General features: G+C 37.8%; 3 protein-coding genes across 3 annotated transcripts; 2 read left to right on the top strand and 1 right to left on the bottom strand.

The window, feature by feature from the left end:
- Window positions 1-2,700: 2,700 nt before the first annotated feature.
- Window positions 2,701-144,130, top strand: TTLL5 (tubulin tyrosine ligase like 5). Its single transcript, XM_070940991.1, has 34 exons — window positions 2,701-2,777; window positions 7,298-7,404; window positions 8,171-8,253; window positions 9,444-9,550; window positions 10,611-10,741; window positions 11,712-11,794; window positions 13,759-13,828; window positions 14,183-14,267; window positions 20,789-20,890; window positions 21,105-21,196; window positions 23,491-23,598; window positions 36,045-36,126; window positions 37,958-38,019; window positions 39,271-39,359; window positions 43,283-43,324; window positions 46,367-46,480; window positions 47,463-47,554; window positions 50,050-50,112; window positions 55,188-55,226; window positions 56,683-56,837; window positions 57,111-57,423; window positions 61,380-61,500; window positions 63,173-63,319; window positions 65,238-65,341; window positions 66,542-66,669; window positions 69,578-69,691; window positions 71,522-71,911; window positions 74,958-75,133; window positions 82,461-82,612; window positions 100,273-100,471; window positions 113,761-113,984; window positions 122,613-122,698; window positions 143,391-143,526; window positions 144,002-144,130. The coding sequence occupies exons 1-34, from the start codon at window positions 2,701-2,703 to the stop codon at window positions 144,003-144,005; spliced, it is 4,077 nt and encodes a 1,358-aa protein (XP_070797092.1). The 3' UTR covers window positions 144,006-144,130.
- TGFB3 (transforming growth factor beta 3) lies at window positions 137,106-158,634 on the bottom strand. The gene is made up of 7 exons (XM_070940995.1): window positions 158,160-158,634; window positions 151,460-151,623; window positions 146,591-146,720; window positions 144,970-145,077; window positions 143,950-144,121; window positions 141,415-141,568; window positions 137,106-138,297 (listed from the first exon to the last, which is right to left on the bottom strand). Exons 1-7 carry the CDS (start codon window positions 158,503-158,505, stop codon window positions 138,139-138,141), a joined length of 1,233 nt encoding a protein of 410 aa, XP_070797096.1. The 5' UTR covers window positions 158,506-158,634; the 3' UTR covers window positions 137,106-138,138.
- Window positions 158,635-161,681: 3,047 nt separating this feature from the next.
- Window positions 161,682-233,452, top strand: IFT43 (intraflagellar transport 43). Its single transcript, XM_070941005.1, has 9 exons — window positions 161,682-161,744; window positions 163,202-163,285; window positions 170,918-170,985; window positions 203,680-203,715; window positions 205,566-205,609; window positions 229,894-229,966; window positions 230,222-230,297; window positions 230,890-230,952; window positions 233,297-233,452. The coding sequence occupies exons 1-9, from the start codon at window positions 161,703-161,705 to the stop codon at window positions 233,411-233,413; spliced, it is 603 nt and encodes a 200-aa protein (XP_070797106.1). The 5' UTR covers window positions 161,682-161,702; the 3' UTR covers window positions 233,414-233,452.
- Window positions 233,453-287,484: the final 54,032 nt, after the last annotated feature.

Below are 287,484 nucleotides of genomic sequence, written 5' to 3' on the forward strand. Positions count from 1 at the left end.
ATCCGACTAGTGAATCCAGAAGAAAGCTGCCTGCCCCTTGGACCAGAAATCAACCTCTTTGCATCTAATAAATCAAAAGAAAAACAACCCAAAGATGCTTGCTTTGCATTTTTCTCCTGATAAACGCTTTCAGAAGGGAGAGGAAGGGAGCAGCACTATTCTGACCTGACCCTTTAGTCAGGAAACTATCAATTATGGCTCCTTACTACGTTTTAAACCTTGAATAAATTATTTCTTTTCTCCCTTGTAATTTTCGATGGCATGTTAAATGGTGGGCCTGGCTGGTTCCCGTTTTATTTACGAAGGATTGCAAAATGGAACGAAGTAATGACACCTGCATAAAATTTTAGCAATGCTCTCCGAATGTCTTCTTGCTCCCTTCGATTCCTACACTGCAAGCCATCTTGCCCTGCACCCCAATTCCTGCCATGCACGTCCCCCCCCCCCGTTATTCCCCATGCAACCCCCCCACCGCCATTCAGATCTTACTTCCCCCCCCCACCTGATTTGCAGGCGGACCAGATTCGCTGCTCACCTCCAACTTAAGGAGCACGAGCCCCGCCCCTTCCTTAGTTTGCGTAGCGATTGGTCGACGGTCAGACGTCGCCTTTTCCTGGTTGGTCTCCACGACCTTCTCTAAACCGTCACATGGATGGGAAGGCAGCGGCACCTATCAAATGCGCCGAACCCTTCTGAGGCATTGTGACGTAGAATTCGAAGATGTGGGCGGAAGAACTCCGAGCATCATTTTCGCTTCCCTTTTTTTAAAAAGAGAATTCTGATGACGCCGTTTTAGAAGAGGCGACTGAAGAGGACCGGAAACGCGCGCATGCGTGTGGAGAAGGGCACCGGCGGGAGCCGAGAATTGGCGCTTGCGCAAATGTGTCTCCTGTAAAGGGGGAGACGGTTGCCTGTTGGTTGTTGTAGTAACAGGGGAAGCGCTGAGTTAGAGGAATCGCGACTTGCCGGGCCCCAAAGAGGATGAAGCAGCAGGTAATGGCCGTGAGCGGAGTTTGGGAACAGTGCGCCTCCTTTGCGGCATGCATAGAACTTTCTTGGACAAGAAGTTGAGCCTCGCAGGTGGAAGGTAGCGTTTCATTCACGGTAGAGAGATGACCGGCATCCAACGGGATGGAGGGAGCTGGCGTGAAATTCGCGGACCGACCGTGGAAAGTTCAAGGAATTCAGGCAATGCTTTCCAGGTTCCGGAGCTTTCCGGCATAATTTCTCTCCCCCCCCCCGCCCAAGACCACGAAACCAGCGAGAGCCCTCCGGCAAAGATCGCCGCCTCTTCCCGCTAAGAGGCAGTGCCGTCTTCTGCCGCGGGCCCAGCCCTCTCCCTCCCTCCCTTACTTTCGTTTCTTTGCCCAAAATTCTGCAAAGAAAAGTTTTGATTGCGAATCGACACCGGTGCTTGAACGGAAAAAAGTATTGCAAGTGGCTGTTGAACCCTCAGAAACGGCATCCCCGGGAGTCACAGAAAGGGCAGGCAGGGTTTTAACACAGGGTGGTTGAAAATCGTTTTGATACTGGGGAGTTTTGAGGTATGGAGGGATCTCTTTATTTTATGGCATAGAAGATTGATTGACCGAACCCAGCAAAGGTTTTTAAGATTCCTTAGCAGTAACTGTTTCTGATACTGTATGCTTTAGGTTTACATAATCCAATTTCATGCAGTGGGTCACGTGGGTATACTTTCCACTGATATGGGTATATTTTGTTACGTTACGGCTGGATTATATATATGACTCAGATTTGTTAAGAGGATGGCAAGCTTAAGATGCGATTCAGTGCCAAATATAAAGCTAGACTGTTATAACCTTGTGCAGCAAGAAAGTGGATGGGAAGAGAAGGTGGAATCTTTTCTCCATCTTTTCTTTCTTTTCTTTTCCTGCTGCTTCTCCCATTTTGATTTCCTTTCACCTGAATGGAATGATTGCGGAAAGGAACTTCAATTGCTCTTCACTCCTTCCTTACGCCATTTCTGGTCTAATTATTAAAATAATTGAATTGGGGATGTTACGGCCCTGCCAGCCAAGGAATATCATCTGGCAGGGATTAGGAGACGTGCTGTAACCCTTGCCCTCTGGACTGGAGCATTCCCCTTTCCAGAGATTAGGATCATCCTAACCTTGTTGGCCCTTTGTAAGGCCTGGCTATATGCCCTGATCTGAGTGTTTTAAGGGCCCCTTTTCTTGGCTGAATTAACAATTATGACAATAGTTTTACTCAGCGATTATATATAATTGTTTTATGTTTTTATGATGTGTGCCACTCAGAATCACTTGTTGAGATAGGTGGCTCTAGAATTCAAATAAATGAGTATCTTTTTAAAAATTTACCCTGTATTGTTTTTACAAATAGCTTAAGGTAGTGAATATATCCAAGATACCTTCATACTCCTATTTTCCCCACAACAACAAACCTTTGAGGTGGGTTGGGCAGAGAGAGAGTGACTGGCCCAAAGTCATCCATCTACTACAGTGATAGCCCCTGGTTGAATTAGAAATTAAAATAAAATGTCTGGAAACTGTATGTGGCTTTGTACTAAGAAGCTTGATTATTGTATATCTCCAATTTACTCTGATAATTGAATTTTCATTTTCTTCATAGAATATAGTACTGGTTAGATTTTCTGATTCTACAGTGAAAATATTAAGGGTTCATTGTTTCTGGACTGTGTGAAAACATACACAGGATATGCCAGTTGGAATGGCTCGGGATTTGGAAGAAACGGATTCATCTTCAGAGGAAGAGGAAGAAATGGAAGGGCCAGAGTAAGTTAAAATTTATAATTGTATATTGTGTAAGATTTACTATGGGAATTTAAGTCTAATGTTCTTAATAAATGAGCATGAAAGCTTGAAGTTAGTGTGAATATTCAGTGTGTAGCTTCATATCTGCTACACACTTATCCTTATTCTGCTGTGGGCATTCAGCCAGAATTAGTGAGAATTAACTTCATCCTTAGGGTGAGGGTTCATATATAATGCATGTTCCTAGTTACCCTAGGTAACCAGATGCCTTTAATGGTCTTAAAGTAAACAGTAAGGTCTGCAGGTAGTTTTAAGTATGTTCAATTAAACACACATCCAGGTTCCAAATCTCTGGAAAATTGATCAATGCACGCTTATCCTTGCAAACTTTAGCACCAATATGAAGACTAATAGAGGAGCTAGACACATTAAAGTTTTAGGGGAAAGATTTAAATGCACATTATTGTTCTCGCTATACGTTTATCACTTGTATGTGCAGGCTACTTTTCCTTGTAATTCTGGAAGTAGGTTGGTGGGTTACAAGGGAACGTAAATGTGACTATTGTGTAAATGTATGAAACTGTCTATGATCATGGTACCAGTATGTAGGTCAGAACTTAGATTCTTCATGATCTCAAGCAGAGATCTTTCATATCTGTTTGATCCTTTAGCTGGAAATTCGGCCTTGTGCAAAACATGCATTGTGTTGTTTGAATTGCGGTCCCTGGTGAAAAGTTGTCCTTTCCTATCATTGAGGGTTATTTATTAGCTTACTTTGATATTAAGTCTTTATTTACACAAGTCTGCTTCTTGTTCCCCTGCAGGAAGCTATGTTTATAAGCAAAGGTTTACTAATATGGCTTGGTTTAGCAGACTTTTTTTTTATCAGTTCTCTCCTACCCATTAATTTCTCTTGCCATAGAAAACTGGCAGACTGTCCTTCACTTATACTGTAGTTTGACCAAGGTAGGAAACAGTCTATAAACTTTTACAATTTTATATTCAAACTTGAATACAAATGGGATAATACAGATGATAGAAGAGAACTGGAAAGGGATCTTTAGGCCATTGGGTCTAATCCTTTACTCAGTACAGGAATCTTAATTAAAGCATCCCTGACAGATGGCAGTTTTATCCTTGCTTGAACACTTTCAGTGAAGGGAGATTCCTACTTTTTTGGATAACTGCTTCTACCATTGAATTACTTATTACAAAGCTCTTGATCTTCTGAATGACATAATTCAAGGTATTTAAAACATACACTTTCACAGTCTTGTCTTCTCATGGTTAACCTGTCCCAATTCTTCATCAATGTATACTAATTTATATATCATATAGATGACCCTAGCAGATGTTAAATTATTGTTAAACCACTTGTAGCCCTAATGTCAATATTTACATGTTGTTTTTAAAGTAATAATATCCTTAAACATAAATTTATGAATATAAATACTTGGAATTTTGTTTCATTGATAGAATTACTGACATCAATAAATATTCAAACTATTTACTCCCTATTTAACATTTGTTGAATTTTCACTATATTATGTTCTACTTTATGACAATCAGTTGATAAGGGTTCTCTGTAGTCTTTAATCATTTCCTTTCTCTCTATAACTTTATGGTTTGGTTTGGTTCCAACTTTTGGGAGGAGTTCTCTGAAGACTCCACCCAAGCATTTTTAGGAGCTGCAATGCATCTGTGTCATAAGTAATAATAAACTAAGCTGTTAAGTATTGATTACAGGATTATCTATAAGCATATGGGTTGACTTACATATGAAATACTCTTCCTTTTGTAAGATCTAGAACATTTATAGCCTTTATAGTGAATTTCAGTTACAATTATTTATTGCTATCTTGTGATTCTAATACAGCAAATCTACAATTATCTTCTTTCAATCACCTTATGCCTTGTTCTAAAAGGGCCCATAGCTTATGTAGGAAAATTGGGGCTAACTTCCCCCCAAAAATAAATAAAAATAAGAGGTATGTAATTTTTTACAGCTGGATTCGTTTAATGGCCATACCATAAAACGGGTATGGTCATGTGATGATTACACTCCACTGCATTGCTTAATGATGTAGGTTTTGGTCCCAATATGGCCATAAACTGAAGACTAACTGTACTGCAATGCATTCTACCTGGGGCTGACCTTCAAAATCAGTTGGAAGTTACAGCTGGTCCAAAATGCAGCAGTGTGCATAGTATCAGATGTTCCTAGGTTTGCCCCAATTACATTTTTATTGTGTGAGCTGCCCTGATTCCCAGGTTCTTTCCAACATAATTCAAGATGCTGGTTATTACCAGCACAGGACCTGGTTATTGTGAGACTGCCTCTCCCTAAGAATATCTGCTCATCCCACCAGATCAGATCCCTTCTCTGAAATCCTGCCACTTAGTGGGATCTCAGAAGTGTGCCTTTTCTGTGGCTGCTCCAGGTAATTCAACAGGCTTTTAGCCTTTTGGAAGATCACCAAGTCTTGATTTTTACTGAGGAATAGGGTAGATTGGAATAGAGGGAATGGAATGAGGGTAATTAGAGCTTGCTGTGGGACCATCCTAAAGGGAGGATTAAGGCATCAGGTTTTAGTTTTTGTTCAATGATATTATGATATTATGATTGTTTTATGGTTACTGGATTTTATTGCTACTGTGGGCTTACCAGAGGTTAAGATGTGTGTCCATACAAATCTTTTAAGTAAATAAATAAAATTTGGAGGGATAGTGTCAGGTGCAAAGAATCAGGACTATTTATAAATTTGCATCATAGAAGTTTTATTTAAGGCTACACAGAAGAATTTGGTCAACTACAATTCAACACTAAGTTGGTGACAGATAAGTGTCAATGGAATTCAGGAGGGGTTGGACTTGGAATGTTTGTGGGAACGCAAGGACTCTAAATTGAGGGTGCGCTTAACTCTGCCCACCAGCTCTGACTGCTATTTTTACACAATATTTGCAAATATATAGTAGAATTAAGATGCAGCTCTGAAATAATTTTTATATTTTTAATACTTTTTTTCTGCCTAATTTCTGAAGGGAGTACAATTATTTCTTGACTTACAACCACAATGGAGCCCAAAATTTATGTTGCTAAGTGAGCCATTTGTTAAGTGAGTTTTGCCTCATTTTACGACCTTTCTTGCCACAATTGTTCAGTGAATCACTGCAGTTGGTAATTTAGTAACAGTTGTTAAGTAAATCTGGCTTCCCCATTGACTTTGCTTGTCAGAAGGTTGCAAAAGGTGATCACATGATCCCAGGACACTGTAACCATCATAAATATGAATCAGTTACCAGACATCTGAATTTTGATCCCATGACCATGGGGATACTGCAATGATCGTAAGTATGAAAAACGGTCATAAGTCACTTTTTCAGTGCCATTTTAACTTTGAATGGTCACGGAATGAACTGTTGTAAGTCGAGCATTACCTGTACATATTGTTGCATAAAGAGAAATGTTATGATTGAACATGTATTGTTAGGGTGTGTCAAATTTTTCAACTTTCAATTTCCAAACATTGGGATGCTCAAAAGTTGTGACATCCCTTAGAGATTGTAAAGATATTTTGGTTACTTTAATATAATTTAGATTGTTTGGTAAGAAACTACATAAATACCATAACTTTTTAACATTTTGTTTGTTTCATTATTGTCCTGAATCATGCATTGCTTTGAGGGAGGATTGTTCCTATCTCTTATTGACTTTTCTGCTAATGATATAACAGTGGAAGATGCTAGATAATAATTTTTTCCATATGTGTGTTAAATTTGGTATGTTCATATAACATAGGAAGTGTTTAATAGCTTATAAGATAGAACTTAGCTGGGCTCACTTTTCCCTGTTTTTCTGGGCATACTGTGAATCTTCAACAGGCAATCCACCAACCTCCCAGATTTGCTCTTAGAGGGTCAGAAGATAAGAGGAAAAAGAATCTAATTCTCTGGAAGAAGCAGTTTTTATTAATGTAGTGGTACATGACTTACAACACCCCTGATGAATTCACCAGAAATCCCCAAAGGATACTGTTGAATTTTAATTTTCAGTTTTTAATATTAAGAGAAAAAAATGTTAAGTACATGTGGAAAGTTGTGTGTGGGTGTGTAATATATATTAGCCATATGCTTTGCTATGTGCTGTCTGGGCAATTCTCAACATTTCTGCATTCGGGTGAGGCTTAATAGTAGCCCAGCAACAAGATGCTTGCTGAGGCGTTGCTGTAGTATACGTTGCCACAATACATACAGAGATTTTGTCCTGATTTACAAAGAACTATATGAGGAAAATGTAAGTGTCTGTCCTATATATTTATTCTAATACTATGTTAAAAAGAAGAAAAAGCTCTTTCCCAGACAAGAATTCTTAATCTTGGATGGAGAAAAAATAATATTGGTAATAAAAAAAAAGTGTCTGAATTAAAGATAATGCCTAAATATTTGAAGACTTGAAGACTACTTGTCTTCTGAAATGAGGTTGTGTATATATAATTAAGGTAGTTATTTCTTATCTGTTAAAAAGGTTTTCTTTTTTTTAGGGAGCACCCATGTATCATGTGGACAGGTGGATTCAGGAGGATTCCAATCATGGTATTTCATGCTGAAGCTATTCTAACCAAGGACAGTTACATCCGCTTGATTGGAGGTAAATCTTGTTTTTCTCAAGTACCTACACCACCTAGAGTAGATTAAAAAAATATTGAAAGACAAGATTTACTTGGCATACTGATAATCTGTTTTACAGAGTTTTTTTTAATATATTGAGCTAGAGTTTTCAAATATAAATGTATTACGTCTTCTAAAATTAAAAACTTGCTATGATTTTAAGACTTCTTTAAGAGAAGAAATTTTAAAGAGTATTCTTTATGTAACCACTGAAAGTTATAAGAACTAAAAATACAGTATTGCACTTCGTCTAAAGCTTGTAAGGGTTAAGAATCTTTCTTTCGTATGCTATATTTCCCTGAAATGTTGGCTTTAAATTTAAGATAACCAAAAGAAAAAAGAACATAAATACAAAACATCTGCACAGTGTTCAGCTTTTCAAACTTTTTAACCAAACTTTTTGTCCCATGTAACCCACTTGTATACAGTATACATGTCTGCATGCATGTATCTGCCACATGCCATAATTTAAAAGACACAGGGACTGCATACATCTTTAATATAGTTGAATAATTCATATCTCTTTATTTACATTAATGCATTCATGTGAATAGAGAACCCTGTCTCCCAATGAAACATATAAATAAATGTACATACATAAGGGAAGGCTATAGGTTGGTCTATTGTATGGCTCTTATGCAGAATAGAATAAACGAGAAAGTGTTCTGAGAAAATCTCTCCCTTTTTGCAACTGGTAAAATATATTATGGTAGAATTTATATAATAATTCTGTATTCTGTTTCCAGAGCGCTATCACTTGTCTTTTAAAATTGTGAGAACGGACAGTCGCTTGGTGCGCAGCATTCTGTCAGCTCATGGATTTCGGGAGGTATGTTTATTAATTTTTGTGAATTTCATGCTTTCCACTGCTTTTAATCCAAAAGCTCACTATGGACCAGAGTCCAGAGTAATCTGAAGCTACCATATTTTTCGGAGTATAAGACGCACCTACCTTTTTTGGTGAGGAAAACAAGAAAAAGAAATCTGCCTCTGCCTCCCAGCAATTTTGCCATGTTGCAGCAAACAGCCTGCTTTATTTTCATTTTCGTTTTCAGCATAGCTTGATTAGCACAAGGAAAGAAAAAATGCTCCAGCAATTTACCTCCTCGCAGCAAGCAGCAGAGGCCTGTTGCTCTCAGCTGAGAGCAAAACAGCTGAGAGTCAGGAGGCCGATCCAATCAACTTGTGCTAATTAGGCTGTGCTGAAGCTGAAAGGAGCTGTTTTTTCTTGCTGCTTGATACAAGGAGGTAACTGAGTCCCCCTGGGGAGAAGGGCGGTATATAAGTTGAATTAATAATAATAATAATAACTGCTGGGAGGCAGAGGCCAAAGGGTGGGGGCCAGTGTCATACCTTCGGTGTATAAGACACACCTAAATTTTCACCCCCTTTTAGGGGGGGGGGGAAAGTGCATCTTATACTCTGAAAATTGCAGTAATCAAAAAGCAAAATGTGTTTTCTCCTTTAATTTGGTATCTTGTCTAGCATTGTAATGCTACAAATTGTATTTATTTCTCTTGTATAATGTGTTTAAGAGAGATTTTACTTGAAGTTCTTGGTGCACTTATAGTATTCCTGAAGAAACTCAATTTGCAGATATGACTGTACATATTTTTCTTCTGCAAAGAATATGTGCAGTCTGTCATCAATATAGCAAACTTAAAATCAACATGTAACAACTGTAAATGTTCATAAGTGGACAGCATTTTTTCTGGACTAGAAGTCAGATTGTCCTTACTTTTTAATAATCATTTATTTTACTACAGTTATTTGAATCCAGTGGAATTCTTTTGGTTGATTATGCTTTTCTGATAGTGTTAACATTTTAATAATTTCCTTTCTTCTGGGTGGAAGACCCTTCAGAGCACTTTGTGAATAGGGAAAGGAAATTGACAAGTTCTGTTGCATGAATGAAATTGTTCTCTCTGAACTGAATGCTGTCCAAGGTATAGATTCTGAGGTAATAAAATGTTATTCAGCTGGTTATCTATTAAAATGTTCAATCATGTCTTTTCCCAGGTACATCCCAGCAGCAATGAATATAATCTTATGTGGACAGGGTCACATTTAAAACCCTATGTTCTGCGAACTCTCACGGATATTCAAAAAGTGAATCACTTTCCCAGGTAAGAAGTGGAGTCTTAGGAGAATGTTATGATACAAAACAGAGACTCATTCTATGAAGAGTGATACTCTATCTGACAAAAGTTGCAGATCATTTCCATTTCCATTTCTTCCAAGTGCCCAGCTTTATCTTGGGATACTGCAAGTTGTTTTCCCTTGCACAAGCAACTCTAAAAATTTGGCATATTCATGTCCTTGAAGGTAACAAGAGGGGCTGGTGGACAAATGTATGCGTGAATCCAGGGATTTATTCCAAAGGAATGGGAACATTCTATACTTCAGTTGTTGCTATTGATGGCTCTGAGCATGAGTAGGCATTCACCTATCCCCAGTTCTCTTCAGGTGGGTGGTTTGGAGGCATTTGACAAGGCAATGAGTCATTAAAGATAGGCATAAGATGATGAGACAGAGGCTGGATAGAATACGTGTGAATGTGTATATTTGAACAGGCAAAAGGATGAGTGTGGGATAATGAAGATTTTAAGAGTAACAGAATGCGGCTGTCCACATTGAATCCAAGATTATCTTGGAAAGACTGTAATACTTGACTGAAAAAAGATTGTCAATTTCTATTTAGAGGTGATTTCAACTGAGGGAATAGAAGAGTGATGTTGTACATACGCTTTTAGTAGCGAAATGATTACAATGTCATGTTAAGGCATTAAATGATTCATAAAGCTTGTGAATGAAATCATACAGTAAACCTTTGACTTAAAGCACCACTTTTGGAAAAAGTATATCAGTTAAATCCAACATTTTGTGAAATCTGAAATTATTGAGGTAATGGTTTACATTTGCATAATTACAAAGTCAGTGCTTCAAAGTAATTGTATCAAATTGTATCATTTGCATAATGTAAATTGTTGCAAATTACTTCTAATTGTCCAGAATGCTTTAGAAATAATTGTGTTTTGGGGGTGAAATCTGAAGTAAAATTTTGTCTGTTGCATCCAAAGTCTGTTGAAAGGAAGTCAGGAGAATGGAAGTTTAATTGTAATGGTGAATTCTTAAAAATCCTCATAAACAACATGACACCAGCAAATTATATCTACATGGCTTTAGGTCATATGAATTAACTCGGAAGGATAGACTATACAAGAACATTAATCGAATGCAACAGATTTATGGATTCAAGACCTTCCATATTTTGCCTCAGACCTTCATCCTTCCAGCTGAATATCAGGAGTTTTGCAGTAAGTCCATGACCTGGATTACCAGTTCATAAGTAAAACTAGAACTGAATGGGAAATTTAAGACCAATCATGCCCTGCAATAAGTAACAGGGGTCATCTAATATTTGTCAAATTGAATCTTGGTGAGAGGGAGGATTCTTGAAAGAAGTCTAGAGTCCACAGATAGTCCTTTTACAATGGGCTTTCCACAGTTTTCTAGAGTGCTCCCTATTAATGAATTATTTTTCAATCTGACAAAAATTAAAAAATAAAATAAAAATAAATAAAAAGTAAAACTAATGATTAAATAATAAATTAAAAATGGAAAAAACCCTCAATGGACAGACTCAATGTACCACTAGTTCTTTTTCTGCTGTCAGTTTTCGATGTTTCTATGTTTCAAAACAAGGGTTGGATTAGCAGGTTTTTGCTCTTCTCTTCAGACCAGAATAATTAGTGACAGGATTTCATAATAACAGAATCAGAATTTAAATCCTCAACATTTTTACCTGGGAATAAAAATGGTCAAAACTTAATACTTGCTGAGCCTAGGAAAAATGTTTGTTGAGTTCTTAGTTTTTCCTTACTGCTTCTTTTTCTTTATAAAATACCTTACTTTCAAGTAAATATAGTATTTGACACACACTAACAGAAGTGTATTAGCGTCCTAAACATTGATATCTTGAAATACAAACTGTGTGCCTGTTCAAAGGGTGCAGGTTAGAGTCTTGAGCCATCTCCAGACTTCATAGAATTGTTTATATGTGTCTGTGTCTATGGCCAGATTCTGAATATGAAATAGATGATTTTTTTTAAAAAAAGAACATCACTGTTTCAGCTATTGATAATGGTTGATTGGTAAACAAGGTTGAGTGATATATACTAATAAACTACTGAATAAAATACTGAAAAAGCTATCATTGTTTGATGACATTTTTGTAGAAAATTTAATACTGAAGTATATATTTCTTTCCCCCCCCCTCTCAACTAGCTTCCTATTCAAAGGACAGGGGACCCTGGATAGTAAAACCAGTCGCTTCTTCTAGGGGACGGGGTGTCTATTTGATCAATAATGTAAGCATTAAGAAACAATCTAACAACTTCAAAATATGGCTTGTTTGATGACTCACTGCCTCCTGTATTCTGTATATTTTCTCTGCCAAAATATGAAAGACTGCTAGCAGTAGAAACTAATGTGCAGTTTTGAATCAATTTACTGTTCTGTCACTTGCTTAAATCTGCAGTAAAAATTATAGTCTTAAAAAGAGGAAATGAATGACTACTCCCATTTTTTCTAGAAATTTAAGCCTACTTAACTCTGAACAAGGGTTTTTAACCATAGTTCTCTGAACATAGCATAATGACTCTATTCATATTTCATGTTAAGCCACAATAGATGTTTTTGTATATTACAGTAATCTAAAAGCAAATAACTCACATTATGGCTTTATGTGATGTGGGAATTGGACCAATATACTTTTACACTCCAAAGAAGTCAGGTATACAAAAGAGAAGCTGAAAATGAGGCTGGCATTCAAATGTTTTTAAACATATATGTGTATTATATGAGAAATTTATGAAAGTGTATTCTGGGAGGTATTCAATGGGTAAGAGTGACACGAGTACAATTTTAAAGAAAAAAAATAAAATTATGCTCAGATGGTTGCATTCAGATATGAAATTTGTATGTTTTTGTGCATCCTGACTGTGGATTGTTGACTAAAGATACTTTGGAAGTTATATACCTTATAAATAGTATGGAATAAGCAACTTGGTTTCTATAATCATTCTGGTAGGGTAGTATTTTGCAAAATAAATTCAACCACATAAGAACATTGCGGTGGATTTAGGTATATAATATACTAAAGTAACTAACTCCAATAAGACTCTTACACAACTAAAAAGCAAAAAAAAAAAAAAAAAAAAGGTATATTGTATATCTATCCTGAAGCTAGTCATATAGGTATTCCTGGAATAGATATAACATAAAACTTGATTATGAGTCATTAATTATGAGTCATTAATCTCCCCCCCCCCATCTCATCTAGAAGGGGTCAGTTTGCCTGGTCTTTTTCTCAGCCTGGCTGTTTCCCATGGAATTAAAGAACTGCTGGCCAAGTGAATGAAGCAAATCTTTCCAAAGCTGGACAAGATCTGCTTCAAGAAAAAGTAATATGTGAACAAAAGGTCAGAACCTGGAAAAAGCTCTCAAACCATTTTCCATCAAGGATTGCAAAATTCACAAATATGTCATATTTGTTCCATGTAGGGCACACTCTCAAACATTCTTAAGGGAAGCTTACTTAGTTTTCTGTAATTAGGGAATGTTTTGTGTATGTATGTCATACTTACTAAAAACAAACTTTTGTAACTGTAGTTAACTTGACCTATTGTTGCACATGATTCTTGGAATGATGGCTGCTGCAATAGAAAATCATATTTGAGCCAACTTTTTCTTATTGTTATTATATATATATTCACAAAGTTTGCTGGGTGACTTTGGATCAGTCATACACTCTCAGCCCTAGGAACAAGGTAATGGCAAAATACTCCTGAAATCTTGTCAACAGTACTGCATAGACTAGTTCAGGCAATTGCCAGGAGTTAACACTGACTCAACGGTGAACGAAAAGGAAGGAAGGAAGGAAGGAAGGAAGGAAGGAAGGAAGGAAGGAAGGAGTTTCATATGAACTTCATATTTTTTCATATATAATCTGAAGTTTATGCATATTACTTGGATCCATATCAATCTATGTGTGATGAGCATGGTGAGAACCAGTGAGGAATGGGCTCATCCTTCTATATTATAATGCTGTGCATGATATCTTGGATGTTTCTGAACTTTAAGAGAACAACATTGTAATTGTCCTTTTTGGTGTAGAAAAGTTGAAAAAAAAAGAGAAAATATTAGGATTCATCATGGAGTTTATTAATCCAATAAATATTTATAGAAAGGTACTTAGTGAAAGGCACTTAGTGAAATCAGCATTCAACTTTTCAGTTCTTCACTCCATTGTACTGTCTATCTCATCCTGTAGCCGAATCAAATTTCTCTCGAGGAAAACATCCTGGTCTCCCGTTACATCAACAATCCACTTCTCATAGATGGTGAGTTAATATTAAAATTTGTTGGTTTTTTTTAGAAATTTGAAGATAATTGAGAGTGAGTTAATGAATAATAAGAAAGCAGTTCTGTTTTCTATTTTGTTTTTATTGTAGTAAATGTTGTATAATTGTTATCCAAGCTCAGGAAATATTTCTATTTACTGGCATTTGACCATTAAATGGTCCTTTTTTTTTTAAAAAAAAAAATTGATTTATATGCCGCCCTTCTCCGAAGACTCAGGGCGGCTTACAATGTGCTCAGGTCCTTGAAAATATCTAATTCTATACCTTATCTGTAAGTAGATTCATCGTTCTGAATAATTTCTGGCAACTAATTATGGTTGTGCCTGTTTTTAGACTTCAAATTTGATGTGCGGCTTTATGTTTTGGTGACATCTTATGATCCCCTTGTCATCTATCTCTATGAAGAAGGTTTGGCTCGGTAAGTTTTGATTTTGTGTTTTATGATATATAAGATGAATGCCTTACTGTATGAAGTGGCAGAGCAAGAGTCATAAGCTTTCTTTTTATGTATAAATTAGGAACAGCAAGAGACTGGTTTATCTTATAGTTCTTCTGAACTTTTGAAAATGGAAAATTATGAAGAATAATTTCTAAATATGTTAGTACCTCTTACTTTGAGTTACTCAGTCTTTTACCTTCATCTCAGAGAATTTAACTCTTTAAATGCTGAGCTACTGGCATTCAAGTAGTGGTGGAAAAATTTCGAATATATATAGTAATATATGAAGTATATTTTCCTGTCCTTGGTTTCTGGTAACAGTAGCAAATTTTAAAGATTCTTTGCTTGCTGATATTTTTGCATTTCCCAAATTTTATAGAATTATAGAAGTAAGAATTAGAAGACATCCTGGAGAATAGCGGTCTCTATTTCTGCATCTTAGACAGATGGCTACCTAGCTTCTATTTAAATATCTCTGTTCCATGGCAGTCTACTCCATTGTTGGACAACTCTTAAAATAAAGATTTTTTTTCCTGATAAAAATCTGCTTCTTTGTCACTTAGAACAATTAATTCTTGTCATATAGAACCACTCTAACAGTTTTGTCCCACCATCTACATGATAGCACTTCAGGTATCAAGATAGCCTTTCAGCTTTCTTGTCTTCCTGCTGCCTTTTATCCTAGCTAAACATTTGCAGTACTTGCAGCTGTTCTTCATAAATTGTTCTTTTAGGAATCCTTATCTTCTTGATTACTGTTTTCTGGACATACTTCCTTTCTAAAATGGATTTCTCCAATCAGGACACAATGTTCTGGATGCTGTTTACCGAGTGCAGAACAGAAGATAATGATGACTTCTCTTGATCTTGATATTATACTTGGATAGGATCATATTTGAATATTCAGTTTCTGATAGATGAAAATGCCTGTAATTTTTTAAAATGTACTGCTGCAAAGGATTATTCCCCTCCTCTTTTCCCACCAATCCTGTCTATTGTCTGTCTGTCTGTCTATCTGTTTGTCTTGAATTTAGAAACCTCCCATCTCCTTCACACATGCCTTTATTTTTCCTATCTAAATGTAGGAAGTTGCATTTGTGACTGTTGAAATTTATCTTACTGTTGCTCTCTGTTCCAGAATAAGAAATTCTGAACAACATTCCTCCTGAATCCTGAAAATCTTCTCTAGGAAATTGGCTATCTTCCTTATATCTATATCTTGCATAAATTTGATAATGTTTTCCAACTTACTATTCATAGATATAATATGCAGTATAGAGCCAAGAATGGATCCCTATGGTATGCCATTTGATACTTTTATCCAGCTTGATGTGGGGTCATTGATGATATTTCTTATGATGCTTCATTCAGTTTTGATAGCAATAGCACTTAGACTTATATACCGCTTTATAGCCCTCTCTAAGCAGTTTTTACAGAGTCAGCATATTACCTCCAACAATCTGGCTCCTCATTTTACCCACCTCAGAAGGATGGAAGGTTGAGTCAACCTTGAGCTGGTGAGATTTGAACTGCCGAACTGCAGCTGGCAGCCAGCTGTAGTAGCCTGCAGTACTGCACTCTAACCACTGTGCCACCTCGGCTCTATAACCACTGTATCTTTGCTATCAATATTTGATGGAAGATCTTGCCTAGTGCTCTGCTGAATTCAAGATATACTATGTCATATCTTGAATTTATTACATTTCCATGGTCCAAAGTTAAATTGTTAACTTTGCAAAAAAGGAAATCAAGTTGATATACAATGATAAACTCTTAATGACTTCTGCCAAGCAATGGGTTATTTTCTATATGGTCACAAACCAACTGCTTAATAATTAGTTTCAGAGTTTTACCCAGTATCAGCTTCAGCCTGAGCAGTCTATACTGTAGTTACCCAGGTGCTTTTTTTGTCCCTTTTGATGATAGAAACAACCGTTTGTCTTTCTTTAATCTTTAATTATGGATTGTGTTCATAATTTCTCAAAAACTATAATAGGAGCTTATAATATCTACCGTGTTTCCCCGAAAATAAGACTCTGTCTTATATTTTTTTGAACCCTGAAATAAGCACTTGGCCTTATTGCCATGCACTCAAAAAACCTGATTGGGTTTATTATCGGGATGTTTTATTTTTGGGGAAATAGGGTACTTTGAGGGGTGATATTTGTGAGGTTTTTTAAAGACTCTTGGGTGTAATTGTTATGGTCCTGCATACGTTAGCAAGGTGCTTTCTAGCCATTTCTTTATTTATCTTGTGTTTTTGCTTTTTCCTGTGACAGTTGTTTGCTTCAGTTCATTTGCATTTTGTTTCCCTTTGAGGAGAAAACTCAAGGTACTTGTTGAGGAATTATATCTTTATCCTTACTTCAGCTTTTTCAAACTGGACCTATTCTTACTTTTTCTATTATAACTGTCATGGCCAAGAAAAAACAGTTTTTGTTGCTTTTATCTTCACTTGTGAGACTAAATTCCTTTGGGGCTTTTTGATTTACTTTCTTTAGGTAATAGCTATTTCTTGGTAGACTTGGTGATTACATTATCTTTATTTCCTGTATATCTCCCTTTTAACTTGGCTCAGTCCAAATCCCCTAAGCATCCACAGTGGTTTCCAAACTTCCCTCAAATATTTTTTCCTCATTATAATGGTTTATGATAGTTCTTCCAGTATCTTATTTTTTAGACCTTTTGAACACTTCTATCCTTCCTTTGACTTGAGGATTTCTGCCAATAGGATTCTCGCTAAACTTGTTGAAATTGGCTCAGCTAGTGTGCATATACAACATTTTAGTTTCTGTTTCTATAATATCTTGAATTTCAAGATTGTATGATGACATCTTCCCAAGGTACCCATTTTTTTTTTCCTTTTCAACCAGCTGATCCTCTTGGATTTTTTTTCCCCAAATCTTCTGGAAAATGAAACAGCATTTTTGGGAACTTGCAGTCTTTGCTGAGTTGGTCTAGTAATAGATATCCAAGTAGTCTCCCAATATGACAATGATTCCTCCCTGAAAATTATGTGACCAGGGGAGCATTATCCAGATGTTCTGCCAGTCCTGGCAGAATATAGTAAACTTCACATTTCTATCGTTGTTTTCCATTATTTCTTACCCAAGTGCTCCTGACAAACATGGATTCTCATGCTTGCATCTTAGTATAGCTATGCATTTCCTTCAGATATAATGCTACTCTTCCTTCACATCTGACCTGTTCAGTAGTGGGTTTCAATTTTGTTTGCTACCGGTTTGCTCGTGGGTGTGCGCGATGCTTCTGCGCATGCGTAGAGATGTACGGATGGATGGAGCCTCCCGCCGCCTCCGCTACTGGTTCGACCGATCTGGGGCGAACTGGTAGCAACCCGCCACTGGTCTTGTTCCATTTGACCAGTTTGTACCCTTCAGTCCTTGCCTTCTGCTCATGAATTTTGTCATGACAGGTTTCAGTAATGCCTGCTAAATTATATTTATCCTCCTGCCTTTCTTTCTCTTAGTTCGTTTTATGTTGTTCCTGTAGTCTATGCATTTTGTAGACACTTCACAAATCACTTACATACTATACAAATATTGCTCTTTCTTTCAGACATATACTTTTGAGACTCATAAACCAGTGTAAATAGGAAAGGAAGGATAATAATGTTATTGCTCTGAATTTAAGAAGTAGCTGTGAATAAATTCTGTCACATTGTTCATTTAGGTGAAATAATTTAAAAGTTTCATACATTGTCTTGGTCCTTTAGAAATAAGATTTAGTAATATAAAGTGAGAGGTTAATTTGTGAAAATGTTGTTTTATCCCTACATCATCTACAAAAGTTGACATTAAAGTAGATAATTTCAGAGAGCTACCATGTATTTGCTGCAAAAATCCAGATGATCATTTGTTGGCAACAAAAAGATGCATTAAACTTTTTGCTGCCATCTCATAGTTGGTTTTATCCCAATACTGAGATACGCAATTTGATATTAATTAAGTTAATTAATTAGTTAATTAAGAGCATAATTAACAATGCTCTTGGTCCTTCAGCTTTCAGCCAGATAAAATCACATAAAATTTGGACATGTCAATCTTGTAAAATATATATATCTTTGGAAAGTGGGTGTTACTGCTGCTTTCTTAAATAAATATTTATATTTACCCTAGTTGCAATCAGCCTATTTTAAGTTTGTTTTGGAGGATATGCAAGCTTTACACAAAAATAGTATCCCAGCAGGGGGCAGTCAGGCACAAGGTTGATTATTTTCAGGCTTAAAATCAGCTTTTCTTTGTTTGGAATCAGGAGAAAATTTCATCCATTAAGAAAAAGTTTTAAAGTGGTGGCAATTTGGGGCCTAGTATCTTTTGAGCAAACACTTGCAGTTAAGCTAGTGGTAAGCTAGAGAAAACACAGAGCTGTTTGTGGAAGTACAGCGGGTTGAGCAGAAAACCAAATGTGCATCTGAGGGGCCCAGAGAAGGAGAGAGGGTGGGTGGAAAATGGATGTGGCTGCACAGTCATTCACATTCTGAAATGAAGGAGCCAGCAGCAGCCTCTTGTCATATCTGACACTGGGCTTTCCTGTTTTCTTGAGCCTCCTCCTGCCCTCTCCTTTCGTTACCCTGCTTGTTAATTAGCTCTGGCTCCGTGGAGATATTTACCTTTTCTCTATGGATTCCTGTGGTTTTCAAAGAATTCAGGTACTTACTGTGAGCCAAGGAATTCAGATTACCTCATAGGCTGTATTGTGGCCAGAGTCTGTTACAGCAGTCCAGTCCTTCTCACAGTAACCCCTGCCTGGCAGGCCCTTGATATTTTAGGAACAGAGATAACTTAGGAAGTGGGGAAATAGCAACAGGTTCCATGATCAACGTCTTTTTCTTTTTAAATAGCAAATGTATCCATTTTGAGCCGCAATCCTTTGTACTTCTTTCTAATGCAGATTAATTACATTAGGCTTAAACTGGCTGCAGCTGTTGGTCACCAAGATCAGAGTGTCAGGTTTACTATGAAGATGTAGGAACACCCTTGATTGATGGGTTAAAAAGAGAAAGAAAGGAAGCTGGAATGATAGTTGGAATTTGGAAGAGGAGTCAAGACAGTAAACACGGTTGTGAGATGGGGCAGATCTGACTGATTAAGAATAGAGGATTTGGGGAGGGGGGGCAGAATTCAAAATTGGAGAAAAGGGAAGCATAAATGTCTTTGAATTGGAAACTACCAGGTCCTGGAAAGCGTTTATTTTACAGTAGTATGTTACTACTTTGAGCCATCCAGTTGCCAGAATAATATTCTGGTGTCCCAATAAACTTTACATTCTGTCGCTCATTTATAATCTGTGCATCCTCATTTTATTTAACTGCTAAAAGTGATTTTGAAACATTTCCTGCATTGAGATAAGAATTTGTCACCAGAGAATGACTCAACAGTAATTCCTGCCTGTGGTTGAACAGAACAAAATAATTATGCAGTAATTATTGCTCCTCAGTGTTTTCTCTTGATTGTGGAATGTATATTTCTCACTTCAATAAGGCTGCAAACAAAGCATTCTGACTTGGTAGAGGAGAAGAGACAGCAAAAAAGAGGTTAGCTGTTGCAAATGTGTTTTCAGGCTCCACTTAACTGTAGATATATATTTAACTGAATATAGTGCTGCATAAAGCTTTTCTTGTTTCATGCTAAGGGGGTGATTGTAATACAATGCAGTAAATGTTTATGCTCTGAGAATGAGAATTTACAGATGGCCTTATTGTGTCAGTAATAGAAAGTGGTCATTATTTTTGTTTTAAGGAATTCCTTCTTGAGTTTTGATTTCTGTTGCTTAGATTACTCAGTCTGCTGAAAGTTCATGTCTAATGGTAACAACCATCCTATTGTCGTAGTAGTAGTACTTAGTATTTGTCCCACTTGGTTACAGGTTCTGCTTGCATTGCCTTCTCTGTAGTTCTTCCAGTGAAGCTGTTGATATATGATGCGGGTTTTTGTTTTTCAGCTGACTTATTGCAGAGTCTGATGCTCATCTGAACTAAGAGGAAATGACTGGCCCAAGGTCACCAAACTGACTTCCATGCCAAAGGGAGGGTTAGAACCTGAGTATTCCAACTCCTACTTTAGTACATTAACCACTGTACTACACTGATGAGAGATATCATATAATAGATGAAATCCCTGCAAGGTGGAGTTGCTATTTGTTGGTGATTGGTCTGGCTTTATTTTAGTTCCAGTTTTGACTCTGTCATGCTTGACCTGAAAATTTGAGATTTGGTGATGGTGACGATCCTCATGCATTTGCATCTCCTGCTGGAAGCTGTGGCCAGGAAGGACCTCTGCTTCAGCTGGCTCAGGAGTTGTAGGCTTTTTTGGACCAGAATGCCCTGACAAATGTGATTTATGATCTTCTCATTTCATGTGTAGATTACTTCAGCATGGTCTACATCAGGCTACCTTTGAAGCTAACTCAGAAACGTCCGCTGAAAAAAATGGTCAATTTTATTTTGATTAAAGATTGTTATGTCCATTTTTGTTTTGTAGGTTTGCAACTGTGAGATATGACCAGGGATCAAAGAATATTAAAAACCAATTCATGCATCTTACAAATTATAGTGTCAACAAGAAGAGTGGTGACTATGTCAGGTACTTAGATTTCTTTAAGAGTTCTTGAGCCTGAATTGGAAATAAATGTCTGTTTCTATATTTTATTCTTTTGTATTGTGTTAAAACAAAAGTGCCTTAAAGTGGTTATTAAGTGCAATCAAACAATATATGAAAATATAAATTAACCAAGCAGAATTTGGACGTAGAATTCCATCACGGGTGGTCAGGTTAAAAGGTATTTCTTATGTTTTAGTTGTGATGATCCTGAAGTAGAGGATTATGGAAACAAATGGAGTATGAGTGCAATGCTGAGATACTTGAAACAAGAAGGAAAAGATACAACTGGTGAGCAAATATCTATTACTGTTTCCTTGAATCATCTTTAGAACACATTTTCATTTTTATTTTTTTGTCCTTTTGAGGACAGCGTTGATCCTTGGCACCTAGACAAGTCTCTACAGTTTTCTTAGTAACATTTTCAGGAGTAGTTTGCCTCTGCTTGCTTCCTAAACTGACTGGCTCAAAGTCATCCAGTTGGCCTTTGTACCTAAAATGGGACTAGAATTTATAATCTCCCGGTTATAAATTTCTACCCTGGTACCTTAACTATTGTACCAAACTGGCTGTTCTTCATAAATATTAGTAGATTTAATTATCTGATTATCTGAAACTGTTCCTAACAGTTCTTTGACTACTGTACTTCTTCTGGACAATAATCTCTTATTTTTCTCTGAATATGTCTTTTTGATATGTTCTTATTTTTCTTTGCTATGTGTTTCTCTTTGGAACGGTAATTGTCTTTTGTAACAGCACTTTCCTTTGAACAGCGACTTCTTTAGTGAATGCCTTTCATTCAAGAATTTTATATTCTCTAGGGAGTTTATGTTCTTCACATTTGATTGGCTTACTGATAGCATGGTTAATTGACAGCTGAAATTTCAACCTGTCTTTGAAATAATTAGTTTGCAGCATTTAGTGTTATCAGTGGTGATAGAAGACATGACTAGCAAAATATGTCCTTGTTCATTATCTTTTTTTAAAAAATTCTTTATCAATGTGACTTTTATTGGCACATCTAAGTATGAATTAACCCTATGTCTACTTAAGACCAGTTAATTAAGATGAAATTTTTTAAACATGCTTGTGAACTCATATGAAATGGAAATGTATGAAAGAGAATGTTGAAGATTCAGTTTCTGTGATATCTATGTGGGAAAGAATGTCATAAGACTGAAGGATGGGTATTTGATCTTAAACCAAAGATAACTTTGAAGAACCTTCAGTATATTGATTTTAATTGGGGTGTTTTAAATTTATTGGGCCAAAATTTGTTTAATTCTTTTTAAAATTTTAAATTTTGTATGTGATGTTTTTATTCTTGGCTGTTCACCGCCCTGAGTCCAGTGGGAGAAGGGTGGTATAAAAATCTAATAAAATAAAATAATAATAAATAATATCCATGAGAGTTTTTGAATGTAGATAATCCAGGAATAGCAAGAAATATATTTCTTTTTGTTGTAAATAAGATCATTGTAGAGAGGACCAGAAGTACTTTTTATATGGGAACCATAAGTTTGCTTCGGATCATGAAATCAATTTTTATAAGCATGTTCTCAAAGTTATTCCACTGCAAAGTGGAAGTCTCTTGAATTACCACCAGCACCAAATTTGACAATTCGCTCCAACTGGTAGAGCTCAAAAGCCCAAATAGATTCAAGCACTCAATGTTTCCTTCCTCTACTTTATAGAATGTACAGAGACTGTCATAGAAAATTTTCTTCTGGCAGTCATCTGGGGTCATATTTTCTTTTAATAGCTTACAGTGTTCAGGGTCACTAATTAATGGATAGCATAGCAAAAAATAGAGCAAAATCTATTTGACAGTTAGAAAAAGTTAGAAGCTTAACTTGTGGAATATTTTTTCATGAAGAGACTTTTGGAACAAACTAGAAGATGTTATGCCTTCTTTAAACATTTGATAAAACCAAAGTTTTATTTCTATAAACCATTTCAGAATCTTTTAAATAAAAATTATTTAAGACATATAAAATATTTCATATCAATAAAAAGAGTTCCAAATTTGTTTAGTTGTTTTGATTTTGACACCACCTGACTCAAACCAATTTTAGTCAGCTTGCAATACAAAAAGTGAACTACAACTCGAATAAGGTAAGTAAGTACAATAAAAGGAATAAACAAGATGGAAAAGTCAGACAAATGTCACCAAAACAAATGCTACATATGCCAAACTCATCCAATAAAAGGGTTAAATGTTGTGTGATTGTAAAGATCAGGGGACATCATTTTGCATCTGAAGCTAAATTTTGTTTTCACTATTAAAATATTAACCAGAGTCGAGGTGGCGCAGTGGTTAGAGTGCAGTACTGCAGCTACTTCAGCTGACTGCTAGTTCAGCAGATCAGCGGATCAAATCTCACTGGCTCACTCAGCCTTCCATCCTTCCGAGGTGGGTAAAATGAGGACCCAGATTGTTGGGGGCAATATGCTATTTAGTATACTGTCTTTGGTGTAAGCCGCCCAGAGTCCTCGGAGAGTGGGCGGCATAGAAATACGAATAATAAATAAATAAATAAATAAATAAATTCTTGCTTTTGTTTTCTGTCCCATTTTTATCTTAGCTTTGATGGCCAGCGTGGAGGAACTGATAATTAAGACAGTAATTTCAGCTGAATTGGCTATTGCAGCAGCCTGTAAAGCCTTTATCCCACACCGTGGTGTTTGCTTTGGTAAACCATCTTTATTTTTACATTTTCTGTTGTTTGTCACATTCAGGGAATGCATTGGTACACAATATAATATAATCAGTTTGTATCACTGAGGGGATGTCATTCCCCAGAATTGGCACCATCTCAGTGAAGACTCATCTCTGCATTGCCACCATTCTGGAACTTGCAGAGCAGAGATGCACTCTGGAGTCAACAAACCTTCCCTGGGTCTGCTAATTGGAATTGATAATGGTTGTGGGGGTTTTGGATTGTCTCCTTACAGTACAATGTATTGACAATATTGGACAATTTTGATTATTATTATCATTATCATCATTATCGTTCATATCCGAAAGGATATGATATGAGTCCGAAAGGAGAAGGGCAGTATAGAACTTTGAATAATAATAAATAAATAAATAAATATAGTCTATGACAGTGATGGTGAAACTTTTTTCCCTCGAGTGCTGAAAGCTGGGACCCCCTTTTTGGTGCTAGTAGGCCTCCCTGAAGCTTCCTGGAACCAAAAACGGGGGGTGGGGAGGGTGCGGCACGCGGTGGAGCTGACCTGGGCATTGGCTCGTGTGCCCGCAGAGATGGCTCCACGTGCCACCTGTGGCACTCTTGCCATAGGTTCACCATCATGGGTCTATGATGAAAATGATGACCCAGAAGCTTTTTTCTTGTCCCAATGATTTCACGTGACCCTTCTTACCATTCCAGTTGCAATACTGAGAAGATGCTTAAAATTTGTTTCCCCAAATCATTGCCTTTCCTTTCTGATTCTGAACTGGGAGGGGAAGACTGCTAGGAATTGTACTTGTGAGAATTGTATACCTGCTAAGATACTGCACTTGGGAATACCCATCCAGTAGGACTTGCCTTCTTCTGATATATTTTGTTAGGTGGATGGTGGGTGGTGGATTGGGAGATGTTTCTGTGCTGGTGGGCATTTTGAGCTAAAACAAGCCTTTATGTAACCTATCCAGAGTTGGTACTGGAAGCAAGATGGTTTCTTGGAGACTATAGAATCTTTAGATGCCCCTGAAGTTTAAAATGGACAGTAGAAAGGAGGCTGCCTTTGTTCAATACAATTCATTTCAGAACTGCAGTAAGAGATTGGGGCACAATATGCTTGCAAGCAGGCACTAGGTCAAGTTCAGCTAAACCATGCCAACCCCTGACCTTAATATACTGTACAAATGTAAAACATAAAACCAGAATGTCTGGCTGGATTTTATTAAGAATAAATTTGGTATTCTGGTATTCTGTCTCTCTTACTGTACTAAATAACCATATATCCCTGGAAGATGGGAAGCAGAATAGCTCTTCTTTTGTTTTTTTGACAGAAAAAGCTTGGTTTTCAGCTTTGGCTACTGTCCACGAATTACTTAAACATTTTGAAAATTGAGTCAACTAGTGACTTGCAGCTTCTGTAGCATTAAATCTTGTGTATTTCACATTGCAGAAAGGAGGATTTGTTTGTATTCTGAAGTTAGAATCTTTGTTGTAGTGAATAATTTGGAACTGTAGCGTTTTGAAAGATAAAATGTGTCAATGTTTAGATGCTTCTTTATAAGGCTACCTATTCCAATACTTCAAGTTCCATCTATCAATATTGTCTCCTGTATAGATTTTTTTTAAATAAAGCAAACAATATTCAAAATGTACTGTACAATACAATTCTCGTGTAATAAAGATGTGAGACAGGCTGTGACATTGTGTCCCTTCTTAATTTTCATGCTCAAAGGAGCAAACAATTTAATCAGCTTTAAAAACATATTTGTTCATTTAAAACTGAACATTTGTTAAAAGGTGGTTTTATTGTATATGATGCAATTTAAGTCAAATATGCAAAGATACATTGGCAGAAATCATAATTTAATTTACAGGATTTAAAACACCTGTATCTTTAAGTCACTTATTTAAGTCAAGGTTTTTACTGTATACTGAAGAATGACTTCCTGTGCTATGAATTGTTTCCAAAATGATGGACACATTATTCATATTCATATATATGATTTTTTTAAAAAAAAATCCTGCCCTCATTTATGTAATTATATCTTTTCATATGTTTGGCCGTTTAGCTAGTTTGGAAACATTTCTTTAATATATGTCATAGTGTATGAAACATTCTACATTTTGACCCAGGATACATTGTTTCTGACATCACATGCAAAGAACCTTTGGAGTATTAGTCCCCAAGACTAAGGAGTTTGCCTGAATCTTAACAGGAATATAAAAGTTCATGGTATGGAATAAAATACGTGTAGCCCTCTCTGTTAAACTTCATAAAGCATCTGGACCTTGTTACTGTCTGGCTGTATTTAACCACTTATGTAGTTGAGAAGCTATGAATGGAAATATTCCCTAAATTTGTAATTCATAAATGTTCTGAAATACTAGTCCTTGTAATGGAAAAATGACTAAATGAACTTTAGTTACAGCTCATGGGAGGCAAGTTCTGGGGTTTTTAAAAGGATTTTGGAATTGTAATTATTCTTTTTAAATAATAATCGCCAATATTCTTAAAACTATTAGTGATAATTAAAAAGACTTTAAATACAATTCAAACAAAACTATATAAAATGTAAATAGAAGTAAAAAAACAAATGCAAAGGGAAAAAGAAAGAAATAATGGAATTTTTCTTATTTTCTAAATAGAATGTAATAGTTATATCTTTATACAGCTTTATACAATTCAGTTTTCTAAACAAGAAAAAGAACCTTGAGAACAAAGAAGTATATTGTCTAATATGGCCCATGGGCCACTTCTGGCCCTTGCATTGTCCCTGTCCAGGACACTCTTGATAAAGTTCCAAATTTTAGGAATATAACTGAACATCAGTGTAATATTTTAAATGTTTACTTCTTCCACTGCTTGTTAAGATATCTACAAATAATCTAAAGTTTTCAGTGGCCAGATGCCCTTTCATAAAACCACTTTGTGCAGGATTACTGATAGTAATACCTTTTTCAATAATGCCAAAGCAATAGTCAGAATCTTAGCCATCTGCATTTAACAAAAGATATTGGATGGTAACTTGCACAATTTATGACGTTTTGTTCTCAGAATAACAATTTATATAAGTCTTATATGGTGAAGGCAGGGTCCTTTTTTTCAAATACTTATATATAAAACTATATAGGATGTAAGCTCTTCTTACAATTCCATTGAATGGACATACAAAATATTTGTTAGATAATCCTCAGATAACGAAAAGGTTGATATGGGTTTTTTCATCAAATAAATAATTGGTTGACAAACGAAATCGGTTGACTAGGGATATGTTCTGAGCATTTATATGATGTAGACTCTCTCTCTCTCTCTCTCTCTCTCTCTCTCTCTCTCTCTCTCTCTCTCTCTCTCTCTCTTATCTATCTATCTATCTATATCTATCAACCTCAAGCTTGACTCAGCCTTCCAGCCTTCCAAGGTGGGTAAAATGCGGACCCAGATTGTTGGAGGCAATATGCTGACTCTTAGAGAGGGCTGGAAAAGCACTGTGAAGTGGTATATAAGTCTAAGTCCTATTGCTATATCTATATATCTATATCTATAGCTCTGTATGTACGCTCATGTTGGTGAGGGTTGGGGTTTTTTTTTTAAGCTTGTATTTTTCTTGATTGTACCACATAGTGGCGATAGAGCTTACGTTCAGCAAAACTATATAAGAACTTTAGAGATGTTGGCAAAGAATTCAGACTTCTCTGGCAAGGAAGGTGGGAATGACTCCAAGAAACAATGGTTAGTACCAGTGAGTGCCTTCACTTGCTTTCTAGTACCTGCCCTAAAGGTTTTCCTTTGGCAGTCACCTACTATTTCCTCTAGCTCTATATACAAGTACAGGATGGAAGTGGCAAAATTAGAAAATGCAGACTAAAAGCTTTTTACAACTTTGGTCTTTTTTTTTTAAATTTGATTTATATGCCGCCCTTCTCCGGAGACTCAGGGCGGCTTACAGTGCGTTAAACAGTAGCCTTATCAAGAATTAATATTAAAGCTGGCCAGGCATAGTAGTGGCATCTCATGATACAAACTTTATAATCGAGATCCTTGATAACACTACATTAATGGTGCAGTAATATCAGTTATATTAAATGTACCTACTAGGGAGAGTAGACTGGGTAGAAACGTATCTGTGAAGAAATAGTATGAGAAGGACTAAACACTCTGTCAAGGCTATTAAAGGTATATGTTTGGCTGTTGGATCTTATGATCAATTTGTTAATTACATCTCTAGGGTAGAAAGCTGTATACGGTATTTTTCGGAGTCTTATAGACGCACTTCTCTCCCCTTAAAAGAGGTTGAAAATTTGGGTGTGTTTTATACTCTGAATGTAGCTTTTTCGAAGTTTTTTTCAGCCCTAACGAGGCGCTAGTGAGTGAAGCATCTCTGTGCTTTGCCTGCTCCCTCCAACTCTCAGCTGTGCTTTAGAAGCTTTTTTTCAGCCCGAACGAGGCCCTAGCAAGTGAAGCGATCTCCGTGCTTTGCCTGCTTTTCTCATTGCTTCTCTCTCCAAAGATCAGCTGTGCATTAAAAACTTTTTTTCAGCCCTAACGAGGCACTAGCGAGTGTCAGCTGTGCTTTAGAAGCTTTTTTTCAGCCCTAACGAGACGCTATGAGTGAAGTGATCTCTGTGCTTTGCCTGCTTTTCTCATTGCTTCTCTCTCCAAAGATCAGCTGTGCTTTAGAGCTGTTTTTTATCCCCAAGCAGGGGATAAAAAGCACATGTGCGTGCTCAAAACCAGCAAACTAATGTGCTGAAACTGACCAGACTAAGGATACCAGACAGATGAATACCTGGTAGGCAGATTTTTTCCCTCCTATTTTCCTTCCCAAAAACCAAGCTGCATCTTATACTCCGAAAAATACGGAATCTCTTGCAATAGCTGATGTGATTTTTAATTAGAACATGAGCTTTTGTTTTCCAATGCGAAAAAATGGTGTATGAGGAAAAATTAGCTAGGAGTTCAAGGTTGAAAGGGAGATAAATTAAGCAACAGAAGCTTGTTCGGAATCTTAAAGAGAACAGTGGAATAAATCTCGTGGTTTGAGGAAACAGGAATGAGAGAAACCTCTGTGAGATGACATGAATTCTCAGAACCAGAATAGCAATAGCACTTAGACTTATACACCACCCCATAGTGCTTTACAGCCCTCTCTAAGCAGTTTACAGAGTCAGCATATTGACCCCAATAATCTGGGTCCTTGTTTTACCAACCTTGGAAGGATGGAAGGCTGAGTCAACCTTGAGCCGGTCAGGAATGAACTCCTGGCAGTGGTAATGCAGAATTAGTCTGCAATACTGCATTCTAACCATTGTAACACCAAATGTCTCCATTCATAGTTGCTATTTTGATTTTTCCATAGATTGTAGATTATAGGTGTGGAAAGTTTTAAGCTTGTGGCCCTACAAAGTGGCACTGAACTGTAATTCCCACAACATCTCACCATTGACTATATTATCTAAGTTCAACAGCATTTAGAAGACCACCAGTATCCTAGCAATTGGGAAGCCAATGATCAGTTGGGTTGATAAACCAGCTTATTCATACTATAGAACATGGAGACCAGTAGCCTAACTGGTTTGCTTGCACTGACATAATTGATTGTCTAGAATGTTTTAAATGACTTGGTTTGATGGCATATCTCTATATATGTGAATAGCTGAATAGCTTGCTAAGCATTAGCTTCTATAACTGCTATATGAATTTTTTATATAATTTGCACAAGCTCTATAGAGTTGATGTATATTTTCCAAAGAAATACTATACACATGATAAACTTTTTCAGTTTGATTGATTGTGGCTGTAATGGTGAGAGGTGAAATTCTGCACAATTAGAGACTAGATTAGAAAAGAATGAGTACCATAACATCTACTTAAAACCATATAATCTAAAAATTAAAGTCTGCAATCTCACACTTTTCATTTTTTAATTTATATCTATTTATATGGTCATCTGTCTTACCAATGAGACTCTGGGTGGCTAACGAGTTAAAATGCAATATAAATACATGTATATTTAGAAAAAATAAAGACACATTTCCCAGCCAAATAACTAAATAAAAGGGCCAAAGTGGCTCTTGAACACGCTATTCACCAATACATGATGCAGAGCTTTTATATATATATATATATATATTGTATAACTATAACTGATTCTTTATCTTCTGACCTCTAGTGATCTTTTAGAATGTCTCACAGGGATTGCCTGTGTGCTTTTAATTGTCTTTTCATAGAACTCTATGAACTTGTTGATTTTAAAAATATGTGCTGAAATCCTCTTGCTGTTGATGACTATACCCCACATCAAATTCCACACTTGCATGATATGAAACTGGAATATACAGAACCATGATAGTGGGATTTCTGGTTGCCTTTTGGTATTTAGCTTTTCAAAGGTTTAAAAAAATACTTTTACTTTTTTGCATGATGAGGAGAACTATAAATGTTTCCAGATTTGTTTTCCAAAGGATCTTTAAACAAAAGATTTTGTTTAAAACTTTACGGTATACGTGCAAAACATTTATTCAGTCACAGGTACTCAACTAATTCTTTAGTTCTTCTCTGTTATGTCTTTTATTGTCTGCACACATTCAGCTGCTTCTTTCTCCTTGAACTAATCATGAAATCTTTCCTGAGCTGAGCACCCCATTTGTGCTACTTTTACTTATAACTTGCAGAGACATGCTGTTAGACTGTGGGAGGAATCCACTACCTTGATCAAAGTCCTGTCAGCAGAACTGAACACTAAACTCTACCAGTTGTATTCTAGGAGTAGTTTTTATATATAGGAGCAAAATGTTAATGATATTTATGAGCAGTGTTGCATTTATTTAGTCTTACTTCCCAATGGCGTGGAATCCGTACTAACTGTTAATCCTTAACTATGGAAGTCCATAGCAAATTCTCATATATAGGGTAACATTTTGAGAGAAAGGAAAAGCAGAGCATAATCTATATTATGAGAATCTGTTCCCCCATTTTCCAGTTTGAGATTGGGAATTAGAATTAAATTGTAGACTTAGGTGGTCCAATGTTAAGCTCTCTAGAGACTGTAGGCATTATGTATTCTTCCTGATCAAGCAGTAATCTGGCAGATACTCTGGAAAATGCCATTGCTTGGTGTTCTGATGTAAAGCCTGAACAGCATCTGCACTGAGTGGAAAGGGGCCCACTTTTGAGGTAAATAGACAAAACTGGCTACTTTCTTTTCCTGTGACAGGCACAGGAAGTCAAGATAAACCAGCTTCACATAGGATAAATCCATTTAGTATATGTAATAAATAGTGTCTGGCATATGAAAACATGCTTTTATATAATATATATATATATATATATATATATATATATATATATATATATATATATATATATATATATAATGTAGCTAGTGTATCGCCATTAATACAAATTCAGAGAGAGTTGCAAAGTCATCTACGAGTTAAATGAGGGAAAGTGGGAGCTTTCAGCACTCCGTGCAGACCATTACATAGGTGATTCAAAGGAGGACAGAAAGGAGGAGACTGGTATATTCCGGTTCAAGCTATAAAAGGTTTCATTGTTTTGACTTTGGGAGTCTGCTTCTGGGTGGGCATAGAAATCCCCCTCCCCGTTATAACACATACCAAAGCTTTGAAGCGGTACAAAACCCTTCCCAGGGGATAACAGGGAAGGTGAGAAGGATCAGAATACATTTTTCAAGTTATTTTTCATGACTGCATTTACACTTCTCTGCATTCATTGAAAGAAAATCTGGAATGGGATTAATTATATTAGAGTACTGCATCACAGGGCCAAGTTTTAATACAAGTGATGAGGTGTTTGAGTAGGTTAGAGAATTTTCTAGGGTAGGTAAGGCCATAAATATGAAGGAAGCATTTCATAGTACTGACTCTGATTAGATTTTTTTATCCCATTGTCGTTATTTGTTAACCAAATTGAAAGAGCACATGGCAGGTTAACTTGAGAACTGTGTTACCACCATAGTATGTTATTGGTTATTCTGTGGAATGAATGGTCTTATGGCTTGTTTGCTTTTTGAATAGTAATTAATTCTGCCTGTGTTTCACTGATCGGTAGGCTTACAAATTTGTGCCATTGAAGCTCCCTCATTCCAACTCTCTCTCTCCCCCTGTCCAGAGGAATGGGACAACTCATCACGTGGCCAACTTGCCACGGCCAACTCACTGTGGGACAACTCGCTGCAGGACAATTCAATAAATACAAAAGTTAAATTAATTTCAATGGAACCATGGCTAATAATAATAAAATGAGTCAATCCAGAAATAAAAGAGTTAACAATAATTTCGATGAAAACGTGGTCACCAATAATAAAAGTAACCGAGTGAAATGATTAATACAGCATTGAATTGCCCCGCCATGAGTTGTCCTGTGGCAAATTAGCTGTGGTGAATGTCACGTGACAAATTAGCCATGGCGAGTTGTCCTAGACTCCTCTCCAGCTACAAGAGTAAATGGAATAATCTAATGTATTGTTTCCCCTTAAAACATGATTTCCTCTTAAAACCACTAGGAAGGTTATTGAAGCAATTAATCATTTTTAGCTCTCATTTGCAGAGAAATTCGAGATTCAGTTTGACTTTTAAATGGTATACCTCATGACAAAACATGTCATTTTTAGTATCTTACACTAGATTCTACAAAGTTTTGGTACTTGAACCCATACTGAGAGAATATATGGAAATTAGCATTTATTCGGCTAAACTCAGGAAATCAGAGATAAGAAGAATTCTTCTTCTGCAGAAGACTTAATTTTGGCTTTGTCCAAAGAGTCTGGCTTTCAGTTATCCTACACATTCTATGCTAAACATTATGCTGAGGAAAAGGAGGGTGAAGTGTGGAGAACTGAAAAGAGAGCACCTGCCTATCAGCATCCAACTAGCAAACTAGACAATCTAATTTCAGTTGTACTCCTTGCAATAATCCCTGAACATTTGCTGAAATCCAAGATTTTATTCAAGGAGATAATAAGTAATTTGTTTAGCTAAGCCAATTATATTAACTTTATTTGAAATTGGTTGCCTTGGCTTGTTTTTTCTCTGTTTCTCTTTTCCCCCAAAACTCTAGAGATTTGGATTCATTAGTTTCTCCATGCACAAGAACGGAATGGTTACACCGCTATCTGCCTTTGGTTTAGGAATGGTATGTTTTGCTAGATTCTGTAATTCAGGGCTTTGGCAGAAAGCTCTATAGCATCTTCCTTTCTATTTATCTTATGGCTGGACTAAAGAAAAATATTAGTGAAAAGGCAAAAAAAGGCCAACCTGGGCAGTTGAGAATGCATAAAGAGATTCAACGTCGGTGATAAAGACTGTATTTTGAGTATCTTTAGTGGGAAACCTTTAAGAAGGAATTTGTCAGTAAAGTACTTTAAAACTTTTCCCTCCTGGGTCCTTAGCATGGTACTAGAGGCCTCAGTATTCTTATGGATGCCAATATTCCCACTCATACTTTTCTTGGTGCCTGTCAGACTCATTGCCTATTTAAATTCATTTTATTCATTTTCACTTTTTAAATTTTCAGTTAAAAATTTGGAAATGAGAATGCTGGAAAGCATCAGCCTCGAATGTAATTGGTACTTAATGCCTCTGTCCCTGACTTAGGTCTCAGAAACATTTTTAGAATTTAAAATGGCAGGGATCTAAAGCTCCCCTTTCAAATGTATCTATCTTCTCAGAAAAACAAAACAAAACAATAAGATGAATTAGTGTCCTGTGAGACTTGGAAATGATATTCTACCAATCTAGCTTCTGATAATTGGATTATTTTCCTTAGTGATTTATATCAGATCTGTCATTTTATGATGATAAAAGTAATGTACTTTCAAAATTCCAGATGTGCACCTAATCACCAAAAGTTGTGAATTCCCAGTATATAGTATGGCCCTTGTTTCTAGAAGATCAAGAATAGAATGTTAAAATGTTTTTGAGAGATAAACAAATTTGCTACTGAAGACTTTGGAAGGTTTAATTGGAACCCATTTCTTCTATATACTTTTTCTCAATCCTGATTCTCTATTTATAAATAATGTGATTGAAGAATCAAATTCTACAATATTGTTTTTAGTCTTTCTACTTAATATTTGGTGTTAGCACTTAGATTACCGTAAGTCTATTTAAAATGAAACAATTATGAGATTATGTTTTCCTTCTCTGAATGCTCTCATATTTGGACTTCGGTATTGGTATACAAATATCGTGAAAACTTGATACTTAATTCTTTTACTCGGCTTTTCTATATATGAGATTACTAGAGCTAACCAAAATATCTAACTATCTTACTATTGGGAAAGAGACTTTCATTAAGTATTTCTGGATATAAAAATCTAGGAGAAGGAGCTGCCTTTTGCTAACTTCTAAACTTACATTAAACTTTAAAGAAAGGTTATAAAGATGAAATAGATATTTGGAAACCTAGGAGAACATCTAAGGAAATCCAATTCTTCATTAGATTTCATACAATTTTCTCTGCACAATCTGCACTATGAGCTGCCAAACCTGGCATAGCTTGCTGAGTGATATAGCCCAGATTGGAATAGGACAATTTGCTGCGGCCAATTTGTTGCGGTCAACTCACCATGGTCAGCTCGCCAGGGCCAATTCGCTGCAGTCAACTCATCACGGCCAACTCCTTGTGGGATAACTTGTCAGGGCCAATTCACTGTGGGATAACTCGCTGCAGAGCAGTTTAAGAATTCAATTTAATTATTTAAAATAAAAAAAATTTAAAACATTTTTTTGTCATGCACATTTCATTTTGTCCCTGTTTTTGCATCCCTTCTTTAATGATTCTATTCCACCATTTCTTTGATATTAGTTAACTCTTGTTCTGCAGTGAGTTGTACCGTTGCAAATTGGCCGTGTTGAGTTGTCCCACAGAGAGTTGGCCATAGCAAGTTGGCCGTGGCAATTTGGCTGTGGCTAGTTGGCCGTGGTTACCTGGCCACGGCAAGTTAGCTGCAGTGAATTGTCATAGATCCATCCCGGATAACTGACTTTCTTAAAACAATTTGTTTCTCTGATCCTATTACAAAGGAGGGCTAGTGGAAGGGTTGACATTATGAAATCTACCTCCATAAGAAGCAATAGAGAAGATGCCCCTGTGTCCAGTTTGTAATGGGAAACCTTTGCCACGGCTGTACTACATTGATGGCAAAATGACTAAATTTTGGTGGTGTTTTTAGATTGGGATGGGGGTGGAGAAGAGAGATTGTAAGGCTGGGAATGATAGTGAATTGCCTCCTGGAACTTTTCTGCTCTCATTCTCACCCTTAACTCCACACATATTAGAGACATCTCTTTCTGTCCATTTCCTTGCCCCCTTTCCAGAAGTATGTGTGACCAGTTGTATCTTAGTTTCTTTTTTAAAACTATTGTTAAAAAAATAAATAATGTAAAGATTGAAACAACTGTGTGATGAACTGGCTAAACCTTTCACATCACAGGCTTAATTTTTGTATTTCCGTTTTCCTTACTTACTTTTTCCTTAAGAAAATCTATTTCTAAATCTTATCTATTTTTGTATTTATTCTTGCTACTTAATCTTTTACTGAGAATTCTCTCAAGTTTTCACTTGATAATATGCATATAGTTTAGATTCAGCTTTCATTTTGACAGGGTGTGCACTGCAAAGTAGTCATTTCTGACATGTGGTGGCTTGGTAATACAGACATAAATTTTGTTTGTGTGGTCTGATTACTTCATTTTTCCTGCTTGGTTGGAATGATGTCTGTTAATCCATGGCAACAGCTGCCAAGATATTGTCTAAGAAGTAAAATCTAATGGCTGTTTTCTTTTGAATAAAGCTTGAGTGACCTGGGCATTCCTGTTGAAAAAATATACACTTTCAAATATTTATTTACTTTGGAAAAGAAGAATCTTTAATTTTATTATTTTTCCTCTAGAAAATATTTTGATGTACAGTACTGGGAGGTTCCTTAACTGTGTTTAGTGAAGTTTCTAGTACAATTTGTTTAATATGTATAGTGAGAAAATTTGAGTCTTATATCTGTCATGGAAGCAGGACAAATGTATTGCATGTTCATGTATGGCAGGAGCACTTTTAAAACTCTATTTGAGTAAAGTAACATGACTTTTTAGAGCAAATGTATATATACACTTATGTGCAGAAACATCACCTAAATGTAAACCATTGCCAGTATCAACATAAGTAAAGTTTTAAAAACAGTATTAATGATCCACAAAGAGGAGATCTACAAAGAGGTAAGAATCAATTAAAAAAAAATACTTATCAGGGCCTTGACTGCAAACCATGAGACAAATTAGAAATTCAATTAGAATTGAAGTAATAAAAGTTGCAGAGTTAGCAAACCTTGTCACATTGTTCATAGGGTAAACCGATCACATAAATCCATATTCTAGCCTTGTTTAGAAATGCTGTTATGCTATCATCTGATATATTTTGTGTTTTGTTTCAGAGCTTTATGGTTTTGATGTTCTCATTGATTCTACTCTCAAGCCTTGGCTGCTGGAGGTGAATCTGTCCCCTTCCCTGGCCTGGTAAGGGAACTGTTGCAGAAGATAGGATGAAATGATTGTCCCCTAAGTAATTTTCTTCTGAATTTGTTTCCTTTGGGGGCAGGAAATATTCTTGATGTTTTTTAAGTGGATCTTTGTTTGGATAAAGGGAAGGGAAGAACAAGTTTGCAAACTGACTATACCTCTGATTAACTTTTTTTATTTCTCAAATTGAGGGATATAATTTATGGATATAATTTAGCCTGTAACACCCACTCCCTTGCTTTGTGCATCAGACATAGAGGGGAGTCTATGTATGCAAGGAGGAATGTTTTTAAATTTTGTTTTTGGTCTCTGAACTACCAGGTCACAAGGAGATACTACTGTACCTATTAGAGATGTACAAAATTTTCTGAATTTAAAATGCCTGGGGTTGAGGTTGAAATGGTTGTTCTGACCTTATCACAAGCATTCTTAGTTTGAAACAGGGCTGTTCTTTTTCCCCCCTCTGAATACTACCAGCACGTCTAGGAGAATATGTTTTGATGTGAAACAGCTGCTTCAAGTTCAAAGTGTTGTGTATACATCTATTACCTGCCATATCTCCTTTTGGCTAAAATGGTAAGAGGCAGGATTGAGCCGAAATAGTTGGGTAGGTAGAGGTCAATGTCTAAGGATAGCTACAGTGTTCATATTTGGCCCTTTCTCAATAACCCGTCTGTTGATTGTGAGCAAGGAGTGGGGGACAGGGTTGGATAAGATTATTTTCCTACCATCTCTGGTTGAATAAACAAAACAGTGAGTGTTGTTTCATTCAAATGATGAATGCAACACCCCCCCCCATTTTTTAAAGGAGGAAAGGGATTAGATTCAGTGTGCAAATAATATTCTGTCCTAAATATTATTTCTTTTTCTATTTCGTTAAGTTAGAAAAGTGAAGTTTATTTTTTTCTAAGAGGGAAAAGGCAGCATTCAATAAAGTCTTTTATCTGAGATCATTAATGTTTAATTTCTTTCTGAATGGAGGTTTATAAGGTATAAATCTCAATCAGATCTATGACTTCATTTGGTCCTGGTTGTAGTGAGTGTTAAAAATTCACTTTTCACCTGTATGTTTTTTTTAGTGATGAATCTATTTTTAGATTCTATTCTCAATATTCAAGAATAAGTGAATGAAACTGGAAAGATCTAAAACATTAAAAAATATACCCTGAATCTTGGAGGAACTCACAGAAAATTGTTCAGAGAGCACTGTTGTTCTATCACAGATATTGTAAGAAATATTTCCAGTTTGGAAATGCTGATTTTCAGTCTAGTAGAACAGAATTCCCCAATCTTTTTGGCTTTGTGTACCAGCGGGGGGAGGAGAGGGGATAGTTCTGCGCGAGTGGTAGGCATGTACACCTGCTGTTCGCGCAAATGGAACACACACACATGCGCTCACCCAACACTTCTGGGGCCCAGTTCTGAACGGCTCAAAGCCTGGAGGTGGATTGTTGCTCGGGGATTGGGCACCCTTATACTGGAACATTAGAAAAGGGAAATCTAAGATTTCTTTAACCTCTGCCCAGAATGTCAAGGCAGAAGGATTTTCATAAAGTTGTGTATGTATGTATGTATGTATGTATTATTATTATTATTATTATTATTATTATTATTATTATTATTATTGTTATTGTTATTGTTATTGTTATTGTTATGTCATATTATCTGCTTAAATAGATGCAAAATTTCTGATTTGGCAGTTCCAAGAATGGGACTTTCCATTCTTAGAATGATAGGTCTTGTACATATCGATTAAACTTTCCTCAAAAATGCAGATTAAAGTGATTAATTGGTTGGTCTTATTTGTTCTCTTGTTCCATGCTGTTAGTGATGCTCCTTTGGATCTGAAAATTAAAGCTAGCATGCTTTCAGATATGTTCACACTTGTAGGTGAGTATCATGTCAATTCTTCTTCAATATTGAGGACCCAGTTTGGGGGGCAATAAGCTGACTTTGTATAAATATATAAAAGTATGAAGGCTATTGCTTAACGCATTGTAAGCCACCCTGAGTCTCCGGAGAAGGGCGGCATATAAATCAAATTAAAAAAAAAATTACATTGCTTTGGGTGACTGTATTTAAAGTCAATATACTGTATAGTCCAGAGCTGATTTGAAATAATGTTTTATATTACGTTCCATATGTGTCAGATTAGCTCTATGTACATATATTTAACTATCGTGTTATGCAAGTACCTTAACCCAATTAAGGTACTTAAGAGTTTCATTTTAGTCCCAATAGGCTGGAGTTTGTTAGAAACTGAATCTTTCCCTACCAACATCAGTTTTATTTAATGTATAGTAGGAACAAAGCAGTCACTTTATAGTTTCTCTTCCAGACTCTAAGACAAAGTACTGGACAGGCCATGTTAAAATCTGTTGTGTGAATCTGGTAAATGCTTTGTAGTAGTATTTGGAATTATTTTGAAAAGTAAAATAAAATAATTAGTGACAGGTACATACAATATTTGTGCAACATATGACAGCACTAAGTTCTGTACATGAAAAAACATTGAATAAATGGTATGATATACCTGTGTCTCTCTCTATATTTAAGATTGACATTTGCATAATGTTTTGGAAAAGTGGCAGATGTGATAATTCTACTTTCTTCTTTCTCCTGCATTTTCCTGCACATGTGGGGTCTGCTTTTTTTCTGGATTAACCAAGTTTGAACCATTACAGTAATATCTAACATTACAAAACATAATCTGCCATGATTGCTGTTAAAATATCTATAAAATGGGAACTAAATATCAACAAAGTTATATTTTAGAGCTGTCACAGCATCCAAGCTTCAGAAATATCTGTCCCTCAAATCTATATACATATACATTCTCATGTCAATCACATCTAGTTTCTCCCTTTTGTATTTCACAGTTCAACATAATAGTTCTTTTTACAAATCCATGCTTACTTTTGGAGAATAAATGTCATTTGTTGTAATGTAAATGTAATAGTGACATAGTTTCTGCAAAGGGCACCCATTTCTGTTACTCAACAATATCTATTATTAAGCAGTGCCCTGGGAAGCATCTATGATAACCCTAGTTTTTAGGTGGTACATTGATGCTATCAGGGCAGTTGATCTATAATTAGATGTCCTTCATGTGACAAATCTTCCTCCCTTCCTCTCTCCAAGGCTTTGTTTGTCAGGATCCAGGTCAGCGGCTAAATCGGACATCTTATTACTCCTCTGAGACAAGGAGAAATCCTTACCAAAAAACTCAAGTAAGGAGAAAAAAGTTAAAACAATGCTTCTGCGATGATATTATTAAATTATGAATTATATTTGCTTGATGATCTTTCTATACTTTTTCTCCTCTGACTACTTTTCTTTCTACATTTAAGCTGTTCTTTAATATAGAGCTTCTCTTTTCTTAACACTTTAGTCATGCATTGTTTCTACTCTATTGGGAAGTAAAGTGATCTCTAGAAGTCCTTTGTGTATCTGAGAGGGTATCATTACTTCTTTATTTGGTGCTCTCAATATTTATGACATTTAAGAGGGAGGGAAGAGGAGTCAAGGTAAGCAGTGAAGTAACAAACTGTGTAGCTGAGTCGGTCACATGGCCTTGGGTATAATAGACACCTGGATTCAATTGTGTGTAGAAGAGGTAACGGGAGCGTCTTAATCGAATGGGTCCCTGTGGGAAATATTGGGTAGAATTCCTGAAAAGAAACTCCCTTTATCCCTAGTGAGTCTTGATTTCTGCTGTATTTCATACCATGTAAAATGATACTAGCACCATAATTGCTGCCATCTACTGTCTGCTTGTTTAGAGCTGCAAGACAGTGCAAAGTCTTTTATGTTTCCCAAAGTCTGAACATAATTTGTGATCTAAATTAAGTTGCCTTTTGTTAATTTCTTAGGGTTTCAAATGTTTCAAATACTATTTGTAACCCAGGATTTACCGTTAGCTATCCTATGTAAAGCTATCATACCTGTAAAAGAAAGCAGTATTATTTATTACATACATTACATATATTATGTATGCTAACTAGGCTTTTCCTGAGCGGTTTACAATCCATTAAAATTAAACAATACAGTTCTCAACAGTTAAAATACATAACAAAACTTGATAATTAAAGGATAATGAAATTAAAACAATAGAAATACCAGCAAGAGCATAGAAGTGTAGAATTAACATTGATTTATTAAAACGTCTGGGAGAATTAAATGCTTTTGCCTAGTGCTGAAAAAATAAAGTCAATGCCAGGTATACTGTATGGAGAGTTACCACTGACAAGATTTGCCTTCAGGTAGCCACTTGGTATTTATTTAGATATTCATTTATTTTTGTGTTTCCCTGAAAATAAGACCCTGTCTTATATTTTTTTGAACCCTGAAATAAACGCTTAGCCTTATTGCCATGCGTTCAAAAACCCAATTGGGCTTATTATCAGGGGATGTCTTATTTTGGGGGAAACAGGATACCTACTTACTTTTGACTAATTATATACTATGAAGTCAATGTCAACTCTTTGCAACCACATAGGTGGATTTTCACCATGACTGTCTGTCCCTAACCTCATCCTTCAAGTCTTCCAGTGGTGCATCCATTGCCACTTTAACTGAGTCAATCCACCTTGTTGCTGATCATTCTTTTTCCTTCCACCTTTCCCAACATTAGAGCCTTCTCCAGAAAAAACGGCTAACTTATTTGATTTATACACTTCCTGACTCTGCAACTCTGGGTGCATACATAAAGCAGTGTAAAACAATGAAATAGAAATAACCACAAAGGGAAAAATAGAATCCAATAAACAATTCATTTTATAAGGAGCCTGCTACCACCCTAGCTCAAGACCTGGAAGAGGCAGGTTTTAAGGGATTGTTTAAAAAAGGTCAAGTGTGTTTGTGGGGTTATATTTATCTTAGGGAGGAGAATGTTTTTCCAGAGAGATGGCTCCATGACACAGAAGACTTGCTATGGAAAGCAAAGCAAAGCAAAGCAAAGCAAAGCCTCCAAAATTGAGTTTGGGGTATAAAAATATATGCAAACAGATTTCTCAGGTAACTGCTCCCAAACTATTAAAATCCTAAGAAGTTAATAGCAGCTCCTAAAAGCAAATAAAAGTTGTACTAAGCTGGTTGCAATGCAGCAGTCTTCTGCAATATTGTTTATTAATTGATGTTTCTAGACCATCTTCAAGGAAACCTCATGAATACCACATTACATGATAGTTCTAAGGCATGGATTATTGTAGAATAGCTATCCTAAATTGGCATAAGGGCATCACTCCACAGAGGACAATTGTGCCTCTAATGGTAAAAATGGATATAGACGCACTCTCAACTAAAACTCGATCCTTTAGGAAGAAAGCAATCCATCTTCGAACCCTCCTGGGCAGGCACAACATCCATTACCAGCACTTCTGGTAATGGAGCTTCAGGGTTTTTTTGCTCTCATCCAGTCCAAGCACTGATTCAGCATTTCCACTATTTTTCTTGGCACTTATAAAAAGCAAGAAAGAGGCCTATATGCTGTCAGCATACTGATGATACCACTTCAGATTTCAGAATGACTTCAATCAACGGCCTTATAGTATGTCAAATACAATTGGGAATAGAATATAATACTGCAAAACCCAATAAATATAAATGCCATGGGACTGAGCAAAAGTCCCCCAGCGTCACTTTTTGGAGATAGCCTCTAGGTAAAACTGGAAACGCTGCAGAGCTGTTGAAGTCAAACCTAACTTGGATAAATTCTCCCCAAAGTTATCTAGGAGGAGAAAAATTACTTCTTCACTTTCATCATCACCACAGAGTTCACAGGTTCAATAATGAACTCTTCTTAGCGTTCAATCTGTATAGTATGAGTTTTCCTCCACCTGCATGCCATATGTTTCTCAGCTCATGCCATTATCTTCAGGTGCCTGCCTACCTTGTTTTTGAAGGACACCTGCACAGTGACAAAGGATACTCAGCAGCAATTGTGAAAACTGCCTGGGTCATTTTTCTTTATTTGATAGTCTCACCCAGGTTCTGACCTCAAAGCACCCAGATAAATGCCAAGAAAACTTTCAAAATCCTCTGGAATCTGTTGTCCTTTGCAGATGGACCTTCCTAATGGGTCCCCAACTATGCCGAAAGGAATATCGATTTGAAGTCTGAATCTCAACAAGAAGTGGTCAAACTCTGACAAAAATAGATTCTTCAGCTCCAGGTTCCAATCCTTGTGACCAACAAGAAAACAAACAAACAAACAAACAAACAAACAAACAAACTGCAAATGAATTGAGAATGTTGCCACATTGCTGCCATGAAACCCTGAGCAACTCCGACCTTGGTATATGGCATGGCTATTTTAATGCTCTAGAATCATCATTTTAGAAGTTTTGGCACCCAATCCAGGATCACCCTTAGACACGAGGACTGCTGGATAGCTGAATAGATGATATATCAACAGAATACAGTTATTTCCTAAGTGCCCAACATCAGAAAAAGCACTGTACATTGGTATTAAAATGGGCAGGAAGACTGGAAAGAAAAAAGGAATTTCAGTAAGCATCTACTTACTGTATTTGATCCTCTAGTTTGTTCAAAAATCATCTCACAAATCTCCAAGCCGTGGTCAGCTATATAAATTAAGTGCTTCTCTCATCTGCAGTCAAATCATAGATGAGAGAGATCTTATTCATTTATTAGCCTGACATTTAAAATCTGTGCTGACATTCCAGAGGGCAAACTAGTATAGTTAGTTGTCTGGAATGAAAGAACCACCAGAAAAGGAGACAGGCACAAAATACCTGATTTCTCCTCTCCTTACCTATCAGCAATGTATTTTGCTTTATCTGTTATTTCTTTGCCTTTCCCTGGTATTATGACAAGAGTCTCAGGCAAGCACACTGAAATAAAGGTTGGGGGGATGGGGGAGAGAGAGAGTCTGTCCATGAAATGGCCTTGTCCAAGGGATGGTCCTCTTTTACCATCTTTCACCTTTGAGCCTATGGGGCACTTCAAATTTGGTGTTGCATGCTTTGTATATGTGGGTTCTATATTTCTTGAATGAAATATTTAAGATGTAAATTGGAGGATGAAGCAAAAATGGGGTACATTTTTATGTACATCAGAAATGAAGCTCTAATTTCAGACAATTGGTAATTTTGAAAGAGAACATGAAATCTTTATTCTTTTTATTTTATAGCGCCCTGTTTCTGCACAGTCTCGATCATCAAATGCCAAATTGGTAAATATCGGGCTCTATATTGCTTCATTCATCATTAGATATTTAATCACCGTGTATTTTGCATTTTTAAAGAAATATGTTTGCAGTAATCTTTAAAGTGATGCAAATAGTTGTGGTAAAGAGGCTAATGGACATTGGACAAGAATAAAAAATGTTTTTCTAATGGCAACATGTCCAAGACATGATTAATTATGGAAATATGACATTCCAAATATTTTTTTGGAAATATTCTCTAGATTCTAGATGAACCTAGTTTCTACAGTTTTGTTAATTATGGGAATATGGACGCTGTATACAACAAATCCTATGTAAGATTTTTATATCCTGCATTTTCTGTTGTTTGTTTCTGTCACTACTTTGAATGTGTCTGCTTGTCTGTCGTCTTTTAATACTTCTGCTAAGTTTGCTACTTACATTAGAGAAATCCTGTTTTGAAATTAAACAAGATTGTACACATGTATGGTAGTACTTATACCACTTTAGTATTTTTCAAAATGATTACCAGATTACCAGATTACCAACATTCCTGAAACACAGAAAAATGCCAGTGTAAAAAGAAAATCTGCACAAAGCTATGCTGAGAACTCAAACCTGAAGGTGATATGAAAAGAAATATAATCTTGAAGACTAATTTAGTACTATAGTGGCAGTGGCATACACATAAAGGACACAGCAAGCATTCAAGAATCTAAGAAAAACTAAAACACTAGGAATCCAATAATCCAAGCCTGTCTTTCCCAAGAGGAAAAAAACCGTTGATAATCTTTCATTTTTTCCTTTAAAAAAAGAAGAAATCCATATTTGAACTAGCTGCACAGGTTATATTGTTTGTTGTATTAATGAGAAGTCGTTCTAAACTAAATGGACCTTGGAATTAATCTGGCAAACTCCTTTATGTTAATAAATCCTGCACATCAAAGAAAGAAAGAAATACAATCATAAATTATATGGTAACAATAGTTTGCCCAAAGATAACAGATCAAGTATTGAAAACTTTGGTAATTCTCTTCCAGAAGGATTAACAAGAGTACCATATTACATAATTAAATCTTACTCTATTGGATTTCTGACATGCATTTCTTCTAGTAGTTCTGGAAATAACTCCTTTTGGGAACCAGCAGGAAATAACAAGAAGGGCAACTGTCACATATCAGAATGACAGTTGCACCTCATTAATAGAAACATAGTTTGGAACAGTGGTTCTTCTCAAGATATTTGCAACACCAAGTTCTTTTTGCTTTCCCTGTTCTAATCTGAGAATTGGACAGTGTTTTCTATGTCCCAGTTCCTAAGCAAAGAAAAGGAATGTTCCAATGAATGCAGCTCGTGTTCCTGCCAGGTTCAGAGGGTAGGAAAACTACTTCTCACTCTTGCAACAGAGACTGCAAAGTGCCACACTGGGAACCTGTCTGTGTGGTATGCACTTTGTGGCTGAAAACAATATTAAATATTTTTGTTGCCTACAGCTATTTTCTCAATATGTTGAAAGTGTCAGGTGCAAAACAGTACATTCCATGAATTTCAGGAGGAAAAGATGGACAGATTCCTGGAGACAACAAGAATGCATTGGGTAATGGCAGACACATAAGAAACAAATTTATCAAAGACTTCTCGTGACTTTCTTGGCTATTATGGCCAAGCTAGATTGCAGGATTGTATAAAATATATAATAATTTTTGTATTCATGATGTGTACTTTGGATTTTTATTTTGTATTGTGAATCCCTTTAGTGCAAATGCAAAATAAAATATATTTCCAAGATGTTTCTGAAATGAAAATGTTTAGTGAAGATTATAAATTAGCCAATGACTGGGTTTGTAAGATGAGCTACAGTCGATATATCAGAGTTTTCTGTCAATTCCATTGTTGATTCTTAACAAGGTAGCATTTCCCCTGAGCGATTAGATCTATGACAGGGAGTCGTCCTAGACCCATGACTCCTGCTGGATGGGTAGATGAAGACCATGGCTATGTGTACCTTTGCTTAGCTTTGATTAATGTACCAGTTGTTGCACTTCCCTGAACTTGGAGGAGTTACTCATACCCTTATTATTTCTGATTAAATTTCTGCAATACACTCTGCAAGGAACTGCCTTTGAAACCCACTCAGAACCTGCGATTGTTTCAAATGTAGGGGTCTGCATGTTAACTAGCCAATATTATTATTATCATATTATGTTACCTTGTATGCTCTTGTGTTGGTTACCAACGGATTTCTGGGTGTTAATCAAAGGTACTAATCTTGACTTAATGAGTTGGTGCCAAGGAATCTGCAAGATTGGCTGCTCTAACCTAAGTCTCCACCTCAGGAGTCCCTTCTGAGAGTAGCTGCTGGTGGTGCCTGATTTTTTGAGATGACTAAGGACAGAAAGGCAGTTTCTCCAACATAGAAAATATTTGGATCATGGACCAGACTCCACCAGAAATTTAATTAAATTAATTAAGAAATTAAAGAAATTGCTCTCTGGGTGACAGTTCTTGGGAGTTTGGGAACATTCAACTTTTTTGGAGGGTCTTAGAATGCTTGCTCATTGCTGACATTTCTTCTATTTATTGTGTATTGTAATTGTTATTATTTGATTTTTCATTGTTAATTCATATTTTGTTGTGTATTGTGTTGTTTAGAAGCATGTTTCTTTAGGAACTTATTGTCTCTGTAATCATTGATTCTGGTATAAAAGAATCAAGTGAGAACTGAGAATTTTGTCCATAGGCAAAGTAACAAGAAATACATGTAATGCTTTGCTTATGGAGTCAGAAATCACCAGCTCTTGCTTTGGGGTGTGGATCAAACACTGAGAATATAGAGTTTGGCTTTGGTTTCTAATGGGGCGTGGAGGCAAAGAGTATGAAACCTGGCATTTGTGCCTTTGGATCTTTCTGACTTTCGCATAATTCCTGGCTTCGATGCCTGGCAAGTGTTGTTCTTATTACTGTTTGTTAGCCAAGTGCTTTTGGCATTTGAAATCTAGTTAAATAATTGGAATAAAATCAGGAGGGAAAAAAAAAGGCCAAAACTGACTTCTTACTGTGATCCTACAGCGTTCCCGGCCCCTCTCTGCCAGCGATGCTGAGATGAAAAACCTTATTCCCTCTGCAAAAGAGAAAGTTGCAGGAAGGCATGTCGGCTCCATGCTGGGTCTCTCTATGGAAGAGGTAAAGCACATCATTTATTTAATTATCAGATTTCTACTGTTAAGACCAAACAACTCCATTAAAAACTCTGGGCAATGTCCAATGTTAAAAACAGATTTAAATCAATATAACAAATTAAAAAGAATGGTAATTGTTCAGAGAGAGCAATAAAACATAGTCTGGATACAAATGTTTCCCAACAGAAGCACATCAGACACTCTAATCCAAAACATGAGAAAATTTGTAAGACTTGTTTAAATGAGGCTAGGTGGAGACTGTAGAAATCACATGCACTTGTTTAAGAAGGCAGATATTGGAACAAGGAGACTTAAGTCTTGGGTCCTATCAAACAAATGTTTAATTGATGGGACCTTAGCTGTGTGAACTTTGTACAGTCATGCAACATTGGGAGAAATTTCAGGAGACAGGTAATTTCTTAGCATCAAGACCTATGGGACCCACTTGTCAGAGCCTACCAACCTCTTTATACTGGAACCTAATACAAAGAAAAGAGAACCACATTCTGCCCTCAGTCCTAATCCCCATAACAATCCAGAAGAAATACCATGATTAGTGGCATTGAATGCTACCAAGAAATGAAGGGAAAAAAGGACAATTGCACCACAGCACTCCATCTCTTCCAGAAGTCATTGACAAGTGTGATCAGTGAGTGATGTGTCACCAATTAGAAATTGTCCAGGACTGTTGGGTCCAGCAATACTGTATTCAGTCATTGCATATAAATGCTTGTAAAAAGAAAAGGAGAACAATATTTTTAAGTTGATGTGTTCGATAACTAGATATCTTTGTCAGATTGACATCTTGGAAGTACAGTGGACAGCAAATGTCAAAAGAACAAAGTATCCACATTGTACATTACAAGGGTTATGTTTATATACTTTGGCATGTGCTGAGGAATCTCAAAGCTTTCTGCAAAATGAGATTCTTTCCTTAGCTTAACATTTTTTGCCCTAGTGACTTCTTGCCTTCCTTCTGATTTTAGATAAAAGTGTTGCGCCGAGTGAAGGATGAATATGATAGAAGAGGAGGGTTCATTCGTATATTCCCTACACCATTAACTTGGGATGTTTATGGGTAAGGAAAACTTAAGAAATCAATTCTGTTATCTTGGACTTTGTAGAAGACTTTTAGGAAGTAATAGATACAAATGCTGGTTTTTTTCCTATGTTCTTATTACCGATTTCGACATTTCAAACTACATTTTCAGATCATGTTTTCAGCATTGTAGTAGAATAAAAACTTACTACTGATTGTATCTTGTAGTAAGATAAGCGAGAGAAAAGATGCCTGGAGAGCGGTTGGAGGGCCAGTCTCGCTGAATCTGACCGAACACTGGTAAGGTCGCATATTAAGACCTACCTAGTGGCGATAAAAGCGGCAAAGGGTAATTACTTTTCCGCTCTTATTGCGTCATCAGAGAATCGTCCAGCTGCCCTGTTCAGAGTGACCCGCTCCTTGCTCCATCTGGGAGTGCGGGAGGACCCCCTGGAAGGCAGGGCCGAGGATTTCGGACAATACCTGTATGACAAAATCGCTCAGATCCGGGGGGGATTTGGACTCTGACTGGGTAGATTCAGGCAGGGTGACGAGGAATAGTCTTGAGAATGTTACCTGGGAAGAGTTTGACTCTGTGACGCCTGATGATGTGGACAGGATTTTGGGGAGACTTAGTTCGGCCACATGTTTACTGGACCCGTGTCCCTCCTGGTTAGTACTGGCTTCCCGGGAGGTTACACGAGGCTGGCTCCAGGGAATTATCAACGCTTCGTTGAGTGAGGGTCACTTCCCCGCCGCCTTGAAAGAGACGGTGGTGAGGCCTCTCCTCAAGAAGCCTTCCCTGGACCCGGCAGTATTAGCCAACTATCGTCCTGTCTCCAACCTTCGCTTTGTTGCGAAGGCTGTTGAGAGTGTGGTTGCGCGACAGTTTCCACAATTCCTGGAGGAAACATCTTATCTAGATCCATTCCAGTCGGGTTTCAGGTCTGGGCACAGCACGGAAATGACATTGGTCGCGTTGGTAGATGATCTCTGGAGGGCTCGGGACAGGGGTTGCTCCTCTGTTCTGGCCCTGTTAGACCTCTCAGCAGCTTTTGATACCATCGACCATGGTATCATGCTGCACCGGTTGGAAGAGTTGGGGATGGGGGGCACCATGTTACGGTGGTTCTCCTTTCTCTCCGACCGGTCACAGTTCGTGTTGGCAGGGGGGCAGAGGTCGACCTTGAGGCCCCTCATTTGTGGAGTGCCTCAGGGGTCGGTCCTCTCGCCCCTTCTTTTCAACATTTATGTGAAGCCGCTGGGTGAGATCATCCGTGGCTTTGGGGCAAAGTACCATCAGTACACTGATGACACCCAGCTGTACATCTCCACCCCAAGCCACCCCAACGATGCCCTTGAAGTGATGTCCCAGTGCCTGGAGGCCGTGCGGATCTGGATGGGGAGGAACAGGCTCAAGCTCAACCCTTCCAAGACTGAGTAGCTGTGGCTCCCGGCATCCCGATATAGTCAGTTGACTCCATCACTGACTATCAGGGGCGAGTCTTTGGCCCCTGCCGAGAGGGCGCGCAATCTGGGAGTCCTCCTGGATTCGCAGCTGTCCTTGGAGGAACATCTGACGGCTGTAGCCAGGGGGACCTTTTGTCAGGTTCGCCTGATTCGCCAGTTGCGGCCCTTTCTTGATCGGGATTCCCTGTGCACAGTCACTCATGCCCTTGTCACTTCGCGCCTGGACTACTGCAACACTCTCTACACGGGGAGGAGCACCCGGAGGCTCCAACTGGTCCAGAATGCGGCTGCGCGGGTAATTACGGGAGCCGCTTGGCGCTCCCACATAACACCACTCCTGCGTGAGCTGCACTGGCTCCCAGTGGTCTTCCGGGTGCGCTTCAAGGTGTTGGTTACCACCTTTAAAGCGCTCCATGGCATAGGACCTAGTTATCTTCGAGACCACCTGCTGCTACCGATGACCTTCCACCGACCTGTGTGCTCCCACAGAGAGGGCCTCCTTGGGGTGCCATCAGCCAAACAATGTAGGCTGGCGACCCCCAGGGGGAGGGCCTTCTCTGTGGGGGCACCTACCCTCTGGAATCAGCTGCCCCTGGAGATAAGGAGGATCCAAGACCTCGGTGCCTTCCGCCGTGCCCTTAAAACTTTCTTTTTTTCAGCAAGCCGGGCTGGCTTAACATATATTTTTAAATATTTTTTAATTTTTAATTGGTCTGTTATCTTAAATTGGGGCCAAATTAATATATATCCTTTTAACTGTTTTTAATGTTTATATTGTATGTTTTTATCTGGCTGTACACCGCCCTGAGTCCCTCGGGAGAAGGTGCGATATATAAATTCGAGATAAAATAAATAAAATAAATAAATAAGTCTTTCTGTATGATCAATATTTTCCATTAGTAGATACTATGATATCCTTGCTTGTTTAGGTTTAGATATTTCTCCTTCCAAACTTATAATGTAGGCTTTTTTCTTCCTTCTTATTTTTTTATAACCTTTGAGATTTTCTTCTGTTCAGATATTTTTCTTTTTCACGATTAACTCTCTTACTCTTGATTTCTTAGGCCTTTTCTGGAACATAAGACAACAATGAACTATATGCTGGCTACTCGTCTTTTCCAAGAAAGGTAGGAAGACTGTTATAGTGCAACATGTACAGTGAGGTTCCTTTTGTAGGAGACACAGTGTGGTGGCAGTAGTTCTTTGAAATACAAGTGCAGCTCAGAATGCACATATTCTTAAAATGTTGCATGAGGCACAAAGCAATGCTCAGCAGAAGATTTTTTATAAATCTGCAATTATAAGCAGTGTTGCTCTGTGCACTTGATTGGGTCTATATGCAAATAGGCAGCTAGGGGCAAAAATGAAATTTAAAAAGTAAAAATCAATAGTTGATTAATCACACCCTTCATCTCTTTATGTGGCTATCAAAAATAAAATTAAAAAACTAAAAACTAATTCTCTTGTCCCAATTTCTTTTCTTACTCACTATACCCAGACAGCAGTGCCAACTCTTATTTTAGAAATAACTTCTTATTTAAAGGTGGTTCCAGATATTATAGCAGTAACTAGAGATTTAATATGAAGGGATATGGAGTTGAAAGAATTAAGGGAAATAGGTGACCGTATAGAAACATATTGGTTTAAAAAGGATATTTAAAAAACTAGGAGAATTCAAAATCCCTTTTTAAAAAAATTGATAGAATAATGGAATAAATGGAGATACTGGTTAATGTCAGGAGTTTCTCCTTTAACACCAGTGGTGGAAATGGAGAAATTCCCTAAGATTGAATCGAAGGATTGGATTAGTAAACTAAAAGAAAATCAGATATATAAATGGGAAGAATAAGATAAAGAATATAACACAACTAAAGAATGTTTTAGCAGATGTTAAAGTAAATTGGTTGAATTTAATACAATTAGAGAAATGGATAAAAGTGGAAGAAAGATTAGAGGAGAAATATAGACAGTTGACAAAATTTGAAATGATTATAAAAGAATGTGAGGTGAATGAAGAATATATAGGTAAAGGAAGAATTGGGAAAATATCTAGAATATTAATTGAATTAGAAGAGCAGACAAAAAAATTGGGAATCAGATTTAGGAGAAATAAATGACAACGATTGGAAAAATATTTGGAATAGAAGAGTATATAAGAATATGTCAGTTAGAATTAAGGAAAATGGATATAAAGTGATATGGAGGTGGTACTTAACACCACGTAAATTAAATCAAGTAGATAGTAAATATACAAATATATGTTGGAGATGCAAGAAAGAGGTTGGAACATATAAACACAGATGGTGGAATTGTGATAGGTCACAAAAAATATGGGACATGGTGTTTAGAGAAATTAGACCACTTTTGAATGTAAATTTAGATATGTCACTGAGAATTGCATTATCGTTGCTGGTGGAACAACGGGATATAAATGAAACAAAAAAATAAATGATTGTAAACTTGATAATGGCAGATAGATTAGTGATGGCTAAATACTGGGGGCGAAATTGGGATATTCAAAGAAATGAATGGTATAATGAAATTTGGAGCCTGGCAACAAACGATAAATTAACAACAGAAATTAAATTTAAAAAAGGGATAATTTAAACAAACAATTATATTGAAATATGGGAGGATTTTATAAAATCAGTGTTGGTGGAAGGCAAAGGGAATAAACCAACTCAAGAATATATGCTGTTTTGGAGGAGATAAGGGCACATTTAGAATATATTGTATATTTTTTAGCTGTTATAGAAGAAGAAATATAAGGGGGAAAAATGGTCTCTGGGGGTGGGGGTGCACTGTATTCTTTGTATTTTTTCTTTTTTCTTTTTTGTATTTAGATGTGTATGTATATGTTCGTATTGTTTGCATTACTTGTATTTAAAATAAATTTAAAAATTAAATTAAAAAAAAAGAAATAACTCCTTTGGCTATACTGAGTGAAGGGATATTTACTTATTTTTATTTATTTTTCCCATATTTATTTTATTTTTCCCTGAAAGAGGGACTCTGGGCATGTAGAACAAAGCTTTAAAATATAAAAACAGTATATATAGAAGTTTAAAAAAATAGAAAGAGGGAAGGATGATAATGATGATGATGTTATCCATTCAGTTGAGCCTGACCCTTTGGCAATTCTAGAGGTCTCTTCACATCTTTCAATCTTACACTGCTTCTGTGCTCTGGTTGGTGTCAGCTTTGATGGTGGCAATGATAAAGCACTATTAAAATTAATTAAAAGTTGAAGGGATGGTTTTCAGGGCACCTGCCAGTCCCACGGCTACATGCTTCTTTGGGCTCCCCATGTGAGGCCACAGAGTTTTAATTTTAACTCCTTTTTGTAAGGCCAGGAGAGTGGGGGGCCTGTCTTGCTTGGAGAGTGGGGGGGGGAATATTCCACATGGCAGGGGGAATGACAGAGAAGGCTCTGTTCCTGGACCCCACCAGTTGAAGTTCTTTAACTGATGATGTCTGCAACATACCTTCCCTGCTTGACCGGGTGGGAGAGGCTGGTGTAATGGGACGAAGATAGTTCCATAGGTTTTTTTTATCTCAGTTCCTTTTTATTTTTTCACTTCTTAGTAACTTCTTTTCTACATCATTGGTATGCGGTATGTGTCTATCCTAGTCATTTTGTATATCAGTGCAGCCAGAATTTGAAACCATTCCAGGCAATAAGAGTTACAACATTATAATATTAAAGCATGTTATATTTGGCATTGCATAGCAATTGCAGCTATCAAAAGAAAGTCAGGGTAGCAGCCTGGGAAAAACTGGGATACTGAAGGAAAATAACACTGGGATGTAAGATGTGGATTTCACTGTGTGCCATGTGGTTCAGAAATTGTATCAGCAAGGTAAACTTATGTAAATTGAATCTAAGAAGCTGTAATAGTAAAAAGTGCTAGAAAATATGATAAATGATAGTGAACATAGAGAAGGAGTGCTTATAAACCATAGTACTGAAACTGTATGACAGTTAGGAAGATTTAAATTGTTGATGATTACTAAATAAGATGAGGAAGTCATAGAATAATTCATATGTAAATAAGAGGAGGAGATTCCCAAGAACATAAGAATTGGCTTTCTGAAGTAGAACAAAGTCTTGCCCAACAGTTTTTCCTGACAGTTGCCTGTCAAAATGCCTCTACAACTTTACCATTGCATTTAATTGAATATCTTCTACTGTTCTGTTAATTTATTTAGTTCAGTGGCATTTTATTTGGATTTTTTTTATTATGTGCCAGCATTTAGGTATCACCAAATAATCCGGCTATTATTGAAGCCAGAAGTCACTTCTGACTTCAAAACAGTTTAGTGAAATAGAACCATTCTAGTGTAAGATCTTGTGGTAATCTACCAATTTTTAAATCATTTTTGTTTATTTTTACAGACCTGCATTAGATCTGTCATTTTATCCAGTAATTACTAGGTTTTTAAGAATCTTTGTTAATGACCTTGAACACAGTTTTTAAATTTGTGGTTACCTAGCATTTTATGTAACCTTGATTTAACAGGCCAATATGTGTAAAATTATGAATGACATTTTATGCATGAATAAAATGACATTATGTGTACATAAACTGGGGTTTAGATTGAATTTGGAGAGTGCCAAACCTAAGTCCTATAAATGGAAGTTGTATTATATAAACCTTCTAGTGTTCTTCAATTACATCTCTTTAGAATTCCTAGCCAGCAATGCTATTGTCTACGCAGGCTGGAAATTCTTAAGAGTTGTAGTCCATGCACTAGATTGGGAAAAGCTAACATATGTAAGTATGTTTCTCCATATGAAAATTTGAAAATGATCAAATATAATAACGTATAACTGTTTATATAATGCAGTATATATTTGAACTATTTCTAGATTTCCTAGGCTCTACCCAAGTAGTCTAGGGATATTTGTACATTAGAATACTTCCATCTGAAAACTTCTTTTGATATATGATTTTTCTTAGAAACTAAATTTGATATAATTTTTGAGCCATATTTCCCATTGCTGATACTCTAGGATTAAAAGTTCAATTTTTGTTTTATACCATTATTATATAAACAGTAATAATAATGTAATTCATAATGACATATGGTAATTATATAATTGGTAGTCTGTTGTTAGAAAGATTACACTATTTCCTTCCTTCCTTCCTTCCTTCCTTCCTTCCTTCCTTCCTTCCTTCCTTCCTTCCTTCCTTCCTCCTTCCTTCCTTCCTTCCTTCTTTCCTTCCTTCCTTCCTTCCTTTTGTTTTTAATGAAAACAAAATATTCCTAAAGGGGGAAATGACCGAGTGCAAGATTTATTCATTTATTTATAAATATATATTTGGAAATGAAGTAGAATGTAAGACATTTCAAACAAAAATATTTGCATAAACATTTTCAAAATGTTTCACTTGCTTGCATTTCATAGTCTTTAACAGACCAAGGTTGCTTCAGGGCACCGCATCAAGCAATACATGGCATAGAATTGTTTAGTGAATCTAAGGTAAAACCCACGCCAGTAGAACATGTCTTTTAAAATGGTTAACCTTATGGAATTATTATGTAACATTTTAATGATATTGTCACCCATCCACTTCATCCTCAGTAGTGGCAAGCCAGGAACCAAGCAGTGCTCCAAAATCAATTTTGTTACCATAATGCTTCTGCCAGTAAAGATTTGACACTCAAGATAGTTGCTGGAGTGTATGAATCTGGCTGTTGCGCCTGTGTACTGACTGTTGAGGCATGCTCACATTGAAATTATCCAGAAAATTAATAGAGGGCAGATCTATCAATGATTATGCATATTGACAGTGGAGATGCAAATGATATGTTTATGAATCCTGGGGATGAAGAATGGGTAAGAATATAAGGGCAGCTCTGCTAGAACAAGGCACATGTTCTAGCAGAGTGGTCTGACAGACCACTTCTCATAGTGGTCAGGACATGAACTTCTCTCTTGCCATTATTCCCCGGCAAAAGTAAACTTGGGCATCATCATGAATCAACAGTGAGCTTTTGGTTTCTGCATTTGCTGTCTTTGAAAGCACAACATGGACGTTATTCTGATCTAGCAAGACAGTGATAATTGTCTTTAATTTGACCTAAGCTACCATTTTTATCAAACAGTTTAATTATTCTAACAGTATTTTTATAGATTTATTGCGCTTTGAGGTAAACCTTTCATATAACTAACATAATCACTTCTATTTCTTTATAGAGGAAATTCAAGGAAAGGACCAGTTCCTAGACGAGCTCGGTAAGGTTTGAAATGAGGCGTATAATATCATTTAAAAGGACTCCATTATTTTGTAAATAGGCCTTCCTGAATATTTTAGCTCTGTCAAGAACGGTACATGAATTGTGGACCATAGCCACATTCAAGATGATCTATAGAACCTTCCCAAAAGATGCTATCAAAATGCAATTTTAAATGTGGCAGAGGAAAATGATTAAATACATGAGATCTTAATTATATAACTTTTCATCTTACTTATTTTTCGCAGGCTACTTAAATATTTGTTTCTCTGTCAGCATTAAAAATGTGTTCCAATTGTAAGCAGTTCAGATTCGTATTTTAGTAGTCTTTGGATTGGTTGGATTGGGAGTAAGGTGCCCATTTGTAGTATATGTAATACTCCTTCCTTGAGTTAAACATTTGATCCATTTTGTAAACATATGGTCAATAACTGCTGATGAGGCTTAGGCAAGACAAGTATGATAATTTATAAAATACTTTATATAATTTATATAACTACCTCAGATACATTTTGCTACTTTAATCTATTATTACCTTACAATTTTGTAGTTAACGACTTGATTTCTACAATAAAAGTTGCTAAATGAACAGCTGAGTTTGGCTAACGTTAACTAGTTGACTAGTATTCCCTCTATAATGTTCATGTCCTAGGTTTCCTAGGTAGGATTAGGAATAAAATCAGACTACAGCCAGTATTTATGTCAATATTAATATATTCCATTGAATTTGATGGCTTTAGAAGTGACAGTGTATTGAGTCCTTTTTTTCCCTAATACAGGCAAAGTGGGAAGATCATTTAGATCAGAGGTGGGTTTCAGCAGGTTCTGACCAGTTCTGGAGAACCGGTAGCAGAAATTTTGAATAGTTCGGAGAACCGGTAGTAAAAATTCTGACTTGCCCCGCCCCCATCTATTCTCTACCTCCCGAGTTCCAGCTGATCGGGAGGAAATGGGGATTTTTTTTTTATTTTTTTTTTATTTTTTTTTAATTTGATTTATATGCCGCCCTTCTCCGAAGACTCAGGGCGGCTTACAATGTGCTCAGCAATAGCCTTCATCCTTTTGTATATTTATACAAAGTCAGCTTATTGCCCCCACAACTGGGTCCTCAATTTACCTACCTTAGAAAGGATGGAAGGCTGAGTCAACCTTGAGCCTGGCGAGATTCGAACCTGCAGTAATTGCAGGCAGCTGGTCTTAATAACCAGCTTAATAACAGGGTGCCTTAAACCCCTGTACTACCAAGGCTCTTTTGCAGTAACCTTCCCCTGGATTGGGGAGGGAATAGAGATTTTACAGTATCCTTCCCCTGCCACGCCCACCAAGCCACTCCACGCCCACCAAGCCATGCCCATAGAACTGGTAGTAAAAAAATTTGAAACCCACCACTGATTTAGATGTCTCTCGACTTTGGGACCAAAGCCATGAAGGGTTTTTTCTGTTTTTATCTTTTGCAGGTTAGCTCTTGCTGCTGAACTGGGTCTGGACATTGTGGATTGTAATGCTCAGCTTCATGCTGCTTTGTATGAGCGGAAATTATTATCATTAGAGGTTCGAAAACAAAGGCGACGGTTTGGCAAACTGAGACCAGGAAGATTAGCAAGATTGTCAGGTACATACCTGTCCTGCTTATTTTCCTGTAGTGTGGATATACAGGTTTAATGCAGAAAAACCATATCTTATATGTGTAGATGCTATCTTTGGAATCTTAAAAAAAAAGTTCATACAGATTTCCCGTTTGGCTTACCTAGTGCTATTATATAATCCATTATTGCCCATTTAGAGATGTAAGCACTGAATGGTATACATCAGAGCCTGTTTTTTTTTTTTTTTCAAATTTAGTTTGCTAAAATGTTGAGAATTGGAAATATACTGATTCTGACAGGTACATCACAATCAGCTGATTTTATCCTCAAGTCAGAAACAGAATGTGAAGAAGAGGAGGAAATAGAAGATGAAGAACTAGAAATATGCCAGGGTGAAACAGTCGGCTCTCTCAGAAATATGCCTGTGAAATTTAAGCCACAGTTGACAGAGATGGTGAAGCCCCCCCACCAAGTCAAATTACCAAAGGAACCTGAAGAGAAGGCTGTAAATGAAGGGCCTCCTCCTCCTCAAGAGAAACTGGAACCAGTGCCAAAGAATGCTGATCCTCCATTTAATTTGCTACAGATTCTGCAAGAGAACAGGAATCTAAGGTAAGAGAGTTAATGGGATTGATTTCCTAAAAGACTTGTGATTCCTTCACTGTTTGTATCATATTGCTGGTTGCACTGTGATATGTGGAAGTTGACATAGAAAATAGCTTGAGTTGTGGTAGAACATCTAGAACAGAGGTGTCAAACTCGCGGCTTGCGGGCTGGATGTGTCATGCACTGGCCACACCCATGCCCGGTTTAGCGAAGGGGGAAAAAGTCACAATATGTCACGTGACGGCGCCATGACGATGCGAGTTTGAAGTTCTTGATCTGGAATATCTAAATATAGTGGTATAGGATGCATGGATGGCTGCCAGTGTTTTTGTCAGCAGTTTTCCTCTTTGAAAGCTACTATCTAGAGCTTAAAGCAGAAAAAGATATTCAGCAGGTTCTGAAAATCCATTTTTTCTATCTTGATAACGTCCTCCAGCCACTATTACTCAAAATTAATAGCACAATTTCTCACCATTTTGAGGTATAAAACTCCCCAAGTTATATTAATAGTTCTAAATATTTAAAAAATAAAGCCATTTCAAACTCTCCAGACATTCAGGTCCAGTCCGTTCTATTTTGCATCATTGATCCAACTATTGAAGCCCTCAGTTTCCTCAAACATTTCTTCTGACTTAAGGTAATTTTTAAGTTTAGAAACAAAGAGCAGGTATGTTGTAAACAATTTTACTAGCGATTGTTCAGAGCCAGCTCCAGGCTTGAAAGTGGTATCCTTTCCAGCCTGGAACTGGCTCTGGACCAGGAGATCCCCTTTTATTACTAACTAAATGCCCTGGCACCTTTGATGGAACACTTGAGCAATCTCTGCCTTACTGTTTCGACAGAGGACTTACTTGCTACTGAATTCATGAGATACTGCCAGGTTCTTTCTTAGTAGGCAAGCTGTTGGAACAACGGTAGTAAATTTCTGGAAGGCTTTTGAGTAGATACTAAATTTCCATTGTCAAGTAGTAGATAATACTGATAATGATTTACTGGTAGTGATATAGCCTTTCACAGCAGGTGGTAATCAAGTAATGATGAGCATTTGGGCTGAATGATTGTGTTTCAGCTTCCTAGACCAGTCAGAAATCCACCTACACAAACCAATCAGGGACAGGCTAATTAAGAACCTGTTTGACTGGAATTTCTCCAAAATGGATCAGACAGAGATGAGGGACCACCTTTCTTGGGCTCCCATGACACAGACCAATCAGAAATTAGTTTGCCAGGTTCAGATACAAGATCCCAGTTAGACTTCGTTGCTTGTGAACTACCAAGAGGTACACCACAAAGCAATTCACTGCTTCTTAAGGTGCTAGCTCCAGTTGTTGGTGAAGCATCACCTCTGTAGAAAATTATGCTATGGCCATTCAGCCTGAATACTAATCATTGCTTATTTATTCATACTGATTTATTGTTCTGGCAATTGTCAGCTATCTGCCTTTGTTGATTTCTGAAGCCAGCTTTGAGTTCTTGCCTTCATGCACTGTTTAAATTTCCCAGCTGCATCTGGTCACTTTTGCAAGACAGTGTCATAGTAATTTGTTTCTAAAATGTTCTGTGTTTATAGATGTTATATTTTTATTGCTACATTTTCTCTAAAATTTAATATAATCTGCCTAGTCAACTGTATATGAAGAAAGTTTTTTTGTCCAGAACAGATTTACATTCAAATGCATTTTATTTAGAAAAGGCTTTTCATTCTCTAGGATTTAAAGCTATTGTGACAGCATTTTATACCATGTTGCCATCAGATATCCCTTTCTATTACTGTTGTAACTCTTTACTTTTGTCTATGATTTGAAAAAAAATTATCACAATTTAAATACAGATTTTGCTTGCTATTTTGGTATTCATCTCTAAGATAAATGAGCATCCAGAGTATTCAACAAACTTTTATTTAGCTTGTTCAAAAGTTTTGACAGCTACATTAAAATGGAAAAATAAAAATATTTCAGCTGGCTAGAAAACATATCCTAATGTAATATATACATTAGGATACATTTTCCATATAATATATAGAAAATATATTCTAATGTATAAGATCCTGAACAATCTTAACTCCACAGGTGTTTTTATATATCTTTCAAGTTATTTCCATATTTAACAATACTTGCACTTGTGTCACATGGAAATTGAAGGGATTTAAGTTAATAATAGTAACTTTTCATGTTAATTTTAATGGAAATAAAGGATGATTGAGTATAGATCCAGCTTTTATGTATAGAAAACCATTTCCTATCATCTAGTCCTGTGATGGCAAACCTATGGAACCCGTGTCATAGGTGGCATGCGGAGCCATATCTGTGGGCACACGAGCGTTGTCCTAGCTCACTTCCAGTGTTCATGCGCGTGCTGGCCAACTTATTTTCAAGCCTTCCGGTTCCACTGGAAGTTGCGAAACAGACTGTTTCTGGCCTCCAGAGAGCCTCCGGGGAGGGTGGGGGAGGCTGTTTTCACTCTCCCCAGACTCCAAGAAAGCCTCTGGAGCCTGGGGAGGGCGAAAAACGGGCCTACCATGCCCACCATGCCATTGCATGCCAAAAGTGGGGGGAGCACGGGGGTATCGCATGTGCATGCGTGGGGGTTAGTCATCACTGATCTAGTCTGACAAAGTTGGAATCTCTTAATTTCAGTTTGTAGGTGATAGAATTCTCCCCTTATAATTTGGCTTGTCTATTTTCTGCAATAGTGAAAACACTTGGATGGATAATGCAGTTGGTTAGAATATTAGTTCCCATAGTATGTCTTGAACAATATAAAAGCAAAATTGTATTTATTTTGTATCGCCACCCATCACACATTTGTGACTCTGGGCAGCTCACATAGAGTAATTAAATAACCTAGCAAAAAAACCAACACACAAGATACGGTAAAAACAACTCATTTAAAATAGATTAAAATCAAATTAAAACCAGAAAGTATAATAATAGGGTAAGTGCAACTCATGCGTCAATCAATACAGTCCTCTAGCCATAACTGGATCCCCCAGGCCCATTGACAGAGCCATGTCTTTAGAGTCTTTTGAAAGCCAGCAGAGGGTTGGGACCAATCTAACCTCTGGGGTGTGATGTTCTAAAGCAGGGCTGTCAAACTCGCAGCCCGCGGGCTGGATGCGTCATGTGCTGGCCATGCCCACGCCCAGTTTAGTGAAAGGGAAAAAGGTTCCGATATGTCATGTGATGCGGTGAGTTTGACACCTGTGTTCTAACGCATGGACACTGTAGCAGAAAAGACTCTCTTCCTGGGTCCCATCAGATAAGACAACATGGGGATGGGGAGTACTTCTTGTAAACCATTGACCAATGAGAAGAATCACTGCCAGCATTTCACAAAAGTAAATTGACAAGTCTGTGTTGCTGAGTCATTAAAAGCTTTGGCCATTAATCTAACTTCATTTTTTTGAGGCAATATAAAGTTAATTTGTAGAATAAAATATAGAGGATACAAAATTAAAATATGGCAATTTTTAAAATGGTCATGTTCTTGGCTAACATTCTTCGAAGAGCAGTGAAAATTGAGCTTATCCTCTCCACTTAGCTTGAATAACATCCATAGTTCCCACAGTATTCAGAGAATAATTAATATGCAGCAAACATCTTGATTTGCATGAATATGCTGAGAAAGTGCAAATGTTGACTTTGTACTCCAAGGTTCTGTTTGAGAGAAGAGTTTTCTCTTTTAAACTTGCACTCATCTTCCATATTTATTTTGGAGACATGGAAGTTTTGGCAGCATGAAATTTCAGTTTGGAAATTTAGAAATTTAATCCTTTTTAGTTGGAGCTCTGTGATACAGTTCTCCAGTTTTACTGGATTAATCAGGCTTCTTCAGTTAGATTCCAATGAAACTGTCTTTGCTGATCCAGATTCTCAACTATTTATCCCCTTCTTAATAGCTAATAATGATTGGCAAAGAGTAAAAGCTGTATTTTCATGGCTGCCTTTACCTCTCTCCTGTAGCAAAGTTCAGGCTCGCAGAGCTTTCTCTGCTTACCTGCAGCGTGTCCAACTGCGTCTGATGAAAGAGGCTGGTGATGAGGTCCACAACCCAGTCTGGGCTGCCAAGGAAGATGAGCAGATGGTAAGAAAATGGTGTGCTTGCCCAGTACTTTTCAGGAAGGGACCCAGCTGTTCCTACTCAGCATTCCTGAATCATAGTCAGTATGAAGCTGATTCCTCCCAGCTAGGGCTGAGCAGAACTGCTGAACATTTAACCATTTGCAATGTTAACACATCTTACCTTTCTCTGTCATTTAAAACAATTTGAATGCCTCTCTTTGATCCTGTCTAGTTTATTGATGTGCAGAACAAGTAGAAGTGTGTTTGGAGTCTGATAGAGATTAGGTTTAGCTGAATAGAACATGGCTAAAGTGATAGCCAGTTTAGAGTGCTGTATTTCTTTTGCATTTAGTTCCCCATTACCTCTTCTTAAAATCTGTATATAACTTGGCTACTAAACCTATCTCTGAGTTGTTTTTCTATTTCCCCCAATCACATCACTTTGGATGTTTTATATAAAGTACTGGATTTATAGCACTTAATGAGATTGCTCCACATTTCTAGTCTTTGTCATCTTAGCCCAAATGGAGACTTTGTGAAAACAGGCAGTGCATATTGAGCCAATCTAGCTCAAAGATTAAAAACCTTATGTCAGAAATAAGGAATAATCAGTTTGCCTCAGTGGAAAATGTTACCCCACTCTTTCCAAGTGGAAAATTGAAACTGGCTTTCTAAGAGCTACTTTGTCTGCTTTGCTGTGAAAAATAATATTTAGAGTAACAGTTCAGACCAATCTAATATAATGTTAATGAGAGGTAAATTGTGAAATGTAATGGTTTGGCTATGAAGCAGTTCATTTACATGTTTAGTAGGGCATCTAGCCAAAAGCAAATCCAAACTGGAGACAGGATGTGTTTGAAATCAAATACCATAGCAGACAGCTTAATATTTATTTTTCAGGGAGAGTATTTCTTCTCTACCATTATCTGGTGACAAAGAAGGAAGAAATAATAATAATGCAGCCCTTAAAGTAAGATAGTATGACCAAAAGTGATTCAAGTAATGAATAATGGCAGCAAAAGTATGCCTAACCAAATTGACATGCAAAAATCTTCTACCCTTAAGATATGTGCTTTTTATCTGTGGCTAAGAGACAGATAAAATAATATAATAGGCAGGTTAATGGATAGCAATAATAGACATTAGCATTGTACATGCTTTAAAATGATTTAGAACAGGGGTGTACAACCTTGGGAACTTTAAGACTTGTGGACTTCAACTCCCCCCACCAGCCATGTCAAAGTCCCTGAGTCTTAAAGTTTCCAGTGTTGGAAATCCCTGATTTAGAAGATTGTTTTAGAACTCATGGGAGCATGTCTCCTCTCTACTGTTCCACACAAGCCTGAAGAAAAGAGGCTGGTTTAATGAATTGACTCATTAAAGCAACTGTGAAACTTAATGTGAAATTCAAAGCAGCTTTGTCTTTTCAGGCTCTCATGGAAGCCTGAAAAAAAGACACAGTACTTGAATGAGCAGAAGTGATGTATCACACATGTTCTTGAGCAGTTCTTTCAAGATATATTCAAAGCATGCCCAGCTTTGATATGTAATGATAGAATACTTGAGTTCGCACATTCCATCCTTTTTATCACACATTTTTCTTTACAATGTGGTTTCTTTGAAACAAATTTAGATATACTTTTAATAAAATTGAATATTTGGATTCTGTCTTCAGTGTTGTTTCTTCACGGCAGGAACTGGTGGTTCGTTTTCTGAAGCGAGCAGCCAGTAATCTTCAACAGTCGTTGAGGATGCTACTTCCAAGTCGGCGCCTGGCTCTCTATGACCGTAGGCGCATCTTAGCTCACCAGCTGGGTGAATTCATCATCTGCTATAACAGGGTGAGTATTGACTATGCTAGCTGAGTGGTGTTACACCCTCACAGTATTAATTTACAGGTTCTAGAGATCATCATTCTATTTTTTTTGCTTTAATGAATCTCATTGTATTCCATGTGCAAAGGAGAAAAATCAGCAGCATAAGTCATTCATTCTTCAATTTTTCAAATGTATAGTGCAATGATGGAGTGAATTTTAAAAAACCTAATATGCAAGTTATTTATGAGAGACAACTAATTTCTGGAACTTGCACATTGTAATGTCAGATCTGCAATTCTGTTTAAAGCATTGCAATGAAAGCAGAAGGTTCTTCATTTAAGATTTGTTTTTCTTGCATCTTTGTAATTTGGCATAAATAGGTAACTCCAAAATGTGCAAACAAGTATTAATGTTTTGTTTGTTTAATTGATTGCATAATTAACAAAATCATTCTCTTAAGTGCCTGTTTCCTTTGACAAACTAGTAATTTCGGATGTTTTTATTGCAACAATTTTGACAGTAACTTTCATTTATGTTTTTGAAATGAAAATGAATTTGTTTACTAAAACTGATGTTCACATTCATTGTTCTTTTAAAGAAACAAAATCATGACAATTTTGAAACTATTGGTCAAAATGTGTCTAGTCATTTTGCTATTTTTGTTGGTTTTTTTTTTTAATGTGATTATGCTCCAGTAAAAACTAATTTGGATGGCCAGGGTTATTTAGAAATAGATCTTTTAGTGAAAGTAGAAGTTATAATGACTAACTTCATGTTTTGCAAGAATAGCAATAGCAATAGCATTTAGACTTATATACCACTTCACAGTGCTTTACAGCCCTCTCTAAGCGGTTTACAGAGCCAGCATATTGCCTTCAATAAACTGGGTCCTCATTTTGCCGACCTCAGAAGGATGGAAGGCTGAGTCAACCTTCAGCCAGTGAGGATTGAACCCCTGGCTGTCAGCAGAAGTAGCCTGCAGTACTGCATTCTAACCACTGCGACATCACTGCTCAATAATACTATTGAGTAATACTACTCAATAATAATTTAGTGCTCAAAATTCTTGTGATGCACAATATTTGTAAATTCAATATTGGATTCCATTGGCATTACTAATATCTTCTTCAGTGCAATGGTATCTTGGGAAGAGGAGAGAATAAAGGGGGCAAATAACATCAATGATATGATAGAAATGCAGTGACTTAATGCATTTGTATCTGATGTCACAATACGTATTCAGTTGCAATGTTCGTATGATGTATGTGATTCATAGTAATTTGTTACAGTATTCAGTAATTGTTTTTTTAATCAATTTATAAACTCCATAATTAACAGAACTAGAAAAATGCCTTTATTCACAACATTTTTGGCTTAATATTCATTAGTCTGTAGATGCAGAATAAAAAGTACATGCAAAATGCATGCAAAGCCCAAATAGATCTCATAGTGGAACAATATTTTACTCCTCTAATTGAAAAAAAAACTGGATGTTTAAGTACACCTATGGAAAGTTCTGTATCAATCTAAAATTGTGCTTCATTCATACTGGGAACTGGCATATGATATCTGAATCCTACAAGAAACCCGTTTCTTCTGATATCTTTTACAAATATGTATAGTATATTGGCCAATAGTTTGCCATTACTAAGTTTTTGAACAAAAAATAATTTAGAAATACAGCAAATCATTAAATTACCTATCTCTTGAAGTACAGTTTTTATTTTAAAGTGCTAATGTTGTTTGTTGGCACCTTACTGATGCTGTTGTCTAGACTTTGCAATGAATAGTGTAGAGTATGAGAAGAGTAACTGTTTGCTTTAAAAGGATATTTGCACTGAGTACCATTTCCCTAAGTACTCCTCCAAGCATCCTAATAATTACAAAACATATTCATAGAAAAGGTGATTTGAGAGATTACTCTGTTGTTGCTGATTTTTAGGAAACAGATCAAATGTCTCAGAAAAAGGCAATGAAGAAACTGGAGGAAGAGGAAGAAGAGGGGGTAGATGGAGAAGGCTTTCACGAGTTTATCACTAAGGCAAGGTATGAATTACTCGAAAGCATTTAGAGCAATAATTATATTGCCTCCTTCTGGAGACCAATTTGAGACTTTTTAAGGTATTGCTTTTTTATTCGTCTGTATGTCATATTATTATTGTATTTATCTCTGTGTTTTTCATGAATGCTAGGCAAACCCTATCTTGATTCTTCAGATCCAGAAGTCTACTTTGTATACTAACCTATACTGAGCTCTGCTGCTGGTTAATAACAATTGTTTAGTGGTGGAAATAAAATATTGTAATTTTTCAAAGGGAAATAGAATTGGATGTACTCCAGTGTGGATACAAGGATTATATTCTTCTGGGATTTTCCTTCTTTCTCTACTTTCATTGTAGCATAGCCCTAAAGAAGGAGCAAAATCCATTTTGCATCAAAGATGGGTACAATATAGCTCTGAAGAGGTAATGTTCAAATTACGGAGATAGAAACCTTGGCTATGGAATTTTTGACAGTAATTTTATTATCAGAAATGTTCTATTTGGGGGGGGTGCCTTTAAATCAGTGTTGACTCTGGACAGCTGTCTGCACTAGTCCCTGCAGGTTTTGTAGCAGGTCTTTCAGAAGTGATTTGTCCTTGCTACCTTCCTAGGACTGAGAAAAAGTGACTGGCCAAGGTCATCCAGCTGGATTTGAACCTAAAGTGAACATAGAATTACAGTCTCCCAGTTTCTAGCCTGGTGCCTTAACTACTACAGCAAAGTAGCTGTATACATTTTATAAAAGAATAGCTAGCATTATTTTTATTACTAGCTTTTGGATGACTAGGAGTATTACTTTCTTTAAATGCAGCATGGAATTTTAGCAATACCAATAGCACTTAAACTTATATATCGCTTCACAGTGCTTTACAGCCCTCTCTAAACGATTTACACTGTCAGCATATTGCCCCCAACAATCTGGGTCCTCATTTTACTGACCTCGGAAGGATGGAAGGCTGAGTCAACCTTGAACCGGTGAGACCCAAACTGCCGGCAACTGGCAGTCAGCAGAAGTAGCCTGCAGTACTGCATTCTAACCACTGTGCTACCATGGCTTTTACCAAGCTTAACAAAAACATCATTTTTTCTTTCAGTTCTTTCCAATTTGTCTTTCTTTTCCCTTCCCCCCTCCATGCTTATAGTAGCTATTGCAGCTGCATAAATTTAGGCCATTTATTCTTGTATGCATCTTTTCTCATTTTAGTGAAAGTGATCTTGAGGAGGTATTGACTTTTTACACACATAAGAATAAATCAGCAAGTGTCTTCCTGGGGACAAATCCTGGAGCTACGAAGCATAGTAATAGCCAGTTGGAAAACAGGAACAAAGGCAGTGAGTATCCATTTCTGATACCTTCAGTATAATTGTAAAGAAGCAAATGAGGAATATTCTTGTTTTTTCTTGATAAAGTTACTTGGATTCACTCAGAGTTGGGTTCTTCCTGTTGAAGTGGCTGGGGCACAATCTAGTGGGATCATCTGGATTGAGTTTAAGCCTGTGATTCCTGAGGTAGTGGACAAAGTCTTCCAATCTATGACTTTGCCAACTTGTTTATTAGATCCTGGGCTTCCCTGAGTTATTAAAGCTGCCTAGAAAATGACCTATACTTGGTCCATGTAATGCTATCAAAGAAGAAGGGGGTTGTCCTCCCCTCTTTGAAAGAAATTGTAGTGTTCCTCCTTGTGAAGAAGCCCATGCTGGATCTAACACTGCCAGACAGCTATAGTGTCCCACCTTCCCTTTTCAGAGAAGATAGTTGAGATGGTGGCCAGACAATAGTTGCAAAACATCTTGGAGGAAACAGATCATCTGGAACCATTTCAATCAGGTTTCAGGCCAGGGTACAGTATAGAGAAAGAATTGGTGGTACTTGCTAATGATATTTGACAGAGCTGGGATGCATCTAACCTTGTGTTCCTTGTTTTCCATTGACTTTTGATACTCACAATCACAGTATCCTTCTTGGGTGGATTTGAGGGGTGGGAACAGGGGTGAAATCCAGCAGGTATATGCAAAAAATTAAAATCTCGGGTGTTTTCCCGCGTCATTGTAAATAAGTTGGTTAAAATGTTTAAAATTCTGGTTAAAATCCCAGCTTAAAATCTTCTAAAAATCCTTACAGAGCACTCTGCAAGGTCCTTTAAAACCTCAGCAGAGTGCTCTGTAAGGATTTTTAGAAGATTTTAAGCTGGGATTTTAACCAGAATTTTAAACATTTTAACCAACTTATTTACAATGATGCGGGAAAACACCCGAGATTTTAATTTTTTGCACATGCACACCTGTGAAAACTTAAGAAGACATAGATAGATAGATAGATAGATAGATAGATAGATAGATAGATAGATAGATAGAAAAATTTGGATTTCACCACTGGGTGGGAAGTACTGTTTTATTATGGTTCTCTCCTTCCTCCTTGGTCAGTTCTCATAAATGCTGACAAGAGGAGAGAGGTCACATCCCTAGCCCCATGCTTGTGGGCTGTCTCAGATTTTGAGACCCCTCACCCCTCTTAACATTTATGGGAAACTGGTGAGTGATATACCTCAGTTTGAAGTCCAGTATTATCGGTACATTGATGATACTCAGTTGTGTATATTGATCCCAGGACATCCAAGCAATGTCAGTGACTTGATCCATTGTTTAGATGCTGTCTAGAGGACAGGGAGGAACAGACTTGGGCTCAGACTGGGTGGTTATTATCTGAATCTCTTGAATCTGTGAATATTTCATCTCTGGTCTTGGATGGGGATCATACTTCCCCATTTAAGATTAGAAATAGATAATTAAATAGATTCCCCATTTAAGATTAGAACCCCCTGGGGCTCTTCTTGGAATCACAGGCCTTGCTCAAGCTAGTGTGCCTGTTGCACTTTTTCTTAGTATGGAAAACCCTTCAAGTAGTCATGCCCTAATCATTTCTCAGGTGGATTACTTGCAATGCACTCTACATTCAGCTGACCTTGAAGCCGCAATGTTGCAAAATGTAGTAACAAGGCAGCGATAGGCACATTATGTTATGCTTGTATACTGTATCATTCCTGCTTTGTTACCTGCACTGGCTGTTAAATGGTTTTTGGTTGCAAATCAAAGTGCTGGTTATCATTGTAAAGCCTTACATGGCATAGAGCCTGGTTATCTAAGGGATTATATCTGCCCATTTTGTAAGATTGAGCAGAGTCAGCATTCTCCTTGTCACTTTAATATTATCTGTCAGGACCTAGGTAGTATGTTTTCTTTGTTGTGGTACCTGCCAACTGGAACAGCATCCCCTGTAAATTTGTATGCCTCCCCCTTCCCTATTTTCTGTTCTGTTTTGGAACTTGTTGAAAATGTGACTTTGTTCCCAAGTCTGGGGTTAGGTTGGATGCCAAGCTTTTATTTATCTTTTATGTTGGTTTCCAGTTTGTTTGATTGCTTTCCAGATGCATATGCATTTTATTGTTTGGTTTTTCTTTGTGTGCATTGTAAGCTGCCTAGGGTCTTTGGGGCTTCAGAGTCTCCAAACCAAACCAACCAACGTGTTTCATGGTTTAGTCCAGAGGTGAAATGTAAAATTTGTTACTACCGGTTCTGTAGGCGTGGCATGGTGGTGGTGGGGTAATGTGATTGGGTGGGCATGGCCAACTTTTTTTTTTTTTTTAAACTTTTCAAAGCATTTTTTCTAATGCTTTGAAAAGCCTCTGCCGATCAGGCAACTCAGCTGGGATCGTCAGAGACTTTTCAAAGCATTTTTTTAACCACCTCTTCGGCCAAGAGGTTGCAGAAAAAAATGCTTTGAAAAGTCTCTGACGATCCCAGCTGAGCCGCATGATTATCAGAGGCTTTTTTTTTTACTTTTAAAAGTAAAAAAATTTTCATCAGAAGAGGTTGTAGAAAAAATGCTTTTAAAAGTAAAAAAAAAAAAAAAAGCCTCAGATGCTTGTGTGGCTCAGCTGGGCATGGTGGGGGGGGGGGTGCACAGGGATTTTTGCTACTGGTTCTCCAAACCACCCGCCACCATCGCTACCGGATTGGGCGATCCGGTCCGAACCGGGAGCATTTCACCCCTGGTTTAGTCTCTCTGATGGATATATGGAATGTCGAAATATTTTAGATACATAAGAATTTCAGTTTCAGGATGGATTTTTATTTGCAGATGCAATTAATCACAGATTATTTGCTGTATTAGAAAATGCCATACTGAAAATCATAATCATACATTGCTTCGTTTTCTTCTAATTTTGAAAATTCTTTTCAGGTCACTCAGAAAAGATGGGAAAAAATGAAAAAAAGCAGTCCCAACTTCCAGTGGAGAAAGAAAATGTGGTAGAGCAGCCGAGAGTTGAGCAACCCAAAGGAACTAGTTTACCCAGTAAGAAAATTGGAAAAAGAGTAAATTTGCATAGTTAGACTCTGACAAAACTTTAATGGCTTTTTGTTGGCTTTCTCTGTCATGGTGTCTTCCCTATGGAACAACCTCCACCCAGAGAAGGTGTGTGAAGACTTGCCTCTTCCCATGATATAGCTGTCCTGATATTTTTATAAGGGGGCCTTGACCCAGGTTTTTGTGTGTGTTGTTGTATGTGTTTTCCTGTTCTTGATGTTTTATATGTTACGTTTGCCACCCAGGGTTTTGCTGTATATGTGGCAGCTTTAGAAATGTGATAGAAATGTGGTCAACAGTATTAGGTATCTGGGGGTGTAGATAACTAACAATCTGAACTGGTCTCTGCACGTCATCCTTAGTGAAGCGTGCAAACCAGCATCTGCATTTCCTGCATCAGATGAAGAGAGCACATGTTTCTCCTTCTGTCCTACCCACTTTTTACAGAGGCACAATTGAGAGTGTTTTAATAAACTGCATCATTGTTTGGTTTGGTGGCAGCAGTGCCTCAGATAGAAAGTCCATGCAGAGAGTGGTAAGGACAGCCAAGATTATTCAGCTGAGATTATTCAGGATACTGCTCATAAACACTATGTGCTTAAAGCTCAAGAGATCCCACACACCCACTTTATGGTCTGTTTCTGTTGCTCCCCTCTGGGAGGAGGTTTCAAAGTATTTCTAGCAGGACTATCAGATTCTGTACAGCTTTGTTCCCTATGCCATCCGTCTGGTAAACTCGCAAGATTCATTTTTCTCACCATATACATGTATACATTTGTACTAGACTATTGTTTCTCTGTGTCATATAAGTGGGTATATGCATAGTTTTGTATTTATTTATTTAGTTGTTTATTTATTCATTCATTCATTCATTTATTTCTTTTTTTAGATATGTTTATGTAGTTTATATTGGAGGTGGTAACCTTTTGAGATCTGTATGCAATGAAATTTCATTTTAATGTATGACGATTAGTATACATTCAAAGTGACAATAAATCTAAAAAAGGTAGATTAGATAAGATTAGACTAGACTAGAAACAGACAGACAGACAAACAGACAAGAGTATTCAGATAAATTTAGACTGGCATAGTGAGTCTGTCAGTCAAGATGCTAACAATTATAATTTTTTCAAACATCTAATTTAGAGTTAATGTTTCTTTGCTATATTTTATTGTATTGATACTGCTTAGTATAACAAATGGATGGGTCAGTGAAATAGGCTCTAATATTTTTAATCTTTTCCACAATCAATTTTAAGTTAAACATTTTCATGAACATTGAATAGAAAAAACTTTTTGGGGAATTTTTAATGTGCTAAGCAGTAGACTATACTGTTGATATAAAACCAGTAGAAATGTTGTACAGTAGTTAAAAAGCATCATAGACTGGTTCATGTATGAGACTGACTTTATGAATACTATTTTAGTTTACTGTAAAGTAAAGAACAAATGTTGTAATTGACATGGTACTGTTTGTAAATATTACATGCAAAAATCAAATAATTGGGAATAAGTACTGTTCTACCTTTGAGTATCTTAATTATTATGAAATAAAAAACTGAGTATCCATGTAGAGAACATCATAGTAAAATAATAGAATTAACAATATAAATACAAACTGGGTAGAATGTATTGAGAAATATTTATATTGGCTATTAAAGCTCTTTTGTCAAATTGTTGAAAATTCAGATGCTATATAAAAAAAAATCTAAAGGTTGTAAAAGGTATCTCAGTGCAGTTGTAGAAGTGTTTATCTGTCCTACTGAAAAAAATATGAATTGCCCTGATTGGCTTGATGTTTTCTTCTCCCTCTGCTAGGTGTTCCTTCTTCAACAGAAGATGGAGAGAATACGCCGCAATTCAGCGTTCTTAGCACTTCTTCCTTTACTCATGGTACCACACTCCCACAAAGCATCAGTATGCCATTATCCTCGCAACCTGCTGCCTGTGAGAATGTACAGTTGCCTGATTATCACTCAACCCCTTCCCTTTCGCCAAATTCTAGAGCAACATTTCCCCCTTCTTCTCAAAATGCAGCACCTGACAACGTGTCTAATACAGCAAAAAATGTGTCCCGCCCGTCCTCGAACAGTACAAACTTACACCGTTGTCGGTCTGGCAGTTACACTGTCAGCCCCTTCTCTTCCTTTCAAACTGCCATGCAAATCTACAGCCAGAGACTGACCCGACCTTCCTCAGCAAAAGCAGGTAGGCTGATGTTCAGCTGGCACACTATTGTTATGTTTTTTAAAAAATATTCTTGCAATATCCAAGACAATTTGAATTAATTGTGCAAGTTTTGAGTTGGATAAGTTCGTATTTTCCTTATGAGATACTTATTTGAAAAAGAACTATATCCAATCTAATTCAGAATTGTCGTCAGGAAGATTACATCATCTTCTAGAGCCAGGATAGTGAACTATGGCCCTTTTATGACCTGTGGACCTCAAGTCTCAGAATTCTTGAGCCAGCATGACTGCCTCAGGAATTCTGGGAGTTGAAGTCCACAGTCATAAAGGGGCCGTGGTTCCCCACCTCTGTTCTAGAGTATTAAGGCATGTGTGAAGAGATTATGTTGTTGATTCTTAAGGCAACTTGCAGAAACAAAGAATAGGGTGATCATGCCTCTCTAATCTTGTTGCTGTTTTCTCATGACACAATTTGGCAACAGTCTCCAATGGACTGAGTTGTGGTTATTTAAGTTCATGTGTATGAAACTGTATAGGACAAGGTATCAGGCAGCAACTAAAAAACTGGACTGACATCCAGAAATATTAATACCTTGGAATATTAACTGCTTGTGAACGTTATTGCAGTGACTGGACAATAGATGTAGAATATCACAAACACCAGTGTTTTCTTCATTGGCAGTACAAAAGAGAGGGGCTTCTGAACTTTTTATAATAGGGCTTTCGGTGGTTTTCTCACTAGATCCTAGTGCTTGTGAATTCAACAAAACATAGGAAGAAACTTTATACTCTATCAAAATATTGATCTAATTAAATATTGTTTACATGCTCACATGGAGAGGCTCCCCAAGTTTCCAATAGCAGCCTTTAGCATTTTTCCCTGGAGATGCCAAGGATAGAATGTCTCTTTTGCAATATTGTGCTCTGCCATCAGATTACACCTTTTCCACTTTGAATTAGTTTTTCTTCATCAGTTAGGTTTTGCCAGATTTCCATGTTATTGGTGTACAGATCTCTATCTGTAAATAATACTGGAACAGTTCTTTAAAATATTATTTTGACTGTTGGATACTATTACCGTTTTTCCAAGAAATAATAACTCCTGTTCCCTTGGAGTAGGAAACCCATGGCCCTTCTGATATTATTGGATTATAGTTCAAATCATCACCAACTATTACTCTTATTGATTGGAGCTGCTAGGAATTGAAACCCAACATTTAAAGGGGCAGGTGTTCATCCCTCTACTTAGCCCTTTTTTCCTGCTAGGAAAGGATGTGGAAAGACCAGCAAACAGCCCAGTAATGTCAAATATTGAAATGAATGTCAGATTGGTCTAAATAAGAATGAGCTCTCAATGGCTTGCACTGCTGACATAGGTGTCAGGTTTAAGCAATCACATGGTTCACATGGCAGTGACGGATTTCAGTAGCAATACAGTGGTACCTTGGTACTCATTGTTGATTCCTGAAGGCATGATACGTACCAAAAATGATGAGTACCAAACAAATTTTCCCATAAGGAATAATATAGTAAGTCCAAGGCAACCAACACCGACAAATTCTAGCTTATGCATTGAGTACTAAACAAACGATGAGGACGGGGACAAAATTTTCACGTCAAAATGCGTTGAGTACCAAATTCAATGAGTTTCAAAGCAGTTGACTACCAAGATACCACTGTAATTGCTTATAGCATTGAAGTACGCAGTTGCCAGACCATCTGTTTTTCAACATTTGACATCAGATTTGTATTTATTTGCAGTATTATTTTTTTTTGTGTGTGTGTAGCATATAAACTTTTTGGATTATTTTCAGAAGGTCAGCTACTGCAGTACTTTTCATTTTTACATTTTTGAAAATACTCTCTTGGTTCAATGCTACTTTAAATATATTTTTCTTTCAGGTGCTTTTTAGAAATATTTTGGCAAAACCCAAATGGCATAAATTAAAGAAAAATATACAGAATTGAAAAAGAAAAGAAATAAATGGCACATATAAATAGTATGGAAAGAAAAAGGGGGAAAAAACCCCTGAGAATGTCCATTTTATATGGTTCAAAAATAAATATTTTAAATTTATATTTTATTTTATTGGGGGAATATAAAAAAAAATTACCAACAAACATCTAAGATTTCTGTTCAAAATGACATAAGTTCAATTAAAGTTAGTCTGGAAGGAAAAACATTATTAATATATACAGTAAATTATAACCAGATGTGAGTAAACTTATTCTTCATTGTAGAGTATTTCAAAATTGTAATGTGTCACATGTTGTATTATATTTTTCCTGATAATCCTCACGAAGTTTTTAAGGCTTTGAAAAGAACTGTTCTATTCATATAAGAAAAGCTTTCCAAGTAATGCGTTTTGTTTCATTTTTCTTTCATATTATGCTAATTTATTGGGATGGTGCCAACCACATGGAAGGCTGCTTCATACTCTTCTGAACCTATTACTCCAAATATCATGATTCCATATTCTCTCAAAGGCTCTTGGTGGCCATTTCAAGGACTTCCACAATGGCAGATTATGGTTATGCCCGCCACCCCCCAAATTTACTTTTGCTGGGATTGCAGGGAAAGGAGCATGTGTACAGTATCAGTTCTGATTTTATTGGGGCTTTGGTTGTGATTTAAAACAACAACATGGGGCCTTGGCACTCTGAGCAGTAGGTTTGAAGAGGCTTCTTAAGGTATCCCTCCAAATAGTTGACATAGTGCTAATAAATAACCAGAGGCTTCTTTGGAATAAAACTTCTTTTATGCCTTATTTTTTTTCCTTATCTCATGCTGACTTTCTGAATTGTCCTTTCTTCAATTACTTCTTAAAGAAATCGTTTGTGTTCTTTATAAAACTTTTGAAAGAAAGCAAAAACTGTGAGATAATTTACCTATAGATATAAACATATTGTAATTGAGAATCTTTATTAGTATCTTTCATATAAAATACTTGGTTTCTATTTTGTCATGAATATTTCTGTCCCTTGCCAATTTTTGCACAGAAGGCATATTTCTTATAGCTAGGGGAAAAAAATCATGGCAAAATAAAACTTTTCACTCACTTTAGCAGGATCAAGAAGTCACAGCCCAAGCAGACAGCGTGGTGTATCTGCCAGAATGAATAAGGATGCAGAAGACAAGCGTAATAATCATGATATTGCAGCAGAACTTCAGAGATTGGCAGAGAAGCAGGCAGCTAGGCAGTACTCGCCACCCAGTCACATCAGCCTTCTTACACAACAGGTATCTAAAAAACATATTTTCCATTTTGAATAGAAATAGCATTTGATGCTAGTATCAATTCACAAAAGAGAAAAATAAACAGTGATTAAGATGTATTTGATAAGTATTAATTAATCTTAATGGATCCTCTTGAACTGTGCTTGATCACAGGGATTGCAATAACTTTTTTCTAATATACTGTACATATTAATAATAATGTTAAGGCACTGTGTTTATAGTGAGCATAGAATAAGTGGAAGGCACCCTGATGAAGCTACTGCAAGCTAATTTATATGCAAGCTGGAGCTTTATAAAGGGAAATCTCTGCTGCATCACAATCTATCTCTTCTTAATTTTATACCATTTTCCCACTGCCCACCTTGATAAATAAATAATATTAAATAGGAACAGGCAGTACAGCAGGGTTGATGCTGTCAGGGCATTCATTAATCCCATAATTGGCTCTGGGACAAATCACCCTGATTAGAGGATGGATCGAGGCTTTCTCCAAGTTGCAATATTCTGAAAATAAAACCCGAAGAAAAGTTTTCTAATAAAACTCATTTATTTGTTATAAAGAAAATAAAACACCTCACTAACTAAGAAAGATAATTGCTACATTTTGAAAGTAATTCGTGCCAGCTGCTTTCCAGCAACCAGCAGCCGTGGCATGAGAACAAAGGAAAAAGTGTGTGAAGGAATGTGGGTGGATGGACATGCGTAGTAGCTTTTGATAACAATTCTTGGCAAGGTACGGAAAGTCTGATAGTCCAGAAATAATTAGCTCAGCTGGTAAATAAAATAACGCAGTGACAGATGCTAACCCTGCCTATTCTCCTCTGAGTTACAGGAAATGCAGAACAATTTTAGGAATGACCCCACTAAATCATGGGGAGTTGTATTATTATTTTAATATTGTGACAATTCCAAATGTATTCTCTACACCCCCAAAATGCTGAGTGTTACCTATTGTTTCTATTAATGACAAACTCTAACTGGTTCTTAGTTTGCACATTGAACATTGTCCATGCCCATTAAAAGGGGCCTTCTTCTACTTATCAGTTTCATATGCAACCTCTTTTAATTTATGAAAGGAATCTTTCAGGGAATTTTCCAGAATTGCTAAAAACAATTCCAGCTATTAGAAATAAAATCAGAGATATATATATATATAGAAAAGTTGGGTTGACAATCTATCGTGATTATCACCATTTTTTTTGTCTAGGCTCAGAAACTAAGCAGAATTGAATGGGAAACCACCAGGAAAGTTTGGGCTATGGGCTCAAATAGGAAATTTAATTTTATTTTTTGAAAAATGATAATGGCAGATCTCTTCCATACTATTGCTGAGAACTTTTTTCCCTATGTAATATACTGTGAGGTGGTATTAGTTCTGTGTGAGGTCTTCATTGGTGCCTGCCTGAATGCTTTTGGCAGAACAGAAGCAGTGGTTGTTACAAACATTTCTTAGGCTTCAGTGCTTTGTAGTTATTGATGGTAAATAAAAGAATGTGTTGAATTGCCCTGCTTGATAAAAAGAAGAGTTACTTCTTTTCTGCATTTCTCTGTGAACAAATGTGCAAATTCATGGATTGATTTTCACTAGCAACAGCTCCAGCTTTTCCAGCTACAGAGTTTGATCTTAAGGATAACATCAGACCACCCAGGCGAGGGCTGGAACAAGATATATCTGTCTCTTCTGTTGAGTCAGCCAGTGTTCAAAGCTTGCAGCAAATTTCTTACAAATGTAATGATATATCATTGTAAGAAAGGGGGTAGGGCATATTATTTCATATTTTCATTGGAAAAGTGGTCCTAAGCAAAAAGCTGGCATTCCTCATAAAACTTGGTGGAGAATACAAAGTACAAATATCTAGTACAGGGTTTTTTTCTGGTGTTTTTTTTTAACAATACCATTCTGCTTGGCACCAGCCACCTCAAAAACTAGTCAGTACCTGCTTCATAAGTAGGATAAAATCGTAGGTGATTGCTTGCTAGCCATGATGGTGATGTATTGCCTCCAGTGTAAGAGACAGTAAATCTTTTTATATCAAATACTAGGAAATATGAACAAGTTCTGCTTTTAAAGGTATCTCAAATTGTTTTTGTTTTTTTACAGTGCTGTGGTAGAAAAATATGGAGAGGAGATTAAGTTCCCAAGCTGTGTATTTCGCATCTGAATTCCTCCTCTCCTCCCCTCCCCTCCCCTATTTTACTCTATCACAGGCTTCCCACAAAAGCCATATATAATTAGCTATGCTTTTAAAGCATAGAGATTTATCACTTCATCTGTAATATACTCAATGTTAGGAAGCTTTTTTCCAATCTATTTTTAAGCCTCTCCCTCCTGGATCTTCCATTCAACTGCAAGCTGAAACAGGAAATGTGTTTTAATTCTTCTTAGCCATCACTCCTACTTTTTCCACCCATCTTCTGCTTCATCTTTCTTTTTGTTTGTCATTTTTTCTTTAGTAGATGCAATGTGAGACTCATTAGAAAGCTGATGTACACCAATATCATAGAAGAAAACAATATAGAAGTAAAAAGAGTGCCTGAAACAGCATCATTCCTGGTGCTCCAAAGGCTTTTATGTAGCTGGATTTAGTCTTGAAGGATTTCAAGGAGCTGCTAGCTGAGTCAAGCTGAGCTTCAAGGAACTATTTTGTGGGAAGGGTTACTCTCTGATCATCAAACGTTTGGCACATCTAAGCCTTACTGAAATAACTCCTAGTGAAGTTTTAGCTTTAAAACTCTTAGGACTATTTAATTCCAAGTCTGATTTCTTCCAGTAATGGAAAGCAAATAATCCACTACAATACAGACTCTTTAAAAAAAGATGCATGTGCTGGAAACACTACAAACAAATCTGCAAATTTGTCAGGTTTCCCAGGAATGTCTGTGGCAGGTTTTGTCTGGAATGTTTTCTGGAGACTGGAACTCTTATGATCTTTATGTGCGTACCCTGTGAGCTGGTAAACTCAGCAAGCAGGGTAGGAATGTCATGGGCCTTGAGCCAAATCAATTTTGATGTACATGGAGACTTCACACCTCTCAAACCCCTTAAACTATATTTTTTTCTTCTTGTCTTATATCTATCTATAAATGCAAGCATGCAGATAAACTTGCCTGAGGGCAATTTATCTATGGGGTGTGGTTGAAATAGACCTCAGTTAACTGCAGAACAAGGCTCCCTTCCTTCCTAGAGGTGTCCTGTTTATTATTAGATAACTACAAATGGTAAGACAAATAGTACTATCAATGTCGGTTCTAGTTTTCTCCCTCCCTATAATTGGAGGGACACACAAACACACTTCCAGGGGACAGAAATGAGGGTATTTAATCTTAACCCATTTTTGAACTAGGAAGATTATTTTGAGAGGAGAGAAGCACAGGTTCAAAGTGGTCTTTGATAGCAGAGGTGAGATAAAAGAAATTGAAATTGATAGTCTACTTTGCTTATTCTGATGGTATAGTGCTCTTTTGTAAACAGCAATAACTGCTCTAATAAATACTGCATGATTACTATATACTTTATTGACGTCTAAACCCCAACCTAGTTATGTTTAGACAAATAGTTTGTGTAAGTGAACTCAGTCAGTCATGATAGCTGAAAAGTGAAATAAAGTAACAATGTGCAAGATCCTGGGGATCTTGTATTCCATAGTGCATGTCCATCCATAGCACCTTCCAGCCTGAACTCTGAAGCATGTGCTTGGCCATTCTTGTGCGGCATTGTAGCAGCCTCCTGAGCAGTTTCCCATGCCCAGCAACAGTCACTCCCTACCCCGTTTTTCATCCTGTTATCCACGTGCTGGCCTGCTTGTAAGCCACCCAGATTTGTGACATCCTGCCTTTGACTTCCTGCTTGCTGGAAACCAGCAGGAAGTTGCAAGGAGATCCTTGCTTAACAACCTGTGATTTTCACTTAAAAATGGCAATGGGGACTGCTGGGATTTCTGTCACTAAGTGATACAATTGCTTTATTTAGCAATGGCAATTCCAGTCCTAATTACTGGAGAGTCATTGGATATGAGATGGGCAGCAAATAAGTTTCATAATAAAAGTGAGAACTACCTGTAAGTTTTTGGTCTCCGTTGGTTGGGAACACTTTTTAAAAAAACATTTTGGAAGTCCATTATTGAACTCTTACACAAAAGGAAATGAATGAATACAAAAATTATAAAACCTTCCAATATGACAGTATTGCTTTCAATATGTTGAAGAGCAAACAGCTTACTCTCTTGTAATCCCTTCCTCTCCTCATCATTCTGCAAGGGGAGATAAAGGTCAGACAAAAGAGAGATTGCCTATAGAAATTGCTTGGCTTTTTTCTTTCCCACCTCCCAAAGTAGAGAGGTCGGAGAGGAAGGGTTTGCAAGAGAGTAGGCTGTTTGTGTGGCATATCTTCAGCTCCCAGTCCTGAGTGCCAGCACAATCGCATTACTTTTGGTAAGGAGAAGAGCAAACATCTTGTTCTCTTCCAATTCCTTCCTCTCCAATTGCTTTGCTCTAAAAATTTAGAGAGAACCCAGGACAATGTGTATTGACTGTAACCACATGATTGAGGGATACTGCAAATTGGCCATAAAGTTATTCTTTTTCAAGTACCGTTGTAACTTTGAACAGTTGGTGAACAAGTGGTAAGGAAGGACTACCTGTACCGAGGTCACAGGGTTGTTGTTACAATGGTTTAATGAAATATGTGAATGTTCTTGAACTCCTGGAAAAAGGTCTGGATAGAGATCTAACAAACACAAATAAATATTAAAACCTATAAATCCTATTTTCCTCATGCAAAAAAGTTGTTTTTGTCTTGCTTTTGTACTCTTCCTTTACATATAAAATCAGGCAAAGTTATATTAAATATGGTATGCTCATTATATACCTTAAGGCACATCAAATGGTGAGGATGGAAAGTCACAGTCAGCAAAGCAGAGCTCTGCTGTACAGATGTGAATTATTCTACTGGTTCCCCAAGGAATCTACTCAGCTGGCAGGTTAATTATAGAAGCAGAAACAAATCAAGGAGTGGAAGAATAACTATCAACACTGAAGAAACATGATGGGCTGGTTTAAATAAGCCAGTATGCTCTGATGCCTGCTTTTGATTCCAATGACTGTATTTAAGTCTGCTGTAAGTTGAACACCTGTCTGTGTGGAATGTGTGAAACATCCTTACCCACCATACGTTCAAGTGTTTACACACCTGTTCCAGTGTGAAAGACAGCTTTAAGACAAACAGAATTTTAACAATGGAAAGTAATGTAGAAAGAGATGGCCTAATTAAGCTCTTTCTTTTTTTTTTTTACTGGAAATAAAGGACTTTATGACCAAATCAGAAGGCAGTGTGCATGATCAAATGTACAATGCAGAAAAAAATCTGATTTTCATTTAGAAGTATTGCCAAATGATGGCATGGTTTATGATTTAAATAATACTATTATCATGTTTTTAAGAAGCTTAGAATTTTTTTGAAAAGTAGTAAAAGTAAGGAGTTGGGTAAGGCACTGAAATCCCATATTCTTATTCCTTGGCTTGGACTAGAATAAATACATAATTGTATTAATTGATATAATAGTAATATATGATGAAAATTAAAAATATATTTTTCAAGATGCATTGGCAAGATTTATGCTGACACAGTAGTGTTTTCAGGTGATATTTTGCTCTAATTTCTTCTGGCATAAAAGGGAGAGGAGGATAATTTTTGACAATTCTTGATTCCCCAACCTCTCTTCGCATACCATTTAGGACAGGGATGTCAAACTCGTGGCATACCGGCTGGATGAGTCACATGCTAGTCCCGCCCAGTTTAGCAAAGGGGAAAAAAGTCCCGATATGTCACGTGGTGACAACGTGAGTTTGACACCCCTGGTTTAGGAGGTCCTCTAACTCTCTAAAGCAGATTTTTGGGAAAGGAACAGGCGCTAGTCAGGGAAGAAAGAACTAATGAGTGCATCTTTTCCCTGTTCAGATGAGATAAATATTTTACTATTAAATTGGAATGTATTTCATTGTTCTGCTTTCATTGCCATATTTTGAATTAACTCAATTGAAGAAGAGTTTTTAAAACTCTGTAGAATTAAAAAAAACCTTTAATTTTAATTTACCTCAGAATGCTTCTTTATAGTTTTTTAATCTCAAGTAACAGAATAATGAAGTTTTTCATTCTTATTTGCCATTTTTGAGGTTCCACACTGATTGGACGTTTGAAGAAAAAGTTGTGGTTCCAAAGCCAATAATATATTTTTATAGACAGGGGAAGAAAGCTGATGAAGTTGACATTAGATGTTATGTGGAATAACAAGCTTGAGTCTTCTTTGCTAATAAAGCAATGGAAGGTTGCCTTAATAACATGAGAGGAATTTCTTTTTAATTTAAAATAAAGTTAATACAAAAATATATTTTATGTATATTGGATGCCTGTGTTTAAAAAGAGTTCACTGCAATTGCAATTCAGTAATTGAAATGTTAACTCATATGGTCTCCAGTTTGGACTGAAATCAACAGGATGGTTAATGTATTCTTGGATATGTCTCCAGTATACCGAATTTGTGAAGATATCAAGAACTGAAGAATTTAGGGTATGAGGACTGGATAAAAGAATTATTATACAACATTGGAAGGAAAAATCTATATGTGATCAATAGCAACAGACAGTTGATATGTATTAACTAGAAGCACAAAGTTATCCTGCAGTAAGATGGGCAGCCAATAAATAACAAACAAATAAATAAATAAATAATCTTCTGAACCTGGGATGGTAGAATCAGAGAAGTTGACTGAAGGGCAAGAAAAGACTTTGGAACAATGATGCCAGAAATGAATACTGATTATACTAATCATACATTTGATAGATTATGACTATTAATTTTGATTGTCCGATAGACCATGTATGTATGTACATGTGCTTTTTTTGTTAATTAATGAAAATACTGAAAATACTTGTGCCAGCTTCTTTTTGAGAGTATATGTTGCTAATGATACTTCTGCTACTGCTTAGCCAGATTTGGTGTCACTTGTATATACAGGAGTCTGCCTTTTTGTGAGTCCACGAGACTCCAGAAAATAACCATAGTTTGTCGATGACTTGTATTTTCTTGCTTCTTCTGAGATGATGAAATCATATATTCACATATCACACTATGATTGCTAACTTTCATATGGCTCATTAAACACACATTTTTGCGGGTGTGAAATCAGCGGGAATAAAAGTCTTTGCTGTGTAAACTGGCTCTGTTTCTTTAACAATATATTAATTATATAATCTTTCAGTGAAAATTCATGATGAGATACTTTTGTTGTCTTGTTGAATCTTTTAAAAAGCTTGCATTATTCTCCTCTTCAGCTGACAAATTTAAATATGATAAATGGAGCCGTTAATAAAGTAAATGCAACTGCTTCCAGTTACCGTCCACCACTCAACCCAGGAGGTTCATTTTGGGCTTTTCAAACACACAGCAGCACTCCCGATACCAGACCTGCATCTTTAACACTGAGGTAAGAGAAACAATTAGACCGAAAATATGTATGTTTTAGAATCATATCCACACGCCCCATTAGCATTTTGCTCGTATAATGTGCAAGAATGTGATTATTTGCTGACTGCTAACTTCTTGAAGAAGTTAGCAACATAAGTAGTGAAACCTTTGCACACATATATTGGCTCACATGGCACCACCAAGAAGGAATTTTACCAATAAATAGCCACGAAAACCTACAGTTTCTGAATATTACTTTTTTTGCAAGACTATGACTGAATTAGATTAATTGATCTATGAAGGCAGCCTTTAATTCCGTAATGGATATGAGAGTTATCTATTTGTTTTTTTACTGATGTTATATAGAAATTATATATTTTGCTCATTATATAAATAACAAAAAAAGCAAAGTTGGTATTAATATATTTTCCTCAAGATGTAAAATCTAGTCACTTGAAACAAATAATCGAACAAGAATCTTGTCTTTTCACATTGTCATCATTAGGGTATCGGTATTCTGTTCAAAGAGCAGCCAATAGGATTAGGCATACTTGTCTGAAGTTGATTTATCTGTCTACAAATGACACTTCTTGTAGTTTTTGTGACCCTAAGCAGTTATGTAAATGCTTCCCCTCCTTTAATATGGAATACTGTAGTGGAAATTAATCAGTATATGAGAGCTAACTTTGGTAAATGGTAGGTATAGATTTTAAATTTACCTAGCAACAAATCGAAATCAATTTCCAAGGATCCCTTTTATGTCTCTCTTCCTTTCCTCCACCCCAACTAGAAATTTTAAAACATGAACATGTCAGGAAGAGGTTTCTGAAAAACTTGATCCTGATGCCTTTAAGTATTTAAAGGCTGAAATTGGTTGGCTTGACTTAGACCCTGAAATGTATTTGCAGCCCATGCAGCAAAGGGATATAATGTGGTCAATCTAATATCATATTACTCCAGATATATTAAAGTTCTAAATTGTCTTTTGAGATCAGTGCCTTGTAAGTATAACTAGAGTAAAGTATGGTTCCTTCAAGTAAAATTATAGTTGTTCAACCAGACACAGTTTATAAAAACTTTCATGACCGCTAAAAATCACTTGAATTCAGAAACAACAGGAGTGCTTCCAAACTAATTTTCTATTTCTTCAGAAAAAGTATCCATCCAAAAGTCACTTGGATTTGGTTCAATTTGCTAATCCTCATTCATATAAAAATAATGTTTTGGCTATTCCGAAAACATGTCATAGAGAAGCCTTTCCCATCTATCTATTTAAAACTCTTAACTGGGGATGCTAGGGAGTGGATCTGAGGCCTCACTGCATGCCAGAGACTACCATTAAATTATAGCTTTTATTCTAACCTCTGCCATAGGCTTCTTCTAGGATGATTTTTAACTTTCCGATTTAATTTAAAGTCCTGATGTTCACTGATAACCTTTCAAACAAGTTGTAACCAACTTCTGAGCAATTCTTAGCTTCTGAACCCAGGCAAGGTCAGAGCAAAGATCTGGTCAAGAGATTAATAAAGGTAGTCATCAATTTGTGACTGCCTCATCTAGCAATGGTTTGCAATTATGATGTTAATGAAAAAGTAACTTTATGACCAGACTTTGCTTTTATAATCTTTGCAGGTCTCTATAGCAAAGGAAAGATAAAGTAAGATTGTAAGCATAGTGGTGATTTCAGTACCAACTGTTTTGCTTAACAAGTTCCGGTCCCAATTGTAATCTCTAAATGATAGCTACCTATATTCATATATAAGAAACACTGAAGTTGCAAGAGAAATAATTAGCAAGATTAGCTAAATGAAAAATTTGCAAGTTGCTAGCAGCTGTAGTTATGGCTGAGTATTTCTAACATTCAGTTCAACTTGCTGTTGACATTTCAGATCAAAGTGTTAGGGTCCATTCTTTCCCTCTGAAACTCCCTCTGTAAACCTGCAGTGCATTGACTGCTATTGTATATCGGTCTATTGTTCATTAACTGTCTTTATGGGAATAACGTTGAAGCAATCTCTACTCCCTTCCCTCATGCCCAATCCTTAGATAGGAAACAAATCTCTATGATTCTTGTTGTTTGACTTGTTTTAGAATTTCTTTCAGGACAATGAATTGTTTGTTGGGAAGGGGCACTGAAAAAGTATTTTCGAATTATTAGCCTGATTATTCATGAGCTGTGCATTCTCTTTAAGTACAGGTTTATCTTGAGATCCAGATTACCTAATCAAGTATATCAGTGAGTTCTGAAATTACCTTATTGAATCCTGTTTCCTATCAATAGGTAATTCTCATTTAGCAACCACAATTGAAACTGGCAACTTATATAGAGGCTTTGAAACATATTGCCTGAATAATTGAGTGATATTACAAAACTGATTCAATTTGAATTAATTTTCTAGACTTCGACCTTATAAATACATTAAGTGTGTTTCTATTATGCTTTCTGTGTACCTGAGTAAAGATACGGGGTAAAGGTTGGGGGAGCAAAATATAGGTTTAGAGCAGGGTATCAAATTCGTGGCCCACAGGCCAGATGTATCACGTGCTGGCCATGCCCACGCCCAGTTTAGCGAAGGGGAAAAAAGTCCCGATACGTCATGTGACGACATCATGACGACACGAGTTTGACACTCCTGGTTTAGAGCAACAAAGGTCTGCAGTTGGATCAGAGAGCAAACTGAAATGTGCTCTGTCTTCTATGATGCAGTTGTATAAAACAGGTAGTTCTTACTTAGCAACCACAATTGGGACTATCAACTCGGTGATTAAATGAAGCAGTCACTAAGTGGAAAATCAAATGACTGCAATTGTGCTTATGATTTTACTTTAGCTTTCCTTTGCTTTACAGTATCAGAACAATATGACCCCAAACAGCCAGGTGAGCGAAAATGGAAGGGGAAGGTTATTGATTATTCATAATTATTTTAATCTGTTTTTAGTCTGTTGATTTTATTGTACATGGCTAGAATCAATTTGGAGTCAAGCAGTACCTACATTAAATAAATTAAAATTAAAAATTTTAGTTTGTTCTATGGTAGAACAGAAATTATCAGTGTTTCAGTCACTGCTATATCATAATTTCTCTGCGTTTGCAAGGAAGGTAAAGATTTTCAAGAATTTATCCACTTTTTGTTGGTTTTGTTGGGTGTTCTAACATCTTCAAAAATGGATTTATTGATCATTTGCTCCAAAAATCATGAAAAGAAATGGGAGGAGTAAAGAACTCATAATTCCTTGACTCTTCTAGATTGGCAGTTGCTTCATATAATTAAAGTGTTTCCCTTGTATCTAATACTTCAGCTGTTGTTGCTTAGAATTTGCTTTTTAAGACAATGTTGGTACGGAAGGTCTTAGAGCAGATGACATTGGTGTGAAGGGATGCAGAAAAGAGGAAAGAAGACAGATACCTGAAGAAAGTCACATTACAAACATTTGCTCAGCCAACTTCTAAATTAAGTCAGAAATCATGAAACATTATTGCTTTTTTAAACGGTGAAGTTTTTGTACACAAGTGTCTTGATTATATCTGTAGGCATATAATCTACCCTCGGTTCCAATTACCACTTTGCATGGTATCGATACTCTTAAGAAACTATGAAGCCTACTAATATGTGTTTCTGGAGACTACTTCATTCTGTTAATAAATATTCCTTATACATATTCATTACTCTGTAGTGTAAAATGTTTTGAATAAGTACCAGACTCTATGCTTTGCCAAAGAATGTCTAGCTGATCACTCAATCTTGCTATATTTAAAAAAATTATAGTCAGTAGTCAAATGAAGGCATTACTGATTTGATGCCTTAATCCTTTTCACCAAAGCAGTTTACCTACCCTAAATAACTTCCACTTCCAAAAGTTTTTCTCCATACATGCATGGTTTTGTTCATAGAGCACGCGTGTGTGTATGCACGCATGTGTGTAACAGCTAAGAGCAAAATAATATTTTTTTTACCTCTTTATTTCTTGCTTGACCCAATCATTACCAACCCTCACTTTCCCATCCTTGCAGATGTATTTATGCATGTATTTTGAAGGATAAAACTCAGAAAAACAGTCTTGAGATTTTGTAATGGATATCAAAAGTGGACTTAAGTTAGCCATTAAATCCTTAGCAGAGTTCTGGATATTTATTCCCAAGTCTTGATTGGACTCAACTAAACTATCTAATTATGCTGTACAGAAATTTGAGAAAGCTAGTTGCTTAGTGCTTGATGTTCTGATGTCCAAAATGGTTGTCTTCCAGAGATGAATTATAAAATGGTTGGTCAGAAGCTTTGGCTGTTTATTCAAGTGATTTGGAAAGGAGTGCCTCAGACAATTTGGCTGGAATTTATAGTTTTATGTTTTCCAGCCCAACCCTTCCTTCTGAGTTGAACTGTCAGGGCATGGTTCAGATGCCTGGCTTTTTCCTGTATGTATGCATACATCGGTGATATCTCACAATCTGTTCTAAACCTTCCTATATATTCCTTGCACAAGGCCAGGAACTGACAACTTACTGATAAATGAAAGCTACATTGACATATTAGAATAAAATCACACTATTAAATATGGTACTTCTAGAGCAAAAATTTTCTGAGGCCAGAACTAAATAGATGAATTTTTTAAATGTGCGTATGAGACTCATACGAGAATGTGTGTATATTGTAACAAGTATTTTCTTCCACAGTAAAGATACAATGAGGCTGCTAAACTTTTGTTGAGATTCTGGTTAAAGGAAATTATGCTCCAGATAAAATGAATGAAATAAATATATATATTCCATGCTAATATTAATAACTGTAATATTAAAAAACTGTAAAAAAAACTGTGATTAACTGTAATAAATAAATAAATAAACTGTCCATAAGATTTCCCTCCCCCCAACATTTTAAGACCAGCATAACCTTCTGTTTATTTCATTGATATAAATAAAATTCTTATATTTTATTCTCATACATTCCCAAAAAGGGACCTTGTGTTTCAAAACTATAGACTATTGCTATAATCAATGTATACCTTGAGCTGGGTTTGATATTTGAAACATATTTGGCCAATATGTTCATACGTTTAATTGAATATGGTGAAAGGAACATTTTAACCTGTAACTTGTGGACTTGGACTATATTGGTGGTACAGTTGTTTATTCTTCAGCTTATAGGCAAACATCCACAAAGTTCCAGCATAAACCAAAAATTACTTTGAGAGGATTGGAGGAAAGGCAGGCATGCATGCATGCATGCATGCATGCATTAATAAATAAATAAATAAGTAAATAAATAAATAAATAATTTATGTGTTCCTGTTTATACAGTATATAATAACTTGATCCAGAGTCATATTCCAGGTAGAAGAGAATATGGGAAACCAAATATATTTCATGCTATTTAAAGAGTTCTGAATTAAGGAAGAAAAAAAAAAACCCTGGTTATTTGAAAATGCCTGTGTTTTTGATTAATTTTGCGAAATTGCAATTCTGTTGTTTTCCACAGGGAAAAGAAGAAGAGAGGCATATAAGATGTAGCCATACAAAGAGCCTGCAGTATCAAAGCTTAGGAAGCACTGTGGTCTCTGTCCTGTCCTGGCTCTGCATTTGTAAGGGGAATAGGAAGCTACAGGCTAGAACTGTGTCCTGACCTCTTGGCAACATGGCAGCCAAGATACTTGGCTGAGTACCTGTTACTTCTTCTATATGGACAATGAGCAAATCCATTCTAAAAAGATAATTCTGTTAAACACTAGCTTTATATCTATTAAAGCATTACAGACCCTGAAAATTCTAGGAAAAGGCAGTTAATTTTTGAAGCTATCTACTTAGAACATGCCCCTACTTGCAACTTTTTTTCCTTGTACACAGACTCTTCTGCTATATTATTCAGTATTATGAGTTTAGATTTGGCATTGTTGATGCAAGTAACATAAAAAAAATTATGCTATCCGAAGAGAGAGCCAAGCTGCCCTGTAGTAAACTGTAGGTTGTGGTTTTTCCATTCGTTATCCTCAGTTATAAATGAAGGTATTACTTTAGTTAAATAAACAAAGAACTTTGGATAAAATGACCATGGACGTTTGCCAAAAGAACTGTAATAAAATATGCTCACTCTACAGTTTAGTGAATATATTTCTCTGTATTGCTTTCAAAGACATATCATTCATCTTTTCACAGTAAGACCTTTGTTTCTGGACCATGTGGTCACCAGGACTTATAAAAGTTTAAAGGTTTCATATTAGAATTTATTATCAGTATCTTACTTTAAAACGAGAGCTGCTAAATCTTATTACAGTTATCTTTATGTTGATATCAAGGGAATAGTGTCATCTACTTTGTATAATGTTCCCAACAACCGATTCTGCCCTAAATTGCCACATTTCATTCTCAAACATCTGGCACCTGGTCAATGTACATCTTATTTGCAAGCATTTATAATGAACTGGATGCTGCAAACCAGGGGACATTATATTGTAATCCAGATATTTTCTCCAACTTCAGTTCACTTGTTGCCTCTATGTCCAATAGATTTCTGGAAAAACCTATTTGTAATTCGTCAATAAGCTTTTTTTGTGACAGGAGTCCCACCTTAAAAAAAAATAACCACTTCGTGTTGCTTTATTCCCACCAGCTCAGCCACTATATCCAATCTCACCTTTCTTTTGTTATACCTGAACAATAGCAGATATCACAAGTACCTCCTTTTAAAAAGATCCTGTGGGAATATGATCTTGGGCACTTATTTTCAGTCTCTTGATATAATACAATTTTATACTGGTACTATTTGTTTTGCTAGTTTTTATAATCTTTAAAATCAGAAATATTCAAAAATTTACATGCTGTTAAAATATTTGTTCAGAGACCCAGTTTGGTGCAGTGGTGAAGCTTTAGGCTAGAAACCAAAATACTGAGTTCTAGTTCTGCCTTAGGCAAAAAAGCCAACTGGTTGATCTTGGACCAGTCTCTTTCTTCAGTCCTAGGAAGGAAGCAATGACCAACCACTTCTGAAAAACCTTGCCAAAAAACCTGCAGGGACTTGTCAAGGCAATCTCTGAGAAACCGACATGATTGAACAGAAGAAAAGAAATAGTTTATGTAGTAAATATTAATCATGTTTATAGTCATCTAAATGAGAAATACTGTGCCCCTGTATATAATATCTAAATTATCTGTTGGTCTGTCTGTCTATAGCATATGCTGAAGTTCTTAACCTCCATTTTTTAAATGTACAACCTTTATATATACCTGGCTTTTATTAATCTTTTACATTTGCATAACATTACAGTTTGCTTTCACATCATCATCCTTGTGACTACTATTTGAAATTATATTCTGCCTTTCTGCCTCCAGGGTGGCTTTTTACTTTAGAGATAAAAAAAACCCCTGAAACATGTATTTCTTTAGGTCTGTCCAATATCTCTACTTGTGAGAAGAAACCTACTTTTGTGATAGGACCTTTGCAACATTTAATAACATTAAATTTGAAGCATTGTTTATAGACCAATATAGATAAATTATGATTGGATTATTGCTAAATATTGAGCAGGATCCTTCCTTGGAAGAAGAATCAGGGAACATAAGGTAGTTGCAGAACTGACAAAGAAAGGAAACACTATTTATTCTTTTTTTTTAAAAAAACATGTATTAAACTATTCAAATACATATAGTGTTAAAAAAGAAAATATTGGAATGCAAAGAAAACAGTATTAAATTAAAAAATAAAAATCACAGCGAGAAAAGAAAACATGGATTACACCCTCCCTTTTTCTTGCATTTGCATTTGCATTTGCATCTGCAACCATGGGCCATGGTTTAGATCAGGGCTGTCAAACTCCTGGCCTGCGGGCCAGATGTGTCACATGCTGGCCGCACCCATGCCCGCTTTAACAAAGGGGAAAAAAGTCCCGATATGTCACGTGATGATGTGAATTTGACATCCATGGTTTAGATATTTGAACTTTACATCAAATATTCCTATTTGTTGTCAGATTCTCTCCCAAAACTACATTCCTGACAGCTAAATCTGCCTTGCTGTGTGTTATATTGCATGTAAGGGAACCATTCTTGCTTGAACTTAGTTAAACCATCTCTTCTCTGTCATGCTAATAGAGAAGGCTGGTACTTCCTAACATGGTGATTAGTATTGATGAGGAATTCCTTCTCATTTGCAAAGGAAATATTGTGGGAGAGGGGGGAAAATTCCTGCAGAAGAAAAACAAGAAGTAGATACTGAAAAGCTATTCATGATTGATGTCTCCCCGCCCTTCACCCCCAAAGAACCTTCCTGACTCCTCAGTATTTGACCTAAAGCCTGGGTTGTTGTTTTAGTTGAAAAACATGTTGCTTGTAGACCCTTGACAGTTTGCCTCCTATAAAGATGGAAAATGAGTCAGGGTGTTTGGTACTTTACAAAAAGCCATTTAGCAATTTCTTAGCTGAGGTGGATTTGAATCAACATGTTGATGGAGCTTCATCATATCACTCACTGAATTCTACTGAGGCAGTACAGGAAATTACAAGATCAGAGTTGTCTTGGCAAGTTATTTTGGCTACTGAGAGTACTGTGAACAGGTCATAAGAGAAAAAGACCTGATCTGGTAAATTCAGAAAGATGCAAGTGGAAAATGTGCATCAAGATATTATCTTTATTGGCAGATATTTTAATTCCTGGGCTTTATCACCTTGCTATAAGCCACAACCCTATTCCCGACTGGTGCTTGTACATTGTTTCTTGCTAAGAGAAAAATAGAGATATCTCATATTCCTGTTATCCTTCAGTTTCTCATTGTTACCTGCTTGGAAAGGCCTGAAAACTTCTAAGCACATTGAAGTGGTTAAGTTTCCCACAGGCTTTTAGAAAGTTAACAGGGAGGAGAGGCAGGTCCTGCCTGATGGGATTTCAAAGTGAGCGGATTCTTTGAAGTTTCGTTTTAGCAGCTGCCAGGTATTTTTCCCTCAGCCCTGCATAGTCTTTCTGAACCAAGTCCTCCAATACTGCATTCTTTACTCCACATGCCAGTGTTTGTGCAAGGGGTAAGGGAAGAAAATAATTAGCCAAGAGCATGAAGTATTTTACACACTTCTACATTATTTAAATTTGTTTTGGGACAAGTCTTCTCAGTTTTTTTCCTGTGAAGTATCACTTGTATGACTCATCCTAAATCTATTTGCTAAGTACTTAACACTTGGTGGTTGTTGTTTTTTCTTCTTCACAATGTGTCCCACTTTCCCCTGTTGTGCAGCTTAGATTTTCTAGCCTAGTGTTTTGATTCTTTGCCCTCAATACACAATGCATTTTGTAAATTGAACCCTGAAATTTCTTGAAAGAAAGGAGGCTTGTCTTACTGAACAGCTGGGAGCTGGCCTTAGAAGAAAATCCAGGCTTCTTGGTATGTTTCAGAGTTTTGAAAATTCTGGGGCTGGCCTGATGCCAGATATGCTTTCTGGGAAAGGCTGACTATATGATTGATGCCTTAGGCTTCTTGTCTGCCGCACCTGTGTTTTGAGGCAAGATGGAAAGTGATTTCAACTCGCCTCTCCTTAGTTTGGCCTCCATAATTTTTAAGGTAAAGGTAAAGGTTTCCCTGTCAGTTGTATCCAACTGAAGGGTACAGTGCTCATCTTCATTTCTTGGCTGAGGGAACCAGTTTCAGACAGTTTCTGCAGTCATGTGGCCAGCATGGCTATACACCAAAGGCCCATGGAATGCCGTTACCTTCCCACCAAAGTGGTACCTATTAAGCTACTTGCATTTGCATGTTTTTGAACTGCTAGGTGGGCAGGAGTTGGGGCAAGTAACGGGAGCTCACCCTGTTGCGCAGAGCTCAGGTCTCAAACCAGGCTATCAGCTCTCCAGTGTCTTTAACCACTGAACCATCACACTACCTCCATAATTTCTACCTCTTTCTTACATTTCATCCATGTTTTCCAATAAAGAGCAAAGTATAAAATTGTGCATTTTTTATGTAAGATAGACTTTAAAGACTGTAACAGAAGTAGGTCTGAAATTATAATGTGGAATATGGTTGATTACTTCTGGAAATCTGAAGCATGAAGTTACCATTGAAATCCTGGTGAAAAACAAGTAGATAGTATGTATGAGAGAAAATTAGTCTTTGTGCATTTTAATGAAAAATGACTGGTTTGCATTTATATGAAGAGGAACGTTCTTATGATTTTCATACATATGTCTGAATTTTATGAAGCAATATTTTTACACAAAAATGCTTATGTTACACAAATCCCAGTACTATATCTGAAATCTGGGCAAATTATATAGAAGAGATGTTTTACAGACTTCTCTTCAAAGGTTTAACACAGCCACATCTTTTGGAAGGCTTGGACAGTTGTTTAAAGTGCTTCCCATTTTCTATACAGTATGTAAATGTATAGAGAGCACTTTTACTGGTACCTGAAGAAGTTAAACCCAATTTAATGGGCTATTTAGGGACAGAACAGTCTGTTAAATCAAAATGTCCATTAAATCCATGTTATTGCATCTGTTTCAATTTTCATAATTTGCACAATTAACTGACATAAATAACATCATTTACAATACAGTTTGGATTTAATGAACAAATACACAGTTTAATAGGCAAATCCTTGATCTAACGGACATTTACAGTATGTGTGAAACTGAGTACTAAAGTTGGAATGAATTTTCATTGTGGAGTTTCTAAAACAAATTTCATAAGTGGATGCAAAAATTACAGAGAAATGAAATGTGTTTCATCATAGGTGACCTCAGTAATTAATATGTCCCAGCAGGACAGGTCAGTGGGCGATTATTGAAAGTTGAACAGGCATTTAGTAGTCAAGAGTAAGTCCTATTTTGTGTATTTTGTTATATGGCTTTTGCTAGTTAAAAGAAAAGCAGCTGTTTACTGTGTGATTCTGCTAAAAACGCATCAATTCTGCTAAACATATCAACAGCATAAGAGTGATTGCCATTACTATCTCTTCTCCACTGATTCAGTCAATCATGGGATGGGGACACTGAACATCTTAAGCCAGATGATCTCTCACTTTGATTTCTGTAATGTTTTCATAATTGGTCTTGAAATTGTATTTTTTGTGAAATAAAAAAACCGAATATTTTTTGGAGCTGGAGCAAACTATTTACCTGCCAAATATTTTCTAACTTATATAGACCAATATAAAATGTAAAGCTCTTGAAATAAGCCCAGATACGTACTTTTGGCTGAGTAGAAAGTTCTGGGGTGTCTTCTTACTTTTTGGCATTTCCTTTCTTTTCTACTCCTTGGCAATTTATGATGTTCTGAACTCCTGAGTTCTCATTCTGCTCCCCTTCATATCACATGCATTACCCGTGCCCTCTTCCCCTTATCTAATTAGGTTTAAAAAGCTTCAGATCTTTCGTTTTCTCTCCAGCAAAAAGACAAGCTTGCCTTTGCAGCAGGTGTAATTGGCATACATTTGGAAAGTTGCCTCTGTTAACTTGCTATATACCCTTTAGACAAATTCTGAAGTCAATTCATTCCTTCCCGTACAAAATTCTCCTGAACTTCTTAGTTCTTCTGAACTTGAGCTTCAGCTGTCTTTTTTCTTTCCAAAGTATACTGCCTGAGATTAAGTTAGCAGCTTCGTCTCAGATTCCTCAGATTCACATGTACTTTGGAAATGAATGCTGAAATCATTTAATCAGATTGCCTTTAGGCTTCCTTTGTAATGTTTCACTTCCTTATTTCAAGCTATTAATCCAGTGTTGCAAGCACATGTTTAACACTCCATGTGTGCTAGTATTCTGTTTTGGATCTTCAGGATAAATTTCTGATGGAGGAGTCTGTTACAAGATTGTTTTTCCTAGACTTTTAGAGCATTTCTTTTGGTGATGCTTCTTTTTGGAACAAGTGTTAAAGCTAAACATGTTTCAACAGCTTGTCTTCTGCAAGAGAAAAAGTATGTCTTTGGTCTAGCTTTTCTTGCTTGCAATAAAACAGGGATGACATGAAGTCTGATCTCCCACATATTTCTACCTTTATTCCCTGTTTCCTCCATATAGTATCATAGCGGAAAGGAAAGGAAAGGAGGGAGGGAGGGAGGAAGGAAGGAAGGAAGGAAGGAAGGAAGGAAGGAAGGAAGGAAGGAAGGAAGGAAGGAAGCAGATGGCTATCGAATCAAGCTCCGTTCCTTACGAGGGCTAGTAGAACTATGGCATTCTCAGCAAGAGTCCTTATTCCTACCTCTTCTGGAATAGATTATACTTTGAAAAGTTGTTCCAGAATGAGTTCTTCATATGGAAAATCCCACACAAGATGTTTTTGGGGTAAGCCAAGATACAAGCAGAGATCAAAGAAAGGGTGAAATCTGCATGTGTGCACTTAAAATTTCAAAGACCTATGCCAGTTCCACATTTTCAACAAATTTCTATAATCTGATCAATATTTTCCTTGTTTCCCAAGAAACACAGACATAAAAGCAATCCTGGATCTAGAATAGCTTATTAAACCACTTAGCAAGAATTGTTTCAGAATGGAAATGGCAAAATCCATCATTATTTCCAATATGGAACATAGATTATGTAGCATCCAGCAAATTTACTCAGGGCATGTCTCTCCTTTTTTCTAAAAACTAGGCAAAAGGATCATTTCAGCTTCCTTAACAGAGGTTGCTATTTGCAATCTGCGGTGCTATCCTTTGATCTAGAATCAGCCGTGTTTTGCTTTAATATTAAAGGCATTGCATTTGCTTTTCCAGTTTAATATGAGAAGACAAAATGGCCTCTCCATTGGAGGAATCAATCAAGATATCAACCCCACCTGTTGCTCCTCATGGAGATATTCACTGTCTTATTATGCAGATATCCTTCCTGAGATTTGAGTCCAATGAAATGCCAGCTGATGCTATGGTTGTTAGATTGGCCTCATTGTTGGCCTTGTGGAGGCTACTCAATCTTAGTTCTGAAGAGCATTTGGAGAATGAATGGTCATTGTGCTTATTGCACTATAGTATTTTTTTCTGGTTATTTTAAAAGTTAGTGTCTTATTCTGTGTATCTTTTAATGATACAAACCTCTAAGACAGTGATGGCTAACCGTTTTGCCATCGCGTGCCAAAAGCGGGGTGTATGGGGAGGGGGTCGCACACGCGCGTGCCCACACCCATAATTCTATGTGTCCAGCTACCCGCGCATGTGCTCCACCCTCTTTTGGCACGCAATGGCACGGTGGGCCCAGTAGGCCCGTTTTTCGCTCTCCCCAGGCTCCAGAGCCTTTCTAGGTGCCTGGGGAGGGCAAAAATGGCCTTCCCCACCCCCCCAGAGGCCCTCTGGAGGACAGAAACAGCATGTTTCCTGACTTCTGGTGGGCCCAGAAGGCCTGAAAATCAGCTGGCCGGAGCTGAGCTTGGGTGCCCACCAATATGGCTCTGTGTGCCATCTGTGGCACGCGTGCCATAGGTTCGCCATCATGGCTCTAGGAATTACTTTTTGATTTTGCTGGCATTCAAATATACTAAAAAAATGCATGATCAGAAAATGTATGAAATATATCTTTCTGGTAGGAAGTCAGTCTTGTGGTAACATTGTTTCATCCTTTGAGCTTATGGGGTACATAGAGAAATGTTATATTTAACTTGTCTTCTTTGCTCATGGTGTCAAGGGTTTTTTCTAGTTTTGCCTATCAATTAGGCTCTTAGATAGCTGTTTTGCTGGGGCTATAGTAGTCCTTGTTCCCTCCAGTTTGTCCTGGTAGAAAGGAGCACCACCTCAATGTGAGGAGCTCTAGCAAGATGTCCAAGATCCTTTTAAAGTAGAAAAAAATGCTTCTGATTTTTGTATTTTACATCTTGCATCACATTAGATCTATACTGGCTACCCTGAAGGAAATGAATTAATGTTGAAGATTTATGACGTACGTTGTATGAAGTATATATATCCCAAAGAGTTTTAAATGCTTTTTTACTTTTTTAAAATTCAGTAATCTATGGTTTTGTTTTCTGGGTTTTTTTGCCTGTCAGCCTCTTCATAGCCCATATGTCAAAAGTATGTTGTTGTCTGAAATTGAGGAGTATAGTTTTTGCAAATCTCCCTTCTTTAGTAAAGGTCTTTGGTAATTTTCATGCTGACTCTGATTCTGGGTTTTATTATTTATTATTTATTAGTTAATTTGGTTCAAAATGGGATTTTGTTGTATATGTTTTTAACTTGTGTTCGCCACCCTGAGTCCTTCTGGAGAAGGGCGGCATATAAATACATTAATTAAATAAATAAATAAATAAATAAATAAATAAATAAATAAATGGCGTGCATGCATGCCTATTTTCAGTACATTCATGGCTGTGGGATATTGTTTCATGTTATATAGCATCTTGACAAGCTGAACTTCGGGTATCCCACAAAATAGTTGGGGAAAGTTTGGCTTTCTTTTTGTAATTTAAGCAAAATTCATGAGACATTCGTTAAGTGAGTTTTGCACTATTTTATGAACTTTCTGGCCACAGTTGTTAAATGAATCACTGCAATTGATAAGTTAGTAACACGGTTGTTAGGGATGCAGTGGCTCAGTGGCTAAGATGCAGAGTTTGTCAATCAGAAGGTTGGCAGTTCAGTGGTCCAAATCCCTAGCACCGTGTAACGGAATGAGATTCCGTTACTTGTCCCAGCTTCTGCCAACCTAGCAGTTCGAAAGCACATAAAAAATTCAAGTAGAAAAATAGGGACCACTTTGGTGGGAAGGTAACAGCGCTCCATGCGCCTTCGCCGTTTAACCATGCCACATGACCACAAAGATGTTTTCAGACAGCGCTGGCTCTTCGGCTTAGAAATGGAGATGAGCACCACCCCTAGAGCCAGAAACAATTAGCACACATGTGCTGGGGAACGGTTGTTAAGTGAATCTGGCTTTCCCATTTATTTTGCTTCTCAAAAAGTGATTGCATGACCTTAGGACACAGCAACGGTCATAAGTATGAACCAGTTGCCAAGCATCTGCATTTTGATCGCATGATCATGGGACTGCTGCAAAGGTCTTAAGTATGAAAAATGGTCATGTCACTTTTTCCAGTGCCATTGTAACTTTGAATGGTCACTAAATGAATTTTGGTTGAGGGCTATCTATACAGAGCCACAGTTCTTTCTGTATGCTGTACAACTTTCTCCCAAGAGGAGGGAGGGGAGGTCATTACGATGAACAGAATTTTCCTATGCGATCTATGTTTTGATAGACAGGGCCCAATGGGAGAACCACATTGATATTAATATTAGTATTAGAAGTCTTAATGTTAACATTATCTATTGGCCTTTAGAAAACAAATATCTACTGTGAAAATTAAAAAGCAAGAATAAAAAGTATAACAGCAAAAAAAAAAAAAAAGGATGACAGTACATAGGCAATAGAAGGAATCACAATTTTAAAAATTGAATTGTATTTCAGGAACTACTGGATCATATGATCAGTTTCATATGCGAGATCTGTCAATCTACCACCTGTTTTGCACTGAACAAATGTGCTTGCTCTAGAAGAATGCAATACCACAGCAAGGCTCATGAAGTCAGACTTCAAAGCAATACAGTGAAACTTCCACTGACGTATAGCATTGTATTTCACAGCTGGACTCCCTCTCCAGAGAGCAAAGGTTGTAGTGGTTTTGTCTTTAGAAAAGACTTTTGCTTTTCTATTTGACAATATTTCAATTTTTTGAAATATTTTTTCATTTATATGAAAATAAATGAAAAGAATTAATGAAAAAAATAAATTTATTTTAAAAGCTTTTTTTTTCTGAGAAAATGTTAATGCTAGTATAATGAATGAGACAAATTCAAATTTAGCTTTCTGAGGCCTCATAACCTGGACACCTACATACACACTTCTTTGTTCTGTCCTGGTGTTCTCTTTTTTTACTTGTTATGCATCCTAATATATCCATGTGATCTACATATAAATATTAAAAATGCCTTTGAATTTCATTCAGACATCTATAATCTCCAAACTGTGGTTTTGCAATTGGGATCTTTGCATGGTATGTGTTTGTTGTGTGTGTGTGTGAAAGAGAGAGAGAGAGAGAAAGGGAGGGAGAGGGAATGGGAGGGGGAGAGGAGGAGAGGGGAGAAGGAGAGAGAAAGGGAGGGAGAGAGAGAAAGGGAGAGGGAGAGAGAATGGGAGGGAGGGAGAGAGAATGGGAGAGGGAGAGAGGGGAGAGGGAGAGAGAAAGGGAGTGAGAGAGGGAATGGAAGGGGGAGAGGGGAGAGGGAGAGAAAGGGAGTGAGAGAGAATGGAAGGAGGAGAGAGGGAGGAGGAGAGAATGGGAGGGGGAGAGGGAGAGAGAGGGGGGAGAATGTACTGTAATTTATTTTGCAACACTAATTAAAAATAAGTTCCAAACTAATGCCAGTATCATGGCTGGCAGAATACTGTTACTTAAGAAAACACACACACACACACACACACACACACACACACACACACACACACCTTGATATAAGGACTTACTGAAAAACTCAGTAATTTCCAAACAAAAAATGGCTCTTCAGGGTATTTTATGTAAAATACTGTCATATTCTATATCTTTTTCAACTGTGAAACAGATTCTTTGGGGGGAAGCTGATTAGGTTAACGTTTTAACAGATATATCTTGATACTAATTTAATACGGGTATGATATGTCATTCTACTATATAAGGCAATTGCATGGTAGCCTCACAAGTTGAATAACAGATCCCCAAATTAAAATAATGGTTGGAAGAGAACCAGTTGCCAAGAAGATCACTCTGGTTATCCTTGAGGTGATCCAAACTATTGGACAGGCATGTTCAAGAAGAATACTTTAAACACTTGGAGCTTAAACAAAGGAAGCATCAGTTGGTTTGAATTATTTAAAAAAATGCCTATTTCAGACATTCTAGAAGAAGCAATGTGTATTTGTCTGCAGAAATACTTCCTCAGCAAAACTATATTACAAGGTCAGGGATAATATAATGGTTTCTACAATAATAGGCCTGTATATTCTGAGCCACAGCAGACAAACAGGGATCAGCTACGGTAGAACATCTGGCAGGAATATGGATTATGAAAGCGTGGCTGAATAAATTTACAATCCAGAAATCTGAACAGTTTCTTGTTCTTGAGACCTCCTAGAATACAATACATTGTTAGTATATGATCATGGATGAAAAGCGAAACGTTTTCAAAGAAAAAACCAAGAAATTCCAGCTGCCTTTTGGAAAAGCACCTTTGGGACAACCATGACCTGAATGATTGAGAATCTCCACTGACACTTATTCATAAGTTTCTGAACTTTTTCCAGGTATTAAGGAGCAGGATTTGGGTGTGTATCATAATTTGATACACTGTCAAATCCTACAATACATTCAGCTGCTAACAATTCAAAAATTAAACTTCCTTGGTAATGATCCCTAGATAAACTACAAACAAAGCTGCGGTAGACACTGCCTCCTGACTCAAAAGAGTAATGAGGTACTCTTCTACATCCCTAAAAAACAGGAATACATGGTAAGCACGAAAATCTCCTTACCCAAGTGGTTTCACGGTATAACCCACATAATATTTATTTATTTTTTTTCTTTGATTAGCAGGCTATGGTGAAGGCTATGTTCTTTTTTGTTGTAGGACTGGCAACATTTTTATAACTTTCAGGTCAGCAAGGGAAAAAAAAGATAATTGGGGATGCTGTTTCTTCGTTTTCAGACATTACACTGTCACTAAATATTTAAGTGAAACTGTTTTCATTACAGGACGCTACAATCTGACAGTTTCGCCTGGGAAGGGGATACAGAGAACACCATACATAGTAAGTTGATAGGAAGCCAACCAGTGCATCCCAAGACCCCGCCAAGCCTCGGCAGCTATCAGCTCCATTTTGCCTTGCAGCAGCTCCAACAACAGAAGCTTCAGTCACGGCAACTTTTGGACCACAGCCGAGCACGGCATCAGGTGACTAAGTTGGATGCATGAGGCTACGTATTATTTGGAAAATATATAGGCAAAAATAATCCCATATGGAGTTGAGCCAAATATGGTAAAAATTAGAATCAGGGTTATTTAAGTTTGCTTAGATATATAAGTAATAACAATGGTATTTGGGACTGGAACTTCCATCACTAAGCAGTGCAGTCATAAAGTGAGGATTGGGGGTTGTTAAGATAGTCCCATGTAGTTTGCAACTAGGCCAGAAGGCAGAGAAGGTATGGGGTGCAGTGCAAGCATGGCGGGGCTGGGGGTATCTGTTGCTGAATAGGAGAGAGTGCGTAGAAGGTTGCAAGGTGTGACATGAGTACAGTGGGGCCAGGGTGTGAGAGGGATACAAGCAACTTACCGGAGTGACTTGTGACCTTCCTCATTAATTTTGCTTATAGAAAGCTGGTAGGGAAGGTCACAAATAGCAATAGCAATAGCACTTAGATTTATATACTGCCCCATAGTGCTTTTACAGCACTCTCTGGGCAGTTTACAATGTCAGCACATTGCCCCTAACAATCTGGGTCCTCATTTAACCAACTTCGGAAGGATGGAGGGCTGAATCAACTTTGAGGCCCATCAGGATCAAATTCCAGGCTGTGGGCAGAGTTTGCCTGCAATATTGCGTTCTAACCACTGCATCACCAGGTGACCAAATAATGCTCATCTGACTGACTGTGATACTGCCGTCATCAAGTGCCCAGTACCCAAATCGCAATAACATGACTGCAAGGATGCTGTGATGGCTGGAACTTTGAGGACCAGTTGTAAGTCCTCAACTTACAACTGGTAAGCACCATTGTAGCTTCAAATGGTTGCTGAATGAATGGTCATTAAGCAAGGTTTACCTGTATTTTGATTTGCATTGTAATTATATCGGCATATAAAGAAAGAGTGGGGAAAGAGAGAAAGAAAGCTTAACAGCATATAGGTTGCACAAGAAGTCAAGAAGCAACAGAAGGGTGTAGGGACAGATAGTTCTGTACAGAAATTTACATTACCGGTTAATGTACTATTTCTAATCAGGTCAGTTTTAAAAATTAAAATAACAAAACTGGGGTTTCTGTCAAAATCACAGCCTTGTAGATTTTTGTGATTAATGTAGATGATTAATGCATTGGATTTTGTATCCAATGGGTTATATTTATTAGAATTTATATACTGCATTTCATTCAGAGAAACTTAAGAGGGTATTCCCTCTTCCTTTTTTCCCCAATACCAGCAACCCTGTGTGGTAGATACAGGGTTGATAGAGCATGACTAGTCCAAAGTCAGCTAGTGGGCTTCTTTGTTAAAGGCAGACTGGATCCAGGATCTCTTGATTCCTAATCCAACACTTTAATCACTATTGTAAAAATAGGTTTTCTTTCCCAATATATTTGCAGTCTGTCTAATTTTTTTCATGTTTTATTTAGTTTTAATAAGCTTGGAAAATATATTACTAAGTATGCATGAAATTATTTTAACAAACATGTTTTTTTCATTGTACCTAGAATAATCAACATTACCCTTCATGTTAGCTAGCCCTACTTAGCTTGTAATACCATGTTTCCCCGAAAATAAGATCCTGTCTTATATTTTTTTGAACCCTGAAATAAGTGCTTGGCCTTATTCCCATGCGCTCAAAAGCCCGATTGAGCTTATTATCAGGGGATGTTTTATTTTGGGGAAAACAGGGTAAATAGTAACTTTAGCTAAAGCCTAACACTGCACGGTTTATTTCCATGAAGGAAATATGGCATAGTAATTGCTTTGTTTCTTTATGAGATCATACTTGAATCTATTGTGCAAATGTATGGTTTTTCTAGCATATTTTCTTAGCTTTTTGTTTTCAAAAATCCTCTACCCTAAACTGTGAGCATTAGGTACAGAAGAAAGGCAAAAATGAACTCCTGTTGTGGTTTCCTAAAACATTTTGGACAGAAAACTGCTAGGGGGGAAAAAAAGAAACCTCCAATAGATTGATAATTTCTATGAGGTCTGCTCATATAGCTTCTCCCTTCATTTTCAGCTCTTTCCAACTTTTAGTGAAGGAGAAATACTAGGCATGTTTTTAATGTCTATGCAAGGGGACTCTGCTTGGGTAACCTTGTAAGTTAACTTGTGTGAAGGGGGCCATGATGCCTGGCTCTTTTAATTGCTGACATGGAGATTATGTTGTTCTTGGCTTGGGGCAAAGCCATTACTCAGGAGTTTCTCTTCAAGTGATCCTTTGTTAAGCTTCTGTTTGCATCTCCTGTGCTCCCTCTTTCAGTCCCTCTCAGCACAGACATTCTGTGGTAGATTTATAAAGCTCATTGCCACATCTCAGGCACAGGAAATACTGAAGTTTCCATTATTAAAGGAAAAGGGCTTTAATGCAGAAGCTCTCTCTTTGCCTGGAGTAATAAAAGATTGAAATGATTTAAAAGTTTAAAAAACAAACAAACCAGGATTATAACTGGATATTCCTGCCCTCAGTAATCAGCAAGTTTGCTGTTATATTTCCTACTAACCTTGGGGAATAAGAAACAAATGTCTACCTAACTAATTTGTGTAAGTTTTTCGTTCATTCAGTCAGGTCAGATAGGATGGACACACTCCTGGTTCCTTCCCTTAGCTCCAGAGGTGGGTTTCAGCAGGTTCTGACCAGTTCTGGAGAACCAGTAGTGGAAATTTTGAGTAGTTCGGAGAACCAGTAAATACCACCTCTGACTGGTCCCACCCCCATCTATTCTCTGCCTCCCGAGTCCCAGCTGATTGAGAGGAAATGGGGATTTTACAATAACCTTCTCCTGGATTGGGGAGGGAATGGAGATTTTACAGTATCCTTCTCCTGGAGTAGGTGGGAATGGAGATTTTACAGTATCCTTCCCTGCCACGTCCACCAAGCCATGCCACGCCCACCAAGCCACACTCACAGAACCGGTAGTAAAAAAATTTGAAACCCACCACTGCTTAGCTCCCGTTAAATATTGCCCTTGATGGGAGCCAGGAAGCATGCCTTTTCTGTGACAGCCCCTACCCCATGGAACATGCTTTCCCTGAAGTTCAGTAGGGCTCTGTACTCCTAGCCTTCCTCAAAGCTTTGAAACTTTCCCCACCAAGGGCTGGATAAGATTAGGTGACTGCACTTCAGAAGTTTGATTTGGTGTCAAGTTTTTGTTTTTAATGTATTAATTTTTATAGTTTTAATATGGTTTTTATGCTGCTTTAACATTTGATTAGGATATGCCCAGAGTTGGTTCTAAGATGGGCAGCCATATAAATATTTTAAATAAATAAATAAATTTTGACAGGATTGTTTGTCAACCACTGCTTCTCTTGAGTTCTTAAAAGCTCATGTTTGTGCCATCAGTGGTCATTTCTAGCCATCTCGTCTTCTATCATCCCTTTTCAATTTTCTTCAATTTTTCCAAGATCAGGGTAGTCTTCAGTGACTCTTGCTTTCTCTATGTTATGTGTCCAAAATATTTCAGCTATAGTTCATCATTAGGGTTTCCAATGAATTGCCTGGTTTTTCTTCCTCTAGCATTGAGGGATTTGTTCTTGAATTCTAAGGTTCTCTCAACAGTTTTTATCAGTACTTCAATTTAGAGACATCAGTTTTTCTTTGTTCAGTCATTCTGATGGTCCAGCTTTCAGAGCCAAATGTTGCAACTACAAAAAACATTGTCTTGATAATGTATATTTTGTTGTCGTTGTGATATCTCCGCACTTTAAATAAACTAGAATAGATTTAATGGTCTTATCTATAATATGTTTGAACAAGGACAGAATTTGAAACTTCTCCCTCCTGTGCTCTGGTACGTTAGGCCGCATATCTGTGTAGAGATCTCAGTTCCTTAGACTATAATAATGGCAATTCCCTTGTGAGTGAATGTTTATAGAACAGTTTGTAAACAACTCCTATTAAAAATTTCATACTATTAATTTTTTTTGGGGGGGGCATGATATCAATTAACATGGATTTTCAATTCAGGAACAGTTTTGCATTTGAAAATAATAGATGCTAATTTAGATGTGTATAATTAAAACAACATACACATACACGCTAAAATGAAGTATTTTACAGTGAATTAATTGGTCATTTGAATAATAAAGTACAAGTCTTCATAAGAAATTAAACATAATGCTTAGCTAAATAGTTATGCTTATGGCCCTTTCTCATTTTAAATATATTATTTTTTTCCTGAAATACCACTTAAATATTAAATATAAAACAAATGTTTCGGTGTAGAATTGGGAGGTGACTAAGGCACGAGTCACCTTGAGCAGGGCCTGCTGGTCCAGAAAAAGGTGCAATTGGTGCAGAAGTGGAACCTGTGCAATCCCCCCCCTCCCCAAACCATGGCTCCCACCTCCTTTTTGAGTAGGAGATGGCCTAAGTGCACACTAACTCTGATTGGGGAAGTACACCCGCAAGTACACCCGGTTAAAAGTGGAAAATCTCCTAAAGTGCATATTTCAATTGAAAGGGATGGTTCTGAACTATCAGAATAAAGAAATACTGTCATGATGTAATTCTTAATATCAACTGTTTTAAAATAGTTAATATTCTTTATTTCTTTGATACTGTATACAGCAAGCTTTTTATATACCGTCCTTGTTTTTTGCTTATCCCTTTTGTTTCACTGTCTTTGGTTCTTTACATTATTTTCAGGTTCTTTTGTCTTTGGCTCACTCTGCTATAACTTACTTTGGAAATTACTTTTGTAGGCCACATACAAAAGTCATGCCAGGAATGTGTTAAATGTATTTTTAGTGTAACAGCTGAGAAGAAGGAATTGGATCTGGCTTCTGTGGTTCATAGTTTAGGAACTTCTGGTTCCCTCTGTTCTTCAGTTTGAGTCTTCTTTCTGTTTATTTTCTTGCTTCTTTTTCCTTCATGATTCAGTGATCTTCAAAGAGTATTTGTATAGTGTGTATGACATACATTTTAATAATTCTTGCATGTAATCTGAGATAGATAGTATTCATAAGAGTTGTTGATTTACATTCTTGTAGCACGAAGAACTTGCTCTCTCTAACTGGTTATCTGGGCAAAGGAGAGGGAATCTGGATCGCTTCGTTAATAAGCCTTTAAAATTATTGTTTTTCTGCTCAGTTTTTTTTTTTACACATCTTTTGCCAAGAAAAGGGTCTATGTATTATTCCTGTCCCAGAGTTTTGGTTTTTAAAGCATTTAAGATACAGCTTGCTATACAGAAAGATGTTTAACTCAATTTTACAGCACATGTTTTGTATGAAAATGATAAAATGATTCAATGTTTGGCATTTGTAGGTAGATTTTTAGGATTGTAATTCTAGATTGTAATTTCTGAAATCTTTAATTTTTAGTTCTTTACTAACTGAATTACAATTAGCTTTACATAGCCTGTTGCCTTTGAAAATGTATTGGACTTGCTGGTTGGAAGTTCTGGGAGGATAGTCCTTGCAGACCTACAAATGAGGAAATTGAGATAAACAAAATCATCTACATGCAATAAAAATCTTGACATATTGTCAGATCCTCTCAGGATTGTATTAGTGCAAAGAAATAAACATGCACATTGGCAGTTCCAGACATATAAATACTGAAGTACTTGAATCTTTGGAAGTTTGAATGACCACTGGATGGTCATCCTTCCCTATGAATGAAAGTTATAGAAGCTATTTTTTTGTTTGCTCTCTACCTTCCTTGGGAGATTATTTTTATTGTACTAGATCTGTTATGCTATTTTTTTCTTTTTATTATATTTTATTCTGGAGGCTGTATTTTCACTGAGAGTGAAGATATACATTTACTAGTCTTATTATGTTACTTGTTGTTAATGTCTGTTAAACCCTAATGAAACCAAGTGGAGAGTCACATAAATTCTGTGATAATGTTCAAAGTAACTTGAGAGGTCCAGACTTGAGAGATTAGCTATAAATCAAACTGGTTTAATTAAAGATACAATGCCCACCATTCAAAAAACAAATTTAATTGAGTAGAAATTGTCAATCAAGGCATATGTAGGCCATGTTATTACTCAGACAATATGATACCAGTATCATGTTAGTTAGAAGAATCTCCTGGCTAAGACAAAAAAGATTTATCTGATGCAGCATGCTGCACTGTGCATTGGTCAAGAATATGTCTCAGGAAATCCTCTCTTCTAATACCCTCCAATTACTGTCCAATCCCTATTAATCTTTTCTCCAATTTCCTTCCAAAATAATTTGAATTGGTGGTGGTCTTTACAATCAACTGAAGCTAAACGAAGTATTCTATAAAGAAATATTTATCAACTTAATTCTCCTTTCTAGTTTTACTAGAGAAAAAATGCATAGAGATATATGTATATTTTGTACTTTCTTGAACAATGTATATTCTATATATCTATATCATATACAGATATTTTTCTTATACGCTGAAATGTTCCAAATTTTGTATCCATTCATATTTTCCCTTTACGACTAATGAACAAATTACTTTTCCGGTGATCTCTCATGATAAAACCTGAGTGGAATTTTAACATTCCTGAGACTTGGGGATGGAATTGAAAAGCAGTAACACAACAAAACAACTCCCCCCCCCCCCCGGTAATTGAGAGAAGCTATACTGTTCATTGCCACCTTCTTGTATCTTGATTCAAATGTATTTGTTAGATGCTGGAATGAATCACATCGATCAATTCTCTCAATTTGTTAAGTGAATTTTGCCCCATTTAAAAACCTAACTTGCCACAGTTATCAAGTGAATCACTGCAGCTGTTATATTAGTAACATGTTATTAAGTGAACCTGACTTCCCCATTGAATTTGCTCATCAGGAAATTGCCAAAGGTGATCGCATGATTCGGAGATACTGTAGTCGTCATAAATAAGAACTAGTTGCCAAGTATCCGAGTTTTGAACACATGACCATGGAGATGTTGAAATGGTCGTAAGTGTGAAAACAGTCACAAATCACTTTTTTTCAGTGCTGTTGTAACCGGGCGAACCGGTAGTAAAAAAAAAGCTACCGGTTCGGTTGAACTGGTGGTTAAAAAGCTATTGGTTCTGGCAAACCGGTAGTTAAAAAAAGGTACCGTTTGTCTGAATTGGTATTTCTGATGATCAGCTGTGCCACGTGGTTTATATTCGCTAGAAAGCATGAAATCCTGCTTTTTAGTGAAGCTAAATCATGCAGCATAGCTGTTCCGCCCCCCTCGCTGTTCTACTTACCTAGTGAAGTCTTCTTTTTCCGCATGAAGCGCACATTTGGTGTGTACTGTGCATGCTTGCACAGCGTGCTTTTGATGTGTGCTGTGCCTGTGCACACGCAGTGTGCTTTTGGCATGCCCTGTTATTAAGACCAGCTGCCTGCAATTACTGCAGGTTCGAATCTCGCCAGGCTCAAGGTTGACTCAGCCTTCCATCCTTTCTAAGGTAGGTAAATTGAGGACCCAGTTGTGGGGGCAATAAGCTGACTTTGTATAAATATACAAAAGGATGAAGGCTATTGCTTAACACATTGTAAGCCACCCTGAGTCTCCGGAGAAGGGCGGCATATAAATCAAATTTTAAAAAAACAAAAAAACTGGTGACGATCCGTGGAGGATTTCATCACTGTCGAGGACTATCTGTACTTAAGGATCTCCTTAACAACAACAAAGGAAAAGAAAAGAAAAGAGAAAAGAAAAGAAAACTTCAGATGCAGAGGAAGCTGCAATAGTACAAGAAACTATCAACACTGAGCCAAATCCCTCTCATCCAGTTCCAAGTTCTCAGCATTTGATCTCTGTCACTTCCTTTAAAACAGGAATGGGAAAGAAGGGCTCTCTACAGAGCCTCCTACATCCAACCATTAATCATATTGGCTAGGACAGTGAGAACCTTAATTGAGAAAATCCTTCACTGATTATTTAGCCCTCCTTGAAACAGACCACCAAAATCTTGAACCATCATACTATTTATTAGTTTTTATTGTGGAGCAGGAACTCTCAAAGGAGCACTCTCAACCAAATGTTTACAACATAAAAGGGGAGTTTCCTAAGGTGGAGGTCAAAGATACAGACTGTGCTCCACTTAGGTCTTCTAAGCTAAGATGCTAACTCTCTTTCCTGAATAATAATTCCAGTTATTTCCACAGAGATATTGGAAAGTTCAAACAATTTGTAGATCTATCCTGTCTACTTCCAAATCAACATTGAGTCCTCTTCGCAAAATGAGATGTCAAAGACCAGAGACTTTTCTTTAGCTGGAGAATTAAAATCCTGTACGTGGTTTTCGCTTTGGAATACATGGACAGTTATATTTCTGTTCACATGATGATAGGAAATGAGATTTTCAGTTCTTTTCCTGCTGCCTGAATGCTAGTGGGTTTTGTTGTTGATGATTTTTTATTTTATTTGTTTTTTGGTATTTCATTATATTTAATGGTGCCATGTACAGCATATTATGAGCTCTTATTTGTGTAAATTGTGGTTTGGACTTATTCACGACCATTTCTTGAATAAGTCAGAGAATCAACATTGTGCAAACTGCTATGGTTTCCTAATATTTATCTATTCTAACAGACATTTTAAAGATTTCTTGCTCAGGAGAGTGTGGCAGAAGGTGCCTCTTATTGGCTTGTGGCTAAACTACTAAATTAGATTAATCTAATTGTCATATTTCATAAAGTTGGTGTGCATACACACACGCAACTTTGTGAATATTTCTGAGTTTAAGCAGGGTTTGTTCTGGCTTTGAAATGCTTGTATGTATGTGTGGTAGTTTGTAACTTACATATCTGCTGATAAAACAGTCACATAGCACTATTTTCAACCTAGTATCAATCATTCTTGAAGAAAACAATTTCTTCAGCATGAATAAAGAAACATTATTTTTTTAAAAAAAATTACAGATCCTGTTGCTGGGTTTAATATCTTGATTTAATTTGCCTAACACTAATTTGATAGGTCTTTCTTCCCTCCCTCAAGCAGTTTTTGACTGATTGAAACTGTAGAAAAATGTGGCTTAGACAAGTGTGTTGGCTTGATTTCATTGATTAAGATGATTTGTTAGAAAACACTAAAGAAATTAATTGTCTGATTTGGCCTAAGGTCTATATGACTTCATGTTTCAAAACTACATGCACACAGCAAAGAACTATTCAAGCAATAAATGCTTAGTAACAAATGATAAATGGTAAATGTTTAATAATGATGAAAGAAATAGAATGGTGCTCCATACTTGTTATCTGGTTGCCACATTCTTGAAATATGTATTGTTTTACACACAGGGCTCATAATGCATATTAAACTTATATTTCTATTAATTAGATTTTTATCTTATCTTTCCCACACCATTTCCCAGTTTATATTAGAATCAAATCAAATCAAATCAAATCAAATCAAATCAAATCAAATAGAACAACAGAGTTGGAAGGGACCTTGGAGGTTTTCTAGTCCAACTTCCTGCTTAGACAGGAAACCCTATAGCATTTCAGACAAACGGTTATCCAGTCTTTTCTTTAAAATTTCCAGTGTTGGAGCGTTCACAACTTCTGGAGGCAAGTTGTTCCACTGATTAATTGTTCTAACTGTCAGGAAATTTCTCTTTAGTTCTAGGTTGCTTCTCTCCTTGATTAGTTTCCACCCATTGCTTCTTGTCCTGCCCTCAGGTGCTTTGGAGATTAGCTTGACTCCCTCTTCTTTGTGGTGGCCCTTGAGATATTTGAACACTGCTATCCTGTCACCCCTAGTCCTTCTTTTCATTAAACTAGACATACCCAATTCCAGCAACCGTTCTTTATGTTTTAGCCTCCAGTCCCCTAATCATCTTTGTTGCTTCTCTGCACTCTTTCTAGAGTCTCAACATCTTTTTTACATTGTGGCGAACAAAACTGGATGCAGTATTCCAAGTGTGGCTTTACCAAGGCATTATAAAGTGGTATTAACACTTCATGTAATCTTGATTCTGTCCCTCTGTTTATGCAACCTAGAACTGTGTTGGCTTTTTTGGCAGCTGCAACACACTGCTGGTTCATATTTAAATGATTGTCCACTAGGACTCCAAGATCCCTCTCACAGATACTACTATTGAGCAAAGTACCTCATATCACAATGTACATAGGTCATCCTCTTTATTTTGCAAAGAAGGTAGGGAATTTCTACCTTTTTCATTTTAATTTTCATTTCTCACTTCAAAAGCATTAGTAACACTTGCATTAGTAACACTTTTGGGTGATCTCTGGCTTGGATGGGATCCTTGCCTTACTTGACCAACTTTTGGTGGCTTTCTATACCATCAACATGGTATCTTTCTGGATCAGCTTGGAGGATTAGGAGTGAGCAGCATGAGTTTGTGCTGGTTCATTTCCTTTCTCTGGAGTCAATTCCAGGACATGATGATTGGGGAGGAAAGATTCTGCCCCTGGCCCCCCACTCTGGGGTTCCACAGGGATTGGTGCTCTCCTGTCTTCTGTTTAACATCTACATGAGACCGCTGGGTGAGCTTATCCATTGCTAGACAGTGAAGTACAGTATATCAGTATGTTGGTAATACCAGACTGTACATCTGTGCTCTTGGCAAATTAAGCAATGCTATGGATGTCTTATCCCAGTATCTGGAGGCTGAGAGTGTCCGGGTGGGAAACAACAGGCTTCAGCTAAATCCTGGCAAGACTGAGTGGCTTGGGGTTTTGGGGTCCTCTGATTCTAGGATTATAACTCTGAGGTGCTGGATGGAGTTGAACTGCCCAAAACAAACACTGTGTGCAATCTGAAGGTCCTCAAGGATTAATGAGTCCTGTTTAACAAGCAAATGGTATATCATGCATCAATTGCATCTATTCTTGGATCAAGTGACCTTAATCATGGTCACTCATGAGTAGCACTCTTCATGGGACTGCCCTTGAGGAGTTCTTCAGCTGGTGGAAGATGCAGCAGTGTGACCAGTTATATGTTTTTTGTAGTTTTATGCAACATGAGCTACATTGGTTACCAGTTTGTTTCCAGGTCCAATTCAAGGTGTTGGTGTTGACTATTAAATCCCTACATGACATGGGACTGGGTTGTTTGAGGGACCATCATTGCCCAATTTCATCTACCAGATTTAACAGACTGGGCATGTTATGGAATCAGTCATCTAGGGAAGTATATTTGGTGGCCCCTAGGCAGCAGGTCTTTTCCTCAGTGGCCCTGAGTTGTGGAATCTCTCCCCTTGCCCTGCCCAAGGTAAGTGTACTTTCATTGCTTCTAAGCTTCTAAAAGTCCCTCACAACCTGGTAAACAGCAGGGGATGGGTGAACTAGTGAGGTGCTCATATTACTATTAACATCCCTTTGTCTATTATTCTTGCTTTAGCTGTTTTCATAGTTTTAAATGTTTTAAAATTTGTTAATGACAAAGATAAGAGATATTTATTGTTATTCTACATAACTCAAAGTCACTTGCTTGTGAGACGGGCGGCCACATAAATTAGATAAATACATAAAAATTGTTGTTCTTTATGTGGGTTTAAGCTTTGATTGTGGTTATCTTGACTCATACAATGTGAGAAAAGTTTGATTGTTGTCAAATCAGAAACATTGGTATAATGGAAAACTAACAGTATTTCAAAAAGAATACTGTATATATAAGCCCTAATATATTATTTGAATATCTGAAATAAAACTAATGGCTGTATTCTTTGTGGCTTGAATTCAACTGAAATTGTATTGAGCTAATATTTCACAAATAGCATTTACTGATTGTTGGGAAAATCCATTCTAGCTATGTAGTAGGATCATATGTTCTCTTGAAAACTTGTTCCATTACTAAGTCTGTTTCTAGTGTGTACATCTGAATAATAAGGCCTAGAATACTTTTCACATGGGAAATAATGGAATTTAAAACCATGCAAGCAGCCCTATAGAAATGCTAGTGCTTGTTGGAAATGTTTATATTGAATACGACACAATTCATGCTGCTGTGTACGTATTATTTGGCTCACTCTACATTGAACAGCTCTCATTGATTCCTTCAGAGGTATTACCGTATTTTTCAGAGTATAAGATGCACCTTTTTCCCCTTTTGGGTGCGTCTTATATTCCGAATGTAGCTTTTTCAAAGCTTTTTTTCAGCCCTAACGAGGCGCTAGCAAGTGAAGCATCTTCCCAGCTTTGCCTGCTCCCTAGACTCTCCGCTGTGCTTTAACGAGGCGCTAGCGAGTGAAGTGATCTCCATGCTTTGCTTGCTCCCTCTGACTCAGCTGCTTTTCCCATTGCTGCTTCCTCTCAGCTGTGCCTTAGAAGCTGTTTTTTATCCCCAAGCAGGGGATAAAAAACCAGCAAACTAATGTGCTGAAGCTGACCAGACTAAGGACGCTAGCCAGATGAATACCTGATAGGCAAATATTTTTTTCCCTTATTTTCCTCCCTAAAAACTAAGCTGCGTCTTATACTCCGGTGTGTCTTATACTCCGAAAAATACGGTAATTGCACTTTTCTATGCTAGACAAAGTTTATATTTGCTGACCTTGAGATGCCTATTTTGTCATACAGGATTGTCTATGAGGAAATGCATTACTTCAGTCATCAACAAGTTTCTGATTTTTCTGGTTTTCTAATATTGTAAAATAGCGAATGTTCTCCACCTAAGAAAACAATACAGATTTTTTGGCTTTTAAACTATTGCTCGAGAGATTTGTCTGAATTTCCTTTGTCTTCCATCTCAAATTACAGCTGATTCATGTCTGATTCATGTTTTTAGTTCAGCTTAGTTTGTGTTTGCTGTGATATTTACCCTAGTCAATCTTTTCTCTGTAATCAAAACTTTTATTCGTTGCTGTCTCTCCCCCGCCCTCCCCCCCCCCGGCTTCCCCTGTCTCCTCAGCATCTGTTATAAGGGACCACAGCTGGGTAGTTTTCTTTGAAGGTGAATCCAAGACTGGGTCAGTGTAGATTCCTCAGCCCCTGTATGCTGATTGGAGCACACAGCAGCGAGAAAACCAAACAAACAAAGAAAAGATTTTTTGATATCTTGCAGCCCCCAAGAAAAACAGTTCTGACCTTTCCTTAGCCTCTGACAATTATGCTGTTAAACGTTGCTTTGTTGACTCTTCCCACTGGGTGACAGAGCTACTTGTCTGTTTGCAGAAAGGAACACAGAGCTAAGCAAGGCATCTACAACAGGAGGGTTACAAATTCAATCATTTCTCCATTATATAATGAATTGTGAAATTAATATTGTACAAAAACAATGATTTTGTTATTTTCAGAAGCGGAAATATTCTATTAGAAATCTAATCATTTGAATGGTTCTATTAATCCTAAAAATTAAATTCTATTCCTCCCCCCCCTTCCCCCCCCATTAGGCTTTGTTTGCCAGCTTCCCAACATCAAATATCAGTTCTGCATCCAGTCTCAGTTCTACGGCCTTGTCATCTAATGCTTGTAGCCGCAGAGCATCAGGTTCCATTTCTGAAGTCCAGAATGCATCTAGTCTGCACAAAGTGATGTCATCCCAGAGTGCATCATCACATTTGGTCCCTAAGCCCCCAGTCAATATCAGGAAAGTAGCATCTCAGAGAATATCCAAGTAAGTTTGTATTCCTCAATCAGAAGTAGTCCTGAAATTTTAGATGAATAAAAGTTAACTTGCAAGTGATTTCTTCTTGTGGATATAAGGACGTTTCTATAATGATCTAAGAGATATAATTAGATCTGGGATTTGTCCTGCAGGATTTTAATAACAGATATTGTGGTTTATTTCCTGAATATGGTGGGGTTTTTTTATTACCTTTGCATATTATAACAAACAGATCCATTAATTTATAAATGCTTGATGCTTTTGTACATTGTTCATTTGTTCTTTGCAGATTTCTTTACATATTGTAATAATTGCTTTCTGAAAGGTATTAATTATAGTTCTATTTAATTATGTATGTAAGTATTTATGTACTTATTTAACTTTTAAGTTACTTCAGTTGCATGACTCTAAGTTACTATTATTTGATAAATTTGTTACCCATTTTATTAAAGTGAAATCTCACTTATTTTCTTTTATGTTCAGTTGTTACAGGTAGTCTTCGTTTAATGACCACACAATTTGGACCAGCAAGTCCATTATTAAGTGATGTGGTCATTAAGCAAGATATGTAATTGAGAGGGATTTATCATCTCACTTCTGTTGCAGTTGTAAGCAAATCACGGTCATTAAGTGAGATATGACGAGATCGTGACTTGCAATTTTAACTGCCGCTCCTCTTGTTGGAAGCTAGCTGTTGAGTATGCAAATGATGATCACGTGACCATGGGATGCTGCAACAGTCGTAAACATTCACCAGTTGCAAAGTGCCCAAATCTCGATCACGTGACCGGGGGGGGGGGGGGATGGTGTAATGGCCCTAAGTGTGAGAACCAGTCATAAAGTTACTTTTTCAGCACTGTTATAACTTCAGATAGTTGCTTAACATGGCACTTGTGAAGCTAGAACTATCTGTAATGGTCTTGTTTTTTTCCTGGACTAAATAGTGTCAGCCTTTTAAATTTCTCTTTATACAGATGCCTCCCTAAGTTTATTGTAAATTGTGGCTTCATCTTTGGAGATATTAACCTTGTTATAAATCTTTGTCTGCTTGTTCTTGCCCTAATGTCAGTAAGTGAGGGCTCTAGGCCAACTTTCTCTGGAGGCTTGGAAACTAAGCAGGGTCAGGTCTATGTTTGTAGGATTGGAAATTGAAAGAACATTAAATAAGAAACAAGAAATTCAATAAGAAACCAGTGGAAAACCATGTGGTTATATCCATGTAGTTTCTAAGAGTAAAACTTCACTTGAGAACATCTTCATCTTTAAAATTAAGTTTTAATTAATTATTAATTCTGAAACAATTCTTGGTAATAGGCAACAAATACATAATAGGAAGAGATCAGGACACCAAAGGCTTGAGAGGATAAAGATTGGCTCACTATATTGAGGGAGTATATTAAACTATTCTGTGGATTTACAGTAGATTTTGAATAAAGAAGAGAGAAATAAAAGGATATATCACTTTCACCTGGTACTATTCCAATTTTTAGCATGAGCTTGCTTGTAGATTAGGTGAAATACACATATCTACATGTAATACTTAGAGGAAAGCACATGTGTGTACACCATTCAAATAAGCAGTAAATACTAAATGTTATGCTTCTTATCTAAACTATCCATGTCCTAATAGTTCACTAATTAAATATTAGCTCCAAACATTTTGACAGTACAGCTTGGATGGGTAACAGTGACCCACTAGCTTCATGCTTTGTTCATTTTACATAGAATACCAAACTCAATTATGCCTTTCCAAAGTGTCTATTTTCAGTATAAATTTCCAACTCTCTCAACAAAAAACAAAAAGTCCTTGGCTACGCCACACAGGAGATACTATATCACTATCAAGCCTCTTGTGGCATCTGAGGCTGAAATAAAATCCACACTGGAATGTGTGTTCCAGCCACAAAATGGTTATCTTATAGCTAGTTAGTATATATTAATATATTAAACTATATAATAAATATATTAAGGATATTGCACAGATGGGCTGTCTGGAATTATCTGCATCAAGTCCAGTATTTGGTCAGTTCCTTGACATTTTGACAAATATAAGAGATCTTTGTGATTGGTGGACAGGTATTCGGAATATCATTTCAAACTCAGGATACTGGATGAACTTTATGGAAGTTGTATACCGTATATGTATGTGTTTCCTCACTGTATGCCTTGCAACTGGGTGCTTATAATGCAGTTGTTGATGTTGAAGAGAGAGTAAAAGTTCCTAATTGCCAATAAGCAAGTCCATTTTATTTTCTGTAGAAGAAAAATGTATATAGTTCAGAGTTAGCAAAACATGGATGGTCCTGATGTGCCAGTGTACTTACAGGCAACTAATCCCCTCAAAATTAATTTTATCCAAGCATGTTTATTACTGGGTTGATAATAAAGAATTTCTTCACTATGGTTTCTCACACTTGCTTCATCACACCTGTTTAGAACATTTTAAAAAATCCCGTGTAAGAAATTCTCTGAGCCCAGCCAGAGGGCATCATCAAACTATTTATTTTAAACTATGGAATCTTTGTTATAGTCAGTGTCTTTCACAGTACACAAAGAATGGATTTTATTGTTAGGATGAACATTGCAACTGTTTCTGCTTTTCACTCATCACTTTCATTTTTGCCCACTGGATTACTGTTATCATTTTTAGGATTTCAAACTACCATTTTGCGTTAAAAAAAGTATCTTTCCTTATTGATTTATGGCCTTATATTTTAGCTGGTGTAGAATGATACCAATCCCTTCTGGGGGAAATCAACTTCTCTCATTCAACACTTTCTTAAATATATTGTTTTCCTTGATTCACACTGTTAAAGAATTGGGTCACCATCCACTGACAGAAGACCTTTGGCCTTATTATATAAACAAATTTAATGGGAGGCATCTGTCCTGGATTTATGCCTAGCTTATCAACCAGTCAATCTTTGTTTTAAATAAATGGGCTTTTTCTGGTCAGCTATGCTAAAATTTTCTTAGCCATCATGATCTTTGAGATAAGTTAAGATGCTAATCAACATACTTTGAGTCCTTTTTCCTCTTGATAACTACTTGATAACTTTGGCAAGTGGACATTCCAATCAAATTGATGGGTGATTTTTTTTTCCTCTGTTGGGAGAGGAATGTATGTGTCAGTTCAGGTGACAAGCCATTTCAGTGGGTTCTGGTTCTTGCTAAGCAATAAGATGTATAATTGAAGATGCCGGTGTGCTGTACTCACTTATTGGCAAAGAGTATGTTTATCTTCTTGAGATAGATTTGCAGCTCCCTGGACAGACTTTATTTAACTGTGTTTTTGTGGTTTCTACTCTGTGACAAGCAAGAGTGTGGGAAAGCTGGAAAAAGCTTGGCTTCAAAAATGCACAAAAGAGGGAAGAAGGAAGACACTTTGGGAAAAAAACAATTATTCAGAACAAAGAACACTATTTCAGAACATGGTCTAATAATCAGAGGGTACCAGAAGCCATTCTAGACATACTTTCTGAGCTATTCGTCAGGATATAGTAGTTTCCAAGTCTCTCTTGGCCATTTATAGAATTACATAGTGATTTCCATGTGAGTTATTATAGAAATTAGCACCCACCCCTCTCCTAGAAGAATGAAATATTCTAGGAACTATTAAAAAGGCAGAATATTTTCCCTAAAAGAGAAATAAAAATCTTAAAGGAAACAGAAACAAAAGACCCCCAGCTCCCTGCCCCCAGCAGATATTTTGGTGCCAGTTTATCTACAAAACAAAAGACCTCAGCTCCAGGATGATGGGATTATCCTTCAGGGCAAAGCCACTCAGCTACAATAGGAAATTGCCCTTCATTGCATCACCCATCAAGATTCAACCAAGCCTGGGACACAGACAACCTCAGCTATGACTGCATAGCCCCATGGGAGTCTGACTGCAACCAATAGGATTGGTTCCAATAGGATCCCTTGCCACAGGAACAGGAAGTTCAAATTCAAAGCCCAAGAGAGGGTATAAATCTCTCTCTCTCTTCCATGTGGTCATCTACCCAGAATCACACATGCTTGGTGGTTCTGCTTCACCATTAAACCATCCTTCCAAGCAGCCTCCATGTTTCCAGTGTCTTTCTTCCCACTAGGAACTGAACCCAGATTGATATTTCTTCCAACAGTATATAGAAATTGGGGCTCCTAATATATTCCCACATAACTGAGTTTGATTCCACAAAAATTCTTTATGAGATCAGATTCATTGATTCATGTATCCTTCTATATTTCCTAGCTATAAAACAGATTCAAAAGAGGAAAAAAGAAATCAAGTTTTCTGCGTACAGGAGAGATTTCCACTGGCTCAAAACACTTCAGAAGAAAGTATTTCCTGAATGGTTTGAGACCATGATTTTTCCATTCTTCAGCCATTTAGAACAAATATTTTTTTGTTTCTGTTTGCAGCTTGATTTTGAATTTCACCAAGGTTTCTTTTATATGTATATGTTTAATTTTTTTAAAAAAAGATGAAAACTAGCAACAACTAATATTTACACTACTGTAGAGGAAAAGGAGAGAAAAAAGAAAATCCAAAATCCATAAAAAAAAATAAAGAAATAGCTTCTGATTTTCTTTTTAGCTGTTATTGATATAAGTATAAATTATCCTCTTTATCACTACAACATGAATTGCATTTTTTATTATCTATTTTTTCTAATCATGAAAACCATATGTCATAATTTCATTTTTTTTCTGCTTCACTCAAAAAGTCTCTAAGAGATTTTTCAGTCAGCATTAAATTTGGATAATAAATTTTCTCTGAGCAAAGCTGTCAGTCTGGCTAGTTCAGCAAGTTCCATCATATTCACTATCCATTCCTCCATTGTGAGTAATGTCAAATTGTCCCATTTTTGTGCAAATAGCATTAGCACTTCGATTTATATACCACCTCTGATATATGCTTTAGAACAGGGGTGTCAAACTCGATTTCATTGAGGGCCGCATTAGGATTGTGTTTGACCTAGGGGGGCAGGGTGGGCGTGGCCAGGGTGGGCGTGGCCAGCTTGATGTTACTCATGTCAGGGATGCCTGTGATGGCCCGTGGTGCCTCTGCCAGTGAAAATGGGCTCCCAATCTCCGTTTTCGGCTGGGATGGCAGAGGCACCACAGGCTGATCGTTTGCTCTTTTCAGTGCGGCCCTGCGGGCGGGATCTAAGCACCCCACAGGCTGGATCTGACCCCTGGGCCTTGAGTTTGACACCCCTGCTTTAGAATGTCAGCATATTGACCCCAACAATATGATATATATATATATATATATATGTCTTTGGTTATTCGAGTTTTCTCCCGCGTAAAATTGGAAGTGTCTTGGCGACGTTTCGACAAAGTCTCATTCGTCATCTTCAGGCTGGTGTTTTCAGCTTCGTGCTTCGAAGCACGAAGCTGAAAACACCAGCCTGAAGATGACGAATGAGACTTCATCGAAACGTCGCCAAGACACTTCCAATTTTATGCGGGAGAAAACCCGAATAACCAAAGACCTACATACAAACACTGAAATTTTCATATATTAAAAACAAGAACTCCATAGTTCTACTCTGAGGTACAGATTATCTCTTCTATTGAACTACTTTTCTTGCCAGTCACTTAAGAGCTAAGGAGAAAGTCCTTTTACTAGCTTCTCCAGTTTTTTGTAAGAATAATTTGTCTCTTTTCCAGTTACATTATTAACAATTTTTCACCTTCTAATTTTGACATATAGCATTTTTTGCTTTTTCAGTACCAGTTTAGGAACAGGAGCTTCCTTCTGCTTAGGAAGGACATACCAGGACTTTTAACCTTGTATGAGAGTTTATAAATGATGAAGAAATCAATATATCCTTTGGATATTTTTAAAAACCAGGTTTCATTGTTTGATTATTGTATCAGCAGCAGCAGCAGCAACAACAACTAAGATCTCTTCATGTTACTTTGAGGAGCCATATGGACAATTATAAGAGATACCAATGTTAAGAGTCAAATATCACACAGGATTCAAAGTTCAGAAAAAAACATAGATAAAATAGCATTAAAATCTTTGTTTATTTCATATGTTGAGACAAATTTCTTATTTCTAAAAACAATTACTTTATCTCTTTTATTCTCTTAACCAAGTCTATCAAAGTGGAAGAACTTATATGTGTAAATAGGAAATATTAGATATTATATTTGGATATTGTTTAGGATTTAAGACACTACTAGATGATTTAAATAATTGATTGGGTTTAGATGTTTTCTCCATTTCATATGAAAGCAACTTCTACAGCTTTTTATGTTTCTTTGGGATTGAAGTCAATCATATTGACATTATAACATAGACATATTGAAGCTGTGAAAGAACACTGTTGTACTCCTCTGTTTCCAGATGATATAAGCATGTGTATGCATAGTTTGTGCAAAATGGGGTGAAACAGTCCTTGCAAAGCATCTTTTTCATTGTGAAAAGTTGAGATTGCTGCATGGATTGATTTGTAACTTTGCAGCAGCTGGTTGTATTTGATAGGTTTTCAGCCACTTTCTAATGTTTTTCTAATCATGGTAGTTTATTAGGAACAGTTTTACTCTTCAGAGGACAACTCAGATGTAATATGTGTCTAAAACTGAATGACAGAAAAATGATCAGAAACAACTACCGTATTTTCCGGCGTATAAGACGACTGGGCGTATAAGACGACCCCCGACTTTTTCTGTTAAAATATAGGGTTTGGGCTATACACGCCGTATAAGACTACCCCTCTTCCAACGCACACCAAATAAAAATTAAAAAACATCAATTGGCTCACCCACAATGTAAAAGCAGCTGTGCTAGACCCAAAATGGCCCCTGCAACAAGCAGGAACCTCACACAGCCACAAAAAGCCCAAAAAAACAACTTTCACACTTTACACACACAAAATTCCACATACAGCTTTGTGAGATTTTGTGTGTTTGTGTAGTTAGAAAGCTGCACAAATATTTTATTTTATTTTATTTTTATTTTTATATGAAAGCTAAATTTAAAACTTCCTAAACTTTAAATGGCTAGGTCTAAAAAAGAACAACTAAAAAAAACCCCAATTAACTATTTTTTTTAAAGCTCCCAAAGGGGAAAAAAACTTACCCAATAGAACAGGGGTCTCCAACCTTGGCAACTTTAAGACTTGTAGACTTCAACTCCCAGAATTCCTCAGCCAGCTTTGCTTTGCTGGCTGAGGAATTCTGGGAGTTGAAGTCCACAACTCCCTGCCTGCTTGATTGCAGGCAGGGAGTGGCTTGCTGATGGAATGGATTCAGGCAAGCGAAGCAAGGTAAACGTTGCGACTAGCAGCTAAGGTAAGCAAGCTGGAGGGGGAAAACTTTTTTCCTTTTACATGGCTGTGGCGATCCAAGCTGAGTTGCCTGATTAGCAGGCAATTCAGCTGGGATCATCAGAGCTTGGATCGCCAGAGCCATTTAAGGCTCGTCAGAGCCTTTCGGGCTGGTCTGCCTGGTTACAGGAGACGACACCCGGCGTATAAGACGACCCCCGACTTTTGAGAAGATTTTCATGTGTTAAAAAGTCTTATATGCCGGAAAATACGGTAGCCATTCAGGTAAAAGAAAATTAAAAGGGGTATGTGTTTGAGGAAATAGGGAAAACTAATAAAAAGACTCAAGATAAATTAAATTAGCTATTTCTTGACCCTGTCATTTTGCTTAAGTTATCTGTTTGCCTCCCAAACTCCCTCAGAAGTTATATGGGGCTAGAAGCCATTTTTTAATGTGGTGTTCTGGCTTCCAGGGGTTGTTTACTTCTTATTTAGGAAGATACACAACTCATCAAAACTTCAAGTGGTTATTGTGATTATACTTGTATATATGTTTAAACATCAGTTTTCCCTAATCTGGGTGTCCTTGGGGAAAAACATGTGGGTTTTTATTTACCAGAATTCCCCAACCAATTTACCAATAGAGCTATTCCCAAGAAATTTGGATGTTGACATCTGGAGACTGGAAGGTGCTCAAAACTTTTTCTCTAACTTCTAACAGCTTTTGATAGCCTTATAATGATCATTTTGCATTCTTTCCTGAACAATAAAAATTAAGTTATTTTAATTAAGGCAAACATTTCTAGATTATATCTATGCAAATTTTATGGGCACCCTTGGCCTAGGAGCTATAATAATAGTGCTTCTTTCCTGAATTGGTGCCTAAACTAAATATAAGCAATAATATTGGGCCAGTCACTTGGGCCAGTGGGAGGAAGGTGTGTTGGATATGTTTGGTGCCTTGAGCTATTTGTAAAAGTAATAAAGGTGAGATATAAACAGATAAACAAACATGCTAATTTTGTACCTCATAGCACTGAACATTTTCAGGTTTTTTCTTTGATATGAAATGAGCAAAATGCTTCATGTGTATAACATAAATTCCTTGAGAAAAAAAGCAGCAAACAAGAACTCCCTCCCCAAAAGCCTCTAGAGAGCTGATGCCAACTAGACGGTAGGGGGCTAAATGGAAAAAATAACTTGACCTGGTGGAAGGCAGACTTAACATTTCTAACAGCTACGCATTTATTACATGGAAAAATGGTCTGGAAAAAGGTTGATGTTTTTATCTCAGAACATTAGAATGACTTTCCCCCTCAGATGATTTTTTTTTCAGTGCTGCCTTCTAATTCAGTGTTTTGTCTGGCAGGATAACCTCTACAGAAAGGCAGCTGAATGGATTCCAGAATAGCCTTAACAGCGCTGCATCCTGTGAGCCACTTGCAAACTCCACAGGTGAGTGAACTAAGACTCTGCTATCACTAATTCATTTAAATGCTGCCTTTGGTGTCACTTTTGCAGTACCATCCGTCTTTACTTATCCTATAACTGGTTTACTAGTATAAGATAGATAAAATCTCCTTGATGCAACCAGGAAATACCAAGAAAGGCTTGTTTACTTCTGAGCAGTAGGAAAGGTGCTTTGCTATGACATTTTAAATGAAAAATCTAGAAATGGTGAAAAGAGAAATGGTTAATGGAGGAAAAAATGTATCTAGGCCAGAGAAAAAGGATGATTTGTATCTCACACTCATCAGAAAGAGCTGTGGCATCTTAGAATACACACTTATTTTGCTATGGAGGTTTCTTTCCCTCTGTTTCCAATGACCATTCTGTTTTTTAAAGCAAACATTGGTTTCACATTTGCTTGTACTGGATTCGTTTTAGAGTTGGAACTATCTTTTTCACATGTGAAAAGGACCAATACCAGTGGACACTTCAAATTAGCTTGCATTTTTGTGTGTTTCTGCCATGTTAGCAAATGTGTTCATGTTTGGTTTCTCATGAGTCTCTTACCAATTTTCTTGGGATGTTCTTAAGTTAAGAAGAAAGGCTTCAGTGCAAAATAAAATAAAATAGTCAAGGGACCTGCTTTAGGCTAAGCCATTTTTTCCATTTTCCAGGTCTCTTGGAAGCTGGCCCTCAGATTATATTCGCCAGAGCTAGACCTTTGTACAGCCGAACCCGAGCCATTGACACAATTTTAGGGCAAAGAAAGAAAAGGCCAGAGGAGGGAGGGCCAGCCTAAGGTAACAATAGGCACCTCTGTTTTCCCCAAATTTTCCTTTGGTAACACTGTAATTTTAATAGTTATGCTAAGAAAAAGAGGGGAAAGATCTATCTGCAAAAATCTCATGAAATGGAGTTTTGGTGAAAGGGAAAAACTAAGCATAGTAAATGGATGCCAGAAGTCTGTTCATAACATGCTATTTCCTAGTGTTGAGTACTGTAAGAAGGAAATAAGATTTGTCTGTTTTTCTACTATAGACTTCTGAGGTAAGCAGCCAGAACCTCAAATTTTAATCAGGAAAGTAAAGATTAAAAGGAAAGGGGGGGGGAAGTGTGGGGGGGGAAACAGATTTTTTTACAAGGTCTGAGTTTGTAATAATGGAAGATAGATAACAACTTTAAATAATACCTAGGTTTCTCTTTGTTATCTTTGTTTTCAGCCATATCCTTTTTATGCCCTAGGTAGAATTTACATTGGTAATTTCAAGCTCCTTAATTTGGCATATTGAAAATTAAAGAAAATTAATCTTAATCGCTGATGTTACAAGCAGTTTTTAGTATGTTTATATAATGACTAAGGTTTCAGAATGAATCCAGGATATTCTGTAATTTTCTTAGTGACACATTAATCTTTTGTGATAAGAACATGAACATAAGGGTACATTTCCTTTTAGAAAGGCATTCTGTCCTTAAGTCAGGGAGTGAAATAATCAATCCACAATAAAAATCCCTGCAGTTTTTACTTACTAATAGTAATTTTTCCTACAGAGTAGCAATGGCATTAATATCTTACCCGTTTTTGTTCACTGTATTACTCTAATCAACTGTACATGTTGCCTTAACTTTGAAACAGTCCTTCATCAAATAGTACCTCTGGTAATCCAGCCTTAGTTTTAGTTTGACTTTATAGAAGTGAGATATTACATTGCAAAATACCTTCTTGTGAATATGCCGCAGTAGAGAAATGACACTATTATTAGAGCAGTGATCGCCAACCTTTCTGGCTTGGCAGACCAGCGCAGGGGGAGGAGGGATGGTTCTGTGTGAGTGGCAGGCGCATGCATGAGCTTATGCAAGTGGCGGGCTTCCGCAAATGAAGCTTTGTGCATGAGCTCATGCACCCGCTGCTCATGCTAATGGAGCTTTGCGAGCACAGCCCACCGATCACGTAAGTGGAGCTGTGCATGCATGCACTCTTGCCCACCGCTAACATGACCTGGTTTCAAATGGGCCATGGCCCAGTAGTGGGTCACAAACCAGAAGTTGGGAACCCCTGCATTAGAATACCTGTTAATGGCCCATACTGTTTGAGAATTTTTCATTCATGTGGAATAATTGCATCACAAATGGGGTTCAATAAGTGTCAGTGTATGGTGGACATTTGCTGAGTCGGTCATTTATATGTTCCACCATTTGTTTGGACCCCATTCACCAGAGTGATAATCACTGCAGATTCCTAAAGAATAGAGTAATTTTGTAATAGTTCCATTAAAAAAAAATGCTAGGATTAGCACAGCCAATTATCATCCAAACAGTTGGATGTGCCTAATCAGCAAATTGTTTGTAAAGTTCACTGATTGGATGAACCTAGGGGAAAAAAATACTTAGTTGTGCCACCTGCCAGTGAAGTACACCTATTAGGAGGCTCTCCCTATTCTTCCTTTGTAGGCTTGAAAGTGGCATTTAACTAAATTTCTTGAGAGACACTATGGCAAAAAATTGACAGGTTATTTCATCAATCATCACCTTCTTTGACTAATGATGATACTGAATGACGACACCACTAATGCAGATTACATGAATGAACAAAGGAGAATTGACTATGCCTGTTCCAATCTCCAAAGGAATGAAACAAAGATATGTCTGTATTCATATTTTTAATTTTATGTATATATTTGATTTATATCTTGCCTTTTGTTCAAGAGTTTAAGATGGCATAACATTCCCTCCTATTTTTTCCCCACAATTATTAAATACTCTTTAAAGTAGTTAGGCTGAGAGAGAATTCAAAGTCATCCAGTGAGTTTCCGTGGCTGAGGGGTTAGTAAAGAAGGCTTCTTGTTTCTGGGACAATATAGCGCTTGTGAGCCTCTGCTAGCATCTAATCTATCTCTGGATCTTTTGGGTTGATCCAGTGTGCTTTCCTCCTACTTTCGATCCAGTGACTTAAATCTTTTTAAATAACTTGTGGTTTGCTCAAATCTGTACTCCTTACAGAAACATGGTAAATGCACTGATTCACTGAGGGAGCTCATCTGTTCCAAAATTATCAGAGTCTTGGTTCAACACATGTGACTTTTATCCCGGAATTAAAGTTGCAAGGCCACCTTTCCAATTTCTTGAGATAGATTTGGATGTCCCTTCTAGTCCAATACCTTAAACACAATGCCACATGGGCTCTTTATCCTTATAATGAACTATCATCTTCTCTCTAGGCTAAAAGACCCCCAATCGATGTAGTTTTTCCTCAGAGGGATCTGCTCTTTCCCTTTTGTCTGTTCTTTTCAGATTTATGATATTATTGAGGTTTGAAGACATTATTCCAGAGGTAGACTTACATAGCATGGCCTTCTATCAAACAATGCCATCTATCAGGAGTCAAGAAGTGTTTAGCATCTGCTCTCGGCAATGATATTTCCACCATCATCTCCCTTCCGAGCCCCTTGGGTTCCCAATCAGATGATAATTTCAGAAGTCTTTAAAAAATATTCTCCCAAGCCTTGGAGCAGGGTGCTTGTGGAATTCCCTGCTAGTTGTGTTTTTTGTTATAGGGAGCATTATTGTCTGGACATAAACTATTTTTTTTTTAGTGTCAGCTGCCAGAGTCATTGTGGAGGTACTTGATCTTTAAATCTCATCAATCAGTCAATCTTAGAGTTATATAAGGACATTGCTATTGAGTCAGTAGTACATTCCATTCCCTTTCTTAATGATTCCAGGTTTAATAAATCAACAGATTTGTTGTGGTTGAAACATTCATAAACTAAAACCTTCTTTATCTTATATATGAATCATTATACTCCGTTGGCAAGTATATACTTGTACAGTCAAAGACATACACATTCAGGGGGATATATAGAGGGGAAAAAATGCAAATAGTGCTGTTGCAAGATATCAGTGGAAACTCCCAGCCTGATAGGCAAATGCCATTTGGGAGACAGACTTTCTTCTGCACAGTAATATGGGAGGAAAGAATTAAATTCACCTTCCCACTTTCTATTTTGCAATTGAAATAACAAAAGCCAGGAACATTAAATACACTTGTTTCAGTGGAACTTTTGTGCAAAATTAATTTTAGTCTACACAAAATGAATTGCCACTGAATAGAATAGAATCTTTCAAATGTTAATTTTCCTGAGTTTTGAGAACACCCTTACATATAATGTTGCAGATTAAAATATGCATATTTATTATCTTACAATTTACATTATTATTTTAAATTGAAACATAAATATTTGGCAAAATATTTTGTTGATGGAACAAAATGGAACAAAACTATGTCTGATCACTGATCAACAACGCTTCATTAAAAATGGCAGATGGTAATTAATAGAAATAAACAGTGTGTATATATATATATCTACGGGGATGAAAACAAATATATATATATATACATATATACATATATGTAGGTCTTTGGTTATTCGGGTCTTCTCCCACGTAAAATTGGAAGTGTCTTGGCGACGTTTCGACGAAGTCTCATTCGTCATCTTCAGGCTGGTGTTCTCGGCTTCGTGCTTCCAGCACATTGCTCCTGGAAGCACGAAGCCGAGAACACCAGCCTGAAGATGACGAATGAGACTTCGTCGAAACGTCGCCAAGACACTTCCAATTTTACGTGGGAGAAGACCCGAATAACCAAAGACCTACATACAAACACCCGCGAAAACCTGAGAAAACAAATATACATACATACATACATATATATATATGTTTATTGCATATACAGTATATATACAATACATATATATAGATTAAGGCTACAATATAATTGATCAATGCAGCAAAATCACTTGACTAAATTGATTAATCTTTTATTTAAGCATTGCATTCATTTGGTGTTAATCTTCATTTTTAAAAATGGCTTACATTTATTGACACTTCCCCACTACTGAAGATCTTGAACATGAAAAATCATAGAGTTGAAAATCTATGGATTTAATATAATCCTTTGGTACAGGAATTCAAATGAAATCATATGGATAAATATGTATTCAGCCTTTGCTTAAGGATTTCTTCATCAATTTTTTATCATTTTTGCCCTTTTTTGTTTATACTGCTTCTATACTAAGCAGCTTGCAAGACTTTACATTGATTATGACAATGATACTAAAAGAGATATAAAACAAATTCATTTATAAGAATATGTATCAGAACTAGGTATGCAAAAATTTAAGATACATACAGTAAGAACATGATACCACCTGCCCATAATTTATCCCTGGGTAATTGTAGAGTGGTTCTCCTCAGTTCCCAAAGGCATAACAAAATAATCAAGGTGTTACTAAGATATGAAATATTAAAAGGAATGGAGTATTCTTATTCCTGGAAGAAAACTGTTTCATAAAACAGGAATTCCAAGAGAATGTTCACTTCCAAGTTTCCTCCTGTCACACCTGATTGTGTGGTTGTGTAGATTTTTAGCATGCATTCTCTCCATGGACATAAGGCATAAGGCATAAGATGTTGGTTGCTGGAAATCCAGATACCAGGTGATATTAGGATGTCAGGAGAATGGTATATAGAGGATTTGGCAATTATCTGAGTGTCTGAAGTGTTTGGGATAATTGGAGGCTTGTGAAGACCTTCACAATACAATACTTGTATTGGTGCAATACAAGAAACAGCAGCAGTGGCTTGGGAGGCTGGCAGAGAGCCAGTCCTCTGGAACGACCTGCTGAGTGGCTAGAGTGTGGTCAGGTGGCCATGAAAAGTTGGTGGATTGAAATCAGAGTTGGCAAAGCAGTGTGAGAAGCTCCTTAGAGAGCTGGCAATACCCAATTTAGTATCGCTGATAAGCTGGATGGCAGCACAAGAATTCCAGCCACAGGATGGTCCAGGCTGGAGAGTCATCTTCCTGAGGATGCAGCTAGTTGCAAAACTCTTATGTTGGATGTGATTTCAGTGACAGCTTAATGGTGATGACTACTCAAGTCTGCTAGTTTTCAGTAAGCTCCATTGATGGGGGTCATTTGGGAATTGCCAACTTGGCAATGTACCAGAGATTTGGAGGCTTTTAGATTTGAGATGGCAGCAGGAGCTGGAACTATATAGGAATAGGTGATATTCCTATAGCTTGTAGCTGCTATGGCTTTGATTTTGACTTCTTTTTTTGTCATTTTCCTTTTTTGCACTATGCCATGGACCCGAGAGAGGAGGATCTGCTAGGTCTGTTATACAGGTAGTCCCCAACTTACAACAGTTCATTTAGCGACCATTCGAAGTTATAACAGGATTGAAAAAGGTGATTTATGACTGTTTTGCAACTTATGACGGTTGTGGCATCCCTGTGGTCATGCGATCAAAATTTGGATGCTTGGCAACTGGTTCATATTTATGACAGTTGCAAAGTCTTGATCACCTTCTGTGTCATTCTGACAAGTACAGTCAATGGAGAAGTCTAATGAGGGAATTGCTGGCTGGGGTATTCAAGGAATTGAAGTCTACACTTCTTAAAGTGGGGAAACACTTTCTAAAGCTTCTATAGATTAAGACATTATAGATTATAGGCCTGTCTGGATGTACTTGGGAAGCAGTGATCTTGGGCCAGACATTCTCTCTCAATCCAAACTCATCTCACAGGTTTGTTGCTGTGGGGAAAATAGAAGGAGGAAAGTGAGTTGGACATGTTTGCCACCTTGAGTTATTTGTAAAAATAATAAAGGCGGAGTATAAATAAATAAGTAATACAGTTGTGGATATTAGATAAAAGGAAATTGAGCTGATAGTGACTCAGATGCTCACAAGCTTTTTACATTCATAATAATGTTCACTCTTGTGTTCAAAATAACAGGAGTAAAGGAAGAGAAGTTATATATATCTTTGCTACTCATAGGCCAGATATAAAGATCTGAACATCTGGAAATAATTCAGCATGTACCTGTGTTTGATTATATGTAGATACTTGAACTATGTGCATGAAAGAGAGAGAAGTGAGAGAGGGGAATGTTTAGGAGTATAAAAGCACAAGAGGCAATGAGTGGGCTCTGGGGTCCAGGACACTCCTGAGCATCCAAATACTATAAATTAAGTAGGCCTAGCAAAGAGGAAAGTATCATTTGTTAGCTTAAATAAGCAATTGTTGTCGCATAACAGAAATCAACAGAAGGGGGCAATAAGGTTCAAAGCTGTTCATATAAACTCTTTATAATTTATATATCAGTGCCAGAGTCTTTCTGAGTTTTGGCTACCATACACTAGCATGGCTCTCTTCCTACGATGTATCCAATTTATGCAGTGACAACTGAAGTTATATAAGAGAGAAGTAAAAATATTTATTTTGACTCCACTCAACGTATGAAACCAAAACTTATTTTAGTAGCAATAGCATTTAGACCCCCTTATACCGCTTCATAGTGCTTTATAGCACTCTCCAAGCAAAGTGTGTGCGCGAAGCGAACCAGTGATAACACCGGTTAGAACCCAGCACTGATGGGTTTGTTAAAAACAGATCATGCCAAACCAATCTTATTTCATTTTTTGACAAAGTGACTATATTAATAAACCAGCGAAATGTTGTAGACATAGTATATTTAGACTTCAGCAAGAAATTTGACAAAGTAGTCCACAACCTACTTCTTGATAAGCTAGGAAAATGTGGGATAGACAGCATCACCAGATGGATTTGTAACTGGCTGACAAACCATACTCAACGAGTAGTTCTTAACGGTACTACATCTACATGGAGGGAAATAAGCAGTGGGGTACCACAAGGTTCCATCTTAGGCCCAGTACTCTTCAGTATCTTCATAATTAATGACTTAGATGAGGGAATAGAAGGGGAACTCATCAAATTTGCAGATGACACTAAACTGGCAGGAATAGCCAACATCCCAGAAAACAAGCTCAGGATTGAAAAATATCTTGAAAGACTTGAACAATGGGCCCTATCCAACAAAATGAAATTTACTGTGGAGAAAAGCAAGGTTTTACACCTGGGCAGAAAAACCAAAGGTACAAGTGCAGATTAGGCGAAAACTGGCTCAAAAACAGTAACTGTGAGAGGAACCTTGGAGTCCCAGTGAACAATTACTTAAACACGAGTCAGCAGTGTGCAGCAGCAGCAGCCAAAAAAGCTAATACAATCCTTGGTTGTATAAACAGAGGCATAGAATCAAAATCAAGTGAAGTATTAGTACTGCTTTATAAATCCTTAGTAAGGCCACACCTGGAATACTGCACCCAGTTTTGGTCACCACATTACAAAAAAGATGTTGAGACTTTGGAAAAAGTGCAAAGAAGAGCAACTAAGATTATTAAAGGAGACTAAAACATGAAAAACAGTTGCAGGATTTGGGTTTGGCTAGTCTAGAGAAAAGAAGAACTAGGGGGGACATGAAAGCAGCATTCCAATATTTGAGGGGCTGTCACAAAGAAGAGGGGTTCAAATTATTCTCCAAAGCACCAGAAGGCAAAACAAGAAACAATGGATGGAAACTAATCAAGGAGAGAAGCAACTTGGAATTAAGGAGAAACTTCCTAACAGTGAGGATAATTAACCAGTGAAATGGCTTGCCTTCAGAAGTTCCTCACTGGAGGTTTTTAAGAAGACACTTGTCTGAAATGGTGTAGGATCTCCTGCTTGGGCAGGGGCTGGACTGGGTCAGGGTCCCTTCCACCTCTATTCTGATTGACATAGGTAGATGGAAACCCAACCAGGCAATATATTCTGGTTGGATGATCGAGAAGCTGAGAGTAGGAGGAAGCTTAGTTTCTGATAGGAAATTCTTTCTGCAGGGGAAAGCTGGCAGAGGTAAAGTCTTAAAAAAACAAAGTTTGGGAAGAAGGAAATTTGATGAAAATGTCATGGCTGGCAACCTTAAATTAGGCCTAGGCAGTGTTTGCTGTTGAAGATTGGGTATTGGCTTTAATAAAGAGCAGTATTGACTGAAGACCCTGAGTTGGGCTGGGCAGTGTTTTACTGTTGAAGAGTAGTAAAAGTTGAGGAGAAGCCAAGACAAAACTCATGAAATGGACAAGAGCATAATACAGAAAAGTACACTAAAGAAAAGTGGGGCCCAGCATGGAACATAAATTACTCAGCAAGGGGGATCTGAGGGGAGTCAGAAAGAAGGAAGACTATACTCTACCAGCCAAAAGACTGCCAGCCTAAAGACTGCCAGTATCTTTTGCCTCAGAAATAGGACATTATTTAGAGATTAAATCAACAATATTGAATGCATGCGTATGCCATTGAAGAACTTAAATGCATAAGGATCTTAAGGTGCATAATGTTCAGCAAAGAAAAAAAAAACCTAGTCCTTTTGCAGTACATTTTAAATCTCAATCCACGGCTTCATTTCTTTCCTGCTGGTTATCAGTAAAAATGGGCAGGAGAAGGTGGGAGAGCTCAGACCTGGCTTTTCTAGCTTAATTAATCTTGCTAAGGAATACAACTCAAAATAGATGTTGTTTGTCTTAATAAAAGAGAAGATAAAATTTCAAGAGATGTTTTGCATTATGTCTTTCATCAAATCTGGAAAACTCATGAAAAGCCCAGGACAAGGTCTCTTCTGATAAATTGCTGCTAAATACTTTTGGTTCTACCACTAGAGACAATTAACCATAAAATGTCTTCCAGCTTAATGTGATTTTAGAAAGTATGTTAGAAAAGCATTTAAATGAAATATGTTATGAAAGCAGTATAAATCATCATCTATTTTCAGATTTGCTTCTAACTTTATTAAGGTTCTCATTGTTGAAGGAGATGGGGATAAGAATATTATAATCCGGAGATAGAATATATAAGTATGTATGTATGTATGTATGTATGTATGTATGTATGTATGTATGTATGTATGTATTCTTCATAAGAATAAAACCATTGAATGCCAGTTGATTAGACTGAAAAATAATATCACAAATTCAGTAACATGTATTAGCAACATTTAGCAACATTAGGTGAAGAGCTTGTTTTAATGTATTGTTCATATTTTCAAACATCCACTATTTCCAGGTATATTGTTGTCTTAACTAGGAGCACACCAGATATCATGTAGTGAACAACTAGGGCTTCTTTCCATATAAATTACCCAAAATCTTTGTAAGGATATGATTGCAGAGCCTTTTCTGATCTCTGATAGATGAGAAGCCCAGAAAAAGGGATTGGAAGTAAATTCAGTAGCATTTCCAATGGCAGCCATTAAAGCTTTGTGGATTGTCCATTCAGTTTTGTCAGTTGTATTAAGGGAAACTCCTACATTTTGTGAGTCAGTGCACACGTTTTGAAAACTGTTATGTATGTTTTTTGTGTGTTTCTTTCAGCTCCTGTTTGTGATTATTTTTTGAAGAAGGATTCTTCCTAAATAATGAACAAACAATCAGTTCAGTGCTTCAGCATGCAAGGAGGAGATGAAGCAGGAATGACTGTTCATCATTCCACGTTCCTGGCTACACCCAGATTGATAACAAGATTTGTCTCAGACTCCAGAATTGTCCCTTAGGAGAGAAAAACAGCCGAGTGTTTGTGGAAATAGCGTTCAAGCTCTGACATGAGGTTTCTACTCCATGGAGCTTTTGCTGCCAAGTCTCAGGGTTTCCTTTATGTTTTATATCACATCTTCTACCAGATAGCCTTTAAATTGTGGTTATGGCTCATAAGATAGAAGTTCTGAGCTGTGTCTATATTATGTATACCGGGCCCAGATTTCTCTTTCCAGTTAGACATTTCGGCTTTCCCTGAGCATGATGAAGTTTCTCTACTAGATGGTGGACACAGTTCGCACAACATGACTACAGTTAACACATGTGATTAAAATGATGACTGATTATAGACACTTGTGCTGGATGCTCTCAATGTTGGCAAGAAGCCATAAAAATTCTCAGTCTGTGAATAAAGTCAATCATTTTGTTCGTTTAATTTATAATTTATTCTCCACAATTAGTTGATAATTTATTCCAGCTTTTTTTCTTGTACTATATTCTTCCTCACATTTCTTTACATTTCATAAATTGATATTCTAATAACTTGTGTTTCCAAGACTCGGCCCTTTCATAGAAATTGTCACTTTAGATGGTGAATCTGAATCTGAACAAAGGTGCTTCATCAGTTATCATTATAGCTTCATTTAACACTCTAAATGCTTTTTGTTTATTGATCAGTAATTCAACTTTTGAAAGATTTGGAAAGCAAACACAGAACTTTACCATTGCAATTTGATCTATTTCTGTATTCAGATGTTTTGCTTGCAAGAAGTATGTCCTATGCATAATTTTTAAGTGGGTATCTCAGGACTCATGTGTATGGCAGGTCGCCAGGATTAATATTTAGGGTAGTGGAGGAGTGACAAAACCTACATTGAATGAGGCAGTGATGGAAAATAGGTAGAGGTACATCGTGCATACATGCAAGACTGTTTTCAGGGGGGCTTCTTTTTTTATGGGGGAAAGTTTTTTATTTTTGAGTTGTGTGCCTGTTTCTCCACTTGCTGTAGAGTTTTATTTGTTTTTATTTTTATTTTCACCAAGATGGCTTTCTAGCTTCATTTCTGAGGTTTATTTGTAGCTCTGTGCATATCTCAGCTACTCCATCTTGTCAAGGAGTTCTGTTATTTTGAACTTCACAGAGAAAGTAATGGTTTTTGATCCATATATGTGGATTTTGTCATGTTAGTGGACAAGATAAGGAGAAGTAGTTCAACTTTAATGCTGGTTAAATAGCAAATGTTAGCTGAGAGTAACAGCTTTTGAGTGCTACTGAACACTATTTTGTACAGAATTTCAAACACTCCAATTATTTCAGTGACACTGAACATATGTGTCTTACATTGACATTTCACAAGACCCAAGAAATTGAATGAATTTGGAGCCTTTGGACTAAAAAGGGGAAAAGGGGTTAACAGACAAATACTAATAAGATCTTTGAGATTAAAAAGTAATTGCCTTTAGTATTTGTTTTTTCAAGTACTCTGACTTAAGGTCATTTTCTTGATATATCCTTGCTAGAACTGAAAATCAAAACCAGCTTGTTAGATGCCATCCAGGAAAAAATGCTTAAGTCCCCCAGATATGCCCTGCTTAATAAAGTAGCTGTGACTCTGTGATCCTTGCCATCTGATCCAGAATTGTACTTTCATGATGTTAAGAGAATTCTATGAATATGTGCTACCTTCATGCCAAACATTGTCTCAGTGTTTCAGATATTTTTTTTTTTAGTTTTGTTCTACTCCTGTTCATCTACAGAAATAATGGAAGTTGAACATCAAAACAGTTCTAAATGCTGTTCACAATCAATTGTCAGCATAAGACTAAGCTTTTGTTTTATCTATAAAATGCATTCTAGAATGGAAGGTAGAATCTGTCCACATCTCAGTAATTATATCATTCTATTGCATTATCTTAGAAGGCATCAAATAAGATGCCACATTAAGGAAAATAAAGTGCATCTTTTGTAGGGTGTGGCAAAATTTGCAATCTTCCGGCAATTTTCTTCAGTTTGTCCTCATTCTTAATTTTGATCAAAATTATTAATATATGTTTTAGAGATATTTTGTACTGGAGATACTTTGTGTTGCAGAAAGGTAACATGAGATGTTTTGTTCTTTATTGTAAAGGTGGTTCTATAATTAAGTCTAAAACATTTGTTGAAGACTGCAGTTGATATTTGAACTGCTGTTACGTAACAGACTGACATTTAAGCAAGGAAATGAAATTATGCAAAAATTGCATATGGAAATCAAAATCTAGCTCAGTTTTCAAAAGAATAATATATCTTGCTGGGGAAAAAATTGCATTCACCTGTATTTATTTTTAAGGAGCATCAGAAGCAACTGTAGAGCAGAAAAAGATTCCAGATGATTAAATTTATGTGCTGTGATTTATTTATAAATATTTCATTTCAAAATTATATAGATTATTGCAGAAATCAAGAGATGTCTCTTGTCCACAGAAGTTAAAACCCAGTAAAGTATGTCCTTGGGACATTTACTTGCCTCACTTTTAACTTGTTATATATCAAGGAGATCTTAAGAGAAAAATTAGAAGGCTAAAAGCTAAGCAATGAGTGGGAAGTACCCTCTTATCTGAATTTGAGTTTCCCTGCCGCAGGCTCTTAGCCAAAGAGTTGATATGATAGATTGACACCACCCCAGCTGCTGTATCTGGAATTTTTCATGTTTCATAAAAATGTTTCTTATTAGCGATTAGAACAGCATGATAGAAAGTGAACAGTAATAAGGTTGTGCTAGAGAGAGGCCTAGCTAGGGTTTAACAGAAATAAAGAAGAGGAATATGCAATTCAATGTCACATTTTGAACTGGCAAACCCCAATAGCCCATTTGTCTGGTTTGTAGCAAAAAAAAAAAAAAAAAAAAAAAGTGCTAAAAGAGTGGTTTTCTGTTTTCCTGCCTAAGAGCCTCCATGTAGTTTGGAAGCCAAATGTATTCTTCCTCACCTTGAGGAATATCTGTTATGCTTTCATTGATTGATTGATTATGTGCCACCTAATCAATGTGACTCTTAGCATCCCACATAGATTTTCTCTAGGACACTTTGTCTCTAACCAGGCCCTTCAGGTCTTCCAACACTATTCTTTCAGTAGCAATCTAAACAAAAAAAAACTTTTAAAGTAAAGATGCAGTGTTCTAATATGATTAGAACCCAAAATGGGGGATGGGGGGGGAGCAGGAGACTTTTGTTATTGTCCTGATCTGCATGAGGTGACTACTTCCAGGCTACAAGAGGAGTTAGAACAGAGCCACAGTGATTGGGCAAAGAGAAGAAATCTCTTACCACCCTATACTTGTTTGCTCATTCAGCCTGTCTAGATGCTTGTAGTTCATTATTTAAAAATTATCCACCCAATGTCTAAATAAGAGCTGCGGCGGTGCAGTGGTTGGAATACAGTACTGCAGGCTACTTCTGCTGACTGCCGACTGCCTGCAATTTGGCAATTCGAATCTCAGGTTCAAGGTTGACTCAGCCTTCCATCCTTCCAAGGTCGGTAAAATGAGGACCCAGATTGTTGGGAGCAATATGCTGACTCTGTAAACCCCTTAGAGAGGGCTGTAAAAGCACTGTGAAGTGGCATATAAGTCTTAAGTGCTATTGCTATATGAAACTGACACGTAAGCAATAGGGAGAATATGTCAGCAGTCAGGTTGACAAAAGTAATGCTTTTTGAATATGCCTGATTCCATTGTTGAAACAACTGTTATTTTAAAAGTGTGGGCTCTTTTCAGTTGTTTGGGCCTTAAGGAGACCAGAGAGCTACCCTTTTCACTGTGATACTTATGTTAACATCTATTCATAACAACTGAAACCAATCCTTCGTCCTGCTACATGTCTCTCAAGGTTATCTAGAATGGTCAATCTACTTTCTGGAAAAACTAATAATAATTTTGGTAGGTCTGCAAGTTAGTCCCTTGAGAACATAAATGGCAAATAACAATGGAGTGGTTTTTTCTTTTCTTTTTTTTTTAAAGTGGGGCTAGTTCAAAATAATATAAGTATTACAAGTTCAGTCACAGGTTTAACACATCTTTAAAAACAAATTAGGAAAATTAAAACATTAATCCAACACCACCAAATGAAGAGTGAAACAACAACTGAACCAAATTGGTCCCATTGGCTTGTGCAAATCTCATTTCAGCATTGCTATTTCCTTCATGACTCTCAGTCACTGAAAATGTGGTTTTAATCAAGGGTGGCTTCTTGCTGCAATAGGTGCTATAGATTGACCTGTGTGGGTTCTTCTACAGCTGTAGAAGTATCTCTTCCTTTCCATACGGAAACAACTTTCTTGAACATAAAATTCTAATATCCAAAAGAAAAATATTTATTTTTTTACAATATTGAGATTAACATTTTGTATAAAATTTTGGCAGGTGTGGCCTAGGCTAAGTCCTTGTACAAGATGGGCAGATTTTTTTTAAAGAAGATCTCAACCACCACAACAGCCTCAAGATTCTTTGAAGATACCAAAGAACAGGGTTGGGATAGAGAGACATAGCCAACCACTGTGGCAGAAGCCCTCCAGCAGGTGTTCCAGGAGGAAAGAGAAAACAGAGAAGAGAAGAAGATTCATATTTGGACCACAAATTTCGTGTGCTCACTGTCTGCAGAATAATGACTTCCATTATGGTATGGGTGCTAATAAAATATGTCCAGTTAAAAGGAAACCAGCCATCCTCCTCTTGCAAAAAAGGTTGAGCTCGATGAAACAATTAGTGATGGGCAAAAAAGTCAAGTTTTTCTATATGCTCTGCATGCTCCAACTCTGCTCATGATTTCTTCCTTGGGAAAATCCCTTATTTGGTGGCCTTTATCCATTAAAAATCTAGCTTGCATTGTGTCCATTTCCTCAAACATCCATACATGGAAAAAAAAAACTTCATAAGGAAACAAGGTGATAAAGTCAGGAAGGCAGAAATGGGTTTAGGATTGAGTTTTACTCTGGGATCAAGGGTAGTGGTTGCCGTTTCTGAGCTGGAAATTGCACTGGGTCCTTTTCAGCTGCATTTGCAAGATTTCACAACCATGTTAGACAGCTGTTCCACTTTTGGGGTCCTTCCAACGTAATACAAGATAGTCAGGGGATCCAGATCCTGAGGAACACAACAGGGGGAAGCAGATGCTTCAGGATTCAGAGTATTGTATAAACCAAGAACCTGGAAAAACAACCAAGAAGTATATGAGGATCTTAGCTAGCACTTGCCAGTTGCTAGAATTAATGTTGGGCAGGAAGCATATTTCAAAAATCCAACATTTACAGCTTCTACCTCAGCTCACTGGGTCAATATATTGAACAATTTACTGATCAAATGATTTTTCATCTGGAGCAGCTAAGTAAGTTGTGTAACACCCAAACCTCTTTTCTTAGCAAATATAGTTCTTTAGCATATTCTTCTCTTTAAAAATAAATAAGTAAACTGGGTGTAACCGGCTTACAGTCTTGCTAAGAGTTTCAAGAAAAACAGCTGAAAAAAATCAACTTACTTTGGCCAGCTTTTCGAAATCATACTGGATTTAATCCAGTCCTTCTCAAGTATCAACATTCACCTCCCAACTGTTTCAGTTCTCTACAAGTCCAAGTGAGATACTTGCTTTGCTTCATTCTACATATTGCTATAGACAAGATCGGAAGACAACTGAAGAAAACTATTGTCTATTTTTCAAGCTCAGGGTGTGTAGTATGTCCAGATACAGCAAGTCTTCCTTCCTTCCATCAGCCTTCTTCATGGCCCATCAAATTAATACTATTGATTCCTCTCCTCAAACAAAATATTGTATACAGAAAATAATTATGAAAATAGTTTGTAAGCTCCAAATTTTCTAGGTTGAGACAGACTGCTGTTTACTACGTATTACCGTAGAACTGCCAAGTAGAGGAAGTATACCCCCTCCTTAGACCCCATTTAGTAAGAGACACTGAGCTGACATTGAGTTTTCACAATATACTAAACTATAATATGTTTGATTCTTAGTGTGTTTTTATGAATCCAGCCACAGGATTATGTTTTTCAATTTATCATTTTCTGTGAATGTTGTCAATTGTAGCATATGAGGTTAAAAAACTGATTTAGTATAATTTCTAAACTGAGTCAGGGATTTCTTATCATGCAGATTTTAAATTATGCACAACCAAACGGTAAACAGATCTGTTTAAAATGCTGCACTGCTAAGAAATATTCAATCAGTTCTTCTACATTCACAATAATTGCAGCATAGACAACACTCTGATTGAACAACTGCTACAGTGCTTCATTGGGTGTTTCCTATCCATGCTGATAGTTGTCTCCCATCATGGAAATTCTCCTCTATAGCCAAAGCTAATAGTTATTACTGTACTTTGCCATATAAATACTTACAACAGGCATTAACAACCACAATGGTTTAACTATTGACTTCCATAACTGTTGCAAGAGAGGGGAAGATCCTTTTCAGCAAACCCTTATTACATTTATTTTATAGAAAAGAATATTTGTATTGGCCCATGGCCCAGAAAATGGATAGAAAGCAAACAAGGTATAGAACTCAGGGCTAGGTCTAATTTTTGCTCATCAGAAATTCTTGGGCAGAATGCAGAATAGTAAGCCACTTCACACTACGCTAAAATTTGATTTAAAAGAGGGAAAAGACAGACAGATACTGTGCCTTAGGAGTTGTAGTTAAGCCCCAGGAGCAAAATAATGTAATCATATGCCAATCATCACCAGATATGGTTTAAACAAAATGTGCCCAGTGATATAGCTGCAAACTATCTCTCCCTGATTTCCTTTTCAGCTGGAGCATAACTATTTTTCAGTTGGAAAAAAATAGAGAGGGAATGATGAGTGTGAGCTTATTAAGGAGTTCCTTGTCTAGGTTCTTCCAATGCAATTGCCATCACACTAGGCATCACACACATCAGAGCTGTCTGAAAACTATCCATGGATTGGGGAGAGGGAGGGGGATCATCAGATGTATCTGCAACTAAACTTCAGTGGGCAATGAATGCCTCCGAAATAAGACTGATCTGAGAGTTAGGAAATGCTATTTTTACTCCATTCCTTTGTGTAGAACTAATTAAAAACACATGAAACATTTCAGGTTTTTATAGGCTGTTTCCTTTGACCCATACTTCATTCTACATCTTAATTCCATTTTGAATAATGTCTTTCTTTACACAGTTTTGGAAAAGCCGTGACAAGGATTTCACACTCTTTTTTGGAAAAAAAGTAAAAACCAGACACCAAGTGGCACTAGAGGGAGGGAGGCCACAGTGTTTGGAGAGAGGAAATGTTATACGCTCTATGCCATTTTCCAAATCCAAAATATTCCCGTCAAAGCAAACTCTTTTATTTCCTGTAAAGAAAAGTCAGACATAGCAGAATGGCTGCCTCTTTCAGCAACCAGGGATTGTGAAGTGTGCCTTAACTACGCATATTTGCCCGTGTTTAGCAGCATTCATAGTTAAAAAGGGGAAATCATTCTGTGAGCAATAAAACTTCCCAGGGTGTTTATTTGGGGAGTGGAGTGGAGACAGGCTCAGAATTTTGAGACCATGTTGTGATTGTTTTGCAAAATGATTGCCGTGGGAAAGAGGCTTGTTTATTCACAAAACAGCCACGGTAGATGTAGGCAGCCCCAAAACACCAATTCACCCAAAAATGAAGATGAAAAGTATGGCAGAGGGGAAGTGCCTCAAGTTTTCTTTGCTTTTTTTCTGGGCACTTAAGCAGACTACCAAGGAAGGCACTTTCTACCCCATTTTTATTTTCTGTGGATGATGATGGCAGTCCTCTTCAAACAGATATTTTTCTGACCTTAGTCTTTAATTCTCATCATTCTTCAACCAGCAGAGCCATGGCTGATTGAGCAGGGAGTTGTTCTCCACACAACCTGAGGATGTGAAGGCTGGGGAAAACTGATCTGTAGAATTTATGTAGTATTCAGAACTGCTCTTGTAAATAAAAATTATGCTAGACACCAATGTTTTCCTTTTTAGGATGCCATCAGCTTCTTGTTTAACTTTTAAAAACAAAACTTTTAACTTTTAAAACTTTTTAAAGGAGGTGAGGGTTTCTATGTGCTCCAAGAACTTTGTCTACAAATTATCTGTCTTTCTGCCCATATTTAACGCAAGCTCCACTAAGTTTAATAAGAACCTAGGAAACTAGGTGCAAGACTGCAACCTCAATAAATGACAAAAACTCATAAAACATAACTATTCATGAGAGGGAATGTAGAGATAGAGAAGATGCCCTAACTTGTAAGTTCTTTGCTCATATTAAAACACTGATTACCGTGCTGTGTGTGGTATCTGCACTACGAAGGTAAGGGCATGGCCCGGAGCAAAAGTTAGCAAAGTACCCCTTTGGCTCATGCACCCATTTCCAGCCCAGATCTTGACGAAAATCGATATAGAGACGACGTACACAGCAGTTCTCCTCCTGATTCCTATAACAAAAGGGAGCTGATATTAAATACACTCAAATCATTTATTCAAATTCAATTGTGTATTAATTCAAGAGCAGCATTTCCCCAGAAAAAACATGTATGTAATTTGGAGGTCCTAATGGATTCTCAGATCCTGTTTAAAGACTAGGCAGCAGATGTGGCCAGGAGAGCCTATTTTTGTATTTGTATTTTTTGTTTTGATGTTTTTGGTCTTTTGCTTTAAATAAATGTAGGCACCTGCATTAATACTGAGTTATAAGATGTTGACTGAACCACCATCTTGGAACATAACATGTATGCACAAGAAGATAATCCAGAAAAAAAAGTTATGACAGTGTCTGATTAAGGCTTGAAGTTTTTTTTAAAAAAATTGAGCAAAATTGCAAGAAGGAAACGGTAGCAAATCTACTAAGCCCTCTTCCTCTCCATGTTGTTGTTGTTTTAATTATGAAACTTCATACAGATGAAGAAGAGGATGAAAATCAGCCTGAAATGAAAGGGCTGTTTCTTTTAATGGGGGAAAAACCCAGGGAAGCTGCTATAAATATTTCAAAGCAGTCATAGTGATTAGTTTGGCTTTGTAGAGAAAACAAACCTTGGGGCTGCCCTATATAAGTGACAGAAGATTTCAGGAGCATATTACTCTTCTTAGGAGAACAGCAGGTTTTCCAAGCTAGTATTGTTGTCAACTCGCTGTGACACCCTCATAGTTGGTGCTATAACAAGTAAATAAATACATGATCCCCAAAATGCTGCTCAGCAGAATAAGGGAATTATGAACAATGGATGAAAAAACTTTCTCAGCTCCACTTGTGTTATCCTTCTTCATATTACATTCTAAAAGACACAGTTTAGGAAGAAGCAGAGGATGTCAAGAGTTTAGTCTATAGATAATCCTTTAATCCATGCAGCTCATTTTGTTTCCCTGACTCCATGCTTTGGACACCTGCTCTAACAACAATCCCGAGACTTCAATAAAGCCGTCCTGCATCTATCAAGCTAAATGCAGCCCACCAATTATGTGAAAGAACTCACACAAAAAAGTTCAGCTTTTTCTGAGCCTTACTGAACCTATTTGGTTCCTGGTATCACTGGGAATGCATCATTTAAAAGGAACATTTCTCTCCTTTCTGTCACTGTCTCCATGATTTCTGGTTTCTTGCACCTGGTATGATAGTATGGTTGCAATCCAGACAGTGCATATCAAGTTTGGGCTACAAAGGTATATACTTTTCCAAGTGTTAGTGGCACCTGCCTCATATCTATAGCAAGATGGAGTAGCTTGGAGTTTTTGCTTCCTTTAGTTCTGGAAGGATGTCATCTTCACCTCTCGATGGGCTAGCATTCCCCCAGATAGAGCAGGTGTGCAATTTGGAATGGTCTCCTGGATTTGCAACTCCTGCTTGAGGAAGGTGATAGCCATGGGTGGGTTTGGGGAGCTTTTATATAAATTAATCTTGGTCCCATTCCTTGACCTTACACCTTGCTTGTAGTCACTCATGCCCTGGTCACTTCCCAGCTTAACTATTACAAAGCACTCTACATAGGGTTGTCCTTGAAAACTGTCTGGATATTGCAATTGGTTCAGAATGCAGTGGTGTTTGAAGTTTTAGGCACCACCACTCACTTAGATCCCACTGTTCAAGCTTCCAGTTTCTCTCCAGGTACAATTCAAAATGATTGTCCCCTTCTAAAGCCCTGTATAGCATGTGGCCAGGTTATCTGCAAGACCCCCTCTCCCCGAGGATATCTACCTGCTGCACCAGACTGTATAAGGTGGGCATTTTCCAGGTCCCTTCACTCAAATGTTATCATCTAACAGGACCCATGAAGCGTGCCTTCTCAATAGAGGACCCCACCCGGTGGAATACCTTCTCCCTGAGATCTGGCAGGCCCCACCCGTTTGAACTTCCAGAAGAACCTAAAAAGATGACTTTTCCTCCGGGCATTGGGATAAGGTGAGACTGGACCCTAACGGCAGTGTGGGTTTTTTTCCCAAATATTATTTTTAATTGTTTTGTTTTTCCACTGCAGTGAATCAAACAAACAAACATGCAAAAGAAAGAATTTGCCTTTTCTTTTTCTAAAAGGATGACTTGGCTCTTCCTACACAAAGTGGAATTTTTCTTCTCTCAGCCAGAGAATAGATTTTGGATACTAATTTCACATTTAAAGTGAGGACTAATAAATTGCCAAGATTTAGATCTGGGAAGGAATTATAGTTCTGAGAGACAGTACTTTAACCAGTGGGGTTAATCAGTTGCACTTAACTTTAAATTTCATAATTATCTAAAGTCATCCCAATGTTGCTTTCAAGATCATTTTTTGCTGGAAAGATGGTTAATTTCCAGAGGAAGGTAGGTTCAGGAATCTTAGCTTACCGAAAGCAAAAATTGGTGTCCAATGCTCGTTTCTTTCTCTGGCTTCTCACAGCTGAACTTCCAAGACGATGTGGAGGCAGCATCATCAGAATCAGGTGGGGGTTTTGCAGGTCTTTTTGTTTCTTCAGGCTCCCCAAATCCCCACGGCCATGGCTCTCTTCACCGTCTATTCCTGAGAAGCATGGGGGAAAAGGAGACATCAAAGAGTTGCTTTAGAACTGCATTAGGAAATCTTGGAATCCATAAATCTATCTTTTGTAAGGATGGTGGTTTTACTCGAATAAATAAAACTGAGAGAAAATCCTGAAGGTCATTTGTTTTATAATTTGCAGACTGGTGATGGAGATCATTTTAATCTATCTCTTGATATTGCAATCAGTTCCTGAACAGGCCAAAAGAGATAAATTACTTAATAATGGATGATATCTGATAACTGGAACCGAACAACTGAAAAAAAAAATCGGCGATACAAAATTCCTGAATACTATTGCCCACAGTGGAAGACCCAAAGCCAGGCACTTGCTAATACTGAGATTTCAAAAGTTGCTGGCTTCCTATGATATTACAAACCATTCCTAATCTCTATGCCCAAACATTGCAGCAGCACAGCAGAGGTTGAGTTTTTGAAAGTGGATGTGCACTGATTTACAAAGTTGTATTTATAACTCAGTAACACAGATAATGTCTATAACACTTAGCAGTTTTATGCCAGTTTAACCATTATAGGTTTCCCCAAAGTTGTGTGAAAACATTGAGAATTCTACTATGAGATGCCTGTTCTAAGCACACGGCTTAGAGCTCCTTGAAAAAAGGATTGCTGTTAAGGTAACCTGTAAGTATACAAGTGCCCACGCTCATTATCTATCTCTAACGTAAATAAACAAACAAATATCTGACAATTGCTCATAGAGAAACACACACACTGCTATGTAATGGAATACGATTAGGCCATGAATGCAATAACAATACTCAAATTTAGGTGAGTTATTCTACTTTCCCCTCCAGTTTCATTTCTGTTACCTTTGAATTTGATCTCCAGCACCTCATGCAGATTCTCCAGAATGTCGCCATTGGATTGAAAGGTGTTACATGGGCAATGGACACTAATCTCCAGGCCTAGATTAGATTCTGTAAGAAAATGAAGAATTAAAAAAAACCCTTACCAACCAATATTCATGAAAGAAAATAACGATTCAGCAATTTTCATTTCTTTTCTTCTATTAATTAAATCTGTTAAGAGTGGAGATCCTGAATGGATGTTTTCTCAAGATTAAAATAACTGGAAGGAGAAACTGAACTATATGTGCAAACCATACCAGATTCTGTCCAGTAGTAGCTTCATATTGAGTTTTCTGTCCTGTCTGGATTGCTAATCTGAAATTATCTCAACCTTCAACAAAAACAAGTTATTTATAATGTACTATGACAATATTTGGGAGCAGGCTGGACTGACCTATCAACTTTTGACAGGGATCTTAATGGGTTTTGCCATAATAGTTTGAACCTTAAGATACTTTTGAGTTCCTCAAAGAAATTAGCAAGTCCTCATTATTTTATTATAGATAGGGCTGTTGGTTAAAAAAGAGAATTTGCCTGAATAATGTGGATAAAAAGTCTAGAGATCCATGACACCCAATTTCAAGATTTCAAAACCTTAATTATTTGGATGGAGCAGTACCACAGAAATCAGTATATCTGTCTTTTATAGAAAGAGGGCTGGCTGTTGTATTTTTATACAATACTTTTTCCCAACCACATTCTATAAATGAAACAACCAAGTAACTTTCCTATTGGAAATCTAAACCACTAAACCCAAAATCCAGCAAGAAAAAACCTTCTGTACTACAATTAGGATTTATATGGGAAATGAATATTCCAAGTTTACATATAATATTTGGACACTGCTTTGCATGTAACTGTCATAGAATCTGAACATTCTTGGCAGAATTATTGGAGATAGGAAACATGAGAGTAACAAGCATATCCCTCATAGGCAGAGACTGCTGTCTGTGGCCAAAAGCATAGTCTGGGGTTCAAGCCTGAATTTTAGCACCTGTCCAGTTTTCCGAGCTAGCTGCAGCTGCTGAATCTCACAGCCTGTGTTTTGTTCTATTATTCTCTACTGAGTGCTAATCTCTGTAGCAACTGCTGTGCTGCATTAAGCTATAAGACTCCAGGGTAGGACTCGTGTCAATTTGTAGCTCTCAGGGTTACCACCACCACAGGTTAGGGGAAAAGATCTCCTGAATTTGGTCATACCAACAATCCAGGCACATGATGACTATTCTGCTAAAATCATTTTCCTATAACTCAATTTTGGCTGCTGCCCAGATGCTAATGTTCCTGTGAACCTCAGCAACTAACAAACTAACTTGTAAATCATGCTATGATTTGCTTCTCATTACTAATTATATGAGAGAAAACTTTATATAAAAACAATACTAGAATCAATTCACACCAGACTTCGCCAATCTGGAATTTCCCAATATATTGGATTTAACTCTTATTGGCCATAATAAAAATTGCAGTCCAATATCTATGGAGCCTATTAAGTGGGAAAAGGCTGGTTTCCTATATGTCTAAGAAGACACATGCAACTTGCTAACAGAGAGGAATCTAACTTACTTCATGTGCCACTCACCTCTATGAAAAAGCCATTCACGGACAGTCTCTGTGACATCGAAAGATAGCCATTCAGGAGAGCCCCGTGTCAGTACATTTCGGCCACTTAGGTACCGCTGCTTTGCAATATGCTCATCAGGTTTCAGGATCTACAAGAAGCAGATGACACAAGGCATTGTTTAGGTCACAAAGGACAGTTCCTGAGTTTCCTTTGATAAGACCAACTCTTCTGGGTAAGAATGCTTGAGTTATGTTTTTCTCTCTGGTTTTCTGTAATATGTAAAATGTCTAATGTGATTCATCTGAGCAAATTCTAGCCATGTCTACCAAAGGAAGAATAGAATATGACAGGAAAGCATGCACATAAAAACTGACATAGAGGATGATAAAATACAAGGGGATGAAGGTACAGACTGAAGCTGGGTTGCACAACAATTTGTCCCATGATTTCACTAGAAAACTACTTGTCAGAACCATGTCCTGATTCTCCTGACTGTGAGAGATGCTTATGCCTCCACATGAAGGGCTTAGCTTCTCATACCATTACTATGAATTTTTGAAACAATACTAGCCTAGATACCTAAACTGCTTTATATCTTCCTGGAAGCAGCTCTGTGTAAGCATTGGCCATGAACTGAAAGGGAATATGGACAAAAGCTATAGTTCAAAGGATTAATACTTAAGGATTAATACCTAAATTATTAGTAGGGCATCTAGCTTTCAAATACACATCTTCCATTCAATAAGGGTGCTGTGAATAAGCCGATATGGGAAATGGGAGTGTTCTGATACAACACTCCCATTTGATATTTTCTACTTCTCAAATCTGGATTACAATATTGGATATAATGTAAGTGACTAACAGTATGAACTTTCACTTCTACTTAGGAGTATGTCTATTAGCTTATATTTATTTGGCTGTTTGGAAGGCTGCCCAAATCCTAAATGACTCTAGGAGATGTTCAACTAAAAATCAATCAAAACTGGGCTCCATGATCATCTTGTCCCCAGACTTGGGAAAACAATAGATTTTCCTGGATGACATTTAAGAGGGAGTCATAAGAGGGAATCTTTGTAAGGGGGGGAATCTTTATTCAGTAGGTCTTTCTCCCAGGTAAATAGGCATATTTTACAATGAAGAAATTCAACTAGTGGATAGCTTCTATATTTTAAGATCAAACAAGCAATCAAATACACTGCAGGCTAGTATTTGGTAGAGCAGCCAAGAAGAGTTTTGAAAAGATATTCAAGTGCCATTATATCTCTGAACATACAAAAAGCATAATTATGCAACCCATGGTATTGTCTGTAACACTGTGGAAGAGGAAGTTGGACTTTGAAAAAAACAGGATAAAAAGAATATTGATGCTATTGGACTGTAGTGGTAGAAAGCACTGAGAATGCCATGGATAGCCAAGAAAGCAAACAAAGAGATAATCAAATAAATCAGCCCAAAGTTCTCACTCAAGGATAAATGACTAATTTATCCGACTTTGGGCACATTATATAAAGATCTAGCTTTCTGGAAGCTAGAACTGTAGCTGTAATTCTGGGAAAGGTGGAAGGAAAGAGAAGAAGATGACCAGCAGCAAAATGGTGGACTCGGTTACAGTGGCAATGAGTGCATCATTGGAAGACTCAAAGGACCAGGTTAGGGACAGATCATCATGGATAAAATCTATTATGTGTTCGCTAACAGTCAACAATAACTTGAGGGCATGTAATCATTCAAATAGGCATAAGGATTGCATTATGCTATACTGAATCAAATGGATTTCTTTGATTTAAATGGAGAGCTTTCTGAGTGCCCTTATGCTAAGTATTTGTTTTTGTTGCCGGATTATAATCACTAAAAAAACCAGGCCAGGGGAGTTATCCAACTAGAGAACAATCAGTTAACTTGATCAAGACATAGACAAGGTCATGGCTCGAATGCTCCCCACTGCCCTCTTGTTGCTGCATACCCTGTCTGTCCCCTGCCCACTATGTTCCTGAGAAGCAGGTGGCTCAACAAACTGACACAGAGTCTGTCTTCAGTTTGCAAGGGAAAGATGGAGTGGTATTTGACAATGCAATGAAAGATGGCTTCTTCACCCAATAACCACCCCTGACAGTCTGTTTTTTTTTATCCCACACTGCTCTATGTGTTTCTTATTCATAGGGTGATCTGCCTATGGGCCTCTCCCCATAGAAGATTCACTGCTATCACCTTGTTTAGTCTAAAGTTACAACAGCAAGAGCAAATACTCCAGATAAACAATTTCTAGGCACTTTTTAAAATGCTGTTTAATAAATATTTTAATACCTAAACTAATTGTCCCAAAGGTGTTTTTTAAAAGTCAACTGGACTTTCTTGGGTTTTTCCTTGAAAATGTTTGCTTCTCATCCCAAGAAGCTTCTTCATCCAATTGTTTTTCTACTTTTTACTTTTTAAGTGTTTTAATTTTTTGATCAATTTGCTTTATCTATTTTTATCTCCTTTTATTAATATATAAGTATCAGTTGCTGTGTTAAGCAAGGACCAAGAAGCAAGGATCTCACTTAAACGTATCTTCCAACTTTCTGCCAGCTTTCCCACTGAGTGCTTATGGGGAGTCAGCAGAGAACGTCAGAAATTGAGATCACATAACTGCAACTCACTGCAATGGACAGAACTCCAAGGATCCATTAAAAATCCTTCTCCTTCAGTACTGTTGCAAGTTTGAACAGCCACTGGATGAGTGGTCATAATCTGAAGAGAAATGTACATACTATGTACGCATACATAAACTAACAATATAATGGAGAACTTAATTTTAAGTACCGTATTTTTCAGACTATAAGACACACTTTCCTCACACCCCAAAAAGTGGATGGAAATGACTGTGTCTTATAGAGCAAATATGGGCCTGTTTTTGGCCTACCAAACCCTCTGCATGTCCCATTTTTGCCCTCCCCAGCATCCAGAAGCACTCTGCGGGCTAAAAACGGGCCTATTTTTGGACTCCCAAACCCTCCACGGGTCCCGTTTTTGCCCCTCTGGCATCATAATTAAAACTGAAGCTGTCCTATAACTCATACTTTGATGTGAATTGCAGTGATTCTTTTTTTAAATCTTATACAATACTCAACTTTGTAACTCTGACATACTAAATGATATTGATAAAATCATTTTATTTTATGTTTTTTACTACTTTGAACTTTTAAAATAATAGAATGTTAATAATTTTTAATCATATGATATCAACATTACTGCACTAAAATCTACATTGAAATTATACAAGATTATACAACATCAAGATTTATAACATTACAATAAAAAGTAAAGAAAATTATTTTAGGTTACCAGCACTTAGGTTTATGTTAAACCTTCCTTGAGCCTATAATTATGCTTTATAGGTTTTTTTTTTCATTCTAGGGTTCCTCATATTTATCCCCTCTGCTCCCACATTTTCTGTAATCTTATTCTAAACTATTAATGAGCTATATGTATGTTAAGCCCTTGGAATATTCAAGGAAAGCACACTGTGCTATTAGTGCCTACAAAGTGTCTATTAAAGGCACCATAGTCTTTGCTGTGAAGGTTAGGATTGGTTAGTTTGCATTGGTTGCTGTTCTTGATGTGAACTGGGGGAGGGAAGTTGTGGCAGACAAGTAGAGTGATAGGTTTAGCTTTGTTTAGAACCTGATCTTGGGGGAAGGGAAATTTTCAGTGCTCTCCTCTCCTGATTTACCAAAAAACCCATGTATCTCCCCATCCAATAATATTCTTGCTTTCCAGATACACAATAAAAACTGCAAGGGGGCATTGCCTGGAAGGGGAGAACTCGTTCACATCAGCCAGTTATCCATCAGCATATCTCAGGGCTATCCCTGAGATTCCCTCACATGGTGCATTGGCATCCACGCTAGACGGTTGCATGTGGTGATAATGGGGGCTGCTACCAGCAGGTGGAGGTAGGGGGTGCTAGGATTTGAAACATTCCCATCTTCTCCTGGCAGAAGCAGTCAACAGCTGTGCTGGCTTGCTGAACAGTGAGGAATCCCTGTGCAATATATTGGCAGCCATGGCAGCCGGCTGACACATTGTACAGTGAAGAACAGAGGGGAGGGAGGGGTCATGCCCATACCAGCCCAAAATGGCCAATAGTTGCTGGAATGATCCCTTTGCTTTGCATCATTAACTTAGTATGAGCCAAAGTACTAAGCACACTGCAAATAGCCTGGTTTCCAGGGGAAGGTGGAAACCCCACATTCAATTTCAGTTCGGCTCATCTTAGTTTGGCCTATGGATTAGGGTTGAGATAGCTGCATTATGTGTGTATGATCTTTCAATATGATTAGCCAGGCATTCTCAAGATGAACGTAGGAGGATGTGAAGATGTGCCTTTTAGCAACAAAGGACAAGAGAAGTCACTCTCTAGGTTTGCACTGCTGGGTAATAAGTTATTGATTTATTTGGCATAGGGACCCAAACACATAACATGCCTTGTCTATAAAATGATGAAATAATTTCATAATTATTCATCACATCCCTGCCTTCTGAAGAGGGAAAAAACTCAGATACCAGAGAGGAAAGGTTAGAAGTCATGGACCAGGGCATGGGGGATTAAAAAGAAAGCAAAAATATACACTAGAAATAGCAGATTGTCCCTTGAAGAACCCTGGAGCAGGGGTGAAATGCTCCCGGTTCGGCCAAACCATTAGCGATGGTGGCCAATGGTTTGGAGAACTGGTAGCGATGGTGGCGCGATGATCCGCCCACCCACCCGGTCGTCATAACTTCCTGGTTTTAACCAGGAAGTAACCTGTTTTTTACGTGACGCGCAGCACGTGCACTTCCAAACCGGTTGGGAAGGTAAGTAGATTTCACCCCTGCCCTGGAGGCCCTGCTAGGAAGCGGGATTACCTGAAAGAGTTCAATACGCTGCTCAGAACGTTTGGAGCTGAGGTTTGGCAAGCGAAGGACCCGAAACTCTGCCCGGAAGAGGTTGGTGATGTTTGTCTCTGCTGAAGACACATTGAAGCGGAACATGTTGGACGTTACTCCTTTGGGGCATAGCGGCAGCTCATCTAAAAGAAAATGACAAATGAACTGGGATGGCATTGAGGAGGGAGATCATAAGCCAACCAGGACTGAAAGCATTTCATTTATTTATTTATTTATTAAATTTATATACTGCCCATCTCACAGTTTGACATGACTCTTTAGGTAGAAAAATCAAGGCAGAGTTAACATATTACTTTCCTCCTTGGAAGTACTTTCTACCCAGATGCTGTTCCTTAGACAAATTAAAACATTTAAGAGCAAAAGAAACAGTGGCCTAGTACGAATCAATAAGTTGGTTACCTTCAAATAGCCACCTTTTAATGATTCATCCTTTAAGCATATTAATAACTTGGTCCCATATATTCAGGATAAAGAACAATCTTAAACTAAATAAAGAACAAGTGTTTAAAGTCACTATAAAAGATAACCAGCTAAAACTGGCCCATCAAAAGCCAACAAATTATTTTAAAAACACATTGTTTTCAAACAGATTCTCACCTAAACCAACTAGGAAATTAATAATTTGGTAATTGTTTTTACAAGTAAAACAGCTGTGTTCAATCGTTTTAAAGATTCACATGTCAATTTTTCTTATTTCTTCATAAACAAACAAACAAACAAACAAACAAACCCCAAATCAAAAGCCCCTTATTCAGTTGGTTTGCCACCAAATTTTGTTGGTGCAATCTTGAGGAAGCCCTTGGACCAGGGGTGAAATCCAGCAGGTTCTGACAGGTTCTGGAGAACTGGTAGCAGAAATTTTGAGCAGTTCGGAGAATTTTGAGCAGTGGGAATTTTGAGTAGTTTGGACAATTGGCAAATACCACCTCTGGCTGGTCCCAGAGTGGGGTGGGAATGGAGATTTTGCAATATCCTTCCCCCAGGAGTGGGGAGGGAATGGGGATTTTGCAGTATCCTTCCCCTGCCACACCCACCAAGCCATGCCCACCAAGCCACGCCCACAGAAACGGTAGTAAAAAAAATTGGATTTCACCACTGCCTTAGACAACAGATGACATATTTGGCATTGTGATTTTCCCTCTTTTTCCACGACTAGTCACAGAATAGATGTATTAACACATTTTTAAAAACCCTACATCGCACATATTTTGGTTTCTATTGCAATTCTTGTATGTCCCTCACCTCAAAAATGGCAGGAAATTCAAATTTAGTGATACGATCAGAGGGGACTCGGGGGGCTCAAGGCTGTCCCCTCTTGATCTATGTTACCAAAAGCTACTGAAAAGTCCAAGAAAATCAACTCCCGGTAGAAATAAATCCACTGGAATGGATTGAATATCAATTCATAGATCAAGCTTAGATTGAAATAGGGTTACGTTAATCAGCCCCAAGTGCTTCCTTACATATCCTAGTTGCTTGTGCTTCCTTTTCTCCCTTTTTCTCCTCTATAGAGGCTTTAGTATTTTTTCCACAGAAGTTGACTTCACACCTTTAGCCCAAAAAGCAGACCACCAGGAGAGGGCTAGAGGTCTTTAATTCCTCAACTCCTTGCCCACACGCACAGACTACTCCCCCAAGCCCCAAAACACAGTGCTCTCCGCTGCTTTTGACAAGGAACAAAGATGTAGTGCTCTGGGAAGCCTGCCACATGGCGTCATGTGGACAGGAGCCACTGGATTTTATTTTTTATTTTTTGGCCATATACCCTCCTGTCCTAGAGATGAAACGTTGGGGAGGCAGGGTGTACACGTGCAAAGATCTACTTCGCCTGTCATCATTTGGAACCAGGATGTGGGACTGTCTGCTTTTCTATTGGAGCGAAAGCTCTCCTTCTTCTGCTATCTTGCTTCCTCTTCAGGGCTAAAGTCCTGGAACAAGACAAATACTTTCAGCTATCTGGTGAACAGTTTGGAGCCAGGACTATTTCCTGTGTGTGCCGTTCGGAATTGTCTGTATCAGCACTGAAACCTCAATGGAATAAGACTCGCCCCACTTCCTCGGGTGGCGGGGACTGGGGGAGGAGAGCGGGTTTGGCTCTATGTTTGTTCTGAATCACCACCTGGCAGAGAGACAAAGCCAAGGAAAAGTTGAATACTGGCCACTTTTGAAGACATGGGACCAAATCCATCATCCAGGCAAGGGAGAGAAATGGCACAGATTTCAGCAAGGCAGGCCTCTGCTTTCAGCAGGGTTAAGTTAAATTGCACTCTTACTTTCTTCATCATGACCTAACTTCAATGGCATCCCTTGGAATGCAAATTGTTTGGTCCCAGGAGACAAGTCAAAACAACATTTCCTCCCAGAGTGTCCACAGTTCAACTTCTCACTGTAAGCTTCTCAACCTACCTGGTTGAGTCTGGGGTTGATGTCAGCCAACCTCTGCTCTTACTGCTTTTATCTTGGCCTGATGTTTCTCTTCCTGCCCAAGTACATTGACTTTGCATCCTGAATAAACTCACACAGATCTTTGGCTAAATGCCTTTCCAGGACATACTTCAAATTAAATATCATTTCCCCTACTGTAAAATAGAGAATTTTTGGGAAGTTGGGCCATAGTTGAGATTTTAGGAGTATTTTGTAATCACTTTCACAAAATAGTTATTCATAACACAACTGCCAGAGTTGATATGGGAAATCACAAATCCCCTGTTAAGTAGAGGATAGATTGTTGGGTTGTTCCTGATGTTCCCTTAGCAGCATCCAATATCATGCAACTGGGCTGTAGACACTCGCTACTTTGGTTGTCTAAGTAAATCCACAATTCCCTCTTTCTATCAACCAAATGTAGCTCATCACTGTTCTCTAACTAAAGCTAAATGTTGACTGCTTTCCCTTTCTCTGTACCTTAAGATTGCTTCAGACCATTGTTGCTATTGGCACGGATCATATATTTTTATGGAACAGTTTAGTCAAAGTACGATGCAAATGTACGGAGACATCTGCATCGTCATCTCATCATTTATTGCAGCTTGGTAGACATAGGAATCCCAAAGGTCATTCATGGATTACTTTTTTCCAGTTGCGATATTTGAAAACTTGTGAAAGGTATATGTTATATCCATTAATTGTTTTGCTGTCTCTTATGTAGAGCATTGCAAGTTTCCACCAAATTCCTTGCCAATTTGTAGCAAGGAACAGAAACAGAACATATATTTCTTGTTATTTCTCAAATAACATTTTAAGCAACTCTTCCTTGTGTTTTAATTTATCTCCTGAATAACAACATTCTTAGGCTGCTGCACAATTTGGTCAGATAGTGTCTATATGGATCAGGAAAAGAATTGAACAAGTAACTATAAAGTGCCAACTTTATTGAACTAAAATTGCTATGATCCCATTTAATATAACCATATTGGCTAAGGATGCAGAAGGTATTTTTTTTTTATTCTTCAAGTGGTATTTGTTCAGGGAAATGGGCCTCAAAATAGGACTGCATAAGGAGATGTGAATGGAGCAAAATTTAAAAGGTGGTGGCAAGGTTCAAGCAATATCTTCTGTTAAAGAGTTTGTTGACTGATTACTTTCAATAATTGGATCCTCCCCATACCTTCCAAACAGGGCAGCGGGGCCTTCTTTCAGCTAAGGCTGATGTAATCTAAGTCGGCACAGGAACAATAGAAGCAACTTTTGAGACCGCAGTGGCTTTCACTGCAGGAAAATCAGTAAGTTGGCTGAACAGAGTAAGTTATAGAAGCATCTTGTTCTACTGGTTACTTCTTTTTCAGAACAGAATGTGAAACATTGCAATTAAATGATTATATTTGTAACTAAACTCAAATACTGAATAATTCCATAATCCTTTTATGATTTTCCTAACATGAATTCATATCGGTACCGTTAAGCGATGAACCTCTGAAACTTCTCTCACTGAGGAAAAATGAGCAAGCATAATTGTATGCCACATTCTAGGTACCGCAATACTTTATTATAAACTCCTCTTTTGTTATTACACTACCACAGAGAAACGCTGAAACTCAGAAATATTATTTTAAATTTAATTTAGCTTCAGGGCATTTATTGTTTTTCATCTTCTGTGGCTCCATATTTCTACTATTTCATAGCAAGAGAAAGCACAGATGTACAAAGATGTACAAAAGTTCTTTTTTACCTTTGTGAAGACCTCTCAGAATCCTCTTTTCCTCTGATTTGCTTAATATCTGTTCTGTTCTGTATCATTTTCATAATGCCCTCAGCATTATGAAGAAGCTACTGTGCCACCTCTATTATTCTGACTCTTATTCATGTCCGCATTTTTCAACTTAATGAATTTCTTGGAGGAGAAATAATGTGATGATGTAAATAATACGTAGGCTGAGTTTCTAACTTAGATCCTTGTTGCCAAGGTAAGGACTATGCTGTCAGATCTGAGATTGCACCCAGTGCAAAGAAAGCCAAGGCTCTGCATGGAAAGGCAGCAGCACTTTTTTGGTTTCCAACAATACCTGGCCACAAAACTATTATGACAATCAAGATATACCATCACAATAAGGAGCAGGGGGCATAAGAAGATTTTTACAGTTTTGCAGAACTGGTGAAAGGTTTAAGTGGCTTAGTGACGAAATTTGCCAAATATTTTCTTTATAATTCCAACTCTGCTCCTGAGTGCAGGTTCAATAGTCATACTGATTGCTGATCATTGAAGGATTTACTTTATTACATGCAAAGCAGAAACCAAATCTATCACGCCAGTTGTGGTTGAATATACATTATGTATTCTCTGTAGGAGAAAGCTTCCCCAGTATCTTCAGTGACTGCTAGTCACATATGGAACATATTAATATATCTACTCTGTCCTTCAAAAATAATTTTGGCTTCAAAGCATCAGAACACTTTTTGCTCTCTCTGTCCTGAAGTACATAGCTCCCACCCACTCATGTTCTTTGTTGCTCTCTCTCTCCCCCCCCTCCCACTTCCTACTTGAGCTTTGTAGATATCCTTGGTTCTTCTCACACTGGCTGGATCTGGGGATGATGTTATTCCAAGGCACCAAAAGCTAGCTGAGCTTGCTTATTACCAATGCTAAAACTTTTCTACCCATGGGAAAAGGAGCTACACAACATTAAAGGACTTTTCGTCGGGCCCTAAAAACTCATCTCTTTCAGTTAGCCGGTGTCTCTTGATTTTATGATTTTATGGTTGGTTTTAAATTTTGATATGGATTTTAAATTGATAAATTTTAAACTATGGGCCAAATTTAATTATTTTAAATCTATTTTTAATTGTTCTTTATGTATAAATGTTTTATTTTGGCTGTTCACCGCCCTGAGTCCGAAAGGAGAAGGGCGGTATAGAAATTCGAATAATAAAATAAATAAAAATAAATAAAAAACATGATGTTTGTAGCTGTTGGGTTCAGAGAGGCTAGCTGCAGGCTTCCAAGAGGCTATCAGTGTTTGCTCAGAGGCCAGCCCTACTTTCCTTAGTAAAAACTTACTTTCAAAAAAGGGTGCAGAGATTGCAGCCTGAATTGCTTAAGCTGTCACCCTCATCACTCACTCTATCTCCAGGCCTCTGCAGTCATCATCAACAGCTTTGAATGTATTCTTGCCATTCACTTCTCTTGTTGCTTTTTCTACCCCTCCCTCAAGGATACTTGGACACGTCTTCCGTCTCACCTCCCACTCAGCTCTGCTGTTAATTCAAGAGCCCATGAGGACACCTAATGGCAGTCAAGGAAAAAGTACTTATGGCCAGAGACTCACAGCCTCTTTCTCAGACTCTTCCATTATTAGAAAATCCATCTGAGCACACTACCAGACCCAAACCTGAAATATGCTCGGTAAAGATAGGTATTAACAAATCATTGTACAAATCTGTTTGGCCCACAACTTTCATCTGTTAGTTAAATTTGTATGCCACTTCTAAAGTCAGATACACTTTATTCTCATATTCAAAATGTTCTCTCCACATCCAACACATATACTTAAAAGATTTCTGGTTATGTTGGAAACACATCTACACATGTCTTTTGTATTTGCTTATATACACAGACATGGATACTCTCACACAGACATTTTTGCAAAATATTTGCAAAATCACTTGTGCATCTAATATATGTCCAGGCAATCAGCTCTGGTGGTGCATGCATACAAGTATACCCTCATCCATTTGCATAAATATCAGTGTCTTGGCAGGCACTCACCAATCACTGATACACAATGCCGCAATGAACAGTAGTTGCCAACTTCTGGACCAGACAAGATTCTGCATCCTAAAAGGGGAGGGGAAAATCTATTTATCAGGATAGATCTCTCAAGGGACCTGGCAGAGAAATGCTCTTTATTTTTGCAACCAGGAATTTACAAACAGCTAAGCAATTGCAGAGAACCCAGACCGCTGTGCCTTGGATTCAGATCTAAGCTTACATGAGGATTCAATAATTCTAAAGACAACAAGAACTCAGCTGTTGTCAGAAGTCTTTTCCACACTCCTATCTTTTAACTGCTTGGTGAGTTTGCCTTCCTCTTCCCATTCCCAAGACGGGATGCTGTGTTTCTGCCCCCCCCCCCTCTCGAATAAAGGATCAGCAGGCAACATCTCCCACCTCTTCCCACTTTTTAAATTGCTCTCCGGGAACCCAGAAGGAACAAGGACTTACTGTGCTCGGGAAAGGCCTGGATCATGTCAAACTTGTGGATCTCTTTGGCGTAGTATTCGGACTCCGAGTTGTCCTGAGAGCAGCTGTCCTCCTTCTCCTCTTCCATCTCCTCTAGTAGTTCCCGGGTGCTGTTATATAGAGCCAGGACTTGATAGGGCACGTGGCTTCGCCCCACACTCTCTGGAGGGCTGGTTAGGCGCAACTTGCTCAGGATTTGGCCCCGGATGGCCTCTATCCTCTTCTTCTTGATGTGCTCCAGGTCCAGCGTCGTGCAGGAGGAGAGCGACAGGCTGACCGTGGCCAAGCTCAGGAGCGAGAGGAGCAGCAAAGTCCCGCGCAAGTGCATCTTCAGGCGTGGCGCAAGGTGGGGAAAGAGCGGCGGGGAAACTCCGCAGGAAAGCTGCGGGCGACCAAGCAGATCCTGCCGTTTGGCACTTGGCGAGAAGGGGCATGAAGGATCTCCCCGCCGGCCTCGGGAGCGGGTTGGACTCCGAGCCTAGGAAGAACCGACGGCCGCCGTCGAGGCAGAGGAGGAAGCGGATCGGCGCTCCGCCCCGCCGGGGTTCCTCTCCATGAGGGCGAGGGCGTCCGCGCAGGGGGGCAAATCGGGCCGAGCTGCCGGCTTCACCGTCTCGCCCGGGCTCCCAATCCAGCTGAGGCGCTGGGCAGCTTCGGAGGAGGCAGGCGGCGGGGAGACTCCACGGGGAGCGCACGTGTCAGGGGCCGAGAGCGCACTTGTGGCTGCCCATTCATGCTGCTTCGTCGCTCGCCATACCGGTGGGAACTGCGCCGAGACCGAGTCCCCTCAAGAGACGCGCCTGAATGGCCTTGGCTGTTCTTCTCAAGAGCTCCTGAGCTTGGCGCGGGCGGACAAAGCTGCTAGCGGTGCCTCCTGACCGGCTTTCGGAGCTCGTCCGCCGTCGCCCGGCTGCCCAGTTTCTGGTAGAAGCCGTCTCTTTTCTTCCGCCGAGACTCAGCCGTTCCGCTCTCGACCGCCGCCGAGCTCCCCTCGGCCCCCTTTTGCCGTCGCCTCCTCTGCCTTTTCTCGCCAGGCGCACTGCCTGCTTCTGTTTCTCTCGCTTGAAATTTTATACCTCCCTCTCATGACGTCTTCGAGACCGGGCCGGGCACAGGGGGAGCAACCGAGGGCTCTCTCTCCAAGCCCAGCCTTCCCGCGTCCAGCGCAATGCTCAGGGGGCGCTTTCGGGCTCTGGGAAGGCGGTGCCGCCTGGGAGCTTCGGCTTCCGAGCTTCGACGAAGTTATCAGTAGGAGCTGAAAGGTTCGCCTCACGAATTGTCTCGTCTTTCCTTTCTCTTTCTTTCTTTCTTTTCCCCCCTAGAAGAATGGCGGGCCCGAAAATCCGGGGGCTTGAGATAAAATAGGGAAAGTTGGTCGGATATTTTTCCGAGGCGCCTCGATTACAGCCGAAGCATCTCAAACGTCCCTTCTGTGTGCTGGTGTTTTGCCACAATCTCGTGATCACCCGTGGTACCAACAAGTGGAATCCTTGTGTTGGCACACCTGTATGATCCTGCACTCGAATCATTCCCCACTACTAAACGCTTTTGACTAACTGAACTGATTCGATCCCGCAGCCATACTCAAATATAAAGCTTGGTGGAATGATTTCTTTCAAGTAAACCTGGAAGATCGGTTGAATTCTAATAAAGATCCGCATTTTTAACTATGGCTTGAACGTATTACAATGTTACAGCGCCGAAAAGCTCAGTCTCATAGTTGCTGTAACAGCGTCATGACAAGACCTTGACCCTTAAGGGGGGGGGGGGGAGAACCAATTATGCTGTGTTTTGAAGAGCTGGGTGTTCTCTCCCGTTTTGTTTTGTTTGTAAAGTATTGGGAATGTGAGGTTGCGAACTGATTTAGCAAGCGGCTTGGAATGACGGTGTTTTTAATTTAATTTTTAGAATTTGTAAAATCATCTTTTGTATTTCTTTTTTTATTCCCCCCCCCATCTGGCTTTCTTCTTAAGCATCTTTAAAATTAACAATAAAAAAGAACTACGCTGTATGTCGTGACCCCGCCCCAATTCATTAATTTTATTTATTACATAAATCGCAGCTGCAGAATAGGAATAAAGTGTAACCAAGGAAGTGAATAATGCCCTCTGGTGGACAGTGCTCTCCTCACTTTTAGGAGAAGCTCCTGTTGGAATGGTTTTCAAGGAAGCTTGTTCCTAAAACGGAAAAGGAGAATGGATTGAATATTTTGGCATTACTGTGTATAGAATCCTCCCTTCCCAATTATTTCCAGCTGCTAAACAATATCTGAATCTTAAAGCTGAAGTGTACCTAATGCGACTTTTCTATTTTTTAAACCATTTCTTTTCCTGTGACAACCTATTTCCACTTTTATTTTAGTGGCTCTTAGAATAAAAATATGCCTGTTGGAAATATGTCATTCCTTACATCCATAGGTAGTATTTTAATTGATTTAATGTTAAATATGTACTTGACTTTTCTATTACAGAATAATATTCAAAATATAAAATATAGCAAACAAAGTACAATAAAGCAATGACAACAGTTCTCCAAATGTATAAAGAGGAAGAAGACAATGCACATAGGAAGCAGCAATTTAAATATTTAGAAAAGAAGGAAGTCATCCTTTCTCATAAAGATTGAGTCATTGGTGCCCAATGAATCCAATTAACATTACATTTTCCAGTGTAATAGTAAGAGCTACAAGAATATGCATTGATCAACCTTCACTATCTGCATGCTATAGTAAAAGACATTTATGCAAATTGCTCAACAATGAACAAAAATGTATAATAAAGAGTATTCATGTGACTGCTTTGCTAGCATATAAGTGCAATAAATTTCCAGCAGGTAAAATTATGGAAATATATTATTTTGTATGGAAATTTCTAATATGAGAAATTCTCTGTGGATTCGATTTCTTGAAAATCAAGCATTTGGTTCAGGGTGAAAGATTTTCTCCATCTGAAACACAAACGCACAAACCTCATAGGCATTAAACTTTCGACGTCTCTGCTTTTCTTAGCTTTTAGTTTTAATTTAGACCTTAGTTTTAGACTTAGTTTTCTTAACGTTCACAGCTTGTCCTCAATGAGCTTCCACCGATCCCTGACTTAGAGACGTATCTGCAGTAGTTCTTCTTAAGATCGAGCAATGCTTAAACACGTGCCTTGCTACCACCTACGTACTTAAATACTCCAGGGCGATAGCAAAGTACTATACGAAGTACTATGAAGTACTATACGAGGATTTCTACTCGAATCCTCCAGCCAGAAGACCGCGGACCCTTTAAGCCAGTGTTTCTCAACTTTGGAAGCTTGAAATGGGTGGACTTCAACTCCCAGAATCCCCCAGCCAGCAACGCTGGCTGGGGGATTCTGGGAGTTGAAGTCCACCCATCTTCAAGCTACCAAGGTTGAGAAACACTGCTTTAAGCGGAAGTCGTGGTTGCTATGGACGCTTAAAAGGGCGGGTGTTTTTTTTTCCGGAAGTAAACGGCTCATCGCCCCCAATCTCGCGCTCCGGGTACTTTAGGCCTGAGGGATGGAGGACGAGTTGGAGCTGGATGAGGAGGTCTGCAAGGGGGTAAGGCGAGCGAGAGGACATGGTTGCCATGGTGACGAACGGACATTTCCCTCCCCCTCCTCTGTTCTATTTTGCAGCCCGCCTTTTGCGTGATTTCCTCTGGCGGGCGAAGAATCGCCTTCCTCAGGCATTTGGCCGGACTTCGCAGCTGAGGTCTTGCCCCCCGCCTTCCACAAACCCACCCCCAGCCCCCGAATAGGTCTCTCTGGATAGGCGCGTAGCCAAGTTTGTGCCGCAGCTCCGTTGAAAAACTCAGATTTGGCGCTCTGGTCATTTAAAAAAGGCTTTAAACAGCAAACTTTGCTGCAGAGCCTCCCGGGCAAACGTTTTTCTCGGAGGGTCAGCAGAAACGCACTTCCATCATTGCTACAAGTTGACATCCCGCAAGCGGGGAAGCGCTGCCTAATATGATTTTATATATCTGATATATTTTACAACGACCGAGGTTAACCGAGGTGCTTTTTTCAAGAGGCAACTGGACTTTCTGGGTTTTCCTTTGAAGACGTTTCGCTTCTCATCCAAGAAGCTTCTTCAGCTCTGGCTGGAGGGTGGGGAGAAGAAGCTTCTTGGACGAGAAACGAAACGTCTTCAAAGGAAAATCCATAAAATCCATAAAATTGAAAAAAGCACCTTTGGGACAACCATAACCTGGATGACTGGGAATCTCCATAGACATTCATCCCTTAACTCTTCTTGGTGAAGCTTTTTGACTTTTCACCCCGTCATGCATCAGCTATCCTCAAAGATGTTTCCTGAGTGATAGCTCCCGAAAAGCATTGCTGTGAAGCTTGTCCATCTTTCCTTCCTTAAGGAACTCTTTCTGGTGACGCATTAAGGCATATCAAAAGAAATGGTAGGAAAACCTGATGGTTATGAATGGTCCCTATACAATGTTGTGAAAGAGGAAGGACAATGAAACAAACCAAAACTTCATCCCTGATTACTCTCACAATAAATTTAAGGGGCTAGGAATTTACACACATGTTTTCTTTTTCTGAAGTAAACTATACTGTATCCAGTGCAACTTACCCTTCAGTATTTTGGGGACAGAAAACTTTGTTCAAAAGAATTGAATCTTTCAAATGTAACATAAGGAGTTTGTAAAACAAGTTAAACATAGCTCTCTAGTTGAATCTAAGTTCGTCCACTTTCTTTTCCTCCCATGAAACTGTTGCCTGTTTTTTCCTCCTTCCCATCCTGCAATGGCTTATTTTTTCCTCTTTTTTTTGCCACTTTATTCAATTTTTCGAGAAAAAAAGATACTCTATTTTGTTCGCAGCACATGCTTATTGTTGGATTCATTTTTTTGATGTAAAATCATTTTTTCACAAGTCATGCACGAATGGCTCTAGGCTAAAATAATCTGTTAACCACAGATTGATTATTCCTGCGTTCCATTATTATGTGCAGTTATGAGGCAGATCTTTTGAATAACTACAGTAATATTTTTCATGTAGGTAGTAAAGATGGGTAGACGTGCTCATCAAGATTTCTTCCCAGAAGAAAACCATCTTAGCCAGACAAACTCTCCGGCTGCACAGGTGGGTATAACTAAATAGAGCAACATTGTCTGGATGGCTTGGTTTTGACTTTCCTGATAAATGGAACATGTTACTCAAGTAACAATGTAACACTACCTTTCCTGGGCTGCAGAATTCCAGCTGACCACTGCAAAACAGAAGAAACAGGAGAATATCATACAGTAACTGTTGTGTATTTATTTATCAAATTTCTATACAGTCTATCTCACCTCAGTGAATCTGGGCAGTTTGCAGGCGTCTGGCAGTTGTCTGTATTTTTGCAGCCCATATAGTACCCATAGATAGTGAGATTTTCTAATTGTGAGACCTGCTGGTTGTAGAAATCTGGTCCTTCTGGAACATGCTGTCAAATGCAGCTTTTCACTACATGTTATATTTTCATCCATCCATCCATCCATCCATCCATCCATCCATCCATCCATTCACAGAAGATCAGTGACAGAGCTGGAAAAGCTGGTTTGTTAAATTCTGGGTGACCATTTACCAAGTAATGATTTACAACACAATATTTTGAAGTACTTAGTAAGTTGGTCATTGGTATAATTTTTATCAAATAGTATTACTCGGTTTACCATATTTCAGATTGGTTGCTGCATGTCATAATGTCCTCAAAGTTACTGCAAATTATAATAGCAGACTGGAATATTTTCTTATGATTACCTCAGATAAAGGACAAATTATTCAGTGTTCATTTATATGCAAAAATATATCAACATATGTAAGGAATAGGCAATTCTCTGACAGCATGGGCATCTATAGAAGGACCTTTTCAGCAAATCTGAATGGATAAATTTGTAACATGGATTTGTAACATCTCATGGATTCTCATATTGTCATGCCCTAAGATGTGTAGGGCTTTAAGAGTCAATACAACATCTTAGATTATGCTTGATGAGCAATTGAACAAAAGCATAGATATTTCAGTCTGGGCACCTTGCAATATCTTTTCTTTTAATAGTTAGCAGCCTAAATGCTATAATTTGCAACTTGGGATCACTTTTTAAGCATATTTCATATATACTGAGCATGTAATAGTTAGGATAGGGTATAATCTAGGGATAAATAACTGCTGTCAAATCTTGCCAGCTCAGGAAGTATTGTATTAGTTGTACTAAGTATAATTGTTCAAAAAAAGCTCATTTGCCATTGCTGCCATCTGCACATCCAATGACAGCTGAAGTTCAAGGTCCTGCTCTTTTATTGGGAGTGCAACCCTGTCTAAAAGATGCTGAACCTGACTTCATTTCTTATTTACCAGCAGCACATCTATCTTACCTAATTTAATTCAGTTTATTTTTTCTCATTCTACATATTATTGATAATAGACAAATTTCAGGAGTACTATTCTCATTATATTGATGGCACATTAGTTCAAATGATATTCTCATACAATTTTATACAGTATCAGCATGTGTAACCGAGAAGTTCTGAGGATATAAAATTGAAAAGCCCAACTATGGCATTAGAGAGAATCATATACTTGTTGCCAGACAGTTTTTCTAGACCTTGGGATATGAACAAATGGTCTCTTTATGCTGAAATTAGATAATGTTTGCCAAATTTTTTTTAGCTAGTTTCTTCTTGCTGTAAGAAGTCTGCTATGACCTGACATTTTTCATTTTCACATGTAATATTAAATTCTTATCATAATAATGGGCTGAAATGAGCAATGAATTTTGGATTTTATTCCTCTACTCTTCTTCCTTTTCCTATGTGACTGAGAAGGAGGCATTCAAATGTTTTTTCTTAATTGTGACAAAAGTGACAAAATGTTGTAATATTAATTATATATTAATTATATATAACAAGCAAATTTAAAACCATAAAAAGTTAAAGCAGAAAGAGTCAGCAAACATAGAAATAAATATGTTTTATATTTATTATATCATGCAAAACAGAGACATTATTCTTGTAAGCAACATTGATAGGAACTGTCCACTTTCAGTAGTGCTACAGTTTCGCTATTGTTCCACCTAGTTGTGGATTTTTACTTAATTCAGGGCATATGGTTAGATTAAACAAAACATATTATCATGTATTTCTGGGATATAAAACTCAATGTGGAAATGTGGAAAGACAATGTGCTTTGAATAACGTCACAGAAATATGGAGAATCTATAGAGATTTTCTATTTGAATACTCTTTTCAAAACATGTACTTTAAATATATAAATATATTTTCCATCAAAGCAGAACCAGTATTAGTATTGCCCATCCCATGGAAGTCTTTGTGGAATGGATCAGTGTTTCTTCTTTTGAAGCCATCCAGCTGCCTGTACAAGAAGTGTTGGACTTCCAACTGTTCCCTTGGAATGTTGCCAGATTCTTCAATAGGAATCTGAAAAATGTAGCTGAACTCATGTTCCCTAATTAGGTCAGCTTTCTTAAAATGAGCTGTAGCCTCATTCAGCCTGAAGCTCCCCAAGGTCTTTTATTTAGCCTGTAGAACCCTGAATAGCTGCCTAGTTATTTTTGGCCTGCTGGGGTTATCTCCTTATCCTCAATTACATTTTTCATCATTCTCCTCAAAATAACTCTTTTAAGCATCTATATTTCCCAGTACTTTTCATTTTGGTCTTCACTGTTAGTGCACTGATCATTGCTGAGTGTTGAGCACAAGCGCATGGGAAAGGTTACATAAAAATTCTAATTCTACCATGTATTTCATTTTTTGAATTCTTTCTAACCAGACCCCACCAAAAGATGAGGGAAATGGCTATTATTTGAATGCTGTTTTTCCTCACATTGGCTGGCCCTGCAACATTGAAAACTATTGAGATACACTGTACAGTACTGTGCCATGGATTATGTCTCCCTAAAAGAGTTTGGATATTTCGATATTAACAATATGATCATGGATATAAGGATAATAAAACATATTTTGCAGTTAGAGACAAACCAGGTAAAAGAAATATTGAAAATGTAAACCTTTTTCAAATGTTTCAAGTAGGGGTTAGTTTTAAGAGCTTCTATGCTTATATTAAGCAAAAACACTTCTATGGATAAATAGGTAATTTAGACATAGTAGCAATTTATAAATATTTCTATAGGATGAACATACTTGGTAATTAGGTTGCAAGATCCATATGGTTTCATAAACAAGGATTACTTCCATTGGAATAAATATATTGTCATGATGCAATATGAAACAACCTTTATTCGGATGTAACACCTGAGACCTGTTTAGTTTCAGTGAAGGACTATACTGTACTTCCCTTACATCCAGTATTGTTAATTAATTAAATAATAGGTCATCCAATTCCAATGTGGCATGCAATATAAATTTTAAACAATAGAATTTCATAAACAATACAAAACACAAATATTCTGATAACATAATTCTAAAATATCCATTGTCATCATACAAATTTTCACAGATCAGTTGTCCATTAAGGAATCCTCTACTCACTTACAATCCAAGGAGAAAGCCAGGTTTTGAGTGCTCATTTTAATAATAATCTGTGGGGGAGATATTTCAGGGGGCAGGTACTATGACAGAGAAGGCCCAATTCATGGTCCCATCAGATGGGACATTGAAAATGATTGAATACCTTTTCCAATGGAAATTCCTTTTGATCCTACCTTTCCTTCCAGTTACCACTGTACTGTATGCCTCCTTTTTGTCTCTGAACTTTGCAAAGATCTAGTCCATTAGGTATTCTTTACTTTTATCCTCCCATTTTTATTCTTGACTAATCTATTTTTGTCCAATCTTATTTTTACTCACCCTTTAACTCTTGTAACCGCTCTTGCAAAGTTTATGCCAACATTTAAAGTCTTCTGCCTTCAACAGCCATGATACCATTTATTTCAAGCTCTCCTACTTTTTGCAAGTTAAAAATATTAATTAACTACTTTCTTTTTGTTAATGTTTTAATCTGCAGCTGAAATTTATATTTAAGTGAAAGTTATCTTGCTAAATTTAGTAGGATGTTTATTCTTAAGAAAAGCCTGCCCAGGACTGCAACTCTTATCTCCCACAAAGTTTGAATCTAGTACCCTTCTTTGTCTTTATTTTTTGTCTATCCACACCATATCCATATTTTTATTTATGGTTGTGGGATACTTATTAAATCCATCTTTTCTATTCTAATAATTCATCAGCTCTGTTAACAACAAACCCTCCAAGCTATTCTATACTTAAAAACTGTATTTTATGTGATTTAGCATTTTTGTTAAAATCAAGCATAGAGTTAGTTCAGTCAGTATGTCTGGCACACATAATGATAAAGTGAGGGAGGAGTCTAGAAAATGGCAGACTAACACGTTTCCAAACACACAACTCAGTGGAGGAATGGACCAAGAAGGTTAAGATCTTCATCAATCCTCAAGCCACTCATGGTTAATGACTCTTTCCTTAAAACATGACTCTTTCCCTCAGCATGCCTATTATTTCTTTATAACACCCAAAGAGAGCTATTAAATATGTTACAGACTCAAGACGGAAACAGTGGCCTCATTTGATTAGTTAGGATATTAGTTGTTTTTAACTAATATAGACATTGAATATTCCTAAAGGATACATAACTGCTATTTTTATTGAAAGAAAACATTAACAGTCTACGCTTAGCAACATGTCTCATTTAAATACCTTGCCTATAAAGTATAGGAGCAAATTGGGAGTTTTGCTTTGAGGAAAGTTTCATAATGGTATATACAGATACAGTATCAACTACTTACAGGTTAGGAAAAAATGATTAGAGATACATTTTTTTTAAAAAAGTGACAGCTTATACATATATGTAGCTCAAATATGTTGGTTTAATGCATCTAATCAATTTTTGGGAATGCATCTAATCAATGTTTGGGAATTCAGTATATTCTGTGACAAAAATATGTATGGGGTCTTTCTGTGTATGTAGTCTTTTACATCCATATGTGGTGTGTTTCCCTAAAGCATCCCAATTCAAAATGCTCCTTTTTTGGCACTATAGTCTCCTGGCTTTGGCATCTTAAGAATCTGGAGAAATAATTTAAAGATCAGAAAACTCCATTCACTGCAGCCCCTGAAGGCTTCACATTTTGTGACACAGTCATTCCAGTCGACTGAGCTCTGTCGCTTGCGGATAAGCCCATATAAGGAAGCTATTTCCTGCTTTCTAAGCTCTGTTTGTCCTTCTGCCCTTCTGCGCCCCCTTTGCTGAAGAAATCTGGTATGTTGAAACTGCAGCACTTGGCTTGTCCCTTCTCCCTGTTTATTTTTGGAGAATGATTGTTTTTGCTCCTGTTAGGGAGTTACGCTGGGTCATGCCTCCTCCTTCCAGCAGGCAACAACCTCCAATTTCAAATATTGTCTATTTTCCACACTTATAGTCTACCTAAAAATCAATTATCTCAGTATCTATAGGAAATGCTGAGTTTCCCCCCAGGATTTAATATTCAAGAGTGTTTTCCATTCTTTGTGATTTTTTGAAAAGATTGTCCATTTTTCTTGCCTTCTTATCATTGAAGAAAATTACAAAACCACTAATCTACAAATATTGTTAGACTGCTTGACAGCCGCTTCAAACTGTATCACTTTAAACAGTAAGCATTATTGGAGATCACATCTTAAAAAATAAGAGCATTGAGGAATCAGACCATAGAACTGTCTATATGAGCATCCTGATTTCAAAGTAGCCAACTAAAAGTCTGCAAATGGGACATAATTATCAATGCATCTATATATCCAAGATGGCACTGAGACCAGAAGAATTCTTTCCATTCTTTCTTCAGGGTACTGTAGTACCATCCAGCATATTCTCACAAATTTATTCGGATAGCAGGTTTTCCCCATCCACAATACTTCAGTTCCCTGAGACAAATTTGTAGAAATGGAAGATATTCTTTTACAGTGTGTTGTTCTTATAGTAACAGAACCTTAGTCCAAACATTCAGATGACTTATTAACTATTAAAATTGTTATTAATAAGCAGAAATGAAATGATATAAACCTGGTGTACTCCAGTTGCCAAAGACTAGAACAATGGTCCATATTTCTAGTAATGTCCTTGCAGGACATTACATTAAATTAGAATTGGAATCATTGGACTTTTCTTAGCTAACCCTCTATGTCAGACTAGGTAATGAAGAAAAATTCCACAGCCAGTTATGTCAAAAGCCATTGATAAATCTCAGGACACTATCAGAGTTACATTCTCTACCTTCTTACTCCAATTCAACTTATCCTTTAATAGTTGCAGAACTATTTTTACAGAAAGTGCAAAAAGATGTAATAGAAAAAGTGGGAATTAAAATGCATACGTTTGGAAAAATGTGCATGGAAGAAGGTAAGGTTTTTAAGTTTGTAAAAACCTTACCTTCCTAGGTACCTATTACCTAACCTAATAATAGGTTAATATAAAGTTAGAAAAACATGAAAGTGAATGAAATCATACTTGACAGATTTCCAGTACATATAATAACACTCCATTGGTTAAATTGTAGCATTTAGACCTGTGGTCCCCAACTTTTAAGGCTTGGCACCCTGGCTGGTGGGGAGAGAGGAAGCAAGCTATGCGAGCGGCAGGCCAGCACAAGCACATGCAACTTAGCTTGCTGCTTGTGTGCGCACCAACCCGCTGCTTGTTACAAATAGGCTACAGCTTGGTAATGTGTTGCGGCACAGGGGTTGGGGACCCCTGATTTAGACTGTAAAAATATCAACCAAAAATGTCAAATATGAACCAGCAAATGCTCTGTCTTGCACATTGGCAAAAAAAATCAAAACATAAAATACAAATTAGATGGACATGACCTTGTAGATGATCCTCACTCTGTCAAGGACCTTGGAGTACTCATTTCTAATGATCTAAGTGCCCGAGCCCACTGTAACAACATTGCCAAAAAGACATTAAGAGTTATTAACCTAATCTTGCGTAGCTTCTTCTCTGGTAATGTTGTACTACTAACTAGAGTATACAAAATATTGCTAGACCAATTCTTGAATACAGCTCATCTGTCTGGAACACCCACTGAATATCAGACATAAATACAATCGAGAGAGTCCAGAGATATTTTACGAGAAGAGTCCTCCATTCCTCAAACTGCAATAAAATACCTTATGCCACCAGACTTCAAATTTTGGGCTTAGACCGCTTAGAACTACGCCGATTTCAGTCTGACCTAAGCATAGTACATAAAATTATCTGCCACAATGTTCTTCCTGTCAATGACTACTTCAGCTTCAACCACAACAATACACAAACAAATAATAGATACAAACTCAAGGTAAACCGTTCCAAACTCGATTGCAGAAAATATGACTTCAGTAACAGAGTGGTCAATGCCTGGAATGCACTACCTGACTGTGGTTTCTTCCCGAAACCCCCAAAACTTTAACCTTAAACTGTCTACTGTTGACTTCACCCCATTCCTAAGAAGTATGTAAGGGGCGTGCATAGTGCACTAGCATGCCTACCGTCCCTGCCCTAATATTCCTTTTTACTTACTTTTTTCATGTATTCAAATTATGTTTATACTCCTACCTGTTATATATGCTTGACAAATAAATAAATAAAATAAACCCTTGATTTGGTTATAATTATTAGCCATTATAAAAGTCCCCTTCTTTGACCACAAATGTAGAATACAAATGTTGACAAATAATAATTGGAGTCTTACTTTCTTTTATATTGTTTTTTTACTTCTTAAGCGTCCATCATCTAAACCACATATACGTGAAGGAGTGTGGTCTGGCTTTGTTGGTGTAAATGTGTCTAAGTAAGTACAATTTTGTTTAAATAAACTAGCATTCAAAATATGTTACTGTAATCTGGGCAACTTTCTAGAAAATGGCAATGGAAACCTTTTAGAGTATTATAATGTTGGTTCAGCCTTTTTGGTTTTGTGCAAAGCCAATAATGCATCTCACGTGCATTTTTTCTAGAAAAGCTTGAGGTCATGAGGGTCTAGTGGAAGAGAGCACTATAACAGCAGAATTTATGTCAGCTCTTGGTTCTTTTAGGAGGTAGGTCTTCTGAGATGCACTGCCATTTCTTTAGAAAGCTATCCCACATTATACTTTTCTTGAATGGAAAAAAAATAATGCTGTTCTTATAATTGTAAGTTTATGATAGCATGTGGTTGGACTCTGTAGTACTTTAGCGAGTTAAGACTCACTAAAATCCCGCAACTGCTATCAACCTTAAGAGTTTTCCATCTAAAAACCTTGCAGAAGGAAATTTTTACAACCTTTCTGATTAATAAGGATGGATTTCATATATTGGAGTAATATTTCAAAGTGAGGGAGCTGCTACCAAGAAATTCATTCTTCAGTCTCAGTGGGTGGGTTCTCATTACATCGCTTCTTGGCCATCTCATATTATGTGAACTGATGCCACCTACAGTTGGTGGTTCTAATGCTAATAAGAACTTTAAGTAACAACCTGTCCCATGAATTGGGTCCAGAATCCTATTGGAGATCAGTGTAACTCAAACATTCCCAAGCCTGAATCCCAACTGGAAGAGATCCAGATAATCTGTATCATCCAGAATACTCAGTAATTGTTGCCCAATCACTTCTCTAGCCTTTCCTAGAAAGGGAAGGTTGCCAATTGGTTGATATTTATCTAAAATGGCTGAATTGAATGATAGTTTCTTGAGAAGAGGGATCACCACCATGTCATTCAAGGCAGAAGCAACTTTCCCTCCCTCTTTCCCTTCCTCACAGACATATTCACCACCTCCTACACACAACTGTCATTCCCTTTCTGGCTATCTGAACAGGCCAGGAGGGGCATAGATTTAATCTACTGATGACTGAGTTCAATCTAGAAAGAAATCTGTCTACATCCATTTATGTATAAGCTTCAAAACAGTGCCAGATGAACTTATGAGGAAGAATCCAAGGTAATCACAAGACATTGTGTTTGTCATCTCACATGTCTCTGTCCCACTGGAGTCTAGCTATGAAGGTATTTGTCTGCAAAAAGACTGGCAAATTGCCCAGTGCATTATGGCATTTTCTACCAATTTCTGGAATGAGATGTCTGAACAGGCCAAGAGGGGCATAGAATCAGAATCTTTCATCATCTTTTGACATTTGGTTTATTGAAGTGTTGAAAAATCCATGTTTATAAAAGAAATGTTGAAGGAATGGTGGTAGCACCATGAGTATGTTTTCACCAAAAGCTCATATTCTCTCATCCAAAGATATTCTAGTAATGGAATTCCAGAAAGGGTGCTTTCTGGAAAGCGTTAATGAAATTGAAAAGCTCAATACCCCACAAAAGCCTGCTCTGGGATCTTAGGACTATCTTTATGGAATAATAGTGGGCATGACAGATCATGGTGTATCAAAAAGGAAGAATAACCCAAGATAAATATGAAAGGGACATGAACAAATAAGTACAGTGTGTTTGCATTCTCTATATACTTAGTATCTTCACCATTTTCATTACATTGCTCTATAATAAAATATATTGAACTCTGACTAGATATATTTCAGCTGCATGATTAGTTCTTGAACCACTAGAGGGCACTCAAGTTCTGTTTGAAAATTGTAGAAACTTATTTTATGACATCATTTACCTTTTGATAAACAGACTTACGGTAAATGGCTCCTTATATTAGCTCATGCATTACATTTATAAAACGCAGGGGGAAAGGAGCCTGTGCTTGCTGAAGAAATCACCAGTCATATGGCAAAGAGGCACTTATTTTCATGTGTTAAGGAATTTAAATGAATGAAGGTTGGAGAGATGAGAGGGTAGAATGAGATAGGATGAGAGAATTGTCAATTTTTTCTTTTAAAAACTTAATAAATACTGCTTCTATCAGAGATTTCTTTTATATTCTCTGTTTTACATGTCTTTCTCTTTGTTTATAAAATGAACACATAGCAATTTATATAGTTTTTTTCTGTTCATTTACACACGTATACCATAAATGTTTTGTAATACAAACACTATTTTTTATTTTATTTTATTTTAAAATATTTTATTTTATTTTATCCCACTATTTCTTAGATTCCTTTCCTGTCCACCAAAGATGAGAAAATATATCTTTAGATTGCTTACGTTCCCAACATATGTTTGGCACCCTTACATATCTTAGACAACCTGTCTATTATTAAATACCAATGATACATCATCTTGGAAAAGTTATCCTTCATATTATAATTCAGTGTAACTTTCAATCTTTTACTCCATATACAGTATTTTCCCATTTGTCAAGTATTATTTTGTATCCCAAGTTTTTTGCCCATTTAATCATACACTTTTTAAAAATTCATTTCCAATAATAGTTCATACATTTTAGCAATAATATGTTCTTCACTAGTACATAAATCCAATTCAAAATCATTTTTTTCATTGATAAAAGCAAATTTCTTTTTGTCCATTTTAAATCTTTCTGTCAACTGGGCATAAGCATAATATTGACAAATGTGACCTTCCCTTTTCAGTTCTTCACTAGTTTTTAATTTAGGCTCTCCTTCAGAGAAAGTCAATAAATGTGCATAGGTCAACCAAATTTGTGTAGTTATCATTTCTTTTTTAAAAAAAACTTTTGGAGGGGTTTACCTTAAAGGAATTTTAGGATATCTTGCTTATATCTATTCTAGATCCTCATTATGGCACTCCTAACAAAACATTTTTGAAAATCTATGTTAACCTTGATTTTGCCATAATATAAATAGCAGTGCTACTCAAACCTCAGATCATGTCCTTCTAACTTTAATAAGCTCCTATTCTTCAGAGACATCCAATCTTTCATTATACCAAACAACAAGCACCAAACTATGATTTTAAATCTGGTAGACCAAATCCACCTGTCCTTTTGGCATCTTGCAGCAATATATATTTAATTCTTGAGTTTCTGTCCTGCCATACAGACTTAGAAATATCTTTTTCCATTGTTTGAATGGTGCATCAATAGTCAAGATTGATATTGTTTTTAATAAAAATAACACATTCGTTTTAATCACTAATTCTACCTAACAATGATATTTGTACTTTCCCCCACCTCAATAAATCCTTTTTAATATCCTTCCATACCTCCATACCTTATATCTTGTAAAGCAAGATATAATTCATATTGGTCACTGTAACCCTAAATATTTGCTATCTCAATTTAAAACCCTGCTTTTTCATCCGGCTCTCTTGGGCTTGTATACTCGTACATTTTACCAAGATCTTCGTTTTTTGTTTATTTAGTTTAAATCTGACTAATACACCAAAATTCTTTAGTGTCTTCATGAAAAGTTCAATACCAGTCTGAGGTTCTTTTTTTAAAAAAAAACTAAATTGTCAATAAAAGCCTTCAATTAGTAAGTCTTGTTTTAAATTTTCAAACCTGTTATTTTCTCATACTGTCTAATGTTTCTATTCAAAATTTCTAGAACTAAAATAAAAAGCAAAGTTGGCAGAGATCATCTTTGTCTTGTCCCCTTCTGGATTTCACATTATTTGGTTAAGTCACCATTAACAATAATATGTGCTTTTGGGATTGTATATATATGATTTCTTGAATAAATTTCCCCCCAAATCCATATTTTCCAAAACTTTAAATATAAAAGACCAGTTCAAATTGTCAAAAGCCTTCTGTGCATCAAGAAAAATAAATGTTACCTGTTTTTAGTTGTGTTGTTGAAATACTCTATTACAATCAATACAGTTCTTTGTTTTTTAATTGTCTTTTAGGTAATGATCCACATTGATAATCCTGAATAAAGTCCTGTAAAATCTTCTTTAATCAGAATATTGCTGTAAATATTTTGTAATCATTATTCAATGGTGAAATTAGTCTATACTTCTTGGTTGAAGTCAAATCTTGTCCTTCCTTTGAAAGTAAGAAAATTAGATTCCAGGATTCTAGCATAGCAGATTTTTTTCAAAATAGAGTACACATTTTAAGTTTGAAGTGGTCACCACATTTTAAGTGATTATGAAAATTGATATTCAAAACACTTATAATATAAATAGATTCTAGGTGCTATTCAATATATTCACAAATTACACAATAGGTAGGAGTCTGATCAATTCACAAGACTAATTATATGAGATTACAGCATAATTTGGACAGGTTTGAAGATTGGGATGAGAGGAACAAGATGCCCTTTAACAGGGAGAAGAGAAAAAAATAGGACACACATACCAGATGGGACATTAATGGCTTGGAAATACCATATCTTAACATGTCTTGGGTATAACTATTGGCAAAATGAACATGGATCAGTAGCCTGAGACAATTGTTAGATGTTCTACCCTGCATCAGAGGAAGATCATATAAAGAACAGTTTATCATATAAAGAACGATAAAAACATATAAAGAATGGTTGCTGGAATTGGGTATGTCTAGTTTAATGAAAAGAAGGACTAGGGATGACATGATAGCAGTGTTCTGATATTTCAGGGGTTGCCACAAAGAAGAGGGAGTCAAACTATTCTCCAAAGCACCTGAGGGCAGGACAAGAAGCAATGGATGGAAACTAATCAAGGAGAGAAGCAACCTAGAACTAAGAAGAAATTTCCTGACAGTTAGAACAATTAACCAGTGGAAAAACTTGCCTCCAGAAGTTGTGGATTCTCCAACACAGGAAGTTTTTAAGAAGAGATTGGACAACCGTTTGTGTGAAATGGTATAGGGTTTCATGCCTGAGCAGTGGGATGGACTAGAAGACCTCCAAGGTCCCTTTCAACTGTTCTATTCTATTCTATTCTATTCTATTCTATTCTATTCTATTCTATTCTATTCTATTCTATTCTATTCAATTCAAAAAAAATATGTGAACACTCTAGTCTACATTGGTGAGACTACACATGGAATACTGTGTACAATTCTAATCACATTTTCAGAAGGATAATGACAGATTAGAGATGGTTCAGAGAAAATTAATGAAGATGATACGGGAACTTGAAGACATATTCCATGAAAATAGGCTGAAGGAATTTGGAATGCTTCGTCCAAAGAACAGAAAACTTGAGGTAGCATCATGATCAGAACATGATGTTCAGATACCTAAGAGAAAGCTATAGGGAGAAGAACTACTTTTCCTGGCCACAGAAATTAGAAATAATTAATTTGAAGAAGCAATATTGAATGGAAATAGTCTATGCCTCATAGAAAACACAAGAAAGAGAGCAAGAAAAAGGAAAATGAGACTAAATTCCACCATTAATGTGACAAAGAAATTTGCATGAACATCCCACACTGACTTGTAATTGTTGGAACATTGGTAATAATTAAATTCATATCTGGACTTTCCAGAAATAGTCTCAGAACGGTTTAAACTATAAATTACAGTGAAAACTACAGAACAAATCATAATATATAATTTTAAAAATATTATCTGTAAACATTAGTAGAACTAACAAAAGATTCACTGATAATAAGAATAATAATACACTGATTAAAGAGCAGTTTATAGCACCGTAAAATGAAAAATATCTTTATCATGGATTTGACTATGGAAAAACAAAGAAGCCAGGCAGACCTTTTGAGAAGGGTGTTCCAAAGATATAACACCAGAACCGAAACAGACCTTTTTCTGACTATCATCTGTTAAATCTGAGAGATCCTACAGAAGTTCAAATCATAAGTTGATATGTGACTACATAATTCAATTCATAACAAATGCTGGACAAAATAATTAGATAAATATTCTGTACCATTTGTGATAGTGAAGTGGGCCTAGTCCCTGATGACTGTTTGGGCAATAGCTTCTATCTCACCCTGTTCCCCATAATTATGCATAGCTCTTCCAAGGACATTCAGTGATCTTGATTCAGTTTATCAATTTTTTCTGTTGTCTTCTACTTCTTTTTCCTTCAACTTTCCAAAGCCTAATCATTTCCCCACTCTTTCATTATCTGCTTGCATCATATGTTCAAAATAGAAGAATTTTGGTTTGCTGATTTTAAGGCAGCTATCAGTTTTTTATTCAGACCGATTGACTGGTTTTTCTTGTAGTCCATATTATTTTTAATAACTATTCATAATTTGAAAATATTTATCTTCTTTCTCTTTTGCTCTTTTATTGTTTCATAGATGAACACTTTGAATAGAAAAACAATGCTATAACTATTCTGATCTTTCTTATCATAGAAATGCCCTTATCTTTCATGACCTCTCTGAGTTTGTCAATGTCTTCCTCCCTAGGATTAATGTCTTTACTGCTCTAGCATACTATTCATCTTTATTTATTATTAAGGCCAGGAAAACAAAACTATCTAGTACCTTCACTTCATCATGGTCAATTGTGACCAAGCTGGTTGACATTATCTTTGTCTTCTTATTTAATATTAACATTTTTTCACTTCCCATTTTGGTTTTTATAATGAAATCTTCTAAGTCTTCTATGTTCAGCTAAAAGGAGGTGTCATGCATATCTCAAATTGTTAAGTATTTCAAAATCCAGTTTTGATTCAAGCTGTCATCTTATCTAATTTTGCCATTCATGTAATATATTCACCACACAAGTGAAGCAGCTATGAGAATAATATGCATCTATGCCATTCTGCACTCTGAACCAGTTTATCCAAATTTGGTTTTTACAATATTTGTGGTTTTATCAAAAAAATAATTTTTGATAAACAATATCCAAAAATAACAGCATACCTGTTATTCTTAATAAACATTTTAGTATTATCAACTTAATCAAAGGCCTTGTTGTAATCAATATACAGTAGAAGAGATAAATTTCCTATGTAAATTTCCCATACTCTTTGCATTATTCATCTTGTATTATGTCCCTTTGGTTGTTTGAAGCCTCTATTTATTTGCTATTTCTCTATCCATATATACAGTAGCTGCTCTGCAAGCTATGGTACATTGGCTGCATTGGCTGCCAGTGTGCTTCCAAGTCCAATTCAAGATGTTGGTTTTAACTTTTAAAGCCCTTCATGGCATGGGACTGAATTATCTGAGAGTCTATCTCTCCATGATTACATCAGCCTGTCCCATTAGATCAGGCAGAGAAGACATGTTGTGGGTGCCGTCTGCCAGGGACCTACATTTGGTGGATCTCAGAAGCAGGCCTTCTCTGCCATGGTGCAGGGAACATTCTCCTTCCCAAAGTCAGGTTAGCTTCATCCCTATCATCATTTTGGAGGTGGTTAAGACTCAAGACCTGATTATAGCACCAGATCTGCGGGGGCCAGGGAACTGGAAGCATTCTTAAATTGCTCCATTATGGTTGAACTTTTTACTCTCTCTATGTGTCTTGCATGTTTTAATTTTTTAAATAGCATTTTTCATTTTAATATGACTTTTTATATTTTTATAATGATTATTTTATATTGTTTTATTGATTATTGTACACTGCCTAGAGTTGCTTCTTTTTAGATGGACAGTCATATAAATAAACAAATAAATAAGCTATTCATTTTCCCCCTAAGATTTTAAGTAAAACGTTGCTCATAGGAGGATTGAGTCTAATAGCTCAGCAATATGCATATTCTCTTGCCATCTATATTTTTCAGTATAGCCATTTGTACTAATCCTTTCCAATCTCTAGGTCACAAACTTACTTCATACTTATTGATATAGACTTGTGAGTACCGGTACTACCTTTTCTTCTGCAGCTTTAAACAGTTCAAAGTATTTCATTTGTGCCTGGTGTTTCCTTTTTGACAGCTGGTCTTTGCCTCTGATACCTTACTTTATAATGGAGCTGGTTCTTGAATATGATTTCTATACATGTTTCTGCCATTTGTAATGTTGTTTATAAAGTGTTTCAACATATTTTTCCATTTTGTTTTAGCCTTTTTTGCCTCTTATTATATCTCATCTTTAACTTTTTTTGAATGCTTATAGCTAATCTATAAATATTCCTGTGATTTTAGATTTTTCTCTAATCTTATAACCATTTTCTTATTATTTATCTCTATTTGTTAACATTCGTGATTGAGATTTTTTTTCCCTTATCCTTTCTTACTTGATGTTGAAAGTTGGTCTTCAGTCCTCATACGTCTTTCTAGTTGCTCAAGGCTTTCAGCATCTATCTTTCTTGGCTTTTATAATAAATCTGTTCTGAAAGGTGCTTGGATCTTTTTCTCTTTAAAATTTTGGGAGCATTTTTTATGTTTTAGTTATCCCAATTTCTTTCATCTCTTCTCAGAATTCCTCAGATTCTCTTTCATATAAATCACTGAATCTAATACACCGATCTTCCAATCTTACTCTATATAATCCAGGTTAAATCTGTTTGATGCATCTAGTCTGTCTAGGTTACCAAATTTAATCCATATATTTGACACCAATAATTTATGAGATTTCATAGTCAATGTTTGGATTTATCCAGACTGACTGGATTGCATTTTACATCTTCTGTCCTGTATTATCTATTCAGTTTAATTCTGATATTGTCCATCTAGTGATATATATACTACCTATGTTTGTGTTAGCAAGATAATTGTCTTCAGAAAATGTTATTAAGCAGTGTCTTGCATGATTGTGTTTATTCACTCCTAATCTTCCTAAAATTCCAGATTCTCCAGTTTCTTCATTATTTGCATGCCAATCAGGAATTAAATAGGCTGGGGGGCATGGTTTCATGTGCTGCCTGCATCCTGTGGATGGGGCTTCACTTGTTTGCATAGCCCTGTTTCAGGCATGCCATGGACTGGTGTCGTTCCATGGACCCTTGGGTCCATGGCTTAGAATATTAAATGGCAGGATATGCTTTGGGATACAGTTCTCTTCTACAAAAGTAAAAACTGACATTTAAGACTGATGACTGCATAAAAACATCCATGTGGGGTTTTTTGACAATGGTATAGAATGGTTTCTTATTGCCTTCTTGCAGATTTTAAAAAAATCTTAGTCTAATTTACGTCCTGGGGTTTTGTAGTGTCTCCCACCTAAGTGATAACCGAGCTGCTGCTTACCTGACCTAACTCAACTACTTATGGAATGTTTATCATTTAAAGCTGATATCTAGGAACTAGAAGTATAATTCCTGGAGACTGAATTCTCCAATTAAGGGCTATGATAATTTTAATTACATTATTGAAGATAAATTGATTAAAGTAGTGCAAATTCTAATTTATATTATTGTCCATCCTACAACTTTTAACATAATGTAGGTTTTGAACAAAACAATTAATTACTCATAAAAACAGTACTTTTCTATCTTCTATATCGTAAAAGATCTTAAAGGTATAATGGAAACAAAACATTTTATTGTCAGTGTAAGGATTATTTCATCTGTGGAACTTGGATATTGTTTATATTTCTAACCACGCAGGATCTTTCAATATAAAGAAGTATAAGGAGAATACTCCTTATGAATACATGCTAGTTCATACATAATTTCTTCATCCAGTTCCTTAAATGGGAAACAACAATAAATAGTTGAGCTGGTTTGTTGTGGTATATCTATAAAGTGGTATATCTGAATTTTAATTGTTGAATTTAAACTCTTAAATGCTGAAAGAGAGTTTTTGGACTTTTCATTGTGACCTGTTGCTCTGTTCACTTGATGGGTGAGAGAGAAGAGAGGAAGCAGTGTAAGGAAGTAAAACTTGAGAAAAAGGAAGTCTGATTAAGTTTTGGCTTGAAGTGTCAGTTTTTGGGTTTGTTCCTGCATTGATCTGCAAGGGAATGAGGCAAGTAATGGCCCCTTGGGGACCTTCAGGACTTTCTTCTCAATGTCAGACGTCATTTTCAATCACCCTCTCCCTCCCAGCTATTAATTTTGGCCTGGGATCATGGGGACTTGTCCATCTATCACACCTAATTGACACTAAATGATCTGTCAGTTTATTGATGAACGGCAGGAGTGGAATTGTCACAATATATTTTACTTTCTAACAACTCCTCCTGACAATTTTACCTTGTCCATCTCACTCTCTTCACATAAATCTCCATTGGCCTCTCATTCCTTCTCTTGGGCTGTTCTGGTGCTAGCCGCCTCCATAGCATCAGCACTCATCAAGGACATCAAGATGGCGGTAAAGCTGCAGTCTGTGGGTTTCTTTTTATAGAGTAGATGTTTCAGGAATGTTAACCAGTTCCTGTCCTCTTCTCCTTCACTGTCATTGCCAGACTGGTTGGCTTTGTGAGTCAAGAAAAAGAAACATTATCATCTTACGGTGCTCCTAAAAGTACACTGATGACTGTAAGCTTTTGTTGTTGTTGTTTTGCTATCTTTTTTAAAAATCCTAAAGAAATTGTATTTAACAAATATCTTTGATCCAAACTATCAAAAGGCATGGTTTTCCAGATAGCAATAAGAAAAGATTAATCAACTAAATTTTGAGACTAAGGGTATTGATTGTCAAGGTGAACGCAAGCTACAGGAAATAGCATGCCAATATGTGTTACAAATAGAGGCATAATTCTGAAGTTGCCTCTTCATAAAAGTTTTAGAAAGACTGGTTAACATTTTCTAATCTACTAAAGACTAGATTAGATTCATCCTGCAGAAATAAATGGCATTTTAGTAAGTTTTATATCTTGTTTATACCTTTTACAATTGTTAGATAACTGAAATAGCCAAACTATGCCAAGTTCATCCAGGCCTTTGGCAAGGGAGAATGAAACCCGTTGCTTCATTCCACTTGGTCTGTCATTCTTGCCACCTTTTATCTTTTTATCATCTATTAATTTAATCTAATAAACTCCCTCTTTGAGGAAGATGGGTAGTTCAGAAATGTGAAAAATAAACAAATAAATTGTAATTTCTTTCTTTCTTTGATTGCCCAGGTTCATTGGAAGTTGGGTGGCATACAAATTTATTAAATTATGATTCAGCGCACCGTCAGCCAGATGTTTACACTAACTTTGGCATTTTTATCCACATATCAAGCCCTTCTCAAGGACCTGGGATAGGAAGATCTTGTTTGACGGTGTTAAGGATGTTGTTTCTGTTCCAAGTAAAGTTAACTTTTGCAATTGACTGATGATGATTTTGTTAATGCCAGTGGTGTTCGAGTGGAACTTCAATTGTTTTGGGATTGCAGCCAAACTGCCTATTACTATTATTATTCTCTTTGCTTTTTTTGACACAGTCAGGCTTATAACCGGTAACTGCTACTTCCCGTGTTGTTTCAATGCTGTATGCAAAGCTGGAGTGTCCTCTCCAGAGCACGAGGCCTGGGTAGATTAATATGGAGGATAGACTGTTACCCAAGCAACAGATCCCTCCTCTCCACGTCCAATGGAACAGCAAAGCCGATATGATTAGTTCCAGCTGCGTCGCAGGAGTTACCAGAACGTGATTGTACACAGTCACAAACTGCTTCCGGGACTCCAGCTCCGCATTTTGCCTCGAGGTTGACTCCTGAAGCCTTTTCCAGTAGAATGACACAGAGTCATTCTATTTCTATTTGCAAGTCTTTGTATTTTGTGATTTTCTCCAATTTTTTATCTCAATAAAGGAGAATATTTGTAGCTCAGGCTTGTTTGTTTTCTTTCACATGTTTTAGCATTGATGATGTTACCTACCTAAAGTAGGTAACACCATCAATGCTAGTAAAGAGTGGGATTTGCTCTCAGTTTTTATTCTAGTGGCTTGCCTGTCAGTGTTGATGGGAGTGGTGTTGGAAATTCTTTGGTTGGGCTGTTTACTGTTAGCTTCTTTAGCAGTTCCTTGGTTGGAGTATTATTTACTTCATGATTATTGGTTTGATGTTAATCTTGGAGTTAATCTATGTTCATCTGGGTGTTGATTGCTGGTGGGGAGGTATTTGAATTCTTCTGAAAGCTTGGCATTCTGACAAATTGGCCAACAGTGGATACATAGACATAAGCAACATCTACATACTGTGCAGGAGACAATCAACAAGCCAAGAAGAGTACAAAAAGACCAAAACACCTCCCCACCAGCAATACCCTGATGCTTGTCCGTTTGAATTCTAAAGTCCCAGAAGTGGATAAAAATTGATAATTTTTTTTAAAAAAATAAAAAAATTGGATTAAAAAAAATTAAATCAGATTTTTTTAAATTTAAATTGGATTTTTTTATTTTTATCAAATTTATTTTAATAAAATGCTTTTGGAGTAAAAATCTATCTAAAGATAGTTTTCTATTTAAGATACATTAATATTTTAGTTTATTCAACATGAAATGGAGCTTAGTTATGTAGCATGAGGCTATATATTCTGCAATATTGGGACTGTCGGTGAGTCAACAGCAGGTCAGAGGAGGAGCCTCTGTGGGATAGAGATGACAGTTGCTCTTTAAAAATTACGATTTAAATTGAGTTGATTTAAATCAAGCCATTTTACTAGTGATTTAAATCATGATTTAAATCGTGATTTAAATCGACTTGATTTAAATCAAATCCCCCCTCCCAGAGCACTTTAGTTTCTTCATTTTCTATTACTTTGTCTATTTTGTAGTCCCACCAATTCATCAAGTTAAAGCTAATAAGGAACTAAGAATTATTAAGGTATTGTCTAAGATTACTGCTATTAATTTTTATCTTTATCTTTATCCAGGAGCTCAGGATGGTATATACTGTCCTTCTTCCTATTTTTTTCCAGAACAACTTTGCATGTAGATTGGGCTGAGAGATAGTGATAGTGAAAGTCAACTAGAGAATTGCCACCACTGAAAGTGGATTAGTACGTGGCCCACACCATTAGTGGTCCAGCACCTTAACCAGTGGTGGGATTCAAGTAATTTAATAACCAGTTTTCTGCTCTAATGATTTCTTTCAACAACCAGTTTGCCAAACTGCTCAGAAAGTTAACAACCGGTTCTCCCGAAGTGGTGTGAACTGGCTGAATCCCACCACTGACCTTAACCCATATACCATACTGGCTCTTATCACTTATTCACTGAATTTTGTAATCAGCATTCCCTTCCCAAGATTTCAGGAATGGTAATATTCAAATAGATGAGAGGTTACAATTTTTGTTGGAAAGACTATAATACATTGCCCTGTTGGATGATATCACTTATACATAATTAAGGTAGAGCTAACATGACTTATCCTTTCATACATTTATAATCCATCCAAAAATGAACAATCCTTTCTGTTTCTGTTTAGCTTTTAATACAAATAAAAATCATGAATATAACTTTTGGGGGGGGAAATTGCCCTACCATGATGCTTCTTTCTGTTCCGAAACTCAAGCAAACACAGTAAAAAGAGATACTTCAAGAAATCCTGCACAGTTTAGACAGCTCTGGCAGGGTATTCAGTTCTGCAGTAAAAATTATGTATATATGTATTTTATGTATATTATTTCCTCTTTTTATTCATTCCTAAATAAAAATATAGTGTATAACAGCCAGACATTTGAAATTTTAGCAGATATGAAGTTTATAAGTAGAAATGGAAATCCATATATAGGCCAAAATAATTTTCTGGAGAGTATTAGAAAGTAGTTTAAGTGCAGTATTCTTGCTCTTAGGTATTGGGACTCCTGCCCTGATTCTTGAATTTGAATGTACAGTAAATTACTGCCCAGATTGTGTATCATGATAGTTAAAAACCTCGGCCTTGCAAATTGTTCTATTGTAGTTTATGCTTTAGAGACGAAACTGTTTCCCCCCCCCAATTCCTTGAGTAGGGGGTTATCAGTGCATACCCCTAATATTGTCAGTAGTTTTGTTCAAAAGCAGGGATTTTTAATATGATAAGCCTAGCAACTGGGTCTACGTTTCCTTTGATGAATCCTTTCTTCAAAAATAGAATTTCTGTGAACATCAGTACTTCCTTTTCCTTTCTGTTCTTCTAGCAAGAGGGCATCTTCAAGGAGCTTTCATTTTGCAGGTCATTCATAAAAGAGAAACAGCTTAGGCTAGGCAGTGAAACATCCCCTTCAGCTGTGATGGGTCTTCTGCATTTGGACCTTCAATATCTTTGATATTCTACTCACTGACTTCCTGCAGAGCTCAGACGGTCCCATTCTTCATAACTGGCAGCACTGAGGAAATTTTTATTTGTTACTTTCCAGAAGTAAAAAGTCAAGCAGTGTATTTCTGTGAACATATATTCATATGCTTTTCATTTCTGGAGATTTTCAAAGTGATAAGATTCCTTGAGTACAACATTGCTTGTTGCCGAGTTCAGTCAAGTAGTGATTGTCAGGTGTTCAGAATCTCAGCTAAAAGTCATTGTTAAAGCTTGCAGAGTATAGTAACCGTATCATTCCAGTCACTCACTGAATGTAAACCTTCTGTATTATATAGATTTTTAAAATTAAACAAGAATTTTGAGATAAATGGCAACTTGGATAAATATTTAACAAAAATGAGATTTCTTTACATTTGTGGGATTCCTATTAACTGGTACATTAGGTTTTTGCTTTTGCTTTTTTTAAAGCAGAACTTCACTAGTGGGGAATTTAAAGTAGAGATATAGGGGAAAAAGTAAAAGTAAATACTATTATAAATTTAGTCATAAGGGGGCAAACATTGCACAGAAATAAGGACACATTCCAGTCTTCGTTTCAGTGGCACTCAGAATTATGCCCCATGCCATTCTCTACTCATTTAATTTGTCTTGTGATGGTTTGTGTAGTATAAACAAAAGCTTTGCTTGCACAACTTGCTTAATTGGTCAGGGGTGGGTCCAATATATGAATTCCAAAATCCAATCAGCTAAAGATTAAATCAGAGATGTTAATGATAACAGTTTAATTCAAAATAGCCCCAGATTTTGTTGGGGTTAGATGGCATCCCCCCTTTCAGCAATGTCATGCAAACATTGGTTACCCCATTCAAAGTGAAGCAGTTGCCCAGTCCAATTTATTCAGTCTTCTGAGTAGAGGGCACAGACCCATTGGAAAAGTCAAGTTCTATTCGCTGCTGAATAAGTCTTTGACAACGATTGGCTGTAGAAGGCAATCAAGCTACTTACTTTATCCACCTCAGTGAGATTCTTTGTGGGTACTGCCAAATGGAAAAACCTCATCAGAGGCTCTGATGCCAAAATTCTGAAAATATTTACACAATATTCCCTGACTAGGTGCTAGAGCTCCAGGATGCACTCTAAACGGTTTAAAGGCAATCCTGTCACGTCCCCTTTATCCCTCTTCTGTGCTCTATATGGCCAGGCTTATCTCCTTTTTTGTTATTTTTCTGTTTCATTAGTTTTGTTTTCCTTGCAGAAAGAAATAATTTTTCTTTCATATCAGTTTCACATGGGGGGTGTGTGTGTGTTAGTTGTCAGTCAGAGTTACTTGGGCAGGAATCACTATAGCTGATCTTCTACTCCCTAAGAGGATCTTGTGTTATGGAGAAGGATGGTGTTGCTGCAAGGGAAGCAAACAGCAGGGATAGACAAGTAGAGAAATTGTAAGCTTTTGTGTAAACCAGGGCCCCAGGGCTTGTCTGTTCCCCATTACTCTTTTCATCTTCCTTTCATACCATTACTACCTGTATGATCAATGGAAAAGAGACTGGTGATCTCATGAAGCTTGCCTGTATTTCTCTGTTCTTCATTGATTACAGCCAAAATTGGAGAAAATAGTTGAGGCTCCTCTTTTCCTAAATTGTGATTCTGTCTCATTCAGTATGCCTGAGTGCCAGTAGAATTCCAGTAAGGAGGTTTGGCTTCATTATACTAATAGCTGATTAAGTAAGTATGTTGTGCAAACAGGATTAGAAAATATCAGTCTGTAATAGAACTGGAGAATAATGTGACTTTATTGCTGGGGTATTATTTTATTTTGTTTATTTATATCCCACCTTTAATTTTACAAATAACTCAAGGCAGCAAACATATCCGACACACCTTCCTTGTACTATCCCCCCCCCCCACAACAACAACATTGTGAGGTGAGTTGGACTGAAGGTGAGTGACTGGCACAAGGTCATCCAGCTGGCTTTTATGGCTCAGGTGGGACTAGAACTCAGTCTCTTGCTTTCTATTCTGGTGCCTTAACCACTAAGCCAAATTGGCTCTCCAAGTATGTTAGTTTGATGAAGGAGAAACCCAAACCGACTGCTTTGTAGGAAAACCACCTTAATAGAACTTTTTGCTTTCCTTAAAACTCATCTGCACATTGTTTGCATAGTTAATTTTAACCTTATAGATTATTTTCCTAGTCTACTTTCTTTTCCTTCCTTTGAACTGAATGTGCTATTTAACTGTGTTTTCAGCATTTCCAGCCAACGGTGACATATTGCACTTGGTTGTGCCAAGGCAATAAATAACATGATGCTATTTACATACATTTCCTTAGGAGATGGCTGTTGTGTAAAGGTGTCACCATGCTAATATTTTGCGCCTAATATTTGGAATTGATAGTAAATGTGTATTTTTTATTTCTCTTGCTTAGAAGCTGCCCTGAAATCCCTTTTGTATTAAGGAGTTCTAAAAATAAATAATTAGTTCTTAAGTAAATTTCAGGAAAACAAAGTTAGCACCTCGAATGGTTTAGTATGATTATTTTACTACTTATATCTAATATTTTTTTTCTCATAGTCTTTTTCAGTTCATGCCTTTTTATCCAGTATTCATCATAATACTTGTGTTATTTTTTTCTTCTCTCCCTTAACAATATGAAATACATACATTTTCTGTTATATGCCTTTACAGTAGACTGACTTGCGGCTACATGAAATATAAGTACAAGAAAGAAGAAGAACTAGCCTTTGTGGGCTAGAGATATTAACAAATTTCAAGGGCATTTGCCCACATTTATCCCACTTATGTCACCTGTTAAAACAGGTTAACGGTGTCTAATTAACCGCTGAACATTGTCATCCTGCATGAATTTAGTATCCTGGCTCTTCTTGAAGCTTAGCTATTTTATCTCCATTAAATCTTTTCAGTATTCCATTAAATAGGAATAAAATGTTTTAACAAAGAGGATGTCTACATTAATGCTGTCTTTCACCCTTCAGCACTTAACCTCTGAGATATAGCATTTACAGTATGGAGAATTGCTGCTTCACTCCAAACCTAGAAAACTGCTTAGTGGTGAGAGAAGAAAATCTGAATATCTGTTGTATACATAGGTGTATAGGAAAGCTGCTTCCATTTCAAACATTTGTCCTATAGTATGTATCTGAAAAAGGAGGAATTCTATAGATATATCTACAATATATTTATTCTTTTATCCAACATTTCAGGACAAACCATGGCATAGCTTTCTCTCTTTTTAATAATTCTCCTGGTTACAGGTAGTCCTCAACTTACAACCACAATTGAATCCAAAATTTCTATTGTTAAGTGAGACATTTGTTAAGTGAGTTTTGCCCCATTTTACGACTATTCTTGCCACAGTTGTTAAGTGAATCACTGCAGTTGTTAAGTTAGTAACAAGGTTGTTAAGTGAATCCGGCTTCCCCATTGGCTTTGCTTGTTAGAAGGTCACAAAAGGTGATCACATGACCTCGGGACACTGCAACTGTTATAAATATGAACCAGTTGCCAAACATCTGCATTTTGAACAAGTGACTATGGGAATGCTCATAGTGCCATAAGTGTGAAAAATGGACATAATTCATTTTTTGTAGTGCCATTGTAACTTTGAATGGTCACTAAATGAACTGGACTATCTGTATTTTCTTTATGAAATAGTTATGATATAAACATAACAACCATTATATCTTGGTTGATTTATAAAACAATTTTTGTAGATTCTAATCCATATTAAGATTAATCAAAAGACTGAATAGAGGATATAAGCTTTTGAGTTCTCTGAAACTCTTAGAGAAGGTGTGGGGAGTTAACTCTAGTCTGAACAGATTGAGAGTTATACCTTCCTATGTCTGTCTGCCATCAGAACACATACCACTTGTGAGGGAAGGAATTTACATACGTGACATTAGAATCAGAGTACTCCATAATTAGATTTGATAGCTTTTGAATCATAGTTGTGCAAATTATTCAAAAGCGATACATCACAAAATATATATGTGAGAGCAGACTCGCATACTTCCTCAAGCAAACAACTGTATTTTCGTGGAGGCTTGCAAAGAGGTTTTGTAGGATATCCCTAGTTGTTTGTGTGTCTATGCTCAGTTCTTATGTTTCACACTTTTAACTGATCTGCAAGAAGTACTTTTCATTTGGGGACAAACATCTGGGCCCTCTGGAATGAGCTGCCCCTAGAGCTCCGTCTTAGCCCCGACCTGCATACTTTTCGCTGCGGCCTTAAGACCCTCCTGTTCCAGCAAGCCGGACTGGCCTAATATGAATTTTATTATGGGTGTATATGTGTTTTAAATCTGCGGGCCAATTTTATATATTGATTTTAATTTGGTTTTAAATTTTATAAATCTATGTGTTTTAATATGGCTGTACACCGCCCTGAGTCCTTCGGGAGAAGGGCGATATAGAAATCTAATAAACTTGAAACTTGAAACTTGACAGGCTTCAGATAATCACACAAGATTTCTAAAAAGTTGTGTCTATTTAAAATTTAAGGGAAGAAGCCTTTATTCACACTAACATGCTTTGTAAAGGACTGATTTCAAACTTTTTGTACCATTCTCCTACTTTTCTCTCTCTTTTGTGTGCATGTGAGAATCACTGTCTTTGCCAAACTGACTCATAGATGACTGTATAAATTGTTTATATTTGTTTGTTTGATTGAATTCTGTAGTAAAAGATACTGCATTTGAAGTGATGTATACTTTCTGTGAAAGTCTTCAACTTACAACCATTTGTTTAATGATGGTTCAGAGATATAAAGGTGTTGATAAATGTAATTTATGACCTGTCTGCAAAGTTACAATGGTCTTACCATCTCTCTAGTCACACAATTGCAATTTGGGGGCTTGTCAACTGGCTCACATTTACAATGGTTCAGCATCCTATAGGCACATTGCATGTGACTTACCACATGACCCTTTTTTTGGCCGGAAGGAGTAATGAGTCACAAGGCAGCTGATGCCAGCAAATATTACCTTGGCTGTTGAGTACAGGGAGAAAGATAAGTATCGGGACAAGATGTTTGCTTCAAAATGTGTTGAGTACCAAATTCAATGAATTTTTAAGCAGTCAAGTACCATGGCACCACTGTAACTAGAATCTACTACAAAACTTAAGGTTTAAATATATATATCTGAATGTTAACATTTTAAATTATTTTCTATTTTATTAGATTTATTTTGGACCTATTTGTACATGAGTTCAAGCCAATGTATGTAGTGTTCCCTCCTAATTTTCTCTACAACAAACAACCTGTGAGATTAACTGGATTGAAAGAGAGTGGCTGACTCAAAGATGCCCAGGAAACGTCCCTCTGCTCCTGGCATAATGCCTTAACTACTACCCAGCATTAGCTTCCCTCCTTCCACTCTTTTTGAAACAGAAATAAAAAATTTATTGGATTTTGCTAAGCATTAGTATTTACCGTTTGTTAAATCAAACTTCGAAGAAGGCTTGCTTACAGTTTCTTCATTACTACTTCCTGATGTATCGCTGCTAGTTTTATCCTATCATCTTTATCACTCTATTCTTTTTTGTAGTCACTGTCATCTGACTCTTCTTCAGATTCCTAACTGGGTGTATTTGTATCTTCTGACATCAACAGCACATCCTGTAGCACCAGCTCCCCTAGTAAGAATCGTGGCATAGTAAAACTTCCAGTATGCAAAACTGAAATGTCTTAGTCTAATACCAAATTATTTGAACCAAAACATGAAAAGTTTGCACTATTTGTAATAATTGAAAATGAAGGCTGCTTTTTTAAAAACGAGAATGAGACAATTTCCACAGTCTTAAAGAAATAGGCATTATCTCTGAAATTTTCAGTGATCTCTTTTTTGTAAAAGCAGAACATGTGGTGGTAGGGTACAGCCTTATTATGTACCTTGTCATGCTGTGCTCTTTGCTCCAGGGAGTGGAAAAAGAGTATTTCCCAATGTGCAGAGTTAAAAAACTTCATCTTGTGAAACAGTCAAAGCAATCAGCAAGTGATGGAGTATCTGTTAAAAAGAAACCTGACATTTAATTAACTTTTCAAAGTGCTGGTTCAGCAACCTCTATGTTCTACATTTTGAATATTGAACAAGGACTCCTAATCGGATCTGAATTAGTTCTGGGCTTGCTGGGGTGGTGAAGAACAAGTGAGTTGTCTGCTATCTTCTTCTGCCCCATCTTCACAATATTATTAAATAATAATAATATGTATTTAATATTCATTTAATAACATTTAAATATTATTAAAAACTGATAGTAATGCAACTAGATTTTGCCTGATCTTCAGGGCATCTAAAATGAGTACTTCCAGGATTATAAGAGATAGCTGGTGTTAGGGTGTGTGTAAAAAGTATTTGTTGCTTGTGCAACGAGCAGAGCAGAAACACACAGGGAAGGAGATAAACGTCCAGCTCATGTGAGAATAATACTTTATAGATAACAAGCAGTCTCGATGTAAGTAAAACAGTCCAAGGTCATAAACAGTAATATCAGTCCAGTAAGTATCTTCCCTTACCAAAGCAAACAGACTTTAGTAACTCTTGGTATACAGTACCATATACAGTAAGCAACAGGATACAATCAGGTATCAATCCGGAAGAAGCAGGAAGAACCAGGAAGAAGGAATGCTTCTCTGTGCTGCTTATTTATGCACTGTAGCCTAATTACAGGGTTCAGCTAACCCTGATTACGTGGCTCAGTTGTTTCTTAAAGAAACAGATATTGCCTGACCAACAAGTTAGGAGTAAGCTGCAAGCTGAACCTAACATTCTCCCCATTGGGCAGGACAATATACACAATAGATACAGAAATAAAAATACACATCCAAATCATACATTGTACAGTGGTATCAGTTACATTTCAGATTCTTAATCCAAATCTTTCACAACAATTGGTGTGTTTAATGGCACCTTGCACCTTAGTAAAATTATCGGCAATATTGTCCTCTGATGCGCAATATTCCAATATAATCATGTTATCCTTAACACATTGCCGAACATTCAGATAACGTATATCAGTGTATTTAGTCCTTGTCTTTACAGCAAGATTCGTTGCCATTTTAATGGCTGCCTGGTTATCCTCATAAACCGTAATAGGATAATCCATTTTGAATCCAATATCTTCCATCAACTGTTTATAATAAATCAGTTCAGTACATGTAAGTGATAGACAAGAAAACTCCGCTTCCATGGTAGACAAACTGATGTGTTTCTGGCGAATTGATTTCCATCCAATCAGGCAGTTATCCAACATGATTGCTATTCCAGACGTAGGTTTTCTGGCAAAACTGGCATCAGCATATGCCTTTAACACCATATTGGCATTTGGTTCTAAATACATAGCAAAATGCAATGTTCTTTTAAGATACCTAAGAACACGTTTAGCAGTCTGCCAATGCCTATCAGTAGGCTCTGAACTATATTGTGCTAGTTGATTAACACTAAAAGCTATATCAGGCCGTGTCCAGTTGCTCAAATACGACAAACTGCCTATTAATGATTGATACAGTTCTTTACTGAACTGTGGACTCTGCAAACTATCCTGCTGGAATTCTTGTGCCATAGGAGTCTTGGCAGGTTTACATAATTCCATCCCATATTTTTTCAACAATTTGCAGATCTTATTAGATTGTGAAATTCTAAATCCTCTAGATGTTTTCAGGATATCCAGCCCTAGATAATGCCGTATATGTCCTAGATTTCTAAGTTTAAATTTTGTTTGCAACTGACTGATAATCTCTCTGGCCTCAGCGTCAGTTCTGGTAATTATGGCAATGTCGTCTGTAAAGAGTAACAAGAATGAAACACATCCATCCTGTTCTTTTTTAAACAGACATTTATCTGCTATGCCCTCATAGAACCCAATGTTATGTAATTCCTGCACTAAACATTGGTTCCACTCGTAACCTGATTGCCTTAAACCATATAGGCTTTTTTGTAGCCTCCAACACTCAGTTCTATCCTGTGTATCATAACCAGGAGGTTTCTTCATATATATTGTATGCCTTAACGGAGCGTTCAAGTAAGCTGTCTCAACATCTATATGAGTAATTGAGCATTTATTTCTAGCTGCCCAAACAAGCATCATTCTCAAAGTGCTCGCTCGTAAACTTGGAGCAAAAACTTCATCATAGTCTCTATCTGTCTGTGAGAACCCTTGTGCAACAAGCCGAGCTTTATGGGTTACTAGCCCATCTACACTTTTTTTTACCTTATAGACCCACCTACAGCCTATAAGTTTCTCATTTGGTGGTATTCTAACAACTTCATAGACACCAAGCCTCTTCAATGAATCAATTTCTCTATCCATTGCCTCTTGCCAGGCTTTTTGCTCCTTTTCTGGATATACCGTATTTTCCGGCGTATAAGACGACTTTTTAACCCAGGAAAATCATCTCAAAAGTCGGGGGTCGTCTTATACGCCGGGTACCCGAATCTGAGTTGCTGGCGCTGACCAATGACACTTTGGGAGCGCCGGCAACATTGAGGGGAAGCTGTACTCCGAATTAGTTCCAACCTACAAGAGGTGCCAGGCAGTGCGGGGCCCACGAGAAAGGAACGCGTCCCCACTCTACCCCGGAATTCGGATCACCTTCCTTCCTTTCCCAGCAGTCCACGGTGAAAGCGGCGCCGCGGTCAACCTGGGCCAGCGCCTTGCACACCTGGCTCTGCGTCTCCATTATGAGAAGCCCCATGCGACTTCGCATGTCTCCGCCCCAGTCGCGCAGCTCTCGCAATCCGCTCACCGGAGGAGCCATGAAGTGCTCGCACCGCCTTGCCAGATCTTCCTCGTCCTCCTTTCCCCACAGCTTTTCCCGTTGTAATTGCTGCTGCTGCTACCGCCGAGGCTGCTCCTTCATCTCCGCCCACCGCACCAGACCCAGCCCGGCCAGCACCGCCGTGGCTCCCGCAGTCCAAGCGGATCGGCGCCCGGGCTCACAGGCGAAGGGTGGGAGTGCGCAGCGCACTTTCCTGGCTTGGCGCCGATCCGGACGGCTGCAGAAAGAACTGGGCACCGGCTGTCATGTCTTTTCTGCTGTGCAGGGTTCGGCACCTGGGCTCCTGGGGTTTAAGCCTTTGGGCCGGCCCGTGCTGCTCCAGGATGTTCGCTTCGGGCTCCTTGGAATTGCTGCTAGGCGCTTCTTCCCGTTGGGGCGATGGTGAGTGGACTGCGGGAGCCACGGCGGACTCCTTCCCCACGAGGTATTGCTCTGCATTTCACCACCTCTTCCAGGCTCGCAGCCACCCACCATCGCCCCAACGGGAAGAAGCGCCCAGCAGCAATTCCAAGGAGCCCGAAGCGAACATCCTGGAGCAGCACGGGCCGGCCCAAAGGCTTAAACCCCGGGAGCCCAGGTGCCGAACCCGGCACAGCAGAAAAGACATGACAGCCGGTGCCCAGTTCCTTCTGCAGCCATCCGGATCAGCGCCCGGGCTCACAGGCGAAGGGTGGGAGTGCGCAGCGCACTTTCCTGGCTTGGCGCCGATCCGGACGGCTGCAGAAAGAACTGGGCACCGGCTGTCATGTCTTTTCTGCTGTGCAGGGTTCGGCACCTGGGCTCCTGGGGTTTAAGCCTTTGGGCCGGGCCCGTGCTGCTCCAGGATGTTCGCTTCGGGCTCCTTGGAATTGCTGCTGGGCGCTTCTTCCCGTTGGGGCGATGGTGAGTGGACTGCGGGAGCCACGGCGGACTCCTTCCCCACGAGGTATTGCTCTGCATTTCACCACCTCTTCCAGGCTCGCAGCCACCCACCATCGCCCCAACGGGAAGAAGCGCCCAGCAGCAATTCCAAGGAGCCCGAAGCGAACATCCTGGAGCAGCACGGGCTGGCCCAGAGGCTTAAACCCCGGGAGCCCAGGTGCCGAACCCCGCACAGCAGAAAAGACATGACAGCCAGTGCCCAGTTCGTTCTGCAGCCGTCCGGATCAGCGTCCGGGCTCGCAGGCAAAGGGTGGGAGTGCGCAGCGCATTTTCCTGGCTTGCTTACCTTAGCTCAGTGGTTGGGGGGTCAAACAACCCTTTCACAGGGGTTTTGATGGTGGTGCAATACAGAAAAACGAGCGCAGCCCTCGCCATCCGGAATGAATGGTGCTGTTGTGGCGGTGGGGGAGGGGGCGGCAGAAGCGGGAAGAAGTGGTGTTTGCGATGGCTGGAAGCTGTGGGAGTGAAGCACTACTTTCATTTGTACGGCAGCAGCATTCCGCCTTGGTATATTTGTGTCAGGAGTGGCGCAAGGCAGCCTTTGTTTCCTGCTGCCTGGGACTCAGAGTGGTAAATGGCGTCTGATCCGGAGAGCTGCTGGATTTTGCTCTCTAATCCGGCTGCCAAATCGGCCCCCTGCAAACTCTCGTCTCTCAAGGAGCGCTCCCTGAAGCGGGGCTGGAAACTTTGGTTGGACTGCTTGAGAGAGGAGAGCTTGCAGGGGGGCGATCTGGTGTCTGCAATGGAGAGCGGCATCCAGCTTTTTCTCTCCTCTGTAAGAGCGCTGTAAGAGCGGCAGCCCTCATCTCCTAATGTTTGGGACTCGGAGCGGTAAATGGTGACTGGTCCGGGGAGCAGCTGGATTTTGCAGTCCCAAGCATTAGGAGATGAGGGCTGCCGCTCTTACAGCGCTCTTACAGCGGAGAGAAAAAGCCGGATGCCGCTCTCCGTTGCAGACACCAGATCGCCCCCCTGCAAGCTCTCCTCTCTCAAGCAGTCCAACCAAAGTTTCCAGCCCCGCTTCAGGGAGCGCTCCTCGAGAGACGAGAGTTTGCAGGGGGCCGATCTGGCATCCAGATTAGAGAGCAAAATCCAGCTGCTCTCCGGATCAGACGCTATTTACCGCTCTGAGTCCCAAGCAGCAGGAAACAAAGGCTGCCTTGCGCCGCAAATATAGCAAGGCAGAATCCTGATGCTGCACTTTCAGCAGACAGATGAGGGCTGCCTTGGCCATCAGCTGGCGCAAATATACCAAGGCGAATGCTCATGCCGCACAAGTTCAAGTAGTGCTTCGCTCCCACACTTCTTCCGGCCCTCAGTCTCTCAGGGAGATGCTTGACTTCCTCTCAGCCCCAAGACACTGGCTGGCCCATGAGATGAGAGAGAGAGAGAATGAGAGAGAAAGAGAGAATCAGAATGAGACAGAGAGAGAAAGAGACAAAGAATGAAAGAGAGAGAAAGACAGAATGAAAGAGAATGAGAGAAAGAGACAGAGAGAATCAGAGAGAGAGAGTGAGAGAGAAAGAATGAGAGACAGAGAAAGAGACAGAATCAAAGAGAACCAAAGAATCAGAGAGAGAATGAGAGAGAGGGAGAGAAAATGAAAGAGAATCAGAATGAGAGAATCAGAATGAGAGGGAGAGAGTGGGGAGAGAGAGAAAGAGGGGGAGAGAGAGAAAGAGAAAGAGCGGGAGGGAGAAAGAGAAAGTGGGGGGGAGAGAAAGGGGGACAGAGAGAAAGAGAGAATGAGAGAGAGTGGGGAGAGAGAAAGAGAGTGGGAGAAAGAGAGAGAAAGGGGGGAGAAAGAGAATGAGAGAGAAAGAGTGGGAGAGAGAGAAAGAATGAGAAAGAGGGGAGAGAAAGGGAAAGAGTGGGGGAAAGAAAGAATGAGAAAGAGAGGGGGAGAGAGAAAGAGAATGAGAGAGGGGGGAGAGAGAAAGAGAGAATGAGAAAGAGTGGGAGAGAAAGAAAGAGAGGGAGAGAGAGAGAAAGCGAAAATGAGAGAGAGAGAAAGAGAGAATGAGAGAGAAAGAGTGGGAGACAGAGAGAGAGAGAGACAGAGAGGATGGAGAGTGCCTGAAGGACCCCATCCCGTACTGGGAGTCCAGGTGCTTCAGCAAGCGGGGCACTGGATTCGTATTAGTGGTCTGCGAAATTTAAAATTATGAAGTTGGTGGTCCCTGAGGTCCAAAAGGTTGGGGACCCCTGGCCTAAGACCATCGGAAAACACATATTTTTGATGGTTTTAGGAATAACTTTATCGTTGGGGGTCACCACAACATGAGGAACTGTATTAAAGGGTCGCGGCATTAGGAAGGTTGAGAACCACTGCCTTAGCTGCTTGCCTTGCTTCGCTTGCCTGAATCCATTCCATCAGCAAGCAACTCCCTGCCTGCAACCAAGCAGGCAGGGAGTTGTGGACTTCAACTCCCAGAATTCCTCAGCCAGCAAAACAAAGCTGGCTGAGGAATTGTGGGAGTTGAAGTCTACAAGTCTTAAAGTTGCCAAGGTTGGAGACCCCTGTTCTATTGGGTACGTAAGTTTTTTTCCCCTTTGGGATCTTTAAAAAAAAATAGTTAATTGGGGTTTTTTTTAGTTCTTTTTTAGACCTAGCCATTTAAAGTTTAGGAAGTTTTAAATTTAGCTTTCATATAAAAATAAAAATAAAATAAAATAAAATAATATTTGTGTAGCTTTCTGAGATTTAGTGTGTTTCTGTAGTGTTTCACTCTAACTACACAAACACACAAAATCTCACAAAGCTGTATGTGGAATTTTGTGTGTGTGAAGTGTGAAAGTTGGGTTTTTGGGCTTTTTGTGGCTGTGTGAAGTTCCTGCTTGTTGCAGGGGCCATTTTGGGTCTAGCACAGCTACTTTTACATTGTGGATGAGCCAGTTGTGTTGTGTTGTGTTGTGTTGTGTGTGTGTAAAGCATGAAAGTTGTTTTTTGGGGCTTTTTGGGGCTGTGTGAGGTTCCTGCTTGTTTCAGGGGCCATTTTGGGTCTAGCACAGCTGCTTTTACATTGTGGGTGAGCCAGTTGATGTTTTTTTAATTTTTATTTGGTGTGCGTTGGAAGAGGGGTAGTCTTATACGGCGAGTATAGCCCAAACCCTATATTTTAACAGGAAAAGTAGGGGGTCGTCTTATACGCCCAGTCGTCTTATACGCCGGAAAATACGGTAATTTTATATCATGATAACTGGATGGTTCGATATCTACTTGGCAAACCACTGTGGCTTTATAGCGATCTGGTGGATGCCGGTCCCTGGAAGATCGTCTAGGCATAACAGGACTAATATCAGGTATATTGGGTTCATCCTCCCCTAACCCTGATTCCTGTTCCTGTTCTTCCACCTTAATAGATGGTTTATCATCCATCTCAGATGAACTATCATCAGGAATATGGTCCATCCTAACATCCACATCTGTAAAACCATAGTCTGCTTTTTCTAACCTGTCCCAGCCTTCATGTTCTAGGAATTTAGCATTAGTGCTACACAAAACTTTTGTTGTTCCTTTTTCCCAGAATCTATAGGACCTATGGTTAGCCTCATAGCCAACAAAAATCATTTTCTTTGCTCTCTGTTGGTCCTTCCTTCTCTGACTAACTGGTATATGCACCCAGGCTGGTGCACCAAAAGTATGTATATAACTTAAATCAGGCTTCCTCCCGTGCCATAAAGTAAAAGGTATTTTTCCTGTAGAGGAGTGCACCACATTATTTAAAATATGATTGGCACATAGTATTGCTTCTCCCCACAATTTATCAGGTAAACAAGCATCAGCCAGCATAGTCCTAATCATAGCTTGTAGGGTCTGGCCTCTTCGTTCAATATATGCATTATGTTCTGGCCGAAAAGGAGCAGAACGTTTATGCTGTATCCCAGCATCCTTCAAAAACTTAGCCAACTGATGGTTAGTAAACTCAGTTCCATTGTCAGTAACAATGCATTTCACTTTAAACCTCTGCTTCCTTTCAACAAAACGAAGCCAATTTGTGATACATTGGAACGTATCACTTTTGGACTTCATAAGGTAGCAAAAACCATATCTGGTAAAGTGATCAACTATACTCAAAATATAGCATGCTCCCCCTAAACTGGGTTTCTTTGGCCCTATTAAGTCTAAAAAGACTACCTCCAAAGGTTTAGTTGTTTTAAACCCATTGCAGCGGTTTGCAGGTGTAACTTTACTTTTATGCTGGTTACAAGTATTACAATTCAGGTATTTGCTGCAAGCCCTTAATTTTATGCCATTAGACTGCTTAACAGTCGAATTCAACAACCTGAAATTCAGATGACCAAGCCTTCTATGTAGTAAATGTACGCGTTCACATGAGGCTTTACATTTCCAAATTTAGCTTTTGACTGAACTAACAGTAATGACTTATCCCTAATAACAAATAAGTCGTTTTCTAATTCTGCAGTAACTACAGTGCCTTCACATTCAAGCAAACATTTGTTGTTTTTAAAAGTTACTGTAAACCCAGAATGTAGTAATGACTTTACAGATAAAAGGTTATATTTCAAACTAGGGATATAAAGCATGGGTAAAGGGTGCTTACTAATAGAACATTGAACAAGTCCCTCCCCAGCTACAGTCACATTCCAGCCATTAGCTAATTTGACCTTTTTAGTACTTTTCTTCATGTTTAGAAACAGTTTTCTGTTTTTTGTTATGGATTGAGAGGCACCGCTATCAATCACCCACCAATCACCTCCTATATTATTAGATGAACTGGTTGCTAAATTACACCCTTTCCTGGGTTTAGCAGAGTTTCTAGCAGACACTTTCTTATTATTACAATATTTTGCAATGTGCCCCTTAGCCCCACATGCATAACAGCATTTAACAATATTAACATTCTCATATACAGCTTCCGCTTTTGGTTGCTGTTGCATCCTTAACTGGTCTCGTTCTTGCCTACGTTTGGCCTCATCCAGTAACCTACCAGTTATACTGGCCAATGTTAGTTCATCTCTAGACAATACTTCTAATGATGAAACAAAAGAGTCATAACTGTCATCCAATGATGAAAGAATAATATAAACTTGCTGCAGTTCAGTAAACACAAGGTCTTTCTCATGTAGCTCCTGGAAAAGCCCTGTCATGGAGTCCAGGTGAGCCATCATGTCTCCTCCTTTCTGAAGATGTAAGCGAAATAATTTCCGTGTCAAGTAGATATGGACACCCACAGAGTCACGAACGTAGAGCTTCTTTAGCTTTGTCCAACACCTCGCAACAGACTCTTCGCCCCGGAAATGGACAAGTTGCTGGTCTCCCAGTGTCAGGCCAATGATGCATAAAGCACGCTCGTTGTCCCTGTGAAACTTCGCTATCTTTTTGGCATCTTCTTCGTCAGCAGCATTCAATGCAGTTATGTCCGGTGGATTATTAACCATGTCCCACAGTCCTTCTTTTCGCAAAAGTAGACAGCATTTTATGGACCAGGTAACATAGTTTGTTCCATCCAACCGGGTTATGGTAGAATAACTTGTACCTTGCTCAAAAACCATCATCTTGACTACTACACCCACTGCCTGCACTTCTCACTTCCACAAAAACAAATTAAAGAGCCCTGGAGCGTTCTGGGCCCATAACCAATGTTAGGGTGTGTGTAAAAAGTATTTGTTGCTTGTGCAACGAGCAGAGCAGAAACACACAGGGAAGGAGATAAACGTCCAGCTCATGTGAGAATAATACTTTATAGATAACAAGCAGTCTCGATGTAAGTAAAACAGTCCAAGGTCATAAACAGTAATATCAGTCCAGTAAGTATCTTCCCTTACCAAAGCAAACAGACTTTAGTAACTCTTGGTATACAGTACCATATACAGTAAGCAACAGGATACAATCAGGTATCAATCCGGAAGAAGCAGGAAGAACCAGGAAGAAGGAATGCTTCTCTGTGCTGCTTATTTATGCACTGTAGCCTAATTACAGGGTTCAGCTAACCCTGATTACGTGGCTCAGTTGTTTCTTAAAGAAACAGATATTGCCTGACCAACAAGTTAGGAGTAAGCTGCAAGCTGAACCTAACAGCTGGGTTTAATAATAATCGTTTATAGTTAAAAGTAGCAGGGCAAAGGTAGGGTTGTATCATAATATTCCTCTGAGAGTTAAAAAAGCTTTATTCTTACATAGCTTTAATTTTGAAAAAATATTCAGAGGCTGCTCTTCATGTAATAGTGTTAAAAAATATCTCCCCAGGACCTATTTTTGTCTCATGGTTCAATGTATTCAATTCAACCTTGAGAGCAATTTCAGATGTTGCAAAAGAGTACTAATAGTGATATTGTGAATAATTTGTGTGTCTTCACTTGATTCTTGTATAAAATGAACTATGAGAATTTTTGCATCTCTTCCATAAAGCTATATATGAATGTAGATCATATGAATGCAGATCCTTGTAGTGAATGTGGGAAAATTCCATTCCAAGAGATTTCACACTAAAAGAGTTAAAGAAAAGTTACTGACATATCAATACAGATGAGTTGAGAAGAAAAACAAACATTGAGGATGTTTTGTGTCAGTTTGTGTTTGATATTTATTTATATTTAATTATTTATTCAAATATATCTTTTAATCTTTTCATTATTGATAACTAACAACTTAAGAGACAAAACATCAGTAAGATGATAAAAATAAGTTATAGAATCAAATACCAATATATATTAACATATTTATTTGCTTATTGTTTATTAAATTTCTGTGCTGCCCATCTCATTGATACAGTGCCTCTCTAAAAAAAGAGTAAAACAAAACTGCAGCTGCTGATAAGTACAAATATTCTCTTGAAGACTGGATTTTGTTTGCTTTTTAATGTTTAGTGACATAGAATAAAATAGACAGTGATGATACAATCAGGGTATTTTTTTAAAAAGTTCACCCTATTTAAATAGCTTGCAGTTACTGTATTGGGTCAGGGCTTTCTTAATATCTTCTTTTCGGACTGGAGTCAAGGAATAAAGTTGGGTTTCACCTCAGTGGTGGGATTCAAATTTTTTTACTACTGGTTCTGTGGTATGGTGGGCATGGCAGAGGAAGGATACTGGAAAATCTCCATTCCCTCCATTCCCTTCAGGGGAAGGTTACTGCAAAATCCCCATTTCCTCTCGATCAGCTGGGACTCGGGAGGCAGAGGGGGGGGCCAGTCAGAGGTGGTATTTACCGGTTCTCCGAACTACTCAAAATTTCCGCTACCGGTTCTCCAGAACTGGTCAGAACCTGCTGAAACCCACCTCTGTTTCACCTGCTCATGGTTACTTAACCCCAAATAGAAACGGCTAAGAACAAAGCCATAGTCCATAGTGAATCAAATGAAATGTAGTGAATTTGGACAGCCAGCTCAGATCAGTAAAGCTAGTTGCAGTAAAGTTTGTGTTTTAATTTAATTTGTGGACTCTTCTCCAGGCTGTGTGTTTGGATATATGCTTTTCTATAAGTTCCTGGGCTGGAAGGAACAACTGACAGGGATCAGGTTCTCCATAAAGCAATTATTCATTCTTCTTTCCTTTCCTCTTATTTTTTCCCTCAGATCTATCTAGGTTTTTTATATTGTTAAATGCAATAAAGATTTAAAATTCTTAATGACCAAGTGGTGCACATTCTAGCAAAGATATCTAACTTTTAGAGATATGAAGGAAGGGAATTTTCCAATTATTCCTCTTCTGATAATTCAGTGACAAAGAGGTCACTGATCTGGGATAAAGTAATTGTTAGCAGCACACTTAATCCCCAGGCATTAAAAAGAGAGTACAGCAGTTGCATGAGGAAAGTTAGGAGAACCCTTGTGGGAATCATTGGAGACCAAGCCACTATATACCACATTGATCACATCCTACTTGCAAGTTTCCATTCAGCCAAACAATCTAGGATCTCAGAATTAAAAGCAGGTTTATTAAATTGTTGCCTTCCTCAGCACTAGGGTGATATGAAACATATGATACATGTTTTATCATTTTACTTGTTTCTTTATTACGTTTATATCCTGCCTTTTCTTCGTGAGCTTAAGACTGTTCAGTTTCCCCCCACAATGGCAGCTCTGTGACGTAGAGTGATTGTTGTGGCCTGCCAGCTGCCAGCAGAGCTGGCGGCAGACTCGGACGATGAGGAGGTTGGGAGGAACTTGGGCCAGTTCTGGAGTCTGGGAAAGGCTCTGATGGATGCTCTGTGTCAGACGCAGAGATAGAGCCAGGGCCATAGGACATTTCCCAGGCACTGGAGAGGCAGCTGCCTTTGGAGGCTGATATGAGTGAGGAGGAAGAACAGCTGGGGCCTGTTCCAGATGCACGTATGCGCAGAGCAGTTAGGAGAAGTGAACAACGGAGGACAAGGAGTTGACTCGGGAAGCAAAGCACACGTGGACATTGAATGGCCCCTCCCTGGCTGGGGAATAAATAGAAGGAAATGGGAGTGGTTGTCGTATGAAACAACAGTTCGTATTTCTGAAGATTTTGCTCATTGTGTTTTGTGCCACAAAGTCTGCTTGCCAGAACTTAATTTGCAGCCTTTCGGCTGGGAGCTCACAGCCTTGTAATTATTGTAAGGAACTGATAAGTCTGTTGCTGCCATTAACTCCTTGAAGGACTATTGCCTGGACTTTTCAGTGGGTGAATGCAATTAATTCACAAGAGGTAAATAAAGAGGGTTTTTTTGTGACGAGTCTGTTTCTTGCTTCTGCTAAGGCTGGGTCAGAACAGTGACCAGCTCAATGCTAAAAAAGAAGTTGAAAGAAACAAGAACTGATCTGGCTTCTTTCCTGTACCCTCAATGAATCAAAGATGATCTTTTTATTTGAAAGATGAATAATTTGGAGAAAATGTAGATTTTTTTTCAGATAAATGCATTGAATCAAAATGTACTCCTGAAATAACACTTTGAAAAGTTATTGTGAGCATTGTTTTTTCCATTGTTCAGTGTAGGCCTTTGTTGTCTTTTAGGTCAAAAAAGAAACCTGCAGAACAAGAAGTTGAAGAGTAAGTGACTCCCTCATTGTCTACTATGTTTCCACATAAATGTTAAGAAAAACTGTTTCATTTTCATCCTTTGATCAAAGATAGCTTGAGTTCATATAGTATATGACCCTGGGAAAAGGCACAAGTTGGCAATATGTGCAAAGATCTGTACCTATACATGCTCCAAATCATTTCTTGGAAACTAGATTGCTGTAGAATCTTATGAACTATTTTCTTAAATGCCAAAGGGGAATAGATTAGGCTGAAGTCTTATTATCTTCCAAAGAACTTCAACTTAAAATCTGAAGTATTATAAATAATTTAAAATAACAACTGGACATTTGGAAGCCACTCTTTTAAAAAGATGCTTTCATTACTGATGCTTGTGGATTGGATTTTTACAATGGTTTGTCTGTCTATCTGTTTGTTCATTAAATTTATATGGTTGCCCATGACTCCGGATGAAAGAAAAGTAGCACTGCCAATATTAAATCTCCAACAGATGGCAGTACAGATGCAGTAGAAGTTCTGAAGTGTACTTTAGCATCTGTTCTTTCACTTCGATTGGTGAAAATTTGCTGTAAGAAAAAGTTGTGATGCTATTGTTTGTGAAATATTGTGAAATTTCTGTGGTGAGTACTTGTCAGCACATTTTAAGTAGCACACCATCACTGAACGTATGCCTCTTCAAGACTGCTAAATGCAGTTGTTTATGGCAATGTGATTTTGTGAAGCAAATACTGTGTGCATCACAGTGCCAAAAAAATGTGATGGTGAACCAGAAAAAGCTGATTTCTGTGTGTGATTAAGAATGAAGTGCATGACCTGTGGCAACAACTGTCAAGTTTCACATGAGAAAGTTTGATGAACTGATCTTGGGAAGGCATAGCAAATTGAAAATCTGATCAAATAGAAAATCTGCAAAAGTGTATTTAGTCAGGGTACAGTGACCATAGCAAACACCAAAGAACCAATGAGTAGCCTGTTTTTTAAAACCTGTCCAGATAACAAGAGGATAGGAGATCACCCACATATGCTCTGGGTGTCTGTTCCTTGTGGAGACTCATAGATATTCTGTGAGTTTGAGCAATGGGAGACAAAAGGATTAGCCATCTTGCTTGCTACTGCAACAGTGTAGGGCAGTGGTAGGCAAACTTGGCTCTTTCACACTCTGTGGACTTCAATTCCCAGAATTCCTAAGACAGCCAAGCTGTTTTAGGAATTCTGGGAGTTGAAGTCCACAGGGTGTGAAAGAGCCAAGTTTGCCTACCACTGGTGTAGGGGAAGGAGTTTGCAGAACCTGGGTGAAGAGTTAAAACAGGAATCAGCCTAGAATGAAAAGTGGAACTACAAATGATAAGCCAGAGAATGATTTAGAAAAGGACAATTTTTTATTATCCTTTGTTATTGGATTATTGGATATATTAAAGAAAATGGCTGAGGTTTTAAATATTATAGGGGAAATACAAATGGCAAATCAAAAGAATGACTTAGAAAATGTTTTCTTATCAAATCTACAAAAGGAGCTTGTTAAACTCTTGAATTGAAGTCTGGAGCTAATTTCAAGGATATTTTTTCTTGTTCCATTTATTAAAATATCCCTATTTAAGCTAAAATTATGGAGTTGGAGCCATTAATTTTGATTCAGTCTTCAGATATGGTCCTTACTGGAGTCAATGTAATTGTGAAGCACCAAGATTGATATATATGCAAAAAGATATAGAAAGATGCACTCTCTTTTCTAATAATGTGTAGATTTATAGTTCTTTTTAGAGCCAAAAAATGCTATATGGGTTTCTTCAGAGGAAAACTTAAGATGTTGTTTTATACACTTGCCTCTAATGGTGACTTCACTTTGTAATATTTTTCAGTCATCGTCTAAGACAACAGAGCATAGAGGCAGATAATGGAGAAGGTACAAATTTCCCTTTTAATTGAAATTAAGGTATTCTCATGTTTCTGATGCCTTTTTTTGGCTGGAAGGCAGCAAAGAAATTCAGGATATCTTTCTAATGTAATTTGTATGTTATGCATTTTGTTCTATTTGTTTTTGTTTTTGATATCAAAAGTCATTAGAATATTAATGTATATTATTATTTTACAACTTTTTAAATATTTTAATACCCAATTTTTCTTCAATGTATGTTTTTAAGGCAAGCACTTTAATAAATTCTTGTACTCTGCTTCCCCAAATATAAAGTATAAAATACAGTTTAATGAAAAATTAGAGCAGCTAATTGAATTTGGGTATCTTGGTAATATGCACACTAAAGATGGGAAAATATATGAAAACACTTTAAGACATTCAAATGGTGATAAAAATGTGGGTATTATGGTGAAGAATGAATTTGTTGAAAGAACAAAAATGGCTGATCTTTCTTCTTTTAAACATTTATATAGCCCCATCTTATATTGAACTCTGGGCAGCTACCAATCAACATTTAAAAAATAAATGAATAATAAACCAACATGATACATACATTTATTAAATGCTTAATATTTAATTAAACATTTAAAAAACTGTCACCAAAGTTAACATATAGTCCTTTAGAATCTCTCATCCACCTCACTCTATCTCAGTGCTTTGGAGAAAATCCACATCTTTAGTGCTTTTCAGAAAGCTAGAGGGGTAGAGGCCTACAAAATTCAAGAGAAAAGATTTTTTATAGGCAGGGGCTACCATGGAAAAGGCACGTTTCCTACTTTCCATAAAATGGCAATGTTTAAGGGAAGGGTCTAGGAGCATGCTCATCCTATCTGATCATGTTAGGACAGGTAGATGTCCTTAGGGGGAGGTGGTCCTGCAGAGAACCTGGCCCCATGCCTACTTTTCTTTTACATGGAAGTAAGACTTTGGTATGTTAAGAGAAACATAAAGGTAAATGTAATGGGAATTGTGTGTTGTAAAATCAAACATAAGGTCAAAAAATTAATGGGAGCTTGATTAGTGGGAATATAAAATGAGTAATTCATATGAAATAACTATATTGATGTAGTTTGATGATAAAAGACAGAATAGATGAATAGCAAACAAATATGAAGTGAAATGAATGGGTGAAATGGAAGGAAGATCAAAAAATTGTAGTTAAATGGACATAGAGGTGAGCTGTAAAGAAGAAAAGACAATATATGAAGTGATATATAGACTTGATAAAATCAAATGAGTTAGAAAGATGAATGATGTTGGTATAAATTATATTTAGCTATATTCTCTGTTCTTATGCTTTCCTTTAAAAAAAATTGCTTACTCTTTCTTATCCCCTTTATTGCATTATATTATTTATCCCAAATTTGTATGTACTGCATGTATATTTGTTACTGCATCTTTTCAATGTATCTGTATCTTTTTGAAAATATTTAAACAAAGAACAATGGCACTAGTTAACCTCATTGTTGTGTGTCTATCTTATATCTGACATTTCATTTCTTTCTAGACATTGCTATTGCACTTTTTCATTCAGCTCTAATATAGTTATGAAAATTAGAAACTTCACTTTTAAAAAAAATCCAACAAATTTCCTGAATTCAAATTCTGTTTTAGATATGGGATTCATTCGTAAAGTTTGCATAGATGAAATGGTAGAGTTTAATCAATGCATGTCTTTGTGGTACATGTATGTATATGAATATACTTAACCAATGCACATTGAATGATTAGTGGAATGACTTAAAATTTCTGTCTTGTTTTTATCTTGTTTTTAGACTTAGAGACAGACTAGTTTGCACCACAGGAAGCTATTTTAATAGGATTTAGTAGATGACAACCCTAGGAATAATAAACTCTTGCAAGCAACCAAAATTGTTTAATTCCTAAAAGACAGACCTGGTCGAACCACTTTTGGCCAGGGGCAATTGAGGACTTAATATTGTGTATGTAGCAATCTGGGTGATCTAAGAGAAAAGCGTTTAAGGGTAATTGCTCAATTTTCTATCCATGTCAACAGGGAAAATGGGCAGAAGTGACTGAGCTCAGTTCAATAATAGAGCTGGATGAGATGGGAGATGCCAGGCTAAAATGGGAATTGAAAAAATGCTATCTGTTAAAAATTTTCACAGAGCAAGGTACTTATTCCAAGCTCAAACTGCTTTATCGGTCTAAAAAAAAATATTAAGTCTTTTAAAATAATCAATTTGCAAGAAGTTGGTATCCTATTCTTTGGAAATTTTTTATTTCTTCACTTTTCTTGATTTGCTAAGAACAAATGAGTATAGTTATAGTTGTGCAATATCATCATTACTAACTTAATTAAGATCTTCATTCTGAGTGCAATTATATCCTGCTATTCATTAGGACTTTATTTTATTTGTTAAGTTCTTCATTAAGAACATAAGCAGTGCCCTGCTGAATCAGACCCTTGGCTCTTTTAGTTCAGCAGTCTCTTCTCACAGTGGCCTGCACAAGGAAGTCTACCAATTTCCAAGCAGAAGGACTTCAGAGGCAATCACACTTCCATTAAAGCTAAGCATCTCATGGAAGCAAATTCCAAAGCTTAGCTACAGGTTGTATATATAGAAAAAACTTTTGTCTGTCCTGATTCTTCCAGTATTCAGTTTTATTATTTGAACTCTGGTTCTAGTATTTTGGGAAAAGAAAAACAGCTTATCCTTTTCCACTTGATCTACACTGTGCACAATTTTGTACACTTCAATCATATCCTCCTCATTCACCTCCTTTCTAAATTAAAGACTAGCTAGACTTCTAGACTAGCTCTGTTTATGGGAAATACAGCTCGGAAATTAACTATACAATAAAAAAACAGAAATTATGCTCTTTTGCATTTGATTGTCCTGACCAGGTCAACCTAATTGCATAATTTCAGTGTTACTTGTTGCTACAAATGGAACCTAATTGCTGAACAGGTAGTCCTTACAACAGTTCATTTAGTGACCATTCAAAGTAACAATGGCACTGAAAAAAGTGACATATGATGATTTTTCACACTTATTGTCAGGGTTCCAAGTAACACCCCCAACGAAAGAAGACTCCGAGGCTTGAGTTTCCTCAAAGTTTCATTTTATTAGAGATGTCATATTGGCACATGTGGGAAAACCTGAATCTGAAAACTTCCAGGGTTTCCCCACCCAAAGGAAAGTTCAAGTCTCTGCCCAGCAGCCACATGTCCATCACACGGCCCATCCCAACTGGAGATGCCTCCCAGTTCCAACCCTCCAGGTGCAGGGCAAGATATCCTTGGCTCCCTGCGAAGGAATGTTATGGCTATATATCACCCTTGCTCCATACAATCCCCCTCCTAGTTTCCCACAGTAGTAAATGTGGCAGGCCTGAAACTCCAAGGCAAAAGATGACTTTCAGGCCTGACACTTATGACCATTGCAGCATCCTCATGGTCACATGATTTACATTTGGATCCTTGACAGCTGACTTACATTTTTGATGGTAGCAGTGTTCCGGTTTCATGTGATCCCCTTTTGCGACCTTCCGACAAACAAAGTCAATGAGGAAATCAAATTCACTTAACCGTGTTACTAATTTAAGAACTGCAATGATTCACTTAGCAAATGTGGTGAGAAAAGTCGTAAAATGGGGCAAAACTCACTTAACAAATTTCTCACTGAGCAACATAAATTTTGGGCTCAATTGTGGTTGTAAATTGAGGACTACCTGTACCTGAGGACATGGATAAGTTAAAGGCAAAAACTACTCAATCTATCTGACAACTGAGTTGAGAGAAAGTATTTTTTGTCTTTGTATATAGTCTGGTATATATGTGTTTTATTTATATATATGATTTAAAGAGGATTTTAAATCAGATGCTGCATTGTAGAGTGATTCATTTTTCTTCAGTCTCTATGCCAACTATGTTTCTTACTGAAATTCCTGTTTATTATCCTTTTGAGAAAATTGGATGTGGCCTTCTCACTGATGAGTACTTTACTAATTATTTTGAGATTCACAGTACTTCAATTGATTCTGCCTTAAACAATTAACATGAAATATTATTTTTTTAGCTACCGTAGTTTTAAACATGAGCATTCAGTGCAGATCAAAATGCTTGCATTATAACTGAGATGTCTTGGCAAATACTAACCACTGAAACTATGGAATATTTATAATTCTAATGGTCAGAGGTGAGGAAAATACGATGCAGTTCCTTAAGAAGGACATTGTAGATTGGATAAAATGAAGATTGGAAGGAGAAAGTGTGAGAAGTTTTATATCAAAATACACTTTGTTCTTTATAGTGTTTCCATCTTTCCTTAAAACATTAACAGAATCCACAATGGACTAAGAATCAGTGTCTCCACTAGATAATATGCTGAAACCAAGTTAATCAACTAAAAATAGCAAATGGCAGAAAATCTTTTACTCAAACTTCCTCAAATCCCCCCAAGTTACCCAGACTTAATCCACATATCAAAGATTAAGGTCTGCAAACACAAATAGAGTTAATTAAATTAGGTCTCCCAGCAGAACTGCATGTTCACAAGAATAAACATCATAGACATACCTAAACATGTCCCTCAAGTGTCACCCTAGAATCAGTACCTAGACACTTCCACATCCAGGACAAACCTCCCTATATAACTGTGTCATTGTACCCCATTTCTCTGCAGCTTCCCTTAAAGGCAAACACTTTGCTTTTAGGAATAAATATTTCTTCTTTCCTTACAGCTGTCTTGATCTCATTTTTGTTTATATTTGCACAATCACAGCTTGAGTTGAAACCCCAAATTATTCTTCTAACAGAAGGAACAAATTAAAAATGATTATTTTAAGTTTTAATTTAACTTAGTATTTTATGCAGGTCTGATAATATGATAGATTTGCACTTCAGTCAAACAGTTGCTAGACAGTAAAATTATTATAAATGAGCAAAGAAAATATTTATAAAAATTACCAATTTCTATGGCAAGCTTGATTGGCAGTCAGTAAGTATGACAGCAAGGAGGCATCTAAAAAGTTTATTTCTGAATTTTTTAATGCTTTTTTTAAAAAATTACACTTTATGACTCTGGAAATAAATGGTTAAAACAGTATGCAATAATGTGCATCATTTGTGTAAAGGTGTTGGATAATGGTAAGTGCATGTGTTTTGAAATGTTTGATATTTTCATGCCAAAATTCTGAAAAACAGTACATTGTCATATTGTAGCTGTGATTGTGGAGTCCTTAAGTGTGGTTGATGGACTAAGTTTATCTAAAAGACCCTTTAAGAAAAGCTCTTGAAATATGATTACAGAACTGAGGTGCCATCATTTGAAAGTGCCTAAGGCAAGTTCCTTTGAAAATTGCAGCTGTAGAGGGACAGCAAGAGAACTGCACAGCCCTTAATTGTAGTGTTTTTCCCTCAGGATTTGCTCCCCCCATCAATTTCTCATCTGATAGCAGCACGAAAGAAAGCAGCAATTGGAGTCCTTGTCTGAATTATGAAAATCTGATTCTGAGTGACTGTGATCAGTCCCAGTGGCTGTCAGCTATAACGGCTTCATGTGCAATGAAGGGGCTTCTGAGAAGTTTCTGGATATGAAAATGTCATGAATTCTACTAATCATATATATGTATAAAATCATACATATTCACAGTAAGAAATCTAACATAAAGAAATTCAGTTTGTCTTATTTTTTTCCACTCAATTATGAAAAGGATTAAATAAAACAGATATATCTGTGCTCTAACAGTATTGAATAAGATATTTATGAGAAGTTCCTTTTTGATCATATATTTAAGTAGTCCTCATTAATGTAACTGTATATATAATAATACAGAGTTTCTATTTTCTTTCCGTTCCTACTTAGGGAATATATGACTATAGCTCAACACAACTATGCATAAATAGGCACTAGTATTATTTAATATTATTTAGTTTTGGTAGTTTTAACAGAATCATGATGATAATCACTATTTATTTTAGAAACATTTTAGAGCTTTATAATTACCGGTATTACTTTTAATGTAGTAATACTTTAAAGTAGCTTTTTCTATATGACTTACAGTTTTTCCTACGAATTCACATTCTGAATTTTGAACATATTCTATCCAATAAAGATTTTTTACTGTGCTTTCTACGCCATCTCTGTTACTTGCATTTACCGTCAGAAGCTTTTCTCAGGTACACTGCATTGAAGAGAAGTTTTCCTCAGGTAGGCTACACTGCTTTGCAGTTGCATTTTTTTGACTGTAAAAGAATGATACATAGTAGAAATACTAAAACTTATGCTTCTATTAATATTTATCAAAATAAAAACTGATCCGAATTTTGATATTATATTATCTTGTCAGTGGTGTAACATTATGAACAATATGTTTTAACCACATAATAAAATTAATGTAATTTAAATGAGTATTATTTTTGGTTTTTAATTAAACGTTTTTGACTTTGGTTGCTGCTGCTTTTTAAAAATTGTTTTGTTCTTGTAGAGGAGAACATTTGAAGTCCCCAGGATAAAACAAGTTCTTAGTAGTTCTTATAACCTCCTAACTAATAGTTTTCCTTCAATTCAATTATTTCCTTTACCAAGCAGCATTCTTAAGCAGCATACTCAATTATAAAACTGCATTCTGCGTTTTATAATTGAGTAGTTGTAGGAAATTTCCATCTGCAAAATGTATATTGTAGAAAAATTAGAATATTGTTCTCTGGTATTCTTAATGTAGGAATTGTAAGGCTCAGTTCTCCTGCATTACTTACAGCTAGTGTACAATTAAATCTAAAATCTGTTCTGTAGGAAGCAATAATGTGTGGCATCTACAGATGTCATTTTTGTATTATGCCCTGAGGCAACATTGATAGAATTAATAGGAAGACAACTGAATCGCCTTGCTTTTTTTAAACTTTGCAGTCTGTTAACATTTCAGGATAGAATCACCACTATTGGCACATGGCCAATCATTAATCCTTATATTGTTATATTAAGCCAAGGAATATTGTTTGGCTGAAACCATTTTATCTAGCTGGTTTCTCAAATATGAGGTTTTATTATTTTACAGCTATTAAATTGTTTAATACAGCACAATTTACATACTCAGTTGGTTTTTCTTTTTCATCATTTTGTAAGTAATTTTATAATTGCATAATTAATTAAATGTAGCATTTGCTATTCAGTTCAAAGAGTAAATGACCAATTTTACATATATTACTTGTATTTGTAAGCTCAAAAATTGTAACATATAAAATAACTGTTTCATTTCTGGTAACTGTCCACATATTATTTTGATGTATTTTCCCTTCCTAGATATATAAATATATTTCCATGATTTATGCCTCTGTAAATATTAATTTGAATTAATGCTTAGTTTAAAAATTTATATATTATTCCCTCTGTACTTTAAATATTTTAAATACTTTAAATGGTAACATAGTTTATTCAATAGAAACCTTGGGACAACATATATTTTTGTCTTCTTACTTTCCTATAAAGATTTTTCTATACCAAATTTCCCTTTAAAAATGTTACTCTGTTGAAAAGCAAGAATCCCTTTTATTTGTGTCAGTTTCCTAACTTCCCTGAATTTGAATGGGTCTAGCGCTCTTTCAGTTTTTATCACTTCCACTGTCTGTTAAGTGAAGATAGAGATTGCCATCGGGTCTGGATATCCAGTGATGTTGCTTAGGAACCTGCCAAGTGTTTGTATTGTTGGGAAAATGAATGTTGCTCTCTTGCAGATTATATATTTTTAAATTTTAATAGTTTTGGGGTTTTATGTTTTAATGAGTTTTACAGGTGTTTTTAAAAATATATATTTCTTGTATATCTAAGGCGGCACTATAATTCACATTCTCCTGTTTTCTAGGACAGCACCTTAACCTACACCACACAAAATGTATCTAACAAAAAGACTAACAAAACTCTTTATGCAGAGCTCTAAATATCTAATTAAAAAAAATAAACTAATCTCCATTCCCTAAAATCTAGCTAACATTTTGGGGGGGGGGGAGAAGAAGAAAGGAAGGGTAGAAAAGAAAAGAAAGGGTGAAAAAACCCAATTTGTTCAATTGATAGGTTCATCAAGCTTCCAAGCCAATGAATTGTTTCTAGATAGACTTTGTGCTCCTTTTGTGACTCTCTGGATAGTCGGACATTCCTTGTGGTAATGAATAGCCATTTCTAGATTGCAAAATGTCCTTATACCAGTATCCAAATATAAGAAAATATTTTATTTATTGAAGTCTGCTTCAATAAATAAGTCTGGAAGTCTGCTTGGTGAAACTCTTCATGCTTCTGTTCCATTTTGTAAGGTAGATCTGGAAGGAATATCAATTGCTTTTCTTCATATTCCAAATGTGCTGGAGTTCTAGAGTACTTGCAATATTTTATCTTAATTTGATCTCCAAAAAAGTTAATAACAACATGTTCAGGAGTCTATGAGGAACTAAAAGGCATACAATAAGATGCTTCAGTCAGTTCAACAGTCTGTCCAGAACTGAAACAGGTTTTGATATAACTTCTACTAATATTTCTTTGTGCTCTAAAGAAATGATACCAACCTCTTTAGTTTTTATTGCATCTTGTACAATTAAAACTGCAATTAATTTCTTGGTTTCTTTTTTTTTTTTTTTTTAATAAAAAAGTTTTTATTTTCTGATCAAACAAGTATACAATATAAACAATCATTCATACTATCATCAGAAAAAAAGAAAAAAAAATCAATTTGGTAAACTCAATCTTCAACCCCTCCTCACCACCCCCCACCCCCGACTTCCCAGAACAAAAACAGGGCATAGATTTCACCAAACATTCGCTAAAATAAACTAGCTAACTGCAAGATTTAATAACTCCCAAGACCCCTTAACTCCCCTTTTACAATTTCATTAACCTCCCTTTATATAAACACAAAGTAACATGTAATCCAATAACTCTAAGAATTTTAAAACCATTAACAAATCTTAAACATTCAAACCTAAAAACATTTTTCCCCCTCCTACTTTTCTCAAAGTTCAGATATTTTGAAATCTCATAACAAAAAATAAACCTTAGATATTCACTAATTAAATTTCTACATTTTTATAATTAACCATTAGTACATTAACTAGAAAACCAAAAAAGATTAATCAACCATTAATACATCATATTTAAAAATCAATATTCAACTTTATACTTTTTCCCCCTCAGTAGTTATAACACCTAAAACATAATCAATTTAAACCATGAATAGAACAACTACAAAGCCAAAAAAAAAAAAAATTAATCTTCCATTCTTGGTTTCTTATTTTGAAATCTCATAACAAAAAATAAACCTTAGATATTCACTGATTAAATTTCTACATTTTTTAAGTTTCTAAATTTCCCCCCTTCATTATTCCTCCCTCCAATTTTTAAAATTTAAAAGATAATCAACAACATAATTAACCATTAATACATAAACTAAAAAACCAAAAAGGATTAATCAACCATTAGTACATCATATTTAAAAATCAATATTTAACTTTATACTTTTTCCCCCCTCAGTAGTTATAATACCTACAACATAATCATTTTTAACCATGAGTAGAACAACTACAAAGCCAAAAGAAAAGGTTAATCTTCCATTCTTGCTTTCTTTTTATATTTTTTCCAATCTTTCTGCATCCCTCCTACTTCTATTTTGAGGAGGTTTTTCATTTTAATTTGAGGTTGATATAACTGCAAAAATTGTCCCCTTTTTAAAAAAGTTTCCTCTGATTTAGAGCCCCCAAATCGCCTCTTCATGCTTATATAAATCAGTTCATTCCTTCGTCTGTAAAACCAAAGTTTGTCAAGAGTTTGTGAAGAAAAGTTCAATTGTTTCTTTTCTATTAAATGTATAGATGCCACTGACAAGTCTCCTTCATCTTCTGAAACTTCGAAAGTCTGGTCATTTACTACTTTTTTCCAAACCAAGTCATAATTTTGAAGGATTCTATCAATTTTTCCGAAAAGAGCAGAGAGTAAGCTCGAAAATTCTTGAGAAAATTCTTCCACCCTCTCTGCTGCAATATCTCCTGAGTTGTCATCATGCTCCGTAGTTGTTTTGATTTCCTCAGTCATTTCTGTTGTTATCCCTTTAAGAATTGCTATTTGGTTACTTATAGCTGCAGTATGATTATTCATGGCTTCTTTTATAAATTCTGTAAGTTCTGCATCAAAATCCTTACAACTCTGTAAATCAGACAACTGTTTCGTTTCTGACACCTCCAAATAGCATCCAGCACTTTCAAGATCTCCTTTCTTAGAAGCCATTTTATTTTAAAGAAATTTTCTTTCTTCCCACAGCCATAAAATCATAAAGTCAGAGCCATCCTTTTGAGCAGCATTCAGCAATTTCTTTATAAACAATCTTTTCCCAAACAGCTCTTCAAAATCTATTCCAGCAACTTAAAGCCAGTCTCTGAGCACGAGTCTATTAGCAAAAACTTTTTCTAACTTTCCCTTTTAAAATCGCAACAAAGAAACGCCATCTTAACTTCCAGCTCAGAAAATCCAATTAGAAACATTGTATCCCCGGAGTTAAGTGTTATACTTGCAAAAAGCTTGTCCTCCTGCTTCTGTTCCGCCTGCTTTTTTGAAATCATTTAATCTTCTGTTTGACAGCAGAAATTGGACGCAACACCTAGCTCTGTAAAAAAAAAACAGAGTCCCCCCGGATCCGGAGCTTCAGTGGGCTGAACGGGGAGCTCTCACCCTCCTAACCCCTGGAATTAATCCAGGGGTTTTCAGGGAGCTCTACCCTCACCCACCTGCTCTCCTCCCCTTCTTTTCCCGAAGGGGAGATTTTCAAGCCGTTTGACAGCTGATTAACGCTGTCAGAACGGCTCAACGGAATCACGGGGGCGGCGGTCTAAAAAGACCGTCAATGGTGCTGCGGAGCCAACCCGGAAGTCCTTGGTTTCTTTAAACAGTTTCCTTTTCTAATCTTATCAAGTTTCTCAATATATTGTGAAAAACAAGAAATAATAGTAATAATTTATTAAATTTGTTTGTCGCTGACTGCCAACTCAAAGTTCTTAGAATCTCAAAACTGCTAACGTACCAAACTATAAATTAGATGGAATTTCTGTAAATTCCTATCTGAATTGGAGTTTCAGCCACAATTTTCCACTGCTGTAATAAAGTTGGTAAATAATTTATTTAGAATAGAATAGAATAGAATAGAATAGAATAGAATAGAATAGAATAGAATAGAATAGAATAGAATAGAATAGAATAGAATAGAATAGAATAGAATAGAATAGAATAGAATAGAATAACAGAGTTGGAAGGGACCTTGGAGGTCTTCTAGTCCAACCCCCTGCTTAGGCAGAATGAATAAATAATTATTCACCACTCTCACTAGTTAGAAATTGTGGCTGAAACTCCAATTTAGTCTCATACTCCAAATCTATGACAGTTTCTCTAGAAGCTGAAGCTGTGTAGAAGGCTATCCAAGGGAGATCTGCACTGTAACAGATGAACGGAGGAAGAAACAGCCATTTCCTTGTTTATATGATGTGATCAATTTCTCAAAATATTGGAAATGGCAGAAATAGTATGAATTAATTTCTTGCTTACCATCTTTCTTCACAAGTTTTTTTTTTCTTTTTTTGTGGGGGGAGAAAGAGATAAATTGCACTTTAGCACATCACATCTTATTGGAAGTCTATTTCTGCTTCTCTTGGTTCCCTGATGCTACAGTTTCTCTCTTTGGAATTTCATGTTATCTTCTTTGGATTTGAGGCTTCTTTTCTTCTTTAGATGAAATTTCAGTTTTCAGACACACATTTCTAGCTGCAATTCTCACATATGTTTCTGATTTCCTTTTATCAGGTAGGTGGGTGACAGGTGGACAAAGTACAGAGATCCATGAAGCTTTTGGATTAGTTTGTATCTTGCAAAAAATTATACCCATTGACAATGAGACTTAAACTAAATGCTTCCTTCAAACTAAGCTCAACTCTTGAAAATTTAATGATTGAAGAATGTGTTCAGGAAATGGTTTGCCATTGCTTTCTTCTGTAATTTTTTTTTTTTAACTTTTTAGTTCAGTGTACAGTTTTGGGATTTCCTCGCAGTCACTAGTTTCAACCCAGTTTAGCTTCCAAGACTATATAACATTGCTCAGATAAGGCCATTCAGAGTGCAGTTAATTATAATAGGTATATTTTAGGAAGTCTGATTACTTGAAATGTTATAGTGTCTATGAAGATATATATTGCAATGAATAGCATAATAGTGATATATTATAATTCTGAATTGGCCATGAAGGAAATTTTATGTCTCAGATTTGCCTAAGTCTAAGAGGACAAGGATCACATAAACTGTACTTAGTGCTAGAGAGACAATTTCCAGTAATTAAAAAAATGAAAGGGATAATTAGCTTGTTGCTGTGTTTTGGTACTCCATGCCTACAGCAAATAACTAAATGATAAATAGAAGAACTTTACAGTGTGGAAGAATTTGCAGAAATTCTACATGGGCAATAGTATGCTACAGAACATCAGCCTCAAGCATAATCTGCATTTATGCTATATCTATGAACCTTCATAGACACAGAAGCACTGTTAGAATAAGACGATGGACAACTTTGCCTTCAAATGAATGTCTGTTTTGTGATTGGTCAAACCCACCATAACAACTATTTTGTATCTAGAATGTGTTTTCAAATTTTTAACTATATCTGATTAAGGACCTCTGAGCAAAATGAGTCATGCTATTTTCAGCCTCTATTATTCTTAAGTGCATTTATGATCAAGAAAAGAAGGCAATGCTATGTTCTTTAGTGTATTAGGACACAATTTCATTTGAAAATAATCTGAACCTTATGCTTTGCTCTTTTTTCCTGAAAGCTGAACTGCCTCTAAAACACTTCTTCCAATTAATTTTTAAAGCATGTATACTCTTGCTACTCATCATCCAACCATCATAAAAAAGATCTCTAAATTTCTTATGCTTATACTACTTAAAGGAAGAAAACTCCAGAAATGATTGCTATATAATCTTTATAATTTAAAACCAAGCATGCATTCATAAACATGTTAGAATTTAAATGTATGAAAAACCTCTTGGAGGTTTTATGAACACTGTTGTTGGAATGGGCCGTGTTAAGGAAGCTTTCCTGTCTTTTTGGTAGCTATGCTTCCAAGGAAAACTGTTCTGACCTAGGCTTCCTGAGTCAGTAAAACACACGAGTAGTCCCAAAAACCTGTTTTATTTTAACAGCTGTGAATTCTTTTCATTCACAGATGAATCCCAAATAGTTGTAAAGAGTCCTTCGGGATAAGGCTGATAATCACTCACCTTTATCTCCCTTGACATGCTGCCTAAGACCTAATTGGCAAAGCCACACGGAGTCCAGAATCAAACAGAGCTTCAGACTTTAAACTGCACAGAATTAACAACGTTGCTTCCTGCAAAGGCCCACATGCCTTTGCTCCTCTCTTATGGGAAGGGCCAATCATCTCCAAGCCCTACTCCTGAGTCGTCCCTTTTGTTTTAACTGTTCTTGCCTTCTGGCAGCTCTGCTCATGCACGCACTGGGAACAGGCTCTCCTTGTTCCTCTGCCTCACTGAGGTCCAACTCTGGAGGCTCCGGAGGCAGCATGTACCTCCCAGATGGCCCTTTCTCTGCCTCCGACCCAGAGCCCTTGTCCGAGCCTTCCCCAGACTCCAGGACTGGCCCATGTTCCTCCCTAGCCTCCTCACTGTCCGACTCTGCTGCCAGCTCTGCAGGCTGCTGGGGGACCACAACAAGAACAAACAAAAGAGCATATGAGCAACCCCATTGTCAAACTATCAGTGAATCCAGAAGGAGTAACTTTTTAATATACTTTTTGGGATAAGATTAGTCAACAAAGTAGAAATATTCTGCCAGAATGAGGAAGTTGTAGGTCTCCAGTTGTTACTGAACTGTCCAGCAGCCCACTTGGCTTGTAATGATGATTTCTGTGAGTGTTAAAGAGCATCCAGAGAGTTTCTATACCATTTCAAGATATTTTAAGGAAAAATGTTTAAAAATAAATTGACACTTTTGAAATAGCATAGCAGGATTTGAAGAGTTGTATGCTTAAATTTGTTTACATAAAAAATAGTTCAGACTGACCACACTGTGCACGTTGGTAATTTTATCAATCCAAATAATCCCAAATTACTTGTTGCTGGAAAAGCTAAATGGAAAATGTCTGTATAGAGCAGATGTGTTTTGAGGGGTTGGGAAAAGGCAAAAAGACAAAAATAAGGTAACTGTCAAATACAATTTATGCCAACTCAATCCTCTTTTGGCTGCTTCAAGGGGAGAGGGGCTCTTTTTCTTTGGCTCTTCAAGTTTAAAATTTTCATTGTTGTTTTTGTATTAAGTTCAATGGTAAGCAAGCAAAGGAGATGGGAGAAAGGCAACTGGGGTGCTGAGAATGAGGTGATATTTCATAAATAAAACCAGGATTAATATAAATCATAGTTTAATGTTATATATTGACATGACTAATCTCTGTCTTTAGGGAGTCAATGTGTTGCAGTATAGTTCCAGCTTTCTGAAGACTTCTTAGTCATCTTCTGAATTTTCTAAAGTTTTGGCTTTGTTTTTACTGAAAAGATTTGAAACCCACTTCCCAGATACTCCAAAAATGGTTATTAGGCTGATCTCAAAAAAATTAACTATAAGTCTCAGTTTTCTATTATGGCAGCCAGTACACAGTTGCTATGGAACATATGTTTCATCAGCTTCCTTAATATCCTTACAAAATTGAATGAGCAGCCTTATTTGTGTCTGCCTTAACTCCTGGTTCCTTGCAGTTTATGAAGGCTATAGCCTGTTGCTTTCTGCTTTATTTTTCTTATATCTATTTAGAAGAAAAATAATTATCAGATTGAAATTTGCTAATTAAAACCATTTTCTAGTATTTGGTTACTGTAGTCTTTGATGTCTCTCTGACAGGACCATGAAATGCATGGGGTGTCTATAGGGACAGAATTTGCTGAACATGGTGCTTTGTAAATGCGGGAACACAGTGTCGCAGCAGCTCATGAATATGAAACGCTCATGATGCTACCTCAGTGGACTTGAGAACACAGATGAATCCTGTCATGTGCTAAATGAGACCAATTTCTTTCATTTAACTTCATCTTCAATCAGACCCTCTTCCATTTGCCTGTTTAAAATTCCCTAAACGTGATGCAGAAGGTAACAGTGCTTAGTAAAAAAAAAGTTTTGCAGTTATAAGGAAATTAGAATTGCATGTGGTTGAAGTTCCATGCCTTAAAAATCAACTTCTTTTATATAAATTAGATAAAGGAAGTTTTTGTTTTAAAGACTCTCATTGCACAAAATGGGCCAGTTAACTATTTAAATCTCTTTATTTGATGTCTTTTAATTTTCTAGTTTTGTACATCAACATTATAAACATAGCACTGTACATAAATATTATCATTTATATTCTTGCACTCTGTATCTTGCATTCTGTAGTTATAATAAAAACTAGATTATTACTAGGAGACTTTTTCACTCTAATTTGGCTACTAAAAACAGCAAGTCAATAAAATAGGATCAGAGCCTATCTCATAAATTATTTGAGGCAGGCTTTGATTATTGGGAAAATTTGAAAAAGTACTGCAAGATCATTTTTTAGCTTTGAACATTGCTTCACAACCTCTTGTAAAATTGAACGATCCTGTAATTTGAAGACAGAAAAATAAGCAGAAAAATAATGTTATATAAATATAAACATAATTTAGTTTCTGTCTTTTTTTCATAGATCAACATCATTGTGAATGTTATGTGGGAGTATAGCTGCTTAGGAATTGATTTTAACAATGAGCATATGAGCAAACCTATGTATAAATAAATATACTCAGTTCATAAACATATTTTGATTATTAATCTAATAGGGTATTGGATATGTCCTGTCATCCTAAAATATGGCTAGGGTATCTATAGCTTTGTAGATGTTACAGTATTAATTCATTGGCTTTCCTTGTTGAGACTGATGGAGTTTAGTGTTTTTGGAGAGCCATACTATATCCTTCCATTCCTAACATAAAATTATATGCCATGAAACAAGCTTCAGGCAAAGAGAGTAGTCATTCCCAATAAAGTAATATAAATCATAATGATCTTTTGCCAAGGAATTCTAGTCCTCTTTTGCAGTCTTATTCTGTACTTAGTTCATTTAGAAGGGTTTGAACCCATAGTTGGAAAATCTGGACACTTGTTGCTTCAGAGGAGCTCAACTAAGTACCATTTTCCGTATTTTAATTATTGTTCAATATATTTTAGGTAGCCTAACAATAGGAATTCTCTAGACAGTTCTGGAATGCTTAATCTGAGTTGTGTCTATTTGAGATGCAGTTCTTAGACTTCTCTGTTCCTCTGTCTAGAGTCACTTGTCTAAGCTATTTATTTGTTTGAATGCAAAGGTTTCAGAAGTAAATGCTATTGATATTATTGAGAACTAAATAAAAATATGAAAGTTAACATTTTGCCTTAGATCAGCATTTCTGATAATTTGCATCTTGTACTGGTTACGTTCTCTGCATGCAGCAGTCTGAACCGTGTAGTTAATCTGTAATGAGTTAATTTGTGGAAGAACATCCAAAGAGTAGGAAAAAGCCATTCAAGTCAAGTTTTTTCTTTTACTCAGTACAGAGATTCTACTTGAACACATCAAGTAAAGTGAAACACATGTTCTCTTGGTAATTGATTATACTTTTGAACTGAAGTTATCATTAGAAAATGTTTCTTCTACCAGTCATTTGGAATCTGCCTGCCTTATTGGAAGGTAGATTAAAGTGGATCTTGCCTAATGAAGGATAAAGTTAAACTATTGCTTTCCATGTAAACTTTGCATTTGTTTATGCTAAATTTAATTCTATTGTTTTTAGCCCATTTCTTTATTAGTAACATTTAGAATTTTGTTTCTGACTAGATTAGCTCTCCTATCAATTTTGTATCAGCTGCAATTTGGAAAAGTATTCCTTCTTCCATGTCATTTGTTTAAAAAATAGAAAGTACAGTGCCTTGACTTAATCCTATGGTCTAATTTGAATACTTTTTCCAATTTGATGTTCAACATGTTTAAGCATTATTTGAATATATGATTTGAGCCAGCTATGCATTCTCTTGATTGTCATGCTGTTCAGCCCACACTTAACTAGCTTGTTAATTAGAATGCCATATGTAGGCATATGTTACCTATTTCAGGCATTGGGTTTTCCACCGGTTCTCCACTTATCAGCTAGATTATATGCAGCCATGTTGGTTTGTTCCTCTTGCTTTTATTTTTTGTCCATTTGCAAGATTTTAAAAACACTTGAAGCCATTTTCAATTCCTTTCCTCATTAGCTTTTCTGGTGATGGACTTTAAAATTATTATTGCTCAGGGTTCAGGAATCTGGAAGAATCATGGTTGGCAAAATTTGCCTTTCAACAGATAATCAGGGTAATGTTTCCCTATCATTACTAAGAAAATTACACTAGGTTTATTAATTAATTTTAGGACTAATCATAGTGTATATTTCAATATTTTTTTTTTACTAAAGAATATGGTTGACTTCAAAAAATTGTAAAAGCCTCCAAATAATAATATTGAGCTGTTAAACTGTTGTGAAATGGGGTTGAGGGGTACCCCGGACCGTGAACCAGCTCATGAGTAAACACACTGAGACTGAAATAATTCTGACAGAGGCGTCTTGTGTAAAAATATAATTTACTTTAGAACATTTAAAAAGCACTATGTCTTTAAGAAAGCACATTAAAAACAAAGTCTTATCTGGGTATGTGAAGCAAGGCTATCTCCCTAGATCCCTCTCCACAATACCGAAACAGTTCACAAGAGAATAAAGCTAACATGAAGGTAAGCAGCTTCGGCATCGATACATCATCAAGGTAGGGGCAGCACAAACTTCACAGCTAAAAGTCACCTGAAGTAAAAACAGTTCAAAACAGCAAACATTGCTTGAAGCTTGTGGGAGGAAAAAGGTCCAGCAACAGCAGTCCCAATGATAGCTTGCGTGTTACAAAACAGCAAAAGGCAAGCATCCATGGGAGTTTCTCTGCAACGGCGTCTGGAGTCCTTATCTGCATTCTTCTCCCATCTGCGGCGTTGCACTAAGCTTCCTGCAGGAGCTGTGCATTTAGGCCTAAACCAGGAATCTAGGCCCGAGTAGCAAGCGAAAAGATCCTTGCTTATATGGGGAGTTAACCTGCAATTAACTAGGGCAGGGAAGGCTTGCAGGTAATTACAAACAGGAGATGGCTTGATTGAAACCATACTGTTTGTGAGTAGGCAAGTAGCCACAGCAATCCTGGAAACACTCGTGACATAAACAATATTTTGCAGGTAAACATGGTCTTTTTTTTATTCTTGATTTTTTTTTCATTTCATGTTTTGTGAGTCTTGGCTTATTGTAGAGGACTCATTCCACTATTTAGAATAACCATTCCACTTTTAGAATAACCAGTATATGATAAATTCAGTTCAGCCTTGACCAATTGGCAGTCTCAGTCCTGTGGTGAAACAGTTGGATAGCCATCACTGTATTCAGTGCTCACAGCAGGCCTTGCAACATTAAATGAGTTGTATGAATTGACCTCAATTCATTACTTAAATTAGAAGTTGCCCTGTGGTCTGTGAATTTTGTCGGTTTGCTTTAATAGCTGCTGAGTTTATTAGTTTTAATTTCTGGCTCTTAGCATGTGCAGGCATTGCTGCTCTGATCCAGCAATTTGGACACCCAGAGCATCTTAAAGGCATTCAAAAACCAAGTTTCTCTACAAAAGAATTAGGTCTTAAACACATGACTTATTCAAGACTTGGATAAAGGTAGTCCTCAATTGACACCTGTAATTGAATCTGCGGCTGCCCATTAGGGTTGTAAGTTGTGATGGTCATAAAGCAGGTCACCCATGTGAACAAGTGATTTTATCTTTTTTGCTGCGGTTGATAAGAAACACCACAGTTGTAAAATGAATGCCATGGTCATTAAGTGAATCCATTTTTGCCATGTGGCATTTTGCCTAAAACCAGAACTAAACACTGGTTTTAAGCAAAAACATCATAATTCATGGGCACATCACAGGATGCTGCAAACAGCTGTAAATGCAGGCCAGTTGGTGATTGTCTGAAATGTGATCACATGATCAAGGGAGAGCAACCATCAGAACAGGATCCTAAGCACCTTTTATGGGGTCCATTGTAACTTTGAACATCACTAAGTGACTGATTTGTAAGTCAAGGACTACTTGTATTGGATAGGTGAATCCTAATGATTTCGCTGTTGTCTATTTCTGTGAACTGATATTTTTATTCAGCAGAACAGAAAATTTTCATCTAGCTAATGGCCACATATAGTTTTGAGAGGTATAGGCAGTGGTGGGATTCAAATAATTTAACAACCGATTCTCTGCCCTAATGATTTCTTCCAACAAGTAGTTCACCAAACTGCTCAGAAAGTTAACAACCGGTTCTCCCGAAGTGGTGCGAACTGGCTGAATCCCACCACTGGGTATAGGAGAGTGTACTTCATAGTAGATATAATCATATAAAATAAAAAGTTAAATATAAATAATACACTCAAACTCAGCTATAAAGTAATGCACACACCTAATTCAAAAACTGCACTCATGTACTCATATGTTCAGACATACATACATTGATAGAATCATACTATATTAAATAAATCATTTTCTTTTAATAATTTACTTACTATTTTCCAACACACCCACCCACCCACACCATTAAATTGTAAAAATTGAAATATACTGTATCATCCCACAGGAAGATGATCCTGAAGTTAAAAGTCTTTCCTCAAAAGAAAAATATAGACAGAGAAAAAAAATATTTTATCATAACTAGTTTATCCCTCCTGTCCTCCCAGGTAAAACTGTCCTGGAGATTTTCTTCCTCATAAAAATGTATACAGGACATGTGTTGTACTTGTGTGTACATGTGTCTACATGTATTTATGCATATTAGAAGGCACATTTCAAAAAAAGCAGGGCTATAAAAAATGTGTAAATATAAATTGTATTAATAGCTATTGATTAAAATTCATTGTCTATAAAATAAAGTTCTTCAATTATATCCAATAAAGTCAGCAAGCAGGTAATCCATTTTAGCTGCAGTTAATCTTCAAAGGCATGTACTTTCCTTCCTCACATTTGTTTGTTTTTAAACAGCAATATCTATTCTTAGTTATTATAAAATAATCTCCTCCCATTCAAGGAAAAAACTTTGTGTTCTTTTGGCAAAATATGGTACTTTATTCTCCATTTATAATTCATTCCAAGCCCAGTAGAGGGAGCTAAATCAGCACTTAGGAGCAGATATTCAGATGTTCTCAGGTCTGAAAATAGTTTTTCTTTAAAAAAAAAAAAAGGTTGAAAAGGGGCAAGCCAGAGAAAAAAAGCAAAGGAACAATATTGATGATCAAGCTGAGAAACAGTAAGCTGGGAATAAGCTAAAATGGGTTTAGTTTCAGATGGAAATGCAAAAAGGAGACAGTTGAAGAGGAAACTACACTGAGTTTTGGGAACAAAAAGAAGACAGGAAGAGACAAATTGATGTTGCAAAATAGAGAAGAGGAGAAGAGCAGTAGTTCAGATCAGTCCTCAGGGAAGACCTATTAAAAGACCGTCCAGAAAAGTAAAACAGCAGTTGTCTCATATATCAAAACTCAAGCCACTCAAATATGTTATTAATAATTTACAACTCATATTGAATAACCGCACTGCACTTCTCAAGATTGGGTGGTAGGCCCAAACTTGTATAGATTCAACCATCCTACATGAAATAGATTCTCTCAGACAGTCTGAAGAAACCTGAAAATAATGGTAACATGGGAGTTAGAGCTTGCAACAGAACAGATATCTACTACCAGCACCATCTTTTTATACCATTTTTTTGTATCAGCAGCACCATTACAAGTCCCAACAATTTTATACCCAAGATATGTCTTCACATGCTGTTTCTCTAATTGATCTATCCCATTTTCTGCCAGCAATGCCCCCCTGGGATCTATGTAGGACAAACAGGCCACACTTTGCACAAAATAATTAATGGACGTGAGTTTGACATCAGAACTCATAAAAAAGACAAAGTAAAAGTGGAGCATTTTAATCCTTCAGGACACTCGATTGCAGATTTCAAAATTCTGGAACAAAGAAACATCCTCAGCACAACTGAGTAAGGGAATGATGGACTCTCATAGTGTACATCAAAAGGGTTCATACTATGTGAGAAGGTATTAACAAACACACTGGGATTATAACACATTAAAATTATTATTTGATATGGTACTTGTAATCTGCCACACATGTATAGTAATCTGTATTGCATAACTATCCTGTCTTCCCTCACTTTTCTCCCCATCTCAGTTTAAACCCTACTTCATTTAGCCATTCTGTGCTATCTGGTAGAGTGAGCTGCAGTTCATGATAGCTTGTGCCTTTTAATGAAATGTGTTACTCTAAAAAAAGTGTACCTCTTTTGATACTGTTCTGCCATATCAAATATCTCCTGTTGCTGAATGTTATTAAGAAATTACAAGGAACAGAAAGGCAGGATAGAAATGACAGAGAAAGAAAGTGATGTGGTAGTGTGAAGTATAGCAGAGTGCAGTTAAAAATTCAGTGGAAAATGGGAGTAGGAGGCAAGGGAAGGCTTTGGAAAGGCAGGGAATCATTGTAGAATGCACTCAACCTGTTGCTCTACATGCGGCTGGAGGCTGCAATTGTTGCATTTGTGAGTAAAATGCAGTCTTGTAAAAGTCCAATTCTGTTACTGCACATATTTAATCACTATGGCATAGATTTGCTAAAGAAGAATCTCAACAGCCCAATTTCTTTTATATTCATTTAGCTATGAGCTAAAAAACCACTCTGCTTTAGGCAGCAAATCCTTGGATAGTTGAGGAGCTGGAAGGCATAATTCTGCAGAGACTGTCCAAGCTGTCACTGTCTCTTGCTTTGGTTTGGCTCTGTTTTCAGCCTCTCTTTCATTCAGCCCCTTCACCAGGCATCCAATTAGAGAGAATTCCCACTGTGTGGGTTGCTCCAAACACTACCCTTGTCAAAAGTCCACGCTAACCCTTGCCCTATTGCAGATGGACCAGTCCTGCTTCCATCAAGGTCAGAGGAATCTGCAGAGGAGGAGGAGAAGGAATGTGGAGGAGGAGGTGTGGCTGGTGCAGTTGGAACTGTGAGGGGGGAGTTTGAAAAAGACCTGGACATGGGTACTAGACTTCATAGGACAGGCACTTTTCCTGCTCTTGAATGTTAATTTCAGACAAGGTTTCAAACAAGGCAGCACTTAAACAACCAAATGGCTTGATGCAAAAGCAGCTACAGACAAAAATCTGAAATGGTCTTTGCAATCCTAAAGTACCATCCTTAGTTAAAATAGTGTGTAAATGATTTATTCATTATTTATTAATCACACTGGTAGCCCACCTACAAAGCAATCCTCAGCAATGTCCAGATTGAAAATATTTTTAAAATTAACAATCAAAAATTCAGCTGAGCCTGCCAGTTCCCTAGCCATCTAACTTATCTGGGACACTATAATAAATTTCAGAATGGGATCAAGACAGCTCAGAGAACAATGATGCCCAATGCTTAAGCATTAGGACTTCAGCACCAAACTATTCAAGAGCTAGCTTATTGAAAAAAAGGCATATTGTGATTGAGGAAGAATTCATTGTACTAGAAGGTAAATGGAGCCTGTGTTTCTATGAATACGCATGTGCATGTCTTTGTACAAGATAAATAAAGATTATTCTTTCATTCAAACATCCAAATATTTTTCTTTTGCTTTTATCTTTATCTTTATTTATTTATTTATTTTATTCAATTTGTATACCGCCCTTCTCCTAGTGGACTCAGGGCGGTCCACAGCCAGAACTAAAACACATACCAATACAAAATTTAAATTTTTAAAAAGAATTACATGACTTTGGCCCAAAATTTAAAACATTCAAACTAAAACCCATTGACAATGCTTGATGGAAAAGAAAAGTTTTAGGGCACGGCAAAAGGCCCGGAGATCCAATATCCTTCATATCTCTCGGGGCAAATCGTTCCAGAGGGCAGGAGCTGCCACAGAGAAGGCCCTCCCTCTGGGGGTCGCCAGCCGACATTGCCTGGCTGACGGCACCCTGAGGAGTCCCTCTCTGTGGGAGTGTACTGGTCGGTGGGAGGCTATCGGCAGCAGAAGGCGGTCCTGCAAATACCCAGGTCCTATGCCATGGAGCACTTTAAAGGTGGTAACCAACACCTTGAAGCGCACCCAGAAGACCACTGGAAGCCAATGCAGCTCACGCAGGAGAGGTGTCACATGGGAGCGCCCCTTCGCTCCCATAATCCCCCGCGCGGCCGCATTCTGCACCAGTTGGAGCCTCCAGGTGCTCCTCAAGGGGAGCCCCATGTAGAGAGCATTACAGTAGTCCAGGCGGGAAGTGACGAGTGCCTGAGTGACTATGCGTAAGGAGTCCCGATCCAGAAAGGGATGCAACTGGCGAATCAGGTGAACCTGATAAAAAGCCCCCCGGCCAAATATTCTGTTGGAATATTTATTTATTTAATTTTTTTATCCTACCTTTATTATTTTTATAGATAACTCAAGGCAACAAACATATATAATATTCCTTCCTCCTATTTTCCCAACAGTATCAAACCTGTGAGGTTGGTTGAGCTGAGAGAGAGTGACTGGCTCAAGTTTACTCAACTGACTTTCATGCCTAAAACAGGAGTAGAACTTCTGGTTTCTAGCCTGATGCTAGAATATACTTAATTTTTTTTTACAAAGCTTATATCTGTCTGCTTAAACAGTTAAAAAAGAAAAAGGAGGAGGAAGAGGATATTAGTTGTCACATAGGTTAGGACTATTGTTAGGACAGAGACAGATTGTGTGTCCCTAAAGATGTTGATAACATGTCCTAATGTCAACAGGTATCATGGCTACAATGAAAGATATTTGGAATTGTAGTACAACAATACACTCTCTGCAGATTTCATATACCAGTATTAAGTTATTTTTTTGTGCAGAAACAAAATGTCTACAAATATATGTGCTATACTTGCCTTGAGGTCAACTATTTGTCCATCTGATTCAGAATAGTCTGCTCCAGTTGATAGAAACTCTTCCAAGCAGAGGCTTTCCCCATCACCTGATGTTCTTCATTTGAGATGCCAAGGATTGAACAAGGGGCCTTCAGATTGCAAAGCCTATGTTCTACCAATTAACTATGGTCCCTCTCCCAAAATAAACTATGCAAATGTGTAGTAATTCTTTCTTACTCATATTTTATCTCTTGCAGATATACCAGTGATCCCTGACTTGGAGGAAGTACAAGAGGAGGACTTCGCCATGCAAGTGGCAGCCCCACCTAGGTATAGTAACCCCAGAATTAGTTCTACTAGTTAGTTGTCCTTTTGGGATCAACTTCTGCCCCAAATGGCTGATTGTTGTACCATATGTTATAATAAGGGCAAATAAGCTCTTCTGAAGGGAGGAAGTAGCTGCTGTAGCTACTGAGTAAAGCCAATAAAAGCCTTTTTTTTAAATTAGGATCAGCTCCATATTTTAGACTTTCTAGTGAAGAATGGAGAGTGTTAATTTCATTTCTGCTCTAACCCCAATCACAGTGTTCAGGTGAATAGAGTGCTGACCTACCGTGACTTGGACAATGATCTCATGAAGTACGCTGCATTCCAAACCTTGGTGAGTGCAGTCAGATGGAAACTGAGATTTATTTATATTTCTTCCAGGAAGAAGGGAGCAGTAAGTAAAGTATTACATAAAATTGACATTTATTACATTTTAAATGTCCCTTTTTATTCTAATGTAATATATGTATATTTGAACTATTGCTTTGATAGAGCCCTTGGTTTTGGAAGCCTAAATAAATATCTAGTGACTTTATTTTCTTATGCAACATTTTTGATGTTCCTTTTAATCATCTTTGGACATTCCATAATCATATAATTCATTTGGCAGAATGTCTTTCAGGGATTATTTAATTATTAGTTTATATTTGGGACGCAAGACTAGACACTGGGTTTTGGAAATTAGTGCACTCATCAGAGAGCCTCGGCCAAGAAAAAAAAACCAATTCTCCAAATGTATGTATCTTGTGATTGCTTTTGAAAGGATTTTTTGGGTGAGATGTTAGTGCATTTGGTCTGCTTTGCTCCCATGCTGGGCATATGTGTTTTTCAGAGAAGGAATGGGACTGTCTTGCTATCATGGATAAAATGCAGATATTGCTACTACTTGTTCTTCAAGCAAATATGATTTTAATGTGTTTTCATAGGATGGAGAGATTGATCTCAAATTGCTCAGTAAAGTCTTAGCACCAGAACAAGAAGTACGAGAGGTGAGTTTGGTTATGAATATTTTTGCTAGGCTGCTCTTAAAGTTAGCATCGATTTAAGAATGTTTGTTTCACCCTATTGTTTCAGTTCTTCTCAGTTTCCTTAGGAATTTGCCTTATTGGACTCATAGCATGGACAACCTTTTAATGCTTCTCTGGGTGTTTTTTTTTTTTTTTGTTGGGGATGGGGACCATCATATCAAGCAAGCGGGTAGTACCAAACAGAGATGAGATTGATCATCTATGCAAAGAATGAAAAAATATTCTCACAACAAATCCCCAACTGTTTCAATGCTCCTTCCTCAAGTATTTTGATGAAGGAGATGGTTGGACTTTTTTGTGCAGATGCAATGGAATGAAAGAAGTGATCCATTTTCACTGCACCCAGTTCCATGAAGTAGGATTACAACTGTGCTTGAAAGAGCCCCAATCTATGTTTGGACTGATTCAGCCAAGACATTCCTCCATTCATATTGCATCACTACAGTAGTACATTGCTTCCTTGCTGTCAGCTTCCTGATGCCAGTTGAGCTCTGCTAGATGGAAAAGGATACTTAGTGATGGTTTCAAATGATGTTCAACAGAGTAGCCAGGGATTCAATAGGACTCCTGATTGGCAAACATGTTCAGAAAACTCTCCATTTATTTTCTGAGTTGGATGCCAATCTAAGACACACCAGGGAGTGATTTTTGGAAAGCTTACTTTCATATGACTATCAGTTGAACCGGAGATCAACTTCATTGTGTGTAGGACTGGGGATGAGGTGATATAAGATTGAAGTCAGACTTTCAAGGTAGACCAGACTAGGGAACCAAAGTCATGCGGAACCAAAGTCATGCAGGCTAATATTACTTTTATTATAAAAATATAATAAACAGAATCTTGCAAGTCTGAATGTGTTCCCTCTCTCTAAGAAGGGTCTTATCTGAGGTGTTTTCTCAGATTACAGTTCTGGCTCTGACTCCTATTTCTTTTATTAGCCAGTAGTGGCTCTTCCTCCTGTTCTTCAAGGTTATTCCTTATGCCTATTACAGGGCCTGAAATCCATCAAGACAAAAATATAGAATATCGCATTGACGCAGTGGTGAAATCTGAAATTTGTTACTACCGGTTCTGTGGGCGTGGCTTGGGGGGATAATGTGACTGGGTGGGCGTGGCCATTTTTAAAAACTTTTAAAACCATTTTTTACGTGTAAAACCATGTAAAAAATGCTTTCAGAAGGCTCTGACGATCCCAGCTGGGTTTAAAAAACCCTCTGCCAATCAGGCAACTCAGCTGGGATCGTCAGAGCTTGGATCGTCAAAGGCATTTAAAAGAAAAAAAGCCTCTGATGATTGCGTGGCTCAGCTGGGCATGGAGGGGTGGGGGCAGGGATTTTTGCTACCGGTTCTCCGAACTGCCTGCCGCCATCGTTACCTACTCGCCTGAGCCGGTTCGAACTGGGAGCATTTCACCCCTGCATTGACGCACCAGCAATCATCACAGTTATCTTGAAAAGATAGATTATTATGCAATGGGGTGGCAGTATTTAAACAGTATTGCTCCATTATTGTGGCCACCTAAACACCGAAGCAAATATTCAAAATTAGAAGACTGTTGGTTGGAGCTTCTGGTCAATGAGATGAATTCGCACTTCTGCACCCTCTGGTCCTAGCCTGCTGCATCACACAGTATTCCAGAGGGTAGAATTGAGAGAGATTAACATTCCTCTCTTGTTTTAAAATATATACCATGTCAAGTACTTACTCAGAATTAAATCATGGTTAATAAATGTTTTACCAGCAACTGGCATAGCATTAAAAAGCAGAAGCTTAAGGGCGAAGGGTCCATTTTGATTGTCACCTGGATTTCCTTGATTAGACTACAACCTGGAAGAGAGACTGGTCACCAGTCTATCCATCCTTCCATATCTGTTACTACAAAACTTTGTTCTTTCAACATCTTCCTAAAGCATAATGTCAGCGACTGTTACTAAGATAACAGGAAGAACAAAATAAATTGTTCTTCCTCTGTTACATTCCAAACATTCATGAGGCCAAGAAGCCTGGGCCACCAAAGGGACTCTCAGAAGTCAACCTCTTTAGATCACCTGTCAGTGGTAAACCCACTAAGGCAGAATTTCTTTTAACCCATGGAGTGGGATGATGCGATCTCTGCAGACAAACCCAGCTGAGCGTTTCTTCTGACCTTCTCCTGCAAAGACAAGTGATCTTGCTACCATTATTAGCACTTAGGGATTGGGTCCTCGCTCTAATGTATTTTTCCCCCATTTGAACTGAGTCATCATATTTAGAAACGTTGCCCCCATTGGTACTTGTTTTACATTTGTTATTGTTCTTTGACAGGATGATGTCATCTGGGACTGGAATCATCTCTACACAGAGGTTGCCTCTGAACTTTTAAGTGAATGGGACTCTGGGCAATCAGAAAAAGAAGAGAACCTTATGAACAAGAATGCTTGAATTTTGATTGATTGCATAAAAGCACAGTTGTAGAGACATTCCTTTTTAGTATGATTTTTATTTGAGAAATTATTTTTGTCTACACAATATAAAAATAGCTATTTCAGAAATGTATCTAACAGAATTCAAAAGGAGTTTTGTATTGATATTCAAGTTAATTGATTATACTTTTTATTAACTGGGAATACTTTCAATTCTCTTCAGTAGGTAATGTTTTTCCAAGTACTTACATGCCCATTTTAAGGTGTTTTATTTCTTATATATATACCATATTTTTCAAAGTATAAGACACACCTTTTTCCCCCCTAAAAGGGGGTGAAAATTTAGGTGCGTCTTATATACCGAATGTAACCCCGCCCACACACTGGTCCCCACCCTTTGGCCTCTGCCTCCCAGCAGTTTACCTCCTTGCAGCAAGCAGCAAGAAGAAACAGCTTGTTTCAGCTTCAGTACAGCCTAATTAGCACAAGTTGATTGGAACGGCCTCCCGACTCTCAGCTGTTTTGCTCTCGGCTGTTTTGCGCGGGCCTCTGCTGCTTGCTGCAAGGAGGTAAATTGCTGGGAGCAGATTTTTTTTTTCTTGTGCTAATCAAGCTATACTGAAAACGAAAATGAAACTAAAGCAGGCTATTTGCTGTTTGCTGCAATGAAGCAAAATTGCTGGGAGGCAGAGGCAGATTTCTTTTTCTTGTTTTCCTCACCAAAAAAGGTAGGTGCATTTTATAATCCCGAGCATTTTATACTCCAAAAAATACGGTATGCCTCATTGTAAAATGTTATGCTTTATCCTCAGAGCTATTACAGATAGACAAGTCTGGAATATTAAATTGATTTATTACCTTTCCTCACTTAAGTGGCGACTCTAACATATTCAAATTTGTTTAAATGTACATGAATAATAAATGTGTAAAGAAGAGGCTATACAAACAAAAAGCAACACAAGTGCACCATACATCACATGAGCTTTTTGAATTTGGAAGTGAACTGGGAGTACCAGTTTCCTATTCTAAAATATGCTGGAGGTTGACTGCTTTCCAAAGATCATAATTTGTGAATTTATCTATGCTTATCACCCAAGCTAATAGTACACTTAGCAGTGTAGTGGGCAGTGAAATGGAGCTATCAACAACAACAAAACCCATGTTTGTGCATAAGCAGCATATTGCAGGCGTAAAAGACAGGAAAATTAAAAACCTTTTTCATTTTGAATTGGACTAGTCTAACTCACCTCCAAAACTGGAACAGAATATTAGAAACTACTGAGCCACAATAGTAGGCAAAGCAGCAGGGATGAGCATATCTTTTCAAAGAGATTAGTCTGAATGTGCAAAAGCATCTAAGAAGCCCCTTGTTTTAAATTGCCAAAGCGGTTGCGGCTTTTTTCCAGGTTTTCCTGGTTTCTTTAGAACAGGGCTGGTCAATTAATTTTCCGAAGAGGTCACATGTGTGAGTGGCGGTTGCTTGCACGCACAGCTCCATTTGCATGAGTGTCAGGTGCTCATAATTGTGCTCAAAACTCCCATTTGCGAGAGTGGCAGGTACTTCCTCTTGAAGCTCCATTTGCACAAGCAGCAGGCGCTCATGCTCGCAGCTCCATTTGCAGAATTCCTCTCAGAAATATACATATATCCAGTGGTGGGATTCTACCGGTTCGCACCGGTTCAGTAGAACTGGTTGTTAAGTAGTTAAGCAGTTCAGAGAACCGGTTGTTAGAAGAAATCTCCTTTTGTTTTTTTTCCACTTTACAGGGTTAATCCTGTAAGGAATTATAACATTCTGGTGTTTTGTAGCCTAATCTTTGTTGCCCTGCTTACAGAAACTGCCTCTCTGTTAATCCTTATTACATTCTTGGCAGTACACCTAGACTTTTACTGTCACTTTTGGTTCCGGAGCTTCTTGGAGTTTTTTTTTTCCCTTGACTTGGGGAAGGGTTGTTTTAAGCTTTTTACACCGCTGTTGGGAGGTAATACTCCCCTGTTGGAGTTCTTCCAGCCAGGATGCAATGATCAACACTTTGAAAAAATAATTGAATAACAAAGCAGAAGCTTTTAATGACAAAGAACCAAGATGAGTGACATTCAAGGCTTCTTGGCTAGCTAGAAAGATTGACATTCAAATGTGAGTTTACATACCCTTTCTGACTTTTGGTCTAAAACTGGTTTTTGGTGAAGTTTAATTCTGTGTTTGGTGATGTTTAATCCTGTGTTTATTGATGGGATAATTTTCCCTATTCAGCTTTGTTTGGAAGGAAAATGTTAATCTCTGTTCCTGAAAAGAAGCAGCTTCAGAAATCTGTCTAGTTCCTGTGTCTATTTGTTTTGGTAATTGGTTTAGCAAGCAACAGCTACTGTGTTTGCTCCTTTGCTTCATACTGGAGAGCTTAAATGACCTCTCTGCTAAAGGGTTTCACTTTATGAGCAAGAGTTGGCTGCTGATATTAATCATTGCATTTTAACTATTTTAATTCCTCAAGGTGCTCTGGCACCCTGCCTGATTTGTAACTCCAGCTTGCAGGTATTTCTAATCTAATGATTGGTATTTAGGGCAGCTTTTTGCAAGCAAAGAAGTTTTTTGTATTTTTCTACAGGTAGTCCTTGACTTACAAGTTACAATGGCACTGAAAAAAGTGATCTTATGACCGTTTTTCACACTTACGACCATTGCAGCAAACTGTCATTAGGGCAAAGAAGCGATGTCACATGACCACCTGGCCACCCTCACCAGGTCACATGAAGCACCGCAGTTGTGAAATGAGTGACACGGTTGTTAAGAATGCTGCAACAGGCATAAATGATGACCGGTCATAAGTGTGAGGACTGGTCAAAAGTGCAAGGACCTGTCAGAAATCACTTTTTTCAGCCTTCTGGGTAGTCCTTATGTGCATAGGGACTACTCAGAGGACTGAAAAAGTTATTTTTGACCACTCCTCGCACTTTTGACTGGTCCTCACACTTATGACTGTCCTCACATTTTATGTTTTGCGCCCTATCTTGTCACCGTGGTGAAGAGAAGCAGTTGTGAAAACGGTTGTTAAGAATGCTACAACAGGCATAAACGTAAGGATGGTCATAAGTGCAAGGACCGGTCAGAAATGATTTTTTTCAGCCCTCTGAGTAGTCCCTATGCACATAGCCACACCCACCCAGTCACATGACCAGCTAGCCACACCCACCCAGTCACATGACCACCAAGCCACACCACCAAATAAGCCACACCTACAGAACTGGTTGTTAAAAAATTTGAATCCCACCACTGCATATATCTCCTTGCATGCATGAACTCTCTGCATAGAATCATCACCACTATAAGTGTACAGTCTGGGAATTGGGAACTAGTATGGGGAATTACCACTTAACTGTTGTTAAGGTGCTCTTCAAAAGTTTTGTCATTTTTTCTCTAAGTATCTCTTGGCAAACAGTTTAATATTTGTTTCTTCAGTCCAAAATGGGTGTCACTTGCCATATTAAGTATTTTTAAAATTTTGAATGTATGTGTTTTAAAATTTGCAGAAAGTTGTGTTTAATTTTATACCATATACAGATTGTATTTTTTTCTGTTCGTGTAAGGATTCAATGAAACATATAATTTGACCTATGATGATTAAATGTAGCAGGCAATGGTACCTAAAAACACAGAAAGAAAATGTGTATTTCACTTTTAATTGCAAGCTGTGGGACTTAGAAGGGAAGAATGCTTTCTGTCTTTGATGTTAGGGTCAAATTTGGACCTGTTCTTTTCTCTAGTTGCGTCCTGTGTTTTTGTCTTGCTGTTGTTTGCTTTTGTGTTCTAAAACCTGAAGGGATCTTGCCTCTGGGCTGGGTTGATGCAGTGGACCCTAAATCTCCTTAGATTACATAGCCTATATTTTCCAGCTACGCAGATTTTCCCTTCAGACTGAAAACAAAAGATCTCTGATACCTGGGCAATTGAAATTGAATCAGGAAAAGGAGCTATTTCACTCAATTTCTTAGACATTGTTTCAAGGACACAGGCTTGAGCCAAGAAACAAACAGGAAAACAGAAAATCCTAAATAGGATCTTCACAAATGATATGTATAGCATACTGTATTTTTCAGTTGCATTCATCTGTTGAATCCAGCAACTTCCTTTGACTTGATTTTGTCACTCTGTTAATTTCTCTCACTTTACTTCAATCAGCTACAACAGAGAAAAGAAGAAAGAGCATGATGGAGCAGATATATTTGAGACTCTTAATAAGAGTCTTTGTAATTTGCAGCAGATCAGCAAGGATTTTTCTTGGTGTTACTGCAACAATAGTAGCACCAAAGGACTCTCCCTGATAAAAGTATACCACTCAAATAAAGTTTACAGAAACCCAGAATATTCAAGACCTAGCACCAAATCAAGCTTCCAATATGCAAGTACCCCATCCTATCCAGTGCTTGGGTGGGGGGAAGCCACATTTTCAGTGCACAAGGCTAGGAGGGTAGAGGCCTACCAAATTTCAGAGATAAAGAGTGTTCCATAGGGCAGTCATTACCACAGAAAACGCACACTGCCTAATTATAAGGTGGCAATGTTTAAGGGAAGGGACTAGGAGCATGCTTATCTTTTGAGAGAGGAACAGAAAATATCCTACCATTCTATCTTCCCAGGCCATAAATGCTTAATGTTATGTTCAGAGTTAAACAAAGGTGTATAAACACTGTAGCCCAAAATTCAGCATAGCAAAATTGGAAAAACTCTTTCCTGAAACTCTGAAGCACCATTGCTGGTTGAGATAGATAGACTATTCATGGCCAGCAATCAGAACAGAAAAAATATGCAGCTGCTGAAAACTGATATTTTGGTAGGGGAGATTTGGGAGAGCAAAAAAAATAGACTTTTGAAAAGTCTTTAGAAAAAAGACAAGAAGCTTGAGGACTGCCAGTTGCCAACCCAAGTTAAATGGTACAATGAGCCTTGATGGTACAGTGGTTTAATGCACCCTGTTATTAACACAGCTGCCTGCAATTTCTGCTGGTTCGAATCTCTCCAAGGCTCAAGGTTGACTCAGCCTTTCATCCTTTCTAAGGTAGGTGAAATGAGGACCCAGTTTGTGGGGGCAATAAGCTGACTTTGTATAAAAATATACAAAAGAATGAAGGCTATTGCTTAATGCATTGTAAGCCGCCCTGAGTCTCCGGAGAAGGGCGGCATATAAATCAAATTTAAAAAAAAAATAAAAAATGGTTTTGATTTGGTGTAAGAAAGCCAGCCTTATTTATTCCTAAAAATTATAGTTTTGCCTCAATGTCCATTATAAGCAATTACCTCAGTAAAGAATATGTAACATATTCAACATTCATAATTTCAATTATGCAAATTATGCAAATCAGTAGGAACAAAGAGAGTTGATTTATCCAATTTATTTCCCTCTTTTTATTTTGAGTCGTACTTTTATCTGCATTTATACCTTTTGGAAGGTGGCTAGGAGTGTTTACTTCCTCTTTCAAATAACTTGATGTTCCAGAATGAGCTGTGCATGATTGTTATATAATCAAATGGAAACAGTGAAAATAAATAAGTTCTCAGCTGTGTGCTGGGATGTATCCAGGTGTCACAGGTGAGACAGAGTTGCACAACAATCACTGATTTCTAAGGAATTTCTCTGGAAACTAATTGCATCTGTTGACAACTCATTTTTTGGTGTAATTTTTCTGGGTTGCATTGAAGATTTTTTGAAACAATTCTCTTTATACACAATTCTCCGATATATTGTTCCTAATTTTCCGTATTAAAATTGTCCTTTTGAATCTAGATGGCAATGCATGGAGAGAATGCGGTGCATGCTACTTAATGCATTACAACAATCAATCTCTAAGAATTCTGCTAATTAAGGGTAAAAACATCAGGGAGATTTTCTAAACAACTTTCATAATAAAGTCTCTTGCCACCTGCAAGCCCCAGAAAAGGCCACTTTATTAAATGAGACAAAGAGATTAGAGATCAGTAGAGCTACTATGTTAATAACTTGGAAAGACTATGCCAATTCCTCAAGCTGGAGGGTTTCAGGGAAAACAGAATTAATTCATGGCATATGCTCTCAGCATCTGTTGCTGTGGCCTGCAATGGCAGGATCACAGGGCAAAAGAGCAAGAGGCAAACTTTTGCCTTCCTTTATTCTTCTCTGGCTTGGCGAGGAGCCTGTTTCCATTGGCTGGGCAGGAGAGCAGGTGTGGTGCCCGCTGCATCTAAAGTGCCCTGGAGCTCAATGTGTGAGTTAGGAAAAGAACTGGCTATTGAATTGGTTTTATATACTGCACAAATGTCTCTTTAATTATTAGGAAAGTCATAGGATCTTGTACTTGGTAAATATTGTTTCCCACAACCCAGATTAGGAAGGGCTCAGTCTTCTGAATTGGGGCACCTTCCCAGAATCCCATAGGAAATTATGCTGAGAATTCTGGAAGTTGAATTCCTAGATGTGGTTGGGAAAGGTTAAACTACAGAGGTTTAAGGAATAAAGTACATGAAGTACCAGTCCTGAATTAGTTGTTCTTGGGTTATCCCTTCAGAATACCAAGAAGGACAATATAAATTCTTCACCAGCTCTGATCTTCACACTTGAAACTAAGAGTTGGTGAGTGATTCGAGGTTTTCAACTCTTTTAACATTTTTGCTCACGGCTACATTGTGCAGGAAGTTTGCCAAAAAGCCAAGGTGTGTTGCCACTTATAGACTATGGAATTTGGTTGTCATCCTGCTTGATTAATTAGCTGCAAATATATGGGTTTGCAATTTCTGCTTGCAGCTTTGTCTGCATTAATGTAATCTATGGAGTTGCATGGCACCAAGGAATTCTCTACTTACTATACACTAAAAATACTGCATAAACCACCCCTATAGTTTGCAAGTCTGAAGTTCAATTGTTTGGGGACTGCAAATAGCATCTGAGTTGGCACTGCTTCTATGCCTTTAATAGCAACCCCAATGGAGAGAATTTTGGCAAAAATGTTGCTATCATTTCAGAAGCAAGGCTTATTTTGATAACAATGGCAAATTGAACCAACTGACACAATTCCTTCTCTCCTTTCAAATCTCCATTTACCTTCCCCTTTTTTTGCCTCAAGTTCTCCCTATAAGCCTTTTGAATGACCTTTATCAAGGCCCATCTCCTGTCATTTTCAAGACCACTTAATTATCCCTTTATTATTCTGCTTATCATTATTAATTATCACTCTGGATTGGTTAGAGTGCTGACAGCTGCCTCTTGTCAATTCTTTCCCTCTTGTTTTAATCCTGCTCCTTATCTGAAATGAATCTGATCCTTTTTCTTTTAATTAAAAGAAATCTAGTCTGCCCTGCCCTCTTCCTTGTGTGAGGAAAAAGCTGATGGCTTCTCCTGATAGATAGGAAATGATCGGCAGGCTGTAAGTTAGATAATCTTCCACAGCCTGACAGTAGAGGTCATCTTGATAGTTGCCATTTGAACCAGGCATTTTGGAGAGGGATCAAAAAAGTCAAGATGGCAACTTCAGTCATGTGATTGTTGCTGCTAATCCCCACCCCAAAGAGGCTTCTGACTAGGATCAGACCTCTTGTGTGTGGTCAGCCATATTCATATGAGAATTCTGCGTGCAATCACTGCTACCTACAGGTTAAAAGTGTCTTTTACAAATGCCATATACAGCTTGCACACGAACAAGGGGAGCTTTTCTAATATATAATTATTGTACATTTTTTCTAGTAGGCATAGTCTCTCACTCTGTGTATACACACACACACACCGTGTGTGTGTGTGTGTGTGTGTGTGTGTGTGTGTAGTGTAAATTAAAATACATGAACAGAATAAAATGCAAAATAGCATTGATTAAACAATGAGTTTCAAAAGTACAATTGCATTATTTATTGTTATTGCTATAATATATAGAGGGGGGAAATCTACAGAATACAAATATGAACATACTGTGGGTCAAAACCAAAATGATTAAAAAAGAAAAAAAAACCCACCCCCCACACAGATACAGATACATACCTATATATTACTATAGGTATGCAATGGCCACTCAATAAGAGGCTACACAAAATTGTATTGATCATTCTTTTTATTGTGTTGATAAAGAGCCAATCCAAAGGCCAAGAGAGAACGCACTTTTTAAAATCAAGTATTTTAAGACTGGGGTAGTAATTTCTTTCCAACAAAGCAAAATTTTGTTTTTAGTTATACTATATGTATTTATTTATTATAAATACTGTATTTACTTTGTTATCAATAAATTATAACATCTGGTATGTAATTCAACATCATATCAATTTTAAGCAGTATTATTACAAAGCCTAGCAGCCCACAGTGGGATAGGGAAAGCAGAACCTTAATTGGGGGCTGAGATTTTTCCCAGGATCTTCAGAGGTACTTTGCAACGTTCACAATATTCAGATGTAGTACCTGCTCAGAAACAATAGTGGCTCCTCTGTCTTTGAAATAATCCCAAGGCAGCATTTCTTAGAGGTCCCATGCAGGGGTGGGTTCTACTTACCTTTACTACCGGTTCGTAATGGGAGCACGCGCATGCGCAGATCACCCATGTTGTGGCGAGTGGGCGGAGCCTCCCGCCAGTTTTACTACCGGTTCTATAGAACTGGACCAAACCGGGAGCAACCTACCACTGGTCCCATGCATTCCATGTGCCTAGGCACATGTGTGTTTGTGTCTGTATGCACGCACCTGCCTGCAAATCTATGTTTTGTTTCCTGGTATAGCATAGCACAGCACAGCACAGCACAGCACAGCACAGCACAGCACAGCACAGCACAGCACAGCACAGCATAGTTCTGGTGCAATCCATAACAGAAAATACAAAACAACATAAATAGTATAGAGAATAATCCCTATACAAGTAATTGGGGGAAAAAGACTAGTCATACGTTTCCGTATGTGCGTGGAGTGATTGTAATTGTGTTTAGGAGTCTGACAGCCCATGGGTAGAAGCTGTTTTTAAACCTGTTTGTCCGGCTGGTTATGCTTCGGTGTCTTCTGCCCAATGGTAGAAGCGAAAAGAAACATTGCCCAGGGTGTGAATCATCCGTAAGTATCTTCCTTACTCTTCTGAAAAAGGGAGACCTGGCGATGTCATCTAGTGGTGTTAGAGGGCAACTGATGGTTTCTTGTGCTGAATTGATCACTCTCTATAGTGCCTTCCTGTCTGCAGCTGTTAAACCAGCATACCATACTATGCTCACATACTATTATACAGTATGTGAGGACACTTTCTATTGTGGACCAATAGAAAGAAGTCATCAGCCATTGTTCCACCTGATTTTTCCGCAGGACTCTAAGGAAATGAAGTCTCTGTTGAGCCTTACTAAGCACCAGGGACGTGTTGTTTTTCCAGGTGAGATCTTGACTAATGAGCACTCCCAAGAATTTAAAAGAGGAAACCATCTCCACACAGCCCCCCTTGATCTGCAGTGGGGCAGGTTCCTCTCTACTTCTGGAAATCTAGCACCATCTCCTTTGTGACTAAAAGTATTCCTTGACTTACAATCACAATTGAGCCCAAAATTTCTGTTGCTAAGTGAAACATTCGTTAAGTGAGTTTTACCCCCATTTTACAACCTTTCTTGCAGTTGTTAAGTTAGTCACAGGGTTGTTAAGTGAATCTGGCTTCCCACTGACTTTGCTTGTCAGAAGGTCAAAATGACCTGGGGACACTGCAGTCATTATAAATATGAACTAGTTGCCAAGTGTCAAAATTTTGATCATGTGACCGTAGGGATGCTGCAACGGTTATAAGTGTGAAAAAGGGTCATAAGCACCTTTTTTCAGTGCTGTTGTAACTTTGAACGGTCATTAAATGAACTGTTGTAAGTCGAGGACTACTTGTACTTGGATGGTCCCTGCAGCTTTCTTGGGAGGTTTTTCAGAAGTGCTTTCTACTGACTCTTACCGAGGGGTGAGGGAGACTTAGTAGCCCAAGGTGACCCACCTAGAGGAGGAAAACTTACGGTTTCCCAGATTCTAGCCTGGTGTCTTTGATGGGGCGTGGTGGCTCAGTGGCTAAGATATTGAGCTTGTCGATTGAAAGGTTGGCAGTTCAGCGGTTCAAATCCCTAGTGCCGTGTAACAGGGTGAGCTCCCATTACTTGTCCCAGTTTCTGCCAATCTAGCAGTTCGAAAGCATGTAAAAAATGCAAGTAGAAAAATAGGGACCACCTTTGGTGGGAAGGTAATAGTGTTCTGTGCACCTTTGGCATTTAATCATGCTGACCACATGACCACGGAGACGTCTTTGGACAGCACTGGCCCTTCTGCTTTGAAACGGAGATGAGCACTACTCCCTAGAGTCGGGAACAACTAGCACATATGTGTGAGAGAAAAGCCTGGTGTCTTAACCACTACACCAAACTGGGTCTCCCTAGGCCAGGGGTGTCAAACTGGCAGCCAACAAACCGGATGCGTCCCAGCTCCACGAAGGGAAAAAAAACATTGTGATACGTCACGTGACAGCAACATGACACAGCGAGTTTGACACCCGTGCTCTAGGCAGAGCAGAAGACTAAAAATGGGAAGAAGAGAGCACCATAATAGAAGTGCATGAAATTGGTAGGATTTATAAGCTCACTATGAAAACATGGCTTAATTCACAGGAATATTCTTTCAGATATTTTCTTTTTTAAACATTCCTTTTCCTTTATAGAGATGCTTTAAAAATTACCAGTTTCAACAGATTATGCACCAGTCTTAAACTGTCATCAAGCTAGTAGTCATCAAAAATTGCAGACAAAAATTTAAGCCATTTTTTACCAGTTAGATAGATTTGTTGATATAGAAATGGCTAGTTTACACTATTATGTAAAAGTAAAAAGTTGAGGTTTGATGTTACTATCTTATTTTACTGTACCAAAGGGAAGTCAATGTCTTTTTTTCTATTTTCCTTCTTTTCTACACTCTTCCCTTCCTTTTTCCCTCCCCTATTTTTCCTATTATTTGTTTTTGTATTTTTGTATTGTATATTATAAACTAATAAAAAAATCAAAAAAATTAAAGCCATTTTCTTGCTTCTTTTTTTTTTTTTTTTGTTCAGAGTGAACATGCAAGAGAAGTTGACTTGATCTGGGACTGTACAAAGAAAAAAAAATTGGACGACCACAAGTGCTAAGACATCTTTAAGAATATTCTGTACTCTTTAAGTAAACCATGACATGGATAAGATCTTTTATTACACTCAAGCAAAAATTACAAAATAGCCAAAAGATGTTATTCATTCTTTTACATTTTGTATTTTTCAATATCAGCTATACAACATGATATTCTTTTATGGCATTTAAATGCTTCAAAAGTTAAAACAGATGCTTTTCTTTCTTATGATTCCTATAATTTCTACACGAAGGAAGGGGTAATGGCGTATACGAGAGGATAACTATTTTGCAAATTATACTGGATCCCAAAGTATTGTTTTGCCCCATTCAGAAATGCTATTCATACTGTATTGAAAATGACAGCATTGAGCAAAGCATCTGCACGTGTAGAATGGACATTGGTTTGGGTGAATTCCTAGGCTGGCATTGAAGTCTCTGTACAAGGGAATGTGTATGTGTGTGAGTGTGGAAGGGGGCATTTTGACATTAGGTAAAGGTTCCCCTCGCACATAAGTGCTAGTTGTTCCTGACTCCAGGGGGCAGTGCTCATCTCCGTTTCAAAGGTGAAGAGCCAGTGCTGTCCGAAGACGTCTCCGTGGTCATATGGCCGGCATGACTAAACGCCAAAGGCTCATAGAACGCTGTTATCTTCCCACCAAAGGTGGTCCCTATTTTTCTACTTGTATTTTTTTCAACGTGCTTTTGAACTGCTAGATTGGCAGAAGCTGGGACAGGTAACAGGAGCTCACTCCATTACGCGGCGCTAGGGATTCAAACCGCCGAACTGCCAACCTTTCTGATCGACAAGCTCAGCATCTTACCCACTGAGCCACTGCATCCCTCTCATTATGTCAAGATAATTTTGACATTATTAGGGACTAAATGCATGCCTATTCAGTTGTAAGCATATGATAACCTCCCACATTGTAGTGTAATCACTAAGTCTTTTGTGTACATGGGTTATCTTTTCTTGGACCCCATTATCTTTCTTCTACTGCATGAGGAAAATAATACTTTTTGCTTCCTGTTGGTTCTGCAGATCGCAAATCTCACTTGTTTTAGGCTTCATCCACCTGCCTGTCTCGGCTGTGTGCATATGTACCAGCAAGTGGCTGTGGCTAGAAGTTTTCATAGCAATTAAAATGTTTTGCCTGTGAGCTGTTTGGGGGGATTTATTTTTTTTTTTGAAGTGAGAATTTTTCAGACTTCAAGGTGTTAACAGCTCCTCTAAATGGTTTTGTTTTTTAATTGCAGCAAATGACTGCAGAGCCATTAAACATGCGCCTCTCTGTCTCTGCAGTTGTTTCTAAGCCCTTGCAGTCCTCCTTCTATTTATTCTGTTTAATTCAGTCAGGTAGCTTCAGGGTACTGAAGATCAATACTTTACTTTGATAGAAAAGAGTCAGGTTTGAAATACAGAGATAAAACTGACACATTTTGTATAAATTTAATTAAAAATGCACCTTCAGTGGCTTGTTGCCAGCACAAAGCAAGCCTCCGTCTCTCTCTCTCCCTCCCTCTTTCCTTTCTTGTTCCTAACAGAAAATCTCAGGATCTGCCTTGCCAATAAAGGCAGCTTATTTGTTGTTTTCCTCTCCTCCTCCTTTTTTGCCTTGGAAGTTTCAGCATTTGGGAGATGGGAGGCACGTGAGATTTTAAAAAGACCTTCTGTTCTCCCACCCTCCTTGATGATAGGGGGAGCACCTCCCATGGGGAATGGGGCTTGATGAGAGGTTTTGTTTAAGCTCCCACCAGGCTAGTCTGTGACACAAGTTTTCCGTGTGTCTCTGCCATGGCTCCTCCACAACTTCTGGCTTTGTTAAATAAGGATTTCTTTTTTCCATTAGTGGATCCCATCACAGGCCACATCTCTATTTTCCATTTTGTCTGCCCATCCAACTCTCCCTATCCTTTCCGCCAATAAAGACATTTATCTTGTGTTTTATATTCTGGCCCTTTCCACCCCCTTCCCCTCCACGTCTCTCTTTCTCAATCCTGTTTGACTTGGTTCATTTTTCACCTGAGTGGCTTTTCTCCAGTCTCCTTCTGCTCCAGCCTCTTCTTGTTCAACACCAATAAAATACACACAACATAGGTAAGACAAGGTGCCAGGGTTCAGTGTGACAAACTGCTCACGTATTGCTCGGGAACCATGGCTGTAAATCTTCCTTGCTCACCTACTTCAAGTTGACAGTTGGAAGCCGGAATAGGGCTGAAGGAGGCCTTCTTCACCTCAGTTTCTAGCAGGAGCCAAAGGACCCTCATGGACCCTAGTCCATAGTGGTGCCAGAATCCAGAGCTTAATCCAGTTAGTCCCAAATTACTTCTTGGCCACACAACAAGATGGCATACTATCAGAGACAGGTTCTTAAATTGCGAAACAAAAATATATGGGTTTACTGACAAGGACCAGAATCAAAGAAGATATGCTGGAAAGAGTGAGTGTGGAATTTCAGTCGAGATTTATGCAATTCTTCTTTGTTTTTTCACTGTGATTTTATGTTTCAGCTGGATTTTGCAGAAATGGGTGCCACCAATGCTTCTCTTCAGTCTCAACCTGTAATTAGAGGGACTGGAGAATCTAAAGCTGGGTGAGAGAGGGGGAGAGATTTCTATTAAATAAATACCAACATTCACTCCAGGAATTTGATTAATAAAGGTACAGATGAAGAATATAAAATACTTTTGTTGAGATGTTTTTTACCTCATTATGAGGACAAAAAGAATGTGGAAAAATCTATTAAAATAAATAAAGCATATATAAAGAATGTGGAAAAGCAGTTCATAATGCAATTACCAATGTAATGTAGTTAATGTAGTGTGTAGTTTTCCTGGATTGTAGTGATAGGACATCCGAGGAAATGTCTTGGGAATATTCCAGACCTTTTTCTTAACCTTTTTCTTAATTATTTTCATGCAGACCACCATTTCTAAGCGTGGTGCTTTCCAAAATAGAAGAGAGGTCCCAGAGCTAAAAGGCTTGAGGCAGAGGTGGGTTCCAGCAGGTTCTGACCAGTTCTGGAGAGCCGGTAGCGGAAATTTTGAGTAGTTCGGAGAACTGGTAGTAAAAATTCTGACTGGCTCCGCCCCCATCTATTCTGACTCCCAAGTCCCAGCTGATTGGGAGGAAATGGGGATTTTGCAATATCCTTCCCCTGGATTGGGGAGGGAATGGAGATTTTACAGTATCTTTCCCCTGCCATGCCCATCAAGCCATACCCACCAAGCCATGGCACACCCACCAAGCCCCACCCACAGAACCAGTAGTAAAAATTTTTGAAACCCACCACTGGCTTGGGGCCATTCTGACAGTCTCTGTGTGCATTTGCATGTTCAAACCATGTGGGGAGTTTCTTAAAGTAGCCAAGTTGAGCCTTTAATCTGGCATTTTACTGTTTCCTAAGCAGTCACTTTGAATGTTCCTGCCTTGTTCTACTGATCAACTTCTCACCAAGAGGGCAGTCCTACATTTCCATACCATTTGCAGAGGCTGACAGACCCACACTCTGCTGATATTCAGAGTCCCTTAGTCCAATCATTGAAACAAAACAAAACAAAATGAACCGACAGAATTATTTGGTTTTTAGTTCCAAAACTTGGTCTACTAATGAATTATGAAAAAATATATATGTTACCAAGCATGTATATCATTATTTCCATTACTGTTGAACCTTCAGCCTATTCACGTTCCTGTAAGGTTCATCAGCAGGAACACAGGGTTGGTCCTCACTTAATGATTCAGTGACCACTGAAAGTTACAATGGAGCTGAATGAGTGGTACTTATGATTGGTCTTCAGAGTTCTGCCCATCACAGCATCCCTGCAGTCCCATGATTGTGATCCAGGCACTTGGTGACCAGCTTGCAGTTACATTGTGGCAGACTCCCACCTTCACATGGTTGTTATTTGTGATCTTCACTGCTGGTTTCTGACAAGCAAAGTCAGTGGGGAAGCAGGCAGGTGGTCACAAATAGTGATCACATGACGTCACATTTGATGTTGTGGGACTCATTTAATTATGGCAACCAGAACTACTGGAACTGCCATTGCTAAGCAGCGCTGTCATGCTTTATGACCACATTGTTTCATTCCAGACATAATTGCTGTTGTTAATCGAGAACTACCTCGAGAACTACCTCGAGAACTACCTCGAGAACTACTATGAGGACCCAGATTGTGGGGGCAATAAGCTGACTTTGTATAAATATACAAAAGTATGAAGGCTATTGCTTAATGCATTGTAAGCCACCCTGAGTCTCCGGAGAAGGGCGGCATATAAATCAAATAAAAAAACAACAACAACAACTACCTGCATAGTAGATTCTTTAAGCTAGGGAAAAAATGTTTGACAGACAAGTAAGGAATGTGATGTGTCTTGACACTTGTCTTGTAAGAAACCAATCCCTCCGGGATGAGGGAATAATTCTGTAAACTAAGAAAAGTCAAAGATTTTTCTCCTATGACACATCAGTGTTTTTGGTGGAGGAACCTACGTGGGAGCCATCAGTTCCTCTGAGTTACACCTCTGAGAACATAGCGCTGTAGGAGGTTAATGCAGTGATGTGCTCTGCACTTCATTTATAATATGAATGAACCATAGTGTGGCAGTGCCTCTGTTTCTAGCCTTAATCTTGGCAACTGGAAGTTTCCACACCGACAGAAAAGATGCCAGCTTTGTGTGTGTGCCACGGGGCTCTTGATTCTGCTTTTGGTAATTGCAGAGACAAGTGGTGAGGTTTCTGTTTTGTTTTCTGTTTTAATGGCAGCTATAATTGAAACAGAATTTGGAATCAGGACCCTGCGGGTAGCACTTGTTGAAAGAAGAAATAAAGATCATTTGGGTCACCTCTTTCTGTAATTTGCGTTTAATAATCGTTCCAGGAGGTACGTACAAAGGGAGAGGAGACATGAGCTGCAGCAACTGAGTCTGCATCTCCCTTGCCTCACAGCCTTTTCTGAGGAAAAGAGAGAGGCCTGACAAGGGAGCTCTCTTTTCATCTGGGAGGTGGGACAACACTTGGATATGCTACAGTTCCCCTGGTGAGAAGCAAGGGAGGGCTGGGAGAAGAAATCGCGCCTGAGTTGGACTCTACAATGAGAGTCTTGCTGAACTCCAAAACATGTTCTTTTCCTGAAGGCTCTGACTCAGTCTGAGGAGCAGAGGTCATTCCAGATGACACAGATGCTTGTAATTGAAATTACAATAGAAATATTCTCTCTTTCTCTCTCTCTCTCTTGCCAACTTTTATGGACCCTGCTCTTCTGGAGCTTGTGAGTTTGTATGATTAGATGGCAGAAGGATCGTTTCAAACATATGTGCCCATTTTTGAATAAGAACTTGGATGGTCAATGCAATGCCTGTATGGTTATAATGAATGGCATCAGATAGCGTAAGAAGTTACAAGGACAAAGAATCATATATTTTTATATATTGTACTAATGCCCCTTTTTTCTTCACAACCAGAAGGCAACCTATAGCCTTTGAAACCTTTTAATGTACCTCCCACTGCCTTCCAAATTATTTCAGCCAAACTCTAATTTCTATAACGAAAGGAAAACATCCAGAATTGCTTTGTGACAAGTTGGGTGGCAAATAAATTTAATAAATACAGAAAAGGACATAAGAAATATGTGATTGCTGAGAGAAATCTTAATAATCATGTTTTAAGTTAAGGAAATGGAAGGGTATGAATGCTATTTTCATTGTCTGGAAAGTGGTCTCCATTAAACTGCACTAGGATCAAGATGACATCAGGTCCAGATAATATTGTCTAACTCACACAACTTAGATCAATGTTTCTGTTTCTATTTCTATTTACTTGGATTCCCTCTTCTACTCCTCAAAGTACTCATTACAGCAACCTTATGAAGTGATTGTGCTGAGAGGCAGCAATAGGACTAAAGTCACTCAGAGCATCATGTCTGGCCCAGGTTTTGAATCTTCCTCTCCCCAAGTCTAACCCAGCAGTTGGAGCTACCATGCCACCTGGCAATTCAGAGGGTTATACAAAATAATGCATCATAGAAGCACAGCTATTTGTATTTATAAAGAAGAAATGTAAAGAGAACCATGCCGGATCAGCTCTCAGAATTGTGAACCTTGTTTTCCTACAGTGATTTTCTTGAGACTTATATGAAGAGTACCAGCAAGATAATAGTGGAAGAGCATCTTCTGGTCACTAAACTCCAACACTAATATGCAAAGTATTTTAATTTGTGTCATTCACATTTCATTTTGTCCCTCCTTTGACAACCTTTCTTTAATGATTCTATTCCATTGTTTCTTCACTATTAGTGTAACTCTTGTCCCGTGGTGAGTTGTCCGTGGCAAATTGGCCACAGCAAGTTAGCTTCACCAAGTTGTTGTAAATCCTCTGTTGGAGTTGCCTTAACTTCCTGTACTTGTTGCAATTCAACTTCAGGCCAATTTCTTCCATTGTTCCCAAGTTTGTTAAAATGGTATATTTACTGTGATTTGTTCAGCAACTGTAATTCAGCCTAGGATGGGGACTGCACTTCCATTAGTACTATAATGTAGTTGGAATATGTCTCTGTGTTGAGAAGTTGGGAAGGCTTTATGTACAGATTGCTCTGCTTCAGGTAAAAGATTTCTTGTTTGTATAGTTATGTTTCCTATCTTTCTTTCAACATTCTAGAACAGGGTGTCCAATCTTGGCAACTTTAAGCCTTGTGGATTTCAATTCCCAGAATTCTCCCGCTAGCATGGTGAAAAAATATTAGATTGTGACATATAAAACATTTAAATAACCATATAAAATTATTTTATATAGAATAAATAAAATAAAAGAATAACATTATTCTTTAAATAGTCTTCTTATTTCTTCCCTTTAAAGCTTTTAAATTAAGGTTTTAAGTATTAAATATGAAAATTTACAGTGTTTTGGCAACCAGCACAGGTAGTCCTCAACTTATGACCAGAGCTGAGACTGGAATATTCAGCCAAACAATGCGGTCATTAAGTAAGTTGCACCCTAATTTTACAACCTTTTTTTGCTGTGGTCTTTCAGCAAATCCAGTTTCCCCCATTGGCTTTGCTTGTCGAATCCCCCTGGGAATGGCTGCCAATGGTGATCATATGACCTTAGAGCAGTGTTTCTCAACCTTGGTAGCTTGAAGATGGGTGGACTTCAACTCCCAGAATCCCCCAGCCAGCAGCTGGCTGGGGGATTCTGGGAGTTGAAGTCCACCCATCTTCAAGCTTCCAAGGTTGAGAAACACTGCCTTAGAAGCTGCAACTGTCATAAATATATGTTGGTTGCCAAGCACCCAAATTTTGCTCATGTGATTGTGGAGATGCTGAGATGGTTGGAAGTGCGAGGACCAGACATAAGTAATTTTTTTCAGTGCCATTGTAACTTTGAACGGTCATTAAATGAATAGTCATAAACTGAGGACTATCTGTAAACTTCAGTACCTAGCTAGGAAGCAGCAGCTAATTAACCTTGTCCTATTTTAAAAGATGAAGCAAGGTCAGATCCGTCTCCATCTCCGTCTTTCAGAAGCAGACAATGGCAGGCCACTTCCATACAGGTGAAACAGCTTCCAAGTAATGCTGTGTGGAACAGTGAATATGTGCTGATGTTGGCTCTATGCTGGCAAGTCAGCATATATTCATTACCTCACATGGCATTATTTGGAAGTCATTTTGCCTATAAATAGCACCCAACAGGCTATCACTTCCATGTTGCTGCCAAGACTGTTACACTGATGTGTCTATATACCCATTAGGAATTGAAGTCAACTCAAGGGAATTTTACCTGAACAGCAGTGAAAAATTATTCTAATTTCCCCCCACAACTGAGCAAATTTTGCCATGACGCAGTCTGAGAAGTATTTATTTATTTATTTATTTATTTATTTATTTATTTATTTATTTATTTATTGGTTCGATTTATATGCCGCCCTTCTCCGGAGACTCAGGGCGGCTTACAATGCATTAAGCAATAGCCTTCATACTTTTGTATATACCTGCTTAGTAGGGCTTTCGGCCCCCCCAAGCGGTGTTCTTTTTTTTTATATATACAAAATCAGCTTATTGCCCCCACAATTCGGGTCCTCATTTTACTTACCTTGAAAGGATGGAAGGCTGAGTCAACCTTGAGCCTGGTGAGATTTGAACTTGCAGTAATTGCAGGCAGCTGGTGTTACTTAACAGAACTTAAGCACTTAGTTTGCTGCGCCACCAAGGCTCTATGTATGACCTCCCAGGTCACCTCTGTGCACATGCTTTAAGTCAGCTTGCTCATTAGCCTGCTATAGCTGTAGCTTCAGAATATCACAATCTGATGGAGCTAGTCATTCTACTGTCTGTCCTTTGGGGAAGACAAAAAAATATGGTTTCCTTTTGTATACTCTCCATTGCAGGTAGTCCCTGACTTACAACCGAAATAGACCCCAAAATTTCTTTTAAGTGAGACAGTTGTTAAGTCAGTTTTGACCCATTTTATGAACTTTCTTGCCACAGTTGTTAAGTAAATCACTGCAGTTGATAAGTTAGTAACCCAATTGTTAAGTGAATCTGGATTCTCCATTGATTTTGCTTGTCAGAAGATCACAAAAACACCCTGGGACACTGCAAGTATCATGAATAGGAAGCAGTTGCCAGGCATCTGAATTTTGATCATGTGACTGTGGGGATGCTGCAGTGGTCATAAGTGTGAAAATGGTCGTAAATTACTTTTTTCAGTGGTGTTGTAACTTTGAACTTTGTCACTAAACAGATTGTGTAGTGGAAGTTGTAAATTGAGAACTATCTGTATTAGCTAAAGAGATTGATTAGCAGTATGGGTTCATAACTGAATCCCTACCACCAGATGTGGGTTTCACATATTGTTACCACTGATTCGCCGCACGCACATCTTCCGTGCATGTGCCCAGCCTTCTGCGCACATGCTTTGCTCACATGCGCACCTTCCGTGCATATGTCCAGCCTCGAAAACATGATTTTGGATTTTTGGATTCATGCCTCTGATCACAAAGAAAAGCATCTGCTCTCTTCATCTAAACATAAAGCGTTCAGTGGCTCTTTCAGCTCTTATTCTATAGTAGGGATAGAAATGGAAAATGGGAGTAAAGGCTGTGTGGATAGGTTCACAACCAAAAGAATTGGAGCTAAACCATGGGAGTGAGTGGAGCCAGGAGTTCAAGGAGGAATTGGGAGATCCCTCCCCACTTTTTAAAAAATGCATTTACCTTAACGTTAATTTTTGTGCGTTTTTGTTCCAAGTAGTTTCCCATTGAGCAGATTATATTTTAAAACTTGAAGTCCCCATAAATCCTTGCTCTTCACGCAAATGTAGGAGAAGGCAATACCATACTCATGGTTCAAAAGGTCAGTGTTTGTCTTGTGCCTCTTACTGGCTTTGAAAAGAATCACATTTTTCACCAATGGCCTGTGACTATTCTCAGCAAGATTGTCCTCACCCTTTTCAAAAAATAGAGAGGGGGACACAACAGGAAAAGTCCAAAACGCTTGCATGAGTTTGCATGTGTACAGACACACATACGAGCACACGTGCACCCACACACGCTCCTTCGTGCACACAAGCTGCCCCCATTCTCGCCTTGGATCTTTGTTTGCTCCCATCTGTTTTCTGCATAATTGTGTGCCAAAGTCACTTCCTTTCCACAGCCGCCAGATCTGGGTGCAGAGGGTGCCCCCTTCTTTCCCCCAGCAGTCCGGTGGGCTTGTGAACATGTGTTTCTGGGCAGCAGATGCCAGCTGGCTGGAGGGAAATTTGCATATTCAGCATAAAGTGCCGGAGGTGAGCTGGGAGCATGTGGAGGAAGTTGTGGCAGGAGGGAGAAAACAGGGCAGCTGTGGTCAGCTAGCGGTCAAGTGAAGCCAATTTCCAAATGAATGGCCAGATGGCAAGTAGAGGTAGAGGGGGCAATGGTAGCAGTGGTGGTGGTGGTAGTGGGGAGAGGGGCTCAAACTTTTGCACCATATAAATAAATTGTTAAACATTAGGTGCATAGCTTAATGCTATAAGATTGTACAGGAACTAATACATTTATGCTCTTTGTGATGTCTTATGCCCAGAAAGAAAATATGGATTTTTTAAAGAGTAAGCCTAAAAATTATAATTTTTATTTGCCAAACACTTGCTATTCTTGGGAGAAAACATAAGCATACAGGAGTTTGTTATTATAACTGTTTAAAGAGACCTATTTTATACCATCTGGTCATAATATCGATACTTTGTTAAACGAAGATTATTTTTTCATAATCAGACAGTTTGGTGCGGTGGTTAAGGCATCAGGTAAAAAACCAGGAGACTGTGAGTTCTAGTCCTGCCTTATGTACAAAGCCATTTAGGTAACTTTGGGCCAACTACTCTCTCTCAGCTTTAGGAAGAAAGCAATGGCAAATGCAAAAACATAGTCAAGAAAACAGCAGGGGTTTTTCCAGGTAGTCACCAGGAATCAACACTGACTTGAAGGTATGCATACAATTTTCATAATCAACTGGTAGTACATTACACTTAGAATATAATCATTTGGGTGCATGACAAAGATGTCACAATATCTGGAAAAGATCTAAAGAAGAATAACCTATAAATAAATAAATTTTAACTTCTATCATAAGTGAGACCAAGCCAGGAAATCAACTCCATGAGAAGGCTAAAACTACTTTTATTGAGATTGGCTGCATCAGAATTTTGCAAGTCAGATTGTGCTATATCTACTTCTCTTTCACCGATGAAAGGAGACATTTACCTGCACGGTTTCCCAATGTTATCCTGTTGTCCTGGACTTTAAAAAAGCGTTTTAGTCCCTTTTGCCTAGATAGAAGTTCCTGCATGCCTCTGTCAATGTTACCTTGTTATTCTTACAGGTAACCAGCAGTAGAGCTCTGTATGAAGCAGCTTTATGATAGCCAAAACCTCTTCTTTTAACAGGTAGTTATTTAATCAATTGTGATGGTGGATCTCAACATTCTAGGAGGAAAAATATAGATTTTGCAGATCTGAAGTTTGCTGTTTGCAGCATATCTTAAGATCTATCAAATTCCTGAGAAATGGGGATACCTTAAGTACATCAGCATGTTCAATACAAGTATCTGCAGTGGTCTGGTAAAGCCTTGACTCTGGAACTGGCAGCCATCCAAGCACCCAGAGAATAATTGATGACAGTAGTTCTGGGATGTATGCCTGACATCATCACCAAGGCCAGCACAGGTATGCTGGACTTACTAGAGCAGAGATGGCTAACCTTTTTGCCGTCGCGTGCCAAAAGCAGGGGGAGTGTGGAGGGGTCACACACACGTGCGCCCACACCCATAATTCAAGAGGCTTTCTTGGAGCCTGGGGAGGGCAAAAATGGCCTTCCCCACCCACCGGAGGCCCTCCAGAGGCTGGAAACGGCCAGTTTCCCAACTTCCGGTGGGCCTGGAAGGCCCGAAAATCAGCTGGCTGGTGCATGCATGCGTGCTGGAGCTGAGCTAGGGCAACGCTTGCATGCCCACAGATATAGCTCTAAGTGCCACCTGTGGCACGCGTGCCATAGGTTCGCCATCAAGGTACTAGAGGGTTTTTTTAAAAAAATCAAGACTGATTAGCGCCTTTATTTTATTATCAATGTCATTTAAACATATAAGGGTCAAAGTGTGAATGTGGGTGACAAAATCTCAAGTGTGTGCTTCACAAGTGAAATAATAGAACATGACTGCAGCCATCTTGAGTTTTTTTCATATCCCCTCCTGCAGAAGCCTCTGGTTGAATGTTTATGGTTCACATACCTATCTCCCCATTTTCTTACAACTAGGTTGTAAGGTCAGAATAATTTCCAGCGGTATCCAGCTACTGTGGACAGAAGCAATTCTGAAACTTCTGCTGACTATCATGTGTAGGAAACTAACATTTATACCTAAGCACAGCCATTTGTGGCATGGATTCTTCAAATATGCCCAGGGATTCTGCAGTTATAGTTCTCTAAATATCCTGATATGGTGAAACTTACTTATTTGTACAGCAGCTTTCAGTTTTATTCAACTATATTAGATAATACACATTTGAATCCAGATTTGAATGCCTTGAGTAGTTTCAGATATGCACTTACAAAGTATCTTATAATTTGACAACAGTCCTCCAGCCTTATGTTCTTTTTAGGCTACTTAAGTTCCACACAAATTATTTTGTATGGTGGCGAAGGCTTAACTAATATGAAAATCTATCAATACTCTTTTTTGAAAAGAGCAACTGTGAACCCAGGATGTAGTTCCAAAGCAATCAGGAAACGGTCACTTCGAATGAGATATTTAGTTATGCTAAGGATCTTTCCAGTCTCATTTTCTTGTGCAGAAATTAAAATCCCAGTGCTAAATTGTGCTTTTTTGCACAGTGCAGTTTTCTAAAGGAACTTGGTGGAAGAGGAAGCAGCTTCCCTCCGGCATCACTAGAGGTCTCTCTTGGCCACTGAGTTCTTGGCTGGAGGGCAAAAGGAGAAAAATACACTTGCTCTCAATAACTTCTTTATTGAGCGCCTGACAGCTCACAGCTTTTTCAAGAGCAGGAATCCAACTCACTTTGGCAGCAGGGAGGGGGTCTATTTCTGTGACTCAAAGCACTGGCAGCTATGGAACTGATCGGGCATGTCCTGTTCCATGGCTTACATTTTGTGTGCTATTGCTACGGAATTTCCCAAGACCACTTCACCCTACGAGGTGAACAAGACTCTCATAGAGCTTACCTGCATATTTGTTCCTTATCTTATTTCTTATCTGTGGAATCCAGTACTGCCTTGAGAATGCAGATAGACAGCCTTTCTTTAGCCCTCAGAATGCGGAGGGATTTGAGACGACTGCTCAGTCATTACTTCCAGCATTGCTCAGTGAAACACGTAGATGTAAATATGGAAACTTAACAGATAGTGTGTGCACCATGACTGACGAAGAGTATAACAATTCCATCTGCATGACTGCACAATTTTAATGCTGGATTCGAGGGCTACTAAACAACTCTCGTTCAGTTGAACTCATCCATTGAGAAGAAATCGTATTTGATTTCGCTGAGTTAAAAATAATCTATAAATCCCTTCTAAGAAATTCAGGACAGACAGGAGAGCTCACAGCAGCACAGACAGATCCCTCTAGCAACACAAATTTCCATTAGCAAGCCTATCCCTTCCTTTGTTATATGCAGATGAGATTGTACCGTGCTGTTGTGAAGCAAGATTTTCCAGTGTCCCACCAAGTCTTTGATTGGTCCTTAGCACCACTCTCCACTTTCAACAGCCTGAAATGAAGATGAAATGAAAATGACTTGTCTAAGAGTTAGGAATGAACAATATTTGTAAATAATATCAAAATATTCAGGATGGCACATCCCCAACTGATTTTACAGAGCTTTAAAAGAAACCAGATTGGTAGGTGGACAACAATAGAATAGAATAGAATAGAATAGAATAGAATAGAATAGAATTCTTTATTGGCCAAGTGTGATTGGACACACAAGGAATTTGTCTTAGGTATATATGCTCTCAGTGTACATAAGGAGAATAAAATACATTAATCAAAAATAAAAAGATACACCACTTAGTGATAGTCAGGGTTACTAATAATATCAAGTCGTACTAGGAAACAAATAAAAACATGTTGCTTGAAAGATACAAGCAACATGGTTATAGTAATAAATGGGAAGAGATAGATACTACTAGTAAATTATTTGATATTGTTGTGGGAATTAGTTGTTAAGCTGAGTGATGGCATTCGGAAAAAAACTGTCTTGTTTAGTTCTTTTGGTGTGCAGTGCCCTATAGTGTCTTTTTGAGGGTAGAAGTTGAAATACTTTATGTCCAGGGTCTGTAATTGCATGTGTCAATGAATTTGTAAAATGTATTTTTTAAATACATTTTTAAAATGCGTCAATGAATTTGTAAAATGATGCACACTAAGGAAAGAAAGAAACTTCATGTACACTGCAAAATCTAAACTGGCATTGAGATGAAGAAATATATCGGGAGTATGGTTTATGCTCAGTTGATCAAAATTGATTGGTAAAGTTTTTTTTTTAAAAAAATGAAACTCTCAAAATTGCAATCCTCTTATATAAGACTAATATTCAGCAATGCTTTATTATGGTCTAAAATCAGGTACATAAAGGATGTAACAGGATTGGAAAAGATACAGCAATTACACAATCCAAGTGCAGGAGCACTATTGAGGAAAGATCTTCACCGTTCCTGCTGGAAAGAAACTCAAAGCTAGAGTTTATAGGTGCTAAAGTAGTGTCCTAACGCAACATGTTTTCTCATGTTGTCTTTCCTGCATAATATTGTCATTGTTGTGCCACCATATTTTGTGCCAGCTAGTCAGCAATTTCTTCAATCACCCCTGAATCCCTCCCTCTCATCAATCTACCCCACCTGCCATAAGGCTGGAGAGGATCAATCTAAGAGCAAAGAGGAGCGAGTTGTTTGCAGATCCTTGGAAGCTCTCAAGGGAACCTCACAGCACTTGGATGACAGTGAGTGTGGCAGGTAGCTGGGGTGATAGATTGAACAAGATGAGGCCATTGCTTGGGCTGGGAGGTGATATGCAGCAGCTGTGACAGGTGCCTATGTCTGTCCCTTCAACCTGCAATCTCTCCTAATGGGGAAGATTGAGGAGTCCAGTATGAAATGTGTCAACTTCAAGAGGGATGGGAATGAAGCTGGAGACTCCACAGATGCAAACAGCAGACTGGAGGGTAAGGGAGGAAAAGAAGCTATTATGGCTATCATCAGAATGTTTTCTGCCTGCTTTTGAAACAGGGAAACTCACATTAGATTTTCCTTTACCCTTTTCTTTGTAACATAAACAAAACAAAACAAAAAAATAAAACAACCCCATGAAACTAAATTCTAAAGATATTAAACATTCTTATGTTTGTAATCTAACTGTTGATAGGATTTGATGGCACATAATTAATCAATGTTTGTAACCCACATATGCATCCACCTATATTGCAATGAAATCAGAAGGACTTTTCTAGGTTGATATGAAGAGAAATCATTGTCTGATTATTTATTTATCTACTATGTTTATTTTTTATTTTATTTATTAAATTTCTATGTTGCCCATCGCCCCTAAAAGGCTTTTAGATTCATTGAAAAATGGTTACAAATTAAGTGTTTAAGTGGCTAATTTTTTATCTAAAATTGCAAATCCAAAACAGTTAACAATTTCTATTCATTGTACTCTATAGATGGGATAACCTCCCTTTAACAATAACAGATAGAAGAGGGAAAATATAATTCAGTGAAATGGCAAGTTTTCTATAAGCAGAAACTTGGTTCCAAGAAAATGTTTAATTATCAGCATTATGACAATCTGGAACAGTCCCCTTCCAATAGTTACCTTCAGAAGGAATCAGATTGCGGCACAGCATGAATGAAAAATTTTGATGTCATGGAATCAGAGACACATAAAGTTGAAACTGACCAATTGGGCCACTGAACCCAGCCCATTGCAGAAGCCAAATTAAGGCTCCGAGACAGACAGGTCTATAGCCGCTGCTTGAACACATAGCACAAAGAAGAAGCAATACCTTTCTATGGAGCTTGTTCCACAATCTGGCTGAAAAGAAACAAATAATGCAGGTGCTATTAATAAACTGCTCTGAACACCTTCAGAGATAGAGAGAGTGCTGTATTATGAAAATAAATAATATTACTTTCCTTTTATTCCTGTTTGGAGCAGCCAATGCAATATTACATATATTACTTCAGTAGGAAATGTTAATACTGGTAGAATTTTTATTTTTCTGAAAAATATTTTTTTTAATGTTATTATTTTCTAGAAGAGTGGTTTCTCTAAATCAGTTTTCCAGGGACCCAGAGCAATACTTCCAGGGGGATCAAGGAAACTTAAAGAGCCAGAGAAAGCTTAAGCATCAGAAAAACATATCTTGATGCTTGGCAGAAATATGTCCGAAGAACTAAAGAGATTTCCTTTCCTCCTTTTATTTTTGTTATTTTTTTTCTCATGGTTTTGCGTGACATTCCTAATACTCTTGAACAATGAAACGCTGGAATATTCAAAAGCACAATCCAGAAATTATATTCATATTTCCATCTCAAATCACCACTTCCTGCGAGAACTACTGTATAATAGTTGCATAATGTTAATAATCAACATTTTCAAAGAATAAGTTTAGTTTTAAGCCCCAAACACTTGAATTTTAGATCTTGTGTGCAATCGTTGAATTAATGTTATTATTAATAGCTTTGTGTTTCCATTTGCTCCACTTGTACTCAGTTGGTGTACAAAAATATCCGTTCTTATTGTTAAAACAAATAAATAGATAAAATACCTTGTTTATTACTGTCACGCAAATACTAAGTTAGAAAAAAAAACCATCTAAATGAAAAGAGGAAACAGGAAGCACAGATCATGGGAAGGAATTAAGTTAAATACAAACTATGCTTGAAAGATAGTGAATCTGACTTTTCTACTCTTAAGATCCATGACAGATCAACGCTGCCATTTGTAAATAATGGGGACTTGTGCTCCTAGGTTAATCTCCATGTTTGCTTCCTGTTTGTCCATTCAGGTCTGTGCCTGTTATGTGCCTGTCTTTCAATACAAGGTGCCGACTTGCTTATTCTACCAGTCTGGAGCAATCAATGCCATCACGAACCATGGTACAGAAGGTGAGCTGCTGTGTTGTGCTAGTAATTATGGTAGATAAACGGCTCTGCTTGAGAGCTGCGGGCCCCCATAGACTGCAAGGCAGGCAGTCCAACACGGCTGCGGAAGTCTATTCATTTTAATAAGAGGGACACCCTGTGTTATTAAGAAGAGTGTTTATTACTGTCGCTGTGTAGTGACAGCAACTTCCATCATCGTTAAATGGCAGATGTGGGAGGGAGGCCAGGAACGCCAGGCTGTTCTGTTCTCTGAAAGGCTGGGCCCCTGCAGCGGGTCAGGGTTGAGAGCTGAGTAAGAAGAACTATGGAGGCTCAGGGGACTCACCTAGCTATAAAAAGAATCAAGCTGAAGGAGAATACAGGGTTACCTTCTGAGCAGGTAGAGTATGCCCTTCCCTTAGTCTGAAGGGCTATCCTGCACAGGGTCCAATTTAAAACCCTAAGAAAAGAGAACTGGACCTCCTGAAATTACCTATCAATTCTTTAGCCACTGGTCTGTCAGACAGACAGATAGGTCATCTCATTATGGTAAGTTCCTCACTATGGTAAGATAAATTATTTCAGTCAAAACAATTGTTTCTAAATTTGGATTTATACATATACTGTAAATTAGCACACATAAATCTTGAACCAACCTTCCTACCTACCTCCCTTCCTTCCTCCCTCCCTCCCTCCCTTCCTTCCTCTTTCTGATAGCTGATGGATGCAGAAAGTGATACTTTCTGATCCAACATCTAATCTTGGGTGTTGAACTCTTTCTTAAAGAGTCTCTGTGCTGATTAATGTACCTCTATGTATTCACTTGCTGTAATTACCAGCCAGCACAACATTTCTATTATTAGTTTCAGGACCAAATGAACAGCAGGTATTGTCATTTGGTGTTTAGTTGTCTCTTTTCATTGGTAATTGTGAGAAGAAAAAATCCAAGAATTAGAAAGATTTAGAGCTGTGGGAAACATCTGCATCCTGCTGAAATTGAACCCATGTTCTGGTGACTACCATTTGTGATGTCACCAAATCACCTACCACACCTTTTACACATCTACTTAAATAGATAAATAATTGATGGGTACATAGCATCACTCCAATGCATTAATGTATTAACCTTACAAAAGGCCTGGCAGAGGAGGAAAAGGAAATAATTGAACAAGAAGTCACGTAAATGCTTTGAGCTACCTTAACAATCAATTGCAAAACCTAGACTGATTTGGCATTCATTGCATTTGAGCTGAAGAACTTATTGATGATATAAGGTCTCATGCCTTGGCAGGGGGTTAGACTGGGAGACCTCCAAGGTCCCTTTCAACCCTATGATTCTGCTCTGTTCTGCTCTGCTCTGAAGAGAATAACAGAGTTGGAAGGGATCTTGGAGGTTTTCTAGCTCAGATAGGAAACACCATTTCAGATAAGTGGTTGTCCAATCTCTTCTTAAAAACTTCCAGTGTTGGAGCATCCACAACTTCTAGAGGTAAGATATCCCACTGATTAATTGTTCTGTCAGGAAATTTCTTCTTCGTTCTAGGTTGGTTCTCTTCTTTATTAGTTTCCATCCATTTCTTCTTGCCCTGCCAACAGGTGGTTTGGGGAATAGGTTGATCCCCTTTTCTTTGTGGCATATTCCTTAGATATTGGAACACTGCTATCATGTCCTTCTTTCCACTCCTAGTCCTTCTTTTCATTAAACTAGAGATACCCAATTCCAGTTCTTTATATATTTTAGCCTCCAGTCCCGTAATAATCTTTGTTTCTCTTCTCTGTACTCTTTTTGGAGTATCAAAATCTTTCTTTACATTGTGGCAACCAAAACCTATTCTATTCTATTCTATTCTATTCTATTCTATTCTATTCTATTCTATTCTATTCTATTCTATTCTATTCTATTCTATTCTATTCTATTCTATTCCATTCCATTCCATTCCATTCCATTCTTCAGCTCGGATATTTGCCTTGTTCAAGGCACATGTTCAGCCTTATAAAATGATTTAGAAAATTGAATCAAATAAATCTGGATTTCTGAATTAATAGAAAGTAGAGAGACAGCTGAGTGGAGTAAAAGAGGGGTAAGGAAATTAAAAAACAGTCTGTTTATCTAAGAAGATTGTATTCGACTCTGCCTGTTTGGCGGGGTGGGGGGAAGTGGCAATGCAAATTGGATTGTGTGGGATAGGTTTGGGTTTATGATTTAGGAAATGGAATTGATCTTAAGATAAAAAAAAAGAAGGATTAACAAGTTGGATTTGATGGGTGCAAAGTGATTGGTGTGGTACTGGAGTTCAAGAGGGGGACTGAAAGAAAAGAAATATTAAAAAATGTATTTCTGTATCAGTGACAGCCAGGGAACAAAGTGTGTATGTCTTTGTGTGTTTCCCTCTTCAGTGAAAGCATGGAGAGGCTTCTACCCCCACTGTGGTGCACTGTAGCAGGATCCATGGGAGGCACTGCAGAGGCCTTGTTGGAAGAGGGTGTTTTGTAGGAAGAAGTTTAGGGTAAATGGTCTTGAGCGGAAGTAGGGTGTTTGGTAGCTGTGGATTGGGAGGACCCTATTTGCTGAGTTGGGTGGGTGAACTGAGTGAGTCTGCAGAAGCCTCTGGCATTGCAGCCTTATTGAGCAAGTAGAACGAGACGGTGGCAGGTACTAATTTGAATGCCATTTTTTGGAGTGGTGGTGGGAGTTCCTGGACAATGGTGCTGGGGGCAAAGAAATGAGAGAGTGATAGGCAGGGAAAGAGGTCCACACATTGTTGCAGGTCTCTTCTTCTAACTGAGTAGCTCTGACATTGGGCCCAGGTAGCCAAACTCTTGGGCACTTTGGTCTCAGGCTACTGCTGGTATTTGTTCAGAATAAGATCCATTCATGCTCTGGTGGTGGAGAAACATGCAGGGTTGACATTTGTTACAGAGACCTGGGTAGCAACAGGGATATGACTTTGTTGGAGCTCTGTCTTCCTGGGATTCAGGTTCTGTAGAGCAACACCACCAAGCATGGGGAATATGGGTTGTTGTAATTATTCATGAGATCTTAAAAGTGACTAGCAGCACAATTCTAGGTACAGTACCTTCACAGATATGTGAAGTTGTGCTATAGAGGGTTCATTCTGGTGAAATGACCATTCTGCTGCCCAGAAGTGATTCTCCAAAAACTCCTGGACTTTATTTCCTGTGTCAATGCTTTTGGTACTAAGAATGGAATAGAATAGAATAGAATAGAATAGAATAGAATAGAATAGAATAGAATAGAATAGAATAGAATAGAATAGGATGGGATGGGATGGGATGGGATGGGATGGGATGGGATGGGATGGGATGGGATGGGATGGGATGAAATGGAATGGAATGGAATGGAATGGAATGGACTGGGATGGGATGGGATGGGATGGGATGGGATGGGATGGGATGGGATGGGATGGGATAGGATAGGATAGGATAGGATAGAATAGAGTAGAATAGAATAGAATAGAATAGAATAGAATAGAATAGAATAGAATAGAATAGAATAGAATAGAATAGAATAGAATAGAATTCTTTATTGGCCAAGTGTGATTGGACACACAAGGAATTTGTCTTGGTGCATACATTCTCGGAGTACATAAAAGGAAAGATACATTCATCAAAAATCATAAGGTACAACACTTATTGATAATCATAGGGAAACAGTCAATATAAATCTTAAGGATACCAGCAACAAGGTTACAGACATAAGTGGGAGGAGATGGGTGATAGGAAGGATGAGAAGATTAATAGTAATGCAGACTTAGTAATTAGTTTGACAGTGTTGAGGGAATTATTTGTTTAGCAGAGTGATGGCGTTCGGGAAAAAACTTTTCTTGTGCCTAGTTGTTCTGGTGTGCAGTGCTCTATAGCGTCGTTTTGAAGGTAGGAATTGAAACAGTTTATGTCCAGGATGTGAGGGGTCTGTAAATATTTTCACAGCCCTCTTTTTGATTCATGCAGTATACAGGTCCTCAATGGAAGGCAGGTTGGTAGTAATTATCCTCTAAAGTCTGTATCTGTCTTGTTGGGTTGCAGAACCAAGACTAAGGGTCTTCATTCACCATGCCTTGAAAATGGGATTCAAGTTGGCTCAAGGTTTTGTGCCTTCCACAGCAACCATGGGGTTGTCTCAAATAATCACGCTTTTGACTCATGAAAGTAGAGAAATGCTGAATCTGTTTGTTTTTTATTATTTCAAAGTAATGAGATATCACTTCTTTGCTCTTGTTGCATTCACAGATTCCTGCCAAGTAATTGTGTTTAGGGTAATACCAAACCACTGGGGAATGACAGGAAGGACAAAATATCTGCAGGCTCTTTTGCTGTTTTTACATATTTTGGGGTTGTTGGTTTTTTTGCAAATAAAGGCATTCATATTTAGTTAGGCTTGGACACAAATTGAACAGAGCTGTGTCAGTTGAATAGGATGCACTTTTGCAATGTTACCTGGAATTCTTTTGAGCTTGTGATACAAAAGAAACAGGATATGGTACTCTGTAGTACGAGTCTGTCACCTGTAGGTTGAACCCATGTCCCACCTAGTTTCTTCAGGCAGCTTACACATGTATGAGTGACTGGATCCAGGAAGTATTTAATGCCTGTCCAATGGAAAGGGAGTTGCCCCTTGACTTGAGAGAGGAGGAAGGGTCAAGTTGGGGTGGATGCTTCCTCTCATTTTCTCTTTACAGTGCAATCAGAACTCCATGAAGTGAGGTAGGCCAAGGAAAAAAAGACAACTTCAAAATCATCCAGTGATTTCCATGGTTCCCCATTCCTGGTCTTATACTTTAACCACTGCATTTCCCTATCTGTCAAACACAATATGTTATCTTTCAGTTATATAGTGTGGTAAAAAGCTGAAAACTGGGACCCACAGGCCTGAGCTTCTTGCCATGTTTACTTTTCAGACTTCTTGATGGAAAACTCTTACAGGACCTGACTTTTTCTCTCTCCTAAAACTGCTATGGTTCTTTCTACTAGCTCCAACCTTCCTTCCTGGGGCTCTTGGCAGCCATGCATGATATTAAGCCATGTCTTTGTAGGATGTGCAAGGTTGATGGGGACCAGTGCACGTCACTCTAGGCCACTTCCTCATCATCATAACTCTAAGGGGAATAACAAGAAGCTGAGAATCTGCTAACGCAGGCCCTGCCACAGCACTCGTTCACTTTCTTTTATTTGCCCCCGAGATTTATGCTGCCTATCTCCCTTCCCTTTGTCCACTGGCCAAGCCCTATAAGTCATGTCCCCAGTCTGACAGGTCACATGGACTGTGCTGCTGCTCTGTCAGAGTGAGTGATGCCAAGGAGTGATTAAAAGAGAAGGGGGTGAGAGGTCAGCAGCAGACGGCATGATGGGAGTGTGGAATGTAATTATCAGCCCTGTGACATACTGCTGGGGCTTTAATGGATCAGCACACATTGGCTGGGGGTGGGGAAGAAGGTTCGGATGGAGGAAATAGGACAAGGAAATGGTTCCCCCATTTCCCACCAGCAAGCATAGTGGTTAATGGAAGATACTTCAAAGTATACACTTATCTCCGGTGTTTTGTGTGGGTGCACCAAAAAAAAGTTTTTAAGCATTGTGCAAGAGTTTGTTTCTTTAAGTGGCCATAAAAGGGCCCATCAAGATCAACTGCAATATCCTGAAAGTCTTGGATCACTCATGTCTTGGTAGCCCAAAGCTCATTTTTAAATCGATCTAGCTTGAAATCAAGTGATCACTGCCGTTTGTATAATGATTGTATTTCTCACAATAGCCTTGTAGTTGAAAGTTCCATCATCTGTCACCAGAACCTTTTCAACTTGTTCAAAGAAGCCAGAGAAAAGAGGGATTTTTCCCAGATCAGGCTACTAAGGACATGAATGAGGTTTAATGTTGTTAGGAAATGAGATTGAAATGTGAGCATTTTGTATGATGTTAATAATGCTTTATACTAAAGTGCTGTACTCTTCTATACACTGTACACTAGTGTACAGTTCTGTACCCTATGTCTGCAAGAAGTGGCCTCCCTAGGCTAAGCAGGTTTTCTGAATCACAGGTTCTCTGGATGTGTTGGTACTATAATATCCAGGATTTTCAACCCACATAAACTCAGTATATCTCATCTGGTAAAAGTAAAGCTGCTGAGTAATTTGTACTTTGGCTTTGATGAAGTATTGAAACATCCAAATACATTGTTAGACAAAGCAAGCAGTTTGGAAAAACAAAAGCAGCACCTGAGCACACTGTGCATGATATCTAGCCACAGAAATCTATAGTTCCATTAAAATGATGCATTTGGTATCTTAAAATTTTACATGCTACAACTTGGACTTATCCTGGGATGGGAATTCCAAATGTAAAGCTTCAACACTGAAGAAGATGACCACAGGAATTTTTTTGGGGGGAGGGATTTCTAAAGGATCTACCTTGGATAACTGGAAAACTGGGAAGCATTGGGGTTATAAAATCTCTCCCTCCCTCCCTCCCCCTCTCTCCTCTCTCTTTCTCTCTCTTTTCTCTCTATCCTGGTATAATTCAAGAAATGGAATATAAACCAAGGAATTCTGCTCAGGAAATAAATTATTGTAATTTCCCCCCAAGATAATATATTTGATTGTTATAAATGGATTTCTGGTGATAAATGCCCTTTGTGAGTTGACATATCATGTAGTGTGTCTGTGACAAACTGAGGATGACAGTGGAGTTGGTCTAATACAGCTGAAGGCTATCAGATTGTAGAAAGAATTTATGGAGAAACATGTTAGAGAAGAATGCAGAGCAGAGCAATCCTTCGGGGGAGAGAGAAAGAAACTGAGATAGAACAAGCAAATGCAAAGCTTTGCTATAGTCATGCTAACAGGGCAGAGATGTGGGGCTATTTTTGGGGATGTGGTATGTTTCTCTTGGCTAGTATATATACTGTAATTGCAGCTTCAATCCGGATCTTCAGTCAGGATTTATAACAGGAAAACTTAAATGTGGTGTTCATAAGAATCAATGTATTGCATTTAGGTACTTCCATTGGTACCTGATGCCTCACTGCACTGCACATTCTTTTAAAAATGGAATATAAATTAATTGTAAAAAGCCAGAATACCATCTATTACTCTGCATAGTGCAATATGCTTTATTTAAAAAATAAAAGTGTTGTGCAATGTATTCCAATGTCTTGTTTACAGTTATGGACATATTCAGACAGCCACCATGACCCAGTACATGGGTGGCCTAGTAATCATTTTCTGAGCACATATCTGTGCATCGTGACCTGTATCTCTTTGCCCTCTGCAGTCAGGTGGCTTGAGGTGTGATGCTCTGGAATTGGAATTTTCCTCTAATTCGGCAGTCAATGTAGTGGCCTGAAATGACCTATTCCATGTTGGCAATCTTGTAGCTTTAATTGATTCCCCCTGGTTTCCTGTGAGACTCCCCTTTCAATCTGATGCTTAACCACTTTCACTTTGCATATCTCCAAGTCCTTTTTTGATTGCAAGGGAAACTGTGATGCCGATAACAGCTTCAACATACAATATTCTAAGGGTTGAGACTTGTGATTCATTTGGCTGAAGATTCAGCCCCAGCCTATTATATACCTGAGCTCTGATACCATCTCTCCTCTTAGTCTTCTCTTTTCCAGACTGACCCAGCCCAAGTTCCTAATTTTGAAACACTGCTTATTACTCCAGGACAGGGCTTTTCTAATCTAGAAGATAAATTATTTTTCAATACTACTTGTTACTCTTTATTTCTCATTCACAGATATTCAGTATAGGTATATGCCTCACAAAATCTTATACAGTGGTATGTTCTTACTGCTCCTGCTACTATTGGCTAAAACTATATCATTGTGTGTATTTATAATAGTAACACATTAATGTAGCAAAAATATAAAACCTCCTGTCCAAAGGTCCACATTTGTTGCCGTTTTGGCAACAATCACATACAATTATCTTGATTTGGGAGTTGCAGTTCAACTCATGTTGTGGGTAACAGACCATAAATATTGCCCATAATTATGTAATAGCGTCAATCAGATTGACTCATAGGCAGCACTTTTGTTAAAGGTTAACTACAGATATTCTTAAAATAAACTATAAAATAATTAAAATATTTAAACCAAATATATATGTGTGTTTGTGAGCAGTTCTTTACCTAGACAAAGCCTAGTATGTACGGACCTTGTGAATCTGTCCAGAATTTCTCCTGTTTTTAAATTTCAAAGCTAGAAAAGGTTTAATTTCTCTTTCCGCCATGCAAGGTTAACAATGCAAGAGGCATTCAGCTAAAGCATACAAACTGATCTCCTCTCATCCGGCTTCTGGCATCAGAACAGAGTAGAATGTGACAAATTGATTTATAGCCTAATTGCTTTACTCTGCTGAGGTTAACTATCTCCCTGCCAGCAATAATAATAATACTTCTGCTACTGTGTCAATATTTTAACCTATTGCTAAGTGTGTAGCTATTAGTAAATTACCAAAGAGTTAAGGGATTTAGTTCAAATTTAAGCTGGCAACTTTAGATTCAGAATCTCCCGCTCCAGAATCTGTGCTGGGAAGGCTGATCTCACATCCTGCCATCTTCCTCCCGGCAGTGACCTCTATGCTGACTCATCTTTAGTGACTCCCAATCACCCAGGACCCTGCAGCTCTGTAGCAGTCTGACACAATCTAATTCCATGTTTGCTTCTTTCTTCTTCTCTGAGTTCCATGCAATTCTCTTCCTACCAGGTCCTTAGCACATTTTAAACTCTTCTTCCCCCACCTCTAATGAGAGACACTGAAAAAAAAAACAACAACCAACCAATCCTGATCCATTTCTCTCAGCCTTTTTCCATCCTCATATTATCAGCTCTGAATACAGCCTATACTGTATATCTGGGAGGTCAGCTACGCAGGGGTCTCCAACCTTGGCAGCTTTAAGACTTGTGGACTTCAACTCCCAGAATTCCTCAGCCAGCTTTGCTTTGCTGGCTGAGGAATTCTGAGATTTGAAGTCAACAAGTCTTAAAGTTGCCAAGGTTGAAGACCCCTGAGCTACAGAATAGTGTAACTTCTCTATTCTGCCATCCTACTATGTTAACTCCAAACAGGGTTTGTTGCTCTAACTAGAGCTTCTTAACACGAACAAGTATTTTGCCACTGACAATGTGGTATTGGAGGAAATATAATGCTAAATTTCTGAGCTTGGAAACATTCTGCATCATGATACAGAAAATAGGGTATATTTTTTATACTGTCCTTTACTCTTCAACAATTAGAGACTGTTTTTCAGAGTGAAATTTTCCACACGTTATCCAATTCATATGACTTCAAACATCTCTTCTGAGGTATAAATCTCACCTTCCCCCCTCCTGTCACGTCTTCATGTGCACACAGTTGTACATGATTAAATTACTTCTAATATAAGAACAAAAACAATTATGGGAAGTGAAATGAGTCCTTTTTTCCAAGACAGATATTTTCAGGAATAAATACTTATTCATGCTTTTTTGTTTTTCTAAAAAAACCAGAAATAAAATATGTGGAAATCCATGAAATTTTATATAGGAAACCCTAGATTCTCTTTCCTAAGGTTTCCAAAGGTAGTCCAAATATTTATCTGGAGAAAAGCTTTGCTTCTAAAAATAATTAATGTTTATGTATTGATTCCTTTCTCCTTGCAGTGATATTTATTGATTTATTAACTCTCCATTCTTCCTAAATACTACGGACAACTAACAGATGGTTTAGTGGGGTTTGCAGAGCTACTTAAAACATTGTACTTTGACAAATGTCATAATGAATGGATCCAGAGGTTTAGAGTGGATGTTGTGGAGGTGATGGGGGACCTGAGCAACATGATGATGGACATATAGGATTGTCATCATAGGCAGATGTTGGAATGGTGGGGGTGTTTCATAGGCCATTAAATACAGAGAATCTGCGTATTCTTGCAGGCCCCTTCTCAGTCAGTGTGTCATCTTTGCCAATGCAAAGGCCAAATTGTCATATTCTTTGACTTCAGATTGCTTTTGGTCAATTCCAGTTGTGGGTGTGTTGTATACTGTCATGGATTTTTTCACTAATTCTGGGTCTGTGGATGTACAGTGCTGTGACTAAAAGGAACCATCTTCTCACCTTCTTCTGTTATTAAATCTTTGGTTTTCTGGAGCCAACATAATGGGGAGTAGATAAAATATCCACTCATCTCTATGAGATGTCCAAGCCACTCCCTTCTAGTACTGAAGATGCTAGCTAGTCTAGTAACAAAATGTCTGCAAGCAAACAGCTAAGCTGGGAGGGCACCAAGAACTCCAAATATTTTCGTTTATTGGAACAACTTTTTAAGACCAGGTTTTTAGGTCAATCCTGTAATCTCAGATTGGGTATCTGTTTATTTCCAAGTTTCGGAAATCCAATTAAAATCCCTTCTGATTAAAATATGTATCTGTTATTTTCTTTGCATCGAGTCTTTGAATAGCTATACCTGAACATGTGAACCAAATCCTAAAACAATATCTATAGTATTGTCTCTCATCAGTGAGACAATTGAACGGTTACCTCTTGCAGAATTTGCCTATAACAGTATATTCCTTCACCATCTCCATTTCAGGTAGCTTAGGATAACCACTTCCATATTTTGCCCTCCAGAATTCCTGCATAGGTAGTTCCTCATACTTCAAACTTCCTGCATAAAAGGCAAGCTGCTCAATGCCTCTTAAAGTAGCAGCTGGATTTGACAAGGACTATGTTAAGTGGGCCACAGATGCACACAGACAAGAGGGGGTCATAATTGAAGAGATAGATTTAGTGTGGCTTTCAATGAAGTTTTTATCTTTTGCCCTTCCCTTCAAAAAGCTAGACTCAACATATTTTGGCTCCTTCCCAATGGAGCAGCAAATCAATCTGGTGGCCTTTCATCTGCAATTGTCTACAGCAATCATGATTCATTTTGTTTTCCATCAATCCCTGCTTGTTCGGGAGGCACTCACCTGTAGCTTATTTTCTAGAATAACTTTATATGACACACACATTTTGGTGGATGGGGAAGCACAGTATGAAGTGGAGCTATTGCAGACTCTACATGCTGTATCTAACCACAGTATCTGGAAATACTATGTCTGTAAAAGCTGAAGAAGTGCAGAAGGTCCTCTACAGTATGCATGCTGCCATCTCTGTGTTGGAAGAAATATCCAGGTCCAGGTCCAAGCTGGGAGAAAGGCACTGGAGGCAAAATGGAGGCTGAAGGGTCCATTTATTGATGAAGCAGAACCACCAAGCACATGTGATTCTGGGTAGCTGAACACATAGAGTTGAGAGTGGGGGGGGTATTTATACCTTCTTTTGGGCTTTGCACTTGAGCTTCCTGTTCCTGTGCAATAACATGTATTCTATTGGCTGTTGGCAGACTCCCATGGTGTCATGTACAAATCCTAGGAGTTTGTCTGAGCTAAGCTTGCTTGATGTTTGGCTGATGCAATGAAGGGGCTTGTTGGGCAATTCCTATTGTGGCTGAGGGCTAACCAGTGGTGGGATTCAGCCAGTTTGCACCACTTCGGGAGAACCGGTTATTAAATTTCTGAGCAGTTTGGTGAACTGGTTGTTGGAAGAAATCATTAGGGCAGAGTATCGGTTGTTAAATTAGTTGAATCCCGCCACTGGGGCTAACCCTACCTTTGTTCAGACCTTGCTGCAGGGACCAATGGATTACCAAACCTGCATTTCTAAAAGTTAGCCTCAGCTTAGTATCTGCTTGGGGGCAGGGAGCTTGGGCTCTGAGTTTCTGTCTCCCTTCTCTTCTAGGGGAAATATTTTATCGTGCCTTTTTAATATTTCTCAAAATATTTCATTCTTCTAGGAGAGGGGTGGATGCTAACTTTCTGCATGTGAGTTACATATCTCTTTTGGGCATCCAGGCAGGGGGTGTGAGGATGAATTCTTAAGGCAGTAAATGTCTGATGGAGGGAGGAATTAGTCCTCCCTCCATCAAAAAAAGATACAGTGAAGAGGGAATCTTTCAATCCTGCCACATGGGTAAAGTTCAGACCAGGCTCTTTTCTCCTCTTTGGAGGGAAGACAATTGAGAATGTGGTTGCAAATCAGCTATATATATTAGAGGATTCTAGAAGACATGAATTATTTGGATCACTTTCAGTTGTGTTTCATTCCTGGGTATGGAACATAAAAAAGCTTTCATTGCTCTGGTGGATGACTTTAGTTCAAACCCGAATGCGTGCATTGTTCCTCTGTTGTCCTGCTAGCCCTCTCAGCAACATTGACTGTGACTTCCTTCTCTGCCACTTGCAATGACCTGGGGCTAGAGATTCTCTTCTTTCATGGTTCCACTCTAACGTGCATAATTCCCATCAGTAATTGTGTGTGTGTGGGGGGGGGAATTGGTCCATGGTTACTCTAATGTGGGGTTGTGCACAGGGCTTAGTTCTCTCATCCATGATGCTTAACATTTATATGGAATTGTTGGGAGAGGTGACTGGTCAATTTGGACTGATGTGTGCTCACTATAAGAATGATACTCAATTACGCATCACGGTTGCAGATCAAGCTGAGATACTGTAGACGTCTTGAATTGCTGCCTGGAGACTGTCAGGAACTAGATGGGGAGAAACAATCTCCAATTCGATTCTTGTAAGACTGAGTTTATTTTATTTATTAATCTAATCTATATAGCTGCCCATCTCGGGTATGTGACTGGGTGGTGTATACAATTTAAACAAAACAATTAAAAGCAACAATTTAAAGTCATTAATACAATTGAAAACAATGTAAATAAAATCAGAGGAAAGTGTTTGTTGCCTGTTTAAATAGTCTGATATTTTTAAAACATCATCCTGAATATTATTCTTTTCAGAATTGCATCCCACTTGTGGACCTAGTCCATGACTTATGACTCTTACTTGAAAAGCAAGGGGGTGAGGGCAATGGCCAATGCTTACCCATCTTCAATAGATGTACCAGCTACCTGGACTATCTGGCCTTATAATACTGACTCAAGTCCCATGAAATGGGTATTAATCTAGTATGATATTGGATATTCCTAACTGACATTAGGGAAACACATAATAAGCAAGGAGTTTACTTCAGCAGTTGCATTTTAACAGATTAAAAATAGGAAAAAAAATGTAAAATATAAAGAACAGATTAGACCCAGAATTAAAGTTCTGATGTATAAAGTTATATGCATGAATTTATGGGCTATTATTGGTAAGAATATTAATTAAAATAATGTAATTTGAAAACCCTTTACAATAAGTGGGCTGTACCTGCATATTTTTGATATTTGTACTTAACTGTTCATTATATATCCAATTAAAGGCAAAATATATTCTGTCATGTAACGGATGCAAGACCATTAATATGATGCATCTCCAGTCTTCAGGTTCAGTGGGGAGTGTCTGAATTGCACATAGGCCTCAACTGAGTAAAATTGGACTACTTTATCATAAAAGATGGACAATGCATGAGTACATCTATGGGTCAAAACTATTATGGCTGTTTGGCTTAAATGTGGGAGAGAACATGAACAAAAAAGTTATTCTTAATCATGGCAAGATAGATATTTTTAGGGTGACCACAGACCCAGAAAATGTTGATATGGATGAAGTGCAGATGGGGGAAGGGGAATTGAGAAAACAAATCAAGAAAGGGTTTAGATAAGGATTGCCTAATAGGCAGAGAAGAGGCTTATGGAAAGGAAGTGGGAGCTACTGAGAAAACGTGGAGGGGTGGGAAGGAGACTTCAAAGAATGGAGGCATAAGGCTCCAGGTGAAGGAAAGACAGCGTGACTGTGTCTGATCTACACTGACGAGTACCAATGTTAACTGTCACCTCTCATCTCTAAACTAAATCACACTTGGAATTGGACGCAGCGAGGAACCAATAGTCAGCCCCTGCAAGACGAGAAGTCAATCAGAGCGGAGATGCGTGGAGAGACACCAGCTTTATAGGGCTCAGCATGTTCATTCATCCTGGGATTTACACCTGTCAGTTCTCCTGAAAGGGGGCGTGACAGCACTCATCCCAGCACCACTTAATGTGGAGACAACAGCTACAAGCTCTGGGTTTTTGCATTTGCCCTTTTGCCTACACGTTACGGCTTTATATCCTGAAAACCTCTGTCCTCCAGGCTGCCTGCCTCAAACAGCAGATTTAGATGTGCAGGGATATTATCTGATTTATATTTATACTGTTGGAATCATTATGACACACTGTCAGTTATTTGATTTGCAGATGGGGTTTCACTTCCCAAAACATATAGCTTTGGGGGATGCTCTTTTTTTGGTTTCCCAACCCATCAGCTCTTCACTATATTGTTTTCCTGTCTCCATTCATCCTTCACTGGATTTCATCCTTCACCCATCAAAAACACTAGTACTCTTTGGCTATGTTTGGGCCTGCATTTGAATGCTCCTAGTTGGTCTTTAGATACTAAATAAATCTCTAAGGCTTGTTGACTAGAAACAAAATATAAAGATAAAGAATAAAACAGAAAGAAACATAAAACGATGGTTTTATTATAGCTGCTCTGAGACTTTATCTTCATACATAATTTTTGATTTCTTAGATAAAGTTAAGTATTCTGTTTTGAGTGAGAGAGAGAGAAAGAAAGAAAGAATGGAAGGAAGGAAGGAAGGAAGGATTCATTTACTAAAGGGAATTTCCTCAATTCCAATCTATGAAGATGAGAACTTGTTGATGTTCTTACTGTACATATGTCAATCAAGTTTTTGCAACTCAGTTTTTTTCAAATGTTTTGGAATCACAGCTTTCAGATTCCCAGCTAGCACGTGGCCTGGAACTGCTGAGCATTGTAGGCCCTATACCTCTAGAAAGCACCATGTTGGGGAAAGTTGAGTGTCATAGTTTATGGAAAAGACCGCTGGAGTTGTTGGTATTTATTAGAAGAGAAAAATCAAAGGTGGGAAAGCAACCACTATTTTCCCAAATTCCTCACAGTTACAAATCTTCTCCCTTTTGTTAAAACCACGACCAGATCATGTTGTTCCCTGCTGGCTAAATCCTGGTACCAAAGCTAGTGTAACAAGCTTTGAACAGCCTGATCTCTTAATCCAGCTGTGTTCATTCATTTGAAACCCAAAGCAGCTTTTTTTTATGTCTCCATTTCTCGGCATTAACTTCTCTTTGAAGTGATTCTCGCTTCCGATGCTTTTTCCCTTCATGGGGAAGATTAGTGTGAAATTGGCCTGCTCCTCCAGAGACTGTAGTGCTAAACCTCTAATTCTTTAACCAAAGTGAGGTGTTAGTGGGCCAGGTGAGGGGATTGGTTCTTGCATTTAGCTTTCAGCCTATTTGGTGAAGTGTTTCACTGAAGAAACTGGGTGCAACAATGCTGCAAAAATTTCATGTTTTGTAAATAAGATTAGCAATCCAAAAGTCATATATATTTACATGAAGCTAATATTTAAAAGCTCCTATCTTCATTAACATTAAGTCGATGTTGACTATAAACATTTTTATAATAAGCTTTTCTCTGGTTCTACCTTGACTTTTTTTTGTACATTCTTCCAGGTGGCATTTTGCAAAATCACTGCGCTCCAGTGTTTCTCTGTTATTATTTTATCAGTTCTGATTTGTTTTAATTTGGTAAAGAGGAGTGAGGACATTAAAACATACTCTCTGTGTCTGCCTTTCTGGTAAAGATTGAGAAATCTTTGTGCTGAAAATCAGTATTTTCAGCAGAACTACAATTTTAACTGAAAGCTTTCTGATGCAGTATGGAATCTGGTTATATTGAGTGCTATGCTGATTTACCATTTTAATTCCTATTTCAGATGACTTAAGAAAATACATTTTAACTATGTATTGTCAATCAGATAATGACAAAACTTTAGAAATGTGATTTTATAATTTGAAGAAGTACATTTGAGTCTTTGGAAGGATGGTGTCAAGACACTTTAGTACTTAATGTGAAGGGACAAGGTGCTTCCTTCCTATTGCAGTAGGTAAACACTTTGAATGAATTGGAGGAAGCTCTTTGGACCTCACCTGAATGTAATCCCTACTTGCTATCTTTTTAAGTAGCATGACATATAAGTCTTAAAGAGATAGAACCTTTCTTTTCAGACTTACCTACTGGTAGTAGGCTGAAAAACACCAGACTGCTTTAATGAATGGTAGTGGACTTGTGTTTTTACAAAGTCTGAAGGATTTCTTCTGTGTCATATTTGAAGGATGTTCAACTGTAATATAGCTGAACAGCTGAACAAAGAGGTAGTTTGACCCTTCTCTACACCCTTTACTTCTTTAAGTTGGATAGTTTAGATGGGCATATACTAAATATAGTATTTTCAATTTTTGTTCTAATGGATCAATTTGTTAAATGCTTTATAAATATACCAGTTCATTATAAATTCATCTTGACTTTGGCTTCTTGATCTTTATGTCTTGTCTCACAATCAGATGTCCTCCTATATTTATAAGGAACTCTGAGGTTGGTGCACTTTAAGACTGAACAACATAGCCTGTTCTGACCTGATGTAATCCAACGGATATAACCAGGTCTCTCTCTCTCTCCCTCCCTCTCTCTCTCTCCTTCCCTTTCCCTCTGTGTGCGTGTGTATGTGTGTATGTATGTGTGTGAGAGAGAACACGAACCAAAATGCACAAATGGAAGGGTTCTTATCTGAAGTATAATCGGTATTTGAAATGATCAGATGGATCATAATTTTTCATTCAAGGCTGCCAAAGTAAAATAATCTGAAGAATGATTTCAATGATTTAGATCAACACCATCATCATTTATTGCATTTATTTCAGATTTCAGGCAGATTTCAAAAAACAGAAAAGGCACTGGGAACAAACACAGTGACATAATATGTAAAAGGAAAGGTATGGATTGCAAAGGAACTCTCTGTACTAAAATGCTCTAGGTTTCCTCCCCTCACTCCATTCAATCATGTCTTGATTTTCACAGACTGCCTGGAAAACGCGTTGCAGTTTTCTTGACAAGGTTTTTCAGAAGTGGTTTACCATTGCGTCCTTCCTAGGGATGACAGAAAGTGACTGGCACAATGTCACCCTGCTGTCTTCATGCCCAAAGTGGGACTAGAACTCATAGTATCCTGGTTTCTAACCTGATGCTTTAACATTTACACCAGACTGGCTGGCTCTAGGTTTAACTCAAAACACCAGAATTCCCTGTCTCCCTGAAGAAGTATGTTGAGAGAGTAGTGGAACACACGCGGAAGTACAAATCTGTCTTTGAAATTACAAGCTCTAGCTTAAATGCATGTGTGGATGCCCTCGGTCACAGCCTAAGCCATGTGTCCTGGCTCTCCCACCTCCAAGAAAATGTACCCAGTATCTCCTCCTACTGATACCTGAACCTTATGTCTTGATCGATGAGCAAGGTGTTGCAGAATTGCAGTAAAACAGGTGACCCTCTTAAGTCAAGGTCATCTCTTGCAGAGCAGTTGAGCGCATTGATGGACCATTTCCCTGGCTAGTGGGAAAGGAACTGGTTTGCCATGGCTTACTTCTGGGAGATCTTTTTCCTTTTTTTCCACTTTGATACTTATTCTACAAACTCCGATGATCTCCCATGCAAGTACTACCCACGTCTGGATGGATTTGCTTTTGGAGATCTGCCAAAGATGCTACCTGAGCTCTGTAGCAAAAGGCATTCTGCACGTGCTCAGAGACAGTCTCCCCTCTTTTCCACACCTAAGGACGCCTTTCTGTTTCCAGTGCCATCACCTGCCTCCTTCCCCGGGCCTCCCAGGCGATCCTTCATCGCCCAGGTCCCAGCAAGACGTCGTGTCACATGCCTTGCAGGTCCCAACGAGATTTGATTCCCGTCTCTTGCCTTGCCCGGGGTGCCATTGTCTCCGCACGGGCTAGTGGCGCAGCCCCCGCCCTCGGCTTAGCCTTGGGCTTCGCCGCTCCCGTGGACTCCAGCCTCCTCCCTCTCGCAGGTCCGCAAATCACTCCTTCCCGTGTCAGCCAGCAAATTGGTTTATCCTCCCCCCATCTCGGCTTTCATTACCTTGCCGAAATGAAGCGATATCTCCTCGGTGGAGGCTTCCCGTCGCCGCAGCCGGTACCCAAATCATGAGAGCTGGCATAATAAATGAAGACAAAGTGCCGGCGCGGTCGGGGCCATCTCGCCCAGCGCACCACCAGCCGCTGCCAGCTTCATTATTCGCTTAAGTTGCCGGAGAAAATTACTTAACCCTGACCCGTGTATTAGGGCCCTGTATTAATGCCGCGACAGGCGCCTCTTACAGCAAAGAACAATTTATTAGAGCTGAAACAGGCTGCTTTTCTCTGTCATTTTTCCAATCTGAGCTTTGAACACACATCATTAAACTTGTCTGACTCTCTCCCCTTCTCCATCATTCCTTTTTTATTTTTTTTTTCCCGCGAAAGTGCTGCGGAGAATGGAGATTGCTCGGAGCCCGCTAACCAAGTGCCTCGGACTTGCCCTCCCGCCCCGCCGCCCCGCCCATAACCCCCGTTCCCATCATCCCGGCTTCCTCTCCCGCCCTGAATCTTCGTCTCCCTGCAATTGGTGTCGTTCTGCACTTTTGGCGTTTCTTGTTTTCGAGCGTCTCCCTCGCGCCTTTTTCTGCGGAGGAGCCGTGAAGGGAGAAGCTGGCCGCCTCCTTTCCGTCCGGCAGTTGTTTCGATCCAAGTGGATGCCCGCGTTTTTTACACAGAAGTAGATTCCCTCGAGTTAACTGGGCTGGGTTGAGGATTACAGTTGGCCGCCTCAGGGTCAAACGGTTTCCATAGTTTTGGAGTAGTTTAATGTTTCTGTCACAGGCCTTTGCAAGGATTAGAATCTAAATGGTCGGATAAGGCCAGGCTCCCCCCCAAATCATGGATGCACAATTTTACAGAATTCAAAAGAGCAAAATCAAAACAAATAACATGTAAAGGGACGCAGTGTGCTAACTACAATGCGAATAGTTTAAGCTAGGTGAGCCAGCATTGAAAGTTTTTGCGAATTGTCTGCAAGCCTGAAAAATCGCAGATTTCCCGTCTGAAAACTTATCAATAGTTACATTAAATTACATGGTTACATCACATCTTTTGATGGCAGATGCACCAACCACAATAGAAAAATATACCGGTAACATTTATTTTCTGCTGGGTCCTCATGATCTTGCTTTAATTTTGCCCCAAAACCATGAATGAGGTTGCCTAAATCACCCTCCTTATTTCAAGGTTAACCTTACAGATGCATAAAATCTGGTAAGCTTTGTCAATCATTACCTTGGAAAAAAAACAAATGACTTCATTTCAGAAAGAAGCGGGGTAGGGTAGGAATTGGCAATGGGGAGAGGATGCTATGGCTTAGTTTTCAGCCAGTTCAAGAATGGACGGATAGCATTTCAACTCAGGACTGGGGAAAGGCCCTTAGTAGGGAGCTTTACTTTCAGACAACTGGGATAAAATGCTGCTTTAGCTTTGGCAATAAAAAACAATGGTTTTGCTGTAGAAATTACAGGTAGTCCTTGTCTTACAACAGTAACTGTATGACTGTAACCTTGTTGCTTGTATCCTTACGGTTTATATTGACTGTTTCCTAATATGATTTGATTGCTTATTTGTACCCTATGACTATCATTAAGTGTTGTACCTTAGGATTCTTGACGAACGTATCTTTTCTTTTATGTACACCGAGAGCATATGCACCAAGACAAATTCCTTGTGTGTCCAATCACACTTGGTCAATAAAGAATTCTATTCTATTCTATTCTATTCTATTCTATTCTATTCTATTCTATTCTATTCTATTCTATTCTAAACTGAGCCTAACAATTATGGTTGTGGTAGTCATGAAGTGGGTCAATCTGTGACCAGACCTATTATTATGTTATTTATTTTTGCGGTGGTTATTAAACAATTGCAGTCATTAAATGAACCCAGTGCTTGTTTTTTGCTGTTTTTTTTTTTTTATGCCAGAAACCAAAAGTAAAAACCAGTTCCCAGCAAAACTGTCACAAGTCATGGTTATGTGGTTGAGAAGGGCACTGAAAATGGCTGTAAATGCTGGCCAGTTGCCAATTTTCCAAAATGTGGTCACAGCACAGCTGTTGTAACTTCCAAACCAGATCATAAAACTGTGGGTCTGTTGTAACTTTCAACATTACTAAGCGACTATAGGTAGTCAAAAACTACCTATAAAGGGAATCATTGAGTCAGTAGAGCCTTTTGGGTCCTCAGGTCCACCCTGTGGTTCAGAGCAATTCTTTTTTACATTTGACTGGGTTAAAAGGATTGCTTTGTCCAAACTGGAAAAATGATGCTTCTTGGTTGCTTCCCCAGTATTTTTTTTAAAAAAATTCTTTTCCTTCTGAGCCACTTCCTCAGATCTCAAGCAATTTTCTCTATAAGGCTAATCTCAGGCAAGTTTAAAACCATGGTCTATGATATTTCTGCCCACTTAAATAAATTAGTCTAAGATAGTTTAATATTATAAGCCACCCAGAATTACTTTGTGGTAAGATGGGTGGTCAATAAATTTAATAAATAAATAAATAAACTAAATACAGCAATCTGGCTTGAGGCAAAATCTACTGGATAAATAAATCTCCAATTCTTAGAGACATTTCAGCGGAAACCCTAATCTGTACCCAGTTTGTGCTAGTACTGCAAATTATTGTTCTTCATTTGATCAGAGAAGGAATTCCCTAAAAACTTTGAAAAGTTTAGTAAAATTATATGTAATTAAAAAATATTATTATAATCTTAAAGAAAACTTATACAATGATATATCAATAAATCAATCAGAATAGAGCTGAAAGGGACCTTGGAGGTCTTCTAGTCCAACCCCCTGCTCAAGCAGGAGACCCTCTGCCATTTCAGATAAGTGGCTGTCCAGTCTCTTCTTAAAAACCTCCAGTGATGAAGCACCTACAACTTCTGAAGGCAAGCTGTTCCACTGGTTAATTGTCCTCACTGTTAGGAAGTTTCTCCTTAATTCCATATTGCTTCCTTTCTTGATTAGTTTCTATCCATTGTTTCTTGTCTTGCCTTCTGGCGCTTTGGAAAATAAGTTGAACCTGTCTTCTTTGGGGCTGTCCCTCAAATACTGGAATACTGCTATCATATCACCCCTAGTCCTTCTTTTCTCTAGACTGGCCATACCCAATTCTTGCAACCATTCTTCATATGTTTTTGTCTCCAGGCCCTTAATCATCCTAGTTGCTCTTCTTTGCACTTTTTTTAAAGTCTCAACATCTTTTTTGTAATGTGGTGATCAAACTTGGATGCAGTATTCCTGGTGTGGTCTTACTAAAGCTTTATAAATTGGTACTAATACTTCACATGATTTTGATTCTATGCCTCTGTTTATACAACCAAGGACTGTATTAGCTTTTTTGGCTGCCGCCACACACGACTGGCTCATGTTTAAATTATTGTCCACTAGGACTCCAAGGTCCTTCTCACAGTTACTGTTTTTGAGCCAGGTTTCACCTAATCTGTACTTGTACTGTTTGTTTTTCCTGCCTACTGTTAAAACCTTGCTTTTCTTCACATTAAATGTCATGTTGTTGAATATGGCATTTGTTCATATTCATATGTTGTTCAAGTCTGTTAAGAACTTTTTGGATCCTGAGCTTGTCTTCTGGGATGTTGGCTATTCCTGCCAGCTTAGTGTCATCTGCAAATTTGATGAGTTCCTCTTCTATTCCCTCATTTAAGTTATTTATGAAGATATTGAAGAGTACTGAGCCACTGCTTCTTTCCTCGCATGTAGATGTAGTGCCATTAATGACTACTTGTTAAGTATGGTTTGTCAGCCAGTTACAAATCCATCTGGTGGTGATGCTGTCTATCCTAGTTTTCTAGAATATTTTTTCCCTAGACCATAGGGATGCTGCATGGTCATAACTGTGAAAAACAGTCATAAGTCACTTTTTTTTAATGCCATTGTAACTTTGAACAGTCACTAAGTAAATAATAATAAATAATAAATTTGAACAGTCACTAAATGAACTGTTGTAAGTCAAGGACTGCCAGTATTTGATCACAACTGAGGTTAAGAAAAGTTACAGGTGAAAATGAAGTGACACAATATCAGGAGAAGGCAGTGTAAAAATAATATTTAAGCAATTGAAAACCCACATCTCAGTCCAGTGGTAATAAAGTTTTTGGCATAATTATCTGAGACTAAATTGACTAAAGTGTCTGGTCTACTTAGGAAGGAAACAAAATGGAGCAGCTATACTAATAAAGGAGATGAAGCAGTTAGGTAAAAACATTTGCGATTACTTTCTTCCTTCTAATATCTATTTCTTTTAATCATCCAAACCATAATCATAAGTTCATTTTGTTATTATACAAAAATTGCATAAGGGGTTTCCAATGAGTAATAAATGTAGATACAGAATGGCTCTTTCTTTAATCAAACAAAAGTCAGTTTGGCCATCTCAAAAATTTCTATCTTAACCAACCATTTCTGTGTTGCAGACATTGTCAAATCTTTCTATCTTCATGCATACAATAATCTTGCTGTGGTTATTATTGTACAAAAACAAAGTTCCATGACTTTTTTTCCAACGGTCTGTCCTTCAGTCCCAAGAGGAAGATTTCTGGTCTCAATTGTATATTAATTCTTAAAATATTCTGGATCAGGGTACATATTTAAATATATTTTTTTAGCTTTTCACATGTTCAAGCATGATAAAATGACCTTTCTTATGGGTCCCATTTCCAACCTAAAACTGAATTTTATGCATTCTAGACAATTTCTCTGGTGTCATATACCAATGATATACTAGTAATTTCTAGTAATTCTACTTGAATTACCAGAAGAAAAAGTAAAGAATCTAGAGACAACTCTAGCCACTCTGAAACTCAATGAGAGTTGAGAAATCCAACCTAAATCCCAACCTAAACAAGAAGACTACGACTGTCTCACACTCACCGATTTGAGAGTTTTAAAGTTGTGTACTAGAGGTGGGTTTCAGCAGGTTCTTACCAGTTCTGGTAGTGGAAATTTTCCACTAATTTCTGGTAGTGGAAATGGTAGTGGAAAGTAGTTCGGAGAACGAGTAGTAAAAATTCTGACTGGCCCCGCCCCCACCTATTCTCTACCTCCCAAGTCCCAGCTGACTGGGAGAAAATGGGGATTTTGCAGTAACCTTCCCCTGAAGTAGGTTGGGAATGGAGATTTTTTGCAGTAACCTTCCCCTGCCACGCCCACCAAGCCATGCCCACCAAGTCATGCCATGCCCACCAAGCCACACTCACAGAACCGGTAGTAAAACATTTTGAAACCCACCACTGTTGTGTACACATGGAAATCTCCCTGCTTGGGTTTGCACTGGCTGGATGTTGTTTTTTGGGGACAATGGTTATTGCTGCGGTTCAAAGGTCCAATAAAGCCCTTCTATAAGTTAGAGTCCAAATATTGCTTTATAAGTGCTATCTCCTTAGTTGACATGACCAATTGAACATCGTTGCTGACATATTTCCCACCTCAGTTTTTAGGCTGTCCTGGTGCCAGAGGAGTGTGTCCATCACATTATTGTCAGCTGCTGCTCCAGTCTGTGGGTCCAATGCCATCCTGTGTTTTGGGAGTTGACTAAATTAATGTCAGGCACAAAGAATGAGGACCACATGTTAAATTCCACTTCAGATTTATTACTCAAGCCTATACACAAGAATCTAGTCAATTAAGTTTCAAATCTGAATCAGTACCAGATAAGGGTCAATGGAATTGGGGGGGGCTGGACTTGTTTAACTCCCCCCCCCCACAGCTCTGCCTGCTCTTCTTTGAAGGACAGGTCTGCAATTAGAAGATTAAAATAGCCTTTTGAAGATTACAAATCTCCTGTTGAGGTAGATACTGACACTTTTGTATTCTTTTTCTTTTGGTATTAGCTTCATCCCTTTGGTCTCCAATGAGCCTGAGGTAGTTGAGAAAAATCCCATCGCCATAAATATCTGTGAATTAGATGAAAACTCTTAATAATTTAAAATGTAATTTTTTATTATATTTTTATACTACATACATTCTTTTAAATGGAAAATAAACATAGTGCTGGGGAAAATTACCACCTGTCATTTTCATATTTGTAAACAAAATAATCCTTATTCCCATTCCCAAGGTCATGAGAAAAAAAGAAGAATTTGGAAAGAAAGCCACAACAGCTATAGTGATGAATGACAGACTTCCTTGCATGATAGAAAAATTAATATATGAAAAGCTAGAAGGTTCAAAATGCACTCCAGATAGAATGCATTGATTCACAAGTAACAGACATAGAAAGGTTGAAATGCCATGCTTCCTATATGGCATGTATTAGGTTTTCGAACCTAATATAGGCATGCTATAGGTGCCTGTTTTAGGAAAAAAGCTCACTAGGATTTTATGTGGTACATGTGAAGAAAAGGAACAGGGGGACTGAACCCAACACATTCAACTCTTTAGATTGAAGTAGTGGGTTGGACTATGGTGTTTGTAATTTTGGGAACTCCTATAGAAGTTTGGATCACAGAAAAATTTGTGATCCAAACGTGATCCACCTGGGTAACTTGACTTTTAAAAAACATGAGAATTAGAAACAATTTTCTGCTTCTAAGGATACTTTTCTCCAGTAGTCTGAGATTACTTTCAGAAACACTATTTATCCCCACAATAATAACCATAGTCCTGTAAAGCCAGAGATGAGCTATGGCTTCCAAGCAATCCTGTAGCTCTGGTGGTCAGCTGGACTAAGGATAGGAGAAATCAGCTATGAGGTGAAATAGCTGGTCCTTCCCAGATTCCTCAGCATTCTGCTGCTCAGCCTGATAGCTCCTTCAAGTTCTTTAATCACCTTCCTGCTGTAATGAGTCTCTCATCTTGCTGATGGAAATCAGGGTATTTGGTTATGAAAGGGACACTGTTAATAACACGATCTCCCTCCTTCTCTACCCCTCCCTGTTTTTCACACAATTCTCTCAATTAACGATAGGCAGAAATTAATTTTTCCCTGGGACTGGAACAATTGCCTAGTGGAGGATTGCCAGTGCTGATCCAGATAGGGACCTTTCCCAGCAGAGTCTAGAGAAAAGAGGAGAGACCAAGGCGATAAGTGGGGGCCCTATCAGCAACCACAGGACACCGTAATACAAATGTTATCCTTAGAAATGTATTTAAAGAGGATATGTTTATAATTCGGAAGAGATTGTCAAACTCCTCTCTGCCCCTCCCAGAAGTAACTCTGTCCTGCTGCAGCTCAGCTCTTTCTTCTTCCTTGCTACAGCTTTTTCTAGCCTTCATGGAGCTTGGCCATGGCAGTGGCCAATAAATAGGTCCCTTTGACCTACCCTAAATGGAAAGGATGAATAGCATGTGTCTACGGCATAAAAAGGGCACAGAGACCACTCAATACCTTTCTGCTTACAAATCCTGATAAGCTGAGGAAGAAGCTAGCCAGATAGCTTCACAATGGAGCTGAGAGGGGTTCCCTTATAGGTGGTCCTTGTAGGGTTTTAAACAGAAGTGGCATCAGTGTTCAGGAGAGTCATTTTTGAGAAATTGAGTCTGGCAACATTAGAAGTGGGTGTCTGGAGGAATCCTTATTCTTGGTTGAGTTCCAGTCAGTTGGTTCCCACAGGCAGCAGAATAGCTACTCTGGATTTTAGTACTCAATCAGCCAGGAAGGGAAAGAGAAGTCGCCTATGTTGTGCCATGATTGTGAGGGTGTTGCAAAGTTCTTTAATGAGGGAGAATAACAACTGGCCTTAATGTGGCGATAGCAGCTGGCTTTACTCAGATTGTGCTTCAGGGGTCAATTTCAATCTATCTGGAGAGTCTCCCAGAGCTTTGTTGGTGCTGGTTGAATATGAGTTCTCTCAAATGCCTTCTCTTCTTTTCCTTCACTTGACACCTCAGGAGCCATTCATGACTGAAGAGGTTGAAGTCTATAAATATATCACTAAGCCTCAGGGCTGCCTTTCTTTTTTTTTTTTTTAATTTGATTTATATGCCACCCTTCTCCGGAGACTCAGGGCGGCTTACAATGCGCTAAGCAATAGCCTTCATTCTTTTGTATATTTATACAAAGTCAGCTTATTGCCCCCACAAACTGGGTCCTCAATTTACCTACCTTAGAAAGGATGGAAGGCTGAGTCAACCTTGAGCCTGGCGAGATTCGAACCTGCAGTAATTGCAGGCAGCTGTTCCTAATAACAGGGTGCTTTAGACCACTGTACTACCAAGGCCCTAACCCTCCAAATTCCAAAGTATCATCATGAAACCTCTTCAGGGAGGTGAGGAAGGGTACAGTTATTACTTTGCCCAAAGTCTGTGCCTTCCTTCCTTCCTTCCTTCCTTCCTTCCTTCCTTCCTTCCTTCCTTCCTTCCTTCCTTCCTTCCTTCCTTCCTTCCTCTCTGTCCTTCTCAA

This window comes from Pituophis catenifer, unplaced genomic scaffold (assembly GCF_029215685.1).
Source record: "Pituophis catenifer annectens isolate HBS135680 unplaced genomic scaffold, rPitCat1.0.hap2 SCAF_1, whole genome shotgun sequence".
Lineage (NCBI taxonomy): Eukaryota > Metazoa > Chordata > Lepidosauria > Squamata > Colubridae > Pituophis > Pituophis catenifer.

Coding starts and splice junctions, on each gene's coding strand:
- TGFB3 (XM_070940995.1), bottom strand. CDS start 158,505: ATGCACTTGCGCGGGACTTTGCTGCTCCTCTCGCTCCTGAGCTTGGCC. Junction 151,624..158,159: donor CCAGGCCTTTCCCGAGCACA/GTAAGTCCTTGT, acceptor ATTTTCTTTTAG/ATGAGCTGCCGCTATGCCCC. Junction 141,569..143,949: donor GACACCAATTTTTGCTTTCG/GTAAGCTAAGAT, acceptor CTTTTGTTATAG/GAATCAGGAGGAGAACTGCT.
- IFT43 (XM_070941005.1), top strand. CDS start 161,703: ATGGAGGACGAGTTGGAGCTGGATGAGGAGGTCTGCAAGGGG. Junction 163,286..170,917: donor CAAACTCTCCGGCTGCACAG/GTGGGTATAACT, acceptor TTACTTCTTAAG/CGTCCATCATCTAAACCACA. Junction 230,298..230,889: donor ACGCTGCATTCCAAACCTTG/GTGAGTGCAGTC, acceptor GTGTTTTCATAG/GATGGAGAGATTGATCTCAA.
- TTLL5 (XM_070940991.1), top strand. CDS start 2,701: ATGCCAGTTGGAATGGCTCGGGATTTGGAAGAAACGGATTCATCTTCA. Junction 50,113..55,187: donor ACTCGTCTTTTCCAAGAAAG/GTAGGAAGACTG, acceptor ATTTCTTTATAG/AGGAAATTCAAGGAAAGGAC. Junction 57,424..61,379: donor CAAGAGAACAGGAATCTAAG/GTAAGAGAGTTA, acceptor TCTCTCCTGTAG/CAAAGTTCAGGCTCGCAGAG.